Source organism: Atheta coriaria, unplaced genomic scaffold, assembly GCF_025399875.1.
Source record: "Atheta coriaria isolate IRGN ID8LTWV9N9 unplaced genomic scaffold, Caltech_Dcor_3.1 hic_scaffold_6_pilon, whole genome shotgun sequence".
Lineage (NCBI taxonomy): Eukaryota > Metazoa > Arthropoda > Insecta > Coleoptera > Staphylinidae > Dalotia > Dalotia coriaria.
The window spans coordinates 5,832,958-6,060,944 of record NW_027045448.1 but is presented as its reverse complement, the minus strand read 5'-3'; the positions used below and the strand labels follow the sequence as shown (position 1 = coordinate 6,060,944).

At 37.1% G+C, this 227,987-nt stretch overlaps 35 protein-coding genes, 6 long non-coding RNA genes and 1 other non-coding gene across 68 annotated transcripts; 27 read left to right on the top strand and 15 right to left on the bottom strand.

The window, feature by feature from the left end:
* The first annotated feature begins 5,330 nt into the window (after positions 1–5,330).
* On the top strand, positions 5,331–6,333 carry LOC135793970 (uncharacterized). The gene is made up of 2 exons (XR_010548761.1): positions 5,331–5,949; positions 6,207–6,333. It is a non-coding gene; the product is annotated as an uncharacterized lncRNA (long non-coding RNA).
* Positions 6,334–6,489: 156 nt separating this feature from the next.
* Positions 6,490–7,358, top strand: Ppcdc (phosphopantothenoylcysteine decarboxylase). The gene is made up of 3 exons (XM_065305089.1): positions 6,490–6,728; positions 6,785–6,988; positions 7,065–7,358. Exons 1-3 carry the CDS (start codon positions 6,636–6,638, stop codon positions 7,320–7,322), a joined length of 555 nt encoding a protein of 184 aa, XP_065161161.1. The 5' UTR covers positions 6,490–6,635; the 3' UTR covers positions 7,323–7,358.
* Positions 7,359–8,433: 1,075 nt separating this feature from the next.
* Positions 8,434–21,709, bottom strand: LOC135793964 (phosphatidylcholine:ceramide cholinephosphotransferase 2-like). Of its 4 annotated transcripts, XM_065305084.1 has the most exons (8): positions 21,572–21,709; positions 21,290–21,494; positions 18,396–18,566; positions 10,325–10,740; positions 10,051–10,261; positions 9,722–9,996; positions 9,473–9,648; positions 8,434–9,404 (listed from the first exon to the last, which is right to left on the bottom strand). In XM_065305084.1, exons 1-8 carry the CDS (start codon positions 21,609–21,611, stop codon positions 9,252–9,254), a joined length of 1,647 nt encoding a protein of 548 aa, XP_065161156.1. In that variant the 5' UTR covers positions 21,612–21,709; the 3' UTR covers positions 8,434–9,251. The 4 variants fall into 4 exon arrangements, with proteins under 4 accessions (XP_065161156.1, XP_065161158.1, XP_065161159.1 ...); XM_065305086.1 differs by lacking the exons at positions 18,396–18,566; positions 21,290–21,494; positions 21,572–21,709 and adding an exon at positions 16,489–16,609; XM_065305087.1 differs by lacking the exons at positions 18,396–18,566; positions 21,290–21,494; positions 21,572–21,709 and adding an exon at positions 15,774–16,094.
* Positions 21,694–24,273, top strand: LOC135793968 (uncharacterized). Of its 3 annotated transcripts, none has more exons than XR_010548758.1 (5): positions 21,694–21,830; positions 21,960–22,009; positions 23,143–23,278; positions 23,516–23,671; positions 23,726–24,273. It is a non-coding gene; the product is annotated as an uncharacterized lncRNA (long non-coding RNA). The 3 variants fall into 3 exon arrangements; XR_010548759.1 differs by having other exon boundaries at positions 23,354–23,671; XR_010548760.1 differs by having other exon boundaries at positions 22,844–23,278.
* LOC135793963 (cGMP-dependent protein kinase, isozyme 1-like) lies at positions 21,902–26,497 on the bottom strand. 2 transcript variants are annotated; one of them, XM_065305082.1, is made up of 9 exons: positions 26,153–26,497; positions 26,032–26,048; positions 24,967–25,683; positions 24,048–24,238; positions 23,700–23,980; positions 23,471–23,640; positions 22,442–23,409; positions 22,192–22,380; positions 21,902–22,134 (listed from the first exon to the last, which is right to left on the bottom strand). In XM_065305082.1, exons 3-9 carry the CDS (start codon positions 25,657–25,659, stop codon positions 21,972–21,974), a joined length of 2,655 nt encoding a protein of 884 aa, XP_065161154.1. In that variant the 5' UTR covers positions 25,660–25,683; positions 26,032–26,048; positions 26,153–26,497; the 3' UTR covers positions 21,902–21,971. The 2 variants fall into 2 exon arrangements, with proteins under 2 accessions (XP_065161154.1, XP_065161153.1); XM_065305081.1 differs by having other exon boundaries at positions 26,032–26,101; positions 26,153–26,496.
* Positions 26,498–26,926: 429 nt separating this feature from the next.
* On the bottom strand, positions 26,927–28,201 carry LOC135793965 (uncharacterized). Its single transcript, XM_065305088.1, has 3 exons — positions 27,663–28,201; positions 27,346–27,603; positions 26,927–27,297 (listed from the first exon to the last, which is right to left on the bottom strand). The coding sequence occupies exons 1-3, from the start codon at positions 27,979–27,981 to the stop codon at positions 26,981–26,983; spliced, it is 894 nt and encodes a 297-aa protein (XP_065161160.1). The 5' UTR covers positions 27,982–28,201; the 3' UTR covers positions 26,927–26,980.
* A 133-nt stretch (positions 28,202–28,334) lies between these two features.
* Positions 28,335–46,531, top strand: LOC135793967 (obscurin-like). The gene is made up of 29 exons (XM_065305090.1): positions 28,335–28,548; positions 28,824–28,986; positions 30,086–30,210; positions 30,265–30,408; positions 30,473–30,595; positions 30,657–30,830; positions 30,889–31,054; positions 32,149–32,241; positions 32,554–32,853; positions 32,913–33,849; positions 34,040–34,768; positions 34,902–35,051; positions 35,439–35,571; positions 35,639–37,518; positions 37,717–37,833; positions 37,938–38,057; positions 38,217–38,504; positions 38,568–39,009; positions 39,066–39,255; positions 39,343–39,358; positions 39,498–39,724; positions 39,779–41,322; positions 41,381–42,364; positions 42,422–42,659; positions 42,723–43,304; positions 43,362–44,053; positions 44,112–45,676; positions 45,743–45,968; positions 46,030–46,531. Exons 2-29 carry the CDS (start codon positions 28,927–28,929, stop codon positions 46,244–46,246), a joined length of 12,462 nt encoding a protein of 4,153 aa, XP_065161162.1. The 5' UTR covers positions 28,335–28,548; positions 28,824–28,926; the 3' UTR covers positions 46,247–46,531.
* A 1,044-nt stretch (positions 46,532–47,575) lies between these two features.
* On the top strand, positions 47,576–49,295 carry LOC135794631 (probable cytochrome P450 303a1). Its single transcript, XM_065305967.1, has 3 exons — positions 47,576–48,650; positions 48,774–48,891; positions 48,969–49,295. The coding sequence occupies exons 1-3, from the start codon at positions 47,608–47,610 to the stop codon at positions 49,293–49,295; spliced, it is 1,488 nt and encodes a 495-aa protein (XP_065162039.1). The 5' UTR covers positions 47,576–47,607.
* LOC135793643 (alpha-1,3-mannosyl-glycoprotein 4-beta-N-acetylglucosaminyltransferase B-like) lies at positions 48,652–65,429 on the bottom strand. The gene is given in 13 exon segments (XM_065304673.1): positions 48,652–49,669; positions 49,726–49,841; positions 49,911–50,044; positions 50,120–50,313; positions 51,132–51,239; positions 51,313–51,443; positions 51,515–51,691; positions 51,694–51,723; positions 51,726–51,823; positions 51,895–51,941; positions 56,013–56,360; positions 56,362–56,516; positions 64,776–65,429. Coding segments are annotated over 13 exon segments (1,686 nt in total). The 5' UTR covers positions 64,888–65,429; the 3' UTR covers positions 48,652–49,633.
* Positions 65,430–65,448: 19 nt separating this feature from the next.
* Positions 65,449–66,287, top strand: LOC135793644 (uncharacterized). Its single transcript, XR_010548674.1, has 2 exons — positions 65,449–65,587; positions 65,879–66,287. It is a non-coding gene; the product is annotated as an uncharacterized lncRNA (long non-coding RNA).
* Positions 66,288–67,891: 1,604 nt separating this feature from the next.
* On the top strand, positions 67,892–72,838 carry LOC135794034 (probable 3',5'-cyclic phosphodiesterase pde-5). 3 transcript variants are annotated; one of them, XM_065305168.1, is made up of 8 exons: positions 67,892–67,910; positions 69,351–69,475; positions 69,549–69,843; positions 70,473–70,704; positions 70,772–71,061; positions 71,119–71,959; positions 72,019–72,177; positions 72,233–72,838. In XM_065305168.1, the coding sequence occupies exons 2-8, from the start codon at positions 69,382–69,384 to the stop codon at positions 72,743–72,745; spliced, it is 2,424 nt and encodes an 807-aa protein (XP_065161240.1). In that variant the 5' UTR covers positions 67,892–67,910; positions 69,351–69,381; the 3' UTR covers positions 72,746–72,838. The 3 variants fall into 3 exon arrangements, with proteins under 3 accessions (XP_065161240.1, XP_065161238.1, XP_065161239.1); XM_065305166.1 differs by lacking the exon at positions 67,892–67,910 and adding an exon at positions 68,146–68,508; XM_065305167.1 differs by lacking the exon at positions 67,892–67,910 and adding an exon at positions 68,601–69,206.
* A 198-nt stretch (positions 72,839–73,036) lies between these two features.
* Positions 73,037–76,381, top strand: LOC135794630 (peptidoglycan recognition protein 1-like). Its single transcript, XM_065305966.1, has 4 exons — positions 73,037–73,043; positions 75,152–75,406; positions 75,820–76,122; positions 76,185–76,381. The coding sequence occupies exons 1-4, from the start codon at positions 73,037–73,039 to the stop codon at positions 76,379–76,381; spliced, it is 762 nt and encodes a 253-aa protein (XP_065162038.1).
* LOC135794624 (uncharacterized) lies at positions 74,135–82,208 on the top strand. The gene is made up of 13 exons (XM_065305959.1): positions 74,135–74,624; positions 75,152–75,406; positions 75,820–76,122; positions 76,185–76,672; positions 76,772–77,563; positions 77,926–78,068; positions 78,132–78,652; positions 78,709–79,138; positions 79,194–79,697; positions 80,229–80,546; positions 80,610–81,130; positions 81,188–81,617; positions 81,675–82,208. Exons 5-13 carry the CDS (start codon positions 77,557–77,559, stop codon positions 82,194–82,196), a joined length of 3,396 nt encoding a protein of 1,131 aa, XP_065162031.1. The 5' UTR covers positions 74,135–74,624; positions 75,152–75,406; positions 75,820–76,122; positions 76,185–76,672; positions 76,772–77,556; the 3' UTR covers positions 82,197–82,208.
* A 697-nt stretch (positions 82,209–82,905) lies between these two features.
* LOC135793700 (uncharacterized) lies at positions 82,906–84,812 on the top strand. The gene is made up of 5 exons (XM_065304767.1): positions 82,906–82,926; positions 82,986–83,128; positions 83,191–83,711; positions 83,775–84,204; positions 84,268–84,812. The coding sequence occupies exons 1-5, from the start codon at positions 82,923–82,925 to the stop codon at positions 84,778–84,780; spliced, it is 1,611 nt and encodes a 536-aa protein (XP_065160839.1). The 5' UTR covers positions 82,906–82,922; the 3' UTR covers positions 84,781–84,812.
* Positions 84,813–84,977: 165 nt separating this feature from the next.
* On the top strand, positions 84,978–87,062 carry LOC135794313 (uncharacterized). Its single transcript, XM_065305544.1, has 6 exons — positions 84,978–85,002; positions 85,058–85,193; positions 85,249–85,760; positions 85,810–85,972; positions 86,036–86,296; positions 86,360–87,062. Exons 2-6 carry the CDS (start codon positions 85,146–85,148, stop codon positions 86,867–86,869), a joined length of 1,494 nt encoding a protein of 497 aa, XP_065161616.1. The 5' UTR covers positions 84,978–85,002; positions 85,058–85,145; the 3' UTR covers positions 86,870–87,062.
* A 900-nt stretch (positions 87,063–87,962) lies between these two features.
* On the top strand, positions 87,963–89,021 carry LOC135794314 (luciferin 4-monooxygenase-like). The gene is made up of 3 exons (XM_065305545.1): positions 87,963–88,087; positions 88,144–88,404; positions 88,454–89,021. The coding sequence occupies exons 1-3, from the start codon at positions 88,061–88,063 to the stop codon at positions 88,961–88,963; spliced, it is 798 nt and encodes a 265-aa protein (XP_065161617.1). The 5' UTR covers positions 87,963–88,060; the 3' UTR covers positions 88,964–89,021.
* Positions 89,022–89,695: 674 nt separating this feature from the next.
* On the top strand, positions 89,696–91,637 carry LOC135794187 (luciferin 4-monooxygenase-like). The gene is made up of 2 exons (XM_065305369.1): positions 89,696–89,793; positions 89,849–91,637. Exons 1-2 carry the CDS (start codon positions 89,787–89,789, stop codon positions 91,441–91,443), a joined length of 1,602 nt encoding a protein of 533 aa, XP_065161441.1. The 5' UTR covers positions 89,696–89,786; the 3' UTR covers positions 91,444–91,637.
* A 143-nt stretch (positions 91,638–91,780) lies between these two features.
* On the top strand, positions 91,781–93,836 carry LOC135794623 (luciferin 4-monooxygenase-like). Its single transcript, XM_065305958.1, has 4 exons — positions 91,781–91,966; positions 92,019–92,152; positions 92,206–92,895; positions 92,961–93,836. The coding sequence occupies exons 1-4, from the start codon at positions 91,960–91,962 to the stop codon at positions 93,735–93,737; spliced, it is 1,608 nt and encodes a 535-aa protein (XP_065162030.1). The 5' UTR covers positions 91,781–91,959; the 3' UTR covers positions 93,738–93,836.
* Positions 93,837–94,547: 711 nt separating this feature from the next.
* Positions 94,548–96,098, top strand: LOC135794622 (uncharacterized; the record flags this gene model as incomplete). The annotated part of the gene is made up of 2 exons (XM_065305957.1): positions 94,548–95,243; positions 95,299–96,098. Coding segments are annotated over 2 exons (1,473 nt in total), but the record flags the coding sequence as incomplete, so codon positions are not given.
* On the bottom strand, positions 96,075–99,118 carry LOC135793539 (leucine--tRNA ligase, mitochondrial-like). Its single transcript, XM_065304538.1, is given in 8 exon segments — positions 96,075–96,820; positions 96,885–97,076; positions 97,126–97,299; positions 97,363–98,172; positions 98,175–98,201; positions 98,204–98,627; positions 98,678–98,905; positions 98,967–99,118. Coding segments are annotated over 8 exon segments (2,670 nt in total). The 5' UTR covers positions 99,069–99,118; the 3' UTR covers positions 96,075–96,107.
* Positions 99,119–99,191: 73 nt separating this feature from the next.
* LOC135793541 (protein lin-7 homolog C-like) lies at positions 99,192–100,309 on the bottom strand. The gene is made up of 3 exons (XM_065304541.1): positions 100,150–100,309; positions 99,677–100,077; positions 99,192–99,559 (listed from the first exon to the last, which is right to left on the bottom strand). The coding sequence occupies exons 1-3, from the start codon at positions 100,184–100,186 to the stop codon at positions 99,404–99,406; spliced, it is 594 nt and encodes a 197-aa protein (XP_065160613.1). The 5' UTR covers positions 100,187–100,309; the 3' UTR covers positions 99,192–99,403.
* Positions 100,310–100,574: 265 nt separating this feature from the next.
* On the top strand, positions 100,575–102,850 carry LOC135793540 (tumor susceptibility gene 101 protein-like). Its single transcript, XM_065304539.1, is given in 8 exon segments — positions 100,575–100,897; positions 101,000–101,084; positions 101,150–101,260; positions 101,263–101,378; positions 101,548–101,656; positions 101,717–102,147; positions 102,262–102,395; positions 102,465–102,850. Coding segments are annotated over 8 exon segments (1,215 nt in total). The 5' UTR covers positions 100,575–100,858; the 3' UTR covers positions 102,655–102,850.
* A 40-nt stretch (positions 102,851–102,890) lies between these two features.
* LOC135793542 (transmembrane protein 258-like) lies at positions 102,891–103,359 on the bottom strand. Its single transcript, XM_065304542.1, has 2 exons — positions 103,199–103,359; positions 102,891–103,146 (listed from the first exon to the last, which is right to left on the bottom strand). Exon 2 carries the CDS (start codon positions 103,144–103,146, stop codon positions 102,913–102,915), a length of 234 nt encoding a protein of 77 aa, XP_065160614.1. The 5' UTR covers positions 103,199–103,359; the 3' UTR covers positions 102,891–102,912.
* A 313-nt stretch (positions 103,360–103,672) lies between these two features.
* Positions 103,673–108,618, top strand: LOC135795063 (USP6 N-terminal-like protein). 3 transcript variants are annotated; one of them, XM_065306629.1, is made up of 4 exons: positions 103,673–103,826; positions 104,502–105,540; positions 105,613–105,958; positions 107,547–108,618. In XM_065306629.1, the coding sequence occupies exons 2-4, from the start codon at positions 104,563–104,565 to the stop codon at positions 108,059–108,061; spliced, it is 1,839 nt and encodes a 612-aa protein (XP_065162701.1). In that variant the 5' UTR covers positions 103,673–103,826; positions 104,502–104,562; the 3' UTR covers positions 108,062–108,618. The 3 variants fall into 3 exon arrangements, with proteins under 3 accessions (XP_065162701.1, XP_065162703.1, XP_065162702.1); XM_065306631.1 differs by lacking the exon at positions 107,547–108,618 and adding an exon at positions 107,087–107,261; XM_065306630.1 differs by lacking the exon at positions 103,673–103,826 and adding an exon at positions 103,859–104,123.
* Positions 106,242–107,622, bottom strand: LOC135795067 (uncharacterized). The gene is made up of 2 exons (XR_010549021.1): positions 107,496–107,622; positions 106,242–107,416 (listed from the first exon to the last, which is right to left on the bottom strand). It is a non-coding gene; the product is annotated as an uncharacterized lncRNA (long non-coding RNA).
* Positions 108,619–109,529: 911 nt separating the features above from the next.
* On the bottom strand, positions 109,530–113,421 carry LOC135795066 (microcephalin-like). Its single transcript, XM_065306633.1, is given in 6 exon segments — positions 109,530–110,009; positions 110,087–111,605; positions 111,608–112,353; positions 112,547–112,711; positions 112,769–112,982; positions 113,036–113,421. Coding segments are annotated over 6 exon segments (3,342 nt in total). The 5' UTR covers positions 113,362–113,421; the 3' UTR covers positions 109,530–109,637.
* Positions 113,422–113,540: 119 nt separating this feature from the next.
* LOC135794621 (uncharacterized) lies at positions 113,541–114,422 on the bottom strand. The gene has a single exon (XM_065305956.1). It carries the CDS (start codon positions 114,420–114,422, stop codon positions 113,541–113,543), a length of 882 nt encoding a protein of 293 aa, XP_065162028.1.
* A 2,549-nt stretch (positions 114,423–116,971) lies between these two features.
* On the top strand, positions 116,972–131,438 carry LOC135795065 (zinc transporter ZIP1-like). Its single transcript, XM_065306632.1, is given in 5 exon segments — positions 116,972–117,372; positions 120,413–121,325; positions 121,328–121,357; positions 121,360–121,590; positions 130,896–131,438. Coding segments are annotated over 4 exon segments (1,254 nt in total). The 5' UTR covers positions 116,972–117,372; positions 120,413–120,436; the 3' UTR covers positions 131,000–131,438.
* Positions 131,439–131,903: 465 nt separating this feature from the next.
* On the top strand, positions 131,904–136,274 carry LOC135793622 (uncharacterized). Its single transcript, XR_010548671.1, has 4 exons — positions 131,904–132,097; positions 135,604–135,723; positions 135,784–135,938; positions 136,007–136,274. It is a non-coding gene; the product is annotated as an uncharacterized lncRNA (long non-coding RNA).
* A 1,790-nt stretch (positions 136,275–138,064) lies between these two features.
* LOC135794126 (uncharacterized) lies at positions 138,065–141,432 on the bottom strand. 12 transcript variants are annotated; one of them, XR_010548809.1, is made up of 17 exons: positions 140,808–141,432; positions 140,647–140,750; positions 140,482–140,501; positions 140,317–140,338; positions 140,152–140,202; positions 139,988–140,039; positions 139,824–139,875; positions 139,660–139,711; positions 139,496–139,547; positions 139,332–139,383; positions 139,168–139,219; positions 139,004–139,055; positions 138,840–138,891; positions 138,676–138,727; positions 138,513–138,564; positions 138,349–138,400; positions 138,065–138,236 (listed from the first exon to the last, which is right to left on the bottom strand). It is a non-coding gene; the product is annotated as an uncharacterized lncRNA (long non-coding RNA). The 12 variants fall into 12 exon arrangements; XR_010548808.1 differs by having other exon boundaries at positions 140,647–140,695; XR_010548805.1 differs by having other exon boundaries at positions 140,647–141,432.
* A 2,354-nt stretch (positions 141,433–143,786) lies between these two features.
* fz2 (frizzled 2) lies at positions 143,787–191,825 on the bottom strand. Of its 5 annotated transcripts, none has more exons than XM_065304332.1 (4): positions 191,601–191,825; positions 170,381–170,481; positions 164,240–164,304; positions 143,787–147,622 (listed from the first exon to the last, which is right to left on the bottom strand). In XM_065304332.1, the coding sequence occupies exon 4, from the start codon at positions 147,285–147,287 to the stop codon at positions 145,443–145,445; it is 1,845 nt and encodes a 614-aa protein (XP_065160404.1). In that variant the 5' UTR covers positions 147,288–147,622; positions 164,240–164,304; positions 170,381–170,481; positions 191,601–191,825; the 3' UTR covers positions 143,787–145,442. The 5 variants fall into 5 exon arrangements, 4 of the variants coding, with proteins under 4 accessions (XP_065160404.1, XP_065160403.1, XP_065160406.1 ...); XM_065304331.1 differs by lacking the exon at positions 191,601–191,825 and adding an exon at positions 184,065–184,407; XR_010548630.1 differs by lacking the exons at positions 143,787–147,622; positions 191,601–191,825 and adding exons at positions 163,667–164,185; positions 184,065–184,422.
* An 8,628-nt stretch (positions 191,826–200,453) lies between these two features.
* LOC135794889 (uncharacterized) lies at positions 200,454–204,144 on the top strand. The gene is made up of 6 exons (XM_065306371.1): positions 200,454–200,997; positions 201,646–201,802; positions 201,903–202,068; positions 202,947–203,080; positions 203,177–203,847; positions 203,920–204,144. The coding sequence occupies exons 1-6, from the start codon at positions 200,825–200,827 to the stop codon at positions 204,107–204,109; spliced, it is 1,491 nt and encodes a 496-aa protein (XP_065162443.1). The 5' UTR covers positions 200,454–200,824; the 3' UTR covers positions 204,110–204,144.
* Positions 202,131–202,202, top strand: TRNAG-UCC (transfer RNA glycine (anticodon UCC)). Its single transcript has one exon. It is a non-coding gene; the product is annotated as a tRNA-Gly (tRNA).
* On the top strand, positions 202,395–202,909 carry LOC135794895 (probable small nuclear ribonucleoprotein E). The gene has a single exon (XM_065306380.1). The coding sequence runs from the start codon at positions 202,511–202,513 to the stop codon at positions 202,790–202,792; it is 282 nt and encodes a 93-aa protein (XP_065162452.1). The 5' UTR covers positions 202,395–202,510; the 3' UTR covers positions 202,793–202,909.
* LOC135794893 (FAD-linked sulfhydryl oxidase ALR-like) lies at positions 204,124–204,898 on the bottom strand. Of its 2 annotated transcripts, none has more exons than XM_065306377.1 (3): positions 204,764–204,898; positions 204,412–204,620; positions 204,124–204,357 (listed from the first exon to the last, which is right to left on the bottom strand). In XM_065306377.1, exons 1-3 carry the CDS (start codon positions 204,884–204,886, stop codon positions 204,195–204,197), a joined length of 495 nt encoding a protein of 164 aa, XP_065162449.1. In that variant the 5' UTR covers positions 204,887–204,898; the 3' UTR covers positions 204,124–204,194. The 2 variants fall into 2 exon arrangements, with proteins under 2 accessions (XP_065162449.1, XP_065162448.1); XM_065306376.1 differs by having other exon boundaries at positions 204,758–204,892.
* Positions 204,899–205,032: 134 nt separating this feature from the next.
* Positions 205,033–208,631, top strand: LOC135794894 (chromosome transmission fidelity protein 8 homolog). The gene is made up of 2 exons (XM_065306378.1): positions 205,033–205,174; positions 208,247–208,631. The coding sequence occupies exons 1-2, from the start codon at positions 205,155–205,157 to the stop codon at positions 208,539–208,541; spliced, it is 315 nt and encodes a 104-aa protein (XP_065162450.1). The 5' UTR covers positions 205,033–205,154; the 3' UTR covers positions 208,542–208,631.
* On the top strand, positions 205,687–208,386 carry LOC135794887 (general transcription and DNA repair factor IIH helicase subunit XPB-like). The gene is given in 5 exon segments (XM_065306369.1): positions 205,687–206,582; positions 206,585–207,307; positions 207,310–207,926; positions 207,993–208,187; positions 208,247–208,386. Coding segments are annotated over 4 exon segments (2,349 nt in total). The 5' UTR covers positions 205,687–205,762; the 3' UTR covers positions 208,182–208,187; positions 208,247–208,386.
* LOC135794888 (zinc finger protein 569-like) lies at positions 208,247–210,773 on the bottom strand. Its single transcript, XM_065306370.1, has 6 exons — positions 210,058–210,773; positions 209,655–210,000; positions 209,312–209,592; positions 209,133–209,240; positions 208,883–209,075; positions 208,247–208,807 (listed from the first exon to the last, which is right to left on the bottom strand). The coding sequence occupies exons 1-6, from the start codon at positions 210,634–210,636 to the stop codon at positions 208,650–208,652; spliced, it is 1,665 nt and encodes a 554-aa protein (XP_065162442.1). The 5' UTR covers positions 210,637–210,773; the 3' UTR covers positions 208,247–208,649.
* Positions 210,774–210,874: 101 nt separating this feature from the next.
* LOC135794892 (small ribosomal subunit protein uS2m-like) lies at positions 210,875–212,101 on the bottom strand. Its single transcript, XM_065306375.1, has 3 exons — positions 211,959–212,101; positions 211,629–211,880; positions 210,875–211,561 (listed from the first exon to the last, which is right to left on the bottom strand). The coding sequence occupies exons 2-3, from the start codon at positions 211,732–211,734 to the stop codon at positions 210,918–210,920; spliced, it is 750 nt and encodes a 249-aa protein (XP_065162447.1). The 5' UTR covers positions 211,735–211,880; positions 211,959–212,101; the 3' UTR covers positions 210,875–210,917.
* Positions 212,102–212,105: 4 nt separating this feature from the next.
* LOC135794890 (dehydrogenase/reductase SDR family member 7-like) lies at positions 212,106–214,404 on the top strand. The gene is made up of 4 exons (XM_065306372.1): positions 212,106–212,481; positions 212,543–213,045; positions 213,105–213,224; positions 213,571–214,404. The coding sequence occupies exons 1-4, from the start codon at positions 212,361–212,363 to the stop codon at positions 213,739–213,741; spliced, it is 915 nt and encodes a 304-aa protein (XP_065162444.1). The 5' UTR covers positions 212,106–212,360; the 3' UTR covers positions 213,742–214,404.
* A 98-nt stretch (positions 214,405–214,502) lies between these two features.
* Positions 214,503–216,203, top strand: LOC135794891 (dehydrogenase/reductase SDR family member 7-like). The gene is given in 6 exon segments (XM_065306373.1): positions 214,503–214,672; positions 214,733–215,185; positions 215,188–215,234; positions 215,287–215,405; positions 215,470–215,633; positions 215,686–216,203. Coding segments are annotated over 5 exon segments (786 nt in total). The 5' UTR covers positions 214,503–214,545; the 3' UTR covers positions 215,510–215,633; positions 215,686–216,203.
* Positions 216,204–221,391: 5,188 nt separating this feature from the next.
* LOC135794282 (elastase-1-like) lies at positions 221,392–222,447 on the top strand. The gene is made up of 3 exons (XM_065305496.1): positions 221,392–221,704; positions 221,756–222,122; positions 222,182–222,447. Exons 1-3 carry the CDS (start codon positions 221,466–221,468, stop codon positions 222,341–222,343), a joined length of 768 nt encoding a protein of 255 aa, XP_065161568.1. The 5' UTR covers positions 221,392–221,465; the 3' UTR covers positions 222,344–222,447.
* Positions 222,448–227,987: the final 5,540 nt, after the last annotated feature.

Genomic DNA, 227,987 nt, shown 5'->3' with positions numbered 1-227,987 from the left:
GTGTTTAACGAACACCGAACATCACCGCACTGCACAGACGAACAGTACAACTATGAATATTATGCAATGAAACGAAGAAATATTGATAAACCTAATGGATCGCGAAGAGTGCACGCCCGGATCACCTGACGATGTAAATGAGACTAACACCATACGAAAGCCGACCGCGTGCTTCGACAATGAGGTGACGGTGCACAAGTTGAACGAGATAAGAAAAACTTGTTTGTATATAAACACTGATGTTGTTAGTATATTTCTAGTATGCATTGAATACTTATTACTTATTTTACTACTGTACTATAAATTACAAGAAATTATATATCGGGAAAACCAATAAAAATTTTAATATCATATTTAAATAACACAAGTAATTCTGCAATAATTTGCATTTACATTTACATTACTTTAAATACTGTTTATTTTGTACAAGCCAGTAATAACAATACCTAGAACCATACTATATCTACCTAGAAACTATCCGAAAAAATTAAATATGTTATCTAATAGAGAATTTCGCAAGGATCTGCAAGCCATCCTTTAGATATTTAGACTTAGTGTTCACGCAATAACCACAATCAAAATAAGTAACTTAATTTTCCTTATGATATATTTTCGAACGCAAATTTTCTTGATTTGAATCTCCTAATTAGAATATCCCGTTGATAAATTTTATATTCCCCATTCAATTTCTGTTAAATTTCTCTATAGAAAGGACTAAAACAATTACCCAAAAAGCAGAAAAGGAATAAACTAAATTACACACGACTGGTTTAATTATTTCACTTACCAGTGTACGAAACAACGCACATCCAAGGTATGTAGATACTGAAATCAAGAAAGAGTGATATTACTTATACGTATGTATCATTTCGTACATTTTTAAATGCATCAGCGTTCCATGGAAACCCAGTCTTTGCGTTAAAATCCGGGTTTATAACGAAAATACGATTACACTACAATACTAACCGGGGAATATTATCACATAACAAAAATGTATTGCATAGGTACAAAATTTAGGAGGAACTAATTCTAATCAAGAATATATGCAATCACAGGATATGGTCGATTGGCGTCCGACGGCACACGCACAATCACACATAACTCACTAAATTAGTGGTTTCCGCGATTCCCCACGCTATAAATTATTCACAAAACACAAAACTCGTCTATTAACAGTAAATATAGGCGATGATCAATCATAACTTATCAAGAAAGGTCGCTCGCAACAAAAGCATGAGAAGCGTGCCGACATCGTATCGTATCGGATAATGCAAATCATAGGAAATATTGAAACAAAGAAAAATGTACATTTCTAGGTGTAAGACCACGCGGTTAAAGTGAAACTCAGAATGTTATAGGTATAGGATAACATACGGATTGTTTCTTCAAAGGGTTAAAGTGAAGAAAAGCGAAAACATACCTTAGCGCAAAATAATTTTTTTCTTTTGGTTATCCAGCATAAGATGTAAGCAGATGTAATTATGTATATAATAGAATAGATGAAAACACTAAACTGATTAGAGGCAACGCGAAGTTGATAGAGTATCCGACGGCCGACGGTACATCACACAAGCAGAGGTAAATCTACGTATGTTCAATCCGCGTTTAACGAACACTGCATATCAGTTTACGAGATATTCGCGTTTGAATAAAATGGGCAAAAATTGAAAAATGTCACTTTTTAGCACTTTTAGTCGCGATTTACCACCTTTTACTGTAGGAAATATAATTATTTTAAATTTTTATCTGATACATAATTTTCCAATCTATCATAATCAGTAATTTGTTGGTTACTGTGGCTTTTAGTTTAAGAGATATGAATTTTCAAAAATCGTCGAAAAAAAGTATCAAGCACCCCCCCTTGGCAATTTTTTCTTAAGAATGAAAATTTCATCTCTCAGATTTCCTTTTAACTATCGTATCTGATAGAGATTGGTCCGTACATTAAGACGCTGCGATCAGATCTTAATTATCTCTTTTAGTTTACGAGATATTCGCGTTTGAATAAAATGGGCAAAAATTGAAAAATGTCACTTTTTAGCACTTTTAGTCGCGATTTTCCACCTTTTACTGTAGGAAATATAATTATTTTATATTTTTATCTGATACATAATTTTCCAATCTATCATAATCAGTAATTTGTTGGTTACTGTGGCTTTTAGTTTAAGAGATATGAATTTTCAAAAATCGTCGAAAAAAAGTATCAAGCACCCCCCCTTGGCAATTTTTTCTTAAGAATGAAAATTTCATCTCTCAGATTTCCTCTTTAACTATCGTATCTGATAGAGATTGGTCCGTACATTAAGACGCTGCGATCAGATCTTAATTATCTCTTTTAGTTTACGAGATATTCGCGTTTGAATAAAATGGGCAAAAATTGAAAAATGTCACTTTTTAGCACTTTTAGTCGCGATTTACCACCTTTTACTGTAGGAAATATAATTATTTTAAATTTTTATCTGATAGAGAATTTTCCAGTCTTTCATAATCAGCAATTTGTTGGTTGCTGTGGCTTTTAGTTTAAGAGATATGAATTTTCAAAAATCGTCGAAAAAAAGTATCAAGCACCCCCCCTTGGCAATTTTTTCTTAAGAATGAAAATTTCATCTCTCAGATTTCCCTTTTAACTATCGTATCTGATAGAGATTGGTCCGTACATTAAGACGCTGCGATCAGATCTTAATTATCTCTTTTAGTTTACGAGATATTCGCGTTTGAATAAAATGGGCAAAAATTGAAAAATGTCACTTTTTAGCACTTTTAGTCGCGATTTTCCACCTTTTACTGTAGGAAATATAATTATTTTATATTTTTATCTGATACAGAATTTTCCAATCTATCATAATCAGTAATTTGTTGGTTACTGTGGCTTTTAGTTTAAGAGATATGAATTTTCAAAAATCGTCGAAAAAAAGTATCAAGCACCCCCCCTTGGCAATTTTTTCGTAAGAATGAAAATTTCATCTCTCAGATTTCCTATTTAACTATCGTATCTGATAGAGATTGGTCCGTACATTAAGACGCTGCGATCAGATCTTAATTATCTCTTTTAGTTTACGAGATATTCGCGTTTGAATAAAATGGGCAAAAATTGAAAAATGTCACTTTTTAGCACTTTTAGTCGCGATTTTCCACCTTTTACTGTAGGAAATATAATTATTTTATATTTTTATCTGATACAGAATTTTCCAATCTATCATAATCAGTAATTTGTTGGTTACTGTGGCTTTTAGTTTAAGAGATATGAATTTTCAAAAATCGTCGAAAAAAAGTATCAAGCACCCCCCCTTGGCAATTTTTTCTTAAGAATGAAAATTTCATCTCTCAGATTTCCTCTTTAACTATCGTATCTGATAGAGATTGGTCCGTACATTAAGACGCTGCGATCAGATCTTAATTATCTCTTTTAGTTTACGAGATATTCGCGTTTGAATAAAATGGGCAAAAATTGAAAAATGTCACTTTTTAGCACTTTTAGTCGCGATTTACCACCTTTTACTGTAGGAAATATAATTATTTTAAATTTTTATCTGATAGAGAATTTTCCAGTCTTTCATAATCAGCAATTTGTTGGTTGCTGTGGCTTTTAGTTTAAGAGATATGAATTTTCAAAAATCGTCGAAAAAAAGTATCAAGCACCCCCCCTTGGCAATTTTTTCTTAAGAATGAAAATTTCATCTCTCAGATTTCCTCTTTAACTATCGTATCTGATAGAGATTGGTCCGTACATTAAGACGCTGCGATCAGATCTTAATTATCTCTTTTAGTTTACGAGATATTCGCGTTTGAATAAAATGGGCAAAAATTGAAAAATGTCACTTTTTAGCACTTTTAGTCGCGATTTTCCACCTTTTACTGTAGGAAATATAATTATTTTATATTTTTATCTGATACATAATTTTCCAATCTATCATAATCAGTAATTTGTTGGTTACTGTGGCTTTTAGTTTAAGAGATATGAATTTTCAAAAATCGTCGAAAAAAAGTATCAAGCACCCCCCCTTGGCAAGTTTTTCTTAAGAATGAAAATTTCATCTCTCAGATTTCCCTTTTAACTATCGTATCTGATAGAGATTGGTCCGTACATTAAGACGCTGCGATCAGATCTTAATTATCTCTTTTAGTTTACGAGATATTCGCGTTTGAATAAAATGGGCAAAAATTGAAAAATGTCACTTTTTAGCACTTTTAGTCGCGATTTTCGACCTTTTACTGTAGGAAATATAATTATTTTATATTTTTATCTGATACAGAATTTTCCAATCTATCATAATCAGTAATTTGTTGGTTACTGTGGCTTTTAGTTTAAGAGATATGAATTTTCAAAAATCGTCGAAAAAAAGTATCAAGCACCCCCCCTTGGCAATTTTTTCTTAAGAATGAAAATTTCATCTCTCAGATTTCCTTTTTAACTATCGTATCTGATAGAGATTGGTCCGTACATTAAGACGCTGCGATCAGATCTTAATTATCTCTTTTAGTTTACGAGATATTCGCGTTTGAATAAAATGGGCAAAAATTGAAAAATGTCACTTTTTAGCACTTTTAGTCGCGATTTTCCACCTTTTACTGTAGGAAATATAATTATTTTATATTTTTATCTGATACAGAATTTTCCAATCTATCATAATCAGTAATTTGTTGGTTACTGTGGCTTTTAGTTTAAGAGATATGAATTTTCAAAAATCGTCGAAAAAAAGTATCAAGCACCCCCCCTTGGCAATTTTTTCTTAAGAATGAAAATTTCATCTCTCAGATTTCCCTTTTAACTATCGTATCTGATAGAGATTGGTCCGTACATTAAGACGCTGCGATCAGATCTTAATTATCTCTTTTAGTTTACGAGATATTCGCGTTTGAATAAAATGGGCAAAAATTGAAAAATGTCACTTTTTAGCACTTTTAGTCGCCATTTTCCACCTTTTACTGTAGGAAATATAATTATTTTATATTTTTATCTGATACAGAATTTTCCAATCTATCATAATCAGTAATTTGTTGGTTACTATGGCTTTTAGTTTAAGAGATATGAATTTTCAAAAATCGTCGAATAAAAGTATCATGCACCCCCCCTTGGCAATTTTTTCTTAAGAATGAAAATTTCATCTCTCAGATTTTCCTTTTAACTATCGTATCTGATAGAGATTGGTCCGTACATTAAGACGCTGCGATCAGATCTTAATTATCTCTTTTAGTTTACGAGATATTCGCGTTTGAATAAAATGGGCAAAAATTGAAAAATGTCACTTTTTAGCACTTTTACTCGCGATTTTCGACCTTTAATAATTTTATTATTATGAATAAAATAGTAATCTATAATATAAAATGAATCGCAAAAGTGTTGTTAACCACTGTAAACGTTACTTACTACACTTGATACGTATACCATAATGATGGCCGAAAACTGTGTAGGGTGTGACAGAAGTCTTATTGTGTGAGTGAAAAAGAAGACCGGCTTCAGTCTCATTCCTTCGAGCGGGATGAAAAAAAATTAAATTACCAAAATGGCTTTAAAAATATAGGGGTTGGTGATAAAAAAGTAAATATTTAGAGTTGTATGTATTTTTTAATACCACATTATAATTTTAAGTGTATTTGGCACTATTAGTTCAGTTAATCAAGTTTTACATACTTACACACTTATAATAAGTAAGTTACTCTTTGTCTACACTAAAATTTTTCTAGAAACTAGAAATAATTTATATGGCTAAACAACGTTTGCCCGGTTAACTAGTATATATATTACATATGGTACTCAAGGTTTTAGATCTCACTATTTAAGAAATAAGCCACGAGGCGGCGCTAAGGTAGATACTTTACTAGCGTATACAAAACTTGTTTATACACAAAGGCGTAACGATCAAATAACTTTATGATTTAGTCTGAAATTCTCAAAACGAACTGTTACTACAATTTTATTATTATCGGCTTATTTATTATCGGCCATAAGTATATGAATTTCCATATTTAATTAGTTTTCCAAAAAGACTGACACATTGTGTCCAAACACAGATTCGCAAACACTAAGTTTGAAATCAATTGACTTTCAGAGACAATTAGAGACTATAAAGAATTTAATTATTTCACATACCTGAATCAAATATCGTAAATCCAAATCAAGTAGATACTGAATTTTAGTTGCACAAGTTCGCAGATTATTGGAGTGCATTTGCGTTCCATTGACTATGAACCAGTATTATTGGCAGTAACCGTGGCAGTAACAAACAACTAAACAACAACTAAACATAAACAGTATCATTCGCATTTATCGGTATTACTAGCGCCACCTTGATTTTTTGAAGTGAAAACAAATACACTGCACCAACTTATCATGTTTTAACCTCCGATTAATGCCCCGATTCAACCTGAATCTCCGGACAAACTTGTCGCAACTTGAATTATGGCGTCTATGACGTTTGGTCAAAAAACCTTCACGCCAACGCCTCCGGACAAGGGCAGCTTTCCATTAGATCACGAAGGACTCTGCAAAAAGTTAATGATCAAGTACATGACTTGTTTGCACACTCACGATAACCAGAATTCCGAGTGTCGCAAGGAATCGCAAGACTATCTGGCTTGCCGAATGGAGAATAATTTGATGGCCAAGGAAGATTGGTCCAAATTAGGCTTTTAATATGATTAATATACTAATTTGTTGCACTGGCAGTGTAGCTACAATAAAACTGCCTAGCCTTGTTCAACAACTTTTAAAAACTGAGAAATTTAAGGTTGGTTTAACATATTTCATTGCATTACATTGCATTAATCATACATATTTTGTTAGGTGCTAATTATTGCAACAGAACATTCAACCAAATTTTTTGATAAAAATGATATCCCAACTTCTGTTCAAATCTACAAGGACAAGGATGAATGGACTGCATGGAATAAAAGGGGCGATCCAATTCTACATATTGATCTAGGAAAATGGGCTGATATTTTACTGATTGCACCTTTAGATGCCAATACCTTAGCTAAAATTGCAAATGTATGTATAATATACTGAAAATGTTATCCTAAATAATAAATTTTTGATTATGAAGTTACATGAAATGCGTTTCTAGGGAATATGTGATAATCTTCTTACTAGCACTGTAAGGGCTTGGGATATATCAAAACCTCTTGTGTTTTGCCCCGCAATGAACACCAAAATGTATATTCATCCATTAACTAAGGAACAAATTGAAAAATTATTAAGTTGGGGTTATCATTTAATACCAGTGATTGAGAAGACTTTGGTTTGTGGAGATACTGGAGTAGGAGCAATGGCAGAAGTTGATACAATTGTTTCCAGAGTCAGTGATATTGTAAAACGAAATTAAGTAGTTATTTGTAAAATAAATTTAATAAACTGGGCAGTTTATGTTTTTCCTTAAATAAAGATACTTCTTTTCCCTCTACTTCTGTTTCTACATGACCCAATTGGAAGATATGACAGTTCCAAGATTGATGAACTTAAAAACAAGTTTTAAAAATAATTTACTCTGAAACAAGAATACAAGCATTCTACATACATACAACTAATCCCGCGAAATGTAAAAGTATTTTATCAGCTTAAAATTGATTGAGGTGTCGGCAATATCGTAGTCAAAATTTTACACCAACCAAAGAATAAGAGCATTTGCCAAACTCTCTTATACAATGCCCTAACTTATTTCTTAGATGAAGCAACATGTACAATCATCAATTACTGAATAATATTATTTAAACATGTACATATTTCCTATGTACATATATTTATAATAGAGTAGTTTTTCTGTTGCAAAACATAACATAAAATTCGCTACACATCACAGACTTTTATCTATTTTTTAAGTGAAACAAGTTCTATTGATACTATTTTTAAAATCAATATAAAAGTATACCGTCATCACGTTAAGGGTTTGTTTAGTCTTCAGGTTTGCATCATGTATAAAATAATATAATCTTGACACAAAGAGAGAAGTAATAGATAAAAACTATATCGTCTAGATATGTTACAATTTACAAGATGACTCAGTAAAGGTATACAAACATTATTGGTTACTTCTCAATGCTTAATATGTTTCATGTCCTTCAATTTTAATATATTTAGAAAATGATTTTCAAATCCGTGTGTGTGTGTGTGGATCATTTCTATTTCGCTAATATCTAATCTAATTAAATGGTGTGTAAACGTTTTGCGTTATGTACATTAAATATTTATGTATAGACTAAATAAAAAACATACATTGGTCTAACAAGATTACACTGTGTACGTGAAATTAGTATTTGTATGGATAAATTCCTAATATTTTTTATCAAAATTTATCGTAATTTGTGATCCTCAAATCGTGTGTTTAGTATGTGCAATTAGAGATATGTAACCATAGACACATATATTTCACAAGCTTTGTTTTCTAAACACATAGAATTGTTTGCATGTGAAGCTTGACCGAAGAAGAAACTGATAAATACAAATGATGCCCTTTAATACCAATGATTTAATACAATATTTAAACAAATAACTAAGACCGACGCTTTTGTCGAATAACATATTGTTGACTTGCAATTCAATTTGGATGTTGATTGAATTGGATCCACACTTTGAACTTGGCTATTGGTTATTGGCATGTTTTGGACTTAGGCCAAACGATTAAATTTAGAACTGATTTCAATCCGGGCGTTTCCAGATAAATGCCAAGCGTGCAAAGTGACATGTGAAGATTCCAAATATCGCAAAGCAAATATTCCCAATCCGAATATTATATGTTAGGCACTTGTTTGGCAAGACGATATATCAACACAGCAATTTTCGGCACTCCATAAAGCAAACACCAATTTCATTCAATTAAGTAAGTCCGTCGTGCTCGAGAATCCAAATGTTGGGCGTTGTTGTAACAATGTTTGCTTTCAGTACCAACACTACTATAATTCTTGATTACAAATAACTGCACACTACGCTTCCCTCATAAAATATTTACATATAGTTACATTGATCTAAAAGCTAAACAATATTTTACATCTCTTATATTTAGTTTAGACTTAAGGCGCTAGTTATATTTTCCATTTATCACAATCTGTTTCATAATTTTAGTATAAATTAATAAGTATATAATTTTATTTCTGTTCTACTATGATCTGCTGTGAAAAAGTGTATCATCAGTGCATTCGAAGTTATTGTTGTGTTGCATATGCCGAGTGATCCATCGAATGATCAAAACGTTCACAATAAAAGGAGGACGGGAGTATAAAAGAGTTCCTTCACTGAGGTGCGCCATCGCGGCGGACTACTAACTGTCACGGCTTTTCGCGTGTAGTCGACGGGGCCAAGGGAAGGGCCAGTCCGGCCATTGCCTAGGAACTTGACCACCCACATTGCCCTCAAAGTACAGAAACAAATTGAACCACCACATGCGGCACAGAAGATTTTTCTCCGACGATTGCTGCAAGAGAAACCAACATATTTGATTAAATGCATCACTGATTAAACAACCATTTCGTAGGCAATTACCTTCAGACCACTATTGTTCGCCAACGTATGATAGATCCAGAAAATTCTGGTCGTCACATAGTAAGCGATAATCACATCTATCGTGTAGTGCGATCGAGACCATTGCAACATAAACACGCCAGTGACAGCAACCGCCCAATACAGCCAATGTACCAGATACAATTTTTTAGGAGTATCTATAACCCAGAGATAACAGAAGCATTAATTACTTCCTGCTGAATCACATGCAGACACAAACAAAACACTTACATTCCGAAATAAACAAATAACTTATAACTATCGTCAATGTATGCCCGCTGTAGATGAAGTCGCCGCAATATGTCTGCTTGCCGTTGATGGAGAGCCCCATACCGGACAACATTTGCACGACGCGTTTCGCCATGTCCAGCGTTGTGGTGTGATTGCTTTTCGGCGAACAATAGTACGTCGTGCTGGAGATTGGCAAGACCGTGACGAACATTGTCACCGAGCGATAGATATACAAAAGACTCATGATTAGGAACAGCCGACGTGCAATTATAAATCTGAAAATAACTTTACCGTCAGCATGTTATTTATACTAATGACAACAAAAGTACCTATGTTTGTGCAAAACAATAACAAATAACGTCGAGTTAAAGGCAAATATGATGAGATATTCGGACACAGTGAGGCCCCAATCGTGCACGCCGAAAAGATCGAAGAAAATGTCCGGCAACGGGCCGTAATCTTTGCGGTCCGGGACACGCTCATGCGTGGTCGCCAGCGAGATTAAAACTAATAAACTACTGAAGAACATAATCACCAATGCTGAAATGATACAACAATATGTAATAAAATACATAATGATAGGTAAGTTTAATTTATTTGTACCTATCAACGTTTTCCAACGCTCCTGAGGAAAACGTGGCTCTTCCCGCACAGGGGTGGGCATGTTGATTTTAATAATGCCATTCTGGTCGGCGTGCGGTTGCAGAGAGAGGTTGTCCTCGTCCTCCTCAACTGTGAACTCATGAATGTCCGGGTGGCCAGCGCTGCCCCATTTGTCCGCCTTCGTCGGCGTCGGCAGCAGCGGCTGGCGCTGGTAGAGATCGCCCTGTGTCATCACTGGCGGCTGCTGGCTGGGTGGATGCTGCGGCTGCGGCAAGGCTGCGTTGCCGTTGACGCCTATCAAATCGTGGACGGCGGTTGCGTTGTCCACTTCGGATTGATCATGCGGTGCTCGATTGACGACTTCACCGATTGAATGTATACTTCCATAATCAGCGAATTTGGGTTCAAGAACCATTCTGCAACACACATACACATCATTATTACTATAATCACTTCACGCGTTGTTTAATACAACAAATATTATTATCGTAAACCTCATTTCTGGTCTCTCAATGGTGAAAGCCGTCATAATTTTCCGGCGCTCGCAGCCACTCTTTTTCAACATCACACCTCGTAAGTACATGGCGGAGGCTATCAACGTTTTGAAAACTTGTTTTTAAATATTCTAATAGATACTGCCAACCTGTCACACCAAGGCTTCGATTCTTATCAATATTTTGCATATTCGTTATTTCGTTGAGGCACCTGCGTAACTGCGCTGTTAATTAGCGCGCGCAGGTTGTAAATTGAACAAAGGCCTCCTACAAGGGACCCACGTTATTTTTATAATTTAATTTAACGATAACTGCAAATGTTGTATGCATTGTAATTAACTAGAGAATGATACCCGAAATTTTACTCGTATAACTGCGGATCGACAATGCGGTGTGCAATCGTTTTGCTAATTTTGCTTCCAAGGTTTTGCCAAAAACGCATAAAACTAAACAAAACAAATCATTTAATTATATTCGTTGATTTACTAGGCAAAAAAGTGGGAAGGTGCAGGAATTGCAAATTTGTACGTTTTTCAAATGCGTGACATTCATTATCACATACTGCTGCTTTACTAACTCCACAGGTAGCAAATATCAACTGTAGTTACGAACAGCGTCACATGCCCGATACATACAACTATATAAATTATTTATGTGGTATGTATTGATAATTGACATTGACTACATGGAACGCTTAACGCATAGTTAGCACTTAAACAGAATCACCAATTAGATGATTTCGCAATTTTTGCGCATTTTGCATAAACACACGATCGGTGTTAACTTACATCTCGTCAATGTTACTTAAGTTCCGCAAGTGGCGACTTGAGTAATTCCTTTAAGGTTATGATTGCGCTCATCATGCGCTTTGGAGACCGTTATTGAGATTCTCTTCGGATACCGTTGCAGGGTCGCCACCTCATTCAACAAGTGTTCGTTCTCTCCCTGTCCAACGAGACAGAGTGTATACGTGACGCGTCCGAGATGCGAGAAAACAACACTTTGTACTTGCTGGCGAAATTATTCACCGGACCACCATTGGAACCTGTGACCGTAACATATTTACCGCGCAGATCGCCAACAGTCTAACATCGCCCCCGCACAAATATCACTAGCGCGGCTGATAAGCTAACGCGTTTTCGAAAACTAAGTCACAGGTTGCTTGCAGTGATGAGCACTGGAAGGAATGAGGGCTGAGTACGTTAAAGCGGGACACACATTAAAAAAAAAAGTCTTGATTACTGCTACAGTGAGCTGCGCGCACCGCCGCCGCTGACGCGCAAATGCTGCTTATGTCGCTGCTTACTCACTCGCTTGTGACGAGACGCAGTGAGTGGAAAGAGGCAAATGCGGCTTAAATATGGCGCTATCTCTGTTTGTTACACGACTACGCTTGCTGGTACACTTGGCCGGGCAGCGGCGAACGGTCGAAAGTCGCGCCCAACGGAAACCGTGCGGTTCTGTTTTACTGCGCAAGTTTGTTTTGTTGATACACTTCGCCGAAATTCGCCGTGTTAGATACAAGCCAACATCAAACGTCAGCAACAACGGCAGTCGGCCACTGATAACAAGCAATGATTAATTCATTACATCAGTTGCACTCTTTTTTCGTTCGAGAACTGTTGAATGAATCACTGCGATGACGTTTGTTTCGTTCACAATTCACAAATAAAACCTGGTTCAGTAATGCTTTTTTAATAGCATCTCTAAAACATCTTATATTATGTGTTTTCCGCTTGGAAATCTCTCATTTGGAGCATTTATTAAGTGAACGGTACAATGTACAATAGAGTAGAGTCAGTAGAGCAGTGGATATTTGTAAAAGGGATCTGGAATAATAAAAATTGAGTCTGGCACGGATGTAAAAAGCCGTTGTACGATTGCCCGCACAATTTAATGCGGCACAGATACAGCTTACAGCTAACAACCATATTGATTTACAGAATTACGCGCACAGACAGACGATTGATGTAAATAGAGAGATTGGAATAATAAACCACATGCTTCGGTTCGAAATTAAAAACAGATTTCACCGAGCGCTACATCTCCGCGTTGTATTATTATTAACGGGCAGTGCGCGCGCACTGTTTCAACAATAACTGCGATTGCTTCAGTAATAAGCGACTCCGCCATCCTACATTCCAAAGTGATTCTATTTGCTAAGGTCGCTGCGTTTAAAGCGTTTCAAACATTTCAAGGGCGATTTGCTTCACTCAATTAACACGCCGATGGAAAGAATCCGAATCACGAGAGTAAATTACATCACGAATTGAAAAGACAAAAAATATCTATCGCTATTTGCATCACAAGTGCATAGAAATAAATAATGCAGCAAACTACATGAATTTAAATATTTTAATAAATAATAATCATTGGAGTGCATGATGGATGTTAACGACGATTACGACAAACGACGTCAAAGTAAAATTATGTCACAAAAATGATTCCGAAGAATCCAAACTTTAGCTCTTCCAATCAATATCGAAATCTATAGAAACACGACATATGCGTCAAATTATGTGGGGTCACATATGTGATGACATACACGATTGTGTTGACAATGCTTGCAGCAACCTTGAGGAAAACAATAAAATTCAAGAATCCACCGGAATACGTAATGGTTTAATTACATTCGGGTAAATAACGTGAAGTATCGCGTATTGATAATGATAGTTTACTCTAGTAGCTGGCACACAAACGATTAGTGAAAATAAACATTAAACATTGCGGTACACCAGTTTTAAATGTGGTTACAAGCAAATAAACTATTAGAAGATAGATGGCACTAATTATTTACTGCAATAACCTCAATTGTGATCATTTATATTTCGGTTTGTGTAATTCAAGGTTTTTTATGGTATGCATGCTGTCAAATCATAAATTCACTGATAGTGTTTTTAAATGATACAATTACAAACTTGCTCATTGACCACACCACGTGCTGACCGGACTCGGATCACAGATAATATCAATTATGTCTAGTTGTAGCAATCAAAAAATTGCTCATCGTTATTTTAAAGTTTTTATCTTATCGATGATTAGTATCTCATTCAAACCTCTTTTATCTATTTTACAACTATACTAGTATGTAGTTTATAGTGGAATACTTGATGTTTTTATCTGTTTAGGGTTAGTGACCGATGTTTTTACCTATTTGCTGAAATTTTCAAGTTTAGATACGCGTACAGCGCAATGGTTAATAGTTTTGTTATCATAATTTTTTAATTTCTTTACTTTCAACCGCACATTCCAACTACTGATTGCGTTGACGTCAACATAAAATAAGTTTCCTTTAAGTTGAACTTGATAATGATAAACGCAATATTTCCAACAATTATTTCAACAACTGCGATAATAAGGTTTAATTTTTAACATAATTTAGTTGTTTTGAAAGAATTCAGGTTTTTCTGTGTTAGCGTAAGTAAAATTCTTATAAATTTCCATTTTGAACTACCTTTTGTATCAAAATTTTATTTAATTTCGACATTTTTCGCCTAAATGGAATTTTTAAAGTGTTAATACGACAATTCACGGACTTAAAAATGAAAATTAATATACCTATTACGTGATTACATAAACAAAATAAAAATAAAAACGAAATAAATAAAATTCTTATTAGCGTGGAAATGTGAACTGTGACATTCTTGCTATACATCTACAGTACGCTTTATTGTAAACTACCCACATTTGTTTATATTACACGTGCTTGAGCGTGTGAAGAGTATACAATCGTCGTAATATGCGCTCGTATGATCGGTGGGTCAAGGCACGTTCGCAACAATTAACCCAGTGGCTGTCAAACAGTAAATTGTAAATATTATTGTAATAGCTGTAAATTAGCTATGGGAATCGAACATGCTTTACAGGCGCTGATCAAAACAAACGTGTAAAGTAAATTCCTTCATTCTATTTCGATGGAAAGGTTCGCATGGTTCGTATATCTAAAATATGCATATTAATCACCGAAACAGCCTCGCAAGTATTATACAGGCAAAATTGTGTCCATCACTTATATTATGCCAATTGTATTTTAATTTTTCGTCATGGCTAAACAGCGGGAAATTTGAATTTTATCATTTTTGCTTGCATATTTTGTTAAATCTTAATAAAATAAATTCAAAAATGTAAGTAACATACATGTGTGATTATTTGAGTTACACACTGTTTGTTTGATCTTAATATTAAATAAATCATTAATAATCATCATTATATAAGAATTAAGAATATAAGAATTATCTTAAAGCAAAATTCTAAAAATTTTATCCCAAAAATCCAGCATGTTGATAAACACTTTGCGATAAATTTAGAAAATAATTTCAGTTCGTAATCAAAGTTCAAACAAATAACACTATTAATAAAATGAGCGAAACGTGTTTATTCAAAGCTTTCGCTTATAAATTATGATTATTCCAAGAATGCGTTGTTCACGTATCGATGATTCAACTATTGAACAAACATTACTAATAGTATTGAACAATGCTAACAATATATCTTACTTGTTAATTCCGCAGCAAATTTACTAGGAATAGGCGATAACTTTTTTGATCTTCCTGTGGGCCTGCAGAATTTCACCACTTTGCTTGCGCCATTAACTGATTAACTTGCGACTGTCAACGATAACAAAGCGTTTCTGGAGGCAGCCGATATAATTGCCCTTTCGATAACAATATCTCAGACAAACAACGCTGTTCCCGGCGTAATTTACATAAACACATCCACACAAGCACACACAATGTTTAATGATGTTTCAATAAAAATTCAATCAAGGGAAAAGTAAACCTCAACCAAAGACTCTACCAATCGATTGAAACATCGAAAGACGACTCGTACGTTCCCGCAGGTTTTTTTTTTCACTGTTTGTCTTCACTTAATCGATCACACCATCACACTTTAAGGGTTTCTTTGTAAGGATTCACTATATATGCAAGATGAGTCAACCGCTGTTGGAAACTTACAAATCTCGACTGTCGAGTGCGTGTGTGAGTGTAGCATCAACAGCCGGCTTCATTATGCTCGTATGGAAATTGTAATTGAGTGACGTGACGCCGGGCTCGCCAGTTTTGAGACTAATTACGCGCCACTCGAACGCGTGCTGCTACTGCTACCGCTCTACCCACGCCAACGACGTAATACAATACGGCTTTAATTGTCTTATTCGCCATTCACTTGGATGTGTATTTAGAGTATTTACACGTTTACACGAATGCGCTCGAATGGGTATGGATTGGCGCGCGCTGCTTGTTGCAGCACTGCCTCTGATGTTACGACTGATTTAACTCCAACTCGCACGATGAAAGTGAATTGCCAACTTCGGAATGCCGCTGTAGTGGTAACACGTGAGAGTAGTTCGAGAGAAATTTTAAGTTGCAATGACTAAAGAGAAATTTCCATTTCGTGCCAATTCCGACGCTTCCAGCTGCACACTCTGCTGCAAAACTGGTTTTTACGTAATCGCTTTTACCAATTAACTGGTAATAAACTTAAATGTATCTACAGTTTGTTGATAATACGCACATGTTTAAATTTTTATATTTAATTTAAACTAAACAATGAAAAACACTTGTTTTCTGGGTTGCATACATTTTAAACTAATAGCAATACTTTGAGACATGTAAATTGGGTTGCCTATATATATTCTTAACCTATTAATTTATATCTTTTTATTCTCACCTCAATAAAGCCTTCTTCCACTTTTCTCCAGTTTCGATGACAATCATTTGCAACTTCATTATGATGAACATCAACTTCAGTTCACGAAATAACTCACACTTCTAGTTTAGAACTTAACAAGTCCACTTTGTAAAAGTTTTATTGCAATGGCAGAAACTTAGCGTGCCAATTGTCAAAAATAACTGCTTTCCAAAACGTTACTTTCGCACAAATTCATAAAAGCTGCCAACACTGAGCGCACTTTTACAAATATCACGAAAGCAAATAAACAACGCAGGGAATACGCTATCTGACAACATTAATTGCACAAATTACGTCGTAAACTCACTTCGAAGTGAGTTGAACTAAAACGCTTGGAAGACTGACAGCTTGACAAAAGTATTCAGGACGAACTGTTCTTGAAGAATATTTTTCCAAATGTAATGCGACTAAGCTACTAAGCAAACGGTACGTAAACGTATAACGTCTCGATATAATCAATCAATATTTTCGTCACGTAGATTTTAATTTAATTCATTCCGAAGCACAGAGCCGTATTTAAATTAGTTCACCAAATTTATATCAATGTATTTCTTCTGGGTTTTCTTTGTTTATTTTTATATAAATACAAGTCTGAATTCGTTAACATGCGGAAGCGCATGATATGACAACCAAGGTGCATTTCAATCGCACATTTTTTTAGTCACATTGACCCCGTTTGTGTTATTTGATTTTTTCTGCAACTGACATAAAATCAATTCCCGAATCGAATTGAATATTACAAAAATAATTAGATATGGGTGCGGCCAGCGTTGATGCCGGCGCGCTGCTTATTTACAAATGCATTCGTTCAATCCGCCCGCATCCCGGGGTTGGCGTAGTTCGATGATAAAAGACGCTCGGGCGTGAAAATATAAATGTCACGCGGCGACCTTTTCAACGCTGTCGTCAGCCGATCTAATGCGGAATTCGTAAAGTTCAACACCAACACGTCGCACTATCAGTAAAGTGGGCCGCCACTTCAACCACCGCGCACAATTCGTTTCCTTATCACGCGCTCGCCACCACTTAAAACAGCACTCATATTCCAACCACAAGCGCAATCAGCTGATCGACACACTTCCACGCTTGTAAATCGATGCGTAAAGCGACCCGATGTTTTAGTTGCGATTATTGTCATCAGTCGGCTTCGGCGGCTAATTGTTAGTGTCATTATTGGAGGGCGCGCGAGATGACACGAGCACAATGCGAGAACGAGAGAATGGTGAGCGTCACAACCGCGAAATCGTTGTGCACGTCCTTCGCAATATCCTGATTCATGCCGGGCAGAGGAGGTGTGTGTGTGGGTTTGCGATCGGGGTAGCACGCGCATGCGTAGAGGATACAGACGGGTCCAATGAGGAAATCTACTGGATCATTTTACGCGACACTGCTATTTAGGTATATTTAGCGTGCAGGCAGCGATTTCACAATGTTTTTGCAAAACAGACATTTCCCAATAGATTGCTGTTCGATTTAATTGGATGCTTTCATGAATCATTTCAAGCATGTGGTGTGATTCACAACGTCTAGTCCAGTCTAGACTCTTTGCTGATGACGCAGATTGAACGCGATAAAAAGGGTGCAAATGAGTGGAAGTTTTATATTCTCTTATGATTTAATCGATTTCCAGCGCACACTTCAAATAATACTTGATTATTTACGGAGAATTTTTAATTAAAACACAATCAAATTTTTTTCACCAACAGCTTATTTCTAACTTTATAAAATATTCAAAACTTCATTATAAGCAAATTGTCTACTATTAAACAATATCTATTTGTTGTGACAAAGCGCCTGTCATTTAAATTTGAATCGCACCACATCACATGATTTATTACCTTACTTTTAACGCTGTAAAGCATAAAATGAATGAAAACTCAACTCACCGATTCGAAAGCGCATTGTTAACGAGCCGCTGCCGGCGGCGGATCAATTGCAGAAGATTATTGACCACGAGGCGACGCTGAAGGTGGTGGTTGGGCGATGCGGAGGCCACTGACGACCCCGACGATTCGTTATTGTCTTCGCTTGATGAAGTCGGCACGTCACTGTCGTCACTGTAAGCAACAACACACACAAATGCACTTTAATGCACGCATGTCAAGTCGAGACGACCACAAACAAATTAATTCAACGCACTTTCCATCGCGATGAATGTGATATGATATACGCCGCTTTGTTGTCAAGGAATCACTGATTATGAAAGTAGTACGTGTTGATGTATATAATGTAATTGTTATCTCCTTTCTAGTTGGTAGGTAATACTAAAATTCGTTACATTTCAAATAAACTAACAGTAGTGTTATTTACACAGATGACAAATTTAGATTTCATATGAGATAATTTCATGTTAGATAATTTCAATGACTTAAAACTTAAATGTAATAATTTTAATAAATATAATCACACTTAATTTAGCCTAGTGCTTAATTTAACATATGAAACTACGTATTACAACACGACAGCCGTGGAAACAAATGATATTCCATTTTTTGTCATAACAGAATTAAAGTGAAACCTTTTAAGTCCTTCAAGAGGGGGTGCAACCACGAAACAGGATAGGACTAGACCAAACCTGACAGGCGAATAAATATATTCGCTAGGTGTGTCCGCATGGCGCCATTCCGTGGCGATCCAGAAATGACCTAATTAATTTACGGGAGTGTGACGCTTCCTTTTGGCTTCGTAATCTTGCGGAGCGTTTTACGTTTTAGTGGCGGTCGTAAAACGCCGTCTATATGTTAGTATGTGTGTGTGTGGTGATACAGATAAATGGCGCCGCTCCTCTTTAGCGTCTGCTTTTATTACCGATTTATATATTACGTATTACGGCTCAGCACAAAGGTACAATCGATTATTTCTGCTACAGACATCGCGCAAAAATGAATTCAAAAACTTGACGGCAAAAAATGTTCCTCAATTTTATTTGATCAGTCAGATCGTCAATAGTCAATATCCTGGTTGTGATATTATCAAAATGTGCAGATGCTTATGTGGATAGAAAGATAATTCATAATAGCACCGTATTAAAATTATCAGTTTGATAAAAAAGTACACATGTTGCGTTCATGTGATGCGCAACAATGTATTTATCATGCAATATCATATAAGTATGCGAGTTTCGCGGAATTATTGGATTTATCATCGTAAAGCAATGCAAATGAATTCGTATTAATAAATTATGACTATCAATATTCTTTTGAAGAGTCAGACATGTTTGTTTTACAAGCGTCGCGGAACTTTGGCTCGTATTATCAAAAACTCATTCCGTTAAAATGAATTAATAATGTATGCAGTGTAGTAAAGTATTGTACACGAGCCACACATGATACTTCACGATAATTTGTTTCTTCGACAGGTGTTTAATTTTCCAAATAAAGACATTGTTGGCATGTGCTTATTTACAGGTTAATTTTCCACGTGTTGAGGTTAAGGGAAATAAATTTAGAGGTTATTTCATGACATTTTGGATATTTTACGCACTAATGCATAAAAGTAAAAGGAAACAAAGCCTCCATTAACGCACAATCATAGAAAAGTAACATTTCGATATATAGTTCATGATACAATAGCCATCACACAAAGGGGTTTGCATCGTCTACATTCCCAAGCACTTGATTGATCCGCCACGAGTATAAAATACAAATGTAGTAGACGCGCGCGCCGCAGGACAACATCAATTTTTCCCTTCATGCATTATTCGTAATTCGTTTTGTTGCGAACACAAATTGTACGCGAGTCGTTTACGTCGTTTGATGTCGCACATCAATTTCAGTGTCGTACGCGTACGCTGATGGGACAAATAGTATTCTGGTTGGAATTAATTGGAAACACGGTGTTGTTCATAAATATTTTCCTAATCGCCACAATCACACTCACGTACAGCTTCATTAATAATAAATGGCACTTTTACTGCTCGTGTCGGAATGAAATAGATGGACATGTCAACCGGTGCTGATAAATATAAATGATCTTCTCATTTGGTTTTGTATTATTGGTTGCCTACGCTAACCTCAATTAAGAACTGCTGCGTTTAAAAAAAAAGACGTTTTAATTAGTATGCGGTAATTAGAAAATGTGAAGAGTGTGCTTTTTATCCTTATTATGAGTCTAGTTTTGATGTGAACTGATAGTTCGTTATATTACACGCGTAGGTGCTTTATTTATGCGCTGACATTGTTGTGGGTTTTTGAGCGGGAGCCTATTCAACATCAAAAAACTAAATTTAGATTCGATTAGGGAGCGCACAGCGCGCGGCGATTTGCGCTTGTGTTGTGGGCGAATGACGTACTATGCCAGCACTCTATATAAAATCGTATATCGGCTTGGAAAATCTGATGAATTTAAATATGAACCACAGCGGTGCTATTCAGCCGGTAATTGCAGTGTTGAATTTTATTACGTTCAGCAAATAGGTTATACTACGGCAAACAAACGGTAAAAAAGCACTAACAACGCAAAAATGTTAATAACTGAAGTTAAATTTGAAAAATTTTGTAATGTTTTTAAGGCTTGTGCGTTAAAAGTACTGCGTCTGGTGCTGTGCTTGGTGTTGTGCTCGTCTATAAATACTCCTTTTAAACATCTCTTACCTCAACTGCAAAAAAGCAAAATAGAGCACTGTTTAAATAGTCAATTATCCTGGCCGCGTGTGTTGTTTACGCGCGTGTTTAGCGACCGCATTCAAATGAACTCGTACAGAATAACGTGGTATTCGTGTCGCATTATTTCTTTTCGAAAATTGTATAAACGTAGAAAAATGATTGATATTTGTTCGCACCTTTCGCATGACGCGCCGTTGGCGTTGGCGGCGACGACGTCTGCGTTGGTGTCGACGCCTCGGTATCGAATCGCCGTCTGCCCGCGCTCACTAAACGCGGCGCCGCCAAACCTGTTTCTAGTCATGCCTGCGTCGTCGGCGGCATCGGCGTCGCTTGTCGCTGCGGTGGTGGTGGTTGTAGCGCACGCGTCTCCCTCGCGGTGCTCTGCAACAGGCGAACAGGTGGCGTTACGTTTGCCCCACGTGTCGGTGAATGCATCGCACCCACCCTCATTCTCATACTTTGCAAGTCGGTTGAATTTGGGGCATTGCGAATTTTCATCAAACGGGTCGAACGGGACGAAATGAAGAATGCATAGACGAATACCAAATTGTGTAAAATGTATAATTTATGACATTGTGCACGTCAATACTGACACGATGCAACTGACTGATTTCATGTCACGGGATGTACGAGTACATTACCATTACGACGTAATTGTGAAGTGAAAACGACATTACCAGATTGTATACAAGTACCAATTACTTATTTACACATCAGGTATGATTCACCGCATGAATTATAAAGCACTAAACACGGCATTACAAAATAAACACGTTTACACATTCACACACGGTATGAAAGGTTTTTATTTATTGTCACAATTGTATATTTGGTATTTGGTCCTAGGTTATTGTTGGTTTAAAAATCTTTCTCCCAGCCAGAGGTCTCATCAGCAGGTATGTTATTATCTTTGCTAAACGTGTCAAAATTAGTAAAATCCGAAGGTCCTCTTATTGATTGTACAATCGGAGCTTGTAAATTACCACTAATAAGACCATCCCAATCAAATCCTTGAAACCATCTATAATTTAAACCTGTTAATTTCGTAATTCACATAATAATTGCATGAATAACGCACTTATGTTTTTTAATATCTTGAATACCACCTCGTTGATATCCGAGTCTTTCAGACGGTAGATCTCTACACAATTTCTTGATCAAACTCTGCGCTGTCCTGCTTATATTGTGTTTCGCAAAGTCAATCATATCTATACCTTTCAATATGAGATTGTATGTACGCATCGGGTCATTTGCAGCAAATGGCGGACTAAAATATAATATAATATATATTTATTCTAATTTGGTTTAAAACATTTTCCAATACTCACTTTCCAGTGAGTAATTCATGCATCAATATACCCAATGCCCAGTAATCAACAGCACGATCATGTCCTTTATTGAGAATAGTCTCGGGCGAAACATACTCTGGTGTACCACAAAACGTCCATGTTTTACTACTGTATCCTAAGCGTTTTGAAAAACCAAAATCGACTAATTTAACATAACCTTTACCGTCCAGCAGTAAATTCTCTGGTTTTAGGTCTCTATAGATTATACCTCTCGCATGTAGGTAATCAAATGCTTCCACAACACAAGCAGTAATAAACCGGGTGGTGTATTCATCAAAACAACTCCGATCTCTTAGAATCGTCCATACCTCACCACCAAGACACGCTTCCAGTAGCATGTAAACATATTTCGCATCTTTAAACGTTTTATACATTCTGCAGATGAATTTACTACGACATCCCATCATGACACTCTTTTCACTGAAGATATGTTCCTGTTGGTGTGTGTCTACGATATGCTGCTTCTTAAGACACTTGAGAGCGAATGTTAGGGATTGGTCCCTGGAGTACTGCACGAGTTCCACACGTCCGAAACCACCTATACCCAAAGTAGCAACCACATCTAAATCGTCCAATTGAATATAATCATATTCAGCTAGTTCCTGCATATTGGAACTGCTAATTGGACGCGCTAGTTTACGATGTGTGTCACCGTAATCTTTTTCTTTGATTTCGCTTAGGTCCCCGATGAGTTGAATGAAAGAATCGCGGTCTAGGGTTAAACATTCTACACCTGGATGAAGAGCTATCACGGAAGCAGTGCGGTAGTCTTCTTTCAACAAAGCTTGCTCTCCGAAATAATCACCACGTTGTAAGGTACGTATTTGTTCATCTTCTAAAGTGCCTGGTTTACGTTGAGTGATTTTTACCCGGCCGCTGCTCATAATGAAGAATGTGTCACCAGTTGCACCTTGACGAATTATATATGCACCACTTGGATAAAACTCCTAATAATTTAATAATAACATAAAATATCTCATAAAATTTTTGTTTAAACCAAGAACTTACAACTTCAAGCACATCAGCAATTTTTGCTAAAACATCATTGTTTAGATTTTGCAGTAGAGGAACCGATCGCAAAAAGTTGATGTTATCTTCTAATCTCTGCAATCCTGTTCGTACCATGATTTGTTGGAAGACTTTACGGTCAAGTACCCAAACATTCGAATCACTTACAACTAAAATTTAATTACTTTATATTATACCCATGTAAATATGATAAATAAAAGAGTTTAACCTCTAATAGAGGCTGTTCTTGTGCAGTTGTAGAGTATGGCAAGTTCCCCGAATGCTTTCCCGGTACCCATGCGCCCCAAGACGTTACCATCTTTGATGACCTCATATTCACCCTCTGCGGAGACAAACAGATGTGCGCCATTATCTCCTTCGCGGATAACATACGTTCCTTTCTGGTACCCGCGCGGGTACATGGAGTCGACGATTTCGCGAATTTGGCACGAGTCTAAATTTTTGAGGAAGTCATTGTCTAGGATGGCGTCCTTAATAAGCTGCTTCGATCTGTACCACAATGAATTACTGGATGTGAAGTGATTTGTAAACGCCGTCGGCGGCTGGAAATATCTACCTGAAATCTTTTTCAAATTTTGGTATGGTAATATCGCCGGGAGCTCCTGATGACTCGCTGGACTCGGCGGATACACCTTGTTTCTTCGCTGAAGATGTTCCATGAGGTGATAACGACGAGGAGACTTGATGGAGAGTCGAAAGTATATCGGCTTCTTTATTGAGCTTTGATGTCGTTTGCTGCAGAACGCTCTATTCGAAATAAATGAGATTGTAAATCAAAATAATGATTTGGTAATTATTTGATAATAAAAGCAAAGAAATTATTCGTGGAGCGTATCATTGAACCGTACGTATGTAAATACATTATCAACGAAACGCTTTCGATTATAGCAAGAAAGAGGTGAGGGAAAATTAGGCCGGAACGACCAACACGCCATCCCGCTATTATAATACGAATAAATAAGTAGGACGCAGGACGATTACGTCGCCGGCGTACAACATATTCACCATTAAATCGGCGCGGTTTGCGTGATTTTCGCCTAGATTCTTTTTATTTTATACCCATTCTTTCGCAGTTTACGGTTGATTCGGTCAAAATGTATTCAAGCCTTGACCTTGATCCATTTGCGTGTATGGGTCATTATTGTTCGGCAACACAACATACACCCACACACTTCGAGTATTAATTTGCAAGCAATGAAGCAAGTAAATAGAGTTTTGATTCTCAAGGGGGCGATATAAGAGATCGAAATTGTATGCTCCAATGTTAACATGATGACACCTTGCGGCGGAAACGTCCTTATCAGGACAACGACAATGCGTGTTCAGGACGTGCACACGACAAAAGTAGCTCTTGAGCGCTTCAGATCATCAAAACCAAACAATAGGTGTTACGCATATAAAGCGTCCCTCTAAGTTTATTGTTTTCTACGCAGTTTAGTTCTAAGATGTCGATAATAATAAATAAATATGTGTACCTTTAACTTGTGAACTTCTCGTTGATATTTCAAAACCGCGGCGTCTTTAATTTGTAATTCTTTTCGTGTTGTATGCAACTCGGAATTGAGGGTGCCATTTTTGATTTCTAAATCTCTCAAATCTTTCTCTAACTTTGGCACAATGTTTTTCAAATACTCGTAATCTGATGGTATGGTTTGTGTGAGTTGGTCCTTTGCTGGTGTTTCAGGCACTACGCGTTTGTGTGCAGCGTCTAAGGACACCTTCCGGTGTAAGGTGACGCCGTTACCCATTGGTCCCAAAATACCAAAATCTTGCAAAAACTTCCTGGCGATGTCTTCCGATGATTCCGATTGTGTCTGCGATCGTTTGTACTTTGGCCGTATCAATGGCAAGAGCAATTGACTGGGGGTAACCTCCTCGGCGGGTTCCACAAGACTCACTTCCGGATTGGAGAGACGCTTCTCATGCGAACGATAGCGACTGTAGTTAACTGACGGACTGGAGGATCTCTTCTTGTCGTCGGCATGGTTTCTTTGGAAGCGCGAGCAGCCGCAATTCGCGAACAGACTGCCGCACGTGTGGGTGGTTTTAAATCGTCTTGCCGCCACAGGTGTAACGGCGCCCTCGTTGCCAGTGGATGAGGTGCGCGCCGCGACGCGCAATGGTGGGGTTGGCGCCGCGACTTCGGCGCGGCAGCCCCCCGTCTCCATTGCTACCGCGACGAATACGCACAACTGCCGGGCCAAGAAAAACAACTCACAAGTCAAAATAGCCACAACAATCAACAAAAGGAAACATATTTTTTGTAAAAAAAGAAAATATATTCATGAACGTCATGCGCAAATACAAAAGATATTCATAATTTAAAACACCTTTTGTATACACACAACTTTTCAAAACAATATTTTTTGTTTACAATTTTTATAATTGTTTTATACAGAGAATTTACTCTCAACTATCATATTATTTTCCGTATTAAATAAATGTTTGCTTCAACGGTTAAAATAATCCAACTAAAGCAGACTTTTATGAGCAGTAACACAAAAAATATTGTAAAGAATATATTTTTATATTTGACCCACCTGAACTTGTAGGTGATCTGTTATGCGCCACAAAAGAATAAGAATAACTCGCACAATGCCCGAATTCACTCTACAATAACAATAAAAAAAAAGCAGCGGCGATAGCGACCAGAGTATTTACCGGTGTTTACTTCGACGCGTACATTTTGTACCAGCCGGCGGCGATGTTGTCGCACAATATTTCGTAAAATTATCACTTTTATTGTTAGATCACGAAATCGTCCGTGACCACCGCGACGGCGCTGTTTGTCGCTGCTCCTGGTTGTGTTAATCCTGCACGATTATTGCCGGCCTTGTTTTCTACTTGTGTTCTCCGCTGTAATCTTATCATTACCTAAATAAAGCCGAAATCGTTTATTAAATTGTTAGCATACGTTTCACCGCATACACCGTTGCCGACGATGCGCATACAATGTACTTCATAATTGATTCATTTGCATGCTCATTACCTGCGCACAGCGTAAACATGTTTAAATACTATTGTTTTTGTTATCGGTAAGACCCTGTGTGGAAAATATGTTCCGAAGTGAACAAATGCGTACATTTCGCGCATAAATTTTACCTGTCGCGGTAATTATACATAAATATATTGAATGTAGTGACTTGTTAGAGGACAAATGTTTTAAATTGTTTGTTTGCCACACGGTTTGCACGACGTTGAGTAATTCAGTGGAATATTTCAACACGTTTGAAAGTTGTACCTAGTTAAGATAAAATAGTGTGTGGTAGTAGTAGGACTCTTTAGTTTACTAGTACACACTAGATGGAAGCACAAATACGCGTCTGGTAGAAAATCAAGGATATTTCAGGATTTTATAGATTTGTACAAACCTGGGAACGTGGAAACTGTTGAAGTAAAACAGATCAAAGTCATGGCCAAGACATTAACACCTCATTACGTTTGAAACACTTGTAGAATATTATATATAATTAAATGCTTTACAATAAATTAATGTAGTTTAATATGTAGCGATGTTGGCTTTGCTGATTTAGTCTTTTTTGTAGTATGTTCCTCTGTGGCTACAGGCTCTGACGCTGACGCTGGTGCATTTGTAGTTTTAGGAAAACTAATTCCTTTCTTACCATTGTTTTTCTTTGTGTTTAATTCACTCAAGTGTTGTTTACGCAATTTGTCGATATTATCACGTCGGAAAACATCACTGATTAACTTTGCGGTGGTTCCTAAGCTTTCACAATCTCTTGAATGACTTACAATCAACCAATTACCTTGCAAAAGCTCCCTTTTTCGACAAACTCGGCACTCACCTAAAATTTTAGCGTGAGATAAACCCCAGAGGCGAAAATTTAACTCACCCATGAAAGTAGCTAGTATTTGATCGCGATTATTCCATCCGTTGATGATAATATACTGAGAATTATTCGCGTATGGATATGTAAGCGTAGTGTTCCAATCTTTAAAGCTCATAAAACCATTATGCACGTGGTCGTGGGACCGCTTGCGTTCTAATGGCATTTCCTGGCGTTCCTGTCCACTCATACCAACCATTTTATTAAGTGTAAATAACCCTCCTGCAGATTCAGATAACCATTGGCCCTCGATGTTACAATCCGCTATAAAAATTATAATTTTATTAAAATCTGATTAATTTTCATTGATTTTGTATTAATACATGAATTCGTTGATCCCGATTTGGCACCAGTTTTTAATGCGGAAACCTCTTTTAAAACATGATCTAGTAAAACAGCAGGATTGGAATCAGCTTGATGTAGATCTTTACTGACGTCTCTCTGTTTGAGTAAAGATTGAATCATATTCAGCTTCTCCAACATTAGTTTTTCACGTTTGTATCTATCAAAATCCGAGATGTCGAAGGTGGAGGCGGTGGCTTCAGCTGGAGCCGTTCGCTTCTGCCGCAAGTGCCCGGGATGTCTGCGTCCATAGGAAATACTGTTTATTTTTAGATTTTTTCTTGGAGCGTACCAGCGCATCGGGACATCCTCTTCCGTAAAGCCGGAGGCAATTAAGATCAATAACGGTATAAAAAATATAGAATAAAATGAAAGTCAAGGTGTTTTTTCATCGAAATACCGTTTCATTGAACATCAATGATTGACACATGATATCACGTATCACAACTGTCAGCTTGTGTCAAAACTTGTCTTGTTGTGTTGTCATGGTTGTTTGAATGGTGCTCCTTGAATGATATTTTGCTTGGACCATTCATGAAAGTCGTATTTACTAGAAGTAATTTGTGTTTGCGAAAACTAAACGATGATGCTTTATTGCAATGCGTGAGTTTTGACTACGGCGCTAATATGACCACGACTGCCTCAATACAACACACAGCAACATACGCTTGTAATTATAGATAGAAGTTTAGTCGGCGGCCAGAACTCGACGGCAACGACGGTGCTTGCACAGAGTCTCAAGCGAAAAACATCTCGGTTTCTTATATTAAATTTAGTAAACCCGCCTTGGCTCAATCGGTTGCACCGAATTCGAAACTACAAAAGCTTACGTTGTGCGTGTAAAAAAGTTGTTTTAAAAATATCAAGGTTCGTAAGTGTAACTGAAAGCTCACACTGAACGTTTTAATTCTTCCTTTTTTTACCGTTGACGTCGAACAAATCACCAAACAAATGTGTGTGTTTTTTATTATTCGTCTATTTTTTTCTTCCAATGTACATAAATGTTTGATGCGATGCAAATCTAAATGCGATTTCCCAATGGTGCGCATCGGTGCATCGCGACTTCAAAAATATCATTATACGTTATAACACCTGGCAATAACCCAATCGAATGATATTTATTTGACCCACTCTTTATATAGATCAATTGCATTGTCTCGTCCACTCGTTCGGCTCCTGGCGAAACGAATGGCCGTCTTCGCATCCGCGTCAACAAATTACGAACGATAGGCGTCGGCGCGCACAATGTCCCGTAAAACCAGCGGCGCCAAAGCCCTCAAAGTTGCACCAACACAACATGACGAGGTAATGGAGTGTTGTGGTGTTAATATGTTGCCGTTTTCACTCAAAATATTCAATCAACACAAAGATTTAAACGATTTTTTCCGAAAAAATGTATTTGTGTACCTGCGTTCACTCGGAACACACAACACGCGCAAATATTTAGTAAATAATCGTGGTGCGTTCTCAAGGTTTCGGGAGTCGGTGCCAAATATGTATGTGAAATGTGAAATCTGGCTACGTATCTTCATCTTAGCGGATCCAATGTTTTTTTTAATCTTTAACGCTCGAAAAATTCCTAGCATGCAAGAGAAACACATGTAAATAAGTTTAATTAATTGTTTTACTTAAGTGTATTAATAAATTACCTGTTAAACTGTATTAAAATGTAAAATGTTAATAATGTGTCTTTTAAATTTTTTTTAGATAATTCATTGATTGTTGAATGAATAACCACAAATCCACAAAACACATTCCGAACGAATACGAGTACTCATTTTAAAAACAGACCAAAATAATAAATATTGAAATAAAATATATTTTTGCTATAAAATTTATCAAACGTACATCAACGTTTTGCCAATACTTAGCCCGGAAAAAAGCATACACACACAAAAACGAAATTAATTATCGGAGGACGGACGGAAGATGTTTTTCATCCTGAGGCATCCAGTAGGTTGAATTGGAATTATCTTGAACGTATTGTAAACAAAATTCAATGTCGTAAAACGCAAGTGCTGGCAAAGCTTATGCATTTTCCGCTGGTAGCTGTAAGCTTTTCTCTGTTTATTAATAGACAACGCATTTGTCAATATTTTCATTAATCGAGAGCACTGCAACTGTCTGCATTCAGAGCTTATTAATGGCAACGCCACACACATTGCAAACTGAGCAAAAAACACTTTCACTCGAAAGTAATCTTCCATTTTTGCTAACTAATATACAATAGAGCTTTTACTGTTGTACGTTTTACACATATATTCAAATATAAATAAAATTATTATAAAAATAAAGAATAAATGTTAAAAGAAAATAACTTAAAACAATTATTTTATATTTTCAGCTATAATTTTATTAAATATTTAATATTTTGTGGGTGTATATTAATTATTTGCTATTTTAGAATGCCGGCGAAATGCTGGTGGCCTGGCAGGCCTATAAAGCCATGACACCCGAAGAATTAACATTGAATGAAGGTGATTTAGTGGAGTTACTTGATACAGAAGATCCAACAGTTCCAGGCGCAAAGTAAATTCAAACAAAGTTTGAAAACTTGTTTTATTTCGTTATTTTACTTTCAAGGAGACGTAAAATTGACCCTTCGTTAGATGTTGGGGGAGAAGGACTTTTAGACAGCTCTGCTGCCAAACATAAACTTTCAGTCAAACCCAAAAAGTCTAAAAGCAGTTCGAGGTATTCCCCAAGCAGGAATCCTTTGAATGCAAGGTAAAATTTTAAAATTTATTCAAAATTTTTCCTTAAACTATGATAATTATTTATTTTTTGGTAGATGGTTAGTAAAAATGGTACATGGCGACAAGAAACAAGGTTGGGTACCATGCCAAGTGTTACAAACTGCTGATGAACCTCAGCCTGGAACAGGTCTACCTGGAGATGCAGCATTCCGAAGACAGTTAGTGAAAATATTCAAAATTTACAAATAAATTTTCTATATTTTTTAAATTTAATTTCAGAGCTGTTGTTAAGGAACTAGTGGAAACGGAACAAGAATTCGTGCGTGACTTAGACTTTGTCGTCCAGAAATACTTGATAGGATCCGATAAAGAAGCACGTAAACCAAAGATAATCAAAGACAACTTTGAATTGATATTCGGCAACCTCAAAGAAATCGCGGAATTTCATCGCACGTGAGTTAAACATCTGGAAGTCTGTGTACACAACCTAATTCCGAAATGGAGCTTTCAGTGTTCTGATGGAAGGCGTCAAGTATTACGCCAACGAGCCACAGCTTCTCGGCAAGGCCTTCCTGCGTCTCGAACGTGACTTTGACAAACACGTCAACTATTGCAAGGAGGAACCATTGGCGCAAGCATTCCTCGATTCCTGCGTGATCGCGCGCGATTATTTCGAGGTAAGAATCCCGCTACGTACAGGTGGCGCGTTCAAGGAATAAATCTGTTCGGTACGAACATATTGCGGATCATAAACTGGCGAGGAGGAACTGACGCAATCGTTCGTAATGAACGACGCCGCGACGCAATCCCGCCGCACGCCGTACCAAAAATAGCCGCGCGCCGAAATTAGAACGCATATTTATTTAGCGAATTTTGTGCGCGGAGGCGATGCGTGCACCATTCGTATGAATCAAACTATTCGTAATAATGGCGAAAAGCGTATTAGTCATACGTTTATTACGCGTATTGGCGCTATAAACGCAAGAATTTTTCGGTATGTATTTTTAGTTAAACCAAGCAATTAATTTCAAATTCGAAATAAGTGGCGTTATTTTGTTTTGCTCCTTCGATTTTGGCTGCTTGCGATCTTTCCGGCGCGACGAGGAAACACTACATTAACTCTGAGAATAATTTTTTTCTTTTCAAACTCTCTACGTTACGCTACGATACTAGCCTACTCCTGCTACTGGCTATGTATAGAGCACGGACGTCGCGACGCCGGGTTTTCGCCGCGAGTTCAGTTTCAATACGACCGCTAGTCCCGCGTATATCCTAAGTCCGACCGCCGCCAACACGTGTCAATTGCGAATTACGACTTTTACTCCTCCACCACTACACGCACACGCGCGCGCGCGTTAATTAATCGAACCGATTCCAAGGTAATCACAACAATTCAAACGATCTCAAGTGAACGTTATTTGGATAACGCTGCGTAAGGAATTTGCGGCAAACGGTCTCCAACATCCGCGCCGCGCATATTTTGGCAATGGACCAGTTTTTGGCAAACAACACCCAGATGACTATATTGAATCGAGTGTAACTTAAAACCAGATTACGACTTATCTAATTACCGTCACTCACAAACATGCACTTTGTAAATTCGCCGACAACATCCGCTCTTGATTAAGAAATGAAAATAATCAAAACTTATCGGCGAAAGAGTCGAATTCCTTGCGCGGTCTAAATTTAGTTGTCGATTTAAATATTGGTCGAATTTTGGCCACTGGTCTCGTGCCATAAAATAAATTGAGAGGTTTTATTTTAATCGTAGGAACTATCCACCCGTTTAGCCGACGATAAATCCATTTCCGAGCACTTAAAGTTACCAATACAAAGGATAAACGACTACCAATTACTGTTAAAGGTGAGTGTTGTTCAAACGCATGAGATGACTTTATTACTGTTGCCGCCGCCCGCTTTTGCTTCATGTGTTCATCGTTATATTATGATAGATTTTATAACGTTTCGGCGTCGAATGTAAAAATACGGCCCGTAGCTATTTATTCTTAGCCAGCGGCTGCACAAATACCAAGTGCTGACCCATTTCGTTCAAATTTCGAACGAAACGCTAAACGCCCACCATGTTTGTTATGTTGTTTTTGCGTGATCGTATTTATTGCAATCCCTGTAGGTGTGTTCCTAGCGTTAGTTGTTGATTTGTTGTTGAAATCGACAGGAATTGGTAAGGTACAGTGCTTGTCTTGGCGAAGACAACACTGATTTACAAAAAGCCCTTGAGTTGATGCTAAGCGTCCCACATCGTGCACAAGACGATAAATTCACCAATAGCATAGAAGGATACCGTGGCAGTATCCACAAGTTGGGACGCCTGTTGGCCCACGATTGGTTCTCAGTTTGTTTCGGAGATATCACCAAAGAGCGCTACCTGTTTTTGTTCAAAGCGCGTATTTTAATATCAAAAGTTAGGCGGATATCCGACGATCGATCCGTGTTTCAACTCAAAGATATCATCAAAGTAAGTGGTATCACTTATACTCCATTGTGAGTAGGTTTTGTTGACCGATGGACTTTTAGCTACCGCAAGTGGAAGTCAAGGACTATCCAGACGATCCTTTTACGTTTGATCTGATCGATAAAACTGCTGGAAACGCTTTGAAACTCACTGGACATAGAGAAAACGTGAAGCCTTTTTGGTTGGAAGAGATCAGAGAGTTTGCTAGTGAAGCAGAAGAGGGTGTAGAAGATATTCAGATTATATCACAACCACCATCACCTCCCGAACCTATCAAATCACCATATCAATTACCCAAAACAATCGAAAAACCTATTGAAACTAAAGAAGTACAGCAAAAAGTGGTAGTTGAGGCTAAAAAAGAAGAAGTACAACAAAAAGTGGTAGTTGAGGCTAAAAAACAAGAAGTTCAACAAGTATCAAAACAAGAAGTAAAATCTACGACTGTTACAAGCGCCAAACAAGTGACAAATCAACAAGAAGTAAAGGTAACTCAAGTTTCTGAAGAAGTTAAGGTTGCTCAAAAAGAAGTGAGTACAGCCCAATCAAAAGTCACTTTTGCTCAACAAGAAGTTATCAAGGAACTTAAAACAGTACAGGCTAAAGAGGAAACTAAAGTTGCCGAATTATCTAAGACAGAAAGTCGTACACCAGCTTTCACACCACCTGCAGCTGCAGAAAAACCTCTTGTAACACCAATACCAAGTGAAGCAAAAGAGAATCCAAATCCAATCAAAAAGAGTGACACTAGCGAGTCAGTCGGTAAAACATCTTCTGAACTAATCAAATTTAGAGGTCATAAACTAGACAATCCTAAATTAAAAGGCAGCCATATTGCTGTACCTGGAATAGAACATACCGCATCAAGCAGTTTCCTCGCTAGGGATGGTTCAAGAAGTAGCATCCCTGATTACGGTGACAGTTTTAGAGTAAACGTTGAAGTTGACCTTGAAGTTGAAAAAGACCCCAAGAAACACATCACTGACTACGGTATTAACGGTACGTACTAAAAAGTAATCAAATTACTTTCTCTACTACTTCATCACGTTCACTTCATTTACAATCGCACACAATGCTTACTAACGCACACCTACAGCCGCTTGATTTCTGCTGCACCTCTGCTGCTTTCTGAAAGTTTTCCTCCACAAAATAGACAATTTCTGTAGTAGTCGCATTGTACATTCTGCAGAGAGTAGCAACGGGGAGATGTCCTCGTATAGCCGACGCACCACAAGTAGCCACTCCAGCGAGGGTTCTTCCACTAGGAAATATGAGTCCAGGTATTCTTCAAGATCTTTGGATTCCGAGGGAGTTGGTGAATCCATGAGCGGTTTAAGCAGTTATCGTAGGAGTTCTTCGAGGACCGAGGATGATGACCTTGGTAGTAGCTACAGCAGCAGACGTAGTATCCGCGAAAAACGTTCCGTTCGCACTTCTGTTATTGACGATGAAGACGTCTCGAAAGCTCGTAGAGAAAGATTGCTTCGCATGTCAATTGATGAAGAAGATCCTGATGTGTACATTAGTAAAATCAAATCCAGGGGTATCGAAAGTTCCTCAACTGAAGAAGCTTCAAGCTACAGAAGATCTCTTTCAACAAAAACATCTGTTGATGATGATGACGACGCTTATTTAGCTAAAATTCGTGCAAGGAGCGAAAGTGGTTATAAAAGATCCAACAGTAGAGAAACCACTAAGACCAGCTATGCCAGGGAACTCAGCGAAGACATGGATCCAGAAGCTTACATTTCTAAGATCAAATCTAAAACTGACGAGGTATCCTACAAACGAACGACTTCTACTGATAGTACTGGATATTCAAGATCTACAAGCGTTGCGGGTCAAGAGGAGGAGGACAGGTTGGCTAGATTCGAAAAATATTCGAAACGAAAACAATCGAGCGAACAAACTGACAGTGGTAAGGCAAAACAAAATTTAACAAAACACGTTGAAATCATTAAAAATCACCAACCTCTTCATTTCGAAATCTTTAAACCTTTAATCAACCTTAAAATTAATAGCAATGTATAAATGATTGTTTTATTATTTAGATTCGTTCCAAACAGTCACTCAGAAAACGAAATTCGACGGTAAGACCTTTGAGGAAGTAGTCAAGAGCAAGAGCAGGGACGATTTAGGAATGGCGCCCCCTGACGAATCTCCCAAGTTTACCAAGACCATTGGTGGTGTTCATGTTCGACGTAAGTATTACGAGTATGCTTATGTAATGCCACTGTTGTGTTTGCTTGATTTATTTTTATGCTTTTTATGCTTCTAAAGCGCATGAAACTGTATCATTCGAGATACATCTCGAAGATACGCCTGATAGCTTGACTTGGCTCAAGGATAACAAAAACTTAGAAGGCAGCTTAGCTCGCAGAACTAAGATAACTTCGCTTAATGAGCATAGAATTTGGCGCTTGCAAATCGAAGACTGCGTAGATGCAGATTCTGGCTCGTTTACGGCTGTTGCTTGTAATGCGAAAGGCAAATCAACTTGTACTACACATTTGCTTGTGCATAAACGTTAGTAAAACAATACATTTTTATTTTTGAATTTCAATAAAATTAAAATTAAATTTTATTAGTTACGGAGGAAGAACAATTAGAACTCCAGAAACCAGCGTTCATAATCAAATTCAAAGATACCGAATTATTGGAGGACACCTACATGCGTTTCATGTGCAAAGTTAAAGGAGACCCGCACCCGAAATTAACTTTGTAAGTTAAATATTTACAACGCGCAGTTCAATTGACCTAATTTATGCGTTAATTATGTTTGTGTTAGTTACAAGGACGGCAAGGAAATTAAAGAATCCGAACGCATTAGTGTCAATCGTGACCATTCTGATACTGACTTCTACGAGCTGGTAATCCCAGATGTTAAACCTGATGATGCTGGTGTTTATAAATGTGTGGCGAAGAACGAACATGGAGAAGATTCAACTGAAGCAAGCGTTACTGTCACTGAATCGAAGCATTTGTTTGACGAATTTGCTGATTCTGAAGGTTTACTACCAAAGGGCGAGAAACCAACTTTCATCTGGAAGAAAGATGGTGCTTCTATTGATGTTGACGAACGTTTTAAGGTTCTAATGGGTGATGATGAAGATTCACTTGCTTTGATCTTCCAACATGTGAAGCCTGAAGATGCTGGGTTGTACACTTGTGTTGCCCAGACCACCACAGGTCATATCAGTTGCAGTGCTGAATTGACAGTTCAGGGAACTGTGCATGAGTTGTATAGAGAGCCTGAGAAACCTCAACTTATTATTGAAAAACGTGATCCTATTACTGCTGTAGGAGGATCTTGCATGATGGAGTTGCAGGTGAAAGGTTTCCCGAAACCTAAAGTCACCTGGACTCATGAGGGTCAACCTGTTGAAGCAGGTAGTAAGTACAAGTTCCTATACGAAGATGAAGAAAGTATGACTGTGGTCATCAAGAACGTTGAGGGTTCAGATGCTGGCAAGTACGAGATTACAGCTGAGAATGAACTGGGTCAAGACATCAGAGAGATGCATTTGACCGTAAAAGCCCCGCCTACTCTGTCCAAGATGCAGGACACTACTGCATCCACTGATCAAGAATTGAAGATGAGCGTTGATGTCACAGGTATACCTGAACCAACCGTACAGTTCTATAAGAACGGCAAAGTTATTAAAAACTCCGAGCAAATGACCGTTATCAAAGAAAGTAACAAACATTCAGTGGTCATCAAGAAGACTACTTTGAGCGACTCTGGATCATACTCTGTTGTGGCTAATAATGAAATGGCCCAAGTTACACAACTGTGGAATCTTGATATTTACACCAAGCCAAAGATTTTGAAGAAACTTGGTGAGAGTAAAGAAGTTCATCAAAACATTAATTGCGAGTTGAGTATCAAATTGGAATCTGAACCAGCAGCGGAAGTTACATGGTTTAAAGATGGCGTGGAAATCACTGCCGATAGTCATTACACAACCGAAAGCGATGGGGGCACTTACACACTGCGAATTAGCGGCACTGTTGTTACAGATTCAGCCAACTACAAATGCAAGGCTAAAAATATTCACGGATCTATCGAGGATGAAGTGCGTGTTGACGTCAAACGTAAACCCACGATCACTGTCGGTTTAGAGGATAAGACAGTGACTGAACATGACAAGAATGTCACGCTTGATGTTAAAGTTGATTCTTTCCCCAAACCACAAGTAAAATGGTTCTTGGACGAAGTAGAAATTTTAGAAACACGTAATGAATTTGCTCAGAGTCAAAGTAATGATGGACTTAAACTGGTTATCAAAGAGGTGACCAGTGAGTTGCAGGGAAAATATACTTGCAAAGTTATTAATGAACTTGGCGATGTCAGCACTTCCGCCAAACTGACGGTCAACTGCAAACCACGTATTCGTAAACAACTCAAGGACACAACTGTTGAAGAAGGCGCTGCCCTTCATCTAGAAGTTGAAGTAGAATCAGTTCCTGATGCGACTGTAAAATGGTTGAAGAATGGTCGTGAAGTAAATGCCGATGCAAGAATTAAAATTACCCGGGATCAACAAAGGCTGGAAAGTTACAATTTAACTGTAAATCTGATCAAGTACGAAGAACAAGGAGAATATGAAGTTCAAGTTACCAATTCCTTGGGCACGGTTTCCAGCAAGAGCAATGTTACAGTACACAGTAAGTACCCAAAAATTGAAACCTACCAAACACAAAATACAAACTACACAAGTTCAAATATTAGCTAGATTAGTTCATGTTAATGGAATGCAGGAATGCAATTTTGTTTGTTATCTTTGTGTAAATCAACGCAGCTCAAACGCTGTATAGTGTTATGATTGTGAACGTCCAAATTGTTGTTGTTTCAAAAACTAACAGAAGTGACCCACACCGATGCCGAGGAAGTGGATCAAGAACCCGTAAAATTAACAATGACCGTAATTGAGTGTGATCAGGAACAGGAAGCTATCCTGCACTCTAGCGATGAATCTCAAGGTATTAAAATATGTAATAACGACGACATCTTGAAATCAATATTCATTTTTCATTTTGTTTGTATTGATTGTTTTCTGTTGTTTGTTTGTGATTGAGTAACTTAGGTGAAACGGATATTGAACCTCCATCACCTATTATAGTTGAGAAAGTAGATATTGACGTCGAATCGAATTATACAGTACAGTCACCTGTTGATGAGCCCCAGCAAGGTTTATTTGAAGATGGTAATTATATAACTGATGTTATTTGTTACTAATTTTCACAAGCACACTTGTACAAACACTTCTTTTCTCTGTTTCTATTTAAAATGGCGGACTTTGATTTTATCTAATGAAAGCCGCCGTCTTGTTTAGTGCACAGATGTAATTTATATTATTCTATAGCAATGCCACAAATTGTTGAACATGACATGAAGGATCGCAAACAATTTGAATCCCTGACAACAAAGTTCAGTGTAAAAACATCTGGTAATCCACCACCTACTGCAACCTGGTCACTCAACGGTGAAGTATTGAAAATAGGCGGTAATGCAAGATACAAAATCTCTGATGATGGTAACGAGCACAAGTTGGAGATGACTAAACTGAAACCTGTCGACGCTGGCGCAATCGAAGTGACGATTGCCAACTGCGTGGGTGATGTTAAGCAGAGTGGCAAACTCGAAATTATCCGTAAGTTATGACTGACAAACAAGAATGTTAAAGTGTAAATATAACATGCTGTCACGTTTACAGCCGAGGCTGAATTGAGGAGACCTAAAATTCGCGATGGCCAAGGTCTTGTTGATACAACCGTCATCAAGAAGAAATCTGCCACACTCAAAGCTATTGTTGTTGGTGATCCCATTCCGGAAGTCACATGGATGTTCCAGGGACAGAAATTATCTCAGGAATTGATCGATGAACATAAAATGGTCTTGGAAACTCATCATACTGACATTCAAGATGGTCTTAAGGAGTGTTCATTCTCGCTTACAATCCCACGTTCTGAAAGAGTCAACGGTGGTGATTATGAGTTGAAGGTGAAGAACAAATGGGGTACTGCTAGTTCCAGCGCAGTGCTTACTGTTGTCCTCAGCCCGGAAATCGAAGGTCCTGATTATGTTAAAGTAGTTCCAGGTGATGCAACTGAACTGGTTGCTATTATTCAAGCTAATCCACCACCGATTGTCACATGGTAAATTTAAAACAACTCAAAACTAACAAATAAAACTAATTTTTGCATACTTCTAGGACAAAGAGTGAAAATGTAATTGAAGCCGCAGGCGATATTGAAATCATCGCTGATGTTGCAAATGAAAAGTACACGTTGAAGTTCAACAAGGTTCAATTATCAGATGAAGGCTATTATAAAGTCTACGCTAAGAACGAGTACGGAGAAAGCAGCTCTGAAGGAAGAATCAAAACTATCAGTGAGTATTACGTCCACGTTGTAATTATATGACTGTTAATTATTTATATAGTTATGTGATTGTTGTTAATGTGTCTTTGTTTATAATTATTATAGAAGATCCCGGAACCGTTGAGTAAGTTGTTTGCAATGATTTCGGCAAACTTAATGCTTCCGGTTGTTTGTTTTTATGCGTTATCGGGCTTTAATACAGATGCTTTTCATTTATTTACTAAAAATTTATATTAAGTGGATGTTTTTATTTTATTTTATAGCTGAGAAACCACAGTTTATCACTGGTTTAACCGACGGTCAAGTCGCGCACGGCGGTGAGATTACTCTCATGGTGCGTGCTGATGGCCTCCCAAGACCTGATATTAAATGGTATGTCAATGATAAGGAAATTACTGAAGCTCCTGGGTTGATTTTTGCTACTACATCAGATAGACAACTCACCAGTAGTTTAATTATTACTGATTATCAAGAAAAAGATGCTGGAATTGTAAGTTCATAATTCTTAATCAATATCCGTGTAAAAAATTAAAATTAATTACAGTACAAAGTCACTGCTACTAATGTTGTTGGTGATGTTGAAACAAGCGCCCGTGTTTCCATGCTTCAAACCCCACCAACTTTCGGCAAAAGATTAGAAAAGTCTCAAGAAGTCAACGAAGGTGAACCTTTAGCCCTCAAAGCCAAAATTTGTGGAAGCCCTAAACCTACTGTGGCCTGGTACAAAGATGGAGAACCAATTGATCCTAACAATTCAAGAATCAAAACTGAATTATTACCTGATGGTACTGTCAAATTAAATATTGAACAATGCACACCAGAAGACAGTGGTGCTTATAAACTGGTCGTCAAGAATGCCAATGGAGAAACAGCAGGTCTCTGCGCGGTTGTAGTTAATGCTAAACCACAACGCCCCATGTTTACGAAATGCATCAAAGATACTAAAGTAATGATCGGTGAACCATTGAAGTTGGTAGCTAAAGTGAGTGCAAATCCACCACCAGAAATCAAATGGATGAAAGATGGCCTGCCAATCAGAGCTTCTTCTAACATAAGAATGGAACACCATCCAGATGGAACGGTTGCATTGATTATTGATAACGTAAAACCAGAAAATGCTGGTAAATATACACTGACTGTGTCGAATAAAATGGGTGAGATTTCTGCGGATGCTAAAGTAGAACTTGAGAAACGCCCAACTAAACCTGAATTCATCACTAAGATTCAACCACTAACTGTTGTTGAAGGATTCCCTGCTAAATTTGAAGTTAAAGTTACTGGTAATCCTCAACCACAAGTAGCATGGTTGCGCAATGGCGCCGAAGTAATTTCGGATGCTAAACACATCAAAGTCACCGATTTACCTGATGGTGTAAGTGTTTTGCATATTGAAGCATGCGATTCGGTCCGTGATGCAATGGTCTACCATGTTGTTGCTTCCAATGATGCTGGTGAGGCAAAATGTCAAGCTGAATTGACAGTTAACCCAGCAAGCAGAAATGATCGTCCTGAAGAACGTCCACAATTCTTACACAGTTTGCGTGACGTTATTACTGATGAAGGTCAACCACTTGTCCTGGAAGCACCGTTTACTGGTAATCCCATTCCGACTGTTGAATGGTCTAAAGATGGAGTTCCTCTTAAACCATCCGAAAGGATTTTGTTAACTTGCGATGGTCGTAAAGTTGGTTTGACTGTAGACAAAGCACTTCCATCTGATGCTGGTCAATACAGTGTTACTATTATCAACCCATTGGGTTCTGAAAGCTGCCAAGCTAAAGCCTCTGTTCATAAAGTCTTCCAAGCACCTTCATTCACTCAAAAGTTTGGAGATATTCAACAAGTACCTGGCAGAGATGCTAAATTCCCAGCGAGGGTATCCGGTGTACCACAACCAGATGTTAAATGGACCAAAGATGGCGTCGAATTGCGAGATAGCGAAAAGTATAGGATCAAACGTGATGGTGATGCTTGCTGTTTGTATGTTATGGATTCTCAGCCTGAAGATGTTGGTGTATACACTGCCACTGCCTCCAACAAGGAAGGATCAGCTACTTGCATGGGCAAACTTGACATTGTCAAAGAAATGTAAGTATACTAGTATCCATAAGCAAATAAAATTCTAAACTTAATTTTTGATCTGCAGCAAAGTGCAAAAGAAGGTTGAGCCCGCTAACTTCGTCAAGAAGATTGGTGATACCGAACTTTATAAGGGCATGACCGCTAAATTCACTGCATGTGTTGCTGGTATTCCGGAACCAAAAGTAGAATGGTATAGAAATGACCATCGTTTGTATCCCACTGATAGAGTTAGAATGCAAACTGACCCCAATGGTCTTCTACGTCTTACAATTGCGGGTGTAGATCAAGATGATTTGGGTACATATATCTGCAAAATTTACAATGACCATGGATCAGACAGTTGCGAAGCACAACTTCGATTCGATGAAGGATTGGAAGATCGTCCAAAACGCCTCACAGATCAATACACCGATTACGATAAATATAAGAAGACCGGGGCACCAATGCCTCTATCTGACCCACCAATTATTTCCCGCATGACTGACCGTCATTGCACCGTATCTTGGAAACCTTCAATTCCAACAGGTCCACGGGCCCCAGTTACCTACCAACTCGAAATGTTGGAGTTGCCTAATGGTGATTGGTTTACTGTACGTTCGGGTATCAGGAGTTGTTGTTGCGATGTTCGTAATCTGGAACCATTCCGCGACTACAAATTCCGAGTACGCGTTGAGAACAAATATGGAATCAGTGACCCATCACCGTATGCACTGACGCACAGAGAGAAATTAGAACCGGATCCGCCCAAGTTCATGCCGTACTTGCCTCCGGGTATCGATTTCCGCCCGGAAACATCACCGTACTTCCCGAAGGACTTTGACATCGATCGTCCACCTCATGATAATATGGCACAGGCACCAAGATTCTTGCGACAAGAATATGACGCTCAATATGGCGTAAAAGATCAAAGCTGCAGCTTGTTTTGGTTTGTTTATGGTTATCCCAAACCGAAGATGACTTATTACTTTAATGACATCCTGGTTGAGTCTGGGGGTAGATATGATATGAGTTACACAAGAAATGGACAAGCAACATTGTTCATCAATAAGTAATTTACGAATAATTTAAGTATTGTATCCATGTATTCATTATTGAATTGTTCTAGAATGTTAGATCGAGATGTTGGTTTTTACGAAGCTGTTGCAATCAATGAACATGGCGAAGCCAGACAACGAGTACGTTTAGAGATTGCTGAAGCTCCGTGCTTTATTCGTAGACCTGACATTGAATATGTCATGGTGCGTAATAAAGTACGATTTGATGCGCGTATTACTGGAGTGCCATATCCGGAAATCAAATGGTACAAGGATTGGAAACCACTAGCTAATTCTTCTAGAATTAAGGTAATACTATTCCCATGCTACCAAACAGCACAAAATTTAAAGCAAACTTTTCTATTCAAACAGATTCAGTGGATGGAACCAGACACAGCAATTCTCATCATCAACGATTCAATCTTTAAAGATGAAGGTTTATACTCGGTCAGTGCTCGTAATGTTGCAGGCAGTATATCCGCCAGTGCAATGCTTCACGTAGAAGAGAATGATTTGGAATACAACATTAGAACATATCAAAACCCTAACCCCATCAAACTTCGCAAGAAGCCATATTCAGAATTATACGATATTGGTGATGAATTAGGTAGAGGCACATCAGGCATCACCTACCATGCGGTAGAAAGGTTAAATGGCAGAAACTATGCTGCCAAGATCATGCACGGTAGAGGTGACTTTAGACCAATGATGTACAACGAATGGGAAATGATGAATCAACTGCATCACAGAAGACTAATCTCATTGCATGATGCTTATGAACATGAAGACAGTTTGACCTTGATCATTGAACTTGCCGCCGGTGGTGAATTGGTCAAAGATTATTTGTTGAAAACAGACTACTACACCGAGTCTGATATTGCTGGATTTATCCGACAAACCCTTCAAGGAATTCAATATATGCATGAGAGAGGCATTGGCCACATGGGTCTTAATGTAATTTTGTTGAATCTAGCTAAAAATGATCACATTTTTATAACGATTTAATTTCAGATTGGTGATTTGTTATTATCTCATCCCAACAGTGACGAACTCAAAATCGCAGACTTTGGTCTCTCCAGAAGAATCCAAATGGGTAAACTATATCCACTGAAATATGGTGTGCCAGAATTCGTAAGTCCGGAATGCGCAAACGGTGAAGGTACCGGTTTGGGCCATGATATGTGGAGTATTGGTATTATTACCTACATATTATTGTCCGGACACTCTCCATTCAGAGGTGTACATGATATGGAAACTCTACAACGTATCCAAGCCGGAAAATGGCAATTTGACGAATCCTGGTGGAGTCATCTCAGTTTGGAAGCACGCGATTTCATTACAAAGTTGCTTGTTTACCAAGCTGAAGGTCGTATGGATGTGCACACAGCATTACGCCATCCATGGTTGGAAAGAGCCGACAAAGTCTGGCAAGATGAATATAAGATCAGCAGTAAATACCTGCGCGATTACTTCTTGTTGTATAGAGAATGGTATGACAACGCATCCTGTCAAAGGTGGTTCAGACGTAGACCTCTGGAAGGAGCGTTTACTCATCCATCCAGGATGGTTTATCCACCTGGTGAGAGGTATACACCACCACCAGAAACACCAGCAGAGAAATCGAAGAAGAGAACATGGGAAGATGCAGTTCCCAGTAGGTCACCTCTTAATTATGAAATTGGTGTATTCAAATCAGAAAGCCAGTAAGTTTAATTAAACCTAAAATAGAGATGATGAGTTTATGACCTTTTTAATTTATAGTTACCAAAATGGTCCGGATACATATTTATTACAACTGCGTGACGTTGATTTCCCTGTACGTCTACGTGAGTACATGAAAGTGGCCGGAAGCCGTGGACCTTGCGTAGCCCACATCGTATCCAACGAAAATGGTTTTGATTGGGAGACACCAGTCATCCGTGAACGTAGGCGTTTCACAGACATCATGGACGAAGAAATCGATGATGAAAGAAAGACACGAATCAACCGTTACGGAACCGGTGAATCTAGTTACACCCTTAGACGTCTCAGACACGAAATAGGTACACGTTTAGACACCTACATTGAAGCCGAAGCATTCTTGGAAAGCAAGATTGAGGGACGTTTACCATTCTTCCGCGAAAAGCCGCAGATGTTAGCAATGCAAGAGGGTAAAGATCTGGAATTGATTTGCATGGCTGTCGGTGACCCAGAACCAACTGTACAATGGTTCAAAAACGATGCTATTCTCGCTGAATCGCACCGAATTAAAATTACACTTGATGCTAACGGCCGATCGCATTTGAAATTCTGCCCAGCGCTCTCGTTCGATCTGGGAATGTACAAAATCGTCGCGCGTAATAAAATCGGCCAGACAATCGCACGCACACGAGTAGTTCTGGGTGAAGTATCCGACGCTCCCGATTCGCCCGAAGGTGCACAAGTGTCGGACGATCAAGTATTGCTCACTTGGAAGCAACCCAAACACGACGGCCATGCGCCAGTCATTTGTTACAGCATACAATATAAACTCGCCGATGATATGGAGTGGGTCGAGAAGGCAAACAATGTAGATCACGAATTCTATTTGGTCCAAGGATTGGAAGCGGGCAAGAACTACATTTTCAGACTAGCGGCGAAGAATGCAATGGGCTGGAGCGAGTATGGTGTCGCCTCACCGGTCATCATGACCCTTCCGGTTGGAGCGCCGAAGATTCAATTGAGCAGAGCCATGACGCACTTGCAACAAATGACCGACGCTGGTGCCGAAGCACAGTTGGATAGACGTAACTCATTGGTGTACACATTCGAAACTGACCCAACTGATTGGATTAAATCCGATCCACAAGACAAATACAATTTTATTTCCGAGATCTACCGCGGGCAATTCGCCGCTGTAGTGAAGGCATTAGATAAAAAGAATGACCGCGTTGTTGTCGCTAAAGTAATCGACACGAACGCTCAAGGCGACGATCACGTCGAGGGGGAATTCGCGGCGTTAAGGTCGTTGAGACACGAAAGAATTGCGATTATGTTGGAAGCGTACAAGTCACCCGATCGATCATCCGTGTTTATACTTGAAAAACTGCAGGGTGCTGATGTACTTACCTATTTAGCTACACGACACGAATACACTGAACAAACTGTGGCGACGATTGTATCACAGGTGCTGGATGGCTTACAATACTTGCACTGGCGTGGTTTGTGTCACTTAGATTTACAACCTGATAACATCGTCATGTGCGGCGTGCGATCGGTGGAGGTGAAACTGGTGGATTTCGGGTGTGCACACAGAGTTACCAAGCTTGGCAACCATGTTCCTATTGTAGGCAGTCATGACTACATTGGTAAATTAAATTTGCATAACAAAATTCAATTTTTGTAATTTTATCTTGTTAATTATTATTTTCTAGCTCCTGAAGTGTTAGCGGAAGAACCAGCATTTCCACAAACAGACATTTGGAGCGTTGGTGTGTTAATCTATGTTTTGTTGTCTGGTACATTACCGTTCCGTGGCGCAACGCCCGAAGAATCGCGCCAGAACATCCTTTTCGTGCGCTACCGATTCGAACATCTCTATAAGGAAGTATCGCAGGAAGGCGTCCGTTTCGTGATGTTATTGTTCAAGCGACACGCAAAGTAAGAAACTTGGGTAATGCGCAGCCTTTCGTGCGTTGCTAATGTGTTAATGCGTTTTCAGCAAACGACCCACAGCGGAGGAATGCCACGAAAACAGATGGTTGCTGCCCACGGACTTCATGATCAAAAAGCGTGAGCGTGCTGTGTTCCTCGGCAACCGCCTCAAGGAGTACTCCGAGCAGTATCATGCGGAAAAATGTAAGGATGTTACAACGTCGGCGGGCAAAGTCGGACGCTCGATGAGCATACAAGAAGAGCTACAAACTGCTCCGTTTTAATTTAGAGATATATACGCAAATATTTGTTACTTAATTTAAATTATGATTGCCCAATTTTTAATATCGAACCCTGTTTAGCTGAATACAATTATTTTGAATTTTGTGGAAACGATGAAAATGATAACTGTAAATATGGCAATAACAATGGAACTTTGTTTTCGGCAATTTTAAATTAAACTATTAATATATTAATTAATTTTAGAATAGATTATTATACGCGGCAGTGAATGCACATGTTTTTGTTCTCTTATTTCGAATAAAATAATTATTGATGTTGGCCTTAAACTTTTCTACCTCAATTTTCGGCTGCGGCATTATCGAATCAACAATCAATGTGCTGGCCGATAAAATTACCAAGCCGTAATATTTTCCGATATTTTACACTTTTCACACAATTATATAACGCAAAAAAGTGAATAATAGTGCAAATAAATTTAGAAATTTTAATTCATCAACGTAATACTTTTGAACAATTATGCAAAAGGATAATAAACAAATAAATGTGTAATCGTAGATAAGTGAAACGCAGGACCGGACTAAACAATAAATAAACCAAAATTTTATTCTAATATTTTAAGGAAGCAAGACGTTTGCATATAAAAGAATTGAAGTGTAAAAACGTAAAATATCATTTCTAATATAAAATATCCGTCTGATTCAAGCCGAATCCCCGTCATAAAATCCATCTTACGGACATATTACTTTTATAACCCATTGGAGAAGTGGGATCGTTGAAATGTCCATAGCAAGAGTATATGAGAAAGTAGCGATAGAAGTTCAGAATTAGCCGTGAGAGTCGCCAGAGTGGTCAGTGCAGTGGTGAGGTTTGAAAATAGCGCAAAACAGCGGAAAACTTTATAACAAAATGTAAGTAATAGTCGTCATTCTAAGAAACTTCCGACTTCCGGATGCACAAAATCAATACTTTTTGTTTTCTGACTTGCAATGGAGTAATTTCCGCGGTGTGCTTTTTAAACTAAATACTTTTGCTTCTTTTTCACCTTTTTACACGATTTTGTTTCGATTAAACATGCGCGTGTTTCGGTTGAACGCGCAATCGATTAGGTGCATACATTGTAACAAGACGTACATGAATAGTTCACTTAGAGTAAATGCACTTACATTGCATAACTTATTACGTTAATACTTTCTCTTGCATCGCGCTAGTCTCCAACCGGAAATATTCCCGTGCATGCGAATAATTGCATCTCGTTGCATTTGCGGATCTTCACGTTCGGACAAGTCGTCGTTTAAAGTTATTTCCACTTTCCCTTTTGTAGTTTATCTTCACTCTCTTCAGACTTTGATTTGGAAAACGTCCAAGTATTCTCTACGTTAAGAAACTCATCAAAAGAAGTATTATGTGGGCCGCTACGCTTCTATTCAGCGCGTTTTTAATACTCTTCAATTATTTGTACTGCGTGAAGCCGAGGAACTACCCGCCTGGTCCAAAATGGCTTCCAATACTCGGCAGTGCGTTGTCCGTATCGCGTTTACGAAAAAAGACTGGTTCACTGGCGGAAGCCATGGCGATATTCAGTCGGAAATACGGCCCGGTGTTGGGCTTTAAGTTCGGCCAAGAGCGGATCGTTATCTGTTACGGTGGGCTCGCAATCAAAGAATTTCTCAATACGGAGAGTCTGAACGGACGGCCGATGGGACCGTTTTATGAACTGCGCACATTCGGCCGGAATGGCATATTGCTCACCGACGAACAGTTCTGGGTAGAACAACGCCGCTTCATATTGCGGCATTTACGCGAGTTCGGTTTTGGCAAACGCAATATGAGCGAGATGATCGAAGCGGAAGCCGACGTTATGGTCAATCACATAAAGCATCTCATCGGCAACCAGAAAGAAATATCAGCGCCGATGGATACAATGTTCGGTATTCACATACTGAACACAATCTGGACGATGTTGGCAGGCACCAAGTACAATCCGGAGGATTCCAATTTGAAATATTTGCAGAATATCTTGACGGAGTTATTCAAGAACATAGATATGATCGGCACTATATTTAGTTATTTCCCGTTCCTCATCTACTTCGCGCCCGAGTATTCCGGATATAATCTCTATATGAAAACGCACGTGCCAATTTGGAAGTTCATTACGCAGGAAATCGAAAAGCACAAAAAGACGCACGTGCCCGGAAGTCCACGAGATTTGATCGATGTGTATTTGGAGATGTTGGCGGCGCCGGAGAAGCCCGCCAGTTTCACCGACGATCAGCTGCTCGCCATCTGTCTGGACCTATTCATGGCCGGCTCGGAAACGACCACGAAATCTATGAGCTTCTGTATGCTGTACTTACTGTTGAATCCTGACGTGCAGCGGAAGGCGCAGACGGAGATCGATATGGTGGTGGGGAGGGACCGGGTGCCGTCGCTAAATGATCGCCCTAAGTAAATATAAATTTTATTTCCAGCTAACAGTTTTGCAATATGTATAGCCATTTTAATATGTATCAATATTAATATGCTGGTGATGCATACACAGTAAAATAACGCGTTTTGTATATTATATAGCATGCCGTATCTCGAAGCCATTGTTATGGAAACATTGCGCCACTTTATGAGGAGAACCTTCGGCGTGCCACATCGAGCGCTCAAAGACACTCATCTATGCGGTCACTTCATCCCAAAGGTACACAACGTTCTTTTTTTTTGTATCAAACGCGTCGACTATTCATGCCGTTTAATACATTTAACGCACTTGTTTAGGACACAATGGTAATCCCGACCTTCCATGGCATCTTCGAGGGCGCCGAGTGTATGTGGAAGGATCCGTACGCCTTCCGGCCGGAACGGTTTATCGTCGACGGTAAGGTGAAGGCGCTTGACATGTTCATCCCCTTCGGCATGGGAAAACGACGCTGTCTCGGTGAGACGCTCGCCCGTGGCAACCTCTTTATCTTCATCGGCGCGCTGCTGCAGAACTTTGATTTCAAAGTGCCGGCGGGCTGCAAACCGCCGACCACCGACACCGTTGACGGCGTGACGGCCGCACCCCGACCATTCCGGGGTATTATCGCACATCGTACAGCGTGATCCAACCATCACCCATACGCCCGCCATTGTTATTAATAATTCTTTATGTATGATATACCGTTAGCACTGAATTATCCAATAAATTATTTGACGTTTTTTACTTAATTCGAGTGGTCGGTTGTTAAATATAAATATATATGCGATAAATTAAAAACGTAACAAAATAATAAATCAACAAGTAATTCAAAATACAAAAACACACGTTGTGTAGGAAGGGTGCGTGCACAAAAATCCATTACTTAATAATATCACAGAGGATGCTGAGGGGTGCGGTCGAGTATATTGTAGCGATTCAAGATGTGTGGGAAGAGCATAGAGACTCGACCGTCGCTCAGTGGTCACCTAGCTACGGAGTACTCGTCCTGAATATGTATCTGCCGATGAAATCAACATGTATTAACCCCGAATTTACAGCAAGAACAAAACAAACCTCGCTCAATATGGCCCAATTGTCGCTCTCGCTGTGAACATACAAACGTAAAGCTGACACTCGACCAATGTTTTCATTAGGATTGCCGGTCGCAATGCCAACACTATCAAATTTACCTACAGGTACAAAAAAAAACACATGAAATGAAAAACTTTGCATTTGTAAAGCTCTCACTGCCCACTCACCGACGACAATGTATCCATCCGCCGTGAGATTCAACGAGTTCACATAGAGATTGCTCTCCGCCGGCATAACTTCGACGCTGGTATTGTAAAACTTGTCGGAAGGATGTTCGACGTTGCCGCTTCGGAAGAAAAACCTAACAAATCACAAAGTTGACAAGTTTTTCGCGTCTCCGACAGTCGGATTGTGATTGTAGCAAATGCACCTGTACCTTTTGATATGAATTGGTGTCTTGAACTTGAAGATTAATTGATCTCCGGGCTGTGGCAGCAGGCCCCAGAAGAACGCCTCGCCGAGGTACGCCCGTTTCAGACTGTACAGCTTGTAGCATTTGATGCCGGAGATGATGTCCGCCTCAGGATTAGTGTGCGGAAAGAAAAGCGCTACTTTGCCGAACTGCTTGTCCTGCAGCCAGACGAACCAGACCGGAAAAGAAGAAAAGCAAGCACCGACGTGCAGGAATGAATAAGTAACTTTTAGGGTTCGTGGGAAATATGACTCCCTAGAGCGCGCGCGGCAAAATGCGCACATATTTTCCAACTTCGGTGGCGGAGGATGAGAGCGCGAGCAATCGCTACACTAGCCACGGACAGGGAAATATTAAAGCCAGGATCTTCGCATAATAAAGCACAGTCGTTCGGGCCGACATAGGGCCCGAACCCAAAACTACGCCACGCCGTTTGCCACGGTTTGCACGGTATACAATGAATATTTATAAACAACTTGATTAAAAAAGGCCTTTTACGATTATGGAGCGTTATTAATTTACGGCCAAAGTCCACGCGCAGGGAAAATAATTACTGCACATTAATTACTACACATCCAACGCACGTATACATCTGTATCTATATATATATGTGTGTGTGTGTGTGTGTGTGTGTGTGGAAATAACACAAAAGTTTACAACGCGCGTACTGGATTTTATCACAAAATATAACAGAAGCGCGTTCCCTATGGGATAGGCACGCATAAATCTTTGATTCGTTGGTGTGCAGGTAGTGCTCTAGGATCGCTAGGAATGAAATATGTAAGATTCTTATCCAACTTCAATTTTATATGTTTGCCGAGGACTGGTCTACTAAATTCAAGCACGCCTAGAATTCTTTAGCGATTTGAATTATTTACGCGTTTGTGTAAACGAATAAAAGGAAAAAATGTTGCCTTCACGACATGAGAATGGACCTATGATAGGAGATGAAAATTCTTTTGTTTTTTTCTTATACCTTGAGCTTTTGCACTTTGCCTTTGAGCGACGAGTGCGTGCCGATGTGTTGGAATAGTGACGGTTTGTAATGGATCCACAGTTTTGCTTTGTCCCTTTTGTAAAAGTCCTGAAAACACAGAAATGTCATGTTTAACTGTCCGGCTTTTGTGACTGCCATAGCTATATAGCTAGCGCTCTACCTTGTTTTTCTCCCAGTTGCAAATTTTCGTGTAGATGAGATCGTCGAGCAGCCAATCAACTGGTTTGTCGTTGTAAAACATCTGAAAGAATTGAATGAGCCACGGCAGCTCGGCGCTCTTAAACATTTTGCCTGTAAACAGGATGAAAATAGAATAAAGCAAAATAGAAAAAGAAATGTTTTTAAATTTATTGGACGCGTACCGATAAAACCCAGCTGGCAGAAATCTAGGACGAACCATGGCTCCTTGTTGGCCGTTTTGTCAAGCGCGAATTTCTTCATTTCACTAATATAGTAAGGCTTGGCGAGAATGTCGTCCTCCAGCTGCACGTAGAACGTGCCCTTCGGCTGGCAGTAGGACATTAAGAAAGCAAAGTCAAATTTTGCTTCGACCGCCAGCGCACGCGCTCAACGGATCGCCGAGCGTCGAGCGCAATTTGTCCATATCCGGGTAGTAAGATACGGATGGTGACACCACTTCGATTAACCCGCTGTCAACTTGACTCGGAAATCTGAATTTATGAGAGAAATATTAAAATATCAACAAATTCATTCTTCCCTTCCCGTCCTATATCAAGCTTACCTCAATTCAATTTCTTTCGCAACTAGCAATACATATTCTAGATCAGTCTGAAAATAAAACAGAAAAAATAAAAATAAATTAATTTCAACTTGTTGACGCCAACACTTGATGGTGAAGGATTACACTTAAATGAATAATCGAATAATTCCACCGAGGCGGGCGGGTAATTTCCCCAATGGGCCGTTAATTAATTAGGGGAATGTTATTTATACAATATGACGGTTAAACCCAATAAGTTAATTATGAGGCGTGTAATCACCGAATGGAAAATTATACACATCGACGGCGAATACGCGTCAACGGTGCAAAGTTATCAAAGTTATAAATCAGCGATATAAACCATCAGATTGTAAGTTATGAAGTTAGAAACAGCGAACAACAGTGTACATTAGTCAAATAGGAATTTTGGTTGACACACTTCGTGTACTTCGAGTGTCGAGTTGTTGATATCAATTTGGCTTAGCGGAGAGACGACCTTGTAATTTATTAAATTTAAATGACCGAGAAATTGCGCTCAAGTTGACAGGTCACCATTGTTGTTTATAACAATGTTGTTCAATTAATCAACCAGTCGTGCGCATGCATAATTCAGCACTAACTGAATTACACCAAACTAACGCCTACAGCAATATATTTTTTCAAATTGTACTCCAACATTAATAACATTACAAAATATTAAAGAAGAAATTGAATTTTCAAGATAAGGTTATGTCATTTGACATATTCGACAAGATCATATACTTCATGGTTTGATAGTTGAGTAAAAAAACCTTTTAAATTTAATAAAAATGACAAAAAAAAAACGAAAAAAGATGAAATTGTTGGATATTGCTTTGATTTTATTGCTAAAACAAAATTTACTCGCACTTTTCTTAATAAGAATTAATTTAAGACAACTTTTATTAATTGCCATCTTGTTTAATATAGAATTCAATATTTTATTCTTCATCTGTATCTCGTAGATAACTTAATGATGTATTATCGTAAGAGAGGAAGTAAATTAAGCCGGATATCGATAACGAACACTTGCTCTCCTTCCGGTCGGGCACACACAAATGATGGATGATTTGAGTTTCCAGGTGTTTTTCTTCCCGGCCAGAACCATTAATCTTTAATAATACCACGAGACGAAACTACCTCCTTTTTATTACACTGTGCGCTATATATATCTTGTTAGAGCGTGTGTTTCGCAGCATGCAAAATTTGATACAGATTGCGCACTAAACCAACGCCTATTAGACTTGTTCCACGAAGAAAACCAAAAACCGGAAGGCGTTGAAAGTCAAAAGATAATGAAAAGATCCTACTGGGAACAGGATCTGCACGGTTGGTTGTTTAAACTGACTTTATTAAAATACAGTTTTTCACATCGCTGGAGAGAAAAATGAAGGCAAACAATAATTAAGCATGATAAATCCTTAGTCTTATAATAAGAGCGGCAGTGACAACATGTTTCCTCTTGAATAATCTCTACCTTTTTAAGGAAGGGGCGAGCTAAAATAAAGATAAACAAAGATAGAGAGAAAAAAGAATGCCTCGAAGGGGATTTTTGCACGTTACGGCTTATTTACGTCCTTTGAGGCTCAGTATTTAATGTACCTGGGCTGAACAATCTTGATACGTACTTGCGAATACATAAATTCTAAAAGCGACAAGCTTACGCTTTATGAATACGTATTTCTAAAACAAAGCCGGTGCAGTCATATTATATTACGTGGTTAACTTCGTAATCAATAAAAAATGGACCGAAAACAAAAGCACTTTTTATGAATTTTAAAAATACATTCAATTCAATGATTTCATATTTGATATTGTCACAGATGACAAAAACCGATTTTTCATTTATTAAAGAGGACATTTATTTGATTTATGATGGGCAAACAATATCAGAATATGAATAAAATAATAGGTCTTGTTTTTTAAATAGAGACTAATATTTTCAAGTGGATTATTTGTCAAAATATGGTCGATTTTCGTATTTATCATACAATTTATTTATAAATAAAAAATAAATAGCCATCCGGTAGTCTCGTTAAAATTTAAAAGAAGCAGGGTCAGTTGAATAAGTTATTATTTTAAATCAATTTTCAACTTGAATGGCGAAGCCTCTCTTGCTCTCGGCTCGACCACTATTCGACACCACAAATTGCACAAAAGAGTAGAAAAATAGGGTGACGATGTTTTGTCGACAAAGAGACTGGACTCAAACCAAACCTTAGATTAAAAATAAGAGGAGTAGAAAGAGAACCTGCGACTAGACCGAGTCACAACTGAGCACTGTGGGCGCTGCGTGCTGCTCTTTTATACATTCGGCCTACCCGATTGAAAAGGAAGGGGAAAAGCCCGCCACTGCGTGCGTCGAAAATTTAAATGACTTTGGCTTTCGCCCTCAAACCGTTCCCTACAACCTACTTAAGTTAATACACTTAATATCACACGTTACGCATGCACACTTTATATATTTTACTGAGTTTGCTGTTTATTCCCTGGTTAAGCTGTAAAATTCTCATTTAATCCTCAGTTTAAAGAAATAAAGTTTATATTATGCACCGATACACCCATGAACATTGAAAACAAGTCCCAAATGAAATGTAAAATGCCCACTGTAAATTCAAATGCTCGTTAAATATGCAAGTGGTTAACAGTAGAGTACCTGTTTTCCGAGTAAAAACACGGCACTACATCCACTACACTATGCACAGCCATCTCTCCTCCGCCTCAGCAACCCTTAGCCCTAAAAGTGTAATCATACATATCGCGTACGCATCATAGACATTGGCGACGAACCAATCGCGTCCTTGCGAACGCAGAGAAATTTGCGCAAAGTGTGTAGCTGCGCGATAAAATGCTATCTCATTTCGGGCGTGTTTCGCTATAACATTATGATGATGTAAGCGTGCCGTACACTGAACCTTGTCGGTGTTTGCGCTGCGCACGTTGTCTATACCGGCTATCTATACACGTGTAGCCCGGCTCCTTCGCCACGCTAAAATATTACATCTGTGTGCGTATCAATGCTATTTTTTTATCCTCTCGCCGATATATACGGGCATTTCGCATTCCCAGCGTGCGCGGGGCTGAAGCGGGAGGTGCGTGCTGAAAAGAATTTACGATTTTCCGGCGCGGCGCATGCTTGTCGCTGCCGTGCGCGAGAAAAATTGCTATCGTGTGTTTCCCATTTCGCAGCTCTCGCCGCACGTACGATAACGACAATCATTCCATTTTATTTGTACACAACTGGTCCAAAACAATAAAGAAAATTCATTTTCTGTTTAAAAATTGAATGAGCAAAAGAAAATCTCGAGGATTATTGTTATTAATTAATTACCCGAAGAGTAATAAAGCTATATTAATGACTCCAGTTGTAATCTAATGATTATTAAATTCCATACACGAGTTTTCAATGTTTAAAAAAAAAATAATTACGAATCAAAAGATAGATATAAATAATTATAAAATATTAATTATGTATAACTTTACGTAAGAAAATATTAATTTAATTAAATAAATTAGTAAAAAATGGAAAAAAACGTCTTTACTATTAGTAGTTCTTAAGAAATAAATTAATGGCTATCAATCTTCGAAAAAAACAACTTTTTGCAGATCTCATGCCCAAAACAAATTCCTACACAAAAACACGATCAAGAAAGTTTCGTAGGAAAGTATTTTAGCATGATTAGTTTTAAGTAATTAATAACTCCGAAAGAATCAAGTTGTTGTCAAGTTCAGGCCGCAACGCCACCACAACGTACACTATTAGTCAAGTATAGATTAATAGATTAATTTGAGGTTGTGAAGTAGACAAATTGCGCAAAATTTAGTTTGCAACTAAATTTATGGAGTCGCAAACTGTTCGATAGCAACAAATTCGTAATCTATCTGTCGCGGCCGATTTATACGCCGATCGATCGAATCAAACACACGATTTAACACAAGTGCCCTACAGCGCAGCCCGAATTGTCCAAAATGATACTCCCCAGGAGCCACGATATTCCGAAATTGTTTCCGCATGGCTGGATTAAAATGAAATAACACAGCGCGCGCGGATATATCCGCAAACAGGCCAAATCGGGTTTCAAGTGGCGCAAGAAGCGTAAGTTAATTACAAAAGCTCATACCTCTGCGACGAATATAACAATCAGCGCGTCCTCTCGCTCGTCCATGCTCATGCCGTCGACGAGACTCTGAAGCGTCTCCATGAGATAGGTGTGCTTCTCGCGGCGTACGGTAGGTACACCAAGGACCACCGAAACGCCGGTGCGACCTTTGGACATTAGGTAAGCCAGGCGTAAGCTGGCCGGATCGTCCAGTAAGTGCGGCAGGAAATGGAAGGACGACGGCAGACGCAGCATTATCGGTGGATTTAGACCGTGCGCGGCGTTCATGCCGGACATGTTTCGCAACAATTGTCTAATCTCCGGCTTGGTGGTGGCTGGCGCGGCGCCGCCAAACGGCGAGTGCGCCCAGCGACGCATTGCTATCGCTCGGCGCGACCATCTGGTCGATGTGGGCGGTCAGCTGCTGGAGGTCCTCTTGTCGTGATCTATACATGGTGTCCAAGTATTGCAGCTTCACCTGCAGCTCCGCCAGGCGTTGGATCAACATTTGTTCTGAACTTACATCTGGAAACAATAAAAATTCATGAATTTTAGCCTAATTTCTAATTTGTATTCATTCTCGAGTAAAATCGATTTGGAACAGATGTCATTTAGAAAATTACTTTCCACGGTGGGGAAATGTATGAGTATCATCAATTCCAAATGTTTTGAAAATTTAATTGCCGACGATGGTCCAATTAATGTCCAAATTAATTTATAACACTTTTAATTAATTATTTACTATCAATTTAATATGAATCAATAAGTATCTTAACGTAAAAATTGGTTAAAAGTAGATTTCACGTTGAATTTTCTCAGGAAACAACCTTAATTCAAGAATAAACGAAGAATCAATAAGATTGGAAACCGCTGAACTGCACAGGGACAGTTTACAGTTAGCACCCTCGGGCCCAATATATTCCTTGACAAAGTAATGTCTATTGTCTCGAAGAAAGCTCCCGAATGATCGAGGGAATTTGGCACGGATCGACAGATCAGTTTGGAGTTATTCGCTTATTTGTTCTAGAACTATCACCGGAAGCCGAGCGGAAGACATACGCTTTACCATCCGGATGGCAATCTATCTTGCGAGCGGTACGCGCTCCTGATAGGACTAGTTATACACGTATCTGGACAGGACACCTAATTTATCATCAATTTGTTTTAAACACATTTACGACGTGCGCAATTCGTTTAAGATTTCCTCGCGCGCGTTGACAAAAAGCGTTGATGGAAAATTAACGGCACGGAATCGGATTACGATCGGTAATTTGATTGTAGTTGTAACATAAGCGGCTTCAAAATGGCCGCTATAATTGAAGTTGAAGTTAGGCTTGAGTTTGACCAACTTAATTTTCTTCTCTCTTTACGTTGCAACCGAAGTTTGGGAATTAATAAAAAGATTTTTAGTACTTTGAGAAGTTTCACACATTAAAGCAATATGGCGGTACTTAAAAAGTTTCAAATTACTCTAACAAATATGTGTGAGGACATTTTTAAGCCGGAATTGCTTTAAAATGACAAAAATACACAGGTAATTTATATTGATAGATATGTATGGAAGAAACCTTACGAGAGCAAAATGCTGCGCGGTGGTTATTTAATAGGCATGAGAATGATTGCAAGTTTCCATTCGACTGACTAGAATACTTTATACGTTTACGAAACTTTAACGACATACAAAACTGTTTGTATTCCATAACACGCATCAGGAAATTTTGCGTCACATGCTGAGTTCAAAGCAGCGTTACAACAACATAACCTCTAATGTCACAAAAAAGTTACCGCATAAATATATTAGAGCACAAGAAGTACAAAGCGACAACACAACGTGAAGTACATGAAGTATTAGCATAATGATGATACGTTTTAGGATCTGCTCAATTAAACTTCGTAATTTCGTCTGTAATGACAGCCGCAAAACTGGAAAATACACATACCATTCATACACATAGCAGGAACTTTGCAATTTCCACATTTGCTATGTTAAACATTAGAAAATGTTTCTTGCTGACTGCGAATATTTTACTGTTGCTGAATCACGTCTTCGCTTTAACTCATGTCGTCTGATGTCGGAAATTTAATCTTTTCGCTGCGTTCAAAAACTGCAAATACTCGGAGACGATGTGCCAGCGGCGTCAATTTATTGTCTCAAATTCATTGTGTTTCCATTCAGTCGACGTAATTAATGAGCATGCTGTGCATTTTGCTTTTGTAATGTGATTAAAGGACAAATGATAGTTGAGAATTTCAATTATTTACACCAAACTATCTAATTTGGTGATACGTGTAACCAAATACGAGTATAAACATAGCAATAAATACCAAACAATAATGAAATGTTTCAGGTGTATAAATACATACCAACAATACCTGAGAATAAATTTATTCGATAAAAAATGAATAAATTTTAGTTTAATGTAAATATTTGGTTTAAATTTTCAACTGAACGTTTTGTATAATACTAATATTCCCAATTAACTCCAACTGTGTCAATGAATGACATCCGTATTATTCGCTTCATTATTACCAGATACATTCACTTCATTTCCGCCGAAAAACTCCAACTATTTTATGCACTAATTTATTTATTCGACTTCAATATTATTTTAACCTTGAGAAAGGTTAAAAATAGCATAGGTATAACATCACAACATAAAATGTATCGTGCATGTTCGACGAAGTTAATATTATTTATAATCCTTGATATTTCATCAATACACTCCTCGAAACTAATTAAAATTAAAAATGAAATAAATAATTCAGTTGTGCTTCTCTGGCGGCACAGGAAAAATGAAATTGAATTTATAATTTCGTATGTAAATTGCATTTTCCACCCGGCTCTCATTTGATATGTGAATTCGTTCACAGAATATTAATAAATGACCTCTCGTGTTGGAATGCGCTACCCTTTTACGCAATCACTAAACTTGACAGCCTGTGGGGGTCGACATCAAGGCAGGCGGCGGCAAATCGCAGAGTTAATACAAATACAAGCCAATAGTTTTGCCACTTCAAGCTTTAATTAAGTTTATGCCTTGAGAAATGCTAAATTTGCATGGAAATTTTATAATTGGAAAGAGTAGAGTTGTTTGTTTAGATAAAAGTGGATTATTTGATATCGTTATGTGCGTAAATCAAACGTAATGAACAAAGAGCTCGGTGCTCGGCACGTGTAGGCCATTAGCAAACTACGTGTTATCCGAGGTAAGGTATAAAGCTCGTAATCGTATTAGGAGCGTAGTTTTCTGTTTATCACACTGGTAATTTAATCTAATAAAGCTAGCTTCTACGCAAGCACGAGCAAAAAAATTATAAACGGATTTAAAAAGTAAACGCTAAATGAAGCAATAAAAAATATTTTTATGATGTTTTACGTGCAAGGTTTTACTAACAATAAAGAAAGTCCTTCCGGATGATGAAAAAAAAAAAGTTTAAATTGTTTCGTTATAAAAAGTTAAAACAACAAAAAAGTTACCACGTCAGTTGCAAACCCACTCTACGCTGAATAATGATTGATGTATTGATAAATTGCTAATGTGTGATACATCGGCATCGACATAAAAGACTAACTTCATGCAGTTATCCATCTACAGACCCACCTCGAAGAATGACTGGGCGTACGCCGAATGAACTGCCTAACCTCTGACTGTTTGACTTATGCGCTTGTGCGTTATGTAAACCTACAAGCCGAAGGTGAAGGCAATGCAACTTGCTGGTTACTGTTCAATGACAATACACTGAAAACAACATTCAACGCGGAATGCACGCACATCAAAGACCTGCCACATGCAACATGCCTGCATATGTTGCACATCAAAATGAAGGTGAAAAAAGACCGAGTAAAAGGTCGGACTGCCATGGCAGGTTAACGGCGCATCCGCGAAGAGACGAGACGTACCGGCGTCGAGTGTGTACTCATGGTTAATTCTCCTCCTTCCTGCTGCTGTTTGACTTATGTGTAGTGTGTCACGATCTAAGGTCAAGATTCGTACTCGACCAGCTAACATCATAAAACACATCAAACACACATCAAAAACCCTTCAACGGTAAATTTCAGCACAGCAAATTATTTTGCCAGCCAGAATTAATCGAGGTAATAATCTTCTCTGAGCCCACTATCATTAATACCGACACCGACACTCGAACAACACGAACGTATGCAATTTATGTGGAAATTATCGGATGGTTTAGTTTATATGCATAAAACTCACTCTCACGATGCAAAACTGCAGTCATTCGATATCTATAAACTAGAAATATGATAGAATACGTTTTCCCACCGCATAAACTAGGAAATACGTTTTTATCACTTCTTTTAAACATTTTAAACATATAACTGTAAAGGATTTTGAAAGTTTGTCATGCAGAACAATCGGGTCGACATGCAAAAGCGGAAATTTACCTTTGACCAATCATTTTTCCCAATGTTATTTCTTATTCCAAGCGAAATAAGCTAAAGTCACGATGTTACATTCGTGATATATCCGTGATGTTTACGCGATGCAATGTATGAAGCTTAAATGATGGCTAATAACAAGTTTCGCCAGCGTGTTTCCTGAATTAGAACATTGAATATTGCATGTTGTTCATCTTTTATTGCACCGCAAAGTGTATTAGTTAGTATTCATAGACGCGGAGTTACCTTCAGGACAGCCAAAGAAACACTTTGCACACTTAGCACACTTTGTGTAGATTGTGCACATGGATGAAGAAAAAAAAAACCCAACCGACGTGCTTCTTTCCCGCAATGGAAAGAGCCCGTAATTTCATTTACAGTTCAACATCAATTGGCAAAACGACCAAATTGCCTTCATTTATTATTTACTTACGGCATGAAAAACTTGAATGAGATTGCGTGGAATGATTGGAATGATGAAAGAAATATCCATTTGTTAGTGTCTTCGTTTAAGGCATTCTTTATGCATGCCCTGCATGCTGTTGAATGTTTTTCAGAAGCAATTAAGTTGTGCTTTTATCGGCACGACAGCCAGGTGATTTTAAGAGGCATTGTTTCAGAGATAAGTTAATTCAGTGAATGTCTACGTATCGACACGTAACATTACTTCCAGAAGTACACATATGGAATAAGCAGTACCTCTATATGCGTGCTTGTACCGTGTAGTAATATATCTCGAGAATAACGGCACTTACTTGATAATTTCGCCATGCATAATTTCTTCTTTCATTCGCGGCATTAGCAGGAAAAACAACAGATGTACCGAAATTAAACATAACCTAAACAATGTGACTTTTACCTTGGATAGAAATATATAGGCAAGCCAACATACAATAATACTGTTACATTCAGAAATATAAATATTACAGATGATGAAATCGCTGGGACATTCACTATTCACATATTCCAAGGTGCCTGATCGCGGTTGTTATGCATGATGTGCCCTAGAGAGTGTTCACTGCAAGATACTAATTAGTTTAACGAATCGCATTAGACGCTGTCAATTGGAACAATTTAATAGATGCTGGAATTGATTCAATTCACTCGCTGGGATTCAGCCATAATGCACACGCGAGCAGACACACATTGAATTAGTAGCGTTTAATTGCACCGTTGCAAAACTGCAATGTGAGCTTCATTATTAATTATGACAGTATTATGTCAAATAAAAACAGAAGTAATTTATTTACCCGCGTTCAAAAGGATTTAGTGAAATTAATGTTTTTGGATAACATAATAATTACGGCGTGGATTCAAACGAAAACATTCATAACACTCAAGTGAACATAAAGTTGCTTACGTAAACAAGCGCAATTAAATTCGCATAACAGGAGTAATTAACAACTAATTCGGGACCTAATGAAACACGATTGTTGGACATTCGGCCGGATAAGCGGCCAATTATAATTTGTTTAATAGTAATAATAATATGCTTATTACCTGCGTTGATAATCTAGCGTGTTGATGACCTTTACGCAATGAATAGTTAATGATTTTATTAATGTCTATGTGCGCAATTTTTAAATAATTTATAAGCTAATTACCAACGAGGAGAAATGTGGAAAGTGCTCGATGCAAGTTCGCTGTAAGCAGCGCTGACCTTTAACGAATATTCACTGGAGTTTTGCCGGCGAAAATGTTCTAAATGAAAATTTATCGTTCGCTCGCATTGGGACGTACCTACATGTTTACTCACGCCGGGCTCTAAACTCTAGAGGTCTTGTTTTGGACGGCTGCCATTTTAAGTTTGACTTGGAACAACAAGCAGCAAAAACAAAATGAATAGAGTTATGTTTTGTGAATTTGAAAAAAAACGTCAATAAATGTTCATGTTCATTTGTACGCTCCGCTGACGTTAATCATTCAAGAGTTTTTAAGCCCGTGGGCAATCAATCATTAATTTCCACATAAAACTCTTACGCAAGAGATTTACACTGTACAGTCACGTGAAAATCCACTTCACTTTAAAATCAATAGCAAATTTTCATTTTAAAATAATAAAAATAAAAAAGATTGAAGTGTGTATGCAAAACTTATCTAAGCGCATACAAGGTTGTTGGAAATAATATGCAAACAAACGATAATTGAACCGGTTATCCAGTGTTTAAGTGCAACTTTCGAAGGTGACTACAATAGAAGCAGTCACCGGTGAGCGCCGAGGAAATAACTGACATAAAAAGAGTACATGCGCGCATTTTGCGCAATAAAATGTGTCGCTGTGCAAGTTGTTACATCACCGGCTGTTATTTACTCGCTGGTATTGTTGAAAGCAAATGCAGTTCGAACGAGTGAACTGGATTAATTACAGAGTAACTGAATAAATTAACAACTATGAAATAGATAGGCGAAACGAAGCAAAAAAAAAAACACTTAGTGAAACTTGAAACTCTTTATAAAGACGCACAGAGACTCGAGACAGAAAGTAAACTTTCTACTCGGTCTTCTTAATTAAATATTCCTAATAAGTTGGTGGCATGTTGAGCAGTGAAAAATATTATGATAAAATTTCGTATTTGTATATTGTGTAAATGCGGACAATGTCAACGCAACTCAAAGTTAACAGAATAGAACAAAACGAATTGAAACAATTGAAAGATATAACAATACACACCTTTAACGGTGCTTAGCGTTAAATTTAGTACGCAAGCAACAAAATCGATTCTCGCATTCATGTTTAGAATATTGATAACGTTGATAACGCGCGTATTGTTGAAGTTTCGCGAGCGCAACGGAAACAGAACATCAGCTACAGTTGATATTAATATATTTCACAAATAAAACTGGGATGAAAATAAACGAGAAACCGGAAAACGCATCATTCACTCGAAGACAATGCCATATATAATATTAGGATGAAGATGAACCAATCATAAGACTTATTATTTTTAAAAAGTGAAAATTGTTTGTGAAAAATTACGCAATTTCTTCTGCACCGTTAGAAATAATGATTAAATTTGAAAATAATTGTAATGCAATTACTCTTTCGTGTTTTCCAATATTAAAGAAGATTTCCGGCATTTTTATGTTCCTACCTTTATTATTCTTGTGATGTGCATTATAAAAATTACAAATTACAAAAACAGAAAGTACTGCGCGCATCGCACAGGAAAAGAAAAGAAAAACACAACGTCGAAGTGAAATTAAATTTCACTCACCGACTAGCACTACTAAACAGTGCGTTTACATGCGTTTTTGACTTTGAGCATTCGCGCACCGTGTGTTATAAAAATACCACCGTTTAGATTACGACCAGTGGACACGTAAACAGCGTAAAAAGTTGAAATAAAAACAAAAGTAAACCGCGCAGACTTTCAAAGCGTGCGAGTAACTATTTTTATTCGTTAGTTATTTCTTTCGTGCAAATAGCAACAAACAACAAAAAACACACGCAATGTAAATAACATGTTTAATTTGACTTGTATTTATTCACAAATATAGAAAAAAATTTACATCTCACGTTTATTTTTCAATTATAGTACTGATTCGTTGACGTGTTTACCGACTATGAATATGAATTATGTCCATATTGAACCTAGTAGTTAGTTGTTACATTTCATTGGATTTTATTTGCCTTTTTTGTTTCGTTTTTTTTATTGTAGGACGTAAAGAATTTGTTGGATTGGAACACATTCCACATTCCATGGCAATTCAAACATTGCGGAGAATAAATGCCAAAGTAGAACGCAATAAAAATGCTAGTTCTAGGGTGGTTGTGATTTCATAGTGCTCGTTTAGCGTTGAGGACTTGAAGAGTGCATACAAATAGGATGTTTGCATAAATCCTAGACATCTAATACATATGTGAGCCTTTATTGAGGTTCTATTCCGACAGAGTCTCGGGTCAGCGCGTCAAGTGGGACGTGCGCCTCGCGGATTTAATTGCACTCTTAATGAATATGCAACAAATGCTCTTACGAAGGATGTGACGTGTCCTCCTTTTGTATTAAGGTGAAGTTTGCTATTTGCGCACTAGTTTTTGCATAAACCAGTTGTTTACTGCGTAATTCTCGCTATTTATTTTACAAATCCGCGTAAAATGCATCGTTTTTGTTCTTTGACAAGTGTGAAGTTTCGCAATAGCGTGTAAAGTAATTTTCTTTACGATGCTAATTGAAACGGTTGAATAATTGTTTACATTTGCGTTTAAACTAAGCCACAAAGTCATGCACGGTATTTCCATCAACATAAAGACTCAAATATTTGTTTTACAAAAATTTATAACACAAAGAAGAGTTTTCTGAAAGCCACGTGTTAACCACCACCATGTTGCTCACTAATTTGTTGCCCAAACAATAAAATATAAATAGCCATAGAGTGGTGTTTACCTGGTACTGAAAATAGCACGAAAAAGCAGAACGGAATGAAGACGACGAAGGCGAGTACCAGAAGGCAGTTACGCCTTCGCAGCGGCGTCACCACCAAATTGACCACGGCCATATACGCTCAGCGGTGACAAATAACTCCTCGACGAAATTGAAGTGTCCGCGAGTGTCGTACACCGGTCACCGGTCACATTCGCGCGGCCGAATCGTCGAAAACGTGCGCGATTGTCGTCGTCGCCGGTGCCGCACAGCCGAGTGACACAGATTCGCGCATGGGTCGCATGGCTTTGTATCCGCCGCGATGCAAATAACAATAAATAAACCCACAGCGCGTATGTGTGTGCCAAACAAAAACCGAGAGCGGAAAAGAATAAATATCTAATCAATTAGACCTAGGCACAAGCAAATGCGATTACGCCAAAGCGTGCGTTCGTTTGACGATTATTTCCGCGTCGTTACCGACTGCGCTACCGTTGCTTGCGCCCGGTAGTGTGCCGACCAGCAGCTGATCGCACGCGACGGCGCGGATGGACAGACAGAAGAGAAGACACACATGCGACGAGTGTGCGAGACACCGATGCGCGCTCGCGCCCACACTGACAGCGACTGACGATGAGTAGCGAGACTTGCGGCGCGACGAACGCGAGCGGACTGCGTGCGTGCGCCGGCTTATGTAAGAACAACCGTTCGGTGGGGTGCGAACGATGGCGGATGCGAGACAGCGACCGACTGCCGCGATTTTCGCCGCGTGCGCCTCGTGCGGTTACGTCGCGTCGTGGGGACGGTGTGGCGCTGGCGGATGTACACTTTTCTAGGTACTAGGTAGCTGTAAAACTAGCGATATACTAAAATTAAAAACAAAAAACAACGCCACACGTGGCTGCATACAGAACTAAAAAACATTCATTTGCATAGTTCCGTTGGAACTTTAGCAATTATCCAATTGAAACACCCCTATTTCAATCAAAAACCTCCAGAAATGTTTTATTCATTTATTTTTCGCGTTTTTTCAACTAGTTTTACCCGCAGGGTATTGTTTGTTAGTTACTTGCCACACCTGCGTTAGTGTTGTTTGTAGAATGGTAAAATTCATTTGATGTATACAGAGGTCGCAGCCCAACCCGAGCCACCACCATTTGGGGGAAGCAATGGGACTTTAGGGAGAAACAGGAGACGAGAGGGCCGCGCCTGAGCAGCGCGCGCATTCTATCGACCGCAGGAACGGCACAGCGTGGCGCCACGCGTGTCACGCGCCACATGGAAAGCGCAGGAAGTTGCAGTCCGAACGCTTGCAGGCGCAAGTTTCATTCGTCGGGATGACACACACGGAAAAACATTTTCGTTTTCGCGGCGATGGGCGATATTTTTGTTTGCCGCTTTCTGACGCCGACAATCTATTTATAGTACGCACAAAAGCGAGATGAAGAAATTCCCAGCGTTAGGTACTTTTATTTGCACAGATCACAAATATTGGAAAACACTTTCTTTTTATAATAAAAAAATAGGCAAACGTAATATTTTTGTGAATTTTATTTGAATTGTAATAAAAATATATTCTATTCCACCATTTTGATTATTTGTCAATCATTAACTGCAATTGTAGCGAATTTATTCATGTATTAATTAGCGAATCGTGTTTTTGTGTATTTTTTGGAGTCGTTAATGTTTTTATGAACAAATTTGTGTGTCCTTAATTAAAGTCGATTTAATCCCAAACTTAAACCGATGGCAAATGAAAGTTCCAAACTTTTTACAGTGTTTAATTAATTCCGCACGAGTTGGAGAGCTGCGAACGAAACGAACTGCGCCAGAAGCAAACTCCCAAGAAATTCACCGATGTTTTAGTGCGATTGCATCGAATTTTAACTATTTTCAAGCCTTTTAAGCACATTTATAGACAATTAAATACAACATAAAACTAATACGTAAATTACTCAATTTTTCAAACTTAATTCGTGACTTAATTCGTCACGTATGTGTACAGTTACAATTAATACGAGATAAATTACATATCATGTTCGTTATCGTGGGATTGGCAATACCTAACTGCCAAATGAACGAGATCCTCTCTTCTAGTAAGATAGGTGTCGAACAGTCTAAAGAGACGAAGAGAATTCGATATGGTATATCCAGGATTTCATTCGTTTCAGAAAGGCTTTGTGCGAAATTCCTGCAATTGACGAAGACACGAAAATACTCGTATGCCATTGATAGCATTTTTCTCACATACCTGCCTTCAATCTAAGGATTGCTGGAAGCGGAAATACTTTGTTCATTTTGCAGAAATTCGATTTCATGCAGTCTAATGTTACACTAATAAAAACAGAAAATAAATATGTAAATATAATAAATAAATGTTAAAAATACATATGCAACCAAACATACACGTAACACGAAACATAAAGTAAATATTACCACTTTCAACAATTGTAAATTGTGTAAACACAAGTTGAAATTTTTAAAACTACTAGTACAAAGGTACGTGGTAATTTTATCGATTCAAATCAAACATGAGTTTGTAATTTTCAATAATCACTTGTCTGAATAAACGATATCCATTAATAAATTTATAAAATCCACATAACTGACATCATAAATTACTTAATTACTTAAATTACAATAAATAACTTAATATTTTTTGAATAAAGTAAACTTTGTAACTATAGTTTTTATTCGATTAAATTATCATTGATGATTGATTATTATCTCATATCATATGATGCCTAGATAGATAAATAATTGATTTAATACAAATATTAATTATTAACATGTTTTATCAAGTTGTACCACGGCTACTAGTGCTGATGAATTCATTCATTATCACAAGATAAATTTATGATAAGGCCGGCGGTATATTAGATGATTTATACCAGCGGCATGAAATTTATTCAAGCGTTTTGGGAAATTTAATACAACAGGTTACTTAAAATCTAATCAAAAGCACTCGATATAAATTGCTACATGTTTTTATAAAAGCAAATCGTTTATCTCGAGTATCTCATGCATCATCCTGACGTTAGTAGTTACTAGTTGGCTAATGATAGCAGGTACAGATGTAAAAATAAGCATTTCAATAACAGCGAACAGTGATTAATTTAGATTTGTTTCAAAGTTGCCAACAATTAATATTAGTATACCGTGAGTTTTCCTTCACAGAAATAGTTTTATTAAAAAAAGTTGTAATTTCACAATGTATGCAACCAAATACACATCAGCACATTACACGTGTTTATATGTTGTGTAATGTTGGTTGCCTACAATCTAAAAATATTCACGGTATATTTAGATGACGTTGATGTAGTGTTTAGAACAAGCAGTGGAGTAGAAAAAAACGCAATCAGTGCATTGTGCGGCCGTCGAAGGAGAATATCGCAATTGTCGACAGTGTTCGCATCAGCACACATACACACATGAGCACACATATCGCACGTATCGCGACGTATCGGTATCGCGCGGTTATCAATTTCCATCGGCGTTCCGGTCGCCTAGTCGTCGACACGCGGCAGCCGACGGCGCACACGCAAATCCGCGCACTGTGCGTCTTCGGCGCGTCAAGATAAATCAACGTGTTATCGACAAGAAGACCTTCAATTCACATCAAACATAAAAAAAACTTTCGATTTAAAAAAAGTTCGCGTTTATTTATCTTCACCTTTACCGTACTAGTGCTAGCAACATGCGTGAACTTCAAACAAATTTTAAACAAAGATTGTGCGCACCGGTGCGAGTAATAAGTGTGAGTATGCGTCGATTTTTTTTAAAGAAAATAAAAAACATTTATCGTGTAAATTCATTTGGCGAAGGTTGCGTGAGATTTGGTTGATTTCATTGGCGCATGTCGGGAGAGAGATAAGTTGCGACGATGTTTGATGTTGCGTTTAGCTAGTAGTCTCGAGTATGTGTGCACACTCTCAACTAGGTACTTACTCTGTGTACAACACACGTGCATAAATATGTGCATGCCAAAAGTTTTTGATCTACGCCGCTACACCGCGCAGTAATTTTCGCTGTTTGCGCAGCGCGTTTGCGGTTGAAATAATTACGTCCACAAAATGTGTTGTTTTTTTTCTCTCTGAATGATCCTGTATTTGAGTCTGTAAATTTGTCTTGCGCAGTCAATACTCGGCATAGTTTTAAGTTTTAAACTCACATGCATGTTCGGCAAGTGCTCGTGTAATAAAACACAACTACTTTCACCGCGATAATCTCGCCATACGTGTTTGTCCCTACAGTGCCTCACGAATATGATAAATGAGCAGACGGCATAACATTTTTGCCATTTATGCGGCGCTGGAATTTTGAGGGCATTGGAGCACTTTAATCGAGTTAATAATAACAGAATGCAAAGTTTTGAAATGCGGTGGTTTTGACCAGTATACCCGCATACATCATCTCAGCATGAATAAATTAACGTTGTGTTGAAAGTGTGCGAGTGTACGTTGTTTTTTTGTGTCTGTTGTGTTGATTTGTTTCATTTGCCTTTCAAGAGTCACGTGCGCATGTGCTCGGAAAGTGAAAAAAATAGTTTCTTGAATTTCGTTTTAATGAGAGATATATCTCTCTCTATTTATTTTCTAGACGGACTGATAATATAATTTCCTAGCGTAAAATGTTTACACAATCCACGTCGAGTCGTTACGCAGGAAAGGAACAAATTACACCGGTGCTAGCAAATATGGCGTCATCTCATCACAGCATGAACGGTAATAAAATCCATCGCAAACATAATTAAAATTTAAAATTGATCGTTTTTTTCCAATTTTCTAAACCTAACAGAACATGATGTAGTCCAATACTTAAAACTGCACCCTGAATTAGTCGAGAAGTACGTGTTGACCGAAGTAGAACCGGAAGTGTTGGATAGTTGGGCAACACGTCGAACACCAATGCGAAAAACACAACGCAGCGAAGACGGGCGAAAGACTAGTCTTAGCAAATGGCGTTGTTTTCAAGATCGGCGCAAAATGCTCGAAGAATTAGTTCAGAGCCTGAAGAAAAATTTACGCCGCGAACAAGTCCTATGGGAGTTAGCAAATTGTATAACCGCGGCAACAGATTCCGACGGATTAAGGTGAGTTGGAATTGTTGAAAGTAACAAACGCCCAGTGTAGATGTAATTTCATCAACATGGACGTGCGCCGCGACGAACGAGTGTGTAAACTTTCTCATTACTGCCAGGCATAGTAATGACTTAGTTTGACAACGTGATGAAAAGCATATTTGATGAAGCGCTGATGAACCGGATGACACCCGCCGCACCACCACTGTACAAAAATCGATACGGCGGTCGAGGAATGAGGAAACTATATTAGGTTGTCATGCCAACCGCAAATAGACAATTTCCAAACAATTAGGTGCACGCAAAGTTCTGTTTGAAGTGCAGCCGTGAATACGTCTTGCGCGACTTGGGCAAAAGTTAAAATACATCTTGATGTATTATGAATATACTTGTTATTATGCATTATTCAAATTTAATTAAGATACCGCACATCTCTACTTTTAAGAGGCACCTTTCAAACTACTAACAATCTAAACCTAACTACAAAACTCGGATGATTTTAATAAAATTAGTACTGAGTTAAATTGTGTCGCAAAAGTTTTGCTCAGATGACAGCTCGTAATGTTGGTTATGCCGGAACAACTTCCTGGTGAATTACCTTCGCCTTCTGTTTCGTTTCATTTCGCTTTTGTTTCGTTTAGGCTGTTTCTAATTGACAACCCCGAACATCCGGAAAAGTTACGTCTCTACACCGACGGCGATAACGCCGCACACACTCACGGCAGATGCGGGTCTGGATCATTCAGATTGGGATCAGCGGAAGACTCAAGAGAGTTGCGCAACACCAGCCTGCGGAACTTCGTCGTGAAGCACAGGGAGCCAATTAGAACGGCGCGAAAGCATCCAGACAAGCGGTATCCCAATAGGCAAGTTGTAAGTTAAACTTTTTGATATACTAGGTATTCAATGACGCGCAAAGAATTACTTTTTTTTTCATTAGATAAATGGAAACCAATCCGATGATAAAACGGATCAAGCGGAAAATTGTGAGCAGTGTGACGCGGATGACAATTATCACTTCATGTGCCTGCCGGTGATGCAATCGAATCAGGAGATGTGCGCGGTGCTGGAACTGTACCGATGCCCGGATCGTAATGAATTCACTTCAGAGGAGGAAGAGATTGCCCTCAGCTATTTGATTTGGGGTGGGATAGCACTCCATTATGCACAACTCTACAACAACATGAACCAGCAGAGGAGCCTTAATGCATTTCTGCTCGATGTCGTCAGGTAACTAACTCAACGCCAACGCATACGCAGGTATAATACAAGGATAATATTCCCCAGGTCGATATTCCAAGATATGGTAAGCATGGATCCATTAGTAACCAAGATAATGGACTTTGCACAGAAGCTTGTCGACGCTGATCGAGCGTCACTCTTTTTATTAGACGAAAAGAACAACTCGCTGTACTCACAGATCTTTGACGTTGGCGATAGTTCATTGATGGATCAAAACGAAGAAATTCGTTTCCCTTTGGGGAAAGGTATCGCTGGTCACGTAGCCAAAACCGGTGAAATACTAAACATAACAGACGCATACTCTGATGCACGATTTAACCCTGAAGTAGATAAGAAAACAGGTTATAAAACTAACAGTATACTCTGTATGCCAGTATACAGAAGCAAAAAGTCCATCATTGGCGTTGTACAAATGGTCAATAAACATCACGGAGTCTTCACAACTCACGATGAAGAAGCGTTTAAAACCTTCGCAGTATATTGCGGTTTAGCTCTGCATCATGCCGAATTATACAACCAAATTAAAAAATCCGAACAAAAATACAAAGTAGCTGTTGAAGTTCTAAGTTATCATCGGTCTTGCACTGAAGAAGAATTCCAACAAGCTTTAGAAGAAGAAATCCCTCTGGCTATACCAGGTATAGATGATTATTATTTTAATCCGTTTGAATTAAAGGAGATGGAGCAGGTCAAGCACGCAATGTTCATGTTTTACGATCTCTTCGACATGGAAAAGTTCGATAGACATAGCATGCTGAAATTTACGCTGACTGTGAAGAAGAATTATAGGCGAGTGCCTTATCACAATTGGACACATGGATTCTCCGTGGCCAATTCGATGTATTCTATCATCAAGAAATCTAAACATGTCTTTAAGGAGGTTGAGGTGAATTGTGATGAGTAGCGTTTGCGTTCAGTTGAGATTTGATGGTTATCTTTTTGTAGAGCCTCGCGCTGTTTATAGCTGCGTTGTGTCACGACCTGGACCATCGCGGCAAGAACAATAAGTACATGTTGGACACACAATCGCCGCTTGCGAGCATTTATTCAACCTCAACAATGGAACATCATCACTTTAATCAGACAGTCACCATTTTACAACAGGTAAACTATCATAACCTCAATGTGGCACTAGGTCAATGGTTTTGTATTGTTGTAGGATGGTCATAATATATTCCACAAACTATCTAGTGATCAATTCAAACAAATTCTCGCTTTGATTAAGCATTGTATCCTTGCGACTGATTTGGCCACGTTTTGGGATACGAGGAAATCGTTGCAGGCTTTGGTGGACTCTGATACGTTTTGTCGTGAGAATGCTGAGCATATGTCGCTATTGCAGGCTATAGCGATGACAGCTAGTGATTTATCTGCGAGCGCAAAACCGTGGGACGTACAAGTAAAAACGGTGGACATTATCTTTAAAGAGTTTTACGATCAGGGCGATGCGGAATTGGCAGCGGGACGCACGCCGATCCCGATGATGGACCGTAGGAGACATGAGGAGCAGCCGGCTTCCCAGGTGGAGTTCCTACATAACATTTGTACGCCCTGCTATACTCTGCTGTATAAACTGGTGCCAGAAACCAAACCACTCTTGGATATGGTCGATGAGAATTTGGAAAAATGGAAGATAAAAAAGGAATCCTCCATATTACCAGTCTCCTTATAATAAGATACTTATTTATTAAATAATAAAATTATTACTAACAATGAAATTTGTTTATCAAATGATTAAGATTTAAATATAAACTATGAGTAAGGATTTTTTGCAGTTGTTCATTACTAATGTTTACAGATTGATTAGTTGTTGACTGATATGATCTATTGCTTAATTTTATTGATTTATGGATAAAAGAATTTTGACTTTGTGTGATTATATTATATGCATGACTGACACATGATGTTATGTGGTGAAATATATTAACTATCTTTAGTTTAATAACTTTCCGTTTGTCTAATCATGGTCAGTATTGTGGTTATATTCATTATTCATTATTCATGTGCTTTACAAACACTCGCTTCCGGTAGATATAAGAAAATACAAATAGATTTCGAGGTTAACAATGTACGACAAAGTACAAGTTATCGCGCTTATCAATGAAAAGTTTTGTCATGGCCGAGTTTTGTTAAATCCGTAATATTTTTATTTATTGAAAAATTTCGTGCATGTGTGTTACGTGACAGCACTTGAAATCAGCCAAAAAAATTAAGTATTTTTACAAGTTAAGTCAAGGACTTGCACTTCTAACATAGGAAAAATTTAAATCTGTAGGTAATCTACATTTTGAGATGACAAGTCACAACAGGAATTTCCAACTTTTTATTAATTATCTTTCAAAGTTGATCAGCTTTTGTAAATTTTTGAAGAACCCTGCTTCCTAGTTCAAGTTTTACTAAACTGCAGAGGCGGTATAAGAAATTTTGAGAATTCCTGATCAACATCATCAAATCATAAATTGATATCGACATTTTTCAAAAAAAAAAAAATTTAAATCAAGAAATACAGATAAAACGTTTTAGTTAAAAATTTAACTAAGTTAAAAGTAAATGATAGATACCAACTGCAATTCTATAAATATTTCAAACTACATCCAGATAAATAAGTGAATAATAGTTTTCAATTCAACTAGAAATAATAATACTCAACAGATAATGGAATTCTATCAATTGAAATTTATGATTTTTGTTAATATTTGAAAGAAAACAATATTTTCACGATTATTAATGAATAATTGGAAAATTCAAAGCAATGCAATAATAATTTTCACTCCTACTATATAGTATTTAATCGTATTTATTTATTACATTGAAATAATAAATAAATTCATAAATAATTAATTTTATTCCTAAACTAAAACTTACTATTCAATTTGTTGCATTTAATTATAATATCTTTGAACCGTAATTCTTCACATACCACTATAAAGTAAATCCCAACACAATTAAAACATTTTCAGATAGGAAATCAAAGCCGATGAATTTTTATCAGTTAAACTCGTGATATTCGTCGAGGTTGTCGCGCCGCCAGTTGTACTCTCTCGCCATTGTGTGTACCCGTGACGCGCAGTACGCTCGGCGCGTATCAATATCAATAGTAAATATTAAAAACATTATAAATCCCAGCCGAATACGATCGCTTTCGACAGTTGTCAACACACATCCGCAACGCACTGACTTGATACTCGTATGGCAACGCAAGCAGTTACCGAAATACTCGCTACCGGCGCGTTCAACCAGTCGCGATCAGCAATAATTGAGCGTACTTTTAACAATCGAGTTCATCGCGCCGGCGATACAGCACTTCCAACACAATCGAATTTGCAGCGTACTGAAGGCGTAATCGTGCTGGCGAAAACAACGTGGATGGGCGGTTTAAAGTCGTTGTTGGAACACAATCCATACACGCGCTGGCATAATGTAGTTGATAACAATTTACGCGTTTGTCCTAAATTGCAACGAACAACGCGCGGCAGGACACCGGAGTATTTAGTCAAATAGTTTATAACAACTTAACTGTGATAATGAAGGAAAACCAGAAAGAAAACCAGGTGAGTTTTAAAGTTTTAAACTTAAATCATTAAAATTTTATCAAAAACAATTATAATTTGTTTAATTCGCTAGTAATCTGCTATATAATTAGAACAAACCTTGCTCTAGTTGTTGTTTAATTACATGTCAAACCAAAACACGGAAATAATATGTTTTATAAATTTAAACATAAAAAATGTTTAAAATTAAATTAATCCCAAATAAAAACAAAGGTTATTACATGCGTCATAAGTTTCCTTAATGTAATTGCAAAATTTACACAAAAAAAAAACAAAAACAACAAAACCTATGACCAATAACCATATATTTTGCAATAAATTAAAATATACTATTGTATTACTAGCAATTCTATTTTTATTATCACTTAAAACCGATAAATATTTTTGTCTTAAATTCTGACAAAACAAAAAACTCCAACTTTATCATTATATAAATTTGATTAAGCAATCTTGTTTTGACCTTTAGCGCATCATTAAATCTAATTAAATATTAAATAAGAATTAAATCTATTTTGAACAATTTCTAGAAGTTCACACGTGCATTGTGTGCATCAATGCCGCCAGCTCAGTATCAGTGAACATTGACGAGCGCACCCCGCTGATAAGCAGCAACAGCAGTGCAGGAAGCAGCAGCGGCGGCAACAACAACATCCGCCGCCCCCAATACGGCAGCATTCATCGGCGCTCAGAGCACAATCAATTCAGTTGGTTGCTTGTGACTGCCTTGTTTATATTCTTCTTCACTGGCATCGGCATTGCCACATATCTGCTCTTCAACGAGGGTGAGTCACGCGCCACCATCATTTACACTTTAATTCATATCAAGCCATATAGAATAAAACACGATAAAGCGATAATTTCATTTCATTCACTACTATTTACTTCGTTTTGTGTGTCTACGTTTATAAAACGACTGCGCAGAGAGAAAAAATCGTGATATTTTCTTTTATAGACATCAGACACGGCATTTCCTAGCAAAATGGGAAGCGAATGCACGGTCTGCTTACTATAGTTACTATACCCAGCCCCAAAGGTATAATTTTAATTTATTTTCATCATTTTCTAACCCACATTGTCACTGATAAAATAAATCATCTTTGTGATGCCATCACCAATCATTCGATTGTCTGATACCAGTATATTTGAGGATTATGACGATGAAATTGATAGATTAATGCGCCTGTTTTGCTTTTAGGTGTCGTTTTCACACCGGAAATCTACAAGTTCGTCGGGCGTGAGGAATGGAACGCATCATCGAGCGGCGGGCCGCTGTTTACGATAAGCGTGCCGGCGGACAGCGTCATACTCACCGACACGCGCGCAGCGCATTGTGATAGATTACCGGTTTGCGCCGGACTGATAAAAAACCTTCAGCGTCAATCGATGACGGATATTAAGTATAATTTTTTAATCGACGACACTGGAACGGTCTATGAAGGACTCGGATGGTATCAGACTCTTGAAGAGCATGAAGGACGACCAATTTTTGCACTTATTGGTAGATAATTGAATAAAAACAGATTAATTTTAATCTAAGTACCTATATTATTATATTTTTAGGGAATTATATGACAAGCCCAACTCCAACAAATGATCAGATTGTTGCGTTGAAGATCCTTTTGAAATTCGCAGAGGATCATCATGTGCTTATGCCTTGCAGTGCCTTGAAAGTCGCTGCTGAGGATGAAAACAAAGCGACTTTGCGTAGCTTGGCGGAGATGTTACAAGTGGAGGCGTATAATGAATGCATCGGATGATTTGATGCTCGTTTTGTTTTACTGGGTTATCGTGACAATCGACATCTAAACCAGGATTGAGTCCATGAAATGTCTCAAATTGTAACAATTGCATGATGCTAAATAGCATCAATTGGAGTGGTGCTCATTGATTCATCTTAATTTATTTGTTGGAACTGAATACATACTTGTCTACTTGTGATAATAAATTAATGAAAATATTTTTTTTATTATTACAAATCCTTTTATCGATTGTGATTTTTATTGACGCATGATAAGTATAGAATTTACTAGAACGACGCGAATTTACTTGTAAGTATTGATAAAATTTATTTTTAAATGAACAGCAAATGTAGTAGTTTTATAAATAAGTGTGGGTATTATTAAGTCTAACAAGTATATAAATTCCAGACACGACAGAACACTGTGATGACTGCGCACCATTATTTTATACTGCGACCTACCCGCTTAAAGTAGTGGAGGCAAAGCTGGAGTTATGTGTATGTGGTGTTCACGCACTGCTTGAACGGACAGAGGGGGGAAAAGGACTTTGACAAAGCTGTACTTTGAGATTAGTTGTAGTAAAGATAGTAACTATATTAACAAAAGTGCGAATTTAAACAAAATTGCTGTTTTAAAAGCATCGTGGGTGAATAAATGTATCAATGATAAAACGCTTTGCTATATAACGCACAATACGCACAAAACGCGCTCCTATAAAATTGTTACGACCACCTTTTGGTTATTATTGTTGTGATAAGATAAAACTATTACCAATGGGCGTAGTAATATTTACCATCAGCAGACGTTCAAGGCGATACTAACTGCTTTTGACCTTTTAGCCCAAAAACGACCGTGATTAGGTTTAGTATATATTCAATAAATTTAGTATTCCTCCGAACTTCAAAGAAGCAGCTACTTTCCTACAGAAAACCTCTTCTATGTCAGAAGTCCTAACCGACGAGAACGACAACAAAATTTGCTGCTTGGAAAAATTATAAATCTCCCACTAAAATTGCTTGTTTATCCACTTGAAGCCAATCAACCTACATTGCGCTTAATAAATGCTATTATCGCAAGTGGACGTGGAACAACACTGGTCAAACTGGTATTTCTTCTTGTCTCAATCACTCTTTGTGCTATTATTCTTTATAAATTAAAACAGCTTGTTCACGGTTTGCACTACTTATATTAAAATGGAAGGTAAGTGTAAGCGATTTATAAATATTAATTTTAAGTTTAAATTTAAATTTTGTCCATACTTATTTATATCTTAAAATGAATAATATTGAAATAATACTAATAATACTTGAAACTTGCATAACACAAAGTACTACACTCCGTTGATAATCTTTATCATAAAGCTGCAATTCATGCTGGAATTAGTAAACAAACACTTTGTTAAGATGATTTTGCAGTTTGTATCACAGTATAAACAAAATAATCCAGCAAATACTCAGTTCATTTCAGTTTAGACACCGAGCATCATAATTATGGGTTATTATTTAGTACAATTTATTTATTATATTTTGGTCTAATTAAATATAAATTATATTCTTTTCTAGATCAATTCCAATACAATGAGAATACTTACGAGCTCTTTGTCAAGAAAGCAACCGAGTTCAAGCCGTACCCCGGTGGTGTCGGCAAATTTTACTATGATCGACTCGTCCAAATTGCCACACAAGATGAAACCATTGTTGCACAGGTTACTGAATTACTAACAATTATTAATTTTAAACTATTTACTAATTTTAATAGTAAATTATAGATTGATGCTGCAACAGGCACAACACAAACATTCAAGCAACTTCTGGATGCATCAAAAAAACTAGCGCAATACATGCGTTCAGTTGGAATAAAACCAGGAGACAACATCACAATGTGCTCATACAATCACATAAACAGTGAAGTTGTAATGGTTGCTGCATTATTTGTTGGTGCTGTCATGTCCTCAACTGATCCAATGTTGTCAGTGGAAGATTCTAAATATTTACTGAACATGGTCAAACCAAAACTGCTCTTTGTTTCGGATGGATCTGAGGAGCTAATTGAAACTTGTGTTGATGCAATTCAATTAAAAACAGAGATCATATCAGTTTCTTTAAGTTCTCATAATGAATATGACACTATTGAACAGATCTTGAAAAGAACGACAATGGAGAAAGATTTTGAACCATTTCTCGTCGAAGATTTAAGCACAATATGTTCAATTCTTTTTAGCAGTGGCACTACAGGACTTCCAAAGGGAATTTGTTTAAGTCACAATACTATTTTGGCTCCTCTATCAATGTAAATACCAAGACTTTCTTGGAAAATTTTAATTTATTAATTTATATGCTTCATAGATTTCCCGCAGTAATATTAAACTGGGTAATATTGAACTATGCAACGTTCTATTGGATTTCTTGCGTGTTCAACCTGGCAATGTCAATACAAATGGGTTCCGCAAGATTATTAATAAAACAATTTAAAAAGGAAAATCACTGGGCTATTTGTGCTAAATATAATGTGGTATACATGATTCTGTCCAATACAATATTCATGGAAGCAGGAAATTATCTCCCTGACAATTCTGAACTACCCAGTCTCAAATTTGTTGTTATTGGAGGTGGAATAGTCCCAGAAAAGGTCTTAACCACCTATTATGAGAAGTTGCCCAATGTACAAGTAGGATATTTGTATGCTTTGACAGAAGCAGGTCTTGTAGCAAAGTATGAAGTTGGAGATAAAATTGGTTCAAACGGTAGACCTGTTGCAGTCAATCAAACTATACGGGTAAGCCATATCTACTCAAACTGAGCTAACATGTTTTTAAATCAAAATTATACAGATTGTAGATCCAAACACTGAAGAAAATCTTCCCTTGACTCAAACCGGCGAGATACGTGTGAAGCAAGCATACCAAATGGCAGGTTATTACAAGATGGACTCCAAGGACGCGTGGGACGCGCAAGGATTTCTAAAAACTGGCGATTTGGGATATTTAGATAAGGAATACAATCTTTATGTCGTGGACCGCATTAAAGAGATGTTCAAGTATCGCAGTTGGCATGTCGTGCCAGCTAAGATTGAGAATGTGCTTAGTTCACATCCGGATGTACTTTACGCTATCGTCATTGGCAAACCTACATATAACGAGGATGAAAATCATGCGATGGCGATCGTTTGTCTGCATGAGAAAGCACAGACTAGCGCTGCAGAGTTAGAGGCTTTTGTTAATCAGCGAATGGATAATTTAAATCAAATTCGTGCTGGTGTCAAAATCATTGACAGAAACGAGATTGAGTTTACGCCTACAGGGAAAATTAACCGAAGATCTTTAAAGAGTAAATTTGTTTCTTAAATTTGATTGGTTATTGTTATGAGGTCACAAATGTTATGAAAGTTGTGATAAAATAAAAATATTCGTAGTACATAATTAAATTAGACTGTGTCAGATTACCTGATAGTAGCGGGAAGATAAACTATCATGGGACTTCCTCTTGGGGCAATGGGTGCAGCAGAAGAGGGATGAAGAACATAAACACCTGGAACAGCACTCCTAGAAGACACAAACACAACTAATCACAGTGGTTGCACAGGCCATGTGGCCTTCCTTGAAAATGTGGTGGGGCAAGAGGTAATTTGAAATATTTTGGAAATAGTTGCATGACAGGTCGTCTGCAAGAGTGCGAACTGCGGGTACGTACCTGTAAATACCAGTGAAGAAGAGAAGTTGAACAAGTTGTTACAGAAGCAAGAGAAACCTCAAGGAGCCCCCAAATAGATTGTGAATGAACGGATATGATTTACAAAATTAAATACTTAGAAACACTATTGCTGGTGATAATCAGTATTAATATCAGTATTAATATTAATATCCGAGAAATCGAGGAGACAGAGGAAGTGCACACTCTATAAAGATGATTCACTTTATTATATAAACGTATTGTGCCCCAATTTGTTGGTTTATTCCTGTTTTCCCGTCTGGCATTATCAAAATGGGTCAATATTTTTAATCAACGCAAAATTTCTTATTAAATCTAAATTATTTTGTTATTTAGATAAATTCCAATATAATGAGCAATCTCACGAACTCTTCGTCAAGAGAGAAACCGAATACAAGCCAAACCCAGGAGGTCTCGGCAAATACTATGATCGACTCATTCAAATCGCCACCCAAGATGAAACCATTGTTGCTCAGGTTACCTGATTACTAACAACTATTAATTTTTAACGATTTATTAATTATAATAGTAAATTTTAGATTGATGCATCAACAGGCACAACACAAACATTCAAGCAACTTCTGGATGCATCAAAGAAACTAGCGCAATACATGCGTTCAGTTGGAATAGAACCAGGGGACAACATCACAATGTGTTCATACCATCACATAAACAGTGAAGTTGTAATTATTGCTGCATTATTTGTTGGTGCAGTCGTGTCCTCAACTGATCCAATGATATCACTGGAAGATTCTAAATATTTACTGAATATGGTCAAACCAAAACTGCTCTTTATTTCTGATGGTTCTGAAGAGCTAATTGAAACTTGTGTTGATGCAATTCAATTGAAAACAAAGATCATTTCAGTTTCCTTGAGTTCTCATAATGAATATGACACTATTGAACAGATTTTGAGCAACACAACAATTGAGAACAATTTTAAACCGTTTCTTGTTGATGATTTGAGTACAGTTTGTTCAATTCTGTTTAGCAGTGGAACAACAGGACTACCAAAAGGAATTTGTGTGACCCATAATACTATTTTGGCTCCTCTATCAATGTAAATACTATTATTACTTTAAAACATTCTAATAGTATTGAAATATATACTTTATAGATTTCCTGCAGCAATATTAAACTGGGTGATATTAAATTATGGAACGTTCTATTGGATCTCTTCCGTGTTCAACCTGGCAATGTCAATTCAAATGGGATCCGCAAGATTATTAGTAAAGCAATTTAAAAAAGATGCTCATTGGTCAATTTGTGCAAAATATAATGTGGTCTACATGACTCTATCCAATACAATCTTCATGGAAGCAGGGAATTTTCTCCCTGACAACACTGAACTACCCAAACTCAAATGTGTTGTTGTGGCAGGTGGATCAGTCCCAGAAAATGTTTTCACCACCTATTATAAAAAGTTGCCCAATGTACACGTAGGATATTTGTATGGTTTGACAGAAGGTGGTCTTGTATCAAAGTATGAAGCTGGAGATAGAATTGGTTCAAATGGTAAACCTGCTGCCCTCAATCAAACTATCAGGGTAAACCATATTTATGCTCAGTTCAATGAATGATTTTTCTCAATCAATATTATATAGATTGTAGATCCAGATACTGAAGAAAATCTCCCCTTGACTCAAACGGGTGAGATTCGAGTGAAGCAAGCACATCAAATGGCAGGTTATTACAAGATGGACTCCAAGGACGCGTGGGATTCCCAAGGATTTCTAAAAACTGGCGATTTGGGATATTTAGATAAGAATTACAATCTTTATTTCGTGGATCGTATAAAAGAGATGTTCAAGTATCGCAGTTGGCATATCGTGCCTGCGAAGATTGAAAATGTGCTTAGTTCTCATCCGGATGTACTTTATGTAATCGTCATTGGCAAACCTACATATGACGAGGATGAAAATCATGCGATGGCGATCGTTTGTTTACATGAGAATGTACGTACTAGCGCTGCGGAATTGGAGACCTTTGTTAATCAACGAATGGATAATTTAAATCAAATTCGTGCTGGTGTCAAAATCGTTGATAGAAACGAGATTGAGCTTACGCCTACTGGGAAAATTAACCGAAGATCTTTAAAGAGTAAATTTGCTTTGTTATTGTTATGAGGTCACAATTGTTATTCAAGATGTGATAAAATAAAAATATTCGTAGTATGTGTATTTAATCATTCACAGTGAAACCAGTAATTATATTAGTCTTATCACAGTACCTGATAATAGCGGGACAATAAACCATCAAAGAACCTCTTCTTGGGGCAATAGGTGCGGCAGAAGAGTGGTGTGCGAATAAAACCAACATTGCGAGAGAAGAATATATACACTCGCGACAGTATTCTTAGAAGGCACAAACTCAACTGATCACAATGCTTGCTCCGGTCACCTTATACCTGCGGCCTTCCCTGAAAACGTGGTAGGGGAAGAGGCAGATGCGTTTAAATGGCAGAATGGGTCGCGCAAGAGTGCGAACTGCGGGTAGGTACCTGTAAACAGCAATGAAGAAGGAGAGAAATTGAACAGATTGATACACAAGCAAGGGAAACCTCAAGGAGGCCCCAGAATGAATTATGAATGAAATGATATGAATCAAAGTTTGATGTTATTACAACTATACGCTTTAAATGTTATTATTTATCTATTAATGTTGTTATTATTTGACTACTTGAAATTTGAAACTTGCGAAACACACTTTCCGGTGATTATCTGTATTAACTTCCGAGAAATTGAGGCAGCAAAGGAAATAAACACTCTATAAAGATGATTCACTATCATATATAAACGTATTGTACCCCAATCTGTTAGTTTATTCCTGTTTTTACCTCTGGCATTATCAAAATGGGTCAATATATATATTCAACGCAAAATTTCATATTAAATCTAAAATATTTTGTTATTTAGATAAATTCCAATATAATGAGCAAACTCACGAACTTTTCGTCAAGAGGGAAACCGAGTACCAGCCGTACCCAGGAGGTCTCGGCAAATATTACCATGATCGTCTCATTCAAATTTCCACAGAAGATGAAACCAGTATTGCACAGGTTACCTAATTATTAGCAATTGTTAATTTTAACTATTTACTAATTATAATAGCAAATTATAGATTGATGCTGCAACAGGCACAACACAAACTTTCAAAGAACTTCTGGATGCATCAAAAAAACTAGCGCAATACATGCGTTCAGTTGGAATAAAACCAGGAGACAACATTGCAATGTGTTCATACAATCACATAAACAGTGAAGTTGTAATTGTTGCTGCATTATTTGTTGGTGCAGTCATGTCCTCAACTGATCCAATGCTATCACTGGAAGATTCAAAACATTTATTAAACATGGTCAAACCAAAATTGCTTTTTGTTTCTGATGGTTCTGAAGAGCTAATTGAAGCTTGCGTTGATGCAATTGAATTAAAAGCAAAGATTATATCAGTTTCTTTAAATTCTCACAATGAATATGATACTATCGAAGAGATATTGGAAAAAACAACAATTGAAGAAGATTTTGAACCGTTTCTCGTTGATGATTTGAATACAGTTTGCTCAATTCTCTTTAGCAGTGGAACTACAGGACTTCCAAAAGGGATTTGTTTGACTCACAACTATATATTCTCATCACTATCAATGTAGATATTAATATCTAATATCTTCATAAATGTTCATTTTGATTTATTTATCATTATTTATAGATATCCAACAGTCATACTCAACTGGGTAATATTGAATTATGCCACCTTCTATTGGGTTTCATGCGTATTTAACTTGCAAATGTCAATTCAAATGGGTTGTGCACGATTATTAGTCAGACAATTTAAAAAGGAGACTCACTGGTCCATTTGTTCAAAATATAATGTAGCCTACACGTTTTTATCCAATACGATCTTCATGGAAGCAGCTAAATATCTCCCAGATCTATCTGAACTACCTAGTTTGAAGCAGGTTGTTGTTGGAGGTGGATTAGTCCCTGAAAAATACTTAACCACTTATTATGAAAAGTTTCCAAGTATTTACGTAGGATATGTGTACGCTTTGACAGAGAGTGGTCTTGTGGCAAGTTATCAGGCCGGAGATAAATTTGGTTCAAATGGTAAACCAGTTCCAAACAATCTAACTATAAAGGTAAAACATATTCTACAATTTAAACAATTAAAACCGTAATGCATTCAATTCGTAATTATATAGATTGTTGATCCAAATACCGAAGAAAATCTCCCTTTGACTCAAACCGGCGAGATTCGTGTGAAGCAAGCACACCAAATGGCAGGTTATTTCAAGATGGACTCCAAGGACGCATGGGACGCACAAGGATTTCTAAAAACTGGCGATTTGGGATACTTAGATAATGATTACAATCTTTTCATTGTGGATCGTATTAAAGAAATGTTCAAGTATCGCAGTTGGCATATCGTGCCAGCGAAGATTGAGAATGTGCTTAGTTCTCATCCGGATGTACTTTACGCTATCGTCATTGGCAAACCTACATATAACGAGGATGAAAATCACGCGATGGCCATCGTTTGTCTGCATGAGAAAGCACATGCTAGCGCCGCAGAGTTGGAAGCTTTTGTTAATCAGCGAATGGATAATTTAAATCAAATCCGTGCTGGTGTCAAAATCATTGACAGGCACGAAATTGAGTTTACGCCTACAGGGAAAATTAACCGAAGATCTTTAAAAAGTAAATTTATTTCTTAAGTTTGCTTGTTTGTTGTTATGAGATTATTTATGTTATATGTATGTACATGCAATGGAAAAATAAATAACTCAAGTTACTTTTCCACCTAGAAACAAATTATTTTATAACCTGATTTATGATTTAATCTAGCATGGAGATTATTTATCAAGACAAACATAATAAAAAGGCTAGCAGACATAATTTACGCATAGTCATAGTCATACTCGTCTCTAAAATGGAAGGTTTGTTTGATACTAAGCATAATTATTATCCAAAACTTACATAATTTCATTTCAGCCAAATTTGTTTTTGACAATGCAAAAAAAAAGAACTCTCTTCAGGGGGAGAAAATCGATCAAGCCCCATTGGAGGACTGGGAAGATACATGTTTGATCATATAAAGAAACATGCAGAAAGTGACTCAATTGCACAGGTTATTAAAATCACTATTTAAAACTATCTCAATCATTTCCATATATTATTATTAGATCGAAGGAGAAACTGGGATGCAAGAAACATATCAAGTTTTCTTCTCAAAATGTGTAAAACTTGCTCTGTTCATGAGGGATCAAGGCCTTCAACCAGGCGACATCATCTCAATGTGTTCCCAAAACACAATGAATAATTCCGCTGTGTTTATTGCTTCCTTATTCACTGGTTTGGTTACTGCTTCGACTGATCCACTAATTTCTGTAGAAGATACAAAATATCTATTGGATATGGTCAAACCAAAAATGATTTTTGTTTGTGAGAACTCTACAGATTTAATTACGAAAGCACTCGGAGAAAATAACACAAGAATAATCGCTTTGTACAAACATAAATCTTTAATAGATTTGCCAGGAATTTTTGAATTATATAATGATGATGATATTAAATCTTTTGTACCGGTTCATATTGATAACACGAGAATAACCGCTTGCATTATGTTCAGCAGTGGTACAACCGGATTACCGAAAGGGACTTGTTTGAGTCATGACCATCTATATGCTGACATGGCGTAAGAATAACGATTAAAATTTGATATTTTGCACAAAATATTATTTCAGTGCTCCGCTTGCTTCAAATGGTTCAATATTATGTGGATTCACTACCTTGTATTGGTATTCCGGAGTATATTTCAGCCTAACTACATTCTCCAAAGGAATGATAAAACTCAATTACAGGCAATTTTCAGCGGAAAATATTTGGAATGATCTTAATAAGCACAAAGTATGCACTAATATATTAACAAACAAAGCGAGTCACTTGGTGTACCTAATATTCATTTTCAAGGTTAACATTCTTTATATGTCGTATGCTCATACTATGGACAGTGTACAACATTTGAAAATACCAATGCCGCACTTGAAATGCCTGCTGATAGTCGGTGGTATGATCGCTGTCAAGTACCACAAGGAATTTAAAACTAAACTTCCTCACTTGTTGGTTGGGGGAGGTTATGGTATGACAGAAATAGGTTATGTTACGAAAAATGATGGAAGTTGCTCACCGGAGAGTGTTGGGTTGCTTGCCGCTAAAAACCTCATTTTAAGAGTATATTTACCACAAAAATCATAAAATTATGTTAATATTATAAACAAATTTTAAATTTATTAGGTTGTTGATCCAGATTTAGAAACTCCTCTGGATCTTAACACCGTCGGAGAAATTCGTGTCAAAAGTAAAAATCAAATGAACGGATACTACAATCAAGACTCCAAAGATTGTTGGGATGCTGATGGTTTTTTCAAAACCGGAGATCTTGGATATTTAGATGATAAATATCAAGTCTATATTGTGGATCGTATTAAGGAAATGTTTAAATATCGCAGTTGGCACGTGTTACCGGCTAAAATCGAAAAAGTTTTGAGAGAACATCCAGCTGTTTTGCATGGAATCGTTATTGGTGTACCAACAAAAGATCATGAAAATCATGCTATGGGTTTCGTAGTATTGAGAGATGGATTTTCTGTATCAAGTGAAGAATTGGTCAAATTCGTCAATAATAAAGTGGATGACATTCATCAACTTCGTGCTGGAGTTAAGTTTATCACTGAAAATGAGATTCCATTCACTGTTACCGGTAAAATAAGTCGTCTTAAATTGAAAAAAATGTACTCTGAATAATATTTCAATTAAAATATACCTAATTGGTATTTAGTATTGGCGAATGTTATCTTAAACTTTTATCTCTCATTAGTATTTTGCTAAGTTTTAGTAAAAAATAATACCAAAACTTGTTTGCTTCAAAAATATTTGCACATGTACTTAATCTAAATATTTTGTACAAATATTCTAATGATATACTAGCTAATTATTATGTTTTTCTTCTTTGCAACCAAAAAAGACATTTGTTAACTAATTTTTAAATATCTCGTCACACTCATTGCAATTCACTCATTCTTGTTGTTTCATTGTTGAAACAAAGTTTTGTATACTATTATGCCTGTTTTTTCGAAATGCGTTTACAATGAGAAAACTAAAGAACTTAACTCCGGAGGTGCACCTTTTCCATGCCCTGTTGGAGGTGTTGGAAAAGGAATATTTGATAAAATGAAGAAATACGGTGATGATGACTTAATCGCACAGGTAAATACAAATGTAACGCATAAACATACAAAAATATGTTAATCAAAGCTTATTAAAGATTGATGGAGAAACTGGCGAAGAAGAATCATACAAAGCATTCCTGAATAAATGCATTAAACTTGCATTATACATGAAACAACAAGGCATTCAAAACGGCGATATTATTTCAATTTGTTCCGACAATACAATGAACAATTCCGCCGTGTTTTTAGCTTCACTTTTCATTGGTGCAATCAATGCTTCAACAGATCCCAGATTCTCGGTGATTGAAGCAAAATATCTTTTAGGAGTAGTCGAACCAAGAATGATTTTTGCTTCTGAAGACACAATAAACCTCATAAAAGGAGCTGTAGAAGGCGAAAACTACAAATGCAAATTAATAGCTCTTTATAAAGACGACACCTTGGAAAATATTCCGGAAATATTAAACCAATTCACTGATAAGGAAACGGAAATATATGAACCTATTTTTGTTAATGATACATCGTCAACCGCATGTATGATGTTTAGTAGTGGTACTACCGGTTTGCATAAAGCAGCACGCATTAGTCATGATGCACTCTGTGCTGATTTTGATGCAATCTTTCATAACAGTTTACCGTATATTATTCCGCAAATGAGAATAACTGGATATGCTACACTCTTCAGCCTTTGTGGGTATATTTTACTCTAGCTCCGTTTTTCTGTGGTCATATTAAAGTTAATATACAGGAATACCAGCCAGAAACTATGTGGGACCTTATAGACAAACTTAAAGTACAAATATTTTTTTACTAATTAAATTTTACTGCTAATTGCATATTTGGTTTAAGGTCAACTTGATATATTTACCATATTCACAAGCAATGGATTCACTACCGCATTTAACGCATTCATTACCACATTTAAAGTGTCTAGGAATAATTTCTGGACAAATTGCAGCTATATATTATAAAGAATATAAAGACAAACTTCCTAATACACATATTGTTTATGGATATGGAATGACAGAGATTGGATTCGCCACAGTTCAATATGGAGACTGCGCGGTTGAATCATCAGGCAAACCAGTACCTAAAGATGTCATTTTCAAAGTAAGTAACTAAAACTAATTTCTCATAAATAATAAACACATTTTTAAAGATTGTTGATCCTGATACGGAAACTGCTTTAGACTTAAACACAGTCGGAGAAATTCGTATAAAAAACAAAACAGCTATGTGTGGATATTATAAAAACACCACAATAGATGTCTGGGATAACCAAGGTTTTCTCAAAACAGGAGATCTTGGATACTTTAATGAAAAGTATGAACTCTTTATTGTGGATCGGATCAAAGAAATGTTTCGATTCAATGGTAGGCATACAATTCCTGCAAGAATCGAGAGGATCCTACGAGAACATCATGCTGTACTTCACGCTACAATCATTGGAATACCAATAAATGACAATGATCATCATGCAATGGGAATTGTGGTACTTAGGGATGGTTATTCAGTATCTGCTGATGAACTAATCAATTTGGTCAATGATAGAATGGATGTTATGCATCAGATTCGCGCGGGGATTCAATTTCTCGCTGATAATGAGATTCCTTACACTGTCACCGGGAAGATTGATAGACGTAAATTGAAGCAGATGTATTCAAATTGATTATGTTGATCTTTTTAATACTTGATACAATATATGAACTGAAATATTTGATAGAGAATTGTCCGTAGATTAAGATTCTGCGATTCGTTCCTTTTATCTGTTTTAGCTTACGAGATATTCGCAATTGTAAAAATCGTCAAAATTTGAAAATTTCAATTTTAGCACATTTGGTCACATTTTCGCCCTTTTACCCTACGATGTTTGATTATTTTATGTTTTAATCTTAAAGAGAATTTTCCAATCTTTCATAATCTGCAATTCGTTGGATTCTAGTGCTTTTAGTTCAGAAGATATTCACTATCAAAAATCATCGAAAAAAATTATTAAAAAATCTTCAAAATCTGAAAAACTACAATTTCTCTATTCTCTCTCTGGCATGGTATAGCCAAACAAATACGTTTGTCTCTTTTTAGTGTCGTTTCATTAATTTTGAAATCACAACGATTCTAAGAAGTTTACACTTCAAAAAGTTTTATTCGTTTTTCATATAATTTAATGTTGTGTTTTCCAAAAGTAAATCACCAGATACAATACTGGAAATATTTCCTTGTTAAAATTAACGTATCTATATATACATTCAGGAAATACTTATGACGTATTTAACTACCTGAATTCTCGAAAATTATTTCCCATGCGGCTACCTAATACTTGATATAAGCATTCTTGAACATATTTAAGGCATATTGGCAAAGATAAGAGAACATATTTCACCTATCGCTTTACAAGAATGTAAAACAAGAATTTGCAATTATAAATACCCTTATCAATATATTTCCTAACGAGTTAACGCAAAATTGCATTCAAAACTGCTTCAGCTTTCATCATGCAAGGTAACTATCAATTTTTGATAAATTATCACTAATTAATTATACATATTTTTCCTAGACTCCGAAAAATATGTTTATAATCATGAGACTAAAGAGCTCTTCACTGGAGGAACGGCTTATACTTGCCCAGCTGGAGGTTTGGGAAAAGCAATGTTCGAAAATATGAAAAAACATGCGAAAGCAGGAATTATTGCACAAGTTGAAAGAGAAACAGGCATAGAAGAATCCTTCAAAAAGCTTCTAAGCAAATGTATCAAAATTGCTATATTCATGAAAGAGCAGGACATTCAACCTGGCGATGTCATTTCAATGTGTTCCGAAAACACGTTGAACAATTCAGCTGTATTATTCGCTTCAATTTTTATTGGTTCTATTATTGCTTCAACTGATCCAGATATTGCTGTTGAAGATACAAAACATTTATTAGACATGGTTGAACCAAAATTAATTTTTGTTTGTGAGAAATCAACAGATTTGATTAGAAATGCAACAAAAAATTGTTCCTACAAAACAAAAATAGTACCATTATATGGTGAATCAATTTGTTTTGATATGTACACGGAAGAAGACGAAGAAAAGTTTCATCCGGTTCATATTGAAGATACAAATTCAACAGCGCTGATTTTATTCAGTAGTGGATCGTCTGGATTACCGAAAGGTATTTGCTTGAGTCATAATTCAATCGTTGCAGATTTTGCGGTGAATGATACACAGATGACCAGGCTAGGCATGACTAAATTTGCCATTTTTACAACACTTTATTGGATATCAGGAGTTTCTATAACACTTTCAGCTGGGTACTTTGGTGTAACTAAAGTAGTCTTTAGAAAATTTATACCTAACCAAGTCTGGGATGATTTAGATAAACTAAAAGTGAATATATTCATCATTTCCTATTCCAATGGAATGCAATGCATACCATACTTGAAGCATATAATGCCGGATTTAAAAGCGGTGGTTATAGTTGGTGGACCAATACCAACTTTGCAATACAACGAATTTAAAAGGAAACTACCAAACACAGCATTATTTGTTGGTTATGGATTGACGGAAACGAATAGTATTGCCTACAATGACGGAAGTCATTCACCAGAATCCGCATATTTACCGATTAATAGAAATATTGTTATTAAGATTGTTGATCCGGAAAGTGGGACAGCGTTGGATTTAAACCAGACAGGTGAAGTTCGCGTTAAAGGAAAATATTTAATGAATGGATATTATAAGAAAGACACTGCGAATGGCTTTGATGAGCATGGTTTCTTTAAAACTGGTGATCTGGGATATCTAGATGGTAATTATCGGTTGTTTATAGTTGATCGCATCAAGGAAATGTTTAAATATCGTGCATGGCGTGTGATTCCTGCTAAAATCGAAAAAGTTCTACGTCAACATCCTGCCGTTCTTCACGCGGTTGTTCTCGGAATACCACATGAAGAAGATGATAATCATGCTGTGGGTATAGTTGTACTCAAAGAAAAGGTTTCCATTGCTGAGAATGAATTAATGAAATTTGTCAATGATAAGATGGATAATCTTCATCAGCTGCGTGGTGGAATTAAATTGATTCTAGAAGAGCAGATTCCATTTACGCCGACTGGAAAACTTAACAGATTGAAATTGAAGCAGAATTATCTAAATTCGGCCTTGTAGTTTGTAATTTATTGACAATGCGAGTAATGAGCAATATCAGTGACCTTTTAAACATAATTATTATTTACTTATTGGAGTTTTTATTTACTTAAATTCATTCAACTTTGATTATTGTATTTGTTCACTTATAATCTGTAAAACTGTTTAACTAATGATCTTTCCTTATCACCCAATAAACAATGCTTTACTTTGTATCTTGCACTGCTATATATATAATGTAATTAAATTGTAATAATTACAATTTGTAACTATCATGACGAGCATGATAAGCATGACTCGACAAAAACTAAATAAATATATAAATCTTACAATTAGAAGGATTATAAGTTATTCGAGAGATGTTAAGGTTTACATTGTGCTACATTTTCTTTTTCTTTGAATATATTCACTATATATAATTAGTTTAACTTGTAAACAGCTTCAAATGATAATATTCAGTATAAGTGCACAAACAGTAAGATTTTAAAAACAGTTTTTTCATCGCAACTGAACAAGAAATACAGTAATTTAGTCAATATGGAAGGTATGTCAGATTTTAAGTACTTGAAATTATTATTTATTGTAATTATTTATAGAAAAATACGTATTTAATCCCGTTACTAAAGAACTAAAGACTGGTGGAGATATTGATCCGTGTTTACCAGGCGGTATTGGAAAATTACTCTTTGAAAAACTTGAAATGTTTGCTCAAAGAGGTAGAACAGCACAGGTAAATCAAATTTGTGTACTTTTACTCCCAATTTCTTATAAATTAATTTTTAGATCATAGCAGAAACAGGCTATGAAGATTCATTCACTGATTTCTTCATGAGATGCAAAAAGTTGGCAATTTATATGCAAGATATCGGAATTCAACAAGGAGATATTATCTCTTCTTGTTCTCCAAACAATCTAAACAGTTCTATTCCTTTTATCAGCGGTTTATTTATTGGTGCAATCACTGCATCTACTGATCCTATTTTATCATCAGAAGATACAACTTATCTGTTAAACATGACAGAACCAAAATTGATTTTTGTTTCTGAAGAATGCATTGATCTCATAAAAAATACGAAGTATTATGAAGCCAACAGCAACTGTAAACTGATCGTATTACAGAAGCACGACAAATATGATAATATACCGGATATTTTGGACAGATATACTAATGAAGAAGCAAAATATTTTGAACCTGTATTTATTGAAGATACAACTAGAACTGCTTGTATTTTATTCAGCAGTGGGACTACAGGTTTACCGAAAGGCACCTGTTTGAATCATAACTATTTAAATGCCAATGTATTTACCAATAAATACATCGATTTGTTTGATAGCAAAGAGCATCAAAACACAATTTTGAGTTTTACGACACTTTATTGGATTTCGGCGGTTATGATTAATCTAAGTGTGTGTTACTACGGATTGAAAAAGTTGAGTTGTAGTAAATTTGACGCCAAAACTCTTTGGGCGCTTGTGAAAAGTACAAAGTAAGTTTTTCTTACATATAATTAATTTATATATTAAAACTATATTTTTAGGTGAATAAATTGCTTATGTCTTATTATCATTGCATTGAAGGACTTGAAACTTTAAAAACTCCTCAACTGTCACTCGACCATTTAATGATAATGGGAGGACAAATCTCGCCAGCGAAACAGGATCAATACGGTGAAATGTTACCAAATGCTCAGATTGTTAACGCATACGGAATGACTGAAACAGGAAGTGTATCAGTAAACTATGATTACAAAAATCGTTCATCTGGAAAACCTATGCATAAAAATCAAACTATCAAAATTGTCGATGCGGAAACTGAACAACCTTTAGATTTAAACAGGGTCGGCGAGATAAGAGTCAAACACAAGTTTCAAATGAATGGATATTACAAGAAAAACTCTGCTGATTGTTGGGATGAAGATGGTTTCTTCAAAACTGGTGATGTTGGTTATTTAACGGATGAATATGAGCTGTTTGTTGTTGATAGAATAAAGGAAATCAAATACCGCAGTTGGCATGTTTTACCGGCGAAAATCGAGCGCCACCTTGTTAAACATGCATGTGTACAGCACTGCGTTGTTATTGGTGTTCCTAATGAAGAAGACGACAATCATGCAATGGCAATTGTTGTTTTAAAGGATAACTTCACTGTTAGCAGTGAGGAATTGCTCAAATATGCCAACGACGAAATGGATAGCATTCACCAAATACGGGCTGGAGTGCGAATTGTTGCAAAACATGTTATTCCGTACACTATCACTGGGAAAATTAACCGACGTTTGTTAAAAACACAAATTCTAAGTGGCAAATGCAATTGATGTATATATGTCAACACAAAACATTAGTATAAGTGAAGTATTTTAAATGTAACTTTGTTGCATTGTAATATTTCACAAATAAACTGAAAATACCAGAAATTTGAATAACAAGGTCATGTTATGTGATTTTTTCCCTTGAGTGAATTTATATTTGTTAAAAACACAAATATTACCTAATAAATATTAATAACAGTAACTGCGTTATGTGCAAATACGAAAATAATTATCGGCTAATCGCAACACTTGTAAAACCGAATTGTTTCCTAGTAAACAATTTACCTAGGTAATATGAATATCTATGAACACTTAACGTAAAATTAGAATGCAAAACCAATCAAGTAATTAAATTACAACAAATTTTGTCGTTTGGACTTACCTAATACGTTAGTTATGACAAATAATTAAATACAACTCAATAAAATATGAAAGCGTTATATATTCTTTCAAAAACGCCGGCGTAAAAATTACATAATTAGTTTTAAAACACTAGTCTAACAAGAAACATAATAGAAATGTCAGGTACAAGTATATTTTTTAAACTTTATCTTCAGCAGAAAATGCAAAAAATTTTATTTAATGCATAATTTTCCTATCACTTTTAGATATGTATGTGTTTGATCCATTTAGTAAAGAACTCAAAACTGGAGGAGATGTTAATCCATGTTTGCCAGGCGGTTTTGGAAAAATGTTATTTGAAAAGATGCGCAAATATGCTGAAATTGGTCTAACTGCACATGTATGCATTTAACTTTAATGTTTATTATTTATAACTTTAATAACAAATCTAAATAAATAAACTTTTAGATTAATGTAGAAACAGGATATGAGGATTCATTCATTGACTTCTTTAATAGATGCAGGAAACTTGCAATCTACCTGCAAGATACCGGAATTCAACCAGGAGATATTATATCTTCTTGTTCTTCAAATAATTTAAACAGTGCTGTGCCTTTCATTAGCAGTTTATTTATTGGAGCAATTTGTGCATCTACTGATCCTGTTTTATCACCTGAGGTTACCACGCATCTTTTAAATATAACAGAACCCAAATTAATCTTTGTTTCTGAAGATTGTATTGATCTAATTGAAGAGAGCAACTACAGAGCAGACAATGACTATAAATTAATCACGTTGCAAGAAAGTAAAAAGTATGAAAATTTACCAAACATTTTAAAACGATATTCTGATGAAGATGCTAAGCAATTTGAACTTGTGTTTGTTGAAGATACAAGTAGCACTGCTTGCATTGTATTCAGCAGTGGTACAACAGGTTTTCCAAAAGGGTCTTGTCTAAACCACAATTATTTAAGCTCAAATGTTATCACCAAACAATTCATTGAACTATCTGATAGCAATAAACATCAAGATACGGTTTTGAGTTTTACAACACTTTACTGGATTTCTGGTGTTGTAATCAGTCTGGCAAGTTATTACTATGGGTTCAAAAGATTGACTTGTTGCAAATTTGATCCTGAAACAATTTGGGGTTTAGTCGGCAAGTACAATGTAAGTTTTAGTAGATATTGTAAGTGACTTTAAAATTGTATAGCATACATTTTAGGTAAAAATATTACCAATGTCATATTATCATTGCATAGAAGCTCTGGACACTTTAAAAGTTCCTCAACCCAATCTTAATCATCTAGTTATATTAGGAGGACCAATATCACAAACAAAACAAAAACAATATGCAGATATGCTGCCAAATGCTTACATTATCAACTCGTATAGTATGACTGAGATTGGAAGTGTCTCAATAAACACAGATTACAGAGTTCCATCATCTGGAAAGCCGGTTCATAACGGTCAAACTATAAAGATTGTTAATCCCGAAACAGAACAACCTTTGGACTTAAACAAAACCGGTGAAATTAGAGTCAAGCACAAGTTTCAAATGAATGGATACTACAAGAAAAACTCAACTGGCTGTTGGGATACTGATGGTTTCTTTAAGACCGGAGACATTGGTTACTTATCAAATGAATTCGACCTGTTTGTAGTTGATCGAAACAAGGAAATGTTCAAATATCGCAGTTGGCATGTAATTCCAAAGAACATTGAACACCATATTCTAAAACACACATGTGTAACAGAATGCGTTGTTATTGGCGTTCCAGTAGAACATGACGATAATCATGCTATGGCAATAGTTGTTTTGAAGCATAACAGCCACGTTAACAGTGAGGAATTATTAAAATATGCGAACAACCATCTCGATGATATTCATCAAATTCGCGCTGGAATAAAGTTTGTCACAAAGGACGCAATACCGTATACTACCACTGGAAAAATCAACAGGCTTCTGTTAAAAACACAAATATTAAATGGTAGATCATAATCAATAAATATAAGTATATTAACTTTATCACTTTAATTATGAACAGCAGTAGAGTTGTCAACATCATCTGCATTGGCCTTTGGCGGTGGATCGCTTGTCACTATATTTACAACTCCTTCGTAGCCTTTGTGTATGACAAAATTAACATCTATAACTGTTCGTGTGGCTAATACTTCCCGCACTTTAGCCTGCTTCATGGCTAGCTCTATAGCAACATCTTTCGGTAAAACTTCCAAATCTTTCCGTGGCATTTTCAAAACAGCATTTTCAGTCCCATTTACCTGGCATACCAAGTCTAGATTATAGTCGTAGTCAATATCTGGCCATCTCTGTTCCAACACACCTTTATCCCACTGAATTTCTTCATTGGTTGTCAATCTATTCGGAGCCGAAACAAAACCAGACCATAACTCAGATGCAAAATGCGGCGCCATAGGTGCTAACAAAATAATTTGGCATGCTAAAGCCCTTTCAAATTGTAAACTACGCGCAAAAACTGTTGCAGGCGCTCTTCTTATACTGTTCGTCAAACCTTGCAGCTTTGAAATGGCTACGCTTATTTGCTGCGAATCGCAATAATTAAATGTTGCGCCCTTCACGTAATAATTTCGCGAATCAAACATGTAGTCCTCGTTCGCTTGAAACTCGTCCTGCTTAGTTATTTCTGGCATTTCCTTTCGATGATGTATGAAATCTTTAATTGTTAGCCAGAGCCTTCTTTGCCAGTTGATTACACCTGGGAAAGCTAATCAAACATTTTTTTTTTAAATAAATTAATCTGTTTGGGAATTTAATCTGTTAATATTTACTGTTGCTGTTCCAATTCCGATGTGAAGTTGGAGCTACATCGGCCAATATTAGTAATCTGGTTGTGTCCACTCCATATTCATTAAACATATCAGTTGGGTCGGTTCCGTTGTACTTACTTTTACTCATTTTCTCCCATTGCATTACAACAGGCTCACCTGTTTCTTTGCAGGTTGCTTTGTTTTTCTTAACATCTGCAACTTTTTAAATAAATAACCCCATCATTGGTACAAGAAAACTTACTTATAACATTAACTTTATTCGGCGATAGATATTTTCCAGTTCCTTTGACTCTGTAACTCCTCCCCATAACCATTCCTTGTACCAAGAGGCGTTTAAATGGTTCTCGTTCTTGTAACATTCCCAAGGAATGCAAGAAATGACTTATAAAACGCGCATAATACAAATGTAAAACCGCTGAAACCAACATTTTCTTAACACATACTCAAAACACAAAATATGATCTAAAACTATTCTCACCATGTTCTTTTCCGCCAATATATAAATCAACCGGCGCCATTTTCTTACCCTTTTCGACGTCAAACATTTCATTATTACAATCTCTATTTAAATATCGTAAGTAATACCAACTACTATCTACAAAAGTGTCCATTGTATCTGATTCCCGTTCAGCTTGCTGTCCACACTTAGGACAATCCACTTTTTTCCACTCTTCATTCGAGGCCAAAACTGATCCGACTCCCAACACCTCATTGCATTCTGGTAATATAACAGGCAACTGTTCTTTTGGAACAGGTACAGCCCCACATGATTTACAGTGAATTATTGGTATTGGCGTACCCCAATATCTTTGACGAGAAATTAACCAATCGCGTAACTTTGAACTCGTGTAATAACCACCTGCATTAAGTTCTGTTAACTTTTTAATTATATCTTCTTTAGATTTGAATTTTAAATCAATTGTATCATTGTTATATGTTATATTATGTTGATTGCAAAATAATTGATCTTTTTCATTCACAAGTGGCATTCCTAAATGACAATCGGTTCCTTCAGCAAATTCCAACTCATTGGTAACGTAAATTTGTAATTCTTCGTTTGTAATCGGATTTATCGCGACTGAATTTAATACTTGTGTATTTTCATTGAACTTTTTTAAAGGTTTTGACTTTTCAGCTATTAAATTGTTGCTTGATACTGCTATAAATTTAACAGTTTCCAAATGCTCTACTTTGTCAGTCCATAAAGTTAGTAATTCATTAGTTGTTTCTTGTCCATTTGATTTTTTCACTTTAAAATCAACAGCAATCCCATTGCAATCACCTATCAATGTTTCTGTAGCTTAATAATGTCTCTCAATCTTGTAAAATTGAATCATTGAGGCCATCCTGTAAAGCTTTAGCAAATTTAGTTGTTTTAATAAACCATTGCCTCAACAGTTTCTTTTCCACTTTGATGCCTGAACGCCATGAGCACCCATTTTCATCCACTTGTTCATCAGCTAAAACTGTACAATCAACTGAATCCCAATTAACAAGTGCTTCCTTTTGATATGCTAGACCAGCATGAAACAATTTAAGGAATAGATCCTGTGTCCATTTATAATATCTTGGATCACAAGTGGCTAACTCTCTATCCCACTCAAAACTACAGCCTAAATGTTTTAACTGATCCTTCATGTGCTTTATATTGTTGACTGTCCATGTAGCTGGAGATGTTTGGTTTGCAATTGCTGCATTTTCAGCTGGGAGGCCAAATGCATCCCAACCAATTGGATGAATTACCTTATAGGAAACAATATTATAAACATAACTATAAAATTAAAACAACATACATTTCTTCCATTCATTCTTTGATATCTTGCAATGGAATCACTGATTGTGTAGACTCGAACATGACCCATGTGCAAGTGTCCTGATGGATAAGGAAACATTGACAGCACATAATATTTCTCTTTTGTATCATTACAGGCTTCATTGTATTTAATACTTGGATCAGTGGCTAATTTCTTTGACCAGTGCTCTTCTATTTTGTGTTTTATATCAGTATTTAAGTCTTGATCCTGATTACAAACACAAATCATTGAATAATTACTTAAAACTAAGTTTTAAATTGTATATTACCCATAAATTTAAACTCGTGAGTGATCTATATCTTGAAAGTGAGTATATTTGTTTGTTTCTTAGCAGAGGAAGGAAGTTTATTGATGTTCTTATGAAAAACATTTTGTGGAGTTTTAAAGATTTGCTAGAAAAGTAAGGTTATGTACATTCATGCAGTCAGGATTTAAAATATTGATAGCAAATGGAATAGAGAATAATTTTCTTCATAAAGAAATACAATAAGTATTAATGAGTAACTAGAGCTTTAATATGAATATTTTGATACTATTACACATATATTCATGGAATACTAAACAATTTTTGAATATAAATATAAAAGCCACAAAAGATCTTCAACTTCTATCCAAATACTATTTCATAATCATAAATAAATGCTTTACTTATATTTCTTTGCACAAATAATCTATTTTTTAAGAATTAAAGTTAAATATTTAAGCCTAATTGTAGTTGTTTCGCCTGCGGGCGCGTTGTTTATCAAAACGCAATTCCATTTCCTCCAGAACTTTTGGTGTGTAACGAACTACCAATTTTACTGATCCGTGGGCTTGCTTCAGTAGTTCCACAGCTTTTTCGTGGTTTTCACCTTCTACAGACTAAAGAGATACAAATATATAGAATTAATCAATATATTGATTATCAACTAAACTAAGTCAGGAAAAATGAATATAAATTTAATTCTATTAAATTAAATAGGTCAAATTAATACTTACAACACCATTAACACTCAACAGTTGATCTCCTCTCTTTAATCCCCCATGTCTATCAGCAACACCCCTAGGGATAATCCTTGATATATAAATTGGGGAGTTTTGTTCCTTGCCACCCATTACATTAAACCCTAAACCTTCTTCAGTTTTAGGTAGTTCTACCACTCTTGGATGAGCATGACCCTCACTGGCTGCAAAAGCAGCCACAGTGGCTTTGGCAGTGGCTGAGGCTCTCACATCTTGTGAACCCTGAATATCAACAGTCTCATACACATGTTCATACACTTCTCTCACTGCATTGAGGAAGTCTGATTGCAGGACTTTCTGCAAAGCGGCGAGTTTGGTCGCTGGCACCTCGCCGTTTTTCTGGAGTTTTTCTAGTAACTCCACAGATCTTTTAATGTCTGCAAGGTATCAAAACAACAAAATTAGGACGCATATTGTATAGAATAAGAATTAGAAGATAAAAGTATTACCTCTAGAAAGTGTTAAAGGTTCAGCGACTTGGGCCATTTTTAGTTGATTGCAAGATCTTGGATATTCTGAATTTATTCTATATTTTGTTTGTTTTCTCTACCACCCACATAAAATAATCGATGCCCGTTTGTTTTCTGTCAGACAAGTGTGTACGTTGTGCGCATGCGCATTCTAGCAATGTTTACTGGAAGGATTTACAGGGCGTAAATAATACGGAAACGAGTTAAAAATTGATGAAAATGTTTCAAAACTATATAATTATACTTTTACTGCAATTATCTAAGTACACACAGTTTTGATTGAATTATTTAAATTCATGTAACTTTAGTGAAACGTCAGTGTTAATAGAATTGCATTTAAAGTCATTTTTTCTTGTCGCTTTGTATAATATCTATTTTGAAGAATAACAATGACTCATTGCATCATTCAAGTAATTTTTTTACATTCGTATAATTTACTGTAAGCTTTACTTCATTATACCATTACTTATCGTTCATTTGAGTAAGTTTAAATCACGGGCTCGGAAAATCAAGTGTGGATTAATTGTGTGTGTAGTGGAATAGTGCGTGTAGTGACTAGACAGCTGTCATTGTTGTTTCGTCGCAGTCACTGTACGAACTCAGTTGAATTCAATAATAATTTAGCCATCAGAATAGTTTAATTAAGTCGATATTAACACAAAACGAGGGAGTGATATTCCATACAAAAATGGTGTACGCTTCGGTGCTTCGGCAATGGCTGGGAAGCGTAAGTATTGCCCAAGCATACATTCTTACATTTCATAGTGATATGATGATGTGGTGATGATGTTATTCAGCTATAAATACTCATTTCTTACGTTTTGTCTAGTATAAAACACCTGACTCCGCAATCACGGATATCGTAACAGCCACCAATCAATACAAAGGATTAGAACCTCTGCTTGAGACATACAGTAAATTTGACTTCTTTTATTTGTTATTAAAGTATTGTAGTAATGTATGATTGGTTTTCTTGTAGCATTCAATGATGGATCATCTCTTCAGCTTGTTAACTTAACAGGTACAATTCCCGTGCGTTATAAAGGCAATACATATAATATTCCCATTAAAATATGGCTCATGGACACACATCGAGAAATGCTCCCATTTGTTATGTGAAACCTACCAGTGACATGTCAATTAAAGTTTCTATTTATGTGGATCAAAATGGAAAGATTTATTTGCCATATTTACATGATTGGAAACCAGTAAGTACATATTTCAAGAGTTTTATATTTTTAGCATTCTATTATTGTACTTTCCAAATGTTTAACTCTTAAATTCTTTAAATTTTTGCTTAGAAACTATGCTGTTTCAATTATATAAACTCAAATTTGAGTTATTTAGTGAATATATCTCATGTTTCTATTGTTCTAGAACGATTCCGATTTATTAGGCGTAATACAAGTAATGATAATGACATTTGGTGAACATCCGCCGGTATTTGCAAGACCCAAACAACCAGAAGTTGCGTACCCAAACAATCGTAAGTAATTTGCAGTTTAAAAACAATCCAACGTTTTAAATTTTTCCTTCGTTTCAACAGCATATGCATCACAAGGCGCTACAAATCAATTCCCACCGTACCCAACGGGTCCAGGTTTCTCAAGCTACGGTGGATACCCTCCGTATCCACCTATAAATACTAACGTAAATAGCGGAGCGGGAAGTGGCTTCGGCGGTGGTTATCCACCCTATCAAGCGCCGTATCCACCAGCTCCTGGCTATCCAGTCCCCGGCGCAGGCCTACCGAGCCATATTCCCGGACAAGGCGTAAACGCTAACGCCGGTACGATAAAAGACGAACACATTCGAGAGTCACTGTTGTCTGCAATCGAAGATAAGTTGATGCGACGCATGAAGGAACAGTATCAACAGAATCGAGCCGAGTTGGATACGCTCAAGAAGACGCAGTATGAATTGAAACAGGGGAAAGCCAAGTTGGATTCTATTTTAGAGCAATTAGCAAAGGAAAAGGTAAGCAAATATTGCAACACGAGCGCAATTCTATCAAAATATAGTCGTAAATGTGTCTAAAATCATGATTGATGACATTTTTATTGATTATATCATTATTTGTTAATGTTCCAGAGTGATTTGGATAAAAATATCCTAGTTCTCAAAGACAAAGAACAAGAACTTGAGAAAGCTATAGAACGACTCAGCAATCAAGAAGCCATTGATGTAGACGATGCAGTCACAACTACTGCACCCTTATACAAGCAGTAAGTGTTTAACATCCTAAAAATAATGAAATTAATAAATAAAAACTAAAAATTGTGCATTCATTCCAGATTGTTAAACGCATTTGCAGAAGAAGCAGCCTTAGAAGACGCCATCTACTACATGGGTGAAGCGTTGCGTTGCGGCGTGATCGACCTGGACGTCTTTCTGAAACAGGTGCGAACGCTCTCGCGGAAGCAGTTCATGTTGCGCGCCTTAATGCAAAAGTGCCGCCAGAAGGCAGGCCTCATGCCTGTCTAATGTTCCCCGGAAGAGCGAACGAATAATATTTACACATTCACACAAAGCACACTTGGCTTGTTATTGATTGCTATTATTGAGAAATGTTATAAACCACATTTTATCGACTTATATTATTATTATATTATAGAAAAACAAAATATATTTAAAATTTAAACCCATGTTTGTAATTCTAAATAAAAGCAGAACAGACTGAGTCTTGTGGTTGTTGTGATTTTGTAGTTGCAACTTAAATCTTAAATTACTGAGTGCTTTTTATTAAACATATATACCAACTGACAATAGCAGGAATAAAATACCAAATCCAGAAAATATTGAGGCCACCAATGAGACTAGTAGTTCCTTGCGCAGGCTGCGCGTGTGTTTATTGCTCGTTACTTCGTAGATGAAGAACCACGCCGTGAAAAAGATGCCAATTCCCAGCAGGATTAATGTCAGGTGTGGAAAGATTGCTGGGTTGACTGGAGATACATATCTTGTCATTGAGTCCATCTACAAAAATTTAACATAAATATATCGCCACTCAAAACAGTTAAATGCTTACTTTGTGTTTGTTGTATTTGGCTTTCAGTGCTTGGAATTAAGAACTATCTAATAAAACTTGTTGGAATAACGTGGCAAACAAACACCGGCTCGTTTTCTGTCAAACAAGTAACAAGATGGAAACAAGTCATCGTGTTTCAATGTGCGCATGCGCAGTAACACCATAACACATTTATCTAACTTTAACAATTATTCAAGTAAATATTTTATATTTAGAGTTTAGTTGTAAGTATAATAATATTTCATAAAAATATAATATTTATTTTAAGGTTGTTTGTTTATTTATCTTTTGTATTTTTGTTGCAAGTTCAATAAAAAATAATTATGTGCAATTAAATGCTTTTAAATATTTAAAAACTTCAAGTACTTGCACGTAACTACTTTAACGACTAATTTTTATCTTCTAAACGCTTGTTGTAAACAAGGAAGTAGTAAATTTCTCTTGGTAACAGCGACCTCAGCGTCCTCTAAAAATATTTCGATCAATATGACAGCTGACAGTGAGAAAGGTGAAAGAAACTGCCATTTCCCATTCTAATGTCAAGTGCGTCGAGTGTGAGGTTGGTGTGTGTTGTTTGTAAGCAAGGTGTTTATCGCCGGAATCGGGACATTTCCATCGCAATTAAAAGGTAAAGCACACCGGAACGCCTTGAAGTATAACGCTCGATAATCCACCGCGCGTTAGACGTCAGCGAATTGCCACAACTGTTCCACAAAGCAGATAACTGTTTATTTCCGAGGGTGCAGTTAAATGTGTGCGGTTGACATATGACAGATGACGATGGTCTGCTGCTCAACTGAACTCAACGAATATTTTCTTTCATTTGCATTGGAACGCATTAATTTATTAATTAAGAGCGTTCGATAGCGTTCAATTCGAGTCACTTTAACTAGATGATCGCGTGAGCTAAATAAACAGGGTCCAAGTAAGTGCGCGGTGGGCGTTTTTTACGATTTTCGTGTAGTAAAAGTCAAAATCAGCAGATTGCAAATCAGTGCTGGTTTTTAATTAATTATTCGGAAGATAAACGTGTTATAATAATAATTTTTGAAGAATTACACAATGTTTTAAATTCTACGTTTAACAGTGCTAAAATTTTATCGAAAAGTTGTTTAGATTGCAAGTTAGAGGCAATTAAAGTTGATTTTGCTTAAGTGCCCTATAAATCGTGAGAGAAAATTATATTCATTTTAATTTATTGACTAAATAATAAGAAATTGGTGCATAATTTGATATATATATATTTAGTTGAGACCGTTATTCTGCGCTTCGGTCATACTTATGCAGTAATATCTATTTTTAGATTGAAAAATCTACACAAAACAATGTTATTGCACTGGCATTGATTTGCACTTGTGAATGGAATGAACGAAGAAGACTTAATCAAGCGAGCGTTCGAAGAGCGAGAGAAAATCTTCAAGCGTTATGAGTTGGGCCGTGCGGAAGGCGCCGAGATTGACCCATGGGAAGATCCGCAGTTCGAGGTGTACCACGCCACCGACCGATATGGGTTTATACACGACAAACGGCTACCGGCCAAGCTGGACCCGCAGGAAGCAAAAAAGCAGCACATAGAACTCGAGCGCACCAAGAAGTGGCTGAAAATGCTCAAGTTCTGGGATACACCACAAGTCAAAGAGAAACTGCACAAGAGAATCTACAAAGGAATACCAAACTCATTACGTCCACAGGTTTGGATGAAGCTATTGGACGTCGAAGAGGTGAAGAAACGCAACCCAGGTCGGTACATGGAGATGTGTAAACTTGCGCGTTTGCATTCAACCGACGCGAGACAAATCGACTCCGATGTGAATCGTCAGTTTCGTGAACATATTCATTATAGAGAACGCTATAGCATTAAGCAGCAGAGTTTGTTCAATGTTTTAACCGCGTACGCGATGTACAATTCGGAGGTTGGGTATTGCCAAGGCATGTCGGGGTTGGCGGGTGTGTTGCTCATGTACATGGCTGAAGAGGAGGCGTTTTGGGCGGTGCATATTCTGCTCACGAGCGAAAAATATGCAATGCACGGATTGTACAAGGAAGGATTTCCTAAACTGACTAGATTCTTAGAGCACCATGACAAGATACTTACCAAATTTCAATCGAAGCTCAAGAAGCACTTTGACAAACACGGCTTGGATGCGATTCTCTACTCGTTGAAGTGGTATTTTGTTTGTTTCGTCGAGCGCGTGCCGTTTAGTCTCTGCTTGCGTATCTGGGATATTTATTTGTTGGATGGTGATCGGATTATTACGGCGATGGCTTATACGATATTAAAGTTACATAAGCGCAATTTGTTACGGCTCAATGATATGGATTCGATAACGCAATATTTGCAAGTAAGTTTGGAAGCTTTTGTATTCAATATTTTGTGGATAATTTGTCAAAAATTCACATTTTTTATTGTCTAGGTAAAATTATATAAAGATTTTCAATACGACGAAGATGTCTCAATTGCAAGTCTAGAAAAAACTCTGGAAGAACTCAAAAAAGCAAAAATGGAACATCCTGGTCCACCGACAAAGGATGAAATCCCAAGTAGAAAGTTTGGTGTTTTCGTGGAGCCAACCCTCGAGCGCAAAGTTGGTATCCGACAGGAAGAGTTCACCGACAAGGAGAAAGAGACGAGCCAAATCGTGACAATGCGTAGCGACGCGGCACGCATCTCGGTGGTGGAGAACGAGAACGAGTTCGAACACGATGCCGACAATCGAGAATCTCAGCTGAGCGCCGGCACCGAATCGGTGGGACACACAGGTACTGAATCTGATTTAGACACGTTTTCGGTAGGAAGTAGCAGGCACTCGTTGAGCAGTCGCTCGAGCAGTAAATGCGCTAGCTCCGAGTAGTAGACAGTTTGAATGCACCCGTTTGTAAGCCGGAAATGTGTATCTGTATTACTATTTTACACGTACTGCCATTTGCAATTTAGATAAATAGTCACGTTGAGTTTTATTTGATTTTAACGTAGTTAGATTAGTTAATTGTCCTATGAATCCCAGCGAATGATGATATTAACGTGAACAAACAATTTCACTCAACATTTAGTAATCGTTTATTTATTTAATTTAATATACGCAATCGAAACGTACTGATGCAGGAGATAATAGGCAATAATGAGGCGCACTGATTTATTGAAGCACATTCCACAAAATTATTTGATATTTGTATCAAGTGGATACACGGATTTATGTTGCCATACTTTTTGTTAGCTAGCTGTGACTAATATTTTCGTTCTTTTATCTACTACATAGTGTTACAATCAATACAAATTATTACATGTGTTGCCACTGGAGTGAACTAAATGTATCGTTTACATTTTTTTTTGTGTTGCAACCAAATGCAAACCACCAGCACGGATATTGTTTTAGCATGTGCTGTCATCATTGTATTTATACTGATTTAAATGCATGCTTTATCAATGTGATTATATTATTTATATATTTGTACCGATTATGAATGTATATATTTGAACACGCACTATTGTATTTATTTCTGTGTGTACATATAATCTTGGTTTCGGTTAACTCATCGGTTTCCATTTTAATGGGTTTTGCCAAATTGCAGTTATGTAAATAACATTTAGTTACTCAAGAATGCAATCAAAAGTTGTGATAACTTCGACTAATTGTTATGAGAAATGACGAATATTTAGCTGAACCCATTTATTAATCCAAGAATCAACCTAATATGAATGTTAAATACTTTCTTCCTTCATCGCACCAACTTATCTCGAATCACTGCTGTCGGTGCACATTTAAATCTAATTTCCAGAAATTAATCAAACCAATAATATGTGTTAATAGGTATGCCAACAATCAGCATATAAGTTTGGATGCGTTGTTTGGTATGTTGTGATTTAATTTAATCATTTTTTCTTTAAAGAACCACACTTTTCCCTGCACCCCGCTCCCGCAAAGCATCACATCCCTGAACACAGACTCCTCTCGTCGCGCCGCCATCTCCAGCATCCTCGTCATCGGCGTGTGCGTGATGTTCACCATCCTGACACCGCTCCTCTACCCTCAAGCATGACAATCGACACGTTTCACACCTAACCGTGGACGATGGTGCATGTTCCGTCGGTGTACAGTGCGCAATAATCCGAAAGATAAAATGAACCGATCGCAACGGGTAAGAGTCCTGAACTGAAACACGAACACGGTGCATGGCGTCTTTTATGTAACTTTTACTTAAAAGCTGGTTGGTTGTACTCTGTAATTGTAAGTAACACCTCACAATGTTTTATTTTATGTACCAGTAGTTGTTGATTTTGTAAATTTTTGATACTTGCTTTATGTTGAAGTAAAAATAATAATTAATCATATTTTGGGGACCATTTCAGAGTCAAAATTCTCATTCGATGTGGGCATGGACGACGCCAGCTCGCTGCTGGACTGTGAGCATACTGGATCGCGCAGATCTTTGGCGGACACGAGCGTTACATCCACCGCTGATCTGAGCGTCTTCTCGGCAGTGACGCGCTCGCAAGCGCACGATAACAGCTTGGATACGCATAGCAACATGTCTGATAATTCAGTGGGCGGCGGTAGTTCAGTAGGATCGGGTGTCGGTGCCAGTGCGCAAAAGGCGCTCAGCCTCAGCACGCATTCAACACCGCGTGCCACCCCGCACCAGCCTAGCCCTGATGTTTTGCGCATCTATGTACCGTACACTAGCCCGCTCGATACGCCCATCGCCAGTCCGCAAAATGGCGATGTGCACAAGTCGCTGCCGTATTCGTTTCCAGACAACCGCATCCGCATAAAGGTTGATAATGATGAGCTTTCGACGCCGATCGTCGAGCATGGTCACATTCGACCGTTCATTCTCGACAGTCCCGAGTTGGATTTGAAGTGAGAGCGCGTTGGGTAAACAATTGCATTTATCTTTTTTATACTCAGTACTTGTATATCGAAGGCAACAACAACGAAACGGCATTTGGTGCTTAGCGGCCTCGATGAATTTTCCAGTCTATGTTAACAGATGCTTACTCTTAGATTACGTTAAGTTAGTGCTACTCAAAACTGCATATAAGTACATACTTGCCAAAGTAATACACAATGTATAAAAAATCGAACTACACAAGTGATGTTTTATGTATTAAAAGAAAAACTGTTGGACCATTTTACTCATTGTTAGAATACTCAACACAACAAAACAAGATGGCGTACATTGAGTTTGTGGAAGTAGATGATTTGACTATTTTATTCATTCTTCGATAGTTCGTACCTATATTGTAAATAGTTTCAACTCAACTAGTCCACCAAAACTGTTGTATATTAAATGTCAGTGTGTGTTTTTCCGCATTTAGGATTGTATCAATATTGTATAAAAACGTTACAGTGTTGTAATTTAACCGTCCCGTTGTAGATGACAAATGAGAACACATTCAATAATTACATTCCGGTACAATACTTCCGCAAATATTTTTTAAATAACACTTATGTATGTGTGTGCCATAAACTTATAAGAGTGCGAATGGAGCATCGATTCAATTCAACTTAGACGCCGACAAATAAATCTTGAACTCGTGTAAATATCAGAAGAAATTGACAAACAAATGCAAAACAAATGATCAATTATGGTGTAAAAATACTCGGTACTGTAATTATATACTCGTAATCCTTATCTAACTGTGACACATTTTTAGTAATGTAAAGTCTTGATTAAGTGTGTAAAACTGAGAAACTGCTAACGAATGTTAGGAACTTGTTAATTGGGCACAGCCGTAGATATTTACACCTTGCAAAGAATGTGGAGAGGGTTGTTCAAGCTGAATTTCATTGTTTTTATTAGGAAGTCAGACGATCCAATTTTGCAAATCTTCTTGGCTTAAGAAACAGTCTCAAAATGAATAATTTTTCGTAAAATCAAGTCTAACTCGTCACGATTGACAAAAGATAAATGGTGCGTTCGACAAGATGTATATACTCATGATACGACCCGTATTTGATCGTAGTGTTCAGTCGAATATGTACGAGCATTTGTTATAGATTAATATTTTATTTATCTACATATTCGCAACTAGATTTACGACTTATTTATTTGTAATTTTCGGTCAGGGGAGTCGATTTTAATATTAGTAACATTTGCAACTCTTCATTCAATTCTGCATTTCCAGTGCATATCTCTAACCACCATTTCTAAAACTTTTTACGCAACTACTTTAAATTATTATACATGATTCTAGTAAAAACACGGTGATCGTGTACAAAATTGTTATTATATTTCCTATGTTTCGCATTTTCGCAATTTCCACAAAACTATTATTATAAACTAAACTAAAACGTCTGGATTGCAATAATAAATAAAAACACAAGAAATCTTTTGTTTTGTTGGATCTACCAAATACTATAATATAAAATGCACGCAGCTGCACATACAAATAGATAAATAAAAAGATTAAAATCCTATCTTCATTGATGTGAAGTTGTCATTGGTTGGATAAATAATTCTTAAATTTCTTGCAACGTCCGAAAGTTATACAGTCTAGAATCCATCCTTCTTTCACATAGACTTTAGATTCGCTTTCATTGTCACTATTACCCCCTATTACAATTTTTGCTGCTTCTATGTCATTTGTCACTTCACCTTTGCAAAGTATTACCAGTTCTTCCAAATCCTGCTTGCTGGGTCGACAGTCAGCAGAAATGTGAATCGCTCCGCAACTTGTGAACACGTCATGTGAGAACGCCTTCCCGAATGATTCCCGTTGCAATCTAAGCTGCTGCACCAAAGGTGAGAATTCAGTTATTTCATAAGCATCTTCTTCTAACCATTTGCCGGCTTTCATTGAATCGTACAACTTGAACAAGAAACAAAAATGAGGTTAGGTTACGATTATAGGTTAGATAGTTTTTGAAAATGTGTCAGTTAACTAACCCATTCGCTGCGTAATATCCATATTCCTCGCGACATGGCACGTAGTAAATTCACAGTTCTGGAAGCCTCCATCGCAACGAGGTGAGTAGTCCTGCTGCTCACATTTTGTTCAATGATAAATTCGTCTAACTTTTTAACAATATTTTGGAATTCTACGATTTGCTGTGAGTGAAAACGCGTGCATACTATCGATTTATTCTTTTTTTGTTGTGTTTGCGTCGGTATCGGTTGAGAGCGCTGCGTTTGTAATGGTAGCTCTTCAAAGTCGTCATCATTATGAACTTTTTTATTTTCATCTCTGGTTTTTGCCCCTTGATTACCAGAAATCGGAAGTGATTCAAGTCTATCCTCCAATTGTTTTCTTGTCGCGTCAGTTCTAAGTTTCAACTGTGTATCTTGTGTTCGAATGTTGCGTTCTTCTTCCTCATCGTCTTCGTCAAGTATTGATTCCTCGAGTGCATTATCAGGATTACAAAGTTTGCGCTTATTAGAAGTCTTTGAAGCATCACTTGATGTAGTGGTGGTAGTGGCACGCGAAGATGTCAAATTACTGATTAGGCTCGGCCTACCTGATTTTGATCGCGTCGATTGCTCACCGCGCGATGTATCCGTACTATCATCAATAATTGAATAACAAGTGGAGGCGGTCTTGGTTGAACTGGTATTCATTTTCTTATTGTTGCTTATCGAAGTTTTGTTTAGTTTTTGACTAAGGTCAGATAAAGGACTTACTGCGATTTGTTTTGTCTTTGTCGCATTGCCTGGTGATCCTTCATTTGAATTTGTTGACGAACTTTCCCCCTCCACCGATGTTCCTACTGAGACTCTCAGAGATGGAACGCCTGAAGAATTCGTTTTTTCGGATACTCTTAATGATATCTCCGCATCGGTTGAATTTTTCGTTTTCGCATCGGAAATATTAGATAGTTGGGACTTTGATACATTCAAATTGTGTTCATTCGTCCTCATATGAATTGTCATTCTTCTTGTAATTCTTCTGGTGGTTAAATCATTCGTACTTGTATTCGCTGATGATGCCAAAGAACTTCTAGTACGTTCCATAATCTGGTTACTTTGCTTCTTATTCACCACAGGTGTCTTTAGTATAGCAGTGGATGTCTTCCTCTTAGTTTGAACAATCTCCTGATAATCATCAGAACCATCTGAAATACTTTTTGCACTTGATGATGAAGCTGTAGAAGTCTTTGTATTTTTCTCAGGACTCTTACTGTTCTTCAGTGACTTTGGTGTTCCGTAAGATGAATTTTTATTAGCTTGAGCCACTTCTGTGCCATCTGAGATTCTTAATGACAATTTCTCAAGGGATGCATTTGTATCTTTGTCATCAGATTTCCGGGAAATAACTTTGATCTGCTCCGATGGTTCAGGTGTTTTTTGTAAAATTGTATTCCTTCTTGAAGACCTCTTTACTGCAAATGATATTAAATCATCAGATTTACTAGTGTTTGTTGATGATATAGAAGTTCTATCTACAACTGATTTTGTCAAGTTTGTTTTCTCGGAAGTACATTTGCATTAGTAATCTCCATATCAGTAACTAAATTATTGGTTTTCCTTCTAGTAACATTATTTTTCGGAGTATCACTAATTGTTTTAGTTAATAAACTTCTTTGCTTCGTTAAATCCATCGAAACACTTGCATTATCAGTCTCATCAACAATAATACCCAATAATTCCGGGTGTAGCAGTGTCCTCCTTGTACGTATTGGAGTATTGGGTGTGGCAGGTACTGCTGTAGGTGATAAATCACTCTCCTTTTCTTCCGGTACCCTTTTTGTCTTAGGTGTGTTCGTGCGCCTCATAGTAACATGTTTAAACAAACTTTTCTTTGTTGTTAGCTCTGAACTACTACTGTTTTCTTTATCTGCATCATAGGTGCGTCTAATATAAGAATTATTTCGAAGATTTTCACTAAGTTGCATCGATGCATTCAACTCAGCTTTAGATTTGCGCGATGCACGACCTGCAATCAGCGGCGTATCTGATGATGCATCAGACATATCAGAGCTTGAACTATCATCATGAGTATTCTTGTTGTTAATGATCGACTTATTTTGAAGTCTTTGTCGCGTCATATTCAAAAGCGTAGAGTTTGTGTCAGGCTGTGAACTTTCAATGATTTCATCATCATCTTTATCATTAATCATAAAATCATCATCTAGTTCAAATCTAGAGGTGATCGTCTTGCGTGGTGAAATATTTGAGAGTGAAGATGCGCTTAAAGACCGACGTTTGGTGCCCAATTTCTGAAATATTTACTTTTACATTCATAGAACCAAAAAAAAAACTCATGCAGCAAGCACAAACTGAACTCAATACTTACCTCATAAACTCAAACAATTTTAAAACCTTCACCCTTAATATAACATTCACAACATGCAAGCTTATACATTCATTTTTATATATTAAGATACAAAAGTAATTAAGTAAACAATATACTTCACAAAGTTTATCACAGGTTTGTTTAGCATCATAATCACCAAGTGCTGGATAGATTTCTGGTGGTGCTCTGATTCCAGTTCTGTCCATAACATCCAACCATAAGATAGACACCAATGGCAACTTCAATTGTTTTGTTTTCTTGAAAGTTTCATAACTCCCATCCTGTTGAAACAATTATTAGTGTTTCTACCAAGTTTAGTTAATATCTGATTAACTTACTTTATAAATAACATGTGTACATGCACTAGTCAATTTTGGAGCAACAGTGGCTCCCATCTTCAGAAGCAATGCTTTAACTCCTGCAGATTTGTCAGTATAGTTTGCATCCATCACCTCAACATAAGCATTAACTCCTTTCAATAAACTTTTCTTGGGTGGTTTTCTGGATGGTGTAAGTGCCAAACTCTTCATTTTATTCTCAAATTTGGCTGCACTTGCAGCAGCATTCATTGTTGTAGTTTCCGTTGTTTTTCCATCATTTTATACTTCATAGAAGCTGTTGGACTATCATTTGACACTGTAGATTTAATTTTATTGATAGGACTTGAAGTCCCTTGTTCTTTTTGTAAATGCTCCTGAATTATAGCTCTATTTTCATGTAGTATTTGTATCACCATTCGTTTTTTCTCTGGATCGTTTAAGAGTTTCTCAAAAAGCACATTTTTCGCTTCTTCTGAAGGCAATTTGGCCACATCTGCTAACTTGCGTTGTCTTTTGGGATTCTTTTCCTGCCGAGGAGGCACACGTTGTGGTGATAGTTGTATAGACATTCCAGAAAAGCTCCTTGTTGGATTAGAATTATTCGAATCCATGTCTTGTTAGTGTATAAACTTTAAAATTACTTAAATTGTAGAAAATGACCGTTACAGATTACAAAGAGACATGAATGAACATGTAAGACACAATGTATAAAGGTGGAGAACTGTCATGTGTACAACATGTTGCATATATGCACACTGTATACTGAGACCTCTAGATTTTAAAGCATTTATTAATAGAAACGTGAACGTCTTTCTTTCACGATTTCTAAGTTTATTCGAAAATTATCATCTTCTCCTGGTTCTAAACGCATTTCTTCATTTATATTCCCCATACCAATGCAAATCATTTCTTTATACTGCTCAGGACGGAAATCATCAACCTGACTTCCATGATCGTCCCATGGATTCCATACGATGAAATCCTGCAAGCCAGAATTTTCAACTCTCATCCTACAATCCGAAGTAACATGGAAAATGTCCACAGTACTTGGCGCTTGTTTGTAAATTCGGTACGTCCAGGCGGTAATCTCAATTGCCTTTTTCCGATCCGTTCGCAATACGTCATCTTCCTTTATAGTCTCGTCGTTATATTGCACATTGTTCATTCCTACAATCTGTATCGTCTCGACATTCGGGACCTTGATAAACATCGGATACATTAGATTAAAACGCATCGGTAAAACTGGACTAGTGTTTTGAATGTGGCTTTTGATTTCTAAGCAATACTCTGATAACCTGATTGTATTGGTAATTTTAAATTGAAAGTTCCAAAATGATCTGGTATGTGGATTGTCCACTAGCTCAAAAACAGCAACAATATCTTGAGTGTCTTTATCTAAGACAGGGCCTTTAATAAGTTTCCATTTTGATATGCATGCAAATCCGTTCGGTGGACCAAATTTCCAACCGCCATATTTCGGAAAAGCAATTGATACTCCACCCATTATTTCTTTGCGTTGATTGAGTTTGGCGTGGCGGCTTAGAAACAATTGTTCCCAGTTCTTCACGCGCCATGATGTTACTGTGCATCCATGCACGTTTATTGAACATTGGGTGTCATCACTCCATGCGAGTGTTACCACATTACTATTCTTGGGACATTTTCTCAACATTTCTAAATAATTTTAAAGCGGTTATAAGAAATAAAACAACAAATCTGTCATAAATTGTCAAATTTTTATTATGAAATAATCTGCGATGTGTATATTACACGTGCCTTTACGAGTATTTAATCATCGTTTGATCTAGTTTGCTGTGCAATTTAAATTGCAAATCCACATTTTATCCAGTTCAATTATTATCAATGCGCAACAAGCGCAATAGACGCAATAAACAAGAATTATACATTCAAAAAAAACCTCTCAAGGATTTATCTCAAGTCGGAACCTTTCGGTTTGTCGCGTTAATCCGCATTAAAGCAGACAGCCACAATTAGAAATGGAATTTGATTTCATTATGTTTCATTTGTTGCAACATAACAAATAATCATCATACACTTGAAGCATGATCTCAAAGTTTTCAATCTCGCAGCTGTACAATAATAATAAATATCCCAGCGTTTATTCATTTTCCAAAATTATTTCTATTTTATGGGATAAAAATGGATTACACATTATTATCTTACTTTCACTACAATCTTATCTCAAATATTTAATGCTGGTTAGACTCTAATCACATGATTTATACCTATACTAAAGTCTGTTGTCGTGCGAAAAATTACACATCAAACAAATTGTTTGTATTAGAGATTTAAACATCTTAAAGACTTTACGAAACCCAGAAATTCTCACTAAACGTTTATTTCCTATTTATTTTACAATTACACATGATGATATCATTATCTTAATAATTGGCATTTAGGCACACAACACTTGATAATTTATTGCTTTATTTTGTTTTTTTTTTCTTCCAAAATTTTTATGATTATTTATTGATTAGCAAAATATGCTGCACTATCGTATTAATGTTAAATGTACGTAATTTTAATATGAATCTAAGAAAACGTTTACTTTACGTAGGATTGCGGCGAGTGATTCGAACTGAAATCCACAATGGCGATTCAAGTTTTATATAGCCATGCACAAAAGTTGCACACAGCACTACTAATTTCTAAATAGATATTTACAGCGAAGTGGATGGAAGTTTTCAATCAATTTTTCTGTCATATCAAATCACATACAGTATGCAATGCGTTTCGAGATTAATTATTTATAAAGTTAATCATGAATTTCGTTTCCTTTTACGATGTTTTTCAATTTTGTAGATGTAGTATCAGTCGAATCAAATTCAGGTTTTAAGCCTTTGCACTCGTAAAATCGTCTCAACAGTGTGGGTTTTTTTTGCTTGTTTGTTTTTCGGTTGGAATTGTTTGAATGGTTTGAATTTGTCACCGCCGGAGAGTTGTGCAACAAGTTTTTCGATCTGCATTCATTCTAGACGTGCTTGCGACAGAACGAATGGCGGTTCATGAACGCAGCCCATTTTATATAAAAATATCTGATTTTTTTTTTTCAAAAATGATTTCTATCTGCAATCATTAAATTCAGGCTATATTAGAAACATGAATTCGTTGAAACAGAAAGCAATTAATAGCTTAATGATGGATTAAACGATTTTAAGTTAAGTAGTAGTAGACTTAAGCGTATAATTTATTTATAATGTTGACATTTGTAGCTTATATTCCTAAAAAATATAAGACGTTCGATTGCTATCTTGAAAACTTCACTTTTACTTTGTAACATTGCCGAAAATATTTTACAAGTGCCCTTGTATATATAATTAATTATTTATTCAATTTAATAGATCATTGTGCGCATTTCAACCAACAAATTTACTTTGCAATATCAATATGTAGGTATATAGGTAATTTACATTTTATATTTGTAGGTTATGTAATGATATACTGCGGCAACACACATTACAAGTAAATTCAACACTAGTGACGCACATTTTAAACTTTTATTTAATATTACTCAAATGTGTTAATATTATACTCACTTGGTGTAACTTTATATGAAATTTGTTAAGGACTAATATTATTCTATCCTAATCTTGACATGAATATTTTATGACTGTAAAAAATACTGTTTGGAAATCACATCACCACATAAAGAAATTACCGTGTGGTATTCACAGGAGCACGTGTAAAAAATCGTTTATACATAATTACTGTTACATTCACAGCAAAACTAATCTTCAGACACAATCAATGATAAATTAATAACAAAAATAATTATTTGTTTTAATGACTACTTCTGAACTGGAAAGTTTTAATATTTATATAAGAGCCATCCATAACAACAATGCGTGATTGATTTAAATACATAGCAAAAAACCAATAATTTCAACACCTATCAACACCAATATCAATGTTTGCCTGAGTTGCATTTCAACTTGTAACGACTGATAATAACCTGCCTGGTTGAGTAAATACTTGATCTTAAAGTGTGTACTTTATTTCTCATTCAAATATTGTCTAGAAACAAAAGTACGAAGATATCATTCTGCCTTGAGAGTTTTTTCCATGGGTTTGATAACTTTGCGCGACTTTGAGAGGTTTGCAGGATGGCGTTGATGGGAGCGCACCGCGAGAGAACCTCGAACCGCCCCCACCATCGCCACCCGTCGCACGCGCTTTTAAACTGCTAACCGCGATGGTCTGTGCTGTCTGCTGAGTGCTGCGCCACCGACTGCCGATTTGCTCGCACTATAAAATATAAAAGTGAGCAGCCGTTTGAAAATCGATGCATTCACACACTACACACTACCGAAGCATGTACAGAGTGTACACCCACACGCGATTAAGTTTGCTATTATTTCCAATCGCAGTTTTCAATCACATCTGACGACGGTGTGATAGATTAATAATCGGTGATTATTAATTATTTTTTAAATTAATATATAATAACAACTTGTAAAGTGATAATAATTTTTTTATGATATAAACATAAGTTAAATTTACATTAAATAGTAAAGTTAAAAAATACGTACGGTTAGTTGCGCTGTTTTCGCGTGCAAATTCAAGTGCTAATTTCCTTTTCTGCGCTCAAGGAGTCATCAAACGTAAGTGTGCCTTTGAAATCATATTATTTTGTTTACTATGTCACATCAAGTGTGCAAAAGTTTACTCTAAGTATTGAAGTACAACTTAGGCGCACAATAATATAATTAAGATTATAAAAATATTGATTGTACAATGCCAAACAAATTACATTATTGATTATTGCTTAAATTCATTAAGTATAAAATTGTGTGCCTACATAATAGACTAAGGATTTCATTGATTAAAAGTTATACCCAGTTTTTTATCTAAACAAAATGTAAAAAGGTATTTTTTATTTCAAATTTCAACTTTTAGTACAAATATCTTTAGGTTTAACAACGTTTTATAAACAAAACATTTATTCTTTTATTACTTCAGAAAAATTTGGTTTTTGCACGATTTGTTTTTAAGTAATTAATAAATAACTATAAATAACTAAGTATGTAGTTAATTTGATCGTTAAAATGTGTTTGGAAAATTTAAATTGATCTATAAAAAGTTTCTCTGATTTATTGTTGATAATAACACAAACCTGTTTTGCGTCCGCACACACCGTTAAAACACTTAATAGTAAATTTAATAAGAATATTCTATTTAATTAGTTTATCGGTGATAAGAGAAAGTGTAAAAAATGCTGCAATATTTTTATTAAATTTATTAACGTAGTACCATAGTTAAATTGAACAAAGTATGACCAGATGTTTTGAAATTCAAATTTCTGCAAATAGTTTAACTGTAAAATGTGTAAAAGATTTGTTGCACAAAACGCTCGCCAGTAAATACTCGTAGAAATATATTACTAGGTCAATAATTTCAAGATTGCGTTTGCCGACAAGTCGAGATTGTAATTTATTTACCTATTATTTTCCCGAGCAGTGCAAAGTAAACTAGTCGATGAGTAGTTATATGTACTATATATCTACACATCGTGTTACTATTATGTATTGCGCAGAGACGTCTAATAATAAAATACTCATTGATGTAACGAGAGTCCGAGACATAGAAATCGAGGATGATATAATCACGCAAGTTGTAACGCACACCTTGCTGATGAAAAATAAACATAGCAATTTTTTAAAATCTATATCTAAATATGTAGCTAGATTAATAAATGAATAAAAAAATCAGAAAATCACTTGTTTTGATGATATAGTGCCATAAATTGCAAAAACGGTAATAAAATTTGAATTGTTTAATAGGGTTTTACATTGTCGTTTCAAAATGCAACATAAACGGATTTTGACTATAAAAAATTGATGGATGTGAGATTTTATTTATTTATTACTTTATTACTTTATTCCGTGTATTTGCTATTGTTTCAGTGAGCATTATTATTTTATATTGGCGTTATAATTCCTAAAATAATTCATAGTAATAAATATTAATAATAAATTAATGAAACATCAATTTTCCAAATTATCTATTTATCATTTCCAAAATTCAGAGAATAATGTCAATGTACCAGTTATTTATCGGTTCAGCTTTCTCTAGGAAAATATTTCGTTAAATTTCTAAGGTTAATAATTAAGTGCGATTTGTAATGTTTACGATTTGGCAATAACAGTCCAACACTTGTACGCTTAGTGATTGTTTCATTCGCTCGTTATTTTATTACACACACTCAATTTTGATTGCACTATTGCACATGCACTCATTTATATAACAGGGTGTAAATAACGAATAAACTTCTTGGACGCATTATTATTGCAAATAACTAACAAACAATAAAGAGACTTACGTGTGGCAATTGTCAGAGGTAAATATTTCTTTAGAGTTTTTACTAACAATGCAAAATTATATTGTTAATGTTATGGATATATTTTATATGCAACATGACTACAAATATGCGTGATATTTCCGATAAGTCTACAATTTGAAACTCACGTCGTCCAAATCGTGCAAATATTTTTCAGCAACCATACAAAACTATGCACATATTTTGACTACTGAATTAGACAGACCTGCGTATGTTTTCTAATTATTCATACACTTTAAGTGATAAATTGTGGGCTTTACAGGATAAACAAGTGTAACTAATTTCGTTTTGTTATTTAAACTTTTGAGTACTTATTCCTTTGTTGAAAAAACTTTTAAAAACTTTTTTAGACAATGACTAACTCGGAACATTATTTTATAAATTCATGATTTTGTCTTTATAACTTCTTCTTTTATAATTTTCTTGTTTATTACACTCGCATACATTCAATTACTAAAAGAGAATTCTGAAAAACTAATAATTGCGGTTAGTATACGTGAAAAACCGAATACCGCTTATTCAATTAATTGTTTTTTTTATAAACCAGTATTATGAATGAAGAATGATAAATTGTTGTATAGGAATTATTACTTAATATTTGTTTAATATTCATTAAATATTAATTCAATATTTAAATTTAATCTTTGTTTAAAATGGGAGAACTATTGCTTTATTCATAATTTACAAAAAATATTTATATAATACTAATAAAAAACCACCAGTTGTCGATTAGCAACTGAAACAAAATTAGACGAGCCTCTACAATTAGCAAAAGGATGTAAACAAGTATATATTATTGCTCCATCAGTGTGAGAACTGGGAACAACATCGAAAATAGAATAAAGTATAAACGTTGTACACGAGTAAGCGAAAAACTAAATAAACGCTGATTCCACATTTTATGATCATTTGACTACGCCAAATTATACAAACAAAAATTCTTAATTCACAGATCGTAATTTTAATTGTTGCTATGATGTTAACACACTAGTTACTATATCTTTATTGTTTATTTAATATTTAATTAATTTACAAAAGAACGGAACTGCGTGTTTCACACGGAAGACAAACAATGAAATCAATTTATTTACTTGGCGAATGTACGAATAAAAAATGCATTATTATTATTAATGGCATTCAGACATTCAAATTCAACAATTACTACAGTGTGTTATGTTTCCAGATGAGATTTATTTGCATTTAAAAGATACATTTAAAAAAATCAAGATTTTATTCAATTTTTAATATACCAATATTAAAAAGAAATTTTCAGATAATAAATGTGTATATTTTTGAATTGACAGATTCTAACCTGTTAACCTGGCATAATGTCGGAGATAATCAACGGTATCCTCCGGAATGCGGTCCACGAGCACGCCAAACATGGTTCCGAAGATGATCATGACCACGACCACGAGGACGAGACCTCATCGCCAGTGGTGGCCAAAGCAGTTGCGATGGGTGTTTTATTCCTGACATCGTTAATTCTCGGCTGTCTGCCCATAAAACTCTCCAAGTGGTTCAAATGGGACTCGAACCCTAAAGGCAGCACTGTGGTCCAACTTCTACTGTGTTTCGGTGGTGGCGTACTACTATGCACAACATTTCTACATTTGCTTCCCGAAGTTAGCGAAAGCGTGTTAGAATTACAAGCGGAAGGTCACATTGGCGACATGCGAATGCATTTCGCTGAATTTCTCATGTGCGTTGGGTTCTTTACCATGTTCTTTGTCGAAGAATGCGTACATTATTACCTTCACCAGAGACAGAAATCTGTTACAATGGGAGCACTCAGACGATCACTTTCCATTAGACGTGGAGATCATACAGTATCAACTACAGAATTAGTTAAAAACATGGAAGAAACAAAATCGAACCCGTTGAGTTTTCAAAGCAGTACGACCACGATCAATAGCGAATTGAATCATAATAATACTAACGGACATATTCACAGTCAACAAAATGGCCACCATAATCATAACCACAGCAGTCATGATCACTCACATGCGGGTCACAGTCATTTGATTATGGAAGCAGAAGACTCGATAGTAAAGAGTATTCGTGGTCTGCTTGTGGTGTTGGCATTGTCCATCCACGAATTATTCGAAGGTTTAGCTGTGGGTCTGGAGTCTTCAGCAGCTAATGTATGGTACATGTTTGGAGCTGTCAGTGCTCACAAACTGGTGATAGCATTCTGTATTGGAGTTGAGTTGGTCTCAACAAAACACGTACCCTTCTCATTATGGTGTACGTTTTACATTCGCCATTGTCAGCCCGATGGGTATTGGCATAGGTATTGGGATCAGTGACACAGAAAATATCTCAACCACCATTGCATCTGTGATACTGCAAGGACTCGCTTCCGGTACTCTACTCTACGTAGTATTCTTCGAGATCTTACAGAGCGACAGAAAAGGTGGTCTTAAACAGTTCCTGGCAATTCTTGGCGGATTCCTTCTTATGTTAACAGCAACAATATTAGGTAAGTTATTTTTTATTATAATTTCTTCCTTAAAAGTGTTTGTATTGAAATCATTGCTACGCGTGCGCAGTGTGTGTAAATATGAGCGACTATTGTTTTTTGTTTAACTTAATGTTGGTAATTGTATTATAACTTGCTGCTTACGTCGCAGTATGGTAAATGATTGATTATCATAAATATTTGCATGGTTATTTTTAAAAGAATATTAAAACTAACATATTCCAACACGTATTGTATTGGCCCAGGTAACAGGTAGTAATTGAAATTGTTAACAGACAGTGCGGTAATGTCTAAAGCACATAAATAATCAGGACGTGCGTGCGCATTGAAAATCCTTTTGGATTCCGAATTCTACCGGGTTATGAAAGCGCAATGAGGAGCGGCACATAGACGACTATTTGATTGTAGAGTGGACACTCTCCGACAGACTTCCTTATTGTGCGTTTTGGTTTTTAAAGAGTTCCTTGTCTAGTTGACACGCAATGCGTAACGAACTCTGTTAAACGTTGGTTAAATACTAATTCGCGTGTTGCCAAATAGAAATAACAAAATCAAAAGCACAAGTTAAAATTTAAGTTTTATTACACTTATATCAAGTAATTATTATTTCCTGTTATTGTTGACACATTTTGATTATTGTATGGCCTTTTGTGAATTTAAAATTAATGCCAGCTAAATTTTTCATTTTTGGGTAATAATCTTCATTTAGGTAAAATTTGTCATTTTGTAACTTTTTTATCACTCAGGAAAAAATATGTAAAGTTTAAAATATTATTCTTTTGTGTCATTATGTTTATGTTTAATCGCGTCTGAATAATTTTACGTCCGCAAACAAGCAAACAATGACAGATGAAACATTACCTGTGTTTTAAACTTGTTTAATTTTAATTGTTTTCGCGTTATCCTTGACTCAAGAGCGCATCTGCTTTGTAACAACCTGTAACCTAACATTTGTGGCGTCTTAAATCATCATTATCCGCATAAATAAATGCAAATGTAATAACTTAATTACAAATTTAACTAACTTTTTTCATAAACACGCTTGTTTTCGATGCAGAAATCGTGAATAAATGAATATGTAAGCAAACATGCAGAGATGCAATTACTAGATAAGTCGGATTAAGACAGAAACTTGTTGTTGAATATTGCAAATTTTTCTTTTATTTCTTAAACTAAAAGTTAAAACATTTTGGCAGAACGTATTTTATCCCACAGATCCAATGATACTCGCCCACAAAAAAGTATGAAACCAAAAGTCGTGATTTCGTGATATCGTGATGAATGGGTTTTAATGACCGCGGTAAATGCCGTATACTTTTATTGTTCATCATCTGTGGACGGTAATTCTCGACATTTAGTAAGTGTTTACATAACACTTGTAATTCAAGTCTTGCCTGCTGCAAGAATTTTACCACATAACCACAAATGAAGAATAAAAAATATAAAAAAAGAAATCACATTGACTGAAACCACTTAGGTGGGTTATTAAATTGAGTCATCAATTGGAGAGTACTTCCCAGTAAAACTTTCAATTGAATTTCTTTTGTTAGAGCAAAAAATTCCAAAATTCGGAAATCCCATGTGGCTTTTTTATGTTTAAAAGTCATTTTGGTTGACTTTTGAATTAGCGCGCAAAAAAAAAACGAATTATTTTATTTCACTGTCTCATGTGCGTCGGGTCAAAGACCCAAATAACTTATGTCTCTTGTTAATTCATTTTATTTCACTACCAACGCACGCCGGTATTTATAAATGTGCACACGCACGTCCAGTTGATACGCTGATACGTAGAAAACGAAAGACGTGCGCGAAATCGTAATATATAACGAAGTTTTGAAAATTTTTACCTTTTTTATTGTACGAGAAACTCAACGATGTCGAAAGTTTACGGTCGCCCAAAAAAAAAACTATGACGTGAATATGTACCACGGTTTAGACGTCCGGCGCGCCTCATTTGCATGTAACATTGGCTAAATTATTACTTCGTGTATCAATATTCGCGGTTGTTCAATAAGGAATTGAAATATAGTGACCTGATTATGAACCGCACAGGCAGACGCTCGTTTATTATTATGATTATGATTATTATTGCAAATTGTGCAATATTTTTATAACGCACTTAAATGTATTTGTGCAGACTTAGTATAGACGTAAAACAAAAGAAATAGGAACGCGTAGTGAATACGAAATTAAGAAATTTAACTTTGAATTCTTTTAAACTGAACACGTTTAAAGTTATTTTTTCGCATTATGTTGTGTTTTCAGTCGGAAAATGTAATTGATTTTTGAATGCGTAGAATGTTTATTGCGATTTGATTGAGCTTTAGAACGCAAACAAACCATCGACCAATTTAAATCAACACGAATACCTGCAGTTGCACGAGCTACACGCGATTCGATGGGAATATTAATTCGTTAAACACGTGCCAACGATCTATTGTTTGCGTTGCAACATTATCTTGTTGTGACTCGAATCAGTCACATAAAAAATACAGAATAACGGCTCAACACAAAAATGTGTTTTTAATTTATTCAAGTTCAATTGATCTACTTTTCGTAATTTGTTTATGGTTGATATATTTAGTATTTATTTAAAACTTATTATCGGCTGGTGTTTGTTAAGTTTATTGCTTCAATATTTAGTCAATCTTTTGGATTTCATGCTTTATTTATAGTTTAATTAGCTTTTTTGCATTTCCTAGTTAATCCTTCAATAATTCGTGTGCATTTCTTTATTCTACATGTTTAAAACTGCATTTTTACATATATTATACAAGAAATAATTTTATTGTTACATTTCTGATTTCCTAAAGCGTAAAATCCGTGCTTCTTTATTGAATGATCCTCGCGATAAATACCAGATATTGTACAGTAGACATGTAATTAAAATCTATTAATAGTTGTTTTGCCAGCAAGAAACCTCTTGTATTTCGTAATTGGTCAATAATTGATTTCCATAGAAATTGATAGGTATTTTACCAGAGTTTTATGATTGTACGCGCAAGGTTGTGCAAATTACTCAAATAAATTGCGCGTGTTTTACACTAACTACCGATTATGACACGTTCGTGAAATATCATACTTGCATTTATATCGTCCGTGTAATTTAAAGCGTGACTTTTCTCCCGGCCGCAAATTGTATACACCCACGGGAAATTTGCTTTTTAAACAATGAAAATATTTAAATAAATGACTCATCACTAGCTTTCTGCAAAATAAATTATATAGGTATTGTATTGCAGTAGTTAGTTAAGTTAAATAATTCATATTATTATTTAAATTAATTTTGTGTTACGATATTAAATGCTGAATTTATTTTTGATTACAACGAAACATCTGGTAAATTTATTAAAATTTCGTTCTTTCTAAAACTTTAAACTAAAAATGTTGTTGGGATGCAAGGACATTAGGATCAATTACTTGCTTATGTCTATGAACTTGACATACATTCACTTCTTCTCTGCAACTGTTGTCACGACCATGCCCAGGATATCGTTCATTATTTGCAATTTAAATCTTAAGAATGATTGACGTTTGATTGTATTTTATTATCCTTTCCACACACCTTAGTTATGATTTACTAAACGACAGGTAAATTTATGACAAATTAATTCGGTGTTGCCTCGAATTTAATTCTTGTGGTGTCGCCGAACGCATTTTCGCAATTCTTATTTTATTTTATTGTTTCTACTGTCAAAATTATGACAGACCGCAAACCGCAGGCATCGCGGCGACCGCGACCATCACGACTGTCAACGTGCGGCAATTATTTGTGGTTCTTGACCCAAATATAAATAATCGCGCTACAATTATTAACAATGGTGCAGACACCAAGACCCTACGAAATGACCAAACAATGGAAATTATGACCAGAATATGTGCTGCATTTTTGAGTCATTGGGTGACAAATTGTTGTAAACATCATAATTACAACATGTCTTACATGACATACTGGTAATTGTATTTGCTCCGCTTATTGAGCGGTAAATTCAAATGCGCGCATGCGCAGAAATAAAGTCTTCCTACTCTCCGATGTTTAATTGAAGTACATTAGTTTCTTACCGTCTGATACAAGGTTTGCGACGCTGTGAATTCTCTAAAACTTTCGCAAATTTCTCTTCATTTACAACATTTCGAACACAATCAGTTTAGAAACTGCTCTCCGAAAATTTCAACAAATGATTTCTATTAAATTACATACTTGCAGATATTACCTCTATCTGATACATTCAGCATTAAATTAACACTTTTACATAACCATACATTCTATACATTATAAACTGTTGCAATATGTAAATGTTTTGATAGATTCAATACCAAGCGAACATGAGAATATTAAGATGCAAGAAAGGTGCTTAACAAATGCAAACACAGCACATTGTACTTACATACTGATATAGTAAGAGATAAAGTGATTAATGCAATACATATAAAATTCACAATGCATAACGGATTAACTTATTGGTACTTATACCAACATATAAATGAAATTCAAATTACAACATTCTATTCTGTCTCTTTTAGTAATTAATGAGTTTTAAACATTTTTCAGTATTATAATTGCAACACTAAAAGTTAGGCAACTTTTAAATCTATCTGGATAAGCGAATCAATATTTCGTCATTTAATTTGATTTCTTTTAACAGATTGTATGTATTTTACGTGTATGTATTCAGAATTTAAAAAGAGACACTTTGAATGCGAATGACATGCATACATAATTTGTTAAGCATCAATCACTTGCAATGCTGCAATCATTTGCATTAAATCCATGTGCATCATGCGCGAAATTCTAAATAAAAGACATTTTTCGTAATTTATACCACGGATATCCATCTAGAAAATTATGTATATAATAAAATTAGTCAATATATTTCATATTCATTATTTGCTCAACATGGCGGAACGAAGCAAATGCAATTGTAAGTTGTAGTTGGTAATAATGCAATCCGCATGCAAAAATAACGAAATGAAGCAATATAGCAATGAACTTTTCTTTTCTTTTTTCCTGTTCTCTATTTTTACACTTCTTGCTAAAAGCAGGTGCAATTTACGATTCGTGGTTGCTTCATGTTATTACCAACAATGAGCGTGTGCCGGTGCCCAGCAGACACCAACGCGTTTAATATGGTTAATTAAGTCCACGATAATTAATTCCCGCGGCATTTTGATATGCTGTGATTATAATCGAGTTTGCACACTTTCGCTTTTGTTTCAATTAGCACTTGGTGCAATCAGTTTCAGATTTGTTATTAGAATCAATTATTTTGTCACAAAAAAGTTTCCATCACTTTTATTTTAAATTGGGATTAATACCAGCACATTCTCCGTGCTTGTGATTTATATTACTGTCTTGGCCGCGTATAAAATATACAATATTGTCGTTAACAATCCAGCCATGAATTAAACACAAACAGATAAACTGACAAGCATTGTTTATTCTTTTAATATCATCGGTTTCTCATAAGCTGCTCATGAATATAATCGTAATGTGATTGAATAACGTTCGGTTCGTGCGTACCAGAGTACTTAGATGCACCGTAATTCTTTGTAAATCGTAATTGAACTTTTAACTCTTTCACTCGACACCACTGTGAAGGTTTTAGATTGTCTTTGCATTATTCATTATAATTATAGTGAGTATATTGTCGGGCGCGATATTTATTCTCGGCAGTTCTTTTGTTTCATGCGAAGCGAACGCACATATAAATTTAATTTCGTTAAAGTTTTTAATAGTTTTTTTCAATTTTGAGTTTAAATTGCCCGAGTTGGTGTTGATGTGTCGAGCAGCGCTAACAATGCAATCACACAACAATCATAAATAAACAGAAAGTAATTGATAATGACAACAATAATACGCGCAGTGAACGTTGTGCCGCACATGGTATACACAGTAGCCACTTGTCGGCGGTGAGTTGGTGTGTTGGTGTCGCAAGTGCCGCAAGTCGTGAGTGACTTATCACTCGTAAAAGTTTTTTTGTATTTCGTGCGATTCCAGTTGAACCTGCTCCCGGTCGATATCGTAGTTGTAAGAAACAATTACAACTAACAGCGCACGTTTAAAAATTTCGCCGATTGACACATCACTGTTATTCGCCATCATCGCGCTACTCGTAGCATAAATACCAAAAGTCATCTCTGCGTTCTGTACGAAGAAGTCGTCGAACATCTCCATATCTATACGCGGCGTGGACTAGCGCTTTCTCGGTGCCCTCATGCCTTGATTCGGTCAGTGTGTTCTTCGTTCTCTTCGAATCAAGAGTGCGTACAGTGGCAGCAGATCAATTTAAGACTGTTGTAACTTTATGGTGTATTTTGTGCGCAAATTTTTGCCTTGAGGAAGTTGAGACTGATGTTGTGATTTTTTCCATTAAGAACAATTGTCGATTAAGCCTCGCCAAGGACAAACTGGACGTGCTTTGTGAACACATTGGATGCAATTTTGCACGGCTACGATCTGATAACAACACACCAACACTAAAGTTGCGAATTCGTCCTGCTACCATGCGTCCAAATCTTCTGTATTCAGTTTGTTTTTTCGTTACCGTGTATGTTTAGTATGCTGCGCGCGTGAATACAGTCATCAGCTCATTATCCGGACAAAAATCGCGCGCAACAGTGTACCGGTGAGAAAAACACGGGATCTGGAAGCTGTTTGTTCAGTCTGCAGAATCTGGTCCATCTTGACGGTGTGTTAGCGGTGCTTGGCTGGCGAAACAGTTCTCTGACATCAAACGCGGATATTGAGTTAGTTCGCAAAGATGAGTGAAGTACACAACAGTACGGAAAACGGTGCGCCCGAGAGCAGCGATCTGTTGGTGGCCAAGATATTGGCGATGACCGTACTCGGCTTGGCGTCCTTCTTCGTTGGAGTGTTGCCCATCAAACTGGCAAAGCGCATCAACATCAAGTCCGCGAACGAGGACAAGAATCTACTGATTTCATTGTTCCTCTGTTTCGGTGGTGGCGTACTATTATTCACTACATTTTTACATCTCCAACCGGAAGTTAGAGAGAGTTTTGCCCGATTGGAAGGAGCAAATAAAATTCCAATAATTGGACATGGCATATCTCTATCAGAAATCGTCTTCTGTAGCGGTTTCTTTTCGTGTATCTGATTGAGGAATTAGTGCACGTATTGTTGGACCGACGTCTAGAAAATCAGGCACTGCACAGAACCCTCTCAGTGCGTAAGAAGGACAATGTCCACATTCCACGAGTTGCACTAAACAAGGACGACGTAGTAGGTAATGTCGGTAGCAACAAACCGGAAGTTGGAAAGATGGAGGTTCAGTATCATCATAATGGCCATAGCCATGCACATATTGATGAGAATATCAAGAATTCTTTCCGAGGACTTTTAGCCGTATTGGCGTTGAGTTTTCACGCCGTCTTCGAGGGTCTTGCTGTCGGACTGGAAAACAGTGTGCAGAAAGTTTGGTACCTGTTTGCGGCCATCGCCACGCACAAGTTGGTGATTGCCTTTTGCGTTGGCGTGGAACTGGTCACGTCCAAAACGAAGATGTTGTTGATTTTTATTTATATTGGTACCTTTGCGATTGTCACACCATTAGGTTAGTAGTTGAAATCCATAAATTATCAGATAACATAAATTGGATCTCGTAGGAATCGGCACTGGGATTGCGTTGAGCGAATCTGGTACATCAGAGATTGATGTCACATCAGTCGTGCTACAGGGAATGGCCGCCGGTACACTTTTATATGTGGTATTCTTCGAAGTTTTGGCTAGGGAAAGAAGCAATAACCATGCTGGAATTTGGCAACTTCTAGCAATTATCGTCGGGTTTGCAGTCATGTTTTGTTTGCAGATTATCAGTGAGTTACAATATAACACGAACAAAGAAAGTCTTGGAATGCATGCAATTTAAATTTTAACTGTAATCTTTACTTATAAGAGGCAGTAATCTTGCTTGCGTCAAACTGTTAGACTAGTTGGTAATGTATTTATGTGTTTCATTCATTGAGGTGCGCCGTGTGTCATGTCGTGCGGCGCTCATCACTTTCGAAACTGGAACACATACCAACGTCTTGCACTCAAACTCTTAAAGCTCTTCAATCACATTGCGCAGAGTATTATTTATGAATTATTACGTTGAAGAGCCGACGCAATCGGAATAGTGTAGTAACAATTATGAGAACGTCCGAATTGAGAACTCGCGCGTATTTTCAGATAATGATAATGTGGCCCCGTTGGAGGCGCATTATCGCAATTGTCTGTACTCTGTAAGATTAATAAGGAAGCGCTGCATTACTGAGTTGAAAATGCGGTGTAAAAACACGTTGTGAAAGCACAACATTGACCAAGCGAATAAACATTGCCACTGTTGTAGATATGCACGAGCGCGAAATAAACGCAAAGCAAAAATAACTAAATGCGAAACAGGAATTGAAGGAAAAAAAACTGAAGAAAGTTCTTCGACCATGCAAATAATCAAGAAATCAAGCAATCAAGAAGTCATCGTCGAGTGGGTCCGAAAGTAAATTTAATGCATGCACGTATTCAATTATAACGTGCAATTTTATTCTGCACACAACTGAGAGATATGCAGATCAATGTCGTTCAAAAACTTATCTCCATATCCGATCTGTCAAACTTTCAACAAGTTGTATGCTACCGCGTCGCTTCTTTTCTACTCTGCGGCGAGTTGTGAATCTCGACGCGTCGCGGAATGTCTGCATACGAATCTATGTTTAAACAAAATTGTGACCGGCGCGCGTTTCGTATCGGGCCGAATGTTGAACGTTTATACAGTTATTGACCCGGCGTGGCCTTCACGAACAACTTTTGCTTTCTACGGGATGTCGACGCACCTTGCCGACGACTCGCTGCCGTTGGGTCTCTTCTGGTGTGTCCCGCGGCCATCGTGTCAACCTACAACCGCTGCTACCCTACTTTCTAAACGCGCTAAACAGTTTCAATCACAAATCTGCTCGGATGCTGCAAATTTTGCGCAACTGTTGCAACGGGATTTCCTTTAAATTTAAATTGACGCAATAAAAGACGTTTCTATACCAACTCTCTTTTTATTCTCAGAAAAAAAAACACACACACATCATCAAAATTATTAGTGTTTGGTGATCAATTGTGTGCACTGAGTTAAAGTTTATTGAAGGTTCTATGACCTGACCATGTATATAATTATCATGTTGACTTGAAGATTACAACAATCATTCTGTAAAGTCTTATAGCTCATAAACAAATGAATCGCACTGATTTCAATACAAATACTACTGAAGATGCAAATAATTCCAATGTGATGATAACATGTTTGCTTGTTTTGCAGCTGGACATGAACACAGCCATGGCGGAGAACATTCGCACGGAAATGAAGAGGCCGTCACCGCAGCCCCTATTTTGAGCGGCGTGGACCATACCAACTTATACTAATCGAATTGCTTTCTCTAATGCAATCAATAACTTAACTTATAATTTAAATCATTTGAAGACAGCAAACTTTCGGAATTTAAACAATTTGCTATTCGCATTGCGTTACACATGCGTGAGTGAGACGATGGGATGGCGAATGTTAGTGGAAATGGTCATAGTGATAAACTGAACTGTGATAATTCGTGAAAGTATAAATTGATATTAGTAGCTTTTAATTTTTAAGGACGACGCGTCGCATGTTTGCGAATAACAATGCCCTACGTTAATGTAGTGTTTTTCAATACCGTTGACGATTAATTAAATATGTTGTTTGCGCTTAATTAAGGTGGTAAATAAATTAACCATTATCTGTTTAGTTGTTTTTTAAGAAGATAAAATAAAAAATGAGAATCGTGTGAACATATGTTGTAAAAAATAAGAATCTATACTTTCAATTTAATAGATGTTCTTTTTATTCAGATTTTCCTTAAATTTTTACAGTTGTTGACTGGGAAGTAAGAATTAGTTCCTTTCTCACGTTACAGGTACGTAACGAATGAGTTATTTGATGTCGTAATTGTGAAATAAAATTTATTATTTGATATTCGAGCTGCCATCTATGAATGGAGGCACTAACTTAAAACATATATTTCCTACGAAATTAAATTCCAACGGAACGCAAATGCATTCCAACAATGTGCGAATTTGATAACAACCTATCCTATCTTAAATAGTTATCGTGTCTCGTCGCAACGTGTACAGCGTTGCGTTAGTCGTCATTTCTTTTGTTTGTTTATAAACAACTTTTATTGCGTTCGACGAGCGAAACATTTACCTGCGGATAGTCTTATCTTATCCGCTGTCGCTGCGCTGCGTTCAAGATTTCTTATTCAACGCACTACAAACAGTTTTTAACCGGTTGTCAACTGATTCACACGCGTGTTTTGTGACTGCACTTTTCCTGTTATTTTTTTTATTGGTAAACAGCATTATATTAAAATGCGATTTACATGTAGTTCTAGAGTTTGTGTTAGTGAAATGTAGTTGGCCGTCGGTCTACGAGTAACTCGATGTGACTTTACTGCCTATCAGAGTTAATAATCCACTCAGTTTATACAGGTAATGTTTGAATTAAATTATTTATAACACTTGCATTATTTATTCAAATGTTAAATTCAATTTCTATTATTTCTTCTTAGCCAGTTGTCTTACGATTCCTAAATTGTATTTCTTATATAGTAATATTACTTCTTGTTCAACTCTACGCGGTTATCGGGTTTGTGTATAAACAACTTTGTTATCTCTTTGAAGCAGTTTCATGCTTCGCTCGTACTTCGAACGTTTCAGTCTGTTCTTATTTGCACGCGGCTTGTCTCCTTTCTTTCATTTCAATTCTATGAAATGCAGTATATTGTTAATTGTGGACATACTTATCGACTTGCTTGCGTTAGTCGGTTAAAGAATTGTTTGTAATACAAGACTCTATCCGACGGAAGAACTTAATAAGTGCGCAGTACAGTTCGTGATCTAACACTCGTGTTTTTCTCTGTTTCAGTGTCCTATTATCTCTTTTAGTTTACGAAATATTCGCAATTGAAAAAATTGGGCAAAAATTGAAAAATGTCACTTTTTAACACTTTTAGTCACGTTTTTTGTCCTTTTACTATTAGAAATATTATTATTTTATATTTATATCTGATAGAGAATTTTCCAATCTTTCATAATAAACGATTAGTTGGTAGCTATCTCTTTTAGTTTAAGAGATATTAATTTTTGAAAATAGTTGGCAATTTTTTCTTAAGAATGAAAATTTCATCTCTCAGATTTCCCTTTTAACTATCCTATCTGATAGAGAATAGTCCGTAGATTAAGACGCTGCGATCAGATCCTATTTATCTCTTTTAGTTTACGAGATATTCGCGATGGAATAAAATGAGCAAAAATTGATAAATGTCACTTTTAAGCACTTTTAGTCGCGTTTTTTGACCTTTTACTGTAGGAAATATAATTATTTTATATTTTTATCTGATAGAGAATTTTCCAATCTTTCATAATCAACAATTAGTTGGTAGCTATCACTTTTAGTTTAAGAGATATTAATTTTTGAAAAACGTCGAAAAAAAGTATCAAGCACCCCTCTTGGCAATTTTTTCTTAAGAATGAAAATTTCATCTCTCAGATTTCCCTTTTAACTATCCTATCTGATAGAGAATAGTCCGTAGATTAAGACGCTGCGATCAGATCCTATTTATCTCTTTTAGTTTACGAGATATTCGCGATTGAATAAAATGGGCAAAAATTGATAAATGTCACTTTTTAGTACTTTTAGTCGCGTTTTTCGACCTTTTACTATTGGAAATATTATTGTTTTATACTTTTATCTGATAGGTAATTTTCCAATTTTTCATAATCAGCAATTCGTGGGTTGCTATCGCTTTTAGTTTAAGCGATATTAATCTTTTGGTCGGCTAATTTTGTGGCTTTGAGTGTTTAGCGGGCGAACGCCATGTCGTAGGACAACCGTTCTTTCACCAAATTATAAATATTCAAATTCTTTATAATTTTCATGTATAACTTGTGGGTTTAACCCTTTGGAAACCTACAAAAATGCCCTTTCTGTGTTTTTCTGTCGGCTAATTTTGTGGTTTTTAGTATTTAGCTGGTGAACGCCATGTCGTAGGATAACCGTTCTTTCACCAAATTATATATATTCAAATTCTTTATAATTTTCGTCTGTAATTTATCCTTCGGGAAACCTACGAAAATGCCCTTTTGTGTTTGTTTTAGGTCGGCAAATTTTGTTATTTTTAGTGTTTATCGGGCGAACGCTATACCGTAAGATAACCGTTCTTTCACCAAATTATAGACATTCAAATTCTTTATAATTTTCATGTATAATTTGTGGGTTTATCCCTCGTAAAACCTTGGAAAATGCCATGTTTGTGTCTTTCGGTCGGCTAGTTTTATGGGTTTCAGTGTTTAGCGGGCGAACGCGATATCGTAGGACAACCATTCTTTTAACAAATTATAGATATTAAAATTCTTTATAATTTTCATATATAACTTGTGGGTTTAACCATCGGGAAACCTACAAAAATGCCCTTTTTGTGTTTTTCGGTCGGCTAATTTTGTGGTTTTTAGTGTTTAGCGGGCGAACGCCACGTCGTAGGATAACCGTTCTTTCACCATATTATAGATATTCAAATTCTTTATAAATTTCAGGTATAGTTTGTGAGTTTATCCCTCGGGAAACCTGCAGAAATGCCCTTTTTGTGTTTTTCAGTCGGTTAATTTTGGGGTTTTTAGTATTTAGCTGATGTACGCTATGTCGTAGGATCACCGTTTTTTCACGAAATTATAGATATTCAATTTCTTTATAATTTTCATGTATAATTTGTGGGTTTATCCCTCGGGAAACCTACGAAAATGCCATTTTTGTGACTTTCGGTCGGCTAATTTTGTGGCTTTCAGTGTTTAGCGGGCGAACGCCATGTCGTAGGATAACCGTTTCTTTACCAAATTATAGATATTCAAATTCTTTATAATTTTCATGTATAATTTGTGAGTTTATCCTCGGGAAACTTTCAGAAATGCCCTTTTGTGTTTTTCGGTTGGCTAATTTTGTTGTTTTTAGTATTTAGCTGATGTACGCCATGTCGTAGGATCACCGTTTTTCACCAAATTATAGACATTCAAATTCTTTATAATTTTCATGTATAATTTGTGGGTTTATCCCTCGAGAAACCTATGAAAATGCCATTTTTGTGTCTTTCGGTCGGCTAATTTTGTGGCTTTCAGTATTTAGCGGGCGAACGCCATGTCGTAGGATAACCGTTTCTTCACCAAATTATAGATATTCAAATTCTTTATAATTTTCATATATAATTTGTGGGTTTAACTCTTGGGAAACCTACAAAAATGCCCCTTTTGTGTTTTTCGGACGACTAATTTTGTGGTTTTTAGTGTTTAGCGGGCGAACGCCATATCGTAGGATAACTGATCTTTCGCCAAATTATAGACATTCAAATTCTTTATAATTTCCATGTATAATATGTGGGTTTATCCAAAGGAAAACTTATAAAAATGCGCTTTTTATGTTTTTTGATCGGCTAATTTTGTGATTTTTAGTATTTAGCTCTGGAACGCCATGTCGTGGGACAACCGTTCTCTCACTAAATTATAGATACTTAAATTCTTTTTAATTTTCATGTATAATATGTGGGTTTATCCCTGGGGAAACCTACAAAAATGCTCTTTTTGTCTTTTTCGGTTGTCTAATTTTGTGGTTTTTAGTGTTTAGCGGGCGAACGCCATGTCATAGGACAACCATTCTTTCACCAAATTATAGATATTTAAATTATTTATAATTCTCATACATAATTTGTGGGTTTATCCCTCGGGAAACCTACAAAAAATGCCCTATTTGTGTTTTTTGGTCGTCGAATTTTTTGGTTTTTAGTGTTTAGCGGGCGAACGCCATGTCGTAGGACAACCGTTCTTTTAGCAAATAATAGATATTTAAATTCTTTATAATATAAATTATATAAATTGTGGGCTTAGCCCTCGGGAAGCCTACAAAAATGCTTTTTTTTTGGTCTTCTAATTTTGTGGTTTTTTTGTTTTAGCCGGCGAACGCTATGTCGTGGGGCTGCCGTTCTTGCACTAAATTGTACGGTGCCTTGAATGGGAGTCACTTCTACCGCTACCTTCGCACGGTGCCCTAAATGGAAATTTTTATGGATCCTGTAAGAATAATTAATTTAATTTATGTATATGTATACTTCATTTACATAAATATTTTCCAGTTGTTGGATGAATCATTGGCTAATCCTGAGATGGTCAAGTTAATCAATAGGGACCAACTGGAGAGGTTCCGTGGTACTGGTGGAGGAGTCCGTATTGAGGATTATGTTTTAATTACTGAAGATGGATGTGTCAACTGGACTTAAGTTCCAAGAACGTATGTTATATTTTGGCAATTTATAATATTTTATATTTTACTATTCTGTTATTCATTCTGGTTTATAGTGTACAAGAAATTGAAGATTGGATTGCCGGTGTTGATGATGATTCCAAACACGATTGAATGAATTTACAACATCTTGAAGCTGTTATTGTTATCATTTTTGTTTATTTTGTTAAAAGTTATAAAAAAAGAATTATATAATTGCATATTATTATCTTGTTTTCTTGCTTGTATTGTTGAAAATGCTGTATACATTAAGAAATTGAGTTTGTGATTGTGTATATTCTACATGTTTGAATAAAAAGGTAGTTTTATATTTTTGACTATAAATTTTTATCGTTTTATTTGTTCCAAACGGAGAACTTAGCGCGCAACATCGTTACTCCTTTATTTAATCCATAAATCCCTTAAACTTTATTGGAAATGCCACTGCTAAATATGGAAAATAGTTCAAAATTAATTTTATATTGTATCAATATTAATTCAAAAACGGTATCACTAGTGTCATCTATCCACGAGTAACTAAACTACGCCGCTATTCAAGATTGCTGGAGATTCAGCAGCCTACTGCACTTTCTGCGATCCTAATATTCAAAAGATTTTTGTGTATCATTTCACTGGAATTTCTCGACAAAATTTTTTGTGCCATTTTTTGTTGTTTTTCAATAAGGATGCCATCTTGTCCAGAATTCTTCAAGGATCAAGAATATGTAGTTCTTTTTTTTCTAGCCCTTCTAGTTGTCGAGATAATTACCATTTAATCTTCATAAATTAGACTATTCCGACGGGATACACGTGTTTTATTATAATTGCAAATAGGGCCTAAACGGTTAATGATAGCAAAAAACTTTACAAAAATAATCGATGTAGAATTAAATTATGTATCAGCAGCCTCAAACAGAATTTCAAAATTCCAACTTTTAATTTTCTACATAAAAAAGAGAAATCTTTTGCCTTTTTTATAACAAAATCTTTTCTTTAAAAATTTTTTGTGCCCATTTCTTCATTTTGAGAAAAATATGCCATCTTGTCTAGAATTCCTCAAGGATCAAGAATATGTAGTTCTTTTTATTCTAGCCCTTTTGGTTGTCGAGATAGCCTAATTTATGATGATTAAATGTTAATTATCTCGACAACTAAAAGGGCTAGAATAAAAATAATTACATATTCTTGATCCTTGAAGAATTCTGGATAAGATGGCATCATTATTGAAAAACCACAAAAATGGCACAAAAAATTTTTAAAGAAATGATTTTGTTATAAAAAAGGCAAAAGATTTCTCTTTTTTATGTTGAAAATTAAAAGTTGGAATTTTTAAATTCTGTTTTCGGATTATGATTGATAATTTAATTCTACATCGATTATTTTAGTAACTTTTTTAGTTTATGCTAACCGTTTAGGCCCTATTTGCAATTTTAATGAAAACAACATTCGACATAAAAAAGAAAAATGTTTTGCCTTTTATGACGAAATCTTTTTTCAGCAAATGCAGGTTCTGTAATAATTAAAATTTTTAAATTCTGCTTTCGGATTCTGAAAGTAGATTAAATTCAGAATCGGAAACTAGTAACACACTTATAGATTAAGGACCGATTGGCATGTAAAATCCAATTTTTTAATTAAAACTGCCAATACAGCCTAAACAGTCAATGTTAAGAAAATAATTACATAAATAGTCGATATAGAATTTTAGCTTACAGAATCCGAAAACAGAATTTAAAAATTCCACCTATACAGAAGCTGCACTTGCTGAAAACAGATTTTTAAACATTATTTTTACCCGTCATTAGTTACCGCGAAAACTATATCAGCCTCCTTACACTTTCTGCGATCCGAATACCAAAACCTGAGTTTCGACTGTTTCGAGTCCAAATTTTGTGTCATTTTGCCTCCCAGAGTCGACAAAATAAAGATTGAATATTAGGAGCGCAGAAAGTTGAGGAGGCTGATAAAGTTTTTGCGGTAACTAGTAATGTGCTGCCTCCAGTGGCGACGGACCGAAGCTCAAAATTTTCGGTTGTTGTAGTTTCTAATTGATAGATGGCACTAGCATGCACTTTTCAAAATAAATGTTTTAAGGGATCGTTAAATATGTGGTCGGGTAGAAATAACAGAAATAATTTTAATTAGAAAAACTTAAAAACATTCTTTATTAAAGAAAACACACAAACATACATTTTGGGAGTCAATTTGTGTAATAATCAAAAAAGTTATTTAAGATAATGAAATTTAATAATAACAATCTGATGCAAGAATGGTCCTTCTACGATGTCAGACTCAGGTGCAAAATCCCTAAAACGAGCAAAAATTAGTCTTTCGAACATAAAAATGCAATTTTAAGGGTTAATTTGTGAGATAATTACTAGAGTTATTTAGGAATATGATAGAGAAATTAATTACTTACAATCTGATGCAAGAATGGTCCTTCTACGATGTCAGACTCAGGTGCAAAATCCCTAAAACCATAAAAAATTAGTCATTTGAACATAAAAATGCAATTTTCGAGGTCAATTTGTGACATAATCACAAAAGTTATTTAGGAATATGATAGAGAAATTAATTACTTACAATCTGATGCAAGAATGGTCCTTCTACGATGTCAGACTCAGGTGCAAAATCCCTAAAAGCATAAAAATTAGTTATTTGAACATAAAAATGCAATTTTCGGGGTCAATTTGTGACATAATCACAAAAGTTATTAAGGAATATGATAGAGAAATTAATTACTTACAATCTGATGCAAGAATGGTCCTTCTACGATGTCAGACTCAGGTGCAAAATCCCTAAAAGCATAAAAAATTAGTCATTTGAACATAAAAATGCAATTTTCGGGGTCAATTTGTGACATAATCACAAAAGTTATTTAGGAATATAATAGAGAAATTAATTACTTACAATCTGATGCAAGAATGGTCCTTCTACGATGTCAGACTCAGGTGCAAAATCCCTAAAACCATCAAAAATTAGTCATTTGAACATAAAAATGCAATTTTCGGGGTCAATTTGTGACATAATCACAAAAGTTATTTAGGAATATAATAGAGAAATTAATTACTTACAATCTGATGCAAGAATGGTCCTTCTACGATGTCATACTCAGGTGCAACATCCCTAAAACCATCAAAAATTAGTCATTTGAACATAAAAATGCAATTTTGGGGGTCAATTTGTGACATAATCACAAAAGTTATTTAGGAATATGATAGAAAAATTAATTACTTACAATCTGATGCAAGAATGGTCCTTCTACGATGTCAGACTCAGGTGCAAAATCCCTAAAACCATCAAAAATTAGTCATTTGAACATAAAAATGCAATTTTGGGGGTCAATTTGTGAAATAATCACAAAAGTTATTTAGGAATATGATAGAGAAATTAATTACTTACAATCTGATGCAAGAATGGTCCTTCTACGATGTCAGACTCAGGTGCAAAATCCCTATAACCATCAAAAATTAGTCATTTGAACATAAAAATGCAATTTTGGGGGTCAATTTGTGACATAATCACAAAAGTTATTTAGGAATATGATAGAAAAATTAATTACTTACAATCTGATGCAAGAATGGTCCTTCTACGATGTCAGACTCAGGTGAAAAATCTCTAAAACAAGCAAAAATTAGTCCTTCAAACAGAAAAATGCAATTTTGGGGGTCAATTTGTGAGATAATCACAAAATTTATTTAGGAAAATTATAAAGAAATTAACTACTTACAATCTGATGCAAGAATGGTCCTTCTACGATGTCAGACTCTAGTGCAAAATCCCTAAAACAAGCAAAAATTAGTCCTTCAAACAGAAAAATGCAATTTTGGGGGTCAATTTGTGAGATAATCACAAAAGTTATTTAGGAAAATGATAAAGAAATTAATTACTTACAGTCTGATGCAAGAATGATCCTTCTACGATATCAGACTCAGGTGCAAAATCCCTAAAACCACCAAAAATTAGTTTTTCGGACATAAAAATGCAATTTTGGAGGTCAATTTGTGAGATAATCACAAAAGTTATTTAAGAAAATGATAAACAAATTTAATACTTACAATCTTATGCAAGAAAGGTCCATCTACGATGTCAGACACAGGTGCAAAATCCCTAAAACCACCAAAAATTAGTTTTTCGGACATAAAAATGCAATTTTGGGGGTCAATTTGTGAGATAATCAGAAAAGTTGATTAGGAAAATGATAAAAAATTTAAATATTTACAATCTGATGCAATAATGGTTCTCCTAGGACGTTGGGGTAAGGTGCAGAACCCTTAAAACAAGCTAAAATTAGTCAATTGAAACACAAAAATGCAATTTTTGTTGCTAATTAATAAGCTAATCACTAAAGCGATTTATGAAAATGATAAAAAAATAAAATACATACAATTTGATGCAAGAATGCTTCCCTTAGGACGTCGGGTTTAGGTGCAGAACCCATAAAACAAGCAAAAATTAGTCTTTTGAAACACAAAAATGCAAATTTTGTGGCTAATTAATGAGCTAATCACTAAAGTGATTGATGAAAATGATAAAGAAATTCAATACTTACAGTCTGATATAGGTATAGTTCTCATAGGACGTCGTTTTAAGGCGCAGAACCCATAAAACAAGCAAAAATTAGTCTTTTGAAACACAAAAATGCAAATTTTGTGGCTAATTAATGAGCTAATCACTAAAGTGATTGATGAAAATGATAAAGAAATTCAATACTTACAATCTGGTGCAAAAATGGTTCTCCTAGGACGTCAGATTAAGGTGCAGAACTTTTAAAACAAACAAAAATAAGTCCATCGAAACACCAAAATGCATTTTTTGTGGCTAATTAATGAGTTAATCACTGAAGTTATTTATGCAAAAGATTAAGAAATTTAATACTTGCAATCTGATGTAGGCCTGGTTCCGTTACGATGTCGGATTTATGTGCAAAACTCCTCAAATTCTATTGGCTCGAGACAAAACATTCCTATTAAAGATTAGCATTGTGCGAAATATTTTAATTGATATATTTTCTGTTGCAACAATTACCTGGGCCAAACACACTGGCCCAGGTAACACACTGTTAAAGCAGATACAATTAAATAATTCAATTCGTGGGTTCAATATCCCGTTTCATCGATGTTTGTAAATTTTGGGTGTTTGTCGCCTGGAATTCGATCGAGTTTCTTCTAAAATGTAGTGGTCTTCTGTTCATATCACCTCGCACATAATATTTTTATTTATTCAATCTTTCATGGCTTCGTGTGTTTATTAGTATTTGTGAATAAACATGTTTTCGAATTGCGTTTAGTCGTTGAGCAAAATGAAACTATAACGCACCAGGGTCGCGTGCAGTTAACACTCTAATGGTCTAATTTGATTAAACTCACAGCAATTTAACGAATTATATTATTGCAAACGTGGGAAAACATCCGAACTACCCGACCTCAAAAACGGACCTGGCTCGACTGTCTGTAGAATCTATAGCGCGCTGCTTAAACACATCCCATACATGTACGACACTACCTCGCAGTGCAGTAATGCACGGGGGAAGGTCACCTGTGAGTAAGTTGACATCGAATTTGTTTATACCCAAACATTGATAAGCACGTCAGCGATAAATCACAACTCAAATTTACTATATTCACATACAAAATCAAAATCAATTTGTAAATCAAACTAAATATATAATAAATTACTTTAAAAATTACTGATGAAAATCGGAAGTTTGAAATCTTCCAACTTAAAACCAATTCACCCATGTAGCCCAAATTTTAAAAAGTAGAGAGGAACTCTCAAATTAATATAATATAAATATTTTACGTATAGCTACATGTTTAGTACGCCCAGACGCAAATTATGTTGCCTACAATGAATGTCTAAACTCAGGGATTCATATTATTAACTTATTTAAATTTTCGAAATTAAACATGTTATATATACTGAAGATTACGTGACAATAATAAAAACTAAATATTAAATTGATGTAATTTATAATATGCTGCCTTAGTACGAGAACAATGGCAACTTTTAATGATAAGATTTAAAATACACAAATATACTCGTACTACCTACCATTGTATTTCAACAAATATATTTATATAAAAATAAAACTAAAGACACATAAAATTTTGCAAAATAAAGTATTATAGTGATGATTGGGCCAACCCTTTTGTATATTTCATAGAGAAAGCTTCACTGCAGCTGCAACATATGTTATCGTCGTATACATTAAGGGATAGCGAGGGTGAAAGGAGTGATGAAACGGCTATGAGGTGTAGTGATTGAAAGGCTCCACTCTCCTGGAAACATTATCTGTTAGCTTACAGCACGTTGGCGGATCGCCCTTCGACAATATCCACACCATACGACAACGGCGTACCAAAATGCGAATAAGCAAATGTGCTATGAGGAGACCTCGGGCTCCTCCTGGCCGGATGATCTGTTTTGCATCGGCAGGCTCGGTTTCAAGTGACGAAGCATCAACTCTGGTTCAGTGCCATTGCCAGCCATCCTCCCTTCGTCTGAAGTGACATAGATTAATTGCCTCGCACGTTTTGACCTATTTATATCGCTTTACAAGCGCGCCGCGCGTCCGTAAATTTGAAAAGCCGCGATTTTGTTATCTGCGCTTTGATTACAAGAGATTTCAATAGCGCACAACGTTACATTTTCTGTCGGCACATCAAATTTACGGTATTGATCCACGCCACGCTGCAATGAAAATTTCGACGATCAAAAAGTCACATGCAAATGAAACCGTGTTAGAAATGAAGGCTCATCAATCATCCGAGGCACGTAATTACAACCTGTCCGGGCGTTCATCAGAGACACACTCACACAATTAACCGGGTGGTTTCCAAACACCCCAGTCGTTTCGCTCTAGCACCCAGCCAACCCAGCCCTATCTATAACGTATTCATTGTTCCGTGACACTGCCACAGTGCAAAAAATTCTAATAGAGTCAACACCTCCGAGAGTATAATTTTGTAATTTTCACAATTTCGTTACACCTGCAAAGGTTTCAATAACACGGCACCGTTTTTATTTATTGAAACGAATAGATCGTGAAAATTTGCATGGGAGTTGGAGACGGGAGTCATGTTCGTGATTGCATTTTCGAAAGACTATAAATACATGAGAACCGCAAGAACTTAGAAGTCGTTGTCGCATGTTGAGTGCGTTTTTATTGCACGGCAAAAATGATGTTTATTGTTTGAAACTAGACCTCATTCCTGCCTTAAAGTCACGTAAAATTTACATAGACGGACGCAGTACACCGGATTCGCCGTCGTTCTTGCATCGCGTCGGGCATGCACAGGGTCCTGAAATGCAAGAAGCATGCCAAGACAATTGCGCCATTCTGTAGCGATTCAAAGTTCGAAACGAGCGACAAGCCAAAGCTAACATTACCTGCATTCGAAATACAAAACTGAGACTGTATGCACGTGTGAGTCTGACTGCATATTAATATTTTACGATTATTACGTGGAATAACTGCTATAAATTTATGATTTCCATGTTGGCTCGATTCCTATTTTAATACGCGCACATTAACACAGCACCGATCAAATTCGATACAATTGTGTTCCACGTAGTCACTGCATTCGAATAAAATTAACATTGTTTCCAATTCAAAATAAAAATATTCACTTACCTTTCGTCTTTATGACCTAGCTGGAAATGTTTTGCAATGTGTGCAAAAGGAAAAAGCAATTTAAACAAGAGAACATGCACGGAAAGGCAGGTGCTTATGTGTGAAGCAAAACGAGAACAAGAAAAGCATTCGATTTTTTGCTATAATTTAAACAATAAAATATAATTAAAAATTCGTATACATTGTTGAAGCATACATATCAGAGACAAATACAATAGCTATATATTTAATTATGTCCGTATATTCTATTTTATACACTCACAACTTTACAAAGAAATAAGTTTCCTTACTTTTAAAAAACCTGTACAGACGGGAGATAAATATTCCTGTTTTGTTTTTTTTTTTTCTCTTTAGTTTGACGATCCACAAAAAACGTAAATCCATTTATACAAAAGAACAATCTCCGCTTAGCGCTGCATTTTCTGCGCCCATTTTTGTGCATGATACATAAACATTACAATGGTAGGTAAAAAAAGAACAACTAAGGTAGGCAACAGATCGTTAAGATTCGTTATACACAATTATTGCGAAATAAACTGATCATTGATATGTCGTAACTGCTAAATTCAGCGCACGCCTTTTAAAGATGGCACCGCGCGTAAACGATATCTGTAACAACAGGCAGACATTTTCTTTTTGACTATGATTATGAATATTACGGAAATATTATTATAAAACGTGGCTTACAATATTCCATAGCGTCGTATTACAAGAATTGTTATGCTATTATTCATGTTGAACTATATACAGGTGTATAAATGATTAAATAGACACTTTTCTTGTTGATAAGTACAAAAATCGATTCAACTCGTTAACTATGAAAGCAACTCTTGACTTCTACGAAATAATATGTACACATCGGTTTGAGTCCAATATAGAATTCAGCATTCCCTTTCGTATTTTGTTTTCGTTTTGTCAGCAAATGTTGGAATTTTGAAAATATGGTCCCTATCTCAGTTTTACTCGCAAGTGAACTCAACGTTTAATTAAAATGGCACGCATTTGTATGGCTGCATTTCTCGGGAACCCTCCGAACCAATAATGACCTTTCATACGTTACATTAATTAGTTTGATTACAGTTTTGCTTCGTCACTTGAATATTTTGTTTGGTTTTTTGTAGTTTCATTATTACATCGTAATAGTATCTAAATCACATCTCTTTTTTATATAAGATTATTCCTAATTCTCTATTATTTATTAATCAATAGTTATTGATTCCAATTATTAATTACGTATATAAAATCTCACATCGTTTCGGTTTGTTGTTAGCAACTTGTTCGCATCGAAACACTGTAGTAAACGCATGTGTGCTTCTTTTATTGTTTTGCGTTTGGATTTGGTCTAGTCAAGTTCGTGTTTTGGCATACACTCGTCAATAATATAGTTACTATTCAATTAGACGAAATCGAGTTCGAGGCCGATTCTGCTCTTGTATGAACCACGTAATAAAAGTCAACATCAAAAATTGTACAATGAAAATAATAAGAGCCGCAAATAATCATAGTTTTCGCTTTGCTATGGCACAGTGAATGTTACATCCTGGTGTATATGCAATTAAAAGGAAACTGATCTAATATAAATGCTCTCAAATAATCACAATGATAGAACGCTCAAACACAATGTTTGCCGGTTAAAAAATAAATAAGTTATATATTATTACAAACAGTCCTTTCGTCCGAACGAATGTCCCATCGCATCACTGGCACTATCCAATTAAAACCGTTTAGACGTGTTAAATATAACGAGACTAGAGAGCGGTGACCAAATGACGAGGGGCCCAGGCGGTCACTCAAATGGGCCCGTAGTTGCTCAAGGAAGGCCCGGAACCGGGACCCTGATGACTAACAACAACAGGTGCGGCCCCCTCGCCCGCCTGTCATACGTGACTTAGCGGCGGCTGTTTGAGAACATGGTGGTGCAAATGGTGCTGGCTGGCGGACGCGACGCTTCCAGCGGGTCCCAAGAGTGACGCACTGCCAGGTCCTGCCACTAGGTATTGCGGAGGTGCCTTGCCTGGTCGCGATTTGATCAACACCGCGCCTGCCCCGGTCGGATCAGGCCGCCCGACGAGTCGCCGCCATAATCTCCTAAACGAGTCGAGTGTCTTTCCGGACCAAATCCATACGCCGGACGTGATGCCGACAGCTAGTGCCATGAAGTATTTGAGCATTAGAACTGAGTACAATGGGATGACTTTGGAGCGCTTGTTCGTCATGGAACTGCCGGGGCTGCTGGGGCACGAGCACGCCATCGACGACAGCCATTCGTTGTGGTAAGTGTTCTCGTAGAGATGACAAGCGATGACGATAGTCGCTGGCACCGTGTAGAGTACACTAAAGATTCCTATGCGAATCATGAGCTTTTCGAGCTTCTCGGCTTTCGATCCAGCACCAGCTCCGCCCTGTTTCTTGATCACCGATCGAATACGGAATAGTGAAACGAATCCGGCAAACAAGAAACTCGTGCCCACTAACAAGTAGACTACCAGTGGAGCTAACACAAACGTCCATAAGTTATCCATATTCATATTGCCAACGTAGCATATTCCCGAAACGGGGTCACCATCCACGGCCCCCGATGATAAAACGCCTACAGTTTGCACAAATGGGACGAGCAAAGCGGCGAGGTGGAAGTAAATAGAGTAGCTAGCAATCGCTTCATTGCCCCATTTAAGACCAGCGGCTAGGAACCATGTAAACGCCAGTATGACCCACCAAATAGACGAGGCCATTCCAAAGAAGTAAATAAGGAAAAATACGAAGAAACATGGATTCGTACCGGTCGATGAGTATTTGATGATGGGGCCATTGCAAGCAACTTCTTCGTGCCCCAAAAAGACCCTCACTAGGTAGCCAACGGATACCAGGAAGTAGCACCCGGATAGAAAGACAATTGGTCTCTCCGGGTACTTGAAACGCTCAGTCTCGATTAGGAAGGTGGTTAGTGTCATTAAGGTCGAGGCGGCGCACAGGCCCGACCAGAGCGTGATCCACACGGCGGCGAACTCCTTTTCGTCGGGAGTGAAGTACGTCTCCTTGCACGGGAACGCACAGTTTGCGACGCCGGCCACGGACACGCTTTGGTTCGTCACCGGCACCAGCCCCTTCTGACAGCTGCACGTGCAATCTTTTCCGCGCTTTCCCCCGCCCAGGGGATCCGCGCAGTTTTTTGGATCTTTGCACTTTTTGTTGCTCTTTGGCGGCTTGGCTGTTGGAGGCTTCGCTGGAGGTGGCGGTGGAGATTCTGGTTTGTTCTGGTCCATGCACAGACTGTCCGTTGATGCGCCCTGGACCGGAAAACGATTGCAGTCCATGCGGTCCGGCCACTGGAAACCGTACTGCTGCATGATTGGTTCGCACCCTAATCGCGCCCGAGCGCACAGGTCGCGGCACGGTGGCAGCGGCTTCTGATAATCCGGTAGACAGATGGGCACGTACATAGAGCAGAGGAAGAACTGCAGTTCCGGCGAGCAGTTGATCTGCACCAGCGGCCAGAACTGATGCACTTCCAGTCCGGCTTCCTCCTGATTGTAATGATTCAACTCGTTGGGCATTCGCGTCATATTGTAACCGATCTCGCGGCACATCGGTATCGTAATCTGCTCGCACTGTCCCTCCTGATCCTTGGTGTCCGCATGCGATGCAATCACCGACGCGCTGGGTGCCACCGCACTCATCATCAGCAAGAAGGCGAGCATCGTAATTGCGTTAACGCACCTCATCTTCACCGTATATATATTTACGTTTGCTCACGCGGCTGCAGAGAATCGAGACGCGCGCGTATACGTTAATGCTTCAACGCCGCATCTATTTTTAGCGAAATGTTTGTATTGCGCGTACGTTAAATATCTGCGCGCGATGCGTGTGCGTGCACACACCTAATCGAAACGTCGTTTAGGAAGAAATCACACGCACTGGTCCCGACTGTACGAAACTGTTACGACCGACGGCATCGCACTGCACTGGCTGGCGTGGCTGGCATCCCGGTTGTGGAAGGCATTAAAGCAACAACAGTCAGTCAATCCAACATCCAGACATGGCGGTGACACATGGCACCCTGGAAAAATAGAATAAACAGATTAATATTAGGAAATCGTTTGGACGCACATTTAGCATATCGCTATTGAATTCAATTGAACGAGTCAATCTTCATTACAACCAGGCGCGTAATAAATAATAGCCCGTTTAAACTTCATAATCATCGCCTGCTGGCAGCTTAATATTCATTTTGGTCAGTGGAATGCGCACTGGCATAAATTAACGCGACGAGCACGCGAAAGATGTCATTAGCATTATGAAAACGACGCACGAGCAATATTGCGCATACCTTCCCTGAGTTTTTGGGACCACACATTTAATGACCGCATTAAAACAGCTGAGGAAGTATTCGCTGGCGATAAACAAACAGGCGAGTGTTAATTGAATCATTAAATCGTTGCGCCCATAAAATGCGTATTTTGTATTTTCACATGAAAATAGAACACGCGCGCAAGTTGCTCTTCCGAATTGAAAATCCCCTCTGATTTTTACCCTATAAATATTTACATCCTGTATGCGGCTCGACGTTATGGAATCAGAGAGGTATGACATTATTGGAATCCTCGGAGCAAGCAGCGGGCACACCCAAAATGGAAATACGCGCGCACATCGAAAATTGATTTGGCATAGTCATCATCAACTCTCACTAGTCGTCCTTTCCTTCACCAACCATCATAGAGGTTCAAATGTACGCACGTAACAATGTTTCGTTGAGCGAGCCGCCGCCCTTTTTCCGTTCCTTCCCCATTTTCGACGTCGCGACGCTCTAATGCGCCTGCGACTCAATATGTGCGGGGTGAGTAATAGATTGCAGGAATAAATTCACCCTTAATTGACGGCGGCCGCCTTCGGCCATCCTCGGGATAGATCAAAGTGCAGCGCACCGAATACGTGCCTTGTGCTCACCGACTGCAATTAGCAAGCACCCCGCAGACGTAAGGCCCCGGAAGAAGGGTCGATAGTGTGAAAATAGTGGATTCGTGCTCGACTTGTGCGAAATCGAGCATACGCTCAAGTGGAATTGCGACGCGTAATTCCCATGCATTGAGAGAGTAAGTTCGAGTGCGTGCAGACGCGTGGGCGCGGATTACCCTTCACAACAATTATCATTTTATGCGCGCTGAGAGAGCACTCCTGGCGTCGTCGTCGTCGTCGTCGTCGTCGTAGCGTAATTCGTGTCGCGCGCAAATTGACGTAATAGCAACCGGGTCGAATGTGTGTCGTCGCGCTGGAAAAACATTATGCGACAAACGTCGTTCATCATTGCGCGCAGCTTCCGTTCCTTAACGCGCTCGAAACGCGACCCATTAAATATTAGCACGCATTTAGGCGACTGCCATCCACTAGGAGCAATTGCAACAAATTGATATCGCTTTGAGAAATAAAACAACTAACCGTCACGTCACTACTTACTGCCCAGAGAAGAGCAGCGCTAGACTGCAAGGATTTATATAAACGCGCAAGAAACACTTTTAGATCGCAAACACGCTCGTTTGTAGTTAACGAGTCGACGACAGATGAATCTTCGTGCAGTCGTGACCACGCAATCGTTGCCTCTGCTTCTTCTCTTCGTAGACATTGCTGCCGCTGCATCGCAAACAGCGTATGCATATATAAGATGCGTGCACAAGAAGCGTGCAGGCAGACGGCAGCCGGGCCCGTCGGTGGTTATCTTTTTGTTGTCTTGTTGGTCAGTCGGTTGTCCGTGCCCACTGTTGGTTTTAAAATAAAATACTGTATACTTAATGCACCAACACGCGCGCGCACCACGACGAAGGTGGAAATATGCTTAACCAAATCAGCTTGCAAACCAGTTTTCCTGTGAGCCTCTACAGGCATGTCTTCTCGACAAGGGCCAAACGAGCAACGCGTATTGTTGCGCGCCGTGTTTGCAAATAAAAGACGAGCCGTGAAAAGTAATGCCGTACGCTCGCCAGAAAAAATAATTTAAGCAGCGCCAAGCAGCGGCCTTGGTCAGCATTTCTAATTTAATTTCATGTGTAATTTATTATCGTGCTTATCATGCAATTAATCTTTTCCTGGTCGCTGGATATATAATAAATGTTTTCGTTGTTGCAAATTTTGGACTAAATCGATCGAAAGTAAATGTCGCCATAAAATCGAATTTGCATTTTATGCTAATTAAAAACTCCAAGAAACTCCACCAGAAGAGAAAGTTATTCTTAATTAACGTTTCGATTAGTGATCGTCTGCGTTCGAAGTTTTGCACGCGAACGCATTCATCCCGAGATGCATCTAGAAGTGTTTCGTGTCTTTCGAACGACGATAAAAACTCTTAACCAGGCTTTAACAACCCTGTCAATTAAAATAATCAAGATGCGCGGATCCCACACCGTCCACGTCGTGTTGTTTTTATTTTGCGTTGCGGTTGTGCGATGTCGCATTAATGCGATGTGCCGCACCATACAAGAGTCGGTAAATCTCCAGCTCATTAAAACCGAGCACCGGCGAGCAAACCACGCGAGCAACACCGCGTTTAATTACGATAATCTTACCCAGGTTTACCTTCAGGTAACTACTGTGTTTTTTGATAATAACATAATTTTGCGTATGTTTTTTTAACGCTTCCGTTATTTGTCAAGTGAGTAGGCGTGGTTCTCGTTGAGATACGATGCTTACAATTTGGATTACGCCGCGGTTGGTCTAAAAGATGTCACACCGGCGCGAACTTCATTTACATTGTCGTAAATAATAAGCATAATGCATGTCTGGCTGGCTGGCGTCCGACACGACTCCAGTCGCGCGACTGTCTTTGCATACTCGAACAGTTTTCCAACGGTCTTGTTGTTGTTCTTTACTGCAGTCCATGTCGATGTCGCCGTCGTAAGTTTTCTGCTCGGCGATGCATAGGTGTAGGCTTGAATATGCAAGAGCTGCATGCCAACCAACAAACAACACAACAAGCAGAACAACAGCAAGCAAATGGAAAATACTGGAGTCACGTTTAATGGCATTTGCTTCGAGTCGATAGTGAGACATGGATGTAAGCAAGTACGAACACTCAAACGTCCGAGTTTCATCTACTTATTTTAAGCGTTCAAAATTAAAATATATTGTCGAGTTTACACGCGGACGCATTGAATTGCAACACATTCAGAAACCAGTTACCGGTTGCAGGCGAAGGAGTGGATGGGTCGACGTACTTATCAAATTCAATATCTTAATTGAACCCGAGTCCAAGGTGTTGTACAAACAGAATAAAAAAAAGTTTTTATATAAACACGAGTTGTTTCTTTGCTTTTCTATTTTCCTTCTCCAGCATCGCCTTCACAACTAACTTCACATCCTCAACTCTTCACGAGAATGAAACGGAACGCTTGAACACGCCGGAGCGTCTTCCATCCAACCAGGTATTTGAAACGTTACCTCCTTTACGTTCTTGTGCAAACAGAACGTTTTCTCGTTGCCGCCGGCTCTGTGCATTGTTCAAGACTTCCAAGTCAAGGTCCTCTTCGGTCCTCTCCTCTTGTTAGCCGGCCGGATGCCACACACGCATGCACGATGCACGCCACGGCGTTTTCAAGTGCAGTAATAACAATCGACAATCGGGTAATAATTAACTAATATTTTTATGCCGGCACGCATCGGGTGCTAAAGAGCAGAGCTAACAAGCAGTTAAACACCTCCGGAGACGATGGGAAGTGGCGCGATGTTTGCATAAACGTATTTGCCTGCTAGTCATGCATGTGTGCGGTGTGTGTGTTGACAAGACGACGCCGTGAGCGCTATAATTGTTTAATTAAACTTAATGCTCGCGTGTTTGACATGTGTGACATGTTAGCCACTTCGCACTTTGTTACCACGCATTTGTTTAAATATTTACAATGGGTAGACCGCGAATAAGAAGAGGAATGTCAACATGAAATTTTTAAAAATTACTGCTTCCACACTAGTATTTATGTAGTTGGTAGTTATTTACGAAACAGAAACGGAAATATCGTGAGGTAAAGAGCTAAATTGGTAGAAAAGCCATTTCCGAATGCAATAAAAATGCGTCGCGCTTTTTATCCGCCATAAAAATATAATCGTAATGTTTTCGAGAAACGTTTACTACACGCATCGTCAAACGATTACGGCTTGTGTTTAATTCAATTAAGGGAGGAACAATTTCGAAAATCACAGCGTGCATTTTAATCGTAACACGCCAATCACACGAAACGTGTTATAATAAGAAACACCAACACGTCGTATATTTTAAAACCACAACAACACAAAACGACTTGGGCACGCCGCGAGTTGGGCTGATTTACATAGGAGAAATAAAAGAGAATAGCTCGTAAACGAGTTTTTAACCTCGAGCATAGGTTGCCAATCGGCGGCACGGATGCTGAAAATTAAACAACAAACAAAACACACGCGTGTATGTATGAAATACATATATAAAAAGGGTAGGAACGCGAAACCCTACCGAGACGAAAATCTCACCTCCCGCTAGCACTGGTGTTGGGTGTAGTATTACATGCAACGCATGAAGACCTCGTTGTCCAACTCGCTCACGTTGCACCGGTGCACACGTGCATTGTGCCCAGCAAAGCCTGCCGGCGGCCCAGAGACGAACCAAATGCATTTTCTCGTATAATAAAAGTTTTGCATTTCGAAAAGTTTGAGGCAAAACTCTACCTGCGCCGTGTCACTACTGTCATTTTTGTCACTGTCCGTGGATATCTACTCATCAGTATTCCGACGGGTGCAGATTCATGGAGTCATAAAGTAAATTGAACTAGTGCTCGCCAGGCACACACGTCTGCCTCAGTACCGAGAAGAACACGACTTTTATGGACCCTTTTTTATAAACCTTCCAAGTTGCTCGAGACATCATAAATCTGTAAAAGCATCGACTATTGAGCACCGTGATGTTAGCAATTGATTACTGCACGTTGTAAATTACGCGCCGTCAGTATAATTAGAATATTTCGCTCAAATTTCATATTTATTTGTCGAGCACAAATTGTACGGAAATATATGGGCTGCTATTTCGTAACATTAATTATAGGACGCAACCTGAACACCCCAGGTTAAAGTTTACTATAAGAACCTTCTGTTGCCCTAAAGACTATAATTATAGTACGGCTACCTATTCACACCCGGGTGTTCTTCAGCGTGTCATTAATAAATTTCCAACAATATGCCTACAACAGTTATTTATTTTGATAAACATTTTCGTATTTATCGAGAATTTATTAGAGAAAGTGAATTCTTCGCGCTTCAGAGAACATGTCACCGCGTGACGGGTTGTTTACGGATCAACCGCACCTTGATTGAATTTCGTGCCAGAAACGCGGCCCCGAACCGTCGGTCATTTACATCAACTCCCAGCGAATGAAAACAAACATACATATATCCACCCACAACTGCGATGGATTTTTCCAACAATCCAGCAAGTTCCAATTGAAAGCTTTTGCAGCTCGTTGGCATCAAGGAACGTGCTGGAATAATAAGATGCAAAGTGCATTTGTTTAGTCTTCGGCGAGTACCACCAGTGCGCTTTAGTTTTAGTTGTGGATTTACTAAATGCGCATATAAATATGTTGATTTTTGTTCGGGCGGGACGGCGTGGATAATCGTTTCGTAAAAAGGTACTTGAACACGAACCGGCGTGCGCATATTAAATCTTGAGTGCGCGACGCGCGAGAGAAGGCGGCTTTGAGACGCATGTGCGCGCAACGCACACGTTCCAAGGCGCTAACGACGAGCTTTGAATAGCAAAAACGCAATTATTTTCGATATTTCTTAGTATTCTGTGCGCGCACTCGGATACAAAGCCTCTCGCGTCTTTTTAATCCCGTTTTGCAAGACTAGACTTGGGCGTAGGGTGACGCTGTCCCGTGTCTCTATTTTAAAGAAATGATTGAAACGACGCTTTGTCACAACGTGGAACAACAACAGTATGAACGTTTTATGCATAAGCACATGCCGGACGAATGCTTAGTTCTTCATGTTCTAAACGGTGAAACGCGGAGTGGAAAAATATAAAAACTGGCATGCATGTTAATAAATATAAGCCATTGTACAATATTTGTTTTGTTGCCACATGGGGAGTCGAACATGTGCGCACATACAACCATCCTCTCGCTTCCACCTATAAAATGGTCGGTGGATGGACGCCGAGTTGGAAGACACGTCGTGCCCGCTGGAGATCGCGATGGCCGAGAAGCACCTTCGAAGAAGCGCGGACGCATGTGGAGAGAGGCCGTGTTTCGAGAACCCTTGTCCGGGACACATTTTATATCCTTATATCCTCGATGGTAGACAGATAGTGCGGTGCGCCGTGGTCGCGCAGCACGACTTCGAGTGACATTACTGAAAACCTGCAGCCGCCTTTTGCCAGGCTGCTGTTGTACCGAAGGTTAGCATTCCCCATAAAGCAGACGAAAGTGCACAACACAACACTGCACAACGAATCGTGTGGAGGCAGAGAGGTAAAGATCGAAGATGGAAGAGCATAAAGTGTCTTTGGTGGGCCTCGGAAAGGTATTAATAGAAAATTTACACCAACGGAGTGTTGATCTAAGATTTCGCACGATTAATGGAACCTCTATAAAGCCACCCAGAGAACCGAACAGAGAAACCTTTACTTCGAGAATTCAGAATAATTTTTGGATATTGCAGGTTGTAATAAAACCTAATTTGTAATTACCAAGTGCAGAAAAAGACACTGGATCAACTAGGACACTAAAAAGAAACGCATCTTGCTCGCACGCACCATGTCGATATTTAGTAACTGGTGTTTACTGGTTATGGCAGTCGACGAGCCAATCATCTATTATTCATAAGCCTGAAATGAAGTTCTACAAAACATGTGTAGCAAAACAATCCCGATGGCATGTGCTCGCGGTATTTCAGATATTCCCCAACAGAGCAATCAATTAATCAACTGCTACGACAACAAAACATCACTTATCATCGATTTTTTTTCTTTTATAAACGAAGTAGACTTCAAAAATGATTTTTAAACGTATCCAATCATATCCCCATTGTCATCAGCAGTTTGGGTTCAACATGTCGAGATCGTCCAACATGCTTGATGTATTTATGCTTCTCGAAATGGAAATGCCACTTTTGTAAGTACCTTCGGCGTGTAGTCGTGTGCGACGTAATGTATAGTCACCTCGTTACCAACATGGGAGTAAATATGAAAATAAATGGACTCCGCGGCGGTACGAAGATGGCTGCGGCGAGATTTCTCTCTCGGCGCGCGCGCACCAAACGAGTACGACTGAGCACACATTAATAAATCAAAGAGCGTGATAAAAGGTAAATCGCTAATAATTAAAAGTTGTAAGAATGCCGACACAACGGCACGACGTTTGAACCGGAGGAGACTACAAGAGACAAGCATCAGCTGCGCTGTGTGGAAAAAGCGAGCCACTAGCCAAAGAGGGACAAAGAAACGCAAAGTATCATAAACGTTTCGGAAAACGATTCCATGCATCCGAACATTGTTAGTGTTCCCTGGTTTTATTTATAACATGTTTGGCAAGTGGAGCAGCAGCATTGTTGTTGGCGAGGAAGTGAACCATAATATCGGGCTAATAGAAGCGGTCATTAGCTCGCAAGATTTATAGGTAATTACTAAAGATGTAAATTATTACAATACACTTCGGCTAATGGCACGCGCGACTGAAATACTCATTCGGTCGCACACATGTCGAAACACAGTCTATTTATAAAAGACTGCAAGTCGACCACGCGCTCGGATCCAGTTAATCAAGTTCTCAATCCTTCCTTATTGCATCGCGCTGATAAAAGCAACAATTGTAAAACAAGCATGCAGCGCGATACGTTTATTAGAAATTCATTTAAATCACACAGGGGCATTGTGCGGCGATCGCGGTGTAACTAATTGATTTATTGAATTCTGAACGCCTTGTTTAATTCTACGAGAATCATTATAACGAGAATATTTCGACTGGAATTTCAGATAAAAACCGATTGAACACATTGTGGGACATTGAAAATATCCACAAAACGTCGCCAAAACGGCACTTGAAACACAACCAGCCAGCGTTCTGTTTCTACTTACTACGTTCCCTTTTTTATCAGATCCTGTTATCGGCGAGCACAAGAGGCACAAGCTGCACGTAACAATCTCGAACCGAACGACACACTGCGACATCAGAAAGCTATTCTTGGAATAACCCTCGACACACTACAACCACCCTCGTACACCAGAAACCATTCTGCGTTCAAAATGTCCACAGAAATTTTTGCCTGCCGTCGAGACTTCAAATGACGAATGACTCGAGCGAACCAAAGCACATCGTAAAAATTCATTTTATGTGCATTTCATCTTCAGCTGTAGCTGTAACTTTTAACTTCGACCATAGTGACTGACCATTTTAGAAAGTTAACAAGGGTCTCGTCCTCAGCCGTCACTGCTGGTGCAATGTGGACCCCCGTTGGCTTTTTACCTGATGCACGCTGTAGTAATATTCAACGATGCGCATCAAGTCAAAAAGCGAGTGAGTGCGCTTAAAGAAAACATCTAATTACACAGAAAATGACAATATCAACAACAACGCGCTTGATAGACGCTCAAATATCGTATCATTAAATTATCAACACGTTGCAATCTTAATTAATTATAATTTCACCGCGCTATAACCGGTATTTTATGTGTTTAGCGCTATTTCAATTATGTACACATTAATAAACTGCGTATTGATTGCTGTGGCTGCGTGTAGAATGTGTGTGAGTTGATTTGTTTGTTGAATGATTAATTTTTGACGCTTGATTGAATGATATTCCGCTGAATTTATTCATTTCGTTTGGCAATTTATCACGCTGCGAGCAGCATGAAAGTGGATGGAAGCGAACGCATCGCAAAACGAACGTGTGCATTTATATCGATCTTTCTGCGCCTACACGCAGCCACGCTTCTTGCTCGTGGAGTCATTGCCGCCATTTGCCGGCGCTGCCGCATTGCAATCGGATGTTTATGGCGAGGAACGGAACGCGGGAATGCCCATGCGAAGCAATCGGTTAATTTTCAATCACAGGCGCATGGAAGTATGCGCGCAATATAGTTTTGCGGTCGAATACACCCAGCAGAAATAAAATGACAAACACACTGCGCGAACATAGAACCACGCTTCAATCACGTTTCACTCGATATTTTACTCTTTTTAATGTATTTTTACGTGATAAACGCATGTGTTGTGATTGGTTTTAATCTGTTTATGTGATTTTGTGTTCCGGCGCGCGTGCGGTGCAGTACATCTCAATAAATTACAGCCGGCAGCCGATAAAAACGGGAGAAAAGTCGATCGGAACATATTACGATCACGTCTGCAAGTTTTGCCGCGCCGGATCCAAGCCGAAACTGACGAGCGAGTCTATTTTTAAATAGTTTCCAATAATAATAACGTCCGAACGGGCGTTATTTGTTTCCTAACAAACACGCTATTAACCAAGTCCACTATTTCCACTATTTTAAACAAACGCCGCAAAACGCGTGCCGCTACATGCGCGCACACAAACTTTAAGTAAAGTTACAAGTTTAGTTAAGTAAACTTACAGCGTGTATCTTAATATACAGTCAAAGTACGCATACGTAAATTTAAGATGAGTAGTAAAACGAACCTTAAAAGTTTTATAAATCCTTAAAATTCACTCGATGATGGAATTGGCGGCATTCGGAGAATTTCGTATCCATCGCATGTGGTGAAAAACTTGGCACAATTGTGAACAATCACTCTGAGTTTATGAAACAATGTCGATTGTGTGCAAATTGAACACGCAGGTGATTTGAATCGTGCAAGATTGGCGAGTTTATCGTTAGATTTTTGATTATTGTCACTCACTGCGCGGTATGCAAAGCGTAGCAGCGCGCGCATCCGCACACCAACGTCACTAACAGCGAACTGAACGAACGAACAGAGCGCAAGGTGCAAGCAGCACGCGGACGCGACTCGGGTACTCGGATCGGTATGGCAACGAGACTCCCGAACTGCTGCTTACTCTGTCTAACTAAGCAGCGTGTGAGTATAAAGTGTGTGAGCAGTACGCACGGCTCGTTGGGTTCGTGCCGCTCGTTCAGCGGCGTTTCGCTTGTGCTCGGTGTGCTTGCGCGCCTGCCAGTTGTTATCCGCGCGCACGATCTCTGGCCGAGCCCGCACGAGAGCGCGCCGAGCGAGAATTTAGACTTGATTTATTGCATTACTACCACATCTACGCGCTCGCGCTGCTCGCCTCGTGTTTTCTTTTTGCGACGTCCGAGACGCGGAGTTTTCTTGCGTCGATTTCTTTACTCAGGGAGGATGCATGGGTTTTTACCGAAATACATCGAATGAACCGGACGGGGAAATTCGATTCCACGCACTTTCGTATTTTTATACGAATTTCAGACTAAATATATTTCAATCAAACAGTTATACGAGTATTCCATTCAGCCACGTACGTAACCATTATATTTTTATAATTTTAAAATATAATTTATTAAAATTACACTAATGCTCTATAAATCTCAATTAAGCAATTATCTAACCCAGGAAACTTCTTGGTAAACTTTATAACGTAATATTATAAAATTATAAATTCAAAAGTTATGCGTAAACATAAAAAATAATGAACTTGATAATTAGTTGGCGTGTTAATAAAATACGTGCAGAAAAGTATAATATTTAATTGTTTCATCGAGCGTTCAGATCGTATCAAGCACTCACATACGCTCGTTTATAAACAGGTAGGTACTTCTTGATGGTCGTGCAATTGCAAAATTATAAATTATGCGATTAAATATTAGGGCCGTAAATAAATTACGCGCTCTACGCTGTGATTTAATCGCTGCATCGCGTGAAGAATCCTTCGGCTTTGATTAATCAAGCGCGCGGAGCATCTGCAATTAAAATTAAACATCGCGCCGGCGAGCGCGTCAGCGACTCCCGACAAGTAATAAAATTCACAGCGCACAGGTATCTCTACTCGAAAGTGTTGCTTTTTGGATTTAATTTGCATCCAAACATGATTAAGGCTCGCATGTTTGATGCAAGTGCAGTACAACGGTCTAAAAACTAGCAGGGAACAAATTTTATGGCGATTATTAATTAATTGCTTGCCAACGCAGCGTGTTAGTGTAATAATTGTTTTATAAATCGTTAAGGTGTTAAATTGTATAGTCAATAATAGAAAAAGATTAAAATTTGCAGTTATATGTAAGTCTTACAAGACAAGTTTGAGAAAATTTCATTTTAATGGTCCATAATTTAAGAACTGACGACCGTTTATTAACAAATTTAATGTAGACAGTTGTAGATTTTAATAGTGTATGAATGAGCAAAGAATAGTTATTAAATAATACATGGTTTTTAAGTTATAAAATAAAACGTAGGACAAAACGTAGAATTTTTGTAGTTAAAATGGCAACGGTCTAAAACTGCTAGTAGACATGTTTTATAATGTTTTTTAATTGATAACTCAAAAACTAAAAGTGTTACAAGAATGAATCTTTCAGCATTCGATTGAGAATTAAATTGTTAACAAATGGTATAAAAATACTTTTGATTCAACCTTTGTGTCAAAAGTTATTCAGTAATTAGTATCATTTTTTATGAATTTGTAAACTTCGATTTTGTCGTTGAATAAGTATTAGAATTTTGCAAAAAAATTGTTCAGTCTCAAAATAATTGTAATTAGAATTTAATAAACTATTGATTAGTGAATGATTCATTGCAATACCGCATCTTATTTATAAATTATCAATGAATCAATGTTATCTGACACATTATGTTGCTTTTAGACCGCTATACTTAACTTACTCCCCATTTAGCACATACATACCAACATATAAAATAAGTAAGCCAAACATATTCAGCGAATTTGATTTCAAGATAGCAAAAAGCCGCAATAAAACCTAAAGTAAAAGATTGCAAAGCAAAGAAACTATCCGGGTAATTGGGAATTATGCATCCGACGCTGAAAGCTTTAAATATTTATAAGCGGCGTAAATGCATCAGCAGCCACACATAAAAACAGAGCGTCCGCCGCGGAATCGATGTGTTCATTAATTATAATAAATTGTTGTTAAGTGCCTCTCGGTTTTAGGTCCATTTATTTTAATTTCATTGCTAGACTCGATGGCCGCGAACACGTCGCCAGCAATTAAGCGCATTTGACGCGTGCAACAACGCCACTCGCACATCCTGCTTCTGGGAAACCGCAGAGAATCGAAAACAAATAAATTGTCACACGTACGGGTGGCTCGTCAAGCATTCGAGCAAATATTTGTCGATCGTGTAATAAATTCACGGACTCTTCCTCGAAACCTTGACGCCAAAAGCGAATTCGATGTCGCAATGTTGATGAAGTGGTTAACAATCCGTAAACAATAAAATAAAAAATAACAAAAAAGTCAGATAATCGTCGTGCGCACAACAACGACACCGGAATGTTAACTAAGTCATAACGCGCGAAGAAAACGACACATAAACGCATTTCGTATGTTGTTTTGTTGTCCGCTTGTGTTCCGTCCACTCTTTTTCTCTTCGACGCGCATCGGGTGGTTAGTGGTGGCACGATGTCCACGATATATTTTAATTTAATACTTTATGGCAGAGACGTGTCCGGACTGCATGGTGTGGTGCGACACCATCCGCTAAAGGCATGTTACAAGCGCAAGAAAGATGAACGCAGAGTTGCAGCGTCTTCGTGACGCTGAGTAATAAAGTGACACTTCAACTTTGAGAATCAGATAAGCAGGCGCGCAGAGAGCGACTGTCTGATTTTATGAAATATTAAGGTGGTGTTTGGACGTGGGACTACCAAACATTTATAAACGAACAACGAATGAGCCCAAACGGACACCCAGTTAGTGCTCAGTCATGGTGCAATTATACTGCAGCTACTTCATCAAACAGAAAATCATCTTCATCTTGATATTCTTGAAAAATATTAGATTTTAGGCAGTTACAAATTTCCGTAGGTGGTTAGCAACAAGAAAAATTTCAAACCCGTAGCATCTTGTTCTCTAGTTGTTGATTTAAATCGAAAAATCAGTCTACAGTGACAGATATCGACTATTTATTTATACAGATGTCTAACTTATTAATATCCACAAGCAGACGTTTATTTGTCATTCGGAGGCGATCAAACAAACAAATTGACATTGAGTTTTGGTTTTGGGCTGGGCTGTGAATTAAAATAACAAACTTGAAATTCGATATTGATTTAAAGTTGCTTAATATTTTCGTTATTTTATTACGAAAATAACACAAAGTGCTACAAAGGAGAAAGAGAGTTAAACAATTTTAAAATGTTTCAACAATGAAGATTAAATTCCATTTCTGACATCATACTGGTTTGTGAGGCAGAGCAATAAAAAACGTCAAAACAGCACCACTCGGGTATCGGAAAAAATGCAAATGTAATGTAAAACCGTCGCGTTGTCGCGTTTGTCGCCAGCGAGGAGCTTTCCTCTTTGTCCGATTCCCACGCAGCGATAATCGTTATGTTTATTAAAATTTATACACTCTGTGGTGTGCGGGAATTTATAGTCGAGACGCGCAGGACCGGTCGGTTCGTGGCGTTCTTCGATTTCAGAAACATGACTTGCAGCGTAAACACACGCACTAACTTATAAAATTTAATAACTGTATTATCTGCACCACACCACAACCAACATACACGAATGTGGGCTTGCGCTTAAGAACAAGTCATCATCAAGTCAATGCAAATTTGTCCGGTTGTGATACTTTGCAAGTGACACAAATCTAGTCGTAAAAATTTAATTTGAAATTTGAACTTGCTCTATTCATATACGTATTATGGTTATCAGATTAAAGTTGATCGCAGATCACAGGTGATATTTTAACGACATAACGACCCAATATTCTAGCGTCTAATACGGTCATCCGAAAGTTTCGCAATTGCAAATTCAGCTATGCAGTGAATTGAATGTTGGAATTTTCCAACAACACCAAGGGAGCTGTGGTTGTTTTCGTAGCGTATACTCTGTACATAAATATGCCTTCAACTTTCACGACTTCTTGCTTTTGGTTTGCTTTGACTCGGCTGACGTTTCCATTTACTGTGCGGCATGTTTGGAAAGCACATAAACTGCGATTTCATATTTATTTTGACTGGCATCACACGGTGACTAACTGCGCTTCACCTTCGCGCCTTCGCTGCCAACGAAACACACATCCTGCGCTTCTTTAGTGGCACCGGCCGTCGGACGGACCTGCCACGCCGTGTAATATTATATTGCCATTAATTTAACAGCGTGTGTCGCACACCGGCGTCGATGCTACGATCGGATTGTATCGGGTTACTGCTAGTTTTTCACCGGATGATTTTTATCACAATTTGACCTTCATATTATAAGAAAATTTACAGATTTTATATTTTCACATTGACCTAACGTCAAAACACAAGAATTAAAGTATAGAATTCTATACTCTTCAATAATACCCCATAACTTTTTGATTTTATAGGTTATATATGAAATCTCCCATTAATTCCTTTCGAAACAAAAAAGCTTTTGTCCCACACTCTCAAAACCTATAAAATTAATCTTAAAATTTATCACTGTTTTCTTTTTATAGTCACCCTAGGATGTTATTTGATACTTAAATTTAAAAAATAGTTATGAAATGTCTAAAAACTAACTTTGGACGCATTCTAAATTCACAGGATGAAAAAAGCGAAAAAAGCGCAATAAACGAACGCTGACATTTTGTCCGCATGGCAGCCGATGCGCAACATGGCGGCGAGCGCGACAGATTTATGAAAATTTATGGCGTCTTAAGTGAATAGTGAGTGGCGGAAGGTCGTTTCGTCGGAAAACGCTGTCGGGATTTTACGAGCCACCGACCCCTAGCATCGCCCGGGCGCGACCAGCCATCCCTCGGCCGACGGGGGGCTAGACGTTATTACACAATGACCCGCACGCAGATTTAACTTCATGGTGGCGCACACTAAACGGTGTACAAATTAATATCCACATTAGGCTACCGCGAAATTGCCATTTGCATCTAAGCGCATAATCCACACACAGAAAGCAATGAATGCAAATTTCAACTCTCTCCGGTACAATTCTTTTGCGTATTGTGTGGGAAATTATTAAAGTATAATCTCGAGTTAATGAGAAACTTGGCAGTTGACATGTCATTAACGCGTACCTAGACTTGTTAACGACGAGAATTATAATTTGCGTTGATTGTTCGCAGGTTTAACACACGACGAACACATGGGAAGTCAGAATTTAAGCTTAAACATAGATTATTTTGATTTAAAAATAAAACCAAAACATTTTTTCTCTGTATCGATACGGACACATTTTTCATCCCTTGAACAATTATTTTTTAAATACTAGACCACCATTGATGTCGCAACACCCCATGACATCCCTCTCGTTCACACATATTACCGAACACAATGACCGAGAAATCCATTCAATAAATACGACAATAGTTCTCGTTACACGTGAAAAATAAGCAATTGTTACGGACATTTAGGAGCGTAACCTGAAACTGTCCAAGGTGTGTGCAATGTGTGCACACACGAACGCTTTCGATTCGCAAGCGAGCAAATTTGGAGCATCGTTTGGAAACCACTTCGTTTTGCTTTCTATTCGAGCGGAATTGAATGGGCATCAAAAAAGAGAAGGAAAAAAAAACGCCACACGCTATTAAATTACATTAAAGTACTCCTTACTACACATCCAGTGTAACATTAAAATTGATAGAAATGGGAAGTAACGCGTGTTTTAGAAGTCAGTGTAATTAAAATGTTAAAAGCGACAAACGAGCAAAAAAAACGAACTTAATGATGCCTCGACTAAATGTAAAATAAAAAACGTCTCTTGACGCTCTATGAATGTGTCTTTATCTTCAATAAACACATAATACTAATTGCTATCGTGCGGTTTGTTTAACCTAGTATTCCTTGCGAATATGCGTCCCAACGAGATTAGAATTAAGAAAGTGTGTTAATGTCTAGAATTCCGGAATAAAATTACATGTGTGTTGAATGTGCAATTAAATTTTGAATTTGAATATTTTGAAAGTGAAATAATTTTAACATTTAGTAAAAAAATCAACACATGTACATATTGGTTATTTATATTTTCAAATGTTTTGACGTTGTGCGTTTGCCAAAAATTCTCCGTGACCAAGCGTTTCCTAGCGCTATAAATGCACCAACGTAAATAAATAAAAATATTTTACCCAAGCCTACCATTTGCGGCATTGTGCTCACAAAAATGTGACCTGCGACAATCGCAACAAAAGCTTTTGAGCACTGTTCCATTTTTCAATTTCCGTAAGAATAAAATTCTCGATTCTCATCTCTTGAAATTTTTCTTCTGTACTTAACAATTGTCAACAATCGTCTTCCGTTGCGCTGGGCCATTAAAATGTTTATTTACGTTTGGGGGCTAGCAGTGTACGCCATTTCGGTCAGTTTACCACCCAAAAACGACGCGTAATTTATGACTTTCCACGTTTTTTTTTTCAAACATGATTTATTGCATCTGTCAATACGTCAACTATCGGGGTGCGCGCAGGCGGTGTGCATACGGCGACCACAATTGACGACTCTATATCTAAAGAGCTTTTTCGACATCCTATGCCAACGAGGTGAGCGTAAAAGAATCGTGTAAACAGAAAAAAGCACTCACCAGCTGCTGGACGTTTTCGCGAAACTAGTTAGTTGCCTTTGACACGACGACGCTGCACCGGAAATCTGAAACAAAAAGAAATAAACGTCAGAAATTTGGTTTCATTGCGACGCGCGCCGATGGTGAAACCAAGTACTGAAAGTGGATATGACCAGACGACGAGCAAAACAAAAGAAAACGACGATGAAGAAAAAACTGTTTGTTTTTATGAAAAGCTCAAGCGTTATTGATGACATAACTCTCGAACACTCAAGTCCAGAGTGTCTTCCATAATTTGTCATTGTTGTGTCATTTTTTTCAATGCTGGCATTTGTTTAGTTGCTTTTTCAATTAAACGCTACGCTAACAAAGGTGAGCGAAGGTATAAAAGCTCAGGAATGGACTTAACACGCACAGAAATAACTCGATATAGCTGGTGTTGATTCTATCCGGCGATTGAATTCGATCCTGTTGGGTAGTTGGGTTGCTTAACGAGTTTAGTTGGTTTTTCTTCTTTTTGCTGGGCATGCCTTGTGGTTGTTAAAGCGTTCTTTACTGTTGTATGTGATGCGGACGGTCGATGCCACGCCGCACACACTATACAGGTGCCGTGGTGTAACAAACGATGAGACGACCCACCACTTCCAATTAAAGAATTGATTTATCGCGCATGATTTACAAGCCGTCCAAGCGTGGTCCAACGACGCGCAACGCTCGAATCGTTACACGCATCTCAAGGGAATATAATTGTTAAAATAAACAAATAATTTTACCAGCGGACATCATAAACAAGTTTATGAATTGGTATTTCTACATTACTCGCGGAGCAGAATTGAAGAGAAATTGAAACAAAAAGCAAATTAATTTTACCAAAGCGTATAAGGAATAGTAGCAAAACAATTATCACTTGAAGCTATGTCCTGGTACACTTTCAAGTTTCAAAGATTACTCGATCGAAGGCTTCAAACGAAAATTGCCAAAGTTTTTAACGCCAGCGTCTGATTGAGTTTGAAACAGGCAGGTACCTGTGCAGCGCAGCGTTTAGAAACAAAAAAAAACTGTAAACGTTTAAAGAACAAGAAACTTTTTGAAGTTGTGCGCGCCTGAAGTGGCGTTGAAAATCAGTAAATAAGCCATTAAGCGATTCTCAATGCGGTAGCCGGAACTTCACCCATTTAATGCTTCGGTGCTTAATTTACGTCGTTTAGGTGTAACCCAATTTCAACTTTTTCTACGGCGTACGCACCGCCTCAAAAAACTTGCTATCGAAATACTTAATATTCGTCGCGGACGGCGCAAATTGCGACTTTGTACCATCTTCGCCGAGCTTAAACATAATTGACAACGCCAATAAGTAACGCTAATTGCCAATTCACTTAATTATTTTCGCGTTTTGGCATTAACAACTTTTTAAACTGTAATTAGGTTTAATTTTCATCTCTCTGCTTGTTTTTGTAGAAAAGCTGAAATGTTTCGCCCGTTTTTGGAGTTTGACAGACTTTCTAAAAGCATAAAGTTGCTAAAGCAATTTACATTTAGTATGTATTTAGTAATGTCCATGAAATTGATAGAATTTAATAATAAAATTACTAAAAGATTTCTATTCATCGAACGCATACGGAAAACGTGTCATAATATTGTGTGATAAAATCGTGTGTGCAAGCGGCGAGTTGAAAAAAAATCATCAAACGCCATAAAACGTTCGAGTGTTAACTGGTGACCATAGCCATAAGGTTAAAACTAGATAAAACACAACACAAGCGTGATTTATGCATATTCAGAAATTTAAAAATTAAAATCCATTTCGCAAGCTAGTCGTTTGTTTGTTTTCTCTACGTGAATGTAAACAAGCATAAATTATAACTCAACTTTACATTGAATTCCAAAAGTTCTAAAAAGGTTATTCATTATTGCTTTGTTTCGACAACTTTTCACGTTAATATATTGTTAAAATTCGAAATAAATTACACTCGTAACTTATGAAACAAAAAAAAAACGAAAAATTTATTTTAAGCATTTCAAACCATAAAGAAAGTAGAAATCTTAATCTAAACTATTTAATCCTAATTAAATTAAATCTTTGCTATAAACTGCCCGAAAAGCTAGCAATCGAATTTCATGTCGTGTTAATTACGAACATCACGAAACTTCAATCTAGATCACAACATCCACGTCAATCAACACAAAGTTTAGTACTTTTTCACTCGAAATTCCAATAAATTCCATTACAACTATCAAGATACAAGGCCTAAAAAGAAACAAATATATTTTCACGCATGATTAGCATCCGTCGATGCCACCGTCGATTTATTTGCCTTTCTTTTATTCGAGTCGATTCGAGCGCCGTTTCATTTGTCGTGTCGCAACAAGCATACACGAGATTAACTGTCAGCCATCAGCTCACACCTCCGCAGTCGCCAGCAAACGAACACCTCGACAAACACAGCATACCAGCGAGTACACACCAGCAGGTCTTGTTTTGCTTTTACTCCGCGCAGGATGGTCCAGCGTAGATCTCAAAACGAGATCTTGATAAGTCGTTAAATAAATAAGCAACTTACGAAGTTGACACTCACCTCCACTTGCCTCAAAGTACAAATGCAAAGTAAGTACTTACCACGAGAGGCCAGATTCACGATCTTGTTTCTTAAATTACAAATATTTATTTCAATGCATAAATTATGTGCACTGTCAAGGATTTTATGTATTCTTGTTGGTTGGTTTTCTCTTGCGCGACGTGTAATAACCGTTCCCTGCATGGTTAACGTAAACTTTTCTTCAAATCTCATCGGAAAGACGTTATAAGTGCATCTGCACACTTTCTCGGTACTGCATTGTGATTGTAATTATGCGGGGTCATAATGAATGTGAATTGACGACGCTGGCGATGAGTAAATAACTTCTTTTATGCACAACAAGAAGAACACACACGCGTTGTGGTCTTTCCAGAAAATTATGATATCTACGACCTAAAGGTGTAAATCATTGTTGGAATAGGTGTTAGGAATCCTTTGGAATTCCTTCACCTTATCAGGTTTCGCACATGTGGTCATTGTTTAGCGAAAAGTATCGAGTTTCGCGCTGTACTGGACCGAAGAGCAAGTCACCGAGAATTTGATGTCAACTAAAGTAAGTGTGGTGGGTGATTCTGCGCTTGGCTGGCGGCCATTTTTATTCAAGATGATTTTAAACCGCTTAAATGCATTAAATAAGTCGAGGTGACATTTACAGCGTGCTTAAGATCCCACTCAATTTGTCTTTCAATAAAAAACAAAGCAGTCTAAATACCAAAACGTAACCTCAAAACATAAACATAACCTAACATGTAGTATTATAATTAATCAGAGATTTTTTTGTAGGTTAAGTGTCATATTCACATTTCGCTATCACAATCCGCACCGAATTCAAAAGATATTCATTTTTTAAATTTATGACATGTTGTAATTAATGACGGCTGCGATTCCGGCACCGAGTAAATATTATGTTTAAAAACGTCGAAATTGTGCAGTTGATTAATTAACGCCGGCCCCATATCATGCGGTTGGTCTGTGAAAGTGTCACGAGCATTATTACCCGCCTGCATCGCGATAACTCTTCGATGCGCCGCGCGAAACTTCAACTTCGTGTGTGTCGACAAAAAAAGCGGATAATTGATGAGCACGTGTATAAACGACGCTTGGTCGCCTCTCGCACCAATTTTAAATTGATGATCTTTCATTTATTCGTTCGCGCTTAATAAATTTCGGAATATTTACATCGCCAACACGTTGAAATTCATAATAAAAACTTTATTTCTCGATTGTTAGAGAATAGATTATGTATTTATGTTCTTGTACGTCATTGTTATATATTGTATCAATAATGGGTGATTTTACATTTAATGCCAGTGTAATTGAATTAAATGACAACAATCTGCAACACCATCGAGGTATTTTTATACGAAATTAAGTGCACGTTGTAAATTCTAGGCATTTTATTATTTTTGGCTCGTGTGTGGGCATTTAACGGCGTGTTCGCTCGTTGGTTTAAATCATATTTATTATTGCCCGGTTATAGAGTGGAGTGGAGTGATATTACAAAACGCATAATTGTCTCACACAATGGCGCAAAAGTTTCGTTGTACGTTGATTTATCATGTTTCAAGTATATAGGCACTGCATTTCCATTCGGAATTAAACCACCAGGATGGTATAAAACTTTCTTAGCGATTTATTAACTTTACTAGACGAAAATCTAAATGTAAATCTCAATAAAAGTTACATTTATCAAATCGTTCAAGCGCAAAAAGTTCAACATGCTCACGTCACTTGCAGCGCACGAAACTTCAACTTGTAAGATTACCGCAGTTAATATTGATTGAAACGAACTGCCCACACGTCCAACTAAAACAACTTTCAGTGCCAAAAAGTTATAAAAAAACATTAAATGCGATTCGGTGATGATTAAAATCCGAATTGAACTTCGACGCGCGATTTAATTATGAATTTTTCTGCAAAATCTGCAAAGTTGAACACAAGAAGTGTGTGAAAACGTCAGCTAAAACTTCCGCTCATTAAAAACGTGTCGGAAAATGTCTAAAACGTCTGTTCGTTTCAAAATATTACAATTCCACGTCATTTCAACTCTTTACACATTTAAATATTACAACATAAATATACTTTTTATTGCGGAATGCACTTTTTATTCGACTCGCAAATAACTCAGCTGTTATTGTGAGCAAATAGTGAATTTATAGCCGTCGCTTGTTGGGCGTTTTAAAATTGATTTGCAAGCGACAAGCAAGCGCAAAATGATAATAACAATAATATCGTGGCGCCAACTGACAGCATTATTTAGAATATGCAAGCAATTATATCGGCGCACTTGCGCATAGAGATAGAATTGTGCGAGAGTATAATGTGTGCAAACTCGACGCAAACTTACTTCAATTGACATTCCATGCATTCAACACGGAATAAAACGAATCGATGTCGATAAATGCATGTGCAACAAACAATTACTTGCGTATTCTATAACCGCATCGAGAATTGCATCCGTTTTAATACGAATCTAATGTCTGAAGAGTTTAGCATATTAAAAAACGATTCGTTTACATCTTCATAAACAAATAATAATAATAATAATAAACATTTGGTTACAGACATTCAATTTAAAATTTTTCTTTACTGCCGTGACAGTAAAGCGGCATTTTGCATTTTCTAAACATCAGGCCGACCTACTTTTCACTTTAAACATAAAATTTAATAAAATTTTAAATAATTACGGTGCTAGCACCATCAAAAACAATAATTACTCCTAATTGCAAGTGATTACCTGCAGTGTTTTTATTAAAACGCACAAAGAAGAAGCAATAAATCATTTCGTAGCTGTCAACGACGATCATTGCCTTAAACTATTATCTACTACTAAAACTATCTGTCGAAGAGTTCTTGCACATCAATCAGACAATTTCCAAACGGAAACCTAATTATGCAAATATACGTCTTTGGTGCATCCACACGAACCCTAAATTTCTCTCGTAACTCCTCAGAAGCTGCGTTAGTTTCAGTTGTTAATCAATTATCGCCTAAAACTCTAGCGATTTTCGAGCGTAGAGCTTTCAAAGTCCGGTTCAAATGGACATTTAATAAGATCACACGTAGTAATATACAGTATGTTTAATAATATATCAGATTATAAAATTTTAAAGCAAATTAATTGTTTTAAACGGGTTTAGTACAAAGTTTAAATTAATTAATTTTGTCAAAATGTCAGAATTGTATAGAATTTAAGAGTTTTTGTTGTTTAGAGAGGACGAACTGTAAATTTGCGTAACAAAAGTAAAGTCCTGACTGGAATGACTGGAAGGGTTCATTATTGGCATCTATCAGCCGTCCCTTTGCAGCCACAACCGCCGCCCGCAATAATGTGACACCCTCTGCCACCGCCGGAACGCCGTAAGGCCCCAGCATTAATGCAAATGATGAATTGCTCGCAACAGAATTATACACGCTTTGTCCGCGCAGTTGCAGGAAACCGGGAGGAGTGAGTGGAATGCTCGCAGGGAATTGATTTTTTATATATTTAAAATAGGTGGTTTTGCCACCCTGTGTGTGGCTGCCACTCACGCATTCACTGCATTTGCACAAATTTGAATTGTAAATCGGCGAAAAATTAACTCACCAGTTTTTTCGTCACTTTGGAGGGTGAGTGTAAAAAGTAAGAACCGTTTAAGTGGTTTTTACGTTATCCCGGAAAGCGCTAATGATGATGCTTCACTCTGCCTGCAACAAATTAACACATCGATTATTATTTCAAGAGATATAATCGACCCAAATACGATTATGTATTTAGTGAATGTATGTAAATGTAGGGCTGGAGGAAGACTCACAGTGATATTAATTGCGTAGTAAGCGAACAATAACTTCCTTACAATCGGGCCGTGAGTATATGGAGCAATCGTAATGTGGCCTCGTTCGAAATAATGCAAAGCCATTTATGCAAATGGCAAATGTAACAAATGCAACACACAAAGTTATGACAAACGTTAACATTTGAAAATCGTAAATTTCTATGCTTTAACATTTAAACTTTTTACAAAACGTTGAATATTTTTCAAATGCAGACAAAGAAGATTAAAACATGTAATTATGTTGGTAATTATTAGAAGTTATGGATTGGTATTTAAATAATTAGAAAGATTTTCGCTTTAATATTTTATTTAACTTGGCTGCACCGAAAAGAATACCGCTCTTTTACAAGTTCTTAATCGAACTAACTTAAAACGTTGCAAAAACTTAAAGCCAAACCTTTGACTCATTCGTACAATAATGCTCCTATTGTATACCACACATTAAGACTTTATCTTTATACAATAATAAAAGTATTGGATAGCCCTGATTAATTTTGTTATTTTGCCGGTGTTATAACGACGCATATTCCAACAGTAATATATAATGTGCATTTGAGTAATAATTTAATTTATTTAACCTCGAGCAAGAGAAATGTGAAATGTGAAAACAGTTTAGTCGTGTGTAAGTAAATCAAGCATGGCCTGCAGATGTTAATCAAGAAGCACATAAAATTCAGTTTCTCATTTAATTTAATTTGGCAATGTTATTATCGTATAATAATCACATTAACAACACCTCGGGGCCTTGTTCTTGTTCGCGCTGCTTGCGCCTGCACGACTCTCGCGAGCACTAATTTTAAATTTATTATTATGTACCTACATATCTACTCACAGCACACTCTCTTCCCAAATACTAATAAGATATCTTAAGAATCCATTTAAACACGCGGTGTATACGTATTTATATTTACAATAAGTGAAAACTAGTGCAATAATAATCACGTCGTACGTTTATGTTATAACGATGCGTGCGATGCGTGATTACAATTTGACATGGGATGATACATCGTTTCGTTTGATCTGCGCCCGCCCGAATGCCTAACAATTTCGTTTCCAGCCATGGGTTCGGCTCGAATATGTGTGTTGGACTTGGAAAGTGTGTCTTGTTCACGTATGAAATGAGATGCTCAAGATTGCGCTGCCACAGCAGGCACCAAGCTGCTTACGAAGAGAAAAAAGAACGAAAAAGAAAAACACCGACTATTCAATCATACTCGTTGTTTTTTTTTTCAGCTCTCTCAAGGTGGAATATAAATGCATCCAACCTAAACAAACATTTGACTAATACCTTATAGGTATATAATCAAGATGACCGACAATGATGATGATGACGAGTATGGACTGGAGCTTTAAATATTTATAGACACCGGTTTATTCGAGCAATATAATTATTACAAGCAGAAAATTTTATAAATTTAATTAGAACGCAATAATCGTTGCAGGATGTGGAAAATATAGCAAATTGTTTATTTCTGATAAATAAAATAAACGGCGAGAATGAAACATTTATCAAGCACCCGATTGACCTCCGAGATTAGTAGTGTTTATAGAATAAATCATGAATGGCAATAAATTAATGCGCGCGCAAAGTTTGCAAAACAAATTGATTACGCATTTCGCATACGACCTGATTTAACACATTAAAAATCTAAAAATACGCTGTTTATTTAACAAATTTTATCTCAAGATGAAATTTCCGTGATTCACTGACAGATTTATCCCTTAAAAATGTAACCTTCCCATGACTGCGACTCTTGAATGACGTGTTTACTTAATATCTTCAAGTTTGAAGCGTCTGATGACTGTCAAATGTCTGATTTCGAGTGTTTTTTTGTACCCAGTCATTATTTAAATATCGAACACGATTTTTATGCATCTCATGTTTATACAAATAAATAAACATGCACAGCACGGATAATTTCCAGACACGAATGCACATAGTTTGATACCTTGAGAACCCCCGCAATATTCCCAACCATTCCGAAGCTCTTGTCAACTAAATAAACGTCGACTTATCGTCTCTATCGTCATAGGTTTGTCGTTTTCGTTCGTTTTCAGTTGATAACGACAGGCGATAAACAGTCTGGGCCTCTTTTCATTTCCTTTCGGTATAGAATCGAATATTCAAGAGATAGGCGCAGGCGATAAGCGAGTTGGGTAAGAGTGAAACATGGCCATAATGGCAATATGAATGACTGCACAATGCTAATGCCTATGTCTTCGGATTGACAAAGATCACCCAACGGAGAGTGTTTCGTGTGACGCCAGTGCCACTTCATGGTGGCAAATAGTTTCGCTTTTTTGTTCGGTTTATTCTGCTTCAGTAAACCGGTATGAATCAGAACTTTGCAAAAAAGACAAGAAAACCTACATCGAACTAAATTTAGTCGGAATATTCGCCATGCAAGTATCTACTAGTCGTATACACGTCAACTTGGTACTAATGTCACCACCAGCTGAAACAGCAGATAAATTTGTTCGAAATAGTTAATCCCACATTAATGAAATACTGCACAACCGACAGATCGTAAATTTAAATAAAGCGATTTGATTCTTATAGATTTAACGATCGAAAGCAATCATACTTCACACAAACACACTTTGAGTGTGTATTTTTATACCTTCGAGGATCTTTTACCTAGTGTGACCTTAGTAACCCATGAATCGCCATCGCCGTGTTTGTATTCCGCTGGTACCGTACACAAGTCTTCATGAGTTCATGCAAAGCGCATATAAAGTATTTCCATCACGTTTACGCGCGCTGCCATGTCGCGACGCTAACGCGAACACACGGCGGTCATCAATCATGTATTTATTATTATCTAACTTCGACCCTGCCGTCGTTTTGTTGTCCCCGTGGTGCGCTGCAACAACATTTTCGAATCTGATATCCCCGCTGCTGGAGAACAACAAGTTTTATTTATGCCCTGTGACAAAAATCGATGCTTTATTGTTTTGACCTTAAGCGCATTTATCTTAAACGAAAAGCCATTTATCACGAGCCTTTAATTGAATAATAAGATAAGTGTACGTACCGAACAGCCATGAACACGGAAAGAACTTAGATGGAATATAATTGAATTTTGTTGTAAAACCGCAAAATATTTTGCGGAATTTGTCACCGGAGACATTTCGCAGATGTGTGTTTGAATAAGAGGCTTTTCTTCGCAAATGAAAATCCAATACCAGTGTATATTCACAGCCTGCAGATTGCTACAAAGCGATAAATATTGTAGACTGGAAACTCTAATCCGCTTTACATGGCAGACCGCAGAAGAATTACCCGAATTACAGGTAAACGGCATTTGGACACCTTCAGGGCAATCATTTCAAAATTCCCCGTCACGTCAAAACAACCTGGGAGCGATGCAATGCGTCGCAAGGCGACACGTAGATTGTAATCCGATTATTTATCAATAATGGAACTCGCGCGACTCAAATATCCTTGGAGGCAACTAAAGAACATTATGATAATGAGATGGCAGTTGGTGATTATGATTTTATGCAACCAAATTGATTCTCAATCTGATTTTAATGACGTTGACATTAATATAAAGCATAAGTCTTTAGAGGTTAAGTTGACATGTTACTATTTATTGACGCTTGATAATTTTATATCCCAAAGCCGTGCCTGTCAGATGTTTCCTAACATTCATTCTCAACTGACCTTAACGACTCTGCCAATAAAGCAATTACGAGCGTTAAATTAACAATTAACAAAAAAGTAAATTAAATGCCTGGCGCCTGCTGTGTCTATGACACTCGCAGGCTGGGTTCACGTATGTTACAATCTACGCACGCTGACACAAAACGAAGAAAACTAAATTGATTTAATTAAAACGCCTGATGCATTTCGCTCGCGTTCATGACAGCTTCGTCTCGTTCGACTCGGGCGAAACGGACAATAAGATAAATCACAATTAAGTTGTGTGTTGTGTCGTTTTACTTTGTGCTCTCGCTGTCGCTGGCGCAATTTTTGTTAGATGCTCAATCACATTGTACTTTTCCCATTTGGCCTACAAACACACACGTTCGCATTTCGCGAAAATACAAGAAACGAAAATAAGTAAACACAAAACGACACTATTCGTATACTTATACACGCCTTGTTTATGCGAAAATGGCAAATTCGTTTTCATCTTGATGCGGTTAGAGTCACAGTTTCTAATCTAGCGACAACCTACACTATTATCTGATTATTTACTCCCGTGCGTGTTGCCAAACAAACAGCAATGTAGTCTTTTCCAGGTCAAAACCGGATGTCTGTCACGGGTGCGATTAAACACAAATCGGTCTCTGGGGTTTTAAATAAGCATCAAACCAAGCAGTGATCATGATCACATGAGCAAATAGAAGCAGTGCTGCGCATGAAGAAGCCATTACGGTTGCAATAATTTCTAATTCAAGACGGAAATAAGAAATAATCATTACTGAAACTGGGTTTTCTGCTGTTCTATTTACTGCAAATGCAATTTCTTGCGTTTTTCACGTGGATTAGTATCCCTTAATGAATATCCAAAGTTAATCCGCTTATACGACGACATTGAAGGGTTTTCATGCCCTCTTTATGGCACAAGCTCAACGGATTTCGTCCGGTGACCTTTTTTGGATTTACTCGCAGCTTCATTTTGCTCAGATGGACAAAGCAGCAAGATTGAACGGGCTTCGATTTTATCATAACATTATGTCCGTCGTAACCCCTGTCAATGCGGGACAAATTCCAAAAAAACGAACGAAATTGATGACTTCTTTTTCTCTGTGCGCGGATATTCTGGCGCGGGTAACTAGGCGCCTCTTTTAGAACCAAAGCAGCTTGTGGAAGCTACGAAGTTGTGAAGCTCAAGTCGCAGCGCAGGTCTATTCAAAGATAAAATGGGGCTCCTTGGGATGACGTTGACAAAGCGACCAGAACGACGGAAATTAAGACGAATTAGTCTGCGATGCTCGTTTGCAATGGCATCGAACTTCGGGGCCTAACAAGATGCAAGACGCTCACATAAACATACAATACGCACCAACGCACTTCTCTCTTGGCTATAGTGCCTGCGCACAACTTGAAGATGGGCAAAGTTTGCGGTGTCAGAATGCCAGAGTTTTGGTTAATAGCTCGACATACGCCACGCAGGAAATTACGCGCGTTTGCGGACGATTTACGAATGTTAATGGCTCGACTAAACACAGTTAACACGTTCAAAAAGTGCCAAAAACTATCGCAACATATTCAAACGCTTTAAACATCAAAAATTTCAAAGAAAAAACAACAAAAACCTCAAAAAAAATCGATACACTTTCCACAAAAAGAGCACAGCATATGCTCGATTGGAATTTGTGATACCAAAACCGTAAAATAAAACAAAGAGCTACCGAGATTAAATACCAACGCGATGGAAACGAATGTCAACCGTTTGTGGAAATGAAAGCGCTTCTAAATCAAATGGCAAGCTGAAAAAGTTCACTTCACATTGGCCCGTGCTCGAAATGTTCGAAGATAGATAAAGGGATGGCGATTCCCAACCATCCGTAGAAATTCGAGGGGACCGAAATTCCAATTAAAACTACACCCTCCGCCCACAGTCGCTTTCATTAAATCGCACTCAATGTGGAATATTTAAATGTCACCTCAGTGTCTTACCACCATTTATAGTTGAGTGAAAGAAGCTGCCTAGTTTATACACCTCAAACTAAGTCATTATTATGACTTCTAAATGTAAATCTAATTTAAGATTTCTATTTTTACATGATATTTGTTATCCTAGCTGTTGAATTGACGAATATTAGATGTAGGTGGCTAAGTAAAACACGCACATCAAATTGAAATTGTTGTTTTTCTATTTCAGCCGTAGCTGAGAAAAGTTATCAGCCGGCGAGCTGAATGCAAAATATTCCCGATCATTTTTTGCGGCGCACAGAAGGAAGTCTGTTGGGGTTGTCGCTGGTTGCTGGAGGGCGGCCGAAAGCTGTATAAGCTACGAGCTTCCCGAGTCTGCGTGTGCATTGAATACTAAAAACATTCGACGTTTCTGTTTTGGGCGTGCACAAAGATTGCTATTTTCCACAATCCCAACTCGCAACTTTTTCTTCCCATCTTCCGTCTTTTCCTACACAACACACATTTTGCGTCTACTTGAAATTTATTCCACGTTATGATGTTCTGTCCGCGACACGACGCGACAAAACTATCGCTGCGCAAATTCCCAACCCGCGCGCGAAGTAATTGAAAACGCATGACCTATAAAAAGCGGTGCATGTGCGAAAACCGCGAGCACACACAACACCGGTTTTTCTCATTACACTTTTTGCTCTGTGCTTATTACAGCCTAAGTACACAACCTGGTGTAATGCAATACTTTTGTGGTCGCGACTTTTTTTTTCTAGCGCGAGAGGCGTGAAGCTGTGCCACGCACTCTTGAATCCACAGTCTCGTATTACGTTACACGTGTGTGTCCACGTATTTAATGTGAGCAGTAAATTAATACTGCAATTTACTAGGTACGGCTTATTATAACAAAAACATACAACGCCATCTGTGACCTAGAAGTTAAAAAATGTCTAAAAGCATTTTTATGCAGCCACACATACACAAAAAATATTTTCCTATTGTATGAAACTAATAAAACTTTCCCAATATGTATATTGATGCTGTCTGAATTCGATACATCTCTATAAAAAACCACTCCGTTCCGGAAACGACGAAATAGGAAATACATCTACCGATATAAAAACTTTATTAACTTCCTAACACAATAAACTGTTATGAACACTTCAACTTCAGCTTTCCCAGCGAAATAAACCCAAACACAATATTTTTATACATCCACATTTGATAGTACAAGTAGTAGCATAGCCTAAGATAGCATAGCATCATCGTTCGATCCGCCTCTTATAGAAACCAAATAAAAGTAATATAATTTACGACGCACGACTTTATTATTTATGGCGGCGACGAGCATTGTCGCCATAAAAACGTTTTTCAATTAAACTTCAATTGATCGCGCTCGTTTGTCACGTTTATCAGGCGTAATCAACATTTTAATTTCCCCATCACTATCAGCTTCTGAACGTGCGTACACATCAATTAAAATTTAATGCAAGCAAACACAAACTCAAACTCAAACTGGTTGTTGTGTTGCGTTATATATTTATAAGCTGCTGATGAAGTTTTAACAAGGAAGATTTTTTAGTAATGATAATGCGGAGCAATTATAGCATGAAACGAGAAGCGCATTAAAATGCATAGCGCACGATGTGACAACGTTAACGATGTCTTACAAGAATTTAACTAGCGCGTGTTGAAAGCGTCGAGACGTCATATTTAATAAGCGAGCTATGCTCACACACTTCAAGTAGAACATGCCCGAGTGGCGCTCGCGACAATTAATCACCTTTGCAAACTTAATCCGAAGCAAGAAACTGCGAAATATGTTGTTATATTGACGAAATAATAAATGAGCTAAAATAACCTTAAAAATTATCAATTCAAGCGCCATCTGTTTAATTATATTGAATTTTTTTAAGTTAAATTGCTGTCAAAATAATGACATGTTAAGTTAACACAACAAAAAGTCTTTAAAATGTTTGGAATGCAACGTAAAATTTCTAAACAACTGTAAACACACGTTGCGATATGTTGAAATCTCGTTACCACGTTAGCGTTTGATTTATGTCCATTCAGCGCAGCGCGCTCGAATTTTAATCTTAAAATTGTTTCGAATAAACGTATCAGTGCGCGCGCGCGCGCGTGCATTAAAAAGGAAATGCACTTATTTTCCTAACAGTTAAGCGCAAACGCTTAAGTGCGTTTACGTTGATAGCTTTCTCTTTGACAAATCCATATCTTAATGCTAATTTTCCATTCGCTGCGAAAATGTAAGCCTTTCAGCTAAAACCATACATATTTTGATTTATTACACAAAGCATATTCACACTTTTTGTTTGCACTTGATGTGCACTGCGCATACCGCTCGATCTTAAACTTGTCGTTTTTCTGAGTTCTCGCCCGGCTGCAGCGCCGCGCGTCGAGACGAAAGATTGATAGACACGCTGGATTAAAACATCTGTTCCGTCGTTTCGTTCATCATTTCCCTTTCACGCCACGGAGTGCTACGCAAGCACTAAAACAACTCTCGCTTCAGTGCAGCTCGGTTCACATTTCGGCGTTAAAAATTTGTTTAATTGCGTTTATCATCGCTGAAACGAGAAACGACGACCGCCGCGTTGAAACTCAATACACTTGACGATTTTATTTGATGAATATATTGCTATATATTGAATCTATTTTCGGGCGGGTTTTAGAGCTCGTCAGGCGATTTGCCCGCGAACGTGTTTCATTTTATATGCGCTCGCGTCTCGATTACGATTCGCTGCAACTGCAATGGTTACGATTCTAGGAGCGTAAAAATTCTAAGCGACTGAGTGAATCATCGAATAGGAGAAGTTTGTGGTTGGGCGATGGTGCGCGTAGAATATTTTTATTACCGCAGACGAATTACATTTACAGGGTTGTAGTAACTAAATAATTTTTTGGTATGTTATATGTCCAGAACAACGGTCCAAACTTCAAATCAATTATTTTTATGTTTTTAGCAATTTTTCTTTAAAAAAATAAATTTAAGACAACCCTGAACATTTACATGAAGGACAAAATGCAGACGTTGCTATTGCGCGATGACAGATTTATGTGTTTATCGAAAACACAGGCGCAGACTTGAACTCACATAAACAAATAATCGTTATTTTAAAATAAAACCTTCCCTGGTTGCTTTGTCCAAAGTTAGTTTTAAATATTACCTACGTTTTCATCCAGAAGTTAATTAATAAAATTAAGCCATCAAAATCGATAATATGAAGTGTTAGGGGTTGGTCCTAGCATTGATATGCGTGGCTCGTCACCCTTGTTAGAATATAGGGAACGCCGAATGCAATTTTTTCCATTTTCCCTGCACACTTGGAGGAATAACCTCTCCTCGGTTTTCGCATTGGGGTGGTTCGCCCGACGAGTCCAAGTGAAGCGTGGAGTGCGGTAACGTTTTGTCGTCGAAGTGTAGAATATGCGAATAGAGCCGTACAGGTTTTTGAGGGTGGACGGGCGCATAAAAGCATTACACGCTCTTATTTTCGTTGCACGCAAATGCGGGGTCTGCGAAGAAATGGGGCCTGTCAGTCATCGCTCCTTGGAGGATCAAACGCGCCCGGTTTGCATCTCAATGTCTTGTTGCGCACAAAAGCTCGTCGCTTTACCGCGACACCCTCTTATGACGCCTAATAACAATGCGAATTTAATCGAACGTGAGCTGCGGTGCGTTTAATCTCTAAAATTTATTTGTTGTTGAACCAAATATTTCGATGTTGAGAAATGTTATATTTTGATGTTTTAATTTGACAATTTGAAGATGTGTGTAATTAGAAGCCGCTTGATGAGATAAACGAATGGGTGTATACGAGCGTTTATTTAAAAACATTTCGTGGCGTGTTGGAAACGAATTTTTCGTCTCGACAAGAAACGCGAAGCGTGAGCCGCATCTGCGCTGGAATTTCACGGCACATAAATAATGCTGTATCAGTTGGTGTGTCGCATGTGAGAAATACTCATCCATCATCTGCAAACTTCATCCATTTCATCTTTTACAAACCTAACACCTTAACAAGAATTCAGGGAAGCTGCATTTTTTCAAACAATTAAATAGCAATTTTAAAATTCATATTTTTAAATATGAAAATTTTAATAAAAATTTGTGATGTAAAAGTTCGTAAAAGTCTTGATAAATAGCAAATTTTGTTGAAGAAATATATTCGACACATAAGCGCTGTGCACGTTTCCGGGTCGACACCATTTTTCCTCGGAATGGTTTTTGGTACACATCTACGCTACCTGCCTAGGTATTTTCCGTATAAACGAAACCAACAGGAAGTTATCTATTTCAGGAAGTTATATCTACACATCTATCTTACGTATACAAGCCACGTTCACCTCAGCCACCTGAAAAGTTGAAGCTGAAAGTTCTCCGAGTACCTACTTTATGAATTAGATAGATTAAAGTAAGCTCGGTATTTTTATTTCACAACATTCTTGTACCCTACTTTTGTTTGCATCGTATATTTATTTAAGTAAGAATGAAAATACGAAAAGAAAATTACCTTTTGAACTTTTACTATTCAATAAAATTGATTTCCGGTTTGTTTTATTCTGCGCTGCTCAAATAAAGTTTGGGTTTATTTAAGAAGCAATGAAATAGATGAATGGGGGTGCGTGGATGGTTTTTATTACGACCGTCCAGACTAATATAAAATTTCTGTTAATAACGACGATATAAATGCGATTGATTGCGCTGCATTTACATCGCGAATTTACACAGCGCCGGAAACTCATTTGCATACGTGTCTAGACAGTGGATTCGAGGGGTTTAAGTACAACTGCGTATACAGAGTGATTATTACTTAACATAACACTGAAAGTTTAAAATGAAGAGTATGAATTTTTATTTTTTGCAGGAAAAAAATCGCTTTTAGTTTAAAAGATATTCACAATCAAAAAACGTCGATAAAAATTATCAAGCACTCTTAAATTTCCAATTTAACTAGCTTATTCGATAGAGAATTTTCCGTAGATTAAGACCCTGCGATTCGTTCCTTTCTACCTCTTTTAGTTTACGAGATATTCGCAATTGTAAAAAATCAAAGTTTGAAAAATTTTAATTCTTAGCATTTTTAATCACATTTTTCGCACTTTTACCCTGCGATATATAATTATTTCGTATACTAATCTAATAGAGAATTTTTCAATCCTTCATAATCTGCAATTCTTTGTATTCTAGCGCTTTTAGTTTAGAAGATATTCACTATAAAAAAAACCGTCGAAAAAATTATCAAGATTTTTTAATTTTGTCGCAGTACAAGTCGTTATAGCATTTCCTAACAATCCATCTTTTACACAACAATAAATTTGACGATCGGGTCATTCGATAAAAATCGCTCGCGTTCAGGAATTCGCCATTAAAGTCACGTAATAAAAATACGCTCGCGAATTCCTTCCGATCTCGTCGCCGCCTCACGCTGTCAATGCGTCGGCAATGGGAACTGGAGCAGTGCTCTCATCCTTTATCGGCTCTTCCCATCCCCGGCGCTAGACTATTCTCCTTCTTTGTAGTCGCGCCTTCGCCTACGCCGAAGCAGCGTCGCGACGCCGAGATACACACGCGCAAATCTCCGTGGTGCCAATACCGACTGATGTTGAATTGCATGGAGGAGGCGCGCTTTTTTGCGCGTCGCGCGCGGAAAAAAACGCCTTTGAACTTTTGCGCGACGCGCACAAAAGTGAGCCACTTAAAAAGCTCTCCTCCGCCTTTAGTGCAGCGCCGCCTTGCGGCATTCATTTCGCGAACAAGAGCGAAATGTAAAAAAGTGTGTTATACGACTTTGCATCCGCCGCCGCCGCTGTGCGACGAGTAGTACTGAGAGGCGCGCGGATTTTTCAAACGTGATTTTTTCAAACACCTTTGTGAGCGCATCTTGCATAGATTTCCTGATGACAGTCGAGCCTACTAGAGCTACTAAAACTTTGCTTTTTACTCAAAGCAAAGAGAACTAATTTCGATTATAAGTATACCACAAACCACAACGTCACATTCATTTTCTCATTTTTTTCTTTTCTACATTTAAAAAGGAAACTTAGGTTAGGTATCATTACCTCAAAATATAGGTTAGGTTAGGTTATGTTAAAAATAAGTGAAAGCATTTAGCCACACCGAAACTAATGACTGCACTCATTGGCTGCAGTCTAGCCGCAGCTATAAAACATAATTAAACTTCTTAAACGCGCGAATTTATCACGGAAGAGCGCTCGGTCCTCATCTACGCGCTTTTAAAAGCCGCCCGAAACCAGCGACGTACCCCGGAAATGTTTAATTTGAATCGTAATTGACGTATAAATCTTAAGATTCCTCGAATTATGATAATAATGTCCCCATTACAAGCACACAATAAATTCTAGACTTAAGCACCGAAATAACACAACAACGTTTTCGTCGTGTCTCGTGTGCAATTTCACCTTGTTCTGCGCTTTTTTGTTGCGCTCTCTATTGCCGGTCTTATTATAGATGCATTCAGATCAAAAGCCGATGCGGCACTGCACAAGCAAATCTGATTAACATTTAATTGCGCTACCGTTTCATCAGTCAACAATCACCGACGCAGTGTGGATGGGGATTCATGATCTCCATTACACCGCCAGTGTGCCTGGCATTCAGGACTGGATGGCTGGCGTATTGGTCGCCCGGCTGGTGCAATCAACTGCGACTTCAATGAGCGAACAAATGCAAATTTGTTGCCGCTCGATGTTTGGTTAATTACGTATGCACGTACCACCTACGACGAGCTGCAACTAGTCTGATGGAGAGTAGCTCTATTCATGAAATTCTACCAGGCGCATCCACCATTTAAATTTATTTTGTGAAAACACATGTATGCAATGTTTTATGTAGCAAAATCTATTTATTCAACAATTGTGCATGAATTGGATTTGTTTCTGAATGAATCGTTATAGTTTTGTACGTTTTTTTTGCTAAAATTTGTAGTTATTTAATAATTACGCAATAATTTATTATCTTACATTAATAATTTCATAATCAACTAACTATTAAATTAGAAATATAATTTTAAACAAAGATTTTATGAATATACGATGATTACAAAAAGATACAGAGTGATTTTAAATTTTTTAATGACAGAATTGTTTACAACTTATTATCCAATAATCTAATCAACAAAATCCTTGTAATATTAGGTAAATGTAAAATTTAATAATAAATCACTACACAAAAAATGCATATTTTGTGTAAATAGTTAACGAGTTATTCTAATTTAAATTTAGACATATTACATTTATAATATTTACCGAAATTATGCTTCCAAAAAATAATTTTTTAGAATTTCGTTTGATAAATGGAACCTTTTGGCCTCTTGGCCAAACAAATTCCCTAAGAAATCCCATAACTCTTAATTTCCACGCGAAAAAAAACTTTCATACATTTTACGACTTGCTCGCTTTTTTCGATTTTTTAAAAAAAAGTTTGTCCCACATAGTGAGAATTCATGTATTATAGCTAAGGGAATATTTATTTTCACTCGGCGTCGTTCTTTTTACGTCGCCGACTTTCAGCTCGCCCGCAATTCAGCCAACGCGATTTATTCCCATACGAAAAGAGCGTAAACAACAATATTACCTCACACTCGAATTACACGCGTACTCGCGCACCCGAAACTTTCGACATGTTGATAAGATTAATATAAAAATAGGAGTGATTTTATCACACAGGTTAAAATAGCTAGAAACGTTTAGTTTCTAGTTCAAGTCCAAACCCCACGCAATACTAGTATGTATTTATATTTTTTTAAACAAACAACTAACTACCTATTCCTATTCATTTGAACTAATATTAGTTTTGTACGCTTGGTACTCACCAGCGGCGGCAGTTGTGTGAATAAGTGCTGTAACCATACACGCACCGAATTAATAAATCTCGGAGATAAGATAATGTGGCGAGCAGCTGATGACTAATCCAGTAGCGCGTTCTTTTAACCTCAACTTGTCTGCTTCGAACTGTTTGTCGATGATGATCTCACACGAATGAAACACAGTTTTGCAATGTTTTGTTTTCTAATATTTAGAAATAAAATGATTTCAATGTTTAAATTCAGCAATGCTTGCAGCAAACGTTGAAACGGCCACGTGAGATAGCAGAACTACATGATAAGCGTCGATATCGATAACGGCGCGTCACGTCGAGCGGCGGACCGAGACTGAACGCGTTGCGCTCGACGTCGATGCGTTTTATCAGCGCCTGCGGTAGATAAGAGCGCAGCGCTGCGCTGTGGCGATCTCTCTTCGGTGTTGACGCCGGCGCATATGCGTCAAGACGGCAAACTACTAAATTTACACTTTTTTATTCGTCAAAGGTATTATAAAATACTTTGTTATATTTCAATGCTTAATTTTAATTATTTTATAAAATAAAAATTGCATTTCACTAATGTTTGTTTATCCAGAGAAATGCGGTTATATTCCTGTCACTATTACGGATACGTATACTTAAAGTTGTGCACTGATGTCGTTTGTGTTGCCGCCATTCTCGCGTTAGCCGCCTTTGGCGACTTGTGTTGTTTTTCACCACAAAACGCAAAGTTGGTAATACTTTTATGCGCGCATTCGCGTCCTCGCCGCTAAACCCACCGAAATACACTTTTGAAAGCGTCTTTACGACTTTGTGCTGCCATTCAAAAGTGCGCAAACACAAATAAAAAGGCGCGCACGCTCCTTCGGGGCGCTAAAAAATTGCAGCGGATATTTCGCCGTCTAACTTTTAAGCTCAAAACGCAACAATGTATTTATTTATATATTTTATTCCATAATGCCTACAATGTATAATATAATATACTACTGGTTTGATAATATTAAATATTAAAATTTAATTTGTCGAGATAATAAATTGATTTATAATTATGTGCGCAGCGCGATGTAATAATTTATTGTTCACCAATGTTTATGTCATTTATTTTACAATCGGATGGAAGGCGCATGAATTAAATTACGCTTTGTCTGCTATATTGAGTATAACAATAGCGCTATTAATTTGTGTCGGATTAAATTTACAATACCACAGTACAATTTATTATGAAAAAATCACAACAAAAATCATAGTGTCATAGAAAGTAGTCGTAATGAATCGATAACAAGAGTTATTATTTAACAATTCAAAAGTCAATCAATCATATTATTTATAATTTGAAATTTTATTTGTATTTTAATTATATTTATAAAATCAAAAGTCAATTACTTGTATAAAAACGGTTACCCATTAATATTTTAATTCCTTTTCGCAAAAATCATCATTCAATTATTTTTGAAAAATATGCAGCAATATTTTAACCTAGATTAAATGCGTGGTAAATTCATACAATATCCAATTTCGGTAACAATAAAATAAGCCTTTGTTGTTAATGACCATAAACTACAAAAGCTTCCGAAGTAGCATATATTATTTCACCAATATTTGACGACTAAACACGCGGTGCACTTTTGAAGTGCTCAAACCACCGCTTCTAATCGCGTGTTGGCACTGTTTCATATCACTTATCACGATATCATCATGATACGAGAATCACGAACGCAAGAACAAAGGCAACCGCTGCACCAGTCACAACATCAACTTCTGTGCCCGCCGTGTTGTTGCCTTTTCCATTCTTTACAATTTCAATGCATTGCATTGCAGTTGTTAGGCGTGAATGCATCCGCGTCGAGACTTTCCGGGTGCGCTTTTAATTATATTTGATTACTGCGCGGTTTGTGTATGCGGCCATACTGGATAAACTAACAACGATTTTATTATGAGTTTTATGATCACGTTTTACACGTTTATATGACACCGATGCGGCGATGTGGCGGGTGGGTGTTTATTGCGTCGCTAAGTCACATGTATTATGCGTTTTTAATAGGAGGGTGGAGGTGCAACACCCCCCTGCATGTCATACAGGATGGGATTATTCATTAAAAACAACACACGCTTAAAATAGAGACATTAAATTATAGCATAATGAAATAAAGGTTATGTACTGCTATTGTGCATAACCTCAATTTTAAACGTGATGAAATATCACTCTCACTCACAAAGCTTGTTTACACAATTAAATGTCTATATTTTTACCCCATGGATTTATATCTCGTATGATTATGTGCCCCCCTCATAGGTTATGGTTTTTATGTGCCTACCGTTCGAAGGTTCCGACACCCTAAATTTGTCGCGTACGCTAAATGCATTAGGACTATTTGGTAGATTGCGATTTGAGTCGCACTAAAATCGCTGCTTTATTTGTCTAGTAATTCTTTCCTAAGGGCGCGCACAATCTTGTGTGTCGCAAAACGTGTGCGCGCCCATGTTTGCACCCCCTAAAGGGCATTACCCTTCATATTTCTCTCGTACTCTCGTGCTGCACATCGAGTGCGAGTTTATTACGCGCGCGGAGAGAGTGAGTGCGTGGTCCACGTCGAGTATCGAAGGGGGTGCACAACGCGTGCAACCCCGTAACCCCGGATATGAAATTTTATACAAGTGTCAACCGACAAATCAACTAAATCAACGATTTACGGTTTTATCTAATCGCTGATTTTTTAAGTTTTTAAAAGCATTATTTTAACATATTTAAATGATATCTGATACTTTGAGTAGTCTTTCATCACGTGTCGATGCGAATGGTATACATCTGTTCTACCACGGATATTCGAACGATAAATCGCTCGTCAATTAGTACAAAATAGATTCTACCCTCTCAGTTGGGAACAGTCATGTGTTCACCGGGAACACCCACTATTTTATTGGAAACAGAACAAATGTCGACAGATATACGGACGTAAATCATAATTATTAATTTTAATGTGCGTGTTTTTATTTTATTTTTTTGTTGTGTTGTCTTGAAATGACTTTCAGACGCATGTCTCGATTATTGTATTAAAACTAAACTGTAATTGATTTTCAACTAATGTTTAACGCTTTTAACGCACAATGGAATGAAAATTAATTTGCGTTCGAAGTATGTACGCAAATATTGCATGTCAAACAATTTAATATACTCTCACGTAGGAATATTTGTTGTGTCTTTGCGCCGTGTTTGATTTCCTGGTTCGCTCAGCTGTAATTAGAAATCGAATGCGCCCGCCGCCGTTCACAATCAATCCAACATCGCGTTGGACACTTAAGACGGCAAACACCATCAAGCTTCTCACAAGCCTCACGAGCTTTAGCAATGGCTGCTCTTGAGCTTCACGCGTCTCGTGTTTGCGCAGACGGGCTCATGCATATCGTGTTTGCCGTTCGATTCGCTACACCAAGTATTTGCAAATGTAATTAAAATCGTGCCGCTCGAACGCCTGCAAATCGATTTTCATTACAAAAACGAAAAACGAAAACGCGAAAACGCATTGTTCGCACAGCTACTGGGGGGAGAACATGAACGGAAGAGTAAACAATTAGAACTCGATCGAAATTAAATTAGAAAAGTGAGCGAGCGTGCACTTATGATTTTCCTAAGAAAGGCGAAATTAAATTTCGCGTTCGTAATGAATGCGAGACGCGCGCCTCCTGCACGAGAGAACCGGTGTCGGTGTCGGATTGCGGTTTTATTTATTTTCAGATTTATATGAAATGAAATACGATTGCGCTCGCGCGTTTCCCCACCGGCCGGAAATGCGATATTTTCGGACGTGACTGTAAAATTCATTCAAATTAATTTCAGCAAATATTTAACACTCGGCTTTCACGCTGCTACACTCGAAGAAATCCTCAAGAAACTTTGAAAACACGTTTTAATATAGGCAACCGAACATACTTGCACGCTGAAGAAATGTTTTACTTCTACTACTTTATGTTAACCGTAAAATATTTGTAATTTTTTTCACTCTCGCTACTTTACGATTTGAGCCGAGTTCAAAAGCTTGCCGAGCTTTCAATGCCAAAAAGATCAAAGCGAGCGCAAGTGTACACTCACCGTTTATTGAATAAAGAATAAACTTTTTTCGTAAATATAATCGGAAAGTATTTAAAGGAGATCAAACGCCGCTAGCGTCAATATTATTAAAGTTATAAAAATGTTTCACCGTCGGCAAAATATTGTTGTTGAATGTTCAAAAATCTCGAATTCTGCGGCGAAAAGTTCCTTTGAACGTTTTCCCCGATACGAATTATTTACGTGTCACCGTTTTTTCTGTCTGTCACGGATGTTGCAGAGCAAAACATCCACGATTTTTTCATCACCAATTGGAGGAAAAAATAAAGCAAAGTCTCAAAAATTCGTACACACAAAGCACACAATTTATCGAATGATTAATTACTCGACGTGTTGATGAGTTAACGATTTCATGCCGGCAAAAAGCCATGTGTGGCACGTGTATTTGTGTAATGTTTGCATGCGTGGCGGCGTGTGTGCTTGTGTTTAGTTTTTGGTAATCAAATAAACCGAAACGCTCGAAATCTTTCTCAGCATGTTTTTAAAGGTTATTTTTAATTACTGCCATATGCAAAAAAGAGGTATGATTAATATTTGAGTGCAGAGTGCTGAGCAATTAGTGGTGGACAATAATCAAATGAGCGTAGCAATTAAATCGCAATCGCCATCACAATCAGGTGTCTAATGCAGCAATCATTGACGAATGCCGGGCGCGAATTGATGAGGCGATTAATTTCGAATGTGCGACGCGGTCTGTGCTAGCCACATCACAATTCAATTTCGATTTGTCAATGATGCGCAAGCTGGTGGCCGACTATTTAAATCACGATTAACCGGAAACGTATCAATCTTAATGGAATAACTAACTAATAATTGTTTAGTTTTGCATTCGTTTCAATTTCGCATTAATTTTTAAGCCAAAAAAGCAATATCCTGTGATTTTATTGCTTTTCAATCACAATAATTAACAAAAAAGCAAATATTTGCGCAAATTTTGGGATTATTTTCCCAAAATGTGTTTTAACGAAACAATTAACTAGAAAATTTTCATTTGTTTTTTGAAATTGTGACGTTAATTAGTTTTGCAATAATTTTTTCGCAATTTTTGGCAATTTTTCTTGAAAATACAGAAAAACATGAGAAATATATGATAAAAATATGAGAATAATTATTAAAAACCAATGTTTTAACCTAAAAATTTCATTTCATATTTCATATTTCATATTTCATTTGTCTAATTGTGATTATATTAATCGCTTTCTAGTAATTGTTTTTCTCAAATTTCTATCAATTTCCTGTTTTTTTTTCTCTCATTTTAATTCAAAAAGCTCAATTTAATTTAAATCCACGTATTGAATTCTAAAGAAAATTCGTTATCACTCCAGTCCAGAGTCTAGCAACGTAACAAGACGTGATTATATTACTTTCCAGTATACTTCCTATGCGTAAGCAAATAAACGCTAAGTGAACAAATAAGATTGCGCGCCGGAGCATCCGATGGAACTTCATTCCACTGGGGGCACTAGTTGTTTCTCCGTGTGTGCGTTGCTAAAGTAAATCAACACCTGGATTATGCTCGACACACAATCCACATATTGTACGCAGACGTCTACACATTGTAATGTATGACTACACACGTTTTTTCTTCTTCCCTTTTTTCTCTGTACTGCTGCCGCCGCCGGCGCAATAAAATGCTCGTGTCAATTTGTTTAAATTTTTAACAACGTGCCGGTAGTCGCACTGCGAGCTTTTTTATGATCGCCACGGAAAAGTTCATGTTCATGGCAATGTGAGCATAAAATAACATAAAACTAAATGTAAAACACCGCAGTACAAGCAAAGAAAACATTGTTTTACATTGTATCATTTGAATTCATGTGATAATGAATATTTTGATTAATATTGTCAATCAATTATTAAATAATCTTACAAATGTGTTACTAAACCACACGCCAACGTCGTGATTGACAAGATTAGTATGTTTATAATGTGTATATTTATTCTCGGATGTATGCGATGCAATCGATCATCGTTGTTATCAGGTGAGGCAGTATCAATGAGCATGTGTAATCAACGTGTACCAACATTCGGCAACGGTCGATAACGCGTCCATAAATCTAAGACCTATTATAGCGAAATTGTTTGCTAACAAATGTCGTACACGTACAAACACGGATTGGTACATCTTGTCAAACAATATGTTTGCATAAGGATGTAATCTCAGCTTTTACAACCTCTCAATGTAATTTTAATCTCTTCGATATAATGGGCTCGTGCAAATATAATAATTTATGATGTATAAATCACGTCTATGTTGATTTAAAAAGCAATACAATTTTAAGTGGTGATATTTTCACTGTAATGTTGGTTGCCTACGTTAGGTAAAATTAAAAACTACCAAATTGCATAAATACAAAATTTTTAAAGTCTGGAAGTGAATAGTTGAAAATTCACGCATGAGGAGTTCCTTTAAACACGCACTCAGTGACTGCAAACTTCCACAAGCACTATTTCCGCCATTGCAGTCACATATATATTTTTTTATCGCGCCAAACGGCGCATATTTGCGCATTGAACTTTATAAAATGCACATATTGTCGAGCGTCATTGAGTCGAACACACCGCCCCGGCGGGTGGTGATGGCGGAATAAATTACGGCGCGCTAATGGATTGTATTAGGCATATGTTTGTGTGCCTTGCAGGCCGACAGCGGCCATTTAATCTGGCGCACGGGCGCACGTGTGAGGCGGCACATACGCGCGAGGTCAAAGTTCAGAATGATTGATGGCCGAGCCGGTATGATAAGAAACCGCATAACGGTTCCCGGATGACCGGACACATTCCTATACTTTGCCGGCGGCGGGGGTGGTAATCGTCGCTCGCCCGAGAGGCATAATGCGTTCCGACCACCCGCGTCCCGTGCCGAACGGAAATCGCCACCTCACCGTTTATGCTTCGCGTAAGAACTTCTTTTACCCTTTTACTTCTTTTTTTCCGGGTTGTTTCAAAATGATGTAGCAGAAAAAAACGATTACATGCGCGAAAATGAGCTTTTTCTTTCATAAAAGCTCAAAAACAAGAGTTTTATTACATATTATTTGCATAATAGAGGAAAATCTGTGCTGTGATTACAAGTAAAATGATTATAACACAAAAATACCTTGAAAAACGTTCTAAAATCGTATATTTAACCGAACTAATATAACAAAGAAAGAAATAAAAGTTTCTTATGACGTTTTAGGGAGGTTATTGTAAAGTGAGGTTATAGTAATGATAAAATTAAGTTATAATCTCAAATTTAATCGGTATTTGTGCTATGCAACCAACTGCACATCATTTCTTTTAATAATTACATACTACAGCATTTTGGGGTTATAAATAGTTTATTAACCATTAATTACCATGAATAACCTTCAAAAATGTTGAAAAAGAAAGGAAAACAACCGGAAATCAAACTGTACGTATAAATAACGAATAACACAATCAATAATCTTTGCTTACCTTTGTATAAAACTCTTTGATAGCTCCACAAATCCCATTCACAACCGGAGAACGCAAACCACCACTAACCGTAAAACCGTCCGCGTGCAAACGACATTGTATGCGCAACGCATCGCCTTCGGATTTGTTTACTCGCACCGTGATCGCGAAACAATTTCGGCGAAAGTTAAAAATAATATTCGCGACGCGCACCGTCTCGCCGCGTCGCAGGGAAGAGCAACCTCCGCCGCCGCTCGCCGCACGTTGCACGATAAACAAAGCAAATGGCGTCGCCTTGCACGCCGCGACGCCGACAGATCGATACGCAGACGTATCGCGCAGTCGTCCAGCGCGTTCGCGCTCGCGCACTCGGCGAAACTGAAAGAACCACGCTGACAAATCAGCTGGTCCAATGCAAAGGACACATGCGTACACAAGCAGAGAGAGTGCAGAGCGTGTTCGGAGTGTTTCTCGCTGAACGCAGGTTGAACTTCTCCTGGCGTCAGGGGCGCGATTCTAACGCACACACACAGGAAAATAATACCTGCAGCAGGCGACGCACGCACACACCGCCGACGCGTCGATATATTTCACCCCGACGAAACAACCCCGTGCAACGAGAGCGGTTATTCTGTGTTGGGCAAGCGTCGCGCGATATACACGAATATCGCCACCGTTGCCACCGACTGGGGGCGGCGGCGGCGGTGGCAATCGACACGAGACACGAGTCGGCACCCTCGTGCAAAGGGAGAGAGGCTGAATTTTGTGTTTAGGGCTTTCGCACGCACATCAACCACTGTAGAATGCATAAAATACAAAATATCACGATTATTTTGTTATTTTTTCTTACACTCTGTATAAAACATCTATCATAACTTCCAGTTTACTTTCTGTAGTGGCGGAGGAAGAACTGAAGGAAGGATTATTAGAATTAAATCGAATTTCAGCAGGACGAGGTTTTACGACGCCTGTTAATTGAGAAAGACTCCCCAGTGAGTGGCAGTTTAAAAACTATAACATTATATTTGACATTTACTTCCGATGTCGCAATAAAACCACAACCACTAAACGAAAAACTATTAAATGCATTGAATTGATTCAGGGTCGTATTAAAAATGATTTCGTTGGTAAGTCTTTGATACGGTTTTATAAAGATTTTTGTTACAGACCTGAATGCAACCCTTGTAATTCGTTGTTTATTTACGATGCCATTATTGTTTTATTGTCGCAGGTAATAAAACACTTGCATCTATATATATATATATAAATGAATTGCTGTTCGTTAGTCTCGCTAAAACTCGAGAACGGCTGAACGGATGTATCTTATCTTGGTCCTGAATTATTCGTGGAGGTCTAGGGAAGGTTTAAAAGGTGAGAAAAATTCGAATAATTGCCGGGAAAATCCTCAAAACAGCTCTTTTCTATAGAATAAAATTTGACATTGAGATTCAATCATAGTTATAGTTAAATAGTTGAATTCGAGATGGCGCGCTGAAGTGCATTATTGACAAAACTTTATATAATTAATTTCTTTAAATTAAAATTGCTAATCTTATTGATAGAATTGACTCTTACTACGAGTATGTCTAGAACAAGAGAGTAAAAACGAATTACATTTTATTAAACACTGCCGGAACGAAGTCGCGGGCAACAGCTAGTACTAATATAGATCCTTGCAGATTGAAATCATCAGGCACCAATTTTCCGTCAACCATTTTCTCAGCGGTTACTTCAAACTAAAACACCAAACAATAACAATAACAACAAATAAGCTCCAAAATAATTACCTCAATGTCATCATCAATCGTAAATGGGGTAACCATTTTAACATTTACGGTTCCAGCATCTCCGTTGTATTGTAAATCAAAAGTGAAACCTTTCTGGATGTCATTCTTTGGTATTTCACATGGTTTTATACTTTTGACTTGAATTTTGGCATAACTCAAATTAAGTACATATAACTGCACAACGAGGAATAGTATTGTCACTGACTGCATTTTGTGTAACTGATGTTGACTCTAATAATGCAAATTATTTATATGAGCTGCTACATGTTGAAAATGTGTCGTGAAATGTTACCGGAAATTCAAACAATTGCAGTTTTCGCGCATGTTTACAGTTTCTTTTATTTCAAATAAATTAATTTATCTTTACCAAAATCAATGAAATAAAAACTTGTTGTGGTTCATAATCATCACTACAAGTTGGTAATCATTAAATTTGTTGTTATGTAAGTTTTTGCGTAAATCAAAAATTTTATTTTTAACATTTTGTTTTAAAAACATTAAATTATATAATGTTTTATTATATTTTACGATATTTGTCATGTTAATAGTTGAATATTGGCTTATTGGTGTTATTAAGCGTGAATTTGTTTGTTTTCCCCAATTCACTTGTACCGCTTGTACGCTAATTGCCCTAATTGCGCTAATTGGCAAATAATTGCATTACGCGTGTCAGTCATCCTCGCGATAAGTGCATGTACGAATTCTGCTCTGCCATTGAAAGCGTCGCCGACATGTCGCCGCGCCGACCAGCCCCCAACCGCAGGGTGTATCCTGCGCGCTCTGATGTAACAAACGAACCGAACACAAACCGACGCCATCGCCAGCAAAGCGACGGCTGCTTTCTGCACGTGGGTGCACGTCGCGTGGTAACCGGCAACCGAATTACGTCGGCGGTTAGCTGTGCTGATTGCGGCATAGTGCTTCATAATTGACGAATTTGACTGATGCAGAGGAAACATTCGACTTCATACGCCAACTAACTACATTAGACATGCTTAATAACAATTATTATGACCGGAAAATTATATTAATCAGAGTGAGCAGTAGTAAAGTAAGGTTAAATTTTAGTATGTAGCGCCCTCTAGTAGTACTTTTATAATCTTGAAATAACTTTATATTAATTAAAAGTCTGTCTGTCTTCAAAGTAAAAAATCAGAGATAAATCCGTTTCCAATACGTAATTCATCGCCTTGTTGTTTGCTCGGAAGTGACGTGTGCGCCGACGCAAACAAAACACTTGGATGTTTATGTGACGGGAATGCTTTATGCACGCGAAGATTGCTTTATAGACAATAAACCATCGACGAAATTAGCCATTTACTTCGTAATTTGTATAAACGTAAAAGAGACTTATTTATACTTCAATGCTTTATGACTAGATAACTAGACAAATGTTTATTGAGCTGTTACTGGATTTATGAACGTGTTAAACAGCAATTAAATAAAAACTAAAACTGGTTACTAAAACACAAAACTTTTGATATTTGAGACAGAATCAAATAAGATTGATTCATGAAGACGATAAATTTGGACGGTGTGTCGTTGTCGATGAGATCAAATAACTCCGAATTCGGCAGTTTCCGTAGTTTAAAGTTCCCGAACTGAATTAAATTACACAGCGGGTTGAAAGACGCGTCAAACCTTCCTCGTCGCACGAGCGTACATTCGACGTACCGAACATTAATCTGATTATAGAATATTAAAGAGCAATTTTAGTTTAATGCTTCCATTACGAGAACGGCTCCAACGGTAAGGTTCGTCTTCACTTGCCCGCCTCCGCCGCCTCTGTCGCGCCTGTGTCGCGCTGAGTGCAATAATGCAGTGTTTAACTCCAATTACACGCACTAACGCTTGACATTTATTAATCGACCACTACAACTAGTCTTTGGTAATCGCGTTCATTACGTGCTCACAAACTCATTACCAACACACGCTGTGTTACAAATTGGTTAAAATTTGTTGTAGAAAAGCTTAAAATCCTAAAACTGTAAAATTTTATAAAACTAGAAACATTTCAATGGAATTAATTAATGAATGGTTAAAGTTTGTATCATAATTTGTAAGGAAACTTGATAACTATTCGCTTCCTGTGCATCGTAGATTGCAAAGCGTAACGTCGCGAATATTCATTGAATTCATTCAGTTGACGACGACTTGTGCAACTATTTCGACTTGTGTTTTGAATGAGCGTATAGTTCGAATCGTTGAATGCGATATCGTACTCCGTGAAAACGCGCTTGACAGTTAAAATCATCGAAGCGTGAAGTTGATATGAGTTAACAAGCTTGGTGATGATGTCGAAATAGTGTTTGTGTTGACTTATTTATCTAAATTTACATTTATAGATACTATTATTCAAAAGAACTAAAACTGCGCATGCGCAATATGCTTAATAAACAATATTACTTACGTTTCAAAGACTTATTAATATTTTCTTTCTTATATCAGACTAGAATAGTTTTTTAAAGAATTTCTATATGATATTTTCCTCCTAGGTTGGTGGATTTTTATGAAACTGTTGTGTAGCAACCCAAAATTGGGTATTTCCAAGACGCATTCCCTCGATCTGGGGTGAATAATGTTTCCCCATCTTCTTCCACTCAACTTCCAGCGCGCTGCGCACAACTCAAAGCAGATCCGCGCGACTATCTGGCAATTCATGTGAAATTGCTTCACTGTTGCCCTGTTGGTTGCTAGTACTCATACTGGTATAGGGGTAGTACGAATAACGCAGGAAGCTACGAACAAAGTTTAATCTTCTCTCTTCGAACTCGAATTAATACATTTATAGCGCTCATTTGAATTTCAAATCGTCTTCTTATAGGAGCATGAGTATTCCTTGCCGAACACGAATGTATAAACCATAGGGGATGAAAGTTTTCATTATTGCGAGGTATTGAGAATGAAAATTGGAGTTGTTGATCATTTTTAGGTTATGTTTTTAAAATTGGGAAGTTTTATAATAGGTGGCGTTAGTTGAATGTGTTGAGAGTGTAGACTAATGTTATTCAAAGTCAATTAAGTGCTTTTAGCTGTCAGCTTAATCTATAAGCTCTTTTTTCCGTTTGACAACTTAAGTAGTTAACCCTCGACTAATTATATCTTTTTAGATGTGCAATGTACACATAATAAAAGCAATTAAAAACAAATCAAAATAAAAATATGCATTACCACACCCTTGTACTGCAATTCTGTACACAAATGCCAGTTCTATTTTCAAAATTCTAATTCCGGTCACGACATCAAATACAAATTAATTTCACTCGAACGCGCACTCTGTAAGCCCCCAACGTTTAAATAAAGACTCAAGATTATTACTTAATATGTATATGGGTTTTCCGGAGGGTTGGCCGCGTGTTTTTCGATGGTGCAGCGTATCCAAGACGGGCAAGACGGTCCTTGGAGACCTTGTGGATTGACTGTCCCTGATGCTACCGCGACTACCCTTGGTCATGCTCCCGGACCCTTGTTGTTGTGCTCGTCCATGTCCATGTCAGATCTTATTACCTCGCTGGCACGTGACTTCCAACGACAAGCGCACGCAGCAAAAACTTGCCTCCTGCAACGACCTGTTCAAACATGCCCAAAGTACACAACTAAGCATTTCGGCGTAAATACAAAGCAGTAGTGCAGAGTGCGTCTGCAGGAGTTGAGATGGAACAAGTATGACTAATGCGTTAGTGTTACTATGCTAGGAAAGAAGATCCCTTATGATAACAGCGTTATATTAGATTTTTCTGGGAGATGTAGGCAAAGAAAACGCCGGACATCGCCGCAATCTCGATATCAAAGTGCGTTTTAGGGGCGAACGATTTTATTACTTTCTTGTAACACTCAAACTCCTATTTCTTGTATCAGTATCAGTATCGTATTCGTATTATTTCGGTGTCTGGAAAATATTATTCTGAATGATGTGTAATTAAAGTTGCCTATGTTTTCGTGGATGTACGCCATTAAAATTGTTATTTTCTCGACAAACAAATCGCAATTGCATTGTAATGGACTACAATATCCAAGCGTAATTCAATATCAACCAACAATCACAAAGCGTTAGCACACAACGAACATCTGCACGATTCCTGGACTCCATTTGATGCCGATTGTGAACTCATCCAGTGAAGCTCTCTTAATTGACGGCGAATGTGCGAATGCCAGTGACATATCGATTTGTCCTCGCAATTAAAGCCGGGGTTGTTCGTGAGTCGAAAGTAACGAACGAGAAACATGTTCATTATGACAATGAAATGCATTCCAAGAGGGTGCATTAATATTTATGCACTTGCATTCATCGAATTTGTCAGTCAAATCAGCCAAGAGTGAAGCTCATGCATATTTTATTTCCGTTTTCGCAAATCTTTACTTGCAAGTCTTCAAATTGCGAAATGATTAAAGTCATTGAACGTCCTTCTTGTTATTGCACTGTCCAACGCATACAAGTTGAAAATGGCATTTCACATCCGTTTAATATATTTCTGTTTGCGTTCATGCCGTTTGGACGTGTGTTGCGTGGGGGTGGCGACGGGTGGTAACGAATGAGGAAGTGAATGGAATGCCATAGAAATGCCATATTTTCTCATTTCCCGCACCCCAAGCACTCGAGTTTTTGCACGACGCGAAAATATACATCAAACCCATCGAACATCGAACGTCATTGAGGCGATATAAATCGAACGTCGCGCGTCGCTACAATTCAATGGCGGCCATATCCTGTTAAAATTGTGTGTTGCATTATTGCACAGCGTGAAACTCGCTTGCTTTGAAAGAAACAAAGAAATTGCACTAGTATATACTCAAAATGCGCAAGTTATAATGATGATAACCATCAAAAAAATATTAAAACCTTTTTAAACTAGTTTTAGTTTTATTAAAGTTGAATTATGGATTAAATATTTATCAGCGTCGTTAAAACTTTACCAAAATAACTGGAATCATAATTCTATTATCATATAAAAATATAAAAATGTAAAATTTAGGTTTATTGCTACGAAAAAATTGTTCGAAATGGAATCCAAAATATTTTATTATCTAATATTAATAAAAATGGCTTCAGCTGACAAAAATATCATATTACCATCAAATAATCAAAAAAGTGAAGAAATAGAAGAGAAAATAAAAAATATTTTGACAAATTGTGTGTCACCAATGGACAGAATGATGTACGCATCTGATAACAACCATTTAAATTTGGATTATTTAATAACAAATTATAGTAAACTAATCTACAACTATAATTTGCGTAATTACGCAACATTTGAACCATTTTGGACAAGATACATTCCAGTTAACGTCTACTTCTTGGTTATTACATCCACAACTATTATCGATATGTTAAAACAACTACACGAATGGAATTCACGAGCAAAATTCATTATTTACTTCACAAACCAAACAAAATCATCTTTGGAAGATTTGTTTAAATATTTAAAAGATTTTTACATCTACAACGTAATCATTATCACGAGTAATTCATTAGTTTACACCTATTATCCTTATAAAGAAGAAAATATTAACAAACCAGACTTAACACCGGTCCTAATACAAATTGGTGAATATTTCCCCAACAAAGTACCAAAAACATGGCGTAACTCATCAATAATAGTAATGACAAACGCAAAACCACCATTTTTAGATTACCTAGATGGTATTAAATACGATGGTATAGATTACAGACTTATGGAATTTGTATTTCAACCTTATTTTCAATTTCATCATCAATACATTTTTGAATTTAGAGGTTATGGTAGTCTCGTCAATGGATCATATACACTATTACTTAATCGTCTTTACAATCGCGAAGCTGATTTGGCTTTAGGTGGACTTGAATTGACACTGGTACCGCTCGCGATTGATTTTGATATTACATATCCTTTCATTGACGATGAAACAATTTGGTATGTACCTACTCCACCGATTGTTTCGCATACAATGAATTTGACCAGGTTATTTTCACCTCATATATGGGCTAGTATTGCTGGTATGATTGTAATTTCGTGCATTTTCTGGGGAATTTTTGGCAAAATTGCTCCTGAAGAAGAACGATTCTTTCGTCCGTTTTGGAATTCGTGTGTGATGCCCTTGAGGTTTCTTTTCAATGAAGTTCCACCTCACAATCCAAGAAGAAAATCTATAAAAACCCTCTATATATTTACTTGGTTGTTTATCTTCATGATAAATGTTTGTTGGGAAGCTCGATTGATTGTTACAATGACATATACAAATCGTGAAGCTCCCATTTCTTCACTACAAGATATTATTGACCGAAATATTAATATTTCTATGATGAGTTCAAATGCAAACTTATATCGCAATACCGGTGGTAAAATTGGGCAGATTGTTTATGAAAGGAATGTTGCCATTAGTGTGTATAATGAATATACGCTGAATTACATGCGTATTGTTGCAAAAAAAGATTTAGTTTCGATTGGGACAAGAAGTTTGTTGCAGTATGTTAAAGTGTATGGAATATTTGGAAATCGTGTCGATATAGGCATTCAAACAATCGAAGAAAAGTTGAATCATTATTATTTACCTCACTACTTTATAAAGGGACATCCAATGTATGAAGGGTATAATGAAGTGATGAATTGGATAAGAGCTAGTGGTGTTAGTAATATGTTTTTGGACCATTTTTATCATGGACTTAGCATAAAACGAGAGAAAAAAATTAAATTTGTAGAAAAGGCCATGCATCATATTTTGAAAATGGAACATTTATCACTGGCATTTTATCTTTGGATTTGTGGATTAAATATTGCTTTTGTTGTATTTGTTTTTGAGAAAATTTTATATCGGAGAAACAATGAAAATATCAATGTAGTACATTAACTGTGAAATATTTTTACTTAAAGCTTGAGTTTCTCATGTTTTTTTCGGTTCTAATTTTTAAGTTATGCAACCAAACCTACATGTAACGTTTTACTGAGAAAGAAGTAAGTGTTGCCTACATATACATTGTGCTGTTAAAATAATTATTATACATTGAAAGTTAAATTTAATTAAATGTAATTTTTGTTGTACTTTAATTCAATAAGCATTGTGATGCTTGATACAACTGTGCGTATGTGTTATTGTGTGAATCGCAGACTTGAAAGTCTGGTCTTCGGCCATCAAAGAAGTCCGCAAGACGAAGACGGCAACGCGCTGGACGAAAACAGGTAGTTAAAGAATGCGATCTTGTTCTCGTCCCAAACTGAGATTCTAACCTCGCGACTCTCTTGTATTCCATAACATAACATTGACTACTCTTTAAAATTGTGTAACAATAACAACAACAGCAATTATAACAAAGAAATTAGTTATATTTATGATGTGACAATGTCTGCTTGTGTTAAAGTGTAAAATATGTAATAAATCCTGCGTTTTACTTCGTTAATTTTGAGTTTTGTGCTAAAATTACTTGCAAACTACAAGTGACTGGGTGTTAGTTGATAAATAAAGAGTGTAAACAAGTGGCACACAATGAGTTCTCGCGGTAGTGGCTCGCTTCCGGCAGACAAAGCGTTGGCAGGCGTCCCGCGCCTCCTCGACGACTTGAAGAGACTTTCCGAGGACGCCGATTCGGCGGATATTGTTTTCATCTTAGGCAGGGAAGAAGAACGCGTATTCGCACATCGCGTTATTTTAATGGCAAGGTATTTGTTGGTAGTGGTAATTTTTACAAATTGCTTGCGCTAAAATCACATCCATTTTGGCACCAATTTCGAAGGGACGTTTTGGGAATTTCATTGATTACCGAACGTGCGCACAAAGCGTCCCGGCGTCCGATTGATGAAATTCCCCAAAGGTTAATTAGTGCTGTGTCCGACGCTCGTTAATCGCGGTCTGTTTGTTGCGGAATCACAGAGCACAGAGGAAGCTGCCCTTTGCGCAGTGACTTTGTGAAATTTGTGAAACTGGGACTGTGCTGCGTGTGTCCGGTTTTCGCATAAAAAGTTAATTAACTGCGCGCGAATTGGTACCCCCTGGCGGGTGGCCGACGGAAGTAGGCGGGGGGGTGGCGATAAATGTAAAATTTCCGTTTACACCACTGAACTTTTCTATCTTCCGTCTTTGCGCCTTTCGGGCGATTAATAAAGTTCATTATCTGCTGTTTTAATTAATTTTCGTTTCGCACCCCCGCTGCTTTCAATCACGCTGATGAATTTTAATCAGATTTGAATCACAAAAAATTTTGGTCGTCATTTTGAATTATGGAAATAAAAAATCATAGTAGAAAGATTAATTAGACACTTATATGAATAGTTAACCTCTTGAATGTATGAGATCTTTGATCTTTACAGGTGCAAGAGTTTTCAAACAGCTAAAAGGGGTGAAATATGCAGAATACCGGGTTGTTCGGTGTCACCAAGTGCGCCAGGTACACCGATCCCGATAAGATTGCCTCAAGTACCACCTGAAACCTTCAAACAATTCATGCTTTATGTGTACACTGGAAGGGTAACAAGTTTCTACACTTACTTTTATACCTCTCTTTTCCTGAAATCAAACAAACAAGATGGCGTCTTAACGTTGAAAATTTTCCATGTGATTTTCTTAGATTTTGTTACAAGACAGCGGAGTTTTTGAGATGTTAACACTAGCACAAGAATTGGGTGTTGAAGAACTGCGTAATGCGTGTGAAGATCACGTAACTTCCACGTTATCTGAAGCTTCGGCTTGCACTTTGATGGCTGCAGCGATGGAAATGAGAGAAAGGTCTCGAGGTTGGTACAATTTTTTTTTAATATTAGTTTGTGCTTAGATATTTGAATGACTGCTTTCAAGTGCGATGGTGGTGTAATGGTCAGCATAGTTGCCTTCCAAGCAGTTGATCCGGGTTCGATTCCCGGCCATCGCAGTCTCTTTTTCTTGCTTGTTGTGAAACTTTATACAAGTAAAACTTAATTTTATAGACAAAGTGGTTGTTGTTCTAATTGTTCTTCTGTTTTTCACGTTAAAATAGTTTTAAATTTCACTATTTGTAATCATGTTTAAATCAAATTTACTTTTGAAACACCGACAACACCGCGTTAAGTTGCAAGCAGTTTCAAGCAACGCCGGATAACCTCAAAAAGTCGGCTTCTTGTTGATCGTTCACGCGACGTTAGCACAACGCTAACAGTTTTCCGAAAGTTTAAACTTTAATTTATAAGAAAACAAATTAAAATGGCATTCAAACCACCGAAAGTACAGAAGGTGATGGTCCAACCCATCAACCTTATCTTCCGTTACCTCCAGAATCGCTCACGCGTCCAAGTTTGGCTGTACGAGAACGTTAACTTGCGAATTGAGGGGCACATTGTCGGTTTCGACGAGTACATGAATCTGGTGTTAGACGACGCAGAAGAATATTACACGAAAACTAAGAACCGAAGACAATTAGGACGAATTATGCTCAAAGGCGATAATATTACGCTGATTCAGGGCGTTACTCCAACACTTGCTTGATTTCCAACCTCCAACAACCTTAAAAACTATTTTGAAGCAATTACATTTAAGTTAAATTAAGTTTTACTTACAATAAGCTGTAATTTTAACTAGTAGAATAAATCTTTTGTATGTAAATGGTAAAGTTGTTTAATTATTTCTTCTTTTACTGTAGGAGGCAAAGCAGCAGTGGCTTTTGTTGACAGGTGCATCAGTTTCATTGGAGAAAATGCAATAGAATGTGTAAAGACCAATTCGTTTCTTCAACTGAAGAAGGATGCTGTTATCAAGTTGATTTCTTCAGATTATGTAAGTATTCACCCATTCCTTTTCAATTTTGAAAACTATAATCAAGATTTAAGAACTTTAAACTTCATAATATAAAATTATCTATTGTTATTTTAGTTATGCATGGAAGAAGAAGACGTTTGGCGAGCAGCCTTAAACTGGGCGAAATACCAAGCCGGCGTAACGCAACCCACAATTCACTGGACTGAAGAAGAACGCGCGCGAGTCTGCCAGCACCTAGCGCAAGTGATAAATCACGTCCGTTTATTACTAATCGACAGTCAAGTGTTCGCCGAAGAAGTGGAGCCGACTGGAGCGGTGCCAATGGAACTCAGTCTAGAGCGCTATCGGCACGCGGCGCTCGCCAACAAATTCTCCGAAGGCAGCGAAGATCAACGCTTAAAACCTCGCGTCTCCAAACACCTTTTTCCAGGCTCTTTGATACTAGGTCAGGACAAAAGTCACTACCAGCGCATTTTAAATGCTTGGTACGCCAATCCAAAACAGGCTTGGCGGTTGGTTTATAGGGCGAGCACGCATGGATACTCTGCGGCTGCTTTTCACGGGCATTGTGACGGTGTAGCGCCAATATATGTTGTGGTATTGGGTGCCAAGGGAGAGATATGCGGTGGATTCAGTGATGCCGCATGGGAGACTCAACCGGGGAAGAGTCATCACTACGCTACTTCGGATAAAGCGTTTTTGTTTACACTATGTAATAATAAGGATGTTCCACCAACTCAATTTCATATTAAGAAGAAAACTGTCGCGATTTGTTATCATCCTGAGTATGTATAAGCATAAAACAAAATGGCCGCCAATCTGTTACTTCAAAAACTGATGCAGAAACATTTTTTCAGTTTTGGTCCGATTTTTGGCGCAGGAGCCGATTTACTCATTTCTAGCAACTGCAATACCAACATGGATTCCTACTCAAACCTCCCACATACTTACGACGGTGAAAGCGCCTCTCAATCCGTCCTGATGGGTGATTATTACTTCCGCGTTGCAGATTACGAGGTATTCACACCGCTACGCTCAGTAGACTAAGCAAGAAAACGCAATTATATAAATGGTGAAACAAGTACGCGGTATGTTTATTTGCGCCTAAATATTCTCTACTAGCTATACTCAATTAATCACATGATCCATCCTTCCATCCATCCCGCCATCGCTCGTGGACCTTGGAACAGTCGAAAGCCGGCTTTCCTATCTTTAAATTTACCCTGTTGTGTATCTCACACAGCCATTGACTCAACTCATCCTGATTATTGGTTCTGATTGGATGTTCTTTCAAACTGTTAACATTATAAAATTATTTTTCATGTAATGCATGTTTTTTGAAGTCTTACTCCTCTCTAAGGCCTTCTGCACAGTGGGAACATGGATACAACTTTGCAAATACATTGAAAAATGTCTTAATGTCCTGTTTATCTGAGTCATTTGGTTTCTTCGGATATTTGGCGGCGATTGTGTGTAGTAAACCCCATGATTTCTGGCCTAATTCGTCCTTATCAAGAGGACAATCCGGTCGTCTGGATCCAACAGCACCTTCAGCATCCTGTAGAGAATATTAACTTAAGTTTGATTTGTTTTTCAACAAATTCCTTAAAGTTTAAATGGAATTTTAGTAAATTACCAAAGTTTGCAACAATATTATTATAGTTTACTGGTTTAAGGAAGAAAAGGGGTGCTTACACATACGCCTTGTCCTTTTCGTCGGTCTTGTTCCTCTACAAGACGTTTTTTATTCTCTTTCATATAATCAGCGAAGCTGGTGCACTGCCGGCATTGTTCGTTGTCTAAGTGGCTCACTCGTGGTGACATATCAAATGGTAATGATTAAAATACTTCTTTGGTCACGTATTAGGCATATTATGGAATTTGAATTCCTTGTGATGAGTTTAATGCTTTTATTTTCCACTCGTGTGCCTACCGATGGAATTCAAGTGCATGACTTTATAGGTTACGTGACTTGTTCTTGTCAAAGTCGACCGGTAATGGTGCGAGTTGATGAGTGTTGATGTTGATTTTTATTTTGGTTTATGCACGATTCTGCTCATGTTACGAAGGTGAAGGTGGATGAGGATCGATAATGCCGATTTTGATTAAGCTGTGAGTACTTTTTTTTTGCCCTCATCGTTCCATTTTACTTGCGTTACTTGGGATTTTGCCGATCAACTGGAAAACGCGCGCATTTCACAACCTTACGTCAAATTTTCATCATTTATCAGAATTGTTGACTTGTTAGGTCACATATTATGGCAGTAGTTAAAACAATTGAAATAAAAATAGGTGAATGTAGTGAATTCTAAAAGATTCGCAAAAATAAAGGGAAAGCTACTAATTTGAAGCATATTTCTATTCAAGTAACGGCGGTTATTTTATGCATTTGTGTATGTGTCGGTAGATGATGAATTAAAAGCAAAATCTGGGTTTACAGCACTCATTTGATAAGATTCTCGCACCGTTTGTACAATTAATTAGAAGCATGTAGGAAATTACTGAATACTCTCAAATTTTCTTGTATTTTTGCATCGGTTATTTATAAGTACGCATGCGTCAACAAAAATATTTTGTTTGAAGTTTCGAGAGCAGTGTGTATCCTGCTTATAAATCCTAACCCCAAACTAATTCATCCCATTCGCTGTAATTGCGTCGTGCAGTGTGGTGCAATATTTGAAATAACTGCAAACCGAGACAATGGGCCCACCTAGACGGTCCGGTAGTTCAAAAGAAAGCAAATCATCTAAAAAACGTCGTAAGGAAGAAGAGGAAGCCGCCGCACTGCGAGAATTCGACGACGATGACACCAACGATGGCCCCGACGGCGGTGCAGCCGTCCCCGGCGCAGCGGCACGTAATGCCGAAACCAGTGATCAAACATCCAAAGAAGATGAATTCGGCGCTAAAGACTACCGCAGTGAAATGACCCTCAAACCCGACCACAGTTCACGTCCACTGTGGGTTGCTCCTAATGGCCACATCTTTCTTGAATCATTCTCACCAGTATATAAACACGCGCACGATTTTCTAATTGCTATTTCCGAACCTGTATGCCGCCCGGAGTTTGTCCATGAATACAAACTTACAGCATATTCACTCTATGCTGCTGTGTCAGTTGGTCTACAAACACATGATATCATTGAATATCTTAAGAGATTGAGTAAAACCACTGTCCCAGATGGAATCATACAATTTATTGAACTTTGTACACTTTCATATGGTAAAGTCAAGCTGGTCTTAAAACACAACAAGTATTTTGTTGAGAGTCCACATCCAGAAATCTTGCAGAAGTTGTTAAAAGATCCTGTGATACAAGAGTGCAGATTGAGAAGAAGTGCTGATGATGTGGATGAATTACAAACCAACATAAATGAAAAAGTCACAGCTCCCAGTTTTGGTAGCAGTGCTAAACCTAATACAAATGAAGAAGGTTCCAGTACAGTCCCAGATGACATTACTAACTTTTATGATAAACTTGACAATGAGGAAGATGATGAAGAAGTATCACTGAACACTGTCTCTTTGAAGTGAATCAGGAGAAGATTGAAGTTATACAAAAGCGTTGCATTGAATTAGAACATCCGTTACTAGCAGAGTACGATTTTCGTAATGATACAGTCAATCCAGATATAAACTACGACCTTAAACCCTCAGCAGTATTAAGACCTTATCAAGAGAAAAGTCTACGAAAAATGTTTGGCAATGGTCGTGCACGATCAGGAGTTATTGTATTACCATGTGGTGCTGGTAAATCATTGGTTGGTGTAACAGCTTGCTGTACAGTGCGGAAACGCGCATTAGTTTTGTGTAATTCCGGCGTTTCTGTTGAACAATGGAAGCAACAGTTTAAAATGTGGAGCACGGCAGATGACAGCATGATCTGCCGTTTTACTTCGGAAGCAAAAGATAAACCAATGGGCTGTGGAATATTAATTACAACATATTCTATGATCACGCACACTCAACGTCGGTCGTGGGAAGCTGAGCAGACTATGAAATGGCTGCAGGAACAAGAATGGGGAATTATGGTTCTTGATGAAGTACACACAATTCCAGCGAAAATGTTTCGTAGAGTTTTGACTATTGTACAATCACACTCAAAACTTGGTCTGACTGCTACTTTACTTCGTGAAGATGATAAAATCGCCGATTTGAATTTCCTCATTGGACCTAAGCTGTATGAAGCTAATTGGTTGGAGTTACAGAAAAGAGGATTCATTGCTCGTGTGCAATGTGCCGAAGTTTGTGTCCTATGACTCCCGAATTCTACAGAGAGTATCTTATATGTCGCACGAGTAAACGTGTACTGCTCTATGTAATGAATCCGCATAAATTTAGAGCTACACAGTATCTCATTAAATATCACGAACGGCGTGGTGATAAAACAATTGTATTTTCTGATAATGTGTTTGCGTTGAAACATTATGCGATTAAAATGAATAAGCCTTATATTTATGGACCAACTTCGCAGGGCGAACGTATTCAAATCTTGCAAAATTTCAAATTCAACCAGAAAGTCAACACGATTTTTGTGAGTAAAGTCGCTGATACGTCGTTTGATCTGCCGGAAGCCAATGTGTTGATTCAGATATCTTCACATGGTGGATCAAGAAGACAGGAGGCACAGAGATTGGGTAGGATTTTGAGAGCTAAGAAAGGAGCGATTGCTGAAGAGTATAATGCATTCTTTTATACGTTGGTGTCGCAAGATACAATGGAGATGAATTATTCGAGAAAGCGACAGAGGTTTTTGGTTAATCAAGGGTACAGCTATAAAGTTATTACTAAATTAGCTGGGATGGAGGATGAACCAGATATCATGTATAAAACTCGCGAAGAACAAGGACAACTTTTACAACAAGTATGTTAAATTTTTGTTTGTAGATTAGTTCTGGAATATTTTTCTAATGTGTAGTTTTGTTGTTAGGTTTTGGCTGCCAGTGACATTGACTGTGAAGATGAAAGAGTGCCTGGTGAAGTAGGACCACGAGGTTCTGCATCCAGGAAAACTGGGCACATGAGTTCGATGTCTGGTGCAGACGAAGCAATTTACTACGAAAAGCGAGGCGCGAATACTAACAAACATCCCTTGTTTAAAAAATTCCGATACACATAATTTATTGTAAATTTTGTTATGATTAGTTTTTACCTGTATGTTAAGTGTATTTTTGTTAATTCTAGTGCGGATCAATTGGATTCATCATACGCCATCATCGAACTCCAGGGTGATTTGAAATCAAGCGGAGATGAATCCTATGAATCTCAGTACGTTGGCGATCTGCACTTTACAAAAACCGGAACGCCGTTGTTGATTATCGGTCATCATTTGTTGCTTGGCAAGGAAATGCCGCTGGATCATCCTTTGGCTTTACTTAAAAGGGAAAAATCCGACGATGATACTGAGTTTGTTGTACAAACTATAGTTACAAAAAAGATTATATTCAAACATCGGCCGAAGCCTATTGTCGGAATGTAAGTTCATCTCTTAAAAAAGAATTCACAATTCAAACATGTTAGAAATATTGGTCTTTTACACACAGAATAAAACATAACTTGTTACAGAAAATATTCTATAAAATTTCGTTTAGGTTGAGTTAGTTTCCACAGCTGGGATTGTAATTCCTCCAGTATCTACTGTGTCTTCTAGATGATCTGCAAACAGACCTATTTGCGTTTCTTCGTCTTCGAGGTTTGGCACTGTTGAGTCTTTTGTTTTATCAAGGATCGCTATTTCTTCTGAAGCTAAAAAACCACAGAATAGTTGTGGAATTAAACGTACAATCACAGATTAATAATCGACTTAGAACATAAACTTACGTGGAGATGATGGTTTTTCTCTTTTATGTTTCTCAACGTGCTGTTGGTATAATTTTTCATTAACGCTGTTAAACGGACAAGTTGCACAGCTAAAGAAGCCTCCTTTACCTGGATGTTTCTTTTTCATATGTAACTTATACGCGTTGCTTTGGATTGTCACGTATTTACAATATTGACATGAGTAATTCGATAACTAAAATTTTATTCAAAATGAAGTAGTTATGCGCAAATAATTTTGAAATAAACATACCCCTGAGTGTCGTAGGCCATGCCTTCTGAATGAATTATGATCGCCAGTTTTAAAATCACAAAGTTCACATTTATAAGGTTTCTCGCCAGTGTGTTGCCTCAAATGTAACTGAAATATCAAATATCAATAGCAACAACATTAGTACATGGTTCAAACGCAAAGAAATGAGTTTTACTCACGTCTAACATTGATTTTCTCGCACATTTATGCCCACAAATATTACAAACGAACGGTTTGTATTGATCGTGTACTGACTGTATGTGCCTCTTAAGATACTTGAAGTTTGCAAACGATTTATCACAAATTCGACAGTTTACGTCCCAGGCTTTCGCTTTAACATGCGAGTTTGAGTGATTTTGTAACTCTGCCATACGATTAAACTGCTCTCCACACGTCGAACATAGAAATGGTTTGAAATTCTTAGGATTACTATGAATTTTCATATGTACCAACAAATCATCTAGAAAATATATAAATTAAGGAATATGGAAATTAATATTAGATAGCTTTATGCTTAATTACATGGAGCAAGACATTTGAATGACTTGCACATTGAGCATTCATACAGGCCAACATCGATTTTATGCGCCTTCCAAATATGTGCTCGGCACGTCCTCCAAATGAAAAACAACTTATCGCATTTTAAACATTTGAAACGCTTCTTCATGCCCTCCGTGTGATATTCCATGTGTTTTAGCATGGTTTCTTTGCTTGCAAAGCTATTATCACAGCCTTTAATCATACACTTGACTTTTTTATCAGCTGTCTCATGATTGTGGACCATTTTCTTTAGAAGCTCATCATTGAGTAGCTCACCATCAGTTGTATTCTCTGATTGCTCTGATTCTTTATCAACTAAATTGTGACTCTTGAATTTCAACAAAAATTTAAACTACATCATTTTAGATAAAAATAGTTTACTTACAACAATCATATGCAGTTTAAGTTGTTCAATATTCTCATAAGCAACACTTTTTTCATCACATTTGCCACACAAGTATAAATTCTTGGTTTCCTCATCTTTCTTCAGCTTAGTATGTGCCTGATGTGCATTTTGTATATGAGATATGATTGTATCATATCTTTCAAATAATTGACCACAGAGTTTGCATTTGTGTGCAGATACAATCTCAATCTGATCATTAATACTAGTAGTGGTGTCATTAACAACTAACTTCTGGTTTTGATTATTAAAATTATTTAAAAAGTTCTCTTCCAAAACTTGTATTTTACTATTGGGTACATTTGGCAGATAAATACTGGAGGTAATTGCATTTAGATTTGTTGACTCACTGTCAACTTCTGTGGCATTTTCCAAATTCTCTTCTGGGTGTTGTAGGGATAGTGTTTGTGTCCCAGAGAGGTAGATTGGGACATTTTCAAGGGTCCAGGTAGCATCAACTTCGGAATAAAGTGGCTCACATTGAGGTAAAAATGAGTTTAAGAGATATTCCTGTACCTGAACGTCGTTCTGAATAATATCTGCGCTTATTAAACCGTTCATTATGAAACACTAGGATATTAGTATCAGTTTAATAAGCATTTTATAGTTTATTTGATAAATTAAGTTATGATGTTGAATGTTTTGATGCACTACCTTATGCACTAAGGTTATGTTACTTTTTTGAGAGGATAATAATGGATATACAAATATTATTTTGTTGTTTGAAATTGGCAAACATTAGGAAAATTGGTTGTTTTACAAATACTAATCCAATAGAAATAGATGATTCAATTAAACATAGTTTATAATTAAATTTATTCAGCTATAATGACTATATCAAACTAATTCTGATTCAAATGCTCTTTTTTCTTCTCTTTGCCTCTTAAAATTGCTGCCTTAAATAATTTGCAATACAATTCAATAGCAGCTGGTGAATCATCATTGCCAGGCACAGGATAAGTAATCAAATTAGGATTGCAATTAGAGTCTACCACACCAACTGTTGCAATAGCCATTTTGGCAGCATCCCTTATAGCAGTATGCTGTAGCAAGACATTATTTAATGTGTTCAAGAAAATGCAAAGATCTGGTAGCCTGGTAACAGCACCAAATTGCTTATCTGCATTAGTAAAAATACCACCTCTCCAAAATCTTGTATGTGCATACTCCCCACATTCTTTGGCTGTTCTCTCAACCAAGTGCATATTCTGAGCACCTCTGTGCAGAAACAGGATAATACCTTCTCTATAAGCAATATGTGCAGTAATATTTAAAGCATGTCTTAGATATTGAGCAGTTTTATCCAAATCAAAGATGGTATGACCCATTCTAGAGCCATAGATGAATGGCAACATTCTCTCATCTAGAGACCCAACTTTATGACCATAGTGAACTCTTGCATCAAATAAATCTTTGACTGTGAATAAGTTATGCACTTGGAAGTAGTCTGGATGCTTCAGGATGTTGGTTTCCTTGGTTTCTTCAACTAGAAACATTTAAGTTTTAGATTTAGAATGTTTTAAGAAGTTTGTGGAATCATTTAATTAGTGTACCTGATTTTTCTGTGGGTAGTGGTTGTGTGACTGTTGACAGGCATTGATACGTAGCTTTCACACATGATTTAACGTGTTTTGTAAATATCAGTTTATTGGAAAGCATCTTTTTAAATTTATTTTCTCTTATGCGATTGTGATTGTTATAACCTTAACAACCGCACATTGAAAGCGATGAAAGCGAGCCAATTGTATGCAACCCAATAAACAGCAAATGCTCAAACAGAGCCTACTCCAATAAAATGTACGTTTCTATTCGTGTTTTTAAAAGTAATTACCAACATATTACGTTACAATAATGCATTGCAAAGTTATATAAACTTAAATTACCTTGTACCGTAAAGCAATGAATGTAAATTCAATTCAGTGTATGTTAAATTAGTTCCAGTACTTGAACTATTATCTAAATGCGTTCATTTAACGATAAAACATGACCGACTGCGAGTTTTAATCACATACGGCGCTGATGTGAGATAATTAAATGTAAACAAAGCTGCGTTGGTTTGCTCAGGAGCGCACAGTGCAATCGTGTCCTCAGCAAATGCCAGTCATGTTTTATTAATATTCCTTGTGGGTGGTTAAATGCGTAAAATTAAAACATAACACAAATCGCGTTCGAAAGTTATCTAACCTAAAGAATTTTGGTTTATTACTCAGTTTACAAGTGAACATAGTGCAAAGTGCACAAAAGTTGGAGCTAAATAAAGCGCTAATAAGAATCTGCTAAATAAAATGTTTTGGGCATTAATTGGTGCGGGCGTTTTTACGTATGGTGTTATATATTTAGTCGCCTTATGTTTGGTGGATAGCGATTTAAATCTAGCATTTCTAGAGCGTTTTGGTAAATCAATAAGTAAGTTTTAAAAAAGTTTCTAAATATTTGTTTGCATTAATGTCTTAAAATTTAATAACAGGTAGAATCAAAGGCAAAGTGGTATTTATAACAGGAGCATCCAGTGGAATTGGTGAATATACAGCCTATGCTCTTGCTAAACATGGAGTTAAGCTTGTATTAGCTGCCAGAAGGAGAAATGAACTTGAAAGAGTAAAAAGAAAATGTTTAGAATTATCAAATGGAAGTTTAATAGACAGTGATGTTTTGGTTATTGCAATGGATATGTGTGATTTGGTTTCACACAAAATGCATTTTCAAAATGCAATCAGACATTTTGGACATGTTGATGTTCTATTTAACAATGCAGGCAGATCCCAGAGGGCAATGTGGGAGAATATAGATATTACAGTTGATAAAGACCTCTTTGAATTGAATGTCTTTTCTGTGATTAACCTCAGTAGAGTTGCTCTGGAACATTTCAATCAGAGAGGAGAAGGACATGTTGCTGTTACTTCTAGTTTAGCTGGGGTTATTGGTGTTGCTTATTCAGGGAGTTATACTGGTGCTAAACATGCAATTCATGTAATAATGGTTAAACATACACTAAAATGGATATTCAATTATATATTTTAATATTTTAGGGGTATATGAATTCATTAAGGAATGAAAAGATGGGGAAAAGAATTACAGTGAGTTTATTCTGCCCTGGACCTGTTTTTACAAACTTTTTACAGGAAAGTTTTACTGATAAACCTGGTGAGGTAAGCACATTGTACTTGTTTCTTGAGCGCATTGACAATTTGGATAATTGCAAAAATTCAAATTCCACTTACTATCAAGGCCACTCTGACGCATGCTCCTTTTCAAAGTAGCATACTTTTCCAACAGATGTCGCATCATGTATTGTTTTCTTGAAATATTTTCAACATATTTAACATGTTTCAACATGTTTTACGTTTACGTTTACATTATCACTTTTTTTATTCTGTGTTGTTTATTTACTCTTGCTAGCAACTATTTTTATATTGTTTGGATCTGAAACTGAACATTTATTTGAAATTCTTCCATTTTCTATTTTTTGGATTTCTTTTCGATTATTTATACTAGAAATATGGAATTACAACTCAGCCGACTGATCGCCGATTAACAGCCGAACGCTGTGGTCAATTATGTGCCATTGGCATTGCCAATAAAATCAAGGAAGGTTGGATGGCTATGTTTCCTTTAATGCCCATCACATACTGCGCTGTTTATTTTCCATTAATATTCCATTTGTAAGTTTTGATTTGAATGTAATATTTGATTTACTTTTATTTAATGAATGTTTTGCAGGGTGTGAAAATTTTGGGACCTGAGAAAATGTTCAAATTACGTGACAGCAAAGCACCGCAGTTGAGTTCTGTCGAGGTACAACACATCTAAGTCTAAGTTCGCTTATCATTTATTTTGAGATTATTTGTATTTTTTGCATTTTCTACTAGTTTTATGTTTAAGTTTCTACTCATTTTTGCCTTCTACTCTACACAGTGCATTATTTAATCTTTTCGCATTTAATACAATTTCTTAATAAGTTTATGATTCATTTCATCGCTAACAACGAATAACTCACAACGAAACACACGGCTTGACTTTCTTTATGATTACAGGAACAAAAGCGCATATAAATGGTACAAATTTGGTTATGGTTTTTTATTCTTACTGGTTTATGGGTGTCTTGACCAATTCTTTCTATAACAATCGCCATATTCCATACTATCTCTTCTTAACTTTTAAGACACCAGACCCATTCAAGCACTGCATGATCGATATCATTAATAAATTGTGCATTTATTCATCGAACGCATTTTGAACTCTAGATTACAATGTTCTTATCAACTGTGTCAATTTATATAAATTTATATTCAAAAAGTGACAATTAAAAGAATTATTTGTAAAAATAAATGTCTATGAATTAATGACCTTAAACAACGCATAATCAGCGTAAACTTTTATCGCTGAACTTTGAGTAGTCATTGGAATCCGGTGGTAAATAAATTATAAGCGCTAAAATTAGTTTTACTCACAACTTGTCAGGCTGTTAAGATGTTATGGCTACTTGCAATAATCGGTGCGGCATTAATCGTATACACTCTGGTGTATGTCTTCTCAGTTTTTTACTTCGATTGTGATTTAAGTTTAGCATACCATGAAAAATTCGGGAAACCAATTGGTAAGTTGCGTAGCAATAACAACACAATGATTTCATATTGAAACGAATTATATTTTATAGAAAGTTTAAAAGGCAAAGTGGTTTTCATAACTGGTGCATCAAGTGGTATTGGTGAACACACCGCCTACGCGTTTGCCAAACGCGGTGTGAAATTAGTACTAGCCGCGAGACGGAAAATCGAATTGGATCGCGTTAAACAAGAATGCCTCCAATTATCGAATGGTGCACTTGGTGCCGAAGACGTTTTAGTACTTGAAATGGACATGTTGAAGTTAGATAAACACGAGGAATACTTCAAAACTGCTGTTGATCATTTTGGTACCATTGATGTCATCTTTAATAATGCGGGCAGATCACAGCGTGGTATCTGGGAGAGAATCGCGATGCAAGTTGATAAGGAAATGTTTGAACTGAATCTATTTTCGGTGATTAACTTGACGCGTGTTGCATTGGCACATTTTACTGAATACGAAAAGGACACGTGGTGACGTACGTCTAGCGTGGCCGGCGTTTTGGCGTGCCGCATTCAGCTAGTTATACTGGTTCAAAACATGCATTACACGTATATCTCTATTTATAATAATTTGTTAATAATTTATTAATATTTTTTATAGGGATACATGAATGCGTTAAGAAATGAAAAGTTAAGAGCTAATATTGCTGTGAGTGTAATTTGCCCCGGAACTGTATTCACCAACTTTTACAACATTCGTTTACGGAACAACCCGGTGTTGTAAGTTTTGGCTTATCTCCTACAATAATTATCTAAGAATAATATGACTTTTGATTTTCGGCAGATGTTTGGTATCAAGGTTCAACCAACAGATCATCGCATGAAGGCCGAACGATGTGGAGAATTGTGTGCGGTGACGATCGCGAATCAGCTGAATGAATCATGGATGGCTTTGTTTCCGTTTTGACCATTGCTGTATATTACCTATTTTCCTAATATTTGCAGCGCGTAAGTGCAGAATATTAATTCGTTTTTTCTTGCTAAAACAATTGTGTTGCAGATTGATGAGATATCTAGGTCCCGAAGGGTATTACAAGTTGAGAGATAATCGTAAATTGGATTTTTAGTTCCATCTACAATTATGTTTGTTCCGACCAACAAATTTTACTGCTAATGATAGAATCGTAATACTGTATGCAAATGTGCATTAGTTTTGTAATGTGTTATTTGTTTTATGCAGTTGCATAATTTTAACTAAATAACTTAATTCCTGCACAATATTTACCTTTCCGCTACACTTTATTTTCGCATTTACGTGCGCAAAGGATAATTTCTATACTCCGTATACTCCGCCTATTTTAATTAAACTTTATTACCGGCCGAGTTATCAACAAATATTAGCGTGCTAATTCAAGCGTAGCACATTTTATTAACACCATCAATAACGTGTTGTGCATTTCCGAGAATATAATAACATTGTAAAACCGCTGCGACTATCTTCAGCGCACATCAAAACCATATAATTCAAATCGTGCCGTCCCCAAAGGATTAATAAACACATAAATAGTTAAATGACAACTGGCTATAATTTAATCAAGCAACGAAACTTGCGCGTTCGCGACCACTGGGTAGCAAAAAACACGCGTGTGCGGAGTTTATCTCGCGTAGGCTTCTAAATTAAACGAGAATTGCGATGATGCCTGACTTGTAAATATGGCATAAACGGCCATTCGGTCAGCGACAAAAAAGTGCCAAGTACGTGGAATACGGAATATAGTAAGGCACCTGCTCATCGGCTATATACGTCGCAATGCCCAACTTGGCGTTTTTTTCTACGTCGAATTATATTCCTTGAACAGTCTTCGCTGCTGGAGGAAAAACGAGCGCGCATTGGCGAATACCAAAAAGATTTACTTGGCGTTTTACTTTATTTGCATCTTAATGCGCGCGGTGGATTTGTTTCCTGCATTCTAATTAATGTGCCTGCGGTAAATTACTTTGTTAGATGCTGCGCATGCGCATTTCACGTACACGCTGCTTGTGTTTTTTTCGTTAGAAATCCACAAATCTACAATGGAAATGATTCCCGAGTATAGCGGGTGATCGGTGACCGGTGATAGCGTCGTCGACGATTTATTCGTTTGAAGAAATCTGAGTGACGTTTATTGCACGCAATGAAACTATACTGCTTAAGTTAAGTTAACTTAACTTAAAGTTAAAAGCTTGTGCCGCAACTACAAAAAATCAACAACGATCGGTTTGGTTGGAGCGAAAAGAGAAGAGACTTGGCGATAATCTCCGATCGATCACAACTAGTACACCGACAATAAAAATAAATACAAATACTTCGGCGTCTTTGTGCTGCTTCTTAAAGTCGATGACACGCACAGAAAGGAAGCTGCGCGTCTCACTTATGCGTTCGTGCTGAACTAAAGTGCACAACTACGCCGTGCCATGATAATAAATTACGTCCGATCCGGGAATGTCAACAATTCGGCTATTAAAAATTATTGGGTTTCTATTAGGTAGATTGCGTTCTGATTTTATTCAGCATTAACTCAAATCATGACTACATCAACCCGCATTGTCATAATAATAAAAACTTGATTTTTACTGATAATTTTCTTCTGAAACACTAAGTATTAATCGTTCTACTATTTTTATAGTCTGGAAAACAATTAAAACGTGGGTAAAATGCACCTGTTCGTCAACAATTGATGCGCAGCGATTTCAGCAGCTTTGTCTCTCCTTGATGGATGCCGACATTCTGCGCACATACCAACTGTCTTATTAATAACGATTAGAGAAAAATGCGCGTGCGAAAACCGCCGCAAATGGTTATGAGTCGACAACATAACCAAGCTTTTTGTCTTCTAATCAATACCAAAATACCTTCGGACTATAGAAATGTGCGTATGTTATCTCGTCATTGTTACCCTTATTACGCAATTGCGTAGATAATAACATAATCGATTATTGAAAATTCTCCGAAGTTCTCACGCTCGTAATGGGAACGCGCATGGTTGTGTACAACAGGTGGCTGCGCGGAGTCTAGCTCCCGGTTTAAATTTATAAATTTCACACAGGATTCATTATGAGCATGGTAGCCGGGATTTGAAAGTGAAATTGTTATGAATAGATGGTGATAAGGAAGTAGAAGGTAGATGTTGACATGTTTGGCATGTCAAATAGACGGTCAATATTTAGTTAAACTGCAATTTATTATTGGGGGATTACATCCTGGTTGTAAAGTTATTTTTTCTCACGTTTTCATTCAAGGAGCCAGTGTTTATTCAGTTGCCTATATTGAATGAATATTTTCCACTTCAACACGCATAAAACAACAAAATAATCATGTAAAATCGATTACAATGGCGGATTTTAATCGTTTTTCACTTGGTAAAATTGTTTTAAGTGGCATCTAAATTGCAATGGGTGTAGCCGCGCTAGTTGCGCCGTGATATCAATCCAATTTCGAGCTGACGAAACGGTATCTGCCGGAGACACTCACAATTAAATCGGTAATCATTGTCCGAAGTGCCCGGCGCAGAGACGCGCCCAGAATTAATTACTTCGTGTAATTAAACGCGGACCCACACGTGCACCCATATTATCATGTCGCGTTTACAACCAACTTTCATTTAGCAATTCAGATGCACGCCAGGACCGGCAATTAACCAAAGTACACCGCCACACCACGACCAACTCTGTAATCTAATGCAGAAACATGTAAATTTGTTGGCGAGTTTAATGCATCGACGGTTTTGCATCCACCGACTCTTGTAACACGGTGTAAATTTATTTCGTTTTATTCGACTATAGAGATTCGAATTATTATGTAATACTTAATAATGTAATCATATAATCATGTGTGATGAGCGTATTTACACGACGTGATGTTGCGACATTTTTATTTTACTGCTATCAACATTCTCACGTTTCGGAAATGTTATTCCCAGCTCTCCCACACAATTTGCTGGCGCGTCGATAAAAAAAAACGACAACAAAGAGAGTATGGGAGTATGTATATTGGAATTATTGGTATCTTCGATCTTTTAAAAACCTGTACGTACTTATTTAAACACGAGTAGTGTGTAGTTGTGTTCACTCTACGCCCTCAACAACTTAGACGATTACACGTTCGTTTTTATTGCTCTTTATTTGTCGACAAACTGTTTGCTCATATAATTTATGCGGCAAGGTTATTATACTTTGCTTGCATTTCACACAATCACTCTGGATAATCTTCAATCAATATATAAATAAGTTTTCTTATATAAATTAAGTAAAAGTAAATATTTTCCTTTATTAACCGCTTCTTTTGCTACATTCAACAACTGCAACCAAATATACAGCTTTCGATTTGCCTAAGTAACTTAATACTGCATTACATGAATCTAACCTCTAAAAAAAACTTTAAAATTAAAATTTAACGGTTTGTGCAGACATAAAGCTGATTTATATTTTAAATACTTCTTAATGCGTGCTTCCAGAAAAAACTATCGAAAATTTAACGCCGGAACCTACTGATAATTAACTTATTATCTCCGATTCATAAATATTATAAGTATTAGAAGCAATATTTATTTATGAACAATCACGCACGTTAATTCTTTTCGTAATAAATAACACAGGCATTAACATAATTAGCAGCAGGCACACATGCGGCAAGCATACGGCAGGCTAATATTCAATCTCGCAATATAATTTATTATCGTACGTTATTATTTTAATTTTTAAATATTCGATGAGCTTGATTAGTAAAGCGCACGCATTAATACCGTATTTGTTTGACTCTTTAAATGTATAAACAAACACGAGAATTAATTAATGATTGATTAATGTGTTGGTTGGTACAAGTTAATTTTCGTTTTGGTTTAGCTGCGTTTGTGTGTAGCACCTGGCGATTCGTTATTGATTGCAATTAGTTTATAATTTGATATGTTTATTAGTTTTATGTATTAACTGTTTTTTATCGTCAAAAGTTTATTTATGAATGTAGTTTTTAATTAGAAAATTCCAAACAAATTAAAATTAGTTCTATATCAATTGAGATTGAATTATTTTTTATTCTTTGGCAATTTAATAGAAAATTTAGTGATTTTTTTAATTTAAATTGGTAGTACTGCGATTCATAACCTCTAAACTCTCACGTGACAAATCTCAGTAAAGGTTTATTCCCTGCATAAGTTGATAGCAATGGTGGTAATGAGCATGTTCGTTTTGGCGTGCATTATGTAAATATGTACCTATTGCTCAGCCCGAACCGGGAATGGTATAGCCATCGGTCGTCATTTGTGTAATTGCTCGTGGTCATGAACGCGCACATGTCGAGAAGCACAAGTGACCCTGGTGACTGCAGGCTGCGCAATATTTTAAAAAGCAGTGGCACACAGTACGCAATTAGTTATTATGGTACATGTTTCGATTGACTTCCAAGAAGTTTTATCTAAAATAAATTAAGGAACCTCAAACCTATTTATGTTGTATTGGGGCACGAATATGTTCAGTTCAGTTACCAAAAAGGCAAATAAATTTAATTAAAATGGTTCGCCCTATAATTCATGTCAAAATTTCAACTTGTCTGTATAACAATCACAGTCACCTGCTGTTGTGACTTAAATTGCACAAACTGTTAGGCTTTATCACATGTTTAATTAGACTTAACGGTAATCCTCATTATAAGACGAGCCCATAGCATATAATTTAAACAGTAATTACTTATTATTTTGCTTATTATATTTGTCATATTAATTAATTGCGAAATTACAATTCAAAGGAGCAAAATACACGAATTGCTGAAATGAATGCAATTCCTTTTGGGAATACCAAAAACTGAAGCAATTCGAAATATTTTAAAAAGCGCATTCAAAAAACCGCACCGAATATTTCAAAATTTCAAGTTTGAAAGTTGAAATTGAAGGAATATTTGTGCGTGCAAAATTCGCCGGTGGTAGGTACATATTTACGAATCACCACACGGAGACAAAACGAAACATAACAAAATGCACTCGGTCGGGGACCACCTGGAACAGGAACGCATTTCGATTGTCACTGGGAAGCATTCGCGATTAATAAGCGCTGTGGTATCCGAATAACTTGTTTGTGCACATTGGCGCGACCATAGTGAAGAACTGTGTGTTTTGCGTAGAATTAATTAATGACTTTTGTCATTAATCAGCCACGGTGGAATTTACTTTTGCAAGACAAAAAATATTTTAAGAAAATTAATATTTTGATTATTCAAAGTGTGTTTTGTTATTTTCCGGAGGTTTTAGACCAAAAAATTGAATTTTTATCTTTATAATTCAATGATAGGCGGCAACCCAATATACACTATACATTTCATTACTTGTAACCCCAATTTTATACTCTCCTATATTAATATAAGCATATTTTGATGTTTTAAAACTTTCCTAACATTTCTATTCCTAACTATTTCCTTGATAATATTTACAATAGTATTAAGTTAAAAATATTTGTAATGCCCCAATGTATTTTAAAATATTCCTGTTGTTGAAACATTATTTACCTACACAATTAGGTATTTAAAGTATCTATTATCTATTTTTGTTTTTTTAGCAACTTACAAAAATACCTATACATATTCATTCAAATGCATATTAGTAACTTTACTTACGCAAATTGCGATACCTAGAAACATGAAATACGCAAATAGATATATTAATTAGTCGACGAAAATTTTTAACATTTTTGCATATTTGCAATAAACACATCCATTATTTAAGCAGTCAGTTATGATCAATAATAGGTTGTCAAGCCCTTGTTACCTTTAAATAGTGCTTTATTTTTCGAGCGACTATCACTCGATAAGCAATCATGAGTAAGTTTGTAGGTTTCTTTTTCGCGTTAGTTGTGCTCCAATTAAGTTTGGCCCAGGATCCTGAAAATGAAGAAGATACACGAATTGTGAATGGTCAACAGGCTCGCAGTGGGCAGTTCCCATGGATGGTGGGCGTACATGGGCTGGGCGATAATGGACAATGGGAGTTTTGGAGGTGTGGTGGCGCCCTCATCTCAAGAAACTTAGTACTTACAGCCGAACATTGCGTTGATGCGTAAGTAAACTTAAAAAACAACATTCAATCATTTAAATTCCTTAATTTTAGTAAACCACGTGCTTATCGCATTACACTCGGCTCAACTCTCGCTGGAGATCGTCAAGATGGTGACGGTAAAACAATTCGCTTCGCTGATTTGATTATCAAACATGGCGACGCTTTGATTTTACGTTTGTCGCAGTCTGTGTCCTTCAACAGTAAAATTCAGCCAGTACGTTTACCAGGACCAAATGATTATGTTGGAAGCGACGTGGATGTGACTGTCAGTGGATGGGGTGGTACCGGCAATGGTCTTTCAGAAAAACTTCTTTACACAACTTTAGGAACAATTACCAACGCAAAATGCAGCGAGTGGTACGGCACACTGAAGAATGACGTGTTATGCTATGTTAATCAACACAGCACAACATGCGGGGTACGCCCATTCACGCCCATTAACGGGTGGAGTATACATACAATACTTTATTGTTTTAGGGTGATAGTGGTAGTCCAGTGGTGCGTTACACCAACGCCGGTGCAGTTCATGTTGGTATTCATAACGCAGGCGTGTGCAAAGTTGGTTCGCCTAGTTTAGCAACCAGAACCGCCTCACATGTTGATTGGATCAACTCGGAAATTCGTAGACATTCATCATAAATGATTATTGTTTTGAAAATGCATAAATCCTTTTAGTATATTAATTTGGTGACAGATGGCGACACAATACAAAAATTTTAATAAATTTTGCAAATATGAAACAATCAGTATAAAGCATCCACAATTTCTTAGCCCATATTAGGCATTTAATGCCCCTTTTATGTTTATAACAAATGTGAGTTAATAAAATCGTAAAGATATCGTCGTGGTATAAGAAGCCGACTGCTTCAATAAAAGCAGCGCGCTCATTGTGATTGCCACGGGACGAATATATCAGGCAGCGGATTACAGCCATCACCCATATGCTATTAAGCAGACGAAAAGAAGTGGAAAGAATACGAAAAAGAAGCGCAGTGAGGGCGAGAAGTCGAGTGTTCAGCTCGCGTGGGTGCTGCTGATACTCTCTCCCGCTGCGACGGTGACAGAACGCCCACGAAAACAATATACGAGACGTCTTCATAACGTTCACTAGTTTTTTATAATGCACCACATTTTTAAAGACGTCATACAGGCCGTGACAGAAATAACTCCACCGCATGTGACTTTCAGGTGATTTTATGGGTGATAAACATTTGTGTGGTGCTTGTGGTCAGGATAGGTATGCAGACACTAATCTTAATCTCAATCCGGTTTGTCGATATTGAAATATTCTGTCAACGCTGAGGATTTATTTGAAAACGTTTGATTCGTTCGTTTTATTCATTAAAATTAAATTTTTATTCAAATTTTAATTTAACTTGGTTTTTATTCTTAAAAGTTGATTGTTGAACTGCAAAACTGTCAAAAACATAAATTGCAGTTTCGCATGAATCACTGAATTCTTAGCCCTTCTCCAATTACTACTTTCAAAAGTAAATTAAAATAAAATTAGAAAGAATATGAAGAAATGGAAAATAAGAAAATAGGAAACTGGTGGACGAAATATAACAAAAATGTTTTACTCAGTTATCTAGATTTTGATATTTTCTGCAATATGCAATTCTTGCATTTACGAGACAACATAAAATGAAATATTTGAAGCGTTTAAACTCTCGGTACCCGAAACGATGTTTAACAAGAGCATCGTTGTTTATCGGTGAGTCTGCATGTCTCCAGTCGCAGTTTGAAAATCAAGTGCCACGGGCAAATAATACGTACGCGTACACTTTGAGAGGTAACTGGTACGGTAGTGCAAGTAGTGTACTCGCTAGAAATCGCCTGAGAATGGGCGGCTTTGTAGTGGGTGCTTTGAGTATTTGCGATTACTTATGGGCTTACTTTGTACTTGTACAGTTATTGTTGGTTTAAGCATCGCGGCAATATAAGTAAAGGTTGACAACCTTATTGAATCGTCTTTGTGTCTAGACGATGCTACAGACAGATGTTTATTAAAAAACAATTAATTAATCAAGAATATTTAAAAGTACGCATGATATGCAACCAAATGCACATTTTGTATTTGGCGATTAAAAATAAGATTGTATCAAAATTAACGATTATAATAACTATTTCTATCACAGCGATGCGATATAATCGCGTGTAATTTAATCTCGTAAGCAGTTTTATCACACATACTCGGTTCCCACGCCAATGCGCGCCTTCTGCTTATTTTGTAATTTTCGACTCGGTCGCATAGATACGCGTACGCGTACATTCAACACACTTTCTGCCTTCGCACATTGTAATATCGTAATGTATCAAAATGTAAATTGATTAAGTGCGAAATGAGCTATCTCCTTTCACACATTGTGCCAGCGCATACAAAACCGATCTATTCTATTACTGAATCGATCCGGTCGTCGCTTACACGACGCATAAACATGCGCGCCGTATGCGCAATTGGCTTTCAGGCTGCAAATTGCAGTCGGCCGTCGCCGTTATTATTATCATTATTACTAGCAATTTAACATTTTTCAATTCGTTAATCGGCCGCCGGAGAAAATGTGTCTGTGTGTGTGTGTGTGTGTGTGTGTGGTTTTTATAATCGATCGTGCGCGGACGTTTAGCGGTCGGGCGCTTCGACAATATGTCCGATTATGCCCGGCGTCGGCGATAATGCACAAACGCAAATGAATGCAGGTGGAGAACGACCTTTCCGCGCATATCGCGCAATGACGCCTGATGGCTGATGGGCTGCCGATGGCCGATGTGTGCGGTCCGCGGCTTTCCCGATTGGATAATTGGCATTCTTGCGTACTTCATTCAGTGCGCGCTCAATGGATGTGTGACTACCAGTGTAGGTAAATTGGTAAATCTAACAGAATCGAATAGAGTGGTTTGTGCAATATTGCGCGCCACAGCATGACGAGATAACGCCTTTGGGAATTCGGCCTGTGAAACGGTTGCATGCACCATTATTATTCACGACATTGCGTGCCATTTTAAAATACGCCTAATGCTATGCAACACAACATTCATTAAAAGTATCTAACCAACTTTCAAAGACGGAAAAAAGTTAAAAGACATAAATTAACAGCGAATTTCCATAAAACTTATTTTTGCCTGGATTACATTTGACACACGGCTCGTATAATATCAATTTCATTGTTTATTTATGCATATAAGTGTCATTGTTCTATTATAGCCGTCGCAGATAATGGGCATATATACGAAGAAGGAATAAACGATTTAATCGACGCCCCTTTTCGGTTGTACACATTGAAATTATAACCACAATCGACTCGCTTGTCTATTAGCCTTTACAGCTTTGTAAATATGTTTGTAACGCGCGTCATTATGCGATCTCCAGTTTCTCCTATGAGTGCCATGCATCGCGTAGGCGTGAGATGTTTCTTTCCGAACAAAAATCCGGCTGTTAACAAACGTGTAAACTCGAAACATGCGGCTATAAATATGTTGCATTCAGAATAGGCTCCAATAAAGTTTTGTCGTTATAGATGATTGCGGTATTTCAATGTTTAAATTAAGTCCTTTATTCATAGGGCGATCTGAGGACGTTGTGGGTGTTTGAAAAGGTATAGGTACGCTGATATTTTATTAATGACAGGAAGACAAAACACTTTCTAATTTAATTTATTCCCGTTTCTGAACTTGTCATTTCGACGAAACAAAAGGAAGGACGTTCGCTTACATAAACATGATATGTTGATTGGCTATTGTTGCTAATGTCGATTTTTATAGCATAAAAGAATTAAAATTTGTTTACACCTTCAAAGATTTCATTGGAAAATGTAGGCAACCAACTAACCGTAAAACCTAAATTTAAGCAATTGCAAGAAAGAACACTTAATTAAGTATTTATAGTGTTTGTAACAACTGACTGTCAACAAAAAAGGTAATTATAATTAATAAGTAGCATAATTAAAATAAATATTAAATCAATTCTACGATAAAAGTAAGAAATACAACTGTTACATACAAAACATTTGGTTAGTACCCATTTATAGTATTCTAACCTCAAAACATCACAACTCACAGCGCGTACGGTGAATCTAACGTGCTCACGATTTTCTACGTTATGATGTGTTTCCTCGTGCACAAATCTAAAACTAATAATACCCAGCAAAGAGACATAATCTGCGGCAATTGCTAGTGTTAGCGCGTGTAATGTCCTGCGTGCGTTGTCCGAAGAACTTCGCGAAGAAAAAAATTGACATTCCGTGGTGTTGCACCATTCAAGTGCATATATGCGCGCAAGGTATGGGAAAGACACTCGTTTATCATCCGCGAGCTTCATATATCAGCCGATTGAATTCATAACGAATAAAGTGGTGCACTTGCCATCCGTGTATGCCAACAAACACGCAGTGTTTAACTCTGTGTATTGGTGCAATTTATGTGCGTCGTCTCGTAGTCGAGTAAGTAGCTATAGGTACAGCCAGAGGTGTGTAAGTTGTGCACATGTTGCATATCGGTGGCTGTATAATTTTTACCCCATTACGCGCCCAATTAAAATTCATTCACTACTTGGTGCGTATTTATGTCCGCGTTTGTCAGTTAGTATATTATAATGATCGTTTTGTTTGCGCTTAAGTACATCGGCAAGTTTATATAGAGTATAATATGCGTTAAATTTTATATTTACTCTGCGAAGGTAATTAATAACTATTGAAATAATGGTGGAAACACTCTGTATAGTTGATTATTGGATGGTAGTTTAGTCCAACTGCAAGATTTTCAACTATTCTAATTAAGGTGTAATAAATTATAAGGTACATACGGTGATATAATTTATTCATTAGAATATTCGTGCGATTTTAGTTGGCAATTTACTCAATGGAAACCGATGGATGATGTTCGGAAATATTTTAATTGGACATCATTTTCAATTCATTTCCTAAGGCTAACAATAAAACGATTTTTTATTATAATGCCATTTTAGTTACTTTTTTGGTATAATTAGAAGTTGTGCGTTTTGGTGTATAAAAAGTTGCATAAGCAGAATATTTGTTATGTGCAGTTTTGGTGTAGTTATGGTTGCATACTCTCTGGCGTGCAACATTACGTCAGCTTTAGTGTTAGTTAAATATCGCAGATGATTTTCTTTTCCGAGTTACGAGTAAATACAAAAAATATCGAATTAATTCACTCGATGTTTACAATGCGACTCATCATGGCTCCAACAAATGTACTACGCAATTAGAATTTAGGTAAGTCTGCTAATATTGCGTTTATTTTAACATTGTATTGCATCGAACAAAACCCTGGAGCTCTAAGTAATTTTCTATGTGTTAGTATTAAAACACAAAATCATATAATATTCATAGCCAATTCGAAACAAAACATTTCTTCTGTAGTTTGTTATTTACATCGTCGAACCGTTTTATCTGTATATGAGTGTGTGACGGTTTTGTTTTGATATTCAGTTGCACCGGATGGTGCTGCCCCCATTCGTTGTTATTTCAAACTAACTCCAATGCTGTTTATCAGCAGTTTTTGCTTTGTTTACGTTCAGTGCAGTTCGAAATGTTCACCGCGTGGTCGTGATAAATAATTCACATTCAATTTCATAAACTGTTAAAATAAAAGTGATTTAGTGCCCAATATATGATACAACCATGGCAAAATCACCATTCCGTGAGTAATTTTTATTAATTAATATTATACTCTATTCTAATAAAGGTGCAATAAAATAAATGGCACGTGCGGTGATATAATTTATTCATTAGATTATTCATGCGATTTTAGTTGGCAATATACTGGCAATGACCAATGGGTTGATGTACGGAAATATTTTAATTGGACATCATTTTCAATTCCTTTCCTGCGGCTAACAATACAACGACTTCCTACTGCTACCAAATAATCTACTTTAGTTCAAAGCTTAACTTTCTCAAACGGCCGTATTGATTGTATCAAATCGAGAGGCAATGTTTTAGACTCGATTTATACCCGGGGGTTAATTAAGATCTAAATCTGATTAATTCTACCACACAAGTCGCTTAAAATGTACCTATGTTTTGATGCAACTAAATTATTTTATTTTAAATTTTGACTTTTAGATACATAAATAAAATCAAATCGGTTACAAAATACAAAAGGCTGAATTCTATAGCGCATGTATAGCTAATTAAAAGCGTAATCTATAATCAGCGATCAATCGCGCGCCGAAATATAATTAATTCGCATTACATTTGCATTTGATCACATCGTTGATTTCATTCCTCCTTTTGTGTTATTTATTGCTTCATTTTTATCTCTCTGG

Excerpts from the sequence above, each read along its gene's own strand:
- LOC135793542 (XM_065304542.1), bottom strand. The coding sequence starts at position 103,146 with ATGGACTCAATGACAAGATATGTATCTCCAGTCAACCCAGCAATCTTT.
- LOC135794892 (XM_065306375.1), bottom strand. The coding sequence starts at position 211,734 with ATGCTTTCCAATAAACTGATATTTACAAAACACGTTAAATCATGTGTG. Across the intron at positions 211,562-211,628 it reads ACTACCCACAGAAAAATCAG|TTGAAGAAACCAAGGAAACC; the intron begins GTACACTAATTA and ends AAATGTTTCTAG.
- LOC135794894 (XM_065306378.1), top strand. The coding sequence starts at position 205,155 with ATGCCGATTTTGATTAAGCT. Across the intron at positions 205,175-208,246 it reads ATGCCGATTTTGATTAAGCT|TGCGGATCAATTGGATTCAT; the intron begins GTGAGTACTTTT and ends TGTTAATTCTAG.
- LOC135793963 (XM_065305082.1), bottom strand. The coding sequence starts at position 25,659 with ATGGAGACGGGGGGCTGCCGCGCCGAAGTCGCGGCGCCAACCCCACCA. Across the intron at positions 24,239-24,966 it reads GAGAAGTTCACAAGTTAAAG|AGCGTTCTGCAGCAAACGAC; the intron begins GTACACATATTT and ends TATTTCGAATAG. Across the intron at positions 22,135-22,191 it reads CAAGATATTAAAAAACATAA|ATGGTTTCAAGGATTTGATT; the intron begins GTGCGTTATTCA and ends TTTAAATTATAG.
- LOC135794631 (XM_065305967.1), top strand. The coding sequence starts at position 47,608 with ATGTGGGCCGCTACGCTTCTATTCAGCGCGTTTTTAATACTCTTCAAT. Across the intron at positions 48,651-48,773 it reads TCGCTAAATGATCGCCCTAA|CATGCCGTATCTCGAAGCCA; the intron begins GTAAATATAAAT and ends TATATTATATAG. Across the intron at positions 48,892-48,968 it reads GCGGTCACTTCATCCCAAAG|GACACAATGGTAATCCCGAC; the intron begins GTACACAACGTT and ends GCACTTGTTTAG.
- LOC135794893 (XM_065306376.1), bottom strand. The coding sequence starts at position 204,886 with ATGTCACCACGAGTGAGCCACTTAGACAACGAACAATGCCGGCAGTGC. Across the intron at positions 204,621-204,757 it reads GAAAAGGACAAGGCGTATGT|GATGCTGAAGGTGCTGTTGG; the intron begins GTAAGCACCCCT and ends TATTCTCTACAG. Across the intron at positions 204,358-204,411 it reads GCAGAAGGCCTTAGAGAGGA|TTTGAAAGAACATCCAATCA; the intron begins GTAAGACTTCAA and ends TAATGTTAACAG.
- LOC135793700 (XM_065304767.1), top strand. Across the intron at positions 83,129-83,190 it reads ATGAAACCAGTATTGCACAG|ATTGATGCTGCAACAGGCAC; the intron begins GTTACCTAATTA and ends AGCAAATTATAG. Across the intron at positions 84,205-84,267 it reads CAAACAATCTAACTATAAAG|ATTGTTGATCCAAATACCGA; the intron begins GTAAAACATATT and ends GTAATTATATAG.
- LOC135794890 (XM_065306372.1), top strand. The coding sequence starts at position 212,361 with ATGTTTTGGGCATTAATTGGTGCGGGCGTTTTTACGTATGGTGTTATA. Across the intron at positions 213,046-213,104 it reads GTGCTAAACATGCAATTCAT|GGGTATATGAATTCATTAAG; the intron begins GTAATAATGGTT and ends TTAATATTTTAG. Across the intron at positions 213,225-213,570 it reads TTACTGATAAACCTGGTGAG|AAATATGGAATTACAACTCA; the intron begins GTAAGCACATTG and ends TATTTATACTAG.
- LOC135794889 (XM_065306371.1), top strand. The coding sequence starts at position 200,825 with ATGAGTTCTCGCGGTAGTGGCTCGCTTCCGGCAGACAAAGCGTTGGCA. Across the intron at positions 201,803-201,902 it reads TTTATGTGTACACTGGAAGG|ATTTTGTTACAAGACAGCGG; the intron begins GTAACAAGTTTC and ends TGATTTTCTTAG. Across the intron at positions 202,069-202,946 it reads AATGAGAGAAAGGTCTCGAG|GAGGCAAAGCAGCAGTGGCT; the intron begins GTTGGTACAATT and ends CTTTTACTGTAG.
- LOC135794624 (XM_065305959.1), top strand. Across the intron at positions 78,069-78,131 it reads ATGAAACCATTGTTGCACAG|ATTGATGCTGCAACAGGCAC; the intron begins GTTACTGAATTA and ends AGTAAATTATAG. Across the intron at positions 81,131-81,187 it reads ATTTTGGCTCCTCTATCAAT|ATTTCCTGCAGCAATATTAA; the intron begins GTAAATACTATT and ends TATACTTTATAG.
- LOC135794282 (XM_065305496.1), top strand. The coding sequence starts at position 221,466 with ATGAGTAAGTTTGTAGGTTTCTTTTTCGCGTTAGTTGTGCTCCAATTA. Across the intron at positions 221,705-221,755 it reads GCCGAACATTGCGTTGATGC|TAAACCACGTGCTTATCGCA; the intron begins GTAAGTAAACTT and ends CCTTAATTTTAG. Across the intron at positions 222,123-222,181 it reads AACACAGCACAACATGCGGG|GGTGATAGTGGTAGTCCAGT; the intron begins GTACGCCCATTC and ends TTATTGTTTTAG.
- LOC135794630 (XM_065305966.1), top strand. Across the intron at positions 75,407-75,819 it reads ATATCTGCTCTTCAACGAGG|GTGTCGTTTTCACACCGGAA; the intron begins GTGAGTCACGCG and ends TTTTGCTTTTAG. Across the intron at positions 76,123-76,184 it reads ACCAATTTTTGCACTTATTG|GGAATTATATGACAAGCCCA; the intron begins GTAGATAATTGA and ends TTATATTTTTAG.
- Ppcdc (XM_065305089.1), top strand. The coding sequence starts at position 6,636 with ATGATTAATATACTAATTTGTTGCACTGGCAGTGTAGCTACAATAAAA. Across the intron at positions 6,729-6,784 it reads TAAAAACTGAGAAATTTAAG|GTGCTAATTATTGCAACAGA; the intron begins GTTGGTTTAACA and ends ATATTTTGTTAG. Across the intron at positions 6,989-7,064 it reads CCTTAGCTAAAATTGCAAAT|GGAATATGTGATAATCTTCT; the intron begins GTATGTATAATA and ends ATGCGTTTCTAG.
- LOC135794895 (XM_065306380.1), top strand. The coding sequence starts at position 202,511 with ATGGCATTCAAACCACCGAAAGTACAGAAGGTGATGGTCCAACCCATC.
- LOC135793964 (XM_065305084.1), bottom strand. The coding sequence starts at position 21,611 with ATGAAAATTCGCAATGCCCCAAATTCAACCGACTTGCAAA. Across the intron at positions 10,741-18,395 it reads AACAATGCGCTTTCGAATCG|AATGGTTCTTGAACCCAAAT; the intron begins GTGAGTTGAGTT and ends TGTGTGTTGCAG. Across the intron at positions 10,262-10,324 it reads GCGTTGGAAAACGTTGATAG|CATTGGTGATTATGTTCTTC; the intron begins GTACAAATAAAT and ends GTATCATTTCAG.
- fz2 (XM_065304332.1), bottom strand. The coding sequence starts at position 147,287 with ATGAGGTGCGTTAACGCAATTACGATGCTCGCCTTCTTGCTGATGATG.
- LOC135793541 (XM_065304541.1), bottom strand. The coding sequence starts at position 100,186 with ATGGCCCAAGTCGCTGAACCTTTAACACTTTCTAGAG. Across the intron at positions 100,078-100,149 it reads ACCTTTAACACTTTCTAGAG|ACATTAAAAGATCTGTGGAG; the intron begins GTAATACTTTTA and ends GATACCTTGCAG. Across the intron at positions 99,560-99,676 it reads TGTTGAGTGTTAATGGTGTT|TCTGTAGAAGGTGAAAACCA; the intron begins GTAAGTATTAAT and ends GTATCTCTTTAG.
- LOC135794888 (XM_065306370.1), bottom strand. The coding sequence starts at position 210,636 with ATGAACGGTTTAATAAGCGCAGATATTATTCAGAACGACGTTCAGGTA. Across the intron at positions 209,241-209,311 it reads CGAGAAAATCAATGTTAGAC|TTACATTTGAGGCAACACAC; the intron begins GTGAGTAAAACT and ends TTGATATTTCAG. Across the intron at positions 208,808-208,882 it reads AGAAAAACCATCATCTCCAC|CTTCAGAAGAAATAGCGATC; the intron begins GTAAGTTTATGT and ends GTGGTTTTTTAG.
- LOC135793965 (XM_065305088.1), bottom strand. The coding sequence starts at position 27,981 with ATGCGCTGGTACGCTCCAAGAAAAAATCTAAAAATAAACAGTATTTCC. Across the intron at positions 27,604-27,662 it reads ATCGGGATCAACGAATTCAT|CGGATTGTAACATCGAGGGC; the intron begins GTATTAATACAA and ends TAATTTTTATAG. Across the intron at positions 27,298-27,345 it reads AATACTAGCTACTTTCATGG|GTGAGTGCCGAGTTTGTCGA; the intron begins GTGAGTTAAATT and ends CTAAAATTTTAG.
- LOC135795063 (XM_065306629.1), top strand. The coding sequence starts at position 104,563 with ATGAACGAAGAAGACTTAATCAAGCGAGCGTTCGAAGAGCGAGAGAAA. Across the intron at positions 105,541-105,612 it reads CGATAACGCAATATTTGCAA|GTAAAATTATATAAAGATTT; the intron begins GTAAGTTTGGAA and ends TTTATTGTCTAG. Across the intron at positions 105,959-107,546 it reads CGAATCGGTGGGACACACAG|AGTCAAAATTCTCATTCGAT; the intron begins GTACTGAATCTG and ends GGACCATTTCAG.
- LOC135794623 (XM_065305958.1), top strand. Across the intron at positions 92,153-92,205 it reads AAAGAGGTAGAACAGCACAG|ATCATAGCAGAAACAGGCTA; the intron begins GTAAATCAAATT and ends ATTAATTTTTAG. Across the intron at positions 92,896-92,960 it reads CCAAAACTCTTTGGGCGCTT|GTGAATAAATTGCTTATGTC; the intron begins GTGAAAAGTACA and ends CTATATTTTTAG.
- LOC135793967 (XM_065305090.1), top strand. The coding sequence starts at position 28,927 with ATGTCCCGTAAAACCAGCGGCGCCAAAGCCCTCAAAGTTGCACCAACA. Across the intron at positions 33,850-34,039 it reads CACTGACTACGGTATTAACG|AGAGTAGCAACGGGGAGATG; the intron begins GTACGTACTAAA and ends TACATTCTGCAG. Across the intron at positions 43,305-43,361 it reads TTGGCCACATGGGTCTTAAT|ATTGGTGATTTGTTATTATC; the intron begins GTAATTTTGTTG and ends ATTTAATTTCAG.
- LOC135794034 (XM_065305168.1), top strand. The coding sequence starts at position 69,382 with ATGTTTACACAATCCACGTCGAGTCGTTACGCAGGAAAGGAACAAATT. Across the intron at positions 69,476-69,548 it reads ATCTCATCACAGCATGAACG|AACATGATGTAGTCCAATAC; the intron begins GTAATAAAATCC and ends TAAACCTAACAG. Across the intron at positions 69,844-70,472 it reads ACAGATTCCGACGGATTAAG|GCTGTTTCTAATTGACAACC; the intron begins GTGAGTTGGAAT and ends TGTTTCGTTTAG.
- LOC135794621 (XM_065305956.1), bottom strand. The coding sequence starts at position 114,422 with ATGTTGAGAAAATGTCCCAAGAATAGTAATGTGGTAACACTCGCATGG.
- LOC135794314 (XM_065305545.1), top strand. The coding sequence starts at position 88,061 with ATGTGGGACCTTATAGACAAACTTAAA. Across the intron at positions 88,088-88,143 it reads ACCTTATAGACAAACTTAAA|GTCAACTTGATATATTTACC; the intron begins GTACAAATATTT and ends ATTTGGTTTAAG. Across the intron at positions 88,405-88,453 it reads CTAAAGATGTCATTTTCAAA|ATTGTTGATCCTGATACGGA; the intron begins GTAAGTAACTAA and ends ACATTTTTAAAG.
- LOC135794313 (XM_065305544.1), top strand. The coding sequence starts at position 85,146 with ATGTTTGATCATATAAAGAAACATGCAGAAAGTGACTCAATTGCACAG. Across the intron at positions 85,194-85,248 it reads AAAGTGACTCAATTGCACAG|ATCGAAGGAGAAACTGGGAT; the intron begins GTTATTAAAATC and ends TATTATTATTAG. Across the intron at positions 85,761-85,809 it reads CATCTATATGCTGACATGGC|TGCTCCGCTTGCTTCAAATG; the intron begins GTAAGAATAACG and ends ATATTATTTCAG.